Source organism: Triturus cristatus, chromosome 5_2, assembly GCF_964204655.1.
Source record: "Triturus cristatus chromosome 5_2, aTriCri1.1, whole genome shotgun sequence".
Classification (NCBI taxonomy): domain Eukaryota; kingdom Metazoa; phylum Chordata; class Amphibia; order Caudata; family Salamandridae; genus Triturus; species Triturus cristatus.
Window position 1 is genome coordinate 1,107,213,345 of NC_140588.1, and position 288,358 is coordinate 1,107,501,702.

A 288,358-nucleotide genomic window follows, 5' to 3' on the forward strand; every position below is an offset into this window, starting at 1 on the left:
TTGGACAGCATTAGAAAACGAAGAAAAGGCCCGAGCTGCAGGAGCAGGGCTTGGGGAAAAGACTACAGCACTAGCAGGATTACTAATACAGGTATTGCCACGTTTATTAACTACGAAAAAGGAAGACTGGGGTGCAATCTCAGCCTGTAAACAAAGCCAGACGAAGACACTAGTGATTTCTATTCCCGATTTGAAAAATGTTTTGGTATAAATAGTGGCATAAAAGCCAGTAGTGAGTCATACCCACATCTGTTTGTGACAAAATTAGTTGAAAATTCTCTGCTACAAGTTAAGAATAGAGTATTGAAATTCGAAAGTACCTGGCAAGGTAATACCCCATCACAGATGTTACAGATGTTACAATATCACCACAATAGAATTAGAGAAGAACAAGAACACGAACAAAGACGTATGAAAGATACAAAAATGAAAATGCTTGTTGCACAGTCAGTTCCAGCCGATGGTCATCAAAAGGGTGATTCCGCAGGCCCTGCGAAAGGGACATGCAACTATTGTAAACAACTAGGTCATTATATACACGATTGCCCAGTCCTGAAACATAATATTGCTACAGGTAGAACTCCGGAGAGACCACGTCCACCTAGACAGGATCAGAATCAACAACAAATCCCTCAGCATGCACAACCTAGGTTAGCTCTGCAACAACTAGCTCCGCAACAGGCAGCTCCACAACAGATCGTAGCACCACCACAAGCGCAGCCTATTGCTGCCACACAAGCAACAACACAACAGATGTATCAGTATGCACAAGCAGATTATCCCGACTATCAGCGATACTCATGAGATAGCCTAGAGAGGGAAGTTGGCTTACCCCTTATTGAGGTTCCTGTAGACCAAGAGGGACCTTATGTACATAGCGAATTATTAGGGGAAGACAGAAAGTTTTTACTTGATACAGGGGCAAGCAGAACAACTATAAGACGTAGTGAAGTTCCAGGGGCACCCCTCTCAGGCTCACAGAATATTTCCCTTGGATTCTCAGGAAAACCTATAATTAATGACGTAACACAACCTCTTCCACTTACAGTCGGTCCATTGACATGTACTACAGATTTATTGCTTACTAAATCCTGTCCAGAAAACTTGTTAGGCATAAAAACATTGAAAGCTCTAGGAGCTATAATATGTTGTTCTCCGGAAGGAGTACGACTATTTTTACGTGACTTTAAAGGTCACTACGTATCCAGAGACATGGATCACCGACTGCAGAATTTACCTACACATTTATGGGCACAAGGCCCCACTGATGTTGGTTGCATGAATATTACACCATATCGTGTCACACTAAAAACAGGAGTAATACTACCACGAAAACGACAATACAAGTTACCACCCGATGCTGTTGTGGCTTTACTGCAAATCATTGACGAGCTCATTGCACAAGGAGTGGTTGTCGAAACTGACTCCAATGTATGTAATTCTCCAATAATTCCGATTCTTAAAAGAACGGATCCAAAAGCTCCACCAGTATATCGATTAGTTATTGATCTGCGCGAATTAAATAAATGTATTGTGCCACAATACCCTGTGGTCCCAGATATCTCTTCATTACTCACAGCTATTGACTCAGAAGCAACGTTTTTCACTGTAATTGATCTCAAGAATGCTTTCTTTAGCGTCCCAATAGATCCGGAAAGTCAATACTTGTTCGGGTTCAGTTTAAATGGACGAAGTTTTAAATTCACACGCGCACCTCAAGGATTTACAGAAAGCCCCAGCATCTATAGCCAAGCACTGAAACGAGAACTTGACAGTATCCACATGCCAGTTAACACTGCCTTGCTTCAAAATGTCGATGATCTGCTGATCACCGCCCGAAGCGAACCTGAATGTGAAAAAGCGTCACTGACGGTTTTAAAATTTTTGGCTGACAAGGGGCACAAGGTGTCCCCTTCTAAGCTGCAATTCTGTGTCCAGCGAGTTGTTTACCTTGGGCACTCGCTGTCCAAGGAGGGAAGGCAGCTTACACCCGACCGCATCCAGTTAATCGCTAACATGCCACCACCCAAGACACAACAGGAGGTGCGGGCTTTTATAGGCCTCACTTCATACTGTAGGCAGTGGATCCCTCAATATGCATTTCTAGCAAAACCACTCATCCAGTTGACAACGCAGGAGGCAGCCACATCGACTGTCCTCCCTTGGACTCAAGAACATACACACGCCTTTGAAAGCTTAAAGAAAGCTTTATGCCAAGCACCAGTCCTAGCAACACCATGTTACAGTAAACGGTTTACACTCTTCGTTACAGAACGCGAAGGTACTGCTTTGTCAGTACTCACTCAGGAACAAGCAGGATCACATAAACCATGTGCTTATTTCTCTAGTACATTAGATCCAGTAGCTCAGGCTCTTCCTGCGTGCCTGAAATCGGTGGCAGCAACAGCTTTAGCAATCAGACAAAGCGATGCCATAGTGTTAGGACACCAATTGACAGTACAAGTACCACACGCAGTAGAGGTTCTTTTGAACCGCACACAGACACAACACTTGACTATAGCGAGACTCACCGGTTACGAATTGACATTGTTTCAGCCACACATAGAAATCAGACGTTGCAATACGTTAAATCCTGCCACACTGTTACCAGTGAGCGGAACAGATCCATTGGCACATGATTGTGTCGAAATTATTACTATCACGACGAAACCCAGACAAGACTTGACAGATATCCCTTTGTCAGATCCAGACTTGACATTGTATGTAGATGGGTCATGTATGAGAGCAAGTACAGGAGAGCTAGTGGCCGCTTACGCAGTCACAACAGACACTGAAGTCATTGAAACAAATCGTATTAACACTTTGTCAGCTCAAGCAGCAGAGCTCATCGCTCTGACACAAGCCTGTATCCAAGCCAAAAATAAGAAAGTCAACATATACACAGATTCACGTTATGCATTCGGAGTCGTCCATGACTTCGGCGTACTGTGGCGAGAGAGAGGTTATTTAACTTCTCACGGTGCCCACATCCAACACGGACCCCTCATTCAAGCCCTATTAGATGCGATTCATCTACCTACTGCAATATCGATTATGAAATGCAAAGCCCATACAAAAGTTACCGATATTATTTCTCAGGGTAATGACCTAGCTGACAGAACAGCTAAACAGACTGCTCAGAATCAGACTCACACAACTGACATGACAAAGACAATAGTTCCGACACCAACACATTGCATGACAGTTAAGGATCCCGCCCTTGATGTAATTGACATACAGACACATGCTACACCAGAAGAAATAAAGAAATGGACCGAATTAGGAGGGATCCAAACAGATCAGGGATGGATGACGAAGGAAAAATCTATATGGTTTCTTCCCGACTCAATGGTCCAAGTCATCATTAACACTATACATAGTCCAGCGCACCTAGGAGAAAAAGCTATGCTAGACAGCATTCAACACATTTGGTTCAACAAACATTTGCGAGCCGCAGCTAAACAAAAAGTTCGTACCTGTATGATATGTTGTCAGTTTAATCCAGGTAAAAGCATCCCCGTAGAGCAGGGTGGATTTCAAACTCCCGATCATGCTTTTGAAGTCCTCCAGATGGATTATATCCAGATGGAACGATGTCGAGGATTCAAATATGTTCTCGTAGTTGTCTGTGCTCTTTCCCGTTGGACAGAAGCATACCCGGTTTCAGATTACACTGCCCCGACTACTGCCAAACAGTTAGTTCGAGAATTCTTCCCACGGTACGGTTTACCACGTGTTGTCTACTCAGATAACGGCCAGCCGTTCTCATCCGAACTAATGAAACACGTTTCCCTTCTATTAGGCTATCAGTGGAAATTTCACTGTGTCCGACATCCCGAGGCAGCAGGTCTCGTAGAACGCCATAATCAAACTTTGAAAATTAGATTGTCCAAAATATGTAGAGAAAAAGGAGTCGATTGGATAGTAGCCTTACCAGTTGCGCTCTTTTACATGAGAATGGTAGCACATTCTCGAACAGGGCTATCCCCGTATGAGGTGATCTTCGGTAGACCACCAAATATATGGGGGACGCCTATACCTCGCAAAATCACTGACGTTGACTGTAATATGCTGACAGATTACCTGGCTTCCTTGATGTCTGCACTACAATCTTGTCGTTCACAGGTATCCGCAGCTTTTCCCGACAATACTGAGGTGAAGCCCCATGACGTGGTTCCTGGTGATCTGGTGCTGGTCAGGAACTTTGACCGGAAGACCCAACTGGATCCTAGGTGGAAGTCACCGAAGTTAGTTCTACTCACCACAAGGACAGCCGTGAAAATCGAAGGAAGGAAAGGGTGGTTGCACTCGAGTCATATCAAGAAATTTTATGGACTACCACCCAGTGTAGATACTCAACCCTGTATTCCCTCACAAACAGACTCAAAGCTCCCCTTGGTTGAGCAATCGAACTCAGAAATTTATAAACTAAAATTGAGGTCTAGTAAGTCGGACAATTTGATTGTTTAAGTCCTCTCCAAGGTGAATCGGTTGAATTTGTCTCTGACATGTATCCTCTAGACCGGAATAGAGAAAGAAATCAGCGAATACAGCTGAAAAAGCATGCGTATTGTAAATCACTTCGTAGTCACTGTACAGTAACATTATTAATTTTGTTTTTTCTAAGTCTTCTGATCATTATTTTCAGCATACTATTGCATATGTATTACCCTATTCTTAAACATGCTTACAATATAACTGCAGAACATTCTTTTAGTGAATTTCCTCCGCATGAGTTGTCCTATAGATTTGCGCTGCGCAACAACACATTCATTAGTATGCTACATCATTCCCATCAAACCAGCAATGCCACAAATTGTTGGATATGTGGCCGACTCCCTCCCTATCAGAACTATAAGGGAGTTTTGCCCCTCTTTCCATATCCGTTCACACACAATGGCTCCTGTGGAGCATGGTTTAGTTTGATTAATACCCTAGATTCAAATTCCGCAGTTTATCAAGACAACTGGGTATGGGGAAACCTGAACCTAGTTTTACTTAAAGTCTGCTACCCTAACAAGGAGGGACTTCCCAAAAGAACAGGAACTGATCTAGAAAATGAAGTATATGGATTAGGTAACTTTACACTTAACCTCATGATCCTGAACGTTGAATCTGAAGCTACACCAATCTTGCCCGCCATGTCAGTATTCCCAGTAAAAGGGGAATTATGTATCAGAAAGAATGGTTCCATACACATGGGCCATAGTAAATGCACCACTGTAATAAAATTCAGTGATCAAGGCAAGTCTACATTTAGAGCTTCCCATCATTCCTACTTCATATGTGGCCAGACCGCATATATATGTCTACCTTTAGATTGGGATGGTACCTGTTACATAGCATTCCTTTTGCCACCTGTTTTCCTAGCTCCTCCTGATTATCATAGAAATACCCATTTAGTACACAATAGACAGCAGAGAGATCTCCCAATTGTCGATTACACTGAAACAGCATGGGAAAAATACACAGATTTCAATAAAGGTTTCTTTCCCTATATAGGTACAGTCACTAATAGTAAGCTGATACGTAGATTAACCAGAACCCTTGAAGCAGTAGTGAACGAAACTATTTCCGCCTTAGGCAATTTAACAGAAGAGCAGTCTGCTATGCGGATTGTTGTGCTTCAAAACCGTCTTGTCCTTGACGTCATCCTGGCCGATAGGGGCGGAGCTTGTAGGGTCATCGGATCAAGTTGCTGCATTTTCATCCCAGAAAATTCGCCGTCAGTATATAAAGCCATAACTCGCCTTCATAAAATTGTAAGCCAGATACACCAGAGTCCAGGCACCTGGACTTGGTCCGGTTGGTTCTGGAGCGTGTTGTCAGCCTGGGGATGGAGAATCCTATCCTTCCTAGGTATTGGCTTTCTCATACTATTCAGTTGCTGCTTATGTCTACAATGTGGGCCAGCGATTTGTGGTCTGTGTGCCACCTCGTGTATCCCACATCCAAGTTTTCGTTCGAGATCCCGGAAGAAGAAAGAAGAACAAATGATGCTATATGAACAGATCGATGGATTGATGAAGATCGATATCTCCTGAGGGTCCGAAGGGGACAAGGAGGGAATGAGGAAATATGAATTTTGTGATCAGTTATGTCCCCTATCGTAGACCCCAACGGCTCCATGTGCATGCTATAAGTACATGTATGTTCCCTCCCGCTCCAGTTCTGAAGACGCAAACATATGTGCGTCCACCGTCAACATGTCCTCTTTCAGATCCGCCATGAATGGGTCAGATATTCCATTCCTAAGTATGAAAGGCCACCGACTTTATGTGGTTCACTTTCCACATTTCACAGATTCAGGCGAATAGGCCCGAATTCTGTCATCAAGCCTTTTCCTGCCTTCTGCCTCTGAAAGCTCCAGTCTGAGCCTGCATCTGTGACCATGAACTTTGCCTTACTCCTTGCGCGGCTAACGGTGCCTGATCCAGCCTGTCGCCTGCCAAAAACTGTATTTCACCTTCGAGATTATCTCCTTCGCTCCTCATCCGATGCATTCCTGTCTAGTAGTTTAGGTAAACATTCCTCCAGCTACCGTGCAAAGGGGCCAGGCCTCGCTGTCCTCATGCAAGTAGTTCATAGCCCCGTTACCATGGAATACTCCTACCCCCTCGCATCTAGTGTAGACACTTAGACGCTTGTACACGCACTAACAGTCAGTATAGTCAGTATAGAATAAGATTCTATCCTAAGAGACCTCTCCTTTTGGATAACACAGTTCTTTAAACATAGGATATTAGATATGATTTGGGATTAGGTTGACATAACCCCAGACTTCTGTCTCCACAAGTAGAGCTAAATGTCAAGTCCCCTTCACCCTCTAGTTGCACGTCAATCACACGTCATGCGGCTGCGTGCGCATCTTTGCCAAACATTTCTGCTGACATTGCAGGATTCTTTTATGGATCCACCCACTTGTGACATCATGTATAATGACGTTTTCTAGTTACGCCTATTCTAGTTACGCATGCATATTTTATTTTGTCTTATCAGTTGTTACGCCTACTGCATCTGTTTCACTGTAATGCCTTTTCTATAAAAATGATTACCTGTCAATAATATATGCTCCCTTCCTTCCTGAACTTTCGTGGTGATGGAATAGAAGGCCCACAATTCGAATTGTCTTCCTTTTTATAGGAATAAAGCATTTTAAAACCTCTAATACCACGGATTCTGCCTCTTATATTTACTGAGTTATTCTTGATAGACTTTACCGCATAAAAAAAGGTACCGGTAACGAAATATTTACCACAGAACCAATATGAAGGGGAAATAAGAAGTGCTACAGTCATGAGGTACTTGGGAATCTATATAACTAGGGACCTAGGGAAACTGACTACCGTAAACTTTGAGAAGATAAGCCAGGAAGCAGGGAAATTGTTAAAAAGATGACAGAATCTTCCATTGTCTATTTGCGGGCAAATAAATCTGGTTAAAATGTCCCTTCTACCTAAAATCACCTTCCTGTTTGATAACATACCCTTAAAGTATGAGAAAAAAGGCATATTGGGTCTACAAGGGAAAATAACATATTTTATTTGGGCCAATAAGGGTGTGCTTCTTCCTTGGAAGAAGCTAAGGTGGAAGGCTGATGTAGGGGGGCTAGGGCTTCCCGATTTGCAATTATATTGTTGGGCCTTTCAACTCAAAAATAATAGAATGTTATTATCCTGCCCAGATGAGACTTTAGTTGGTAGAATGCATAGAGCAATGCTTTACGAGCTGTCAGCGGAAGGTTTCCTGTACAAATTCGGAGCCCCAAAATATTTTAAGAAGGTCAGACTAAAATGCCTTAAAGCGGCAGCCAAGATCTGGTTTGAAGTTAAATGTGTCGTGGGTATCCCATATTATACCTCGTGGTCATATATTTGGGATTTCCCTGGCACTCCAGAATTTATGTTAAATTCCCTCGTAGAACCCTTGAGACGGAGTGGGATAAGCAGATGGGGGCACCTGCTAGACGAAGAACATAACTTGAGTTGGGAAAATTGGAATTACAAGACCGAAGGGAGAATCTCTAGATTTAAAATATGTCAAATAAAATCATGGATGAAAAATCAATATTGGATAAGTAAAAAGCCCATCCAAATGGAAACAGACCTTCAAAATTCACAGGCAAGAAAGAAGGAAGTGGCATCATGGTACTCACATGATAGTTAAATCTGCTGCATTAAGCAAGAACCACTTTTGTACTTTCCACAGAATATACTGGACTCCCCACAAATTGGCCAAATTTATGAGAAATGGAGACTCTAAATGCAAGCATTGTGGAAGAGTTGACGCAGACGACATACATATGTTCGCTGCCTGTCCAGAACTTGAAGTGTTCTGTTTGGCTGTTGGTAAGACCATTTTTGACGTGATTGGCACCAGAGTGGAGGTAAGCACGGATTCAATCATGTTTCAGATAAGGCCGCAAGATCTAAAGGGTTCATGTCTTAATGTAAAACAAAGGCATCTGATGTTCTACCTAATCCTAATAGCAAGAAGGGAAATTTGTAAATTATGGACTGAAAGCTCTGTCCCCTCGTGGCAGGAGCGGAGGAGCTCAGTGACCTTCTTTGAGAAGGTGAACAGGAGAGAATCTACGAGAACTGCTGGGGCATAGTATGGGACTCATTTTGCACTGGGTAAATCACTGGTCCGATGATTACATACTCTCATAGCATTGGGCTTAGGAAGCAAGTCACACAAAAGGGGGCCCAATAAACAACGCTTGTTGTTTTTTGTTGCTTGAGCAAACTAGTTCAATCCACTAGGCACCAGGGTCATCACAATGAGTAAGGTGCTTTTTTTGAGATTGGAGAAGGTATGAGGACTCAAAAAAAGGGCTAAATGTCGGTGGTAAATTAGGGATGAATCCTACCCTATTTAGCAAGTACCAGTGATTGCTGGTGCTCACTACCCATGTTCGGTTGCACTTTACTCTATTTCCTAGCACAAAATTCAAGCGTAGTCTTGCAGAATTCTTCGGTAATTATACGAGTTACACCCACCCCTAATCATAGTGTCATAAGGCTGAACCTGCAGGAGGGAATTGGGAGGAATTTATAAGTTCTATTTCGGATCATAGCGTTTATTTCAGAGTATGAAATCTTTATTTGTGGGTACCAATCGGTGAAAGTGTTGAGCCTACCTTTGGTATAGAGGGCATTTTGCGGACCATCATAGTTTCAAATCCCAGACTGGTAATCTACTGGATGGTTTCTTTCAGAAAAATAATTTCTTTGGGTAAAATGCATTCTTGGGAATAAGGCTTTTTTACTTTAGACTTGCCAATATTCAGCTCCCTGTATACTTTTCTTATCAATATTTTCTTTCTAATACTGATATTCCTGTATAGCCAAATTCTAATTGAACTCCTCTTAATAAAACAGCTTGTTAGCTATAATTGAGTTCTTCAGGCATTGTTGTGGACATTGTGAAAAATAGAAAGCTGAGGGATGAGACCTGTCCTCACTCTGGAAATAGGAGAATTTCTTTAATTTAATTTGTATATTTCTCTGGTATAGCTAGTTCAAAGTACGTAATATGTTCTGTGCATTTGTGAAAAGCATTATCTCAAGGAATCTTGGAGCATGGCTTTCGGGGCGGTGCCTGAGTGTATGGGGTGTTCTCTTCCTCCTTTCCAGAATACAGCAGCATTCTTCATGGAGCCAGACTATTTCCATCGGGACTTGCTGATGCCAAGCAGGGCAAGGTTGTATTTTTTCATCTCCACTGCCCCTCGTGCTGTCTTGCCTGTCTCGTACATGGTCCTCACATTCTATGTCCTGATGGTGATGGTCTTGGTCGAAAGCAGGTGTATTGGCATTGTGGCTTCCAGGGATCTCTGGCTTTCACCACAGGTGTCATAGCTCTCTGTGAAGGAGATTCCTTTCTCCTCAAGGCCGGGATGTCTTTTGGTTGATGTTTCTCTAGTTAGGATTTATTTACATAGTGGGGTAGCTAGCCCCTCGCATAACTTTCCTCTTTTCGCAGCTGTGCTTGAGTCCTGATTGGATGGAAAGCCCAAAGTCCCAGAATCCTCACATCGACCTCCCGCACAAAGAAAAAGAGGCTCAACCAGAAAGTTATCCAGTGCTGTGCACCTACAAATGATAGCAAAGCAGGGATAAACAGTTTTACAACAGACTCCAGTCCATCCTGGTGAAATGCCTTGGGAGAGATATTGCCATACTGATGGGAGACCTCAATGCCAAGATTGGAAGCGACAACACGGGTACGAAGAAGTCATGTGCAACCATGGCCTTAGCGACATGAACAAGAATGATGAAAGGCTTGCTGATCTTTGTGCCCTGAACAGTCTGGTGTTAGGCGATAGTGTATTCATACACAAAAGAAAACACAAGGCGACGTGGGTGTCACCAGACCATTCAAAAGAAAATTAGATCAATCATGTCTGCATTGCCAAGAAGTTCCAAAGGTCCTTTTGTACGTTTGAGTGATGAGAGGAGCGGAGGTGGCGTCAGACTATCAATTTGTCATGGCCTGGCTAAAGCAAAAGCTGAAGAAAGCATGGAAAGAACTGACAAACCAACGCAGTCCCCCTCAGTAGAAAGTTTTGAATCCTGCTAGAAATAGAGGACAACGGAGACCCAGTGGAAAGCCAGTGGGAGAAGATCAAAGAAACAGAGATATCAACCTGCCAGGAGGTAGTGGGTCCCCAGAAACTGGACCGTCTCCATCGAGACTCCTTGCAAACTCCAAGCAAGAAAGGTAAATAAAGCTGCAGTCAACACCAGATGAACAAAAGCAGACAAGCGAAAGCTTAAGGTGAATAAATCAAAACCAACAAGGAAGGAAATAAAAGCTGAGAAGCGAAGATTCATCAATGGTCGTGCCAGCCAGTAGACAAGGACTTGCCAATCGACTGCAGCAGACCAACAAAGGAAGAAGTAAGGCACGCCATAAAACATCTGAGAAATGGGAAGGCAGCAGGATCTGACAACATTCCTGCAGAGGAACTGAAGGCAGACATTGAAACATCACGAGACATGCTCTATCCCATGTTTGGAAGGATCTGTGGAGAGGAAAATGTGACTTCAGACTGTGAGGTTCTGGACTTTTAAGAGTCCAGAGGTTTCAGGGAAACAACACCCGAAGACCCCTGAGTTCCTCCTGTCCCGGTGCACAAATAAACAGAGACACGGGCTTCTCGATGGCGGCGTCAAAGACCAAGGTTTATTTACTGCAGGGACACAGAAATCATAGCAACCACACAGAGGCAGAATCTACGAGACTGTTCGAATTGTATTAAGTGGGTTACTCTTTAAATACACGAAAAATGTCTTTAGGCTACATTACACAAATATTTCTCATGCCTAACCCGGTATCCCAAACAAACAGTAAATTTGACATCAAACAATAATTAGTCGTAGGTTTTCGGTATTCGATCAGGTCCTCTCGACAGTTTTCCATTCTTTGCCCGATCCTCCCCATCATAAAAATCGTAACCTCCCCATTGTAAAAGCCCAGAAGGTAAGGGGCAGAGCCAGGTGCAAAGGATTGAAATGTAGGATAAGAGGTGTTTATGGATCATAAACGGGCATGGCTACCGTCTTCGGCCTTTCAGTCAGGACATCGGACACGAGAACCAGTATAGCAGGAGTGGCCTCAGGCAAGGGAGGAAGCTCGATTCTGCCTAGTCATGCAGCGTCAGCCTTTCTCGGGGCTCGAGCTTACGTGTCCTTAACAAGGTGACTCTGCCGAGGTCATCGCCCGTTCATTGACTATGTGAGGGCAAGAAACAAAATGGATGCCGTAACTAAAATGGATGCCATGACTTTTATGACAGAATGCCCTATTTTCCAGTGAATTCATGCTAGTTGCGCAGCGAAAACACTGTCATGTATATAATGGATCATTTGCGGTTCATTGGTACCAAAATCGTGTCGGTACTACGATACCGAATTCACGGGTTCGGATCGCTACAGAACCTCAGACCGTCCTTTTGCCCTTACATAGGCAATAACTCACTCTATGTCAGAGTCCATCTCTATGTTCATCAGGTCACTGATATGTTGTTGGAGCATTACTCTATCCCGTGGCGTATCTCTAAAAACAGGTGGTCTTCTTACGCATGTAGAAATGCAGAGATTACATAAGGCAGGACCACACTGAACAATGAGACAGCACAAAAATAAAAATACTAATGCAACACCAGTGACTATCAGAACCTTCCATCCCCACGCAGACAACAGGCTCCAGAACCATCCCATTAATGACCAGTCACCTTCCTCTACATGAATAGAGTCAGAAATCTTATGTAACTTAGAGATGGCCTTGTATACTGTTGGCGCATTATCTGGAATAAAAACGCAGCAACTTGATTGGATCATCTTACATACTCCACCTCGATCTGCAAGTAACACGTCAAGGACCATACGGTTCTGTAACGTCATGAGGCGATCCGCTTGAAGCTCAGCTGTCAGGTTACTAAGAGCACCCGCCGTTTCAGTGATAGTGGATTCAACTACCCGTGTTAGTTGACGTAAGTTTCTACTGTTGGCCATAGGCCCCCAGAATGGGAGGAAACCCTTGAAAAAGTCTCCTGCTTCTTGGCCAGCAGTATCTTCTTTACTGAAAAAACCTCTCACAACTCTAGTTTTGTGATAGTTCGGTGCAGCAGTATATGTCGGAGGTAACAGCTGAGCGATGTAACATGAGCCTGAGAAGTTAGCAGGCAGCCATGTGTATGCTCTGTCTTGACAAACAAAATAGGTACCCTTAGCAGCTAAGAATGCCGGGGAAGACTGTGACGGAAAAACATATGTTTCGATACAGTCACTCTTCCCTAGTCGAGCTTTCGGATTCCTCCCATTTCCTTGCAAACAGACTTGACCTTGGTGGGGTACGACCCAGATCGGAGTTGAGCTCTTACGTTTGTTCTCACCCAGAGTAATGCCATATTCCGTAACATTCCAACCCATGTAAACTCGCAATTCATCTTTGGGAATGAACGGAGTATTATTGACATCTCTCACCATGTCGGTGATTCCTTTTACCAAGGCTCTGTTAGCAGAGTTATACCGGGTGGAACGCGGAGGTCGTGGAGGATAGGTCTCTAGGGCATAAGCAAACATGGTCTGAAATGCCCAGAATGATCCATTATAACTAAAAGGCAGAACCAAATAGGGGATGCCCTTGTCCATGGTATGTGGTATCAAACCACACACCCAGCAGTTTGTTGTATTAACCACTAGTTGATGTTGGTGCAAGAGTTGAATGAAAGTGTTATTTATAAACTCAGAGCGTTGAGCTTGTTCGTGGGCAGGAAAAGGATGGAAAGAATGAAGAGAAACAACAGTCGGAGAAACAGGAGCATGGGGAGATACTGTAGATGCAACAGGTGTAAAGATCAACTGAATACCAAAAATAATTCCGCCTGCCAAAGTTATTAAAACAATTAGAAGTGTCAGAGTACATTGCATTAGAAAACATTTGCTATACAATATGTCATATAGCTTTGTCTTGTGCACATTTATGACATTAACCCGTCGTAATTCAGGAAGCTCCATCTTCTACAACCGTTCGCAACGGATGGTTTGTGATGAATACAGGCCCCAGCTAGGCCCGCAAGGCACAAGGGTTCGCTCTCCTGTAACGGAATCTATAAGGAAGTTGGCACGGAAACTGCAAAGTACAAAAACAAGGTTTATTAACCCTTAAGGGTGGTCCTACAATCCATACAATACCCTTCAGCATTGCATAGAGTAGCACAAAGAACTTGCGTACACAGTCCCCTTTTATACACACCAGAGGGGCTCATAAGTGGGTGGATACAACATGAGGCCGAAGAACATTACCATTTATGGTCATTCTCGATACTGAATCAATACATAGGCGGAGCCAACACACTCCTTGAGCCCGCGAAACACATGGTCAAGCAAAGCTAATTATAACAGATGTGGTCAAGTCTGGGCATGCGCCAGATGGACAAGAGAGAGCTATTTATAAACTGTTACTAGGCAGATTACAAGAGCAACTAACACAAAGGTCGGACTCTCCTCGTGGCGAACACGTGGCACATGATAATACAAAATGGATTCCGAACTTCGGTCAACATAACGGAGAAAACATGATCTAAAGGGAAAGCATTAGTGTCTTCAGTAAATGCTTAATCACATTGCTGTTTTAATTTACAACAGACGACCCTTTCAGCATTTACTGAAGACATCCGGTTTCCAAAAATCATCATATATGTCAATTATCATCATTCCTTTAACCTCTTTAGCTAGACGCTTCTGATGAGCAACATCGGCAATAGCTTTCTTATCCGGAATGCAGAATGAAATGCATACAGAACAGAACAATGGTCCACATTGAACACACATACAGAAAAAGAACAGAATTGCTATAATAATACAGAGACCAGTTAAGACCTTCCATCCCCAGGCAGTAACCAATGCCCAAAACCATCCAGAAAAGGACCAAGTGCCGTTTTCTGTGTGGATTTCAGCTGCTATTTTATGCAGCTTGTTAATGGCGTTATAAACGGATGGCGTATGATCAGGGATGAACACACAGCAACTACTTCCAATAATTTTACAGGCTCCACCTCGATCAGCTAGCATTACATCTAATACCATACGATTCTGCAATGCAACAATCCTAGTTATTTGTAACTCTTCCGTAAGATTCCCAAGAGCAGCGGCAGTCTGATTTGTCACAGCTTCTACCACTCTTGTTAATCTTCGGATCTTCCTACTATTCAAAGCGGCTCCAACAAAGAAAAACAGTCCTAAGTTAAAATCAATGTACTGCTGCAAGCTGGTATCAGTTTGATCCACATCATCAATCGATAAAGTACGTTTATACCTATTTACAGTCACATTATTCAACAATTTCAAGTCCTTATGGTAAGATGCTGGTGCTAGGAATACAGGAGGTAATAGGAAGGATACATAACATACCCCAGACCACCCAGCCGGCAAACGGTAATAACCTTTATTTCCGCACACAAAATAGGTATTATGGGACGCTAGGAAGGTACTGTTGTTCAACCCATCAATGTTCAAGACAGTTAGGCAATCACTGACACCAACAGGGATAAAACCCACACTCTGGACACACAGGTCCGCTTGAGCCTGTGCCACTTGGATCACGAATTTGCCCTTCCCCACAGTGTCTCTGGTATTCGTGAAGATGTAGGGAATGGATTCATTGTCTGGTCGGTACTCTTCCCACTCCCAAATTGTCCCATTCGCTTGTGGATACCCATTCTTGTCTTGATGGCATTCTTTATTAAGTCTAAAAAGCAATCGTCCCACTGTTGGTTTCCGAGTGGCAAACAGTAAGGTGTACCATGCTCTACAAGAGCCATTATGAGAGAAAGGAAGTGGTATGAATGGCGTATCTCCTTTCTTCTGATGGGCCGGCATCATCCCACATATCCAACAGTTCGTAGCGTTTGTAGCAACGTGGGTATGATGCAGCATCTGAATGAAAGTGTTATTCAAATAAGACTGTCGATGCTTCAACTCTTGATACGGCAATGTATAGAAGTAGTGCTCCACAGGCACCGGAGTCGTCAACACAAGTGTTTTCCGAGCAGGAGTTACCTCCTCTACAAACCATGTTGTTATTCCAACAATAGCTACTGTTAGCATGAACCCCAACGCACAAAGGATTTTCTTCTTCTCCATGTCAAAGGAAACAATACCCTGATATCTTCCTGAAACTAAAGAGTCTGTCAGAACTCTTCCCCTTGGGCAGCGGTTGATTTCTTCACCAGCGGGCCAAGACGGGTGTCACTACACTAATGCAGGGCTGATCCCCCCCCCTTGCCTCATTGGCTCTCCGTTTCACTAACCCAAGGGCCGTTCTGACAGTATGTCCCGGTACTGGAAACTCACTTTCTTGGTCGAAGATGATATCGCCTCCCTCCAGGAGTCGCGTGGTCCGGAAAGAGCTCCTCAGTGTCACTTGGCTCTGCAGCACGGCCTGTCTCTGCTGCCAGGATTTCTCGTTGATCGGTCAGCACGGCAGACTCCACCAATCCGGGCGGTACCTTTCGACAATGCAAGGAATGGATCCAATTCCTCCTGTTCGAAACTCGCACAGCCGTCCTCGTTGCAAGGAGGACCTGCTCAGGGCCCACCCATCTCGGTTCCAAGCTGTTCGTTCTGTCAAAGACTTTCACCATCACATGGTCACCAGGCCGGAGACCATGTCCTTCACCGGTAGACCGATCAGGGAGCGCTTCTCGGACCTGTTGATGAATAGAAACCAAGTTATCCGTTAACTGTGCCAGATAATCGCTCATCATTATACAAGGTACATCATACACAGCCTTAGGCCTTGGTGGACCCCAAATGTTCATTGGGCGTCCAAATACAATTTCGTATGGCGTAAGGCCAGTTCGAGAGTGTGGCACTGATCTAATTGACAATAACGCCAGTGGTAGGGCATCTGGCCAAGTCAACGACGTTGAAGCTTGAATTTTGGCGATCTTAAGCTTCAGTGTACCATTATACTTCTCGACTAGTCCTGCAGACTGAGGGTGGAACACGGCGTGGAACTTCTGAGTGATGCCTAGGCCCTTCAAGACATACTTTATAACATCCGCTACAAAGTGAGGCCCATTATCACTCCACAGAAGCCTACAGACGCCGTATCGAGGGAAAAACTCTTTCAGCAGTAGCTTCGCTGTAGTCATTGCAGTATTGTCTTTCGTAGGGTACGCCTCAACCCATTTGCTGAAAGCGCAAACCACTACTAGGACGTACTTCAAATTATTACAGCGCTCGAGCTGGATGTAATCCATCTGCAGAACCTCAAAGGGTGCAGTAGGTGTCGCAAATCCTCCTACTGGAGTTCGAGTACCCTTTCCTGGGTTATACTTCAGACAGATCATACAAGTCTGCACCACCCTCTTTGCCGTGCTAGCAATCTCTGGATGCTCCCAAACTTGAGTAAGCAATTTCACTATTGCGGAAGCTCCAACATGTGCTAGCCCATGTGCCATCTGAACCATAGGTTGTACAAAGGCCGTGGGTAATTTCCATCTATCCATTTGCTTATTTCTCCAGCAACCCTCGTCATCCAACTCTCCCTCGCTAGCCCATTGCTCCCGCTCTTTATCAGAAGCGGTCCTTTGCATTTCTCGCACCTCCTCCTTCGCATCACGCCATCTTTCCACCTGTGACTTTACTACATACATGGCAGTAGCACCGGGCTGCATCGCAGTCTCCCGTGCTACTCGGTCTGCTAACGCATTCCCTTCTCCAACTTTATCAACCACTTTCCTATGGGCGCTACACTTAACGATGGCAATTTTCTTTGGGTACGTCAATGCGGTTAAAAGATTGTGAACTAACTCTCCATGCATTATCTGCGCCCCATGTGACGTTAAAAACCCTCTCTCCTTCCAGAGTAGGCCGAAGTCATGCGCTACTCCGAAGGCATAGCGGCTATCTGTATAAACATTCACACATAGTCCTGTACTGAGCTCACATGCTCGTGTTAATGCTATCAGTTCCGCTGCTTGAGCTGACTTCTGTGGTATGCGTGCTGTCTCCACTATCGTTTGTAATGTGGTAATTGCATATGCTGCTGAAGTCGTACCATCTGGTAGCTTCAGGCAGGATCCATCCACCCACAGTTCTCCATCTACATCTGGAAAGGGCGTATCCTGGAGATCAATACGACCCTTTGTTTGTTCCTCAGTCACAAGAATACAATCATGCGCTTTCCGCGCCTCAGGCTGAGTTTCGGGGTATGGCAACAATGTTGCCGGGTTTAGTGTTACGCACCTTTTCAATGTAATATGAGGAGCCAAAAGTGTCAACTCATATCCCGTCAAACGGGCACTGGTCAAGTGCTGCGTCTTTGTTTGATTAAGCAGGGCATCAACAGCATGGGGGACTAATACCAACAGCTTGTGAGATAACACAATTCCCTCGCTTTGGCGTATTGACACAGCTGTCGCCGCAACCGAGCGAAAACAACCAGGCAATGCTCGGGCGACAGGATCAAGTACAGCCGAGAAATATGCACAAGGGCGCTGCTTGTCGCCGTGCATCTGTACTAAAACTGACAATGCACATCCATCTTTCTCATGCACATACAACGAAAAGGGTTTTGCATAATCAGGGGTCCCTAACACTGGTGCTGAACAAAGGGCCTGTCGCAGTTGCTGAAAAGCAGCATCACACTCATCTGACCAAGGGATTGGGATAGGTGTATCCTTTGTCAAAAGGGCTAACAATGGCTTAGCTATGTGTGAAAACCCCAATATCCACTGTCTACAAAAAGAAACGAGGCCCAAAAATGCACGGACATCCTTCTGTGTGGATGGTCTCGGTGTATCCAAAATTACTTGGATACGATCCGGTGTGAGTGCACGTCCCTCCTTAGACAAAAGGTGACCTAAATAAGTCACCTTTGGTCTACAGAATTGCAATTTCTTCCGAGATACCTTATGATTGTGGGAGGCTAAAAAGGAAAGTAAGGATAGCGTGCTTTTCTCACACAGCTCCAGGGTGTCAGCCGCCAACAAGATGTCATCGACATATTGAATGAGGGCGACCCCCTCGAGTAAAACAAAGGAATCCAACTGTCGTTTCAAAGCCTGGCTGTAAATGCTAGGGCTTTCTGTATAGCCCTGGGGAATCCTACAGAAACGATAAGATCTATTATTTAATGTAAACCCAAAAAGATATCGGCTATCAGGGTGAATGGGAATGGAAAAGAAGGCATTTTTCAAATCAATCACTGAAAACGTGGTCGCCATAGGCGGGACCAAGGTAAGCAATGTCGTGATATCGGAAACCACCGGGTACTGGGGTATCACGATCTTGTTTACCTCTCTCAAATCAATTATGAACCGATAGATCTTTGCATCCGTGTCCTTTTTCAGAATAGGGAGAATCGGACTGTTACAGATATTATAGGGAACTTCTTCCACTACACCTACTGCGATCAAGTCTTGCACAATCTGTATGAGAGCCTCCTCGCCCTCCTGCGAAATACGATACTGCGGGAGGCGTGGTAACACCGCCCCCTCCTGGACACTAATGTGGACCGGAGGAATCACCATTTGTCCCACATCTGTGTCCGAAGTCGCCCATAAAGCTCGAGGGAGGGTGGCCAACAACGCATCCTCTGATATCGTACACATCCGCCCTGACCGGGGGTAGTTGTCATTTAAGATCACCCTCACACCCTCAGGGGAGCAGCGGATCGTAGCCCTAAAGTGCTTTAACATATCAAGGCCCATAATGTTATCCGGTGTATACGGAGCAAGCAGAAACGGACAGGGTGCAGAAAAAGAATCAACCTTAAATGTAAGGGGCTGTGAAAGAGGGCTTCGGGAGAGTGTACCGTCAAACCCTACCGATGTAACCACTGAGCCGGATGGGGGAGCCCCCTGAACCAAGTACCTAGACAATGCACTACGTGTCGCTCCTGTATCTACTAGGAACTGATCAGTAGAACCTAAAACCTCAGCCGATACATAAGGACCCGTCTGATCGACCGGCACCTCAACTGATTCAGACCCCCATCCAACGCATTCCTATGCATGCTGCGAATCATGATATCCCGACCGATCGATCTCCGATACGTGATACTGGTGCTGGCGATCGAAAACATTTGAGCTATCCCGGTGCTGCCCAGCGGGATCGAAACGAACATGATCGTTAGAATTCCCTTTAAAGCTCGAGGAACCCCCTCTACCTCTCGGGCCACCCGGAGTATGCCCCTGACGCGAAGCACGCAACACTGGGCAATCCCTGGCCCAATGGCCCAATTGCTTACAATACGCACACTGGTTCCTATTCAAATCAGATCGGCCCGAAGGGGGACCATAAGATCCTCCCCTTCCTCTATTATTACCCCGTCGGGGCGGGCCATAAACTTGTGCCAACATTACCTTAGTCTTAAGATCTTTCGATTTCTTTTCCTCCTGGCCCTTCGCCTCGTGCTCCTGCCGCTCATAATACTGAGCGATAGTCAGAAGGGCCGTCGGCGTCGCGGAGGACCAGGAACTCTCGCTCGCTTTTAAACGGGCCGCAACTGCCGGTAACAGATTAGCCACATATTTGTCCGCGAAAAGGTGGCGGCCAGTGTCGTCAGTAAGCGACTGGCCACTAAAATCATGAAACGTTTCCTCAAAGCGCGTGAAGAAATCTGCAACTGACTCGTCAACTTTCTGTTTACATGCGGCTAACATATTCCAGTCAATCTTTTTAGGGGGGATAATCGTCTTCAGCTTAGTCACAATAGCAGCAGGGAGATCTAAAATACTCTGCGGCGGCTTCTGCGCGGGCTTCCTCTCCCTGTCTTCATCCTCAAGCTCAGACCATCGAGCCTTAAAGGCAACCACATCATCTACCTTTCGGACAGATCGCCACGTGTCCGGTGGCAGAATAAGGCCAAAGAACAGATCTATATCCGCTAAGGTCATAACGCAAGAATTCAATGCCCCCTCGACTTCCTCATAGAAGGCCGCTGGATTCTTGCGGGGGTCAGGCAATGCATTCTTTAACGCCATAACATCGGCCCTATGCCATGGAGTATAAACCCAATTATACACAAAATATCCCCTAGCATCGGCGGAGTTAATGTCCGAGCTAGTCCCCGCTCCTTTAGGAGGAACATACAAAGGCGCCGCCTCTCGCATTGGTTTAGCATGCACTACGTCATCCTTATCTGACTGGGAGGTGGATGAGTGGCCCCCTGCTGCAAACGAATCCGACTGCTTCTCCTCCTCCGTTTGTTGGCGTGCTTTCTCTCTAAGGGCCAGCACCTCGTCCCGCAAAGCAAACAACCGCCGAGCCGCCTCAGGAGCCTTAGGGGGAGAAAAAACACCATTACGTAATGCTCCGGCATCCGAAGACACTTCGTCAGGCTCAAGGACACTAGAATATTTTCGGAAAGCAGCAATCACTTCCTCAGCGAAATGAGACAGAAAATACACCCTCTCTCTATCTTGCCACGACCCCCAAGTATGGAACAACTCCTCCTTAGACATCTTGCCCTTAAGTGCACGGAGGGAAAGTTTCCGAAGCTCAGCCATATGCTCAGCCGATAACATGGACCGTGTGTCTACCTTACCCGAAGCCGGGCCAGAATCTTGCGGTCGCGGAGCAGATGCGCCAACATAAGGGGGCGGAGAGCGATCTAACAAATACAAATCATCATCAGGATTATTAAGGACAGGATAAAGTGGCTGGCGAACAACATATTGACCCGAAACTTGGAGCCTACGCTCTTTCTCTTGTCTGTCCGCCTGCTCTTTGTCCTCCCGACGCTTCGCTTCCTGTGCTCGCACATGATCATTCTTTCGTTGGTCTTTATCATACAGCGCTTTCTCACGCTTCTCTCGCTCACGCACTTCCTTCACCCATAATCGCACACACTCAAACATATCCTGACGAGCACGTCGCTTACACATACACTGTTCCACATACTCAATCTTACGTATATCAAACGATCCATACAAAGGCCATCGCAACTCAGGATCCTTCTTTGTGTATTTCCTCCATACTGTGCTGTACATTATGGAAGAAAGACCATGCTTCACATACATATCCCTATTAGGCGTCCCCTCTGGGGGAGCCGGAGCAGATTCCTCGAGGTTCAACCGGTTTCCGAAACAGCAGCACCACTTACGGAGTGCGCTGAAAGCAGGCATGCTCAGAAATAATGCAAAATATGCAATATTATAAAAAATGGCACTTAATCGTTGCGCCGTTCAAAGTTACACAACTCTGGAGAAATCTCTCCACATTACCTGCCTATATGTGTTGCAACGCATATATATTCACAAAGACAAATCCAAAATATGACTAGTCATCATCAATCAAACTCAAATAGCCAACCCAGGCTTCAAAAACTCGGAGCAAGTACCGTACAACGGTTCTTACCAATCAAGAGTCCAGATTCCAACTGCCAAGCTCCACAATCGCCCAAACGGCTCTCACGGCAGGACCGACAGAAGAGGTCTCAGTCGATGACCGGCGCCACCCAGACGGTCAGCTCGGAAGGGAAGGAAGAAAAACCTCGGGATGCCAGGGCTAAAACGCCGCTGGCAGTGATCACGTCCCCGGCCAAACTCCTCACCTTCGTCGTGACCAGTCCTTCGAGCATCCGAGTCGCCGATGAGCCCCACGTGACGGGCGCCAATTGATGAATACAGGCCCCAGCTAGGCCCGCAAGGCACAAGGGTTCGCTCTCCTGTAACGGAATCTATAAGGAAGTTGGCACGGAAACTGCAAAGTACAAAAACAAGGTTTATTAACCCTTAAGGGTGGTCCTACAATCCATACAATACCCTTCAGCATTGCATAGAGTAGCACAAAGAACTTGCGTACACAGTCCCCTTTTATACACACCAGAGGGGCTCATAAGTGGGTGGATACAACATGAGGCCGAAGAACATTACCATTTATGGTCATTCTCGATACTGAATCAATACATAGGCGGAGCCAACACACTCCTTGAGCCCGCGAAACACATGGTCAAGCAGAGCTAATTATAACAGATGTGGTCAAGTCTGGGCATGCGCCAGATGGACAAGAGAGAGCTATTTATAAACTGTTACTAGGCAGATTACAAGAGCAACTAACACAAAGGTCGGACTCTCCTCGTGGCGAACACGTGGCACATGATAATACAAAATGGATTCCGAACTTCGGTCAACATAACGGAGAAAACATGATCTAAAGGGAAAGCATTAGAGTCTTCAGTAAATGCTTAATCACATTGCTGTTTTAATTTACAACAGTTTGTACCTGTTAAAAACTTGCCTCTGTTTATCCTGGGAGTTCCCAAGACAAACAGAAGAAACCGACCTAGTGTCTGATTCCCTGCAAATTAAAACAAGGCACACGTTACGACCCTACGGTAACCCAGATGGCAAGGTGAGAGAAATAATAAAAAAAACAAAAAGATAAAAATTTTGAGCAAACTTCCTGACTGAATGGAATGCAGTAAGATCAAAACAGTTTTCAAACAGAATGGTAATTATGTAATGTCATTAGTTCATAACATGAGAACGTAGATTATATCTGCACTTTCCGGGTCTTGTCTGGTCTTGAAATAGCTGGTCTACAGGTGCGGAAATGTTCGACTCCACAGGTGACAAATGTTCACTTTGTACAGTACTCGGTTCAGGATTCAAAGGAGCGGTTCCTGCTGGGGTGTCAAAGTTCTGTGTTCCCGTTCGTGGGTGGTCCGTTATGTACTCTGCATCACTGAAAGGGATGTGCCTAGGAACAGGTTCTGTCTCAGATATACCAATTCCCTGTCTAACCCAGTTATCATAGGGGAGTGGAAGAGGGACACGTTTCGTATGGCTGGCGTGCACCCAGTTTTTCCTTCCAGCTAGGCGGACTGCAGTTCTTGTTGTGAGGAGGACTTGGAACGGACCCACGAATCTTGGCTGGAGGTTCCGAGTACGTTCAAAGTTCCGAACTACCACTTGGTCGCCTGGTTTCAACGTGTGGCCTGGACTCTCCGGTAGTTTAGGCAAGGATTCGAATACCTGTTGATGAATAACGCTCAATTTAGCAGTCAGATCATGAAGGTAATCAATCAACATTGGGTATTCAATCTGTTTGAATTCCTTTGGCCTAGGGACTCCCCAAACATTAGCAGGGCGGCCGAACACAATCTCATATGGGCTAAGCCCTACTCGAGAGTGTACGGTCGCTCTGGTGGACAGTAAAGCTAAAGGCAGTGCGTCTGGCCAAGAGAGACCAGTGGAAGCTTGAATTTTCGCAAGTTTCAGCTTCAGGGTGCCATTGTACCCTTCAACCAAACCCGCTGATTGTGGGTGATTCGCACTGTGGTATTTTTGGGAAATACCAAGACCCGCACACACACTCTTCATAACTTTCCCTACAAACTCACTTCCATTGTCCGACCAAACAATCCGCGGCATACCATACCTGGGGAAGTATTCTTTTAGGAGGATTTTGGCAGTGGACATAGCAGTGTTGTCCTTTAACGGATATGCCTCAATCCATCTTGAGAAGGCACAGACTACCACTAGGACGTATTTGAGATTGTTACATCTATCCATGTGGATATAGTCCAACCGAATCACTTCAAAGGGACAAGAAGGGGGAGCAAAATGGCCAGTTGGGGTTGGGGTTCCCTTGCCAGGATTATGCATCAGGCATACCATACAATTTTTCACCACTCTTTCTGCACACTTGGTAATTCCATCGTTCTTCCATACTGGAGCTAACATTTTACAGATCCCTTTCGAACTGATGTGCGCCGCTCCATGCGCCATCGTGACTACTGCAAGTACATACGCATCAGGTAACATCCAACGCTGCTGCTCAGACAAATCGACCCAACATCCACTTGAATCCATTTTACCCGTTTTCTCCTTCCATTCATTCTTCTCATTTTCAGTTGCTTCATTCTGGATTGTTTTCACACTTTCAATCGTATTCTCACACATTCCTGATTCTGCAATCCATCTTGCAGACGTTGCAACATACATTCGGCTCGTCATGTTCTTGGCCGTCTCTTTGGCGACCTCATCAGCAAACGCATTTCCACGGCCAACATCATCCGTAATCTTCCGATGTGCACTGCACTTCACAATTGCAACTTCATTCGGTAGAGTCAGGGATTCCAATAGATCGCTGACTAACTGCCCATGTTGGATCTTAGTCCCATGGGACGTGAGAAAACCTCTTTCTCTCCAGAGACGCCCAAAATTGTGGGCAACGCCGAAGGCGTATTGGCTATCAGTAAACACATTCACTCTCTTTCCCTCAGCTAAAACACACGCTCTTGTTAGTGCAATTAATTCTGCAGCTTGGGCAGAATTCTGACTTACTCTTGCAGTCTCAACAATCGTACTCAAAGTCGTAACTGCATACGCGGCCGTCACATCGCCATTCTGTAGTTTGAAACACGACCCATCGACATATAAAGTGCCGTCTGGGTCTAGTAACGGAGTGTCTTTTAAATCAATCCTACCTTTTGTCTCTTCCTCAGTTCTGAAACAACAGTCATGGGGCTCTGAATCACTCGACTCCTGAGTAGTCGGCAACAGTGTTGCTGGATTCAATATGTTGCATCGCTTGATCTGAATATGACTTGCCAAAAGCGTCAGCTCATAGCCTGATAGTCTAGCACTGGTGAGGTGCTGAGTTTTCGTTCGATTCATGAGTGTATCCACAGCATGTGGAACCATGACTACTAACATGTTGTTCATGACTAGTCCAGCAGACTGTCGAATAGACACTGCAGCTGCTGCTGTAGCTCACAAACAACTTGGCAACGCTCTGGCTACCGGATCTAATGTGGATGAGAAATATGCACAAGGCCGCTGTTTGTCACCAAATTGTTGCGTTAATACACTCAATGCACAACCTTCTCTTTCATGGACATATAGAGTAAACGGCTTACTGTAGTCAGGAGTACCCAACACAGGAGCTGAACACAGCGCATCACGTAGGCTCGAGAAGCTCTGTTGACATTCATCAGACCATGTCAAAGGGCTTGGAACACCTTTTCCAGTCAGGGCTACCAATGGTTTCGCCATGAGAGAAAAATTTGGGATCCATTGCCTGCAGTATGACGTAATACCCAAAAACGCACGCACTTCTCTTTGTGTGCTTGGTACAGTCATCTGTGAAATTGCTTTGATTCTCTCTGGGGTCAACCTTCTTCCCTCCTTTGACAAAAGATGACCTAAGTAGGTCACTTCTTGGCAACAATATTGCAGTTTAGAAGGTGACACCTTGTGATGTAAGTCTGACAAATGACGTAATAAAGAAATTGTAGCTGCTTTGCAAGTTTCCTTGTCATCAGCAGCCAGTAAAAGATCGTCTACGTATTGGATCAGAGCAACACCATGAGGTAGTACAAGGGCATCTAATTGACTCTTCAATGCTTGGCTGTAAATTGAAGGGCTCTCACAATAACCTTGTGGAGCGCGTTTGAACCTGAAGCTGCGACCTCCTAAGGAGAAACCAAAAATGTCTCTACTTTCCGCGGCTATGGGAATGCTGAAAAAGGCATTTTTCAAGTCGATCACTGTAAACCATGAAGCTGAGGCAGGAATCAACGTCAGTAATGCGGTGATATCTGGGACTACAGGAAACTGTGGAATCACTATTTTGTTAACTTCTCTGAGGTCAATCACAAATCTGTAAATTGGAGGTTTGGAAGGGTCGGGACGTTTCAAAATCGGCAGAACAGGACTATTGCAGACGTTCCCTCTAGTTTCCTCAATCACATCTTTCTGTATCAAGTCTTTCACAATCAATAAGAGTGCTTGTTCCCCTTCATTCGAAATCCGATACTGTGGGATTCGTGGGAATTTAACATTTGCTTTCAGACTCACCACATAAGGTGGAATTTCCAAGAGGCCTACATCGTTAGGACCAGTCGCCCAAAGAGTATCAGGAAGAGAACGCAGCTCCGGTGGGAGCTTATCCATCGACATATACATTGGAGAGATGACTCTTTTGCCTAATGTGAGCTGTACTCCTGAAGGAGAACAGTACAGTGTCGCGTGCAGGCGTTTCAACAGATCTAAACCAAGCAGATTCTCATTACAACCGGTTGTTAAGATAAGGGGTGCTTCTAGTTCGCATGGCCCAACAGATATTGACAAAGGACTAGAAACAGGATTGTGAACAGGGGCGCCTGAGAATCCTACCGAAGTGTTCGTTAAGCCAGACAAAGGTGCGCCAGGGAGTTTCGCATGCATAATTGAACTTTTTGCCGCACCAGTATCCAACAGAAACGGTTCGACCACGCCTGAGGTGACTACTGCGACATAAGGTCCACTCTGATCAACTGGAACTGACACTACTCCCTCTCTTTGCCTGCGGCTGTCCTAGTGCTCGCTTCTTTGAATCTCCTCATTATGATCATAGTAATCTTCAACATGGTACTGTGGAGATCTACCTGTTTGCGCAGATTGTGCATTTCGCTGATCGAAATAATTCGATTGGCGATCAGCCTGTGGTGTCATCGTACCACGTCCTCTACCTCTAGGAGCTTGCATAAACCCAACATTACCTCTCTGAGCTGGGACACCACTAGTTTGTGGGTGCAGTACTGGGCATTCATTCTTATAATGACCCTCCTTTTTACAATAAGCACACTGATTCCATGCTAACTGTTGTCGCGGAAAACTATAATTAAATCCTTGGGCCGTCCCTTGCTGGAATTGTGGTTGTGGCTGAAACTGGGGTCGCTGCCGTAAATCTGACTGATTCGAACGAGGCGGATACGCCTGTTGCAGAAGAACTTTAGTCTTTAAATCTTTTGTTTTCTTTTCTGACTTTTCCTTCTCTTCTTTCTCTCTGTTCTCGTAATACTGAGCAGTTGCAAGTATCTGTGCTGTTGTCGACACTGCCCATGCACTTTCAGAATCCTTTAACTTGTTACTAAGCTCAGGTAGTAAATTAAACACGAATTTGTCGACAAACAATCTCTGGCCTCCCTCAGTACTCATATCTTGCCCACTGTGGTCTACGAAGGTCTCTTCAAATCTAGTGAAGAAGTCAGAGACGCTTTCGTCCTTCTTTTGCTTGCATGCCGATAATTTATCCCAATTGACTCGTAACGCTGGCATCAGCGTTTTCATTAGAGTAATTATTCTGCCAGGTAAAGCAGCAATCAGAGGTTCAGGTTTGGCACCGCCAATTTGTTGCGCATCTGCCGCTATGATAGCTGCCCAATCACCTCCTAAGGCGACTGGGTGGTTCTCTTGCCGAATTTTGGCCCATATAGGCTGTGGTACTAAATTACCAAATAGCATTTCAATGTCTGCTAAATTCATGACACACGCTTGAACTGTTTGCGTTAACTCTTTGTAATAACCAGCAGGATTTTTGCGTGGGTCTGGTAATGCTTGTTTTACGGCTATCACTTCGGCCCGTTTCCAAGGGATGTGTATCCACACTCTCTGGAAATGTGCCGGAGCAGCTGCAATATTATTAACCCCATCAGCTGGAACTGCATCACGCCATATCGGTGGAACTTCCCTCATCGGATATTGCCCTTGTCGTTTCCTAGTAGTAATCGGTGAACCATCAGGGTCTCTTGTCGCTCGAAGAGGGGACTCATCCCTATAAGCTAAAATCAGTTCTATCGCTCCCCTTACTTCTGGACCTATCACCATTCCTGCGGCAAATTTCTGTTGAATATTTATCAGGTCAGGGGGGACGGAGTCTAAATCATCATCGTCCCATTCTTCACGCACAAGAGAACACATCACGTCAAAAACATAACGTTGGGTTGGTTCATTCCATTGCATAAAGGTATCTAACACTCTTCGTACATCATACTTCGCAGCTTTCGACATCCACCTAAGAGCTGTCGAATCTAACGTGTCTCGTTCCTGGGGACCAGGAAGCTGGCTACGTCTCTGTATAGAGTCAGAAACGGGGGTCTCAATTAAAGACCTGTAGAGAGGAGTTAAGATATTAGTTACAGAGTCGGTTATTTTCCGACGAACGGAAAGCGGAGTCAGAATGTTCACAGGGTTCGGGGACAGAACAGCTGAAGCAGATGAAATAGTAAGGGTAGGAGTAGCAGGTAAAGCAGTTTGCGAAACGACAGGCAAAGGCGGAACGGGCGCCCCAGGAAGAGGGGGTGCCGAAGGAACATTAACCACGGGAAGGATAGGGGCTGGAATCAAAGGAAGTGGAGCAACTACTCCAGGCTGACCAGCAGCTGGCTGTACAACAGGTAGCAACTGTGGTACTGTAATACCTTGTGCATACGGTGGGGGTGAATTCATTTTCATGATCCTCCATCGGCTTAATAGGACATGATGGCAATACAGGGTAACATTTATCAATTGCCAAATTATATTTTCAATTCACCATCTCCATTGCTTTCTCAGTCTCGTTGACATGCAGCTGCCTAGCAGACTCCATTAAAGTCAACCCTTTCTCTTTCTGTTCTTTCTTCGTTTTCCTAATTTCTCTCTGTTTGGCTTCTTTGCGCCATACGCGAAAAGAATCAAACATTGCCGGCCGGGCTTTTTTCTTGAACAACTTCATTTCTAGATTGTCTAGTATTTCCGTTTCGAAACTACCATGCGGCGGCCAACTAAGGACACCATCTCTTCTGGTATAACGGACCCATACTTCATTATACGCAATAGGACCAACACCATGTTTACAATAGAGCTCATATGTAGGAGTTCCAATCGGAGGGACCGAACACGAATCCTCCAACCGGGAATCCCCGTTGCAACGTAACCAGGACAAGAAACAGTTACTACTGGTAGTAATGGCAACAAAGACAAATTCCAACCAAAACACGCAGAGAACTTAGGCCTATCAAAATGAACCAATACCAAAACAAAGATCATCTAAACAAGAGCAACCAATGATAATCTACGAATTTAAACCAGAGCAACAAGGAACAACCAAACTGAGCGTGGCCCACTTAATACTTAACTGAAATGTGGAAGACGTCACCAAGGAGAACCCGTCTACGTCTCGCCGTACTAAGGTCTGCACCTCGGGTCCAAGACAGGGCGACAGTCAGGGCAGCGGTCCTCTGTAGCCGTCTGGGAACGTGAACCCTCGTGGAAGAGATCGTCGGGCCACTTTTACAACATGCAGGGATCGATGAAGCGGGGTACCTCCCTCCGGAATCTTCACACGAAACTTTTCGAACTTTTCAGGCTTTGGACCGGTACCGGATGACGTCGCCCCACGTTGGGCGCCAATTTGAGGTTCTGGACTTTTAAGAGTCCAGTGGTGTCAGGGAAACAACACCCGAAGACCCCTGAGTTCCTCCTGTCCCGGTGCACAAATAAACAGAGACACGGGCTTCTCGATGGCGGCGTCAAAGACCAAGGTTTATTTACTGCAGGGACACAGAAATCATAGGAACCACACAGAGGCAAAATCTACGAGACTGTTCGAATTGTATTAAGTGGGTTACTCTTTAAATACACGAAAAATGTCTTTAGGCTACATTACACGAATATTTCTCATGCCTAACCCGGTATCCCAAACAAACAGTAAATTTGACATCAAACAATAATTAGTCGTAGGATTTCGGTATTCGATCAGGTCCTCTCGACAGTTTTCCATTCTTTGCCCGATCCTCCCCATCATAAAAATCGTAACCTCCCCATTGTAAAAGCCCAGAAGGTAAGGGGCAGAGCCAGGTGCAAAGGATTGAAATGTAGGATAAGAGGTGTTTATGGATCATAAACGGGCATGGCTACCGTCTTCTGCCTTTCAGTCAGGACATCGGACACGAGAACCAGTATAGCAGGAGTGGCCTCAGGCAAGGGAGGTAGCTTGATTCTGCCTAGTCATGCAGCGTCAGCCTTTCTCGGGGCTCGAGCTTACGTGTCCTTAACAAGGTGACTCTGCCGAGGTCATCGTCCGTTCATTGACTATGTGAGGGCAAGAAACAAAATGGATGCCGTAACTAAAATGGATGCCATGACTTTTATGACAGAATGCCCTATTTTCCAGTGAATTCATGCTAGTTGCGCAGCGAAAACACTGTCATGTATATAATGGATCATTTGCGGTTCATTGGTACCAAAATCGTGTCGGTACTACGATACCGAATTCACGGGTTCGGATCGCTACAGAACCTCAACTGGGTGAAGGGATACCTGATCAAGATACCCAAGAAAGTTGACCTGAGCAACTGCGTAAACTACAGAAGGATAACTCTTCTGTCAACCCCAGTTAAAGTGTTCAACAGACTCATCCTGAACAGAATGAAGGAAAAAGTCGACACTCAGTTACAAGACAGGGAAGGCATTTAACATAAATGGAAGGGAGACCCTTTGAAAACTCCTCTGCTGCTACAGTGTGCCAGATAAACATGTAAGAATCATCAGGAAACTTTTGAAGTAAGGACCGGAGTCCACCAGGGTTGTTAGCTTTTGCTTGTTCTCTTCTTGCTGGCCATAGACCGGATCATAAAGACAATCACAGCAAGGAAAAGAAATGGAATGCAGCGGACACCTTGGAATCAGCTTGGTGACCTGGCACTACTCTCCCATGTCCACTTGCAGATGCAAGAGAAGACCGACAAAGTGGCAGCAACATCAGCACAACTTGGCCTAAATATCCACAGGGGAAAAGTCAAGATCCTGAAGGCTTACACAATCAGCACAACTGCAGTCCCTTTTGCAGATAATGCACTGGAAGAGTTCTTCTCATACCTTCATCAACGCCTGTCTGAGGAAAATCCCCCAAATCATCAACAGCATCCGATGGCAGCAGATTTACAATTCCCTGCTCATGAAGAAATCATGAAAAGAAGGGGACTGGATAGGTCACACCCTTCGAAAGCCTGCATCAAACACCACCACACAAGCCTTCACCTGGAACCCTCAAAGGGAAAGGGGAATAGGAAGGTCAAGAAACACCTGGCATCGAGGCCTCAAAGCTGACTGCAAGGAGATGGGTTATACCTGGAGATTGAATGAAAAGCCCATTACAGAGATGGCTGGAGACTCCTTATTGATGGCCTATACCCCTGCAGGGGTAGTAAGCATACATTATCTTGGAGCAGAACAGGTGCATGTGGTTAGCTCTGCCTATGGTAGATTAGGTAATTGGAAAGATAGGTCTTCAGCTTCTTGTAGAATTCAAGAAGAGAGGGGAAGGCTCTGATGTGGGATTGGAGGTTGTTCCATGCTTGAGGACCATTGTAAGAGAACATCTGTCCTCCTGATCTGGTTCTATGTGTATGTGGGATGTGTGGAAGTCCTGTCCAGTGGAGGTGTCTGGGTGGTTGGTAGAAGTATATGTGACTGTTCAGGTAGGTGGTACTTAAGTTGTGTAGTGCCTTGAATGTGTGTGTGTGTCAAGTTTAAAATGAGTGCATTTGTGTATCGGGAGTCAGTAGAGCTCCCTGAGGTGTGGTGTGAGGTGAGTTTTATGTGGTAGGATGAGGATAAGTCTGGCTGCTAAGTTCTGGATAGTTTGTAGTCTTCTAGTGAGTTGCTTGGTCATTTTGATGTGAGTGACAGCTTTTCTGACGTTGCTTGGGAGCCATTTGAAGATCTTCTTTGGCATCTTTAGGGTTTGGAAGCAGAATGCAGCGATGGCGTTAAATTGTGCAGTCATGTTCAATTTGCTGCCGATGATTATTCTGAGGTGCCTGGCCTGGGTGCTTGATCAGGGCATGGGCATGAGTTTGGCATGAGTTTGGCCGCCAACACCTAGAGTCCCAAGATCACTACTTCTGTTTTGTCGGTGTTGAGCTTGAGACAGTTGGTTTTCATCCTGTAAGCAACTTCGGTAATGCGGTAGTGGGCTTGTGTTTGGGGTATTGTCTAAAAGGGAGAGTATGAGTTGTGTGTCATCAACGTAGGAGAGGATGTCGATATCATGCGTGTAGTTGATGTTGGCCAGAGGGATCATGTTGGCGTTGGAGAGGGTGGAGCTAAGCGATGAACCTTGAGCCACTTCACAGATGAGTTTATAGGCTTCCTGGAAGTAAGGTATCAGGCTGACAGCTTGTATTCTGATAAGGAGTAGGTCCAGCAGAGTGTGGATCCTTGGATGCAAGTCTCATGAAGGCACCTGATAAGGATGCAGTGTGAATGTCGTCTGTGGCAGCAGTTAGTCCTGTTTCTGACTCTGATTGGGCCTGAATTCGGACTGCTTGACATCAAGGAGCTGGTGGTTGGTGAGGTGGTCGGTGAGGAATTGGCTAATTAGTTTCTCTAAGACCTTTGCCGGGTATAGTAGAAGGGAGATGGGTCAATAGTCATAATAATGTGAATAAAGATGGAAACAAATAATGTCTTTGTAATTCAATGCAGTCAAAGAAGGTTCTTTATTGTCCTCAGTTCTATATGACTGTAAATCAAGTATCATCCATTTTATTCTCAGTGCCCCAGTCATCTCAAATAGAACCATGGATAATCATATCACTAATTGGGACTTTCAACACAGGTGGCAATTGCAATGTCTCAGTGGGTCCCATAACCTGACAGCCAACTCTTTCCCAGATTATTCCCTTGGGCACAGGATACGTTGTAATGTTTGCAGTATAGATATCACGTCAAGCTCTGTGGGAAGAAAGAAGCAGCTGTAGCTCTCAACCCACACGTTGTAGAACAGCTCTTTCAGGGAATTAATGTCCATTCAGTAACAGCAGAATGACAGTCAGTCATGTCAGCCACATGATGGAAAGAAATACCCATTTAGCAATCCCTACATTGGATCTCAGTGGTATCAGGTACCTGTTGCGAAACCAATGATAAGCAAATAGAAGTTCGTGCCAAAGAGTGACTGGGTAGTTTGGGGAAAAGTCGAATGTGCACAACTCAGATTCATTCTCATAAAGTGTTTTTTCTCAAAAAGCCATCAGCTCAGATGATGTTGGCTCATGTGGGGATAAACCACAGTGTTGCTTAGAACATTTCCACCTGTACTAAATGTAGCATCAGATTCCTCCAACGATCCTGCTGTTTGATGAAAAGCTGGAGACACAGTAGTCTTAGAAATCCCTGGCTGCGTACTCAAGCTAGTGAAGTTACTGCACCCTTTTAGGGATATTTAATTCAGAGTAGGGAGAGGCTGAGATGTTCTAATCTACATAGTGCTTTTTGACATGGCCAATGGACATCTGTCGGTTTTCCTTTGAACCTGACAATGGTGGCAGCATAACAGTCTGTTTGCCTTTTACCCCAAAAAACGGAATGGATGGTTTGGAAGATGGCCCAAAGCTTATTTATCATGGATCTTTTCTCAAACTAGATCCGCTACTTTTTGGAAAAAAAAGACATGTTATTGATTTTACCACCCAGGTGAGAGGTAGTGAGCCGAGCGTGGTACAAGTATAAAGTACAATACCACATTGTATTACAATAAAAAGGTAGTGGAACTATCACATCACACAAGTCACCAGAACCATAAACAATGCTATAGCAAGGCATGGTCCGATCCTCCTGTTTGTGTATTAAGACTGTCCACACCACGGAGTCCCGCACTCCAACCATTTGCCCATGGCCTGTCTCTGCAGTGCTGCAACTATATAACTCTGTACTCTGCTCTGTCCTTCCAGATCGTAAAGTATTTCTGGGGGTAGCCCAGTGACCAGTATATCAGCCGTTCCAGACCCATGTAGTGGTTCATTCTCCATGCCCATGTTTCCACAGAGGGGGCTCTGTCTCTTTCCATGCCCTAGCAATGTCTCTTTTAGCGACAATTAAGCCCAACCAAAGACGCACTGTCTGATAGCGTGTTCCCCCAGATCATCTGTTATATGAAAAAGGATGAATTTGGGTTCCCGGGGAATGTCCCCACCAAGTGTCCTCTCGACCTTACGGGTCATTGCACATCAGGCAATTTCCATTGGGGATCAGGCCCATGCAACGAAGCCTAACCCTAGTGAAGTATACTCTGTGGAGCACTTTCAGCTGAATGAATTTTAATTGTGAGGCTATAACGGCCTCTCAGGCGGCCTCTACTGCACTCCATTCTCTCTGCACCCTTACCATTGGGTCTTAGGTAGTTTTAACTGTGTGTGTCTGCACTTTTTGGTCCCTTCTCAAGGGAATATTCTTTCCTTTTCATTTTTTGTTTCTTTTGTGGCTTTTGTTTGTTCCTCCACTTTTACTGTACCCTCACCACTACTATTCATACATACGAAAAAAATGCGCTCCGTCCAGTGTGTTGGTCTGCACCTGGACGTCAGATGCGGCCCTATGATGAAGCATGACACTGCTAAGTGTGTGAGCGCAGTATTAAGACAATTATTGTCTTTTCCTCTTTGTACTGTCCTCTTTTAATTGTTCTGTATTGTTGGTCTTCAGGAGGTGTGCAATAATTCACAATTATTGCATAATCTATGCAAATTCCTACGTGTTAAGTCAGAGAAATTCAAGTCAAGGGTACTGCTCAAAAGTGGGATTCTCCATTAAAAGGCACTATGTGAAAATGTATTCCATAGGTCAGTAATATGTAATGTCACTTTCTAATTACACTAAACTTCACCAGTACTTTATTTGATGAAGGTCTGCGTTTATTTATAGATACGCCGAGCCCCGACTTGGACAGATTGCCTTACCTCAAAGAGTGACGGTTGAGCTCCTTGATATGATTACCATTTTGGATTCCTAGTGAACCACATTGGAAGAGGTGAGCATACCTCATAAGTCTCACCTTACAAAGCGGCCTAAACACATTAGATCCTCAATTTATACATTTTTCTTTTGTCATGCAGGCTACACACTCTTTTTATTCTCTGTCCCGAAGAAGACCCTCATTTGATGCTTCATTATAGCACAAGATTGAGTAGGGTTGAAACGGTGACGCTTAAATTAATAGTTGTACATTCCGCAATGACCTCACAAACTATGTAAAAAATAAATCTCTGGTCTATATGAGAATATATATGTGTTCTTTCACTCTATTTTTGAATGTTTTTATCTCATTGGGTTTTTGTATTTAATCTAAATGTTTTGATGTATGTACGTTATACACATTATTGCACCTTCACCACAACTGTTATGCGTAGTACTTGCCTTTCCATGATCAATTATTTGATTTGATCAAATAAATTACTGTATGACACAATTAATTTGTGCTAGTATAATATCATCATGTGTTTAGATATTTTTTTTAATACATTTGTGACATCCCAAATGAGTAAAGGGATAGATAACTTTGAAGTTACATTTTATGTCAAGTATAATTGTGGTAGAACCACTGTTCGCTTGACGTGATTGTCCCCAGGTTCTGCATGATACTGGGTATCCCCATTGCTAATACAGATTTTTTATTTCATCATGGTCCCTCAAGCTATGACCACCCAGGTTGGACTGCGGAGTTACTGCAGATCCAGTCAGTCTTTTTTCTCTGCCCCTCTGTTTCTTTTTATCTTCAATTACAGGTTTTCCTAATGGAACTCTCAATGTCGCCTTTAGGTTTGATTTATGGTTTAATTGCTCATGTACCTAAAGAATCACAGCCCATAGAGGTATAAACTTCAGGCATTTTTCACTGTAGTGCCTAATCACAATATTGAACCGGAACTGCTTTAAGTCTCTGTTGTGTAGCCAGAGCTGAACTTCACGCTTAATGTTGCTTGGGTTGATCAAGGAAACTGTAGTAAGATTACCCGTGAATGTCATACTTAAATCTAGAGCCTGTGCAGCAAAGTGCTCGTTTTGCACTTGTTTTAATACTTCAGGTAGAACTGCTAGTGAGGGTGAAACATGTGTGTTAGTGTAAATGCAGTCAATTATACTTTCTCGGGTGTGCACTCCTCGCCTGGTGGCACCATTCCAAAGGCAAGACATATAGAGGCATATTTACAAGCTGGTGATAAAAGAATTATCGCCGCTTTTGCGGCTGTTTTTGGCCGAAAAGCGGCGATAATTTTATCGCCTAATTAGCAAGGCCACGCTAACGCGTGAAACCTTGCTTTAGCGTGGACATGCCTAACGCCCAGCTTTGCATCTCTAATGAGATGCAAAGTGGGCGTTCCTGACCTAACATGACAGGAGAAATGTCGCTAAGCGACATTTCTCCTATCATCAAGCCCCACGCTATGAAGCATAGAGTCAGGAAAAGTAGCGATAACCCCTGTTATCGCTACTTTCCTTTCGCCTGCTTCAGGACTGACTTAGCCATGATATCCTGTGGATGGTGGATATCATGGCTAAGTTTGTGAGTCCCTATCAGCAAGCTACCGCCACATTGCGTGAGATTATCGCTGGGTTTCCAGCGATAATCTCACGTTAGGCAGTTAGCGTGAGGATTTTTATCGCTGAGGAGATAAGTGTTGCTAATAGCACGATATCGCAGCGATAAAAATCCACGTTACCCGGCGATAATTATCCTAGCGCTAAGTGCGCTGAGCGATAATTATCGCCGGTTGTTGCTGATATGCCCCATAGACAGTAATCTATGCGTGTCTTGGGGTGATATGTGAGGGTAAACCATGTGCCACGGGTTTGACTTCTGAGCGATACGGAAGGCAATTTCATCGCGCTTCGTGAGCATCTTTCGTATTATTGTGTTTATTGTTTATGGAATGTTGCTTTTCCCACAATCTGCCCCTGTGCTACTAGTTCTGCTAGAGCTCTTCTAGGGTTCATGGTTCATAGCATATATATTGTATAAGTTTACTAAATGCTGAGACTGTAAAATTTAGGATTCTTACAATGTTTGTGAGTGGTAGAGACACAAGACATGGAAATAGTGTATATCCAGCTTGTACTGGCCATGTTGCCCCTTCATTACTTAGGGGACCCAATCTAACATTCCGGTGTGTGGTAACGCACCAGCAAATCAGTTTTGTTGCTCTTGCTAAGTTAAAGGGTTTGCAAGTACTGGTATGCCTTATAATGTGCAGGTAGTGCTACTGGTTTACAGACCTGAAACTGCCCTGAGACAGTATCTATAGCCTTAAACTCCCCCCATGAGTAATATGATTCAAAGGAATGCACTGGATGCTCAGCTATTTCAAATGTTACTGCCCCGCATTGAGAACATCTCTATTTTTGAGATGTTGTGTAACTATCTGTGTCACGATCCGTCCACGATCCAGTACTCCTCAGGATTCGAGCGATGCCATATGGTATCCACCTCTTGATATCCCCAACTCCTGCACTAAAGGCACGGAGGTATAGGGCAATCAAGTGAGGGAAGGGAAGGAAGGGAACAGCGGGGAGTAGAACCTGTAACGAAAAAATACACAAAGCAAACCTATATCTCTGTACGTAATGCTACTCTCATTACTTCTCGCTAACCTCAGACCCGTCTGTGGGCTATACCTCTGGAAAGAAACCGCCTTTCCGCCTATGCCAATATTAGATTACCAACATTCATTTTGATTAGTCATTGAAACATTGATATATATTCTGAGGATATATTTTTGACCTGAGCGTCAACAGTCAGTCCACAACATGAGGTACTAGCATAGGCAAGAGCTTAAACGTTTATACTAACACAACCTGCTCAACGTCTGGAAAGAGGGGCTCCCTCTATCCGTTCCTTTAGAGACCCAAAATTGACAAACTAATACAGATGAACTGATCCCAGTTCTGACCAGAGTAATTTGCTAAAGTACGAAAGTCTCGTTAGTGGGCAGTACCTTACTTAAGTACAAAGTCTCACCACCCCACCTTACTTTCGAAACATTCCTTTTTACTGCAGGAATGGGAAGCGGGGGTGTATTGTCTTGGCTGAAAAGTACGCTTGATATACACAGCTAACACGCGCCCCAGCGCTATGGAAAAAGGAAACTATACACCACTGGGAATCCTGCTACCTGCTCACTGGCACGGTAACCTTAAGCGACTGGGAATCCAGCTGCCTGCTCTCTGGCACGGTAACTGATCCTAAGGGTCCGACTCGGTTCTCTCCTGTCCGAGAGAATGGTACACTTATCTGTACTCTGGGTGCCTCCTCCGAAAGGCTTCTTCCGTCGAATGAGAACCCGCTGACCTGTCTCCGGCTCGCTCGCTTCTTCTCCGCGACTTCGAGCTGTTGCATGCTCCACGAATTCCTTTCCGACCTCACAGGTATAACGCCATAGCTCGGACGCATCTCCCACTGGCTCGACGACGGACGTGCTTCCTCGAATTACGCACAGCGTCAATGGGGCGTCTCTTTGTTTTTGTAGGCGTGACTCCTCCCCTCCCGAACTGTGGGCAGGCTGGGAGTTGTAGGCAATGCAGGCGCGCGATCCCAGCGCTTGTGCTCCCGGCTTCCTGACAGTAGGTCCCCCTGCCCAGCGCCTCCTAGAACCGGGCTTGTCAGGGTGCCATTGATAGAAGGACCGAATCATGGCCGGGGCATGGACTTCACGACACGGCACCCACGAATCCTCTTCTGCAGTGTATCCGGCCCATGAGACCAAGAACCAAAGACTACCACCTCGGTATTTGGCATCCACTATTCGCCGTACCTCGTACTCCTGTCCTTCTTCTGCAGAGATTGCCGGAGGAGCTTTCTTCCCACCCCCCTTGGCCGGCTTCAGGAGATTGCAGTGGAATACCGGGTGTATGCGAAGAGAGCCTGGAAGGCGCAATTTGTAAGCCACCGGGTTAATCCTTTTTATCACTTGATACGGACCGATATATCTGGGGTGGAAAACACTCCTCAATTTGAAACGTATATTTTTAGTAGACAACCATACCATGTCTCCTTCCTGATACTGAGGCCCTTCCACTCGATGTCGGTCTGCCCATTTTTTGTACGTCAGTTTCGCTTTACCCAAATGCTTCCTTACTAGCACGTGTCCTTCGCGCAATAACCTCATTCGTTCGTGAACCGATGGTTGATTACACGCCCCTCTGGGCAGGGTTATGGGTAGGACGTTGGCGTTGAAGCCGTAATTGGCTGAAAAGGGAGATGTGCCTATGGAACTGTGCGTTGTGTTGTTATAGGACAGTTCGGCCATCCACAGCAAAGAAACCCAAGAGTCCTGTGCCTCTGTAGCATAGCATCTCAGATATTTTTTTAATGTTTGATTAAGTCGTTCCGTTTGCCCGTCTGTCTGAGGGTGGAAGCTTGTGGAGACTGCTGATTCTATGTGCAGGGAATGACACCACCCCTTCCAGAAACTGGCGATGAACTGAGGGCCCATGTCGGACACTATGACTCGCGGGACGCCATGAATCCGCACCACGTGTTGCAACAATAACTGGGCTGTTTGGCTAGCAGTGGGTAAGTTTTTGCATGGGATGAAATGCCCCATCTTGGTCAGGCTATCTACCACCACAAGGATGGCTGAGCACCCTTGATCCACCGGGAGTCCTGTTATAAAATCCACGCTAATGTTCTGCCATGGTGACTGCGGTGTGGGCATGGGACAGAGCAGTCCCCTAGCTGAGGCGTTGTTCGATTTCCCTCGGGCGCAGTCCTCACATCGGGATACCCATTCCGTTACGTCTGAGACCATCGAATCCCACCAAAAAGATCTTTTCATCAAAAGGATGGTCTTCTGAATGCCCTGATGTCCTGCTAACAGCGATTTATGGCACCACTCAAAGGCCTTTTTCTGAAGAGACAGTGTGGGTACAAACAGACCATTCTGTTGAAAAGGCAGACCCTGCCGGATCAGTCGATCCGGTCTTTGTTCAGCCCATCGGGCCCAGGCCTCGGGGCTCTTGTATTTTCGTATGTCATCAAGATAATTCTCTGCCTTGATGGTGCAGAGGACCTTGGCAGGAGGTATGATAGCCTCTTCGGGTGCCTCCAATTCCCCTTCTGCGGTCCACACCCTAGATAGCGAATCCGCTTTCCTGTTATCCACCCCCGGTCTGAAGGTGATAACAAAGTTGTACTCCTCAAAAAAGAGCATCCACCTCATCTGTCTGGGAGACAGGTGTCTAGCTGCCTTTAAGTATTGTAAATTCTGATGATCGGAATATACGGTGACCGGAAATCTGGCACCCCACAAATAGGGACGCCACTCCTGAAACGCCTTCTTAATGGACAACAACTCTTTTTCGGCTATATTATAGTTCTTTTCCGCGGGGAGCAATTTCCTGGATAGGTAGGCTACCGGGTGCAGCTGCCCAGTGTCTTTGTCTCTCTGGGAGAGGATGGCCCCAATGGCCTCATTGGAGGCATCGGCTTCCACTATGAATGGGGTATCGAGCTGAGGGTGGCGCAACACAGGAGCCGTAGTAAATGCTCCCTTGAGATACCCGAAAGCCTGGTCTGCTTCGGGGGTCCAAACAAACGGTACGCCTTTTCTGAGAAGCCTGGTAATCGGGAGGGCAATGCTTGAAAACCCATGAATGAAGCGCCGATAGTAATTAGCGAAGCCCAGGAAACACTGAACTTCCCTCACATTACCTGGCACCGGCCACTCCTGCACCGCTTGGATTTTCCGTTCTGCCATACACATACCCTCAGGACGGAGTATCACTCCCAAGAACTCGACTTCCGACACCCCAAACTCGCATTTACTCAGCTTGCAAAACAGCCTATGTTTCCTCAAAACCTGCAACACTTGTTTCACGTGTTCCTGATGACAGCTCTTGGCCTCTGAGTAAACCAAGATATCGTCTATGTACACTATAACTGTTCTGTCTATGTACTCCCGCAAGACGTCATTTAAGAAGTACTGGAATGCCGCCGGGGCGTTACATAACCCGAACGGCATTACCAGATACTCAAAAAGCCCATACCGGGTTTTAAACGCCGTCTTCCACTCGTCCCCTTTGCGAATGCGCACCAAGTGATAAGCCCCCCTGAGATCCAGTCTGGTATATATCTTTGCCTCACGCACTTGATCCAACAAGACTGGGATGAGTGGCAACGGGTATCTGTTGCGAACGGTGTTCTTGTTCAACATGCGATAATCACAGCAGGCTCTCAATTCTCCATTCGCCTTATTTATGAAAAATAAAGGTGACGCCGCCGGGGACCGAGAAGGACGAATAAACCCTATATCGAGGAAGTGATCCAGGTATTCTCTGAGGTGTTTCGTCTCAGGTTCCGAGAGAGCATATACCCGACAGGTGGGCATGCTGGCTCCCTCCTCCAGATCTATCTGGCAATCATAAGATCTATGGGGTGGAAGCGATTCTGCCTGAGATTTGCTGAAAACATCAGCGTAAGTAGCGTATTCCCTGGGTAGACTCACTTCTTTTTCTGCTGCTGTAGCGGCGACAAAAGGGCAGGCTAAAGCAGCAGCACCGGAGTCCCTCCCCGGAACGCAATGCTCTTTACAGATTTCTGACCTGAAGAACACTGTCTTCTTTTTCCAGTCTATAGTTGGGTTATGAAGACAGAACCACGGCATACCAAGGATCACCTCATACTGAGGAGCCTCAATAATGTTTAAGGCTACGGTTTCTACGTGTCTCCCTTCTTCCGTTCTGGTTGTTAGGATTAGGTTCTCTGTTTGTTCAATGAGTAAACCTGAGGTAAGCGGCTTTCCGTCCACCGCCAATACTTCTTCGGGAATCTCCCTAGCTACTTTTTGAATACCCAACTGTTCCACCAACCCGGTATGTATGAAATTTCCCGTCGCTCCTGAGTCCAACATGGCTTTCACCTGATAAAGGCTACGACCGTTGTCCAACCACATAACCAACTCTATGTGTCTTTCGGTTTGTCCCTGTTGCGTGGTAGCCAAAGAAGGGATTCTCCAGAGTTTGCCCTCCGACGTCTCTGGAGCTTCCGATGAAGCGGGGCCCCCTTCAGGACTGGTGACTACTGCTATATTTTTTCTATAGCGATTGTTTCCCCCTGGTTTCTTGGGCCTAGCCGGGCATTCTCGAACATAATGTCCTTTCTTCCCGCAATACATACAGAGCCCCTGAGTTCTCCTGCTCTCTCTTTCCGTACGAGACAACGAGGCACGAATGGCACCTACCTCCATGGGTTCGGGTGCCAGGTCGGTACCTGCCGTCTCTTTCTTGCCTTTTTCTCCCCTAAACCTATCCCCACCTCTATCTGATATGCGCCCATCTAACCTTAGAGCCAAGCTGATCAGATCGGCACATGTACGTGGTTGAGGGTCTATGCGGGCTATGACATCTTTTAACTCATTACAAAGCCCCTGGTAGAAGAGTGACATCCTTTTTTCTTCAGGCCAAGCGGCTTCTGCCACCAGCCGATTAAATGATGTCAAGTAAGTCACCAATTCATTCCGTCCCTGTCTTAGTTCTAACAACTCCCTGTCTGCACTGAATGTCGTCGTGCGTCTGTCGAAAACTCCTTCCAGAGCGACCCTAAACTCGTCCCAATCGGACAATATCGGATCGTTGTTCCTGACCAACGGCACTGCCCAATTGGCTGCATCTCCCGCCAAATAAGAGATGGCAAATGCCACTCTTGAGTGGTTGTTTGGAAAAGAGGATGGTCTGCAGGAAAAATGCATCAAGATCTGTGTTAAAAATACCTGAATTTTCTGGGGGTCTCCTGTATAGCGTTCAGGGTTGGCTAATGGAATGGGTGGGGGCACAGTCACGTGTATGGGATTAGATCCTGTGCTTACATTAAAGGGGTTTCTAGACAACCTGTCTACTTGATCTCTTAATGCGGCGGTTTCTACTCTGGAGGCTGACAGTTCCTGCTGAACTGCTGCTAGTGCCTGCAAAACGTCCTCCATACTGTGGCCCTATAGCCACCCCCCGAACCGGGAGGAGTATTAATACGTGGGTGCGTAATTCTGTCACGATCCGTCCACGGTCCAGTACTCCTCAGGATTCGAGCGATGCCATATGGTATCCACCTCTTGATATCCCCAACTCCTGCACTAAAGGCACGGAGGTATAGGGCGATCAAGTGAGGGAAGGGAAGGAAGGGAACAGCGGGGAGTAGAACCTGTAACGAAAAAATACACAAAGCAAACCTATATCTCTGTACGTAATGCTACTCTCATTACTTCTCGCTAACCTCAGACCCGTCTGTGGGCTATACCTCTGGAAAGACACCGCCTTTCCGCCTATGCCAATATTAGATTACCAACATTCATTTTGATTAGTCATTGAAACATTGATATATATTCTGAGGATATATTTTTGACCTGAGCGTCAACAGTCAGTCCACAACATGAGGTACTAGCATAGGCAAGAGCTTAAACGTTTATACTAACACAACCTGCTCAACGTCTGGAAAGAGGGGCTCCCTCTATCCGTTCCTTTAGAGACCCAAAATTGACAAACTAATACAGATGAACTGATCCCAGTTCTGACCAGAGTAATTTGCTAAAGTACGAAAGTCTCGTTAGTGGGCAGTACCTTACTTAAGTACAAAGTCTCACCACCCCACCTTACTTTCGAAACATTCCTTTTTACTGCAGGAATGGGAAGCGGGGGTGTATTGTCTTGGCTGAAAAGTACGCTTGATATACACAGCTAACACGCGCCCCAGCGCTATGGAAAAAGGAAACTATACACCACTGGGAATCCTGCTACCTGCTCACTGGCACGGTAACCTTAAGCGACTGGGAATCCAGCTGCCTGCTCTCTGGCACGGTAACTGATCCTAAGGGTCCGACTCGGTTCTCTCCTGTCCGAGAGAATGGTACACTTATCTGTACTCTGGGTGCCTCCTCCGAAAGGCTTCTTCCGTCGAATGAGAACCCGCTGACCTGTCTCCGGCTCGCTCGCTTCTTCTCCGCGACTTCGAGCTGTTGCATGCTCCACGAATTCCTTTCCGACCTCACAGGTATAACGCCATAGCTCGGACGCATCTCCCACTGGCTCGACGACGGACGTGCTTCCTCGAATTACGCACAGCGTCAATGGGGCGTCTCTTCGTTTTTGTAGGCGTGACTCCTCCCCTCCCGAACTGTGGGCAGGCTGGGAGTTGTAGGCAATTCAGGCGCGCGATCCCAGCGCTTGTGCTCCCGGCTTCCTGACAATCTGTTGGTAATTTACTCCTATCGCAATTAGAGGAGCAGCCATTTTAATTGAACATATTCAATAAACATGAGATTAAAAAAACATAGAAAACCACAGATGGGAAATGACCTTTTAAGAGTCAAGATTGTCAAACCTACAGTAATAGGTGCATCCTATTACCTGTAGGAGGTAACCATAAATACTACAGCAGTCTCTGTCTACTTGTAATGATGGTTTCCTTGAGTGTCCATATTCAGACTACTCAAAGATGCAAAAAAATGAGAATGCCCCCCCTTGGACCCCATGTTGGATGAACTAAGGATCTGGCCTATCTCTAAACTGTTTGGCTTTCCCACCCATGGATGGCTGGACTAAGTTTAGTGCATTAGCTCTTGAGCGGAAAGTCTAGCTTATTGTAGCCCCACACAATCTCACTTGACATACATGTCTGTGTGGTGTATGTACTTTTAGGATTACTAACAAACCTGTAAAGGGGCCAAGGATGCAGTAGTGATTTGCACCCAATTTCGTTCTTTTGAATAGCACACACAAGTACAACACTAAGAAAAGAGACTATATACATTTAAAAAAGTCTTATCCAGTTGCTTATGACATGGATAATAACGATGCAGAATATAATTAAAACAGCACTGTTAGGAAATCGCTTTTTAACTATTGTTCAGTAGTTAATTGACACTGAGAATGCACTGAGGCCTGCTAACCAGATCTCTGACCCTCAAAAGTGCATGTTTAATTGGCTTATTATCAATTGACTTATAAGTCCTTGGAATAATATCCCAAGGGCACAACTGTACGTTAATGCATCCCTTCAAGGCTGCAGCACATATTGTGCCACCCTGAGTGCGACAAAGTGAAACATGTCTCTCAGCCTGACACTACAGACTGGCAGAGCGCTAACTTGGCTGTACCATTTAAACTGCTAATAAAGTCCAGTTCTCCCCTTTTAATATATGTGTAACCACTAAGGTAGGCCTATCGAGCCCTAAGGCAAGGTGCTGCACATTAAAAAGTAAGACATGCATTTTTTTTATGACATAACAGTAAAAATGGGGTTAGCAGCCCCATTGATAGGTACATGGGTACATGTTGATATCTCAGCTGTGCTAACTCTGGAATGGGCCTTATAAAGTTGGTACTTCAAGGTATCAACATAATCATGATATTAAAACTGACTTGATGCACAAGTTGAATTTAATGTAACTGTAAGTAAAAGCCCCCTGAAAACCTACCAGATGCTAGTTTTTGCCAGTCTGCCACCAGAGACAAGTTTCTGACCCTAAGGGTGAGGGCCTTTGCTCTCAGGAGATTAGAAACTAAGTGTAAATATCCACTCCACGCTTCAATATTGTAGAAGATAACAGCAGGTACCTCCAGCTATCTCTCTCCCAGCGTCACAGCTTTAACTCCTACCACTTCAAAGAGTAACATTCCATCCTAGCAACAAGTCTTACATTCTACCATGGAGAAAACTCCGCACAATGCCTGCTAGGGCAGAGGATGTTTACAATTCAGCCCACAGGATGACCATTCAAAGGCAGGGAAGCTTTAAAGAGTCCACTGCTTTTAGAATGCAAATCATGACTTTTCTAACAGGAGAGGATGCCGACCCCCTCATTCCAGCGCACATTTGGCACCTAGACAGGCAGGAAAATGAGTAGTCAGATAGGCGTGTTGACCTTCAGGCTAGTATCACCCCTAAGGTGGGCTACCTGAAATGAACACAACTTTTCATCTTTGTGATGGCAAACGTAGGAACTGTGGAACAGGGATATGCTCACTTCTCACAGGAAGTGGCCATATAGGGGGCATGGTGACCACATGGGTTAGTAGCCCGTTGGCTACTACCCTACACTCCCCTAACACTCCTAAATATAGTATTTAGGGAAGCCCCTGACACCAGAAAAGCAGATCCTGCTGACCTATGGAGAAGTAGGACACTGAAGAGCCACAAAGACTGAAGATGGAGCAACTGACTTGGCCCTAGCTCTGCCAGTCTGTCTTCTGTCCCAGTCAAATTGCACCAAAGTCATCTTGTCCTGCAAGCTGTTGTGCCTCCCCCAGCCTGGTAAGAGTGCCAGCCTACAACAAAGGCCCAGGGACTCGCATGGAGCTGCTCTCCTACATCCGGCAGGCACCCAAGAAGAACCGTGAGGACTTCAGACCTGCCAAAACCAGACACTGCCAAGAACCACTGCGCTAGAGCAGTGTGAGCATGGTCCCCAAGCCCTAAATATATATAAAGATATGGTTATTTTTATAAATTGGTGTGAATCTCCTTCTTGAGTCATGTTCATCGTTTATTGACTATTGTGTGTATTTACAGATTTCTAACACCCCTCTCTGATAAGTCTAAGGTTTCTTGACCACACTACCCCCTAGAAGAATACCGTGGGATTGGTAGAGCAAGCCACTGTCTCCTCATAAGGGAATACTGGGACTCTTTGCACAGTATATATCTTTTTGATACACTAGTCTAAGATTCAGCTTTCTCTATTGGTGGTGCAGGGGTAGGATGCGACATTTGACATCTGATGTACCACTTGGTTAATAAGTGATTCCTCTAAGGAATCCAAAAGTGTCATTATTTACAAGTATTTTTTCCGATTTCAAATTTTTCTAATTGTTTAAAACCAAGCTGTTAGAGCCTTGTGTAAAGGTCCATATTGAAACTTCTTCAGAATTTAAAAGGTATTTAAGTTACTTAGACCCTTTAGAAAGTACTTTTGTAGTTTTCTTAAAAGGTCCCAACTACTTTAATTCCATATCTGAGGCATGTCCTTCCCAGGAGCTCAACCTGGGGACCTACAGGAACCTTAAGTTTTCCCAAATTAGGTCCCTCCTCCAAGCATGGAAACTTGCCATGGGTTCTAGACCTACAAAGGCTAATCTACAAAAGTTACTTGCAGAGAATGCTTAGGCCCTGGCAGGAAAAGAATGAGGGGAAGAGGACCCGGAAGTGGATACATTCGATGCTGATTATAGCAGTGGTCCTACTGATAGCAACACTGCTGCGAGCACTACTGGTAGTGCCCAGAAAGAATTAGAGAGTGAAGATGCTGATCTTCAAAAACTAGCCAATAGGATACCTTCTAGGCCAAACTATTAGGTATTGAAAAGGAAAGATCTGAGATGGGCCTAGGACCCATCTCTGGTGGCAGCAAAATAATAAATAGGGAGAAAGAAGAAGCTTTTGACCCTAAAATCCCCAACGAGATCGTCCCCAAATATGTAGAGGGTGATGATATCACCAAATGGTTTACAACGTTTGAGAGAGCTTGTAAAATGAGGAAACTCAACTGAAAGTTTTGAAGCTCTCTTCTCTGGGAGCTGTTTTCAGGAAAGTGTAGGAATTGGCTCCTGACACTGAATGAGGCAGATGTCTCATGAAGGATACCCTGATTGAGGGCCTTGGACTCACCACTGAGGAATACAGGATCAGGATCAGGGAGACTCGAAAAACCCAGAGTCAGACCTGGGTAGATTTTGTAGACTTTTCAGTGAAAACACTAGGTGCAAGACTATGATGTGCTTTATACTATTAATATGAAAGAAGATCTGTTGCGTAATTGTATTACTGAGAAATTACATCAGTGCTTGGTAGACCTAGGTCCAATTTCTCCTCAAGAATTGTGGAAGAAGGCAGACCACTGAGTCAAGAAAAGGGTAACCAAGACAGCTCTTGGTGGGGGTGACCAAAAGAAAGGGGTTGCTAAGCCCCTCGATGGAAAGATGTTGACAAGTCTAAAAATAAACACAAAGAGTATTCTGAAGGCCCCCAAAAATATTTTCAGGAGGTAGGGCCCTAGCCAATACATAGTCTAAGGATGGGTACTAGGATAAGAACTGGGACCCCAAGAAGGCTTGGTGCTTTCATTGCAAAAACAATGGGCACTGAAATGAATTTGTCCCAACAAAACGAATTGCCTTAGTGCACCTGAAGTAAATGAAGTGGTAAGTCTCCAGATGGGATCCCAGGTAAGCCCTGACCATGTCGGAGAGCTCACTGAAGCACCTTTAGTCTCTGAGGGTGGGGTGGATGTAGGTGCCCTGACTCAGGGCCTTTAACATGGTGAAATACAGATACCAGCCCCATAGAAATGGGATCAGAGTTGAAGCACTGAGGGATGCAGGTGTCACTATGGTGACTGATATCCCCAGGACAGTATCTGGATGGTGAGACTTTCACAATCATCAATGCTGATAACCAAACTAAGGTCCTTAGAAACTAATGGTGTCCTTGGAATGGGGAGAGGTTACTGGCCAAATGATGGTGGTGGTATCCTTTGCAATTCCTGTAGTCTGTCTGCTGGGAAATGATCTGGAGTCCTCAGCATGGGGCCAGGTCGAAAGAAAGACCCATGCAGCTACACTGGGTATACCTGAATGGATGTGTTTGCACCCAAGAGCACAATGCAAAGCGCAGGGTGAAAAAGAATAGTTGGAGCCTGTAATAATGTCCCAACCCTCCAAGAGAAAAGGCAGGAAGACTAGGAACCTATCTTCAAATCAGCCACAGACTCAAGTCCCCGTTCCTCAGGGAGGCGACCTGTCAGCCCCAGAGGGTACTGAACCCCAGGAACTTGGGCCTTACCTGTCAGAGCTCCTGGGTTCAGGGAGACCCTCTATGCAAGAGCTGGGGCAGGGACGGAGGACTTGTCCCACTCTTGAAAGCCTGGGACACAAGATGCTGATCAGGAAAAGTGAGATGTCAGTGGCTCCCACAGAACATACACTGAGGCCCGAGACCCCAGACCTGGTGCCACTAGGAGAGTGGTAGTGTCTCAGATGTATAGAGAGTTCTTACTCTCGGGGAAGAGGTGTGGAGCCACGGCCAGGGCGATTGACACCGGAATCTGGGGATCACCGGCGGCAGATTAGCCCAGCACCATGTGACTCTGGGCAATAGCTTGCTTAATCTTCCCGACGGCCCCAGCACCTAGAGACCCTTACGGGTGATTGTTCGCGCTTTACAAAGGTGGATATTATTATTATTATTACTCACTTTAGCCCCTGACATACCCTTAGCTGGGTATCTTGGCCCGGCCAAAAACTGGAGTCAGATAGTTTACCCATTTCTTCTGGCCAGGTATGTCCCAAAAGGTGAAGGAGTTTTGCAACTCCTATGCCACCTGCCAAGCCAGTGGCAAAGCAGGTAGCCACCCAAGGGCTTTTTTAAAATTATATTTTAGTTCCAGAGGTTTGGTGTTCCCTTTGAAGTTGAGTCGAAGGAGTTGTCTTTCCAGACACCCTCTCTGCCCAACAGTAAGCTGACTGCAGGCAAGTTATGCAACAGTTTGCTGCGCTCTTCTATTTGACCCCTGGTCAGGTAAGCTGGTGTACATATGTTGTGGCCACTGGGGACAGATTTCCTGTAAAAAGTAATATCTACAGGCAACCTGACCATGTCAAAGAGAGCATCAAAGCTGAATTAAGCAAGATGCTGTAATCATGAGTCATTGAACCCTCTCAGAGGCCCTGTACCAGCCCAGTTGTCTTACTCCCCAAACCTTACACTGAGGGTGGTAAAACAGAGCTGAGGTTTTGGGTGAACTACAGGGGCCTCAATGCAGTAACCAAGACAGATACACACCCAATTCCTTGGGTTGACAAATGTATGGACAGGTTCGGAGTAGCCTAATTTCTCAGTGCTTTTGATTTGACATCAGGGTACTGGCAGATTGGTTGGACCACAGAAGCAAAATAGAAATCTGCATTCCCAAACCCAAATGGACAATATCAGCTCACTTTTATACCTTTTGGGCTAAAGAATGCCCTTGCTATCTTCCACAGACTCGTGAACAAAGTTCATGCTGGGTTAGAGACTTATAGTGCAGCATCTCTTGATGATATTTCTGTTTATAGGTCCACTTGAGAGGATCACCTGAACCACCTTGGTAAAGTACTTTAGGTTATGTGAAATGCAGGCCTCACTATCAAGGCAAGGAAGTGCCAGATAGGGCAGGAATCTGTTGTAGATTGGGCCACCTTGTAGGTGGAGGCCAAGTTCAACTGTTACAACCCAAGATCAAGACAATCGTGGTATGGGTAGCTCCAACCACCCAGCGTGTAGTCAGATCATTCCTGGGCTTGCCTGGGTACTACATAAAGTTTGTGAAGAGGGTATGGTTCCATTGAGGCCCCCTTCACAGAACTGACCTGTAGAAGCCCGGACAAGACAATAGATATTCGCCTCGTAAAGGCCGATAGCTCTCTTGAAAATTGACTTCAAGATCTTTACTGGAGTACTCGCGGCTAGACTGGGACCCATGATGCCGGGCTTAATAGAACCAGATCAGGCCAGCTTTGTGGCGAACAAGCAGTGTAGCGACAATACCAGACGGCTACTACACCTCTTAAACAAGATGCACTGGCAATCCGAGGAATTTGTTTTCCTATCAATAGATGGAGAGAAGGCGTTTCATAGGGTTCACTGGCCCTTCTTGGAGACTGTCTTGGAGAAGTTTGGGTTTGGCCGCCGCTTTCGCCAGTGAGTCTTCAGTGGCTACAGCCGTCCATCAGCTAAAGTCAGAGTAAATGGCTTCCCTTCTGCACCCTTTACCATCACCATGGGCACACCGCAGGGCTGCCAGCTCTACCTTTTACTGTTCGCTCTTTACATGGAGCCACTAGCTCAGAAGATAAGGGAGAACAAGCAGATTCAGGGAATCCGCTTTGGAGGAGCGCGCCATACCGTTAGACTTTACGGGGATGACTTGGTTTCAACGCTCGAGTCCCCCCACACCTCCGTCCCGGCATTCCTGGCCGAAATGCAGGAATTCATAGCGGCTTCTGGCTTTAAAGTCAATGTAGCTAAGTCTCAAGCGTTAAACTTCTCACTGAAGCAGACTACTATTGCAGCCCTGGCTCATGCATGCCCTATTCAATGGGGCCAAAAGGTTATGCACTACCTGGGCACACTGTTGTCTCTATCTATTGGTGAGACGACGTCCCACAATTACTCTCGGCTATTGCGACAAGACAGGAGCTTCAAAGGTGGCGACTATTTAACCTATCACGCCTGGTAGAATAGCAGCCCTCAAAATGAGCCTATGCCCCGAAACACTATATCTCTCCCAAAGCCTTCCGGTAGAAACCCCTCTCCTTCTCCCCCGGGTGCCTTAAAGAAACTACAATCTGAATTTGTCTAATTTTTTGGGCGGATAAGAGACCGTGAATGAACAGAGGCTTGATCTACGGGCCTTATGAGGAGAGGGGGTTGGGTATCCCTGATCGTTCCCGCTACTACAAAGCGACACAACTGCGGACTCTCTTGGAGTGGGCTCAGCCAGAGTCCGAGAAATGCTGGCTCTTCATTGAGCAAGTGCTTGCGAAGAAGGCTCTCTGGAAGATCCCTTTCCTCCGCAAGGCTAGTAGACCCCCGGGACTATATGGCTCACCTGTGGCCTGTGCCAGGATGAAATTGCAGCTTCTGAAAAATGCACTGTAGAGTTTTTAAACATAAAAGTATTTCTCTTGCAAAATGTACTTACCTGATCATATTGATTCTGGTACCTAACTATATATAAAGATAAGTGTTATTTTTATAAATTGTTGTGGATCTTCATTTTGAGTCGTGTGCATTATTTATTGCCTATTGTGTATATATATTTGCAGATGTCCAACACTCCTCTCTAATAAGCTGAAGGCTGCTCGACCAACCTACCCCCCTAGAAGGGCACCTCGGGATTGCCAGAGCAAGCCCCTGTACACTCACGAGGGAATGTCTGGACTCTGCACAGTATCTCTCTCTTTGATATACTATATGAAGAGTCAGCTTCCTACAATGCCAATTACATGTGCAGAGACATTCAGTTTTGCTGCTAAAGCTGCAGAACACAAAGGATGAACTCTGGGAATCAGATTTCAGCAAGTATTTGCATTTGCACATCACCAAATATCACTAAATGTTTGGATTCGTTTATTCTAATAAAATCTTTATTTCCACCACACTTCACAAATAAAATAAAATGTGCTTCATTTGTGCTTTCTTAGTTGCTAGTATATTCTGAAATATTTCTACAGTTCATTTACAAGTATTAACATTTTGTAGTGAGCTACAAAAAAATGAAATCCTGCAACCTTCATTTTTCACAATCCCTGTATTCAGCAAGATTGTGGCATAGTTCACTTTACAAAATCTTCTCATTTTGCAGTCAGAGAAATAAAGTAAACATGAGCCTCAATTGTAAGAGAATAAACATAGTCTGACATTTGAGATTTGTCTTTGAATGTACAACAAATAAAATCAAAATGTAAAGGGCTGTTTATGGCTCATTTGCCTTCTGATCTCCAGCATGGTCACAGGCATACTCATGAACTTGTAGTGCCAGAAATAGGTAGAATCAGTTATGTTTATTACAATCCACCAAGTTGCAGCAGGAGTATCTCGTGGAAAGATTTCAAAAAGAGTTCCCGGTAAGTGAGCACTGAGCAAAGAATATAAGGAGGAATCAGGGAGGTGGTAATGAGCCTGTGCTCCAGGGGAGGGACAAAGACATGTTGGACGGCCTAAAACAAAGTCAGTGAATAGAGTGCAAGCAAATGTGAGTTACAAATTGCAGCCAGTGATGAGCCATGGGAGAAATACATCCCTAGGTAGGCTTTCAGCACGTCTGCAATACGCTTTTGCAACAGACATCTCCACAGTCTGGTAATCTTCATCCTTGATGTAGGAATACTGTGTGTGGAATCACAGAACTATGCTTGGGATCATAGAACCTTCATAGGCAGGGACTGAGTCATCCTACCACCTGAGTACCCATGAGCCTAGGACCGACTAGCTATAGTGTCTCACTTGCCTTCCCACTCACAGAGGAACAAGTGATTAGACACCCCAGAACACAACCTTCCCGACCCTCTTAGGAATCGGGGGTGCAGGACTCACCCATTCGATCTCACACTCATACTAGCCCACAATAGGTTCTGACAGAGACACAAGGTAAGTTTAATAATGTTTATTTTAACTATCGTGCTCCAGTATGCAGTATACGTGCCACAATAAGTAAGAAAATGCCTAACACAAATACGGTCAGCATAGTAAGCAGTCCATCAATCATACAAGGAGCTGTCATTCTATAAGACAGGGTAGCCTGACCTACCTCCCCTTCTACAGGAGCAAAACGATTATATATAAGAAGATCTCCGGGTGTTAGCAGCAGACCCCGTACCTTAGCATTCACAGATGAAAGTTCTACTTCTCAGGTGCAGTCACGATCTTTTCCCTGAAAAGGTCCCTCTCCAAGTGTGTCTTGTTGCATATCTGAGCATACCTATATGACAAAAGTATGTGTTCCCAAACAACAGATGCATCCGTGTGTTTTGTCTAAGTGCTAGGGCCCGACCAGAACACAATAACAAGGGGCCTTTTTGTTTGACCTTGTCTACGGTGTTCAGACTAAATCCCAAGAAAGAACAGAACATGAAAACAAAAGCTGGTTCTGTGTGAAAGTACAATGTGGCACAAAGCAAAGTAAGTTTGTAAAGTAATGTGCGCAAAGCAGAGGGCAGTCTGCAACGTGCTCATGCTAACAAAGGGAAAACGATAATGGGCCTGCACGAGACATGTGACATCCTGAAGATAGGTAGTCTGACACAGCTGCATTTTAACCAAATGCGATTTTGTCAATAAATGCATTACATTGTTTAGCGGACAACAGCATCCTCGCTCCCTACAATCAAACGGATGCCCTAACTGCTCATGCATACCTAACACAGAGGTTTTTATGTGTCACGTGATTCAGTAATAAAACCAAAACATTACTTATTTGGGGTGCAAAAAGTTGTGTAAGCGATAAAGCAAAGGGAGGCTTCTATGCCCCTATGACAGGAGAACACTCAAAAGTCGGTCCAACCTGGGTCATCACAAATCACATCTTTCTAAACTATACAAATATGTATTGGCAAAGTCAATGGCGGCCCTGCCAAGTTCCCGCATCAGGCCGTAGACCAACACATTTCAGTGCGGTGTCCGCATCACTCACTATAGCGCCTCCTCAGCTGTCAAGCTTAGCCGGAGCACTGCTAATGTGCCACTAACTGACTGAGCAAAGCTAAAGTGACAGCGCGCGGTCTGCGTTGCTCAGGGCAGTCTTGGGAGCTCCCTCGCAGCTGCTCGCAGCTCTAGCTAAGCTATTATGTGAAACAACCATTACAACACAGTCATTACAACGCACTACATTTACGATGCAGTCATTACAACGCAACTGCTTTTGCATCGCATGCCATTACAACGCAGCCATTACAACGCATTACACTGCAACGCATGTCACTACAACACGTCATTACAACACATAACCCCTACACAATCCAACACTTACCCTACTGTTGACCTCACTGGAGTGGGAATAGTGATTTTTACCCCTACGCTATCCAACGCTTTCCCTACTGTTGCACTCACTGGAGTGGGAGTAGTAATTTTTACCACTACACTATCCAATACTTACCTTACTGTTGCTCTAAAAGTATGATGCGTTGTAATGGTCTATGTTGTAGTGGTATACGTTGCAATGGAATGTAGCTTCTAAAAACGTGTTGTGATGGCATGCGTTGTAAAATCATGCATTGTAATGGATGTTGCAATATAAAAACCGAGTTGTAAAGACATGCGTTGTAAGCGTTGTAAATGTTTGGGTTGTAAGTTGTCCTATTCAGCTACTACAAATGATTCTGCTACAACGTAACATAGTAACCCTGATTAACCCGACCGTGGCGCAGCATTACTGGATACATTCACTGACATCACGAGCAATCAGTGCCCAGACAGCTAGGACACACAGAAGAACGCGTGTGTCACATTCATAGGTGGGCCCGGCCACCCATGCGGGCAGCAGAGGGTTTAGTTATGAATAAAGTTTGGCAGTGGCACTGCTGCTGCCTGAGTGGGGGCTCAGCAGCCCAGGGCACTGCAGTCTCGCCACTGCTTGCACCGTATAGTGGGACCCCAGCTGCTGCCTGAGTGGGGGCTCAGCAGCCCAAGGCACTGCAGTCCTGCCACTGCTCGCACCGTATAGTGGGACCCCAGCTGCTGCCTGAGTGGGGGCTCAGCAGCCCAGGGCACTGCAGTCCCGCCACTGCTCGCACCATATAGTGGGACCCCAGCTGCTGCCTGAGTGGCGGCTCAGCAGCCCAGGGCACTGCAGTCCTGCCACGGCTCACACCGTATAGTGGGACCCCAGCTGCTGCCTGAGTGGGGGCTCAGCAGCCCAGGGCACTGCAGTCCCGCCACTGCTCGCACCGTATAGTGGGACCCCAGCTGCTGCCTGAGTGGGGGCTCAGCAGCCCAGGGCACTGCAGTCCTGCCACTGCTCGCACCGTATAGTGGGACCCCAGCTGCTGCCTGAGTGGGTCTCAGCAGCCCAGGGCACTGCAGTCCTGCCACTGCTCACACCGTATAGTGGGACCCCAGCTGCTGCCTGAGTGGAGGCTCAGCAGCCCAGGGCACTGCAGTCCCGCCACTGCTCGCACCGTATAGTGGGACCCCAGCTGCCGCCTCAGTGGCGGCTCAGCAGCCCAGGGCACTGCAGTCCTGCCACTGCTCGCACCGTATAGTGGGACCCCAGCTGCTGCCTGAGTGGGGGCACAGCAGGCCAGGGCACTGCAGTCCCACCACTGCTTGCACCGTATAGTGGGACCCCAGCTGCTGCCTGAGTGGGTCTCAGCAGCCCAGGGCACTGCAATCTCGCCACTGCTCGCACCGTATAGTGGGACCCCAGCTGCTGCCTGAGTGGCGGCTCAGCTGCCCAGGGCACTGCAGTCCTGCCACTGCTCGCACCGTATTGTGGGACCCCAGCTGCTGCCTGAGTAGCGGCTCAGCAGTCCAAGGACCTGCAGTCCCGCCACTGCTTGCACCGTATAGTGGGACCCCAGCTGCTGCCTGAGTGGGGGCTCAGCAGCCCAGGGCACTGCAGTCCTGCCACTGCTCGCAACGTATTGTGTGACCCCAGCTGCTGCCTGAGTGGCGGCTCAGCAGCCCAGGGCACTGCAGTCCTGCCAGCTGCTGCCTGAGTGGGGGCTCAGCAGCCCAGGGCACTGCAGTCCTGCCACTGCTCGCAACGTATTGTGGGACCCCAGCTGCTGCCTGAGTGGCGGCTCAGCAGCCCAGGGCACTGCAGTCCTGCCACTGCTCGCAAAGTATTGTAGGACCCCAGCTGCTGCCTGAGTGGCGGCTCAGCAGCCCAGGACACTGCAGTCCTGCCACTGCTCGCAACGTATTGTGGGACCCCAGCTGCTGCCTGAGTGGTGGCTCAGCAGCCCAGGGCACTGCAGTCCTGCCACTGCTCGCACCGTATTGTGGGACCCCAGCTGCCGCCTGAGTGGTGGCTCAGCAGCCCAGGGCACTGCAGTCCTGCCACTTCTCGCACCGTATTGTGGGACCCCAGCTGCTGCCTGAGTGGTGGCTCAGCAGCCCAGGACACTGCAGTCACACCACTGCTCGCACCGTATAGTGGGACCCCAGCTGCTGCCTGAGTGGGGGCTCAGCAGCCCAGGGCACTGCAGTCCCGCCACTGCTCGCAACGTATTGTAGGACCCCAGCTGCTGCCTGAGTGGCGGCTCAGCAGCCCAGGGCACTGCAGTCCTGCCACTGCTCGCAACGTATTGTGGGACCCCAGCTGCTGCCTGAGTGGGGGCTTAGCAGCCCAGGGCACTGCAGTCCCGCCACTGCTCGCACCGTATAGTGGGACCCCAGCTGCCGCCTCAGTGGCGGCTCAGCAGCCCAGGGCACTGCAGTCCTGCCACTGCTTGCACCGTATAGTGGGACCCCAGCTGCTGCCTGAGTGGGGGCACAGAAGCCCAGGGCACTGCAGTCCCACCACTGCTTGCACCGTATAGTGGGACCCCAGCTGCTGCCTGAGTGGGGGCTCAGCAGCCCAGGGCACTGCAGTCCCACCACTGCTCGCACCGTATAGTGGGACCCCAGCTGCTGCCTGAGTGGCGGCTCAGCAGCCCAGGGCACTGCAGTCCTGCCACGGCTCACACCGTATAGTGGGACCCCAGCTGCTGCCTGAGTGGGGGCTCAGCAGCCCAGGGCACTGCAGTCCTGCCACTGCTCGCAACGTATTGTGGGACCCCAGCTGCTGCCTGAGTGGCGGCTCAGCAGCCCAGGGCACTGCAGTCCTGCCACTGCTCGCACCGTATTGTGGGACCCCAGCTGCTGCCTGAGTGGCGGCTCAGCAGCCCAGGGCACTGCAGTCCCGCCACTGCTCGCACCGTATAGTGGGACCCCAGCTGCCGCCTCAGTGGCGGCTCAGCAGCCCAGGGCACTGCAGTCCTGCCACTGCTCGCACCGTATAGTGGGACCCCAGCTGCTGCCTGAGTGGGTCTCAGCAGCCCAGGGCACTGCAGTCTCGCCACTGCTCGCACCGTATAGTGGGACCCCAGCTGCTGCCTGAGTGGCGGCTCAGCTGCCCAGGGCACTGCAGTCCTGCCACTGCTCGCACCGTATTGTGGGACCCCAGCTGCTGCCTGAGTGGCGGCTCAGCAGCCCAGGGCACTGCAGTCCCGCCACTGCTCGCACCGTATAGTGGGACCCCAGCTGCTGCCTGAGTGGGGGCTCAGCAGCCCAGGGCACTGCAGTCCTGCCACTGCTCGCAATGTATTGTGGGACCCCAGCTGCTGCCTGAGTGGCGGCTCAGCAGTCCAGGGCACTGCAGTGCTGCCACTGCTCGCACCGTATTGTGGGACCCCAGCTGCTGCCTGAGTGGCGGCTCAGCAGCCCAGGGCACTGCAGTCCCGCCACTGCTCGCACCGTATAGTGGGACCCCAGCTGCTGCCTGAGTGGGGGCTCAGCAGCCCAGGGCACTGCAGTCCTGCCACTGCTCGCACCGTATAGTGGGACCCCAGCTGCTGCCTGAGTGGGGGCTCAGCAGCCCAGGGCACTGCAGTCTCACCACTGTTCGCACCGTATAGTGGGACCCCAGCTGCTGCCTGAGTGGGGGCTCAGCAGCCCAGGGCACTGCAGTCCCGCCACTGCTCGCAACGTATTGTAGGACCCCAGCTGCTGCCTGAGTGGCGGCTCAGCAGCCCAGGGCACTGCAGTCCCGCCACTGCTCGCACCGTATTGTGGGACCCCAGCTGCTGCCTGAGTGGCGGCTCAGCAGCCCAGGGCACTGCAGTCCACTGTGCAGCTAGCCTCAATGAATGCCCAGTGCCACGCGGCGAGGAGTTGAGTTCGTGGTCCGGACTGCTGCCAGGGATGGATTGGGGTCAAAAATCGGCCCGGGCACACAAAAAAAATGTGACCACATTTGCGTATTGCCTTTCCGCAAAACACTTCTTCAGCTGAGTTTTTTTAAAAGAATGGGGGTGGGGGCATGTTTTATTAACTTCACTTAGATAAAAGAAAATGCACAGATACATCCACACTGCTGAGACACACATGAATGCAGGTGAGAGCACTTCTGCTCAGGCCCCCTGCCCCCGCTCTATCAGTATACATTAATGGCATGGTCCTGCGAGAAAGGGAGTGAAACCTCTGCCCATCTGCCTCGGGCAAGGCCACTCAGGCACCCTCTGGGCCACATGTGGCATCCTAATAGCACAGACAGCCCCCAGGGTGCCCAAAAAAGCAGCCCACAGCAAGAACTCGGCTACCGGCCCTTCGGCCATGTCCATAGTGCCCGCGTTACCAATCCGAGCCAGGCTGCAGCCATGCCCGCTGCCTGCTGGGGGCGTGGTGGCGGCCAGTGCTTACCAGGCCCGTACCCAATTGGTGCTCAGTACACAGAAGTAAGTGGATCATCTAATTCCTAATACAATTTGCCTTTTTGTAGGGTGCATGATCAGAATGCTGGTGTAAGTTACAGCCGACCTCTGGAGTCACAGGCTCTCTGCTCACCGGAAGTTGAGTTCCGCGTTCTGGAGTGAGTCGCACTAACTCGTTTTGGGGTGAGCCTGGGCCGGTCCAATTGCCTTTACATTCAGCGCTGAGCGCCACTAAGTCAGCAGAGCCTGTGGCTGTGAGACTGGCTGCTGCTGAGTGCTCTGCCCGTGCGGCTGATTTCCTGCTGTCAGTGGGAAGCGGAGTGGGCCCCGTGCAGGGTATTGAATGATTGTGTTTGATGTGTCCGGCCCCACGAAGGCTCAGGGCCCTGGGCCACTGACCCAATGTTAGTAACGCCTCTGTGGAAAGATACGAATACTCTTTTGTGCACCGCGGGTAGGGCTGGGTCAGTGCAGTGTACTTACAGCAGGACTGTGACAACAGGTACGCACCATGTCACAGAGTGAATGAAGCTCACACGTCTGCTGCCTCTGGGTCCCTTTCCCGCCATGTCTGAGGGAACATTGTGCACTTTGTATCTGTGTATGAGGGCATCTTTCAGTTCTGCTGCTCCTCCCGCATCTGTTCTTATGCTGTTGCATTCTCCCTCCATCCTCTGTGCAGAAGGGACGCTTGCAGCATTGATGCACGTGTTCTCTTTTGTTGTGGAAGCTTGTGACTGATTTGTGACAAAGGGCCTCATTTAAGTTTAGGCGAGCGGCCCATGGGTCCACCATGGGATGCGGTAAATGACTCCAGTACCCATGGTAGGAAAGCCACCCACCGCCGAGGGGGCAGGGGAGCATTATAATGTTTTATATTCCGTACCTGGAGGTTAGGAAACAGTAAAAAAAAAAACTACATATGCTACATCTAAATTGGGCGGGGGACGTGTAGCCATTTGGCCACAGCGGAGACAGCGGAGTCTCCTCTGTGGCCAGGCTCGAGGTCCACCCGTGATTACATTCGGCCCTATATATTGGCAGAGGAAACTTTGCCACCCTCTGTGCCAGTATACAAACGTGGCCTTGAGTGAGCCTTGCACTACTCTTGATTCATACCCAATTCTTCTAGGTAGAAGTGACACTTGCAGTGCTGTGCATGTGCTGTGCATGTGCTGTGCATGTGCTGGTACATGTGCTGGTACATGTGATGTACATGTGCTGTGCATGTGCTGTACATGTGCTGTGTATGGTAGAAGCTTCGCTTGCTTTGGCTGTTGCCTCTTGGGTGCTGCTTACACTCTCATACTTTGATCTTTGGATAAAGCCTTCCTTGGAGGTCTGTGTGGGATGGTCTGTCACAGGCCTGCAGCGGGGTCCATTGGTCTGTGCCCTTGGAGGAGGCTTCCAATGTAAGGCTTTGATAGAAGGTTTTGGAATGTCTTTTCAATAGGTTTCTTTGATTACTTTGCCAGACGTCTTTAAGGAACGCTTTTAATGGAATACATTAGTGGGATTTTCGGAGGAACGTCATTTGTAAATGCCTCTGGGGGGTGAGTTTTCCAGACAGGATTCAAGAGATGAATTACTTCCTGGATTTATTTGTTAAAGATGGCTTTGGAACCCTTTAGCAAATGTCTTTGGGGGAACCCTTTCAAAATGGCTCCTGCGATGTCTTCAGAGTGAGCTGTGGATGGAATGCGTCAGTGGCTGCTTCTGGGAAACGCCTTCCATGCCTCTCTTTGTTGGGTGTCGTTTCAGGAAGTCTTCAACTGAAGGGTTAGGGTTTCAGAAAAGCCTTTGGTTGATATTTTAGGAGAAATGCCAGAAGCCATTGGCAGAAGCTATTTAGAAATCTTAAAATGAATGTCTTTAAAATGCCATGTCCAGCTGAGAGCCCTGCAGTCCCACGCTCCTAGCCCAGAGATTTCCCCACTCTGCCTTGTCTTCTGGTAGATGCTGGCAAGAGGGGCGCTATTAATACCTCATATTTACGAAACAGAAAAACGAAAAGGCTTCAATCACTTTTCAATAAAGAAATTATTCTTCTCATTATTTTGAGCTTGGGCAGACTTGATTGGTCACCTGCATGTCATTTGCTTTACTTTTGGTTTCACTTTTCTTTGCTTTTATCAGCAGTTTGCCAAACCCTGGTCTCTTATGAAAGCATGGAAAACTTGCAGACCCTTGTGCTGAAGGTAAGGGTTTTGAAAATTGTGCAGCTGGCCAATAGATGAGTTGTTCGGGCGATAGATAGTAGTATCCTGTTAGTGGTGCTTCGGAGATGGACTCTTCAGTCAGACTGTCTGAACACACCCTTTATCCAGGGTATGAAGTGGGATACCTTTGTGAAGACTCTGGGAGGCTTTCCTGTGCTTTGTCCATGAGAGACGATGCCCTGCAGGACATCCCGACAGATCAACGGGCCTCCGGAATCGCCCTACAAGGGGAAGAAAAGCACATTTAAGGGAACAGTATTTTGTTTAATTTAAAAATAAAAGCAATTGCATCGCGCATTGTACTGACACACCGTGGGTTTCTTTATAGAGTTTATTCCCAGACCTGCACTCTACCACTGCCCCCAGACACAGCGACAGCTTATAGCACATAACAGATGCTAGGGCCAAAATACTAATGTTTGCCTCTCACAAATCAGTCCAAAACTGTTCTGCTGCTGTAAGGTCACTATACTGAAATGTACTAAACTCTAAAAATGATGAAACTGCTAAAATTGCAGAAAGCACCAAATAACTAATCGTTAATTATGCAACATTTCCCCCATTGCGATTACTAAGGAGCGAGTACCGATAACTATGTACCAGTCGCATCCGACATGGCTCGTGGCTGGGAGGAGGAGCGGGCATGAGGGGTCTCGGGGGGGTTTACAGGGGGTGTCACTAGGGCGGGTCACGGGGAAATTAAAACAAATAATAATACAATTAAAGTTACCTTTCCGCTGGGTCCCGCATCTTCTCGGCTCCTGCTCTCCTGCTCGACAGGAACAGGAAGAAGCAGCCAAGCTCCCTCCCCTAAGCCAATCACAATGCTGCAAGCAGCGTTGTGATTGGTCAGGACGTCACCCAGCCAGGGGCCAATGGGGTTGTCATGTTCTCCATGCCGGCTGCAATGAAGCCTGCATGGAGAAGGGCAGAGTGCGCATGACTGGTTAGGGTGGCCCGAGTGGGCCGACCAAATAGTCTTTGCGCACTCAGGAGTGGACAAACGATTCCTCCCCTGCTCAAAGAGCAGAGCAGCCCCACCCACCCATCCGCCAGCAATGCGCAAAGCAAACATGAAATGGTAATAACTTTCAGGTATTACCATTTTATGTTTCGGCTTTCTCACACTGTGAGAAAGCAGTGGGGCGACGCTCCTCCGCCCTAGTGGAGGAGCCGCCCCTGCTATGTACTACCGAACCACAAATTGTGAATAGCTGCAAAAACTATATTTTGCACTAGCAAATTACCATCAAGTTCAAGCAGTCGTCAAGCTGGGGCAAACTATAAACAGGGCCCGAATGTATCGGTTTGTTACAAAACTGCATCTTAGTTTGCAACGGTGAGGAGAATGATCATTATTATTGGAGCACAGAAGAGGAGGCGGAAACAGGAAAGGACATTTAGAGGTAGAGTGACATTTTCTGGATACTGTGCGTGATGAGTATTACAAATGCCCACATAATCTTTCCTAGCACCCTTCAATTATTGCAGGACACCTAGGTGCATGTTTACGGAATTGCACATTTTCCACCAGTAGTAATGTCGTGAAGATGAGACAGACATTCAGATCTGCGCTTTCTACAACAGACTATCTGTAAACAAATAACCCGAATCTACACATCCTAAATATACAGGTGGTCTGCAGTGCTGGGTGCCAAATAACAGATATTATCGCCCATTCGCTAACCACGATTCATACATTCTCAGGCATTGTAGACTAAACAACAGTTTTGCAGAAGGAGAGTGTGGTGAAAGATGTCTATTCGGCAAATCACATGAATATTGTTAAAATAAACCATAAAGCTGGCATGATGTCGTGAACACACCTAACATGGGGTTTTGTAATGTTGTAGGTGACGGTCCATATACCATTTGCCCATGGTTTTTCACACCATACATTGAAGCCCAAACGCCAAGTGGAAGGAGATACAATGGTGCACACAGACCCACAACTATGTAGAACACACATTTGGTCTGCTTAAAGGAAGATTCAGATGTCTACACAAGAGTGGGGCAGTAGACTCCAGGGACATCATGTCAAATATATCAGAGCATGTTGCCCAATGTTGGATAACAGTGCAATATGAAAAGATATGCTCTAAGGACATTTTGATGAAGACTCTGGTAAGTATTGACTCCAAACAAGGCAGGAGGCAGTCACTGCTGCAGAGAATAGGACACAGTACACAGACATCACAACAAATCATGTCTGAGATAAGTGCTCTTCATTTATGATGGTAATATAAATGACATAAATGCAGGCTTGGGTTTAGCCAGTGGTTCCTGTTTGTTCATAGCTGTTACTTTATTCATACATTTCTTAACAATCTCGCATAATGAACAACGGCCAGTCCTGGCATGTACACCATTGTCAATAAAATCGAGAACACTTTCAACATAAAAACTCAAATAATAAAGAAAGGAAAATGTAATTTAATGATGCCTCCCTGCAAGTGTTGGTGCCTCGGCTTCTTGGTTAAAAATAATGATTCCCTTTGGATGTATTGCACATTTAAATCACTGACGTGTTAACCACAAGCGACATTCACACAGTATTAGGTTACAATTCCACTTGGGATGCTAAAGCACTTATTTGAAAAATATAGATTTTTATTCCAAAATCATACAATATGTTAAAAACATGTGCAAATGAACAATTAATATTAAATAATTTTTCAAAACATATTAAAATCCATCTCTATTACATAGGTAGGACAATCAAACAAACTCATTACACTACAACGGTTCCTGGAAAGGAATATGGTGAGACAATTGTATTTGTCTTGACACTGTTAATCCTGGAGTAATAAACAGCACAACCCAGAAGAATAAAGTGTTTGTATTGCTGCTGTCTTTCCACTGATCTAACACAGTTTTTTAAGCGTCGACGCGTTTCAGTGGCATAATATCATTAAAGCCACCTTCTTCAGGACAAGGGGTTTGGTTCATTCCTTTCCACAATTGAATGTTCCACACAATAAGGTTGAAACAAATAAACATATAGATGTTTGTGGGGAACAGTTACACTAATTTCTGGCATAATTAACATCTCCTACCTAAAGAAAGTTCCTACATTTGCATACATTTTTAAAAATATATATATATAAACCATGACAAGCTCCCAGTCTGGCCTGCCTGTACGTGGAAAAGGTTGAGAACAGGCACATCTTCAATGAGGCGGCGCCATTTTTTGAAAACATTATTTCTTGGCGAAGCTTCATTGACAATATTTTCTTCATTTGGGAAGGTGAGGAATCCGATCTAGTACAATTTATAGACTGGCTTAACCTGGGTGATAAAAATCTTAAATTCACAGCTGAATATAATAACACATCAGTGAATTTTTTAGATATCACCATTAAAAATATAGCGGGGACACTGGAGGCCGAGCTTTTCACCAAGCCCACAGATAGAAATACACTCCTACATTATAGGAGTTACCACCCACGATCCCAGGGGGATAACATCCCCTTTGGACAGTTCCTTCGTTTAAGAAGGAACTGTTCATCTCTTGATGATTTCTACAAACACTCAGAGAAGCTGAAGAGGAAAACTTAAAGACAGGGGCTATCCAAAAAAAGTATAAAGCATGCTTTCAAGTGAGCACGTTTCTACAATCGAGAGAGTATATCGGACCAAAATCCAACCAGGGTCAAAAAAAAAATTGACACAACAAAAGATAGGATCGTATTTGTAATTCAGTTTTCCAACGTGAGTAATAAAATAAAGAACGTAGTCAACTCAAACTGGAACATCCTAAATGAAAATAAAGAAACTAAATTAAGTAAGCCACTTTTTGCATTCAAACATATGATAATATTCGCAAAAAGTTAGTGCACACATATAGAGACACCCTACCATTAATACAAGGTACACTCCAGAGAGGAAGAGCCCTTGGTAACAACAAATGTGGAAATTGCACGATATGTGACAATTGCTTAGTTACAAAAACTCTAACAGACAATGGTTACACGCTGACATCAAAAAGCCTCAATAATTGCAGGAGCTGTAACATGATCTACCTGTTGCTCTGCCCATGTGGGTTAGCTTACGTGGGAGAAACAGGTAGAGAATTAAGATTGAGGTTGTTAGAACATAGATCAGCCCTAAAAACAAATACACAGAATGCACCCCTGGTGGACCACTATAAAGCACTTAAACACAACCATATGGAGTTTGAGTGGTTCATCATAGAAAAAATCACTGGTAACAAGAGAGGTGGTAATTTAGAACTGAAGAGGAACATTAGGGAACTCTGGTACATTTCCACATTAGACTCCATACAGAGGGGGCTCAATACCAGAGAGGATTGGATGAAACTAACTGTGTAGACTAAAGGGTTGAGGAAGCAGTATACCATGTTATGCAGGAATGTCCTTAGAGAGGTTATACATTTAATGTAACTCATTTAATGCAAGAAATTTCTGAGGTGTGGTAATGTGAAATTATAATTGTTTTTAATTATCTTAGGATAAAATCCTTGGTTGCCTTAGATAGTATGCCTCCTGTAAAAACACGAGGATTAAAGTTATAAAAATTGAGCCATTAAAACAATTTATAAAATAAAAGGTCTTCCATTGAATATAATTACTATGAAACACCATTCAAAGATGGCGCTTTCCTTAACATGGACGCCATTTACGTTTTCCTGACGTTTTCCTGTCAGGCAACTAAGAGGAAGTGATCCCGCGCAAATCACGCAATATAAACTGGTCACCAATGCTAGTTTGCGTATAATTGAACCACAAAGGAGACAAGACGCTGGAATAAGCTAACCCCATGAGCATTATAGGTAAGCAAATCGTGAGGAGAATGGCGCGGCTTGAGCGTGTACAAGAAGTTATTTTAAGATAAACCTATTACAGAATGTAACGCAATGAGGGTAAAATACCTCATGAGAAGTTAGGAATTTGATTACTAAATGTTGGTACAATCGGCGATGTTGGTAATGTGCACTCCTGTTAGTAGTAGGGGAAGGCATCTGCAAAACGATTTGCACATATGTTTAGTGCATCTTTATATGACACGGTGCGCAATTAGTTAAAAATACGAAATAATGCTACTCGGGAAGAGAAAGGCTTGTTTTTAAAAAAATTACCACTCGTTCTGATATGGCATAGTTGACTAGCATATGAGGGTCAGGAATGAATATTGAAATATACATAATTAATAGATGAGGAACATGTTCCTATTTAATGCAGGATTTAGATATGCACGATATGATGGAGTGCGAACAATGACCTAATGAAATTTGAGGACTCTGTGCCCCATATTGTGTATTTAACACACATGTTTATACCGTTATCACAGCTAATGGTATGCGCTCCAGTAACAGAACATGAGGAGAATTTGAGAACTCTGTGCCCCAGATTGTGTATCTAACACACATGTTTATACCTTATATCATAGCCAAGGGTATACGCTCCAGTAAACAGAACAAAATTATAAAAATCAAGTGGATTGTAACCAGCTTAGACATTTGAAACTTAAAACCTGGGGATGATGGGAATAGTAATAACTATACAAATATGGCCCCAAACGTAATAAACCCTCGTTTTATGTATAGGGTGGAACTATTCAATATCAAACCACGGATTGAATAGTGGCTGCACACAAATAGGACTAAAAAAGGAGTCCCACAGGTAAACAGAGGGATGACCAAATCCAACAATACATTTTGATTAAAGTTAACAAAAATGAAATGACAATCATGTTGCCCTTATGTCCCCATTTTAGAGAATAAAACGATAGACATTTGGTGCATCGTCATAAGGGAAGATACATAACCTTATGGATTGAAATCCAACTGAGTGCTTTTGCACCGGTAAGTCACTAAACGAATGAAGGAGTGAATGGTTGAATGGGTTATAACTGGAGGGGATTGAATTTTGTCAGATCTATGCTTGGATGTTTATAGCACTTATAGACCTTTTGGGTAATATGTAGTACACATAACATTTTAGCTCCATGTAAAACTTGTCATGAATTGGAAAATACTTTATTTGATTAAAAAATATAATCATAAAAGCAGAACATACACACCACACATATACAAAAAAAAAGATAGTTAAAATGGCCAAGAATTATATAAAAGTTCAAATTTTAAGAATATGTAGCGGCAGAATGTTAATGATGTGGCAAAGAAATGAGTGTTACTGTCAGAGTCTAAGATGGCGGACCAGAATTATAAGGAGACCCAGAGAATGTAAACATTTCATTAAAACAGTCGTCAAATAGCAGTGTCGATAAAAATCATCGGAATCAGATACCCTGATATTGCAGGCGTTGAGAGCACAGGAGAGACCAAAATGAAATCTCATAGGTCTACAGTTTTGTGTTAGACACCTGTGACTCTCTTTAGAATTGTCACTGGGCCTGCAATTTGCTGATTAAATTTACAATATACATGATAAATAAAAATAGTAAAATGTATGTTTAAAACTGTATTCTCTGGGTTCAAGGCCACAATAATTGCCTGCCTGCAGGTCCGAGCTCCCACTCTGTTCCATTCTGGCCTCAATTTTAGTCTGCGCTGAGTCAGGAGAGCGGGACAGTGGCATGCTACATGCTCCATAGATTCCACCGGGGCCCCACAACCCCTGCACTGTTGAATATTTGATGAACAACGCCAGATAGGTAAGTGATTCAGCAAGTGCCATTCCCCCAGTCTAAGTGCCATAAATCGCAATTGTCATGGTTTATATATATATTTTTAAAAATGTATGCAAATGTACGAATTTATTTTTAGGTAGAAGATATTAATTATGCTAGAAATTAGGTGTAACTGTTCCCCACAAACATCTATATTTTTATTTGTTTCAACCTAGGTGTGTGGAACATTCAATTGTGGAAAGGAATGAACTAAACCCCTTGTCCTGAAGAAGGTGGCTTTATTGATGTTATTCCACTGAAACGCGTCGACGCTTAAAAAACTGTGTTAGATCTGTGGAAAGACAGCAGCAATACAAACACTTTATTCTTCTGGGTTGTGCTGTTTATTACTCCAGGTTAACAGTGTCAAGACAAATACAATTGTCTCACCATATTCCTTTCCAGGAACCGTTGTAGTGTAATGAGTTTGTTTGATTGTCCTACCTATGTAATAGAGACGGATTTTAATCTGTTTTGAAAAATTATTTTAAAATAATTGTTCATTTGCACATGTTTTTAACATATTGTGTGATTTTGGTAAAAAATATATATTCATCGAATAAGTGCTTTAGCATACCGAGTGAAATTTTAACCTAATACTGTGTGAATGTCGCTTGTGGTTAACACGTCAGTGATTTAGATGTGCAATACCTCCAAAGGGAATCATTATTTTTAACCTTCCGGTCTTTGGAACGTTTGAGCCCCTCTCCTTGTTTTCAAGGCTCCTTGACCAACACAGCTCTGAGTGTTGCATACACTCCGCACCTCCTAAACAGAAAGACTACTGAGGTGTGAACTCACTTTCTGGAGTTGGAATTTGTTCCGCTCATCAAGATGTGTTGTCTGCAACTCCCCTGGGGCTGTGGTAATTTGAACTAACCCACACACAACATCTCCACTACAATTTCACACTTCAACATGGAGATTAATGGTCTGTCTTTAACCCCTTCACAGCTAGGCCTTTTTCCCCTCTGTGCTAAGCCTTTTTTTGGCTATTTGGGGTAGTGCGCGCTTAGGCCCCTGTAACTTTTTGACCACATAAGGTATCCACGCCAAATTTGCGTCCTTTTCTTCTAACATCATGGGGATTGTAATGGTACCCAGGGTTTGTGGATTCCCCTGGAGGGGTCCCAGAAATTAGCCAAAATACAGCAACATTTAGTTTTTTTTGGGGAAAAATGGGAAATACGGGCTGCAAATGAAAGTGTCTGGGTTTTTCTCTGCAAATGGTAACTAAAAAGGTTTTGTGAGGCTGAAATCACCACTTTCCCAGATTTTAGGGAATGACAGACTTTTGTCAGAAAAACAACATTTTTTACACAGTTTTGGCATTTTTCTGGGACATAGCCTATTTTTGCTATTTTTTGTGCTTTCAACCTCCTTCCAGTTAATGGTAGAAATGGGTGTGAAAGCAATAATGGATCCTGGAGAGCTATACATTTTAGAAAAGTAGATAGAATTCTAAATTCAGCAAGGGGTCATTTGTGTAGATCCATCAAGGTTTCTTTATAGAAACTAACAGTTAAATATAGGAAAAATTGAACATTAGTTGAAAAAAACGTTTTCACCTGTAACTTCTTCTAATTATGACAGCTGTTTGAAATCAATATACCTTTACATCTGCTGGACCTTTCTGGTCTCATACAAATATCCCACCACCCAGCGTTCCCCCAGGTCTCCCAATAAAAATGGTGCATCACTTGTGTGGGAGGCCCAAGTACCCGCGACAGGCAAGGGCCCAAAACGTAGTGAGGCGAAATCAAAATTGCCTATCTCAAAACCACCTGTTTTTGCAAGGGGGTCACCTGGGTTTTCGACCTCGTGCTTGGCAGCCATCTAGGGAAACCTACCAAACCCACACATTTCATTGGGGGATCCACGCAAGCTATACCTCACTGGAAGCCGCCGGGTGTCTAGTTTTCAAAAATGTATGGGTTTGGTAGGTTTCCCTAGATAGCTGCCGAGACCCGGGCCAAAAACTCTTGGGAACCCCATGCAAAACCAGGTTCGTTTGTGATAGGTAATTTTGATGTCGTCTCAACAGGTTTTTGGCCCTTGCCGGTTGCGAGTCCTTGACCCACCCATGCAAGTGAGGCACCATTTTTGTCGGGAGACCTGGGGGAATGCTGCATGGGAGGACATTTGTGGATCTACCCAGATTCCAGATTTTTCCCACACAGAAATTTGCGAAAAAAGTGAATTTTTAGCCAAAATTTGAGGTTTCCAGGGGATTCTGTGTAGGAGAATGATTGGGTTTGGTAGTTTTCCAAGATGGCCGCCGAGCCCGGGGACAAAAACCCAGGTGACCCCCCTTGCAAAACCAGGTTGATTTGTGATAGGTCATTTTGATATCGCCTCAATAGGTTTTGGGCCCTTGCCTGTCTTGGGTACTTGCCCTACCCACGCGAGTGAGGTATCATTTTTATCGGAAGACCTGGGGAAACGCTGGGTGCGAGGAAATTTGTGGATCCACGTAGATTCCAGAACTTTCCCACACCGAACTTTGAGAAAAAAGTCAATTTTTCAGCTAAATTTGAGGTTTGCAGGGGATTGTGGGTAGGAAAACGTCAGGGGACCCACGCAAGCCATACCTCGCTGGACTCCCCCGGGTGTCAGAAATGTGTGGGTTTGGTAGGTTTCCCTATATGCCGGCTGCGCTAGGGCCCAAAATCCACAGGTAGGCATATTGCTAAAACAACTCTGTGCCTAGTTGGCTTTCTGCCACCCAGGGGGTTATCAGGGGGGAGGGGGTTGCACCGATATGCCCCCTAGGGGGGCAGAAACACTGTGGCTATTTTTTGGGGGGTGGGGGCATTGGTATGCCCATTCTGGGTAGCCCCCACCCCACGCATAAAAAAGCCAGCATAATCGTTGGCGTCTAGTGGGCTTTTTGCCCCCCCAGGGGGGCAAATTGAGGGCTACTGCCCCTATCTGCCCCCCAGGAGGGGCAGAAAGTCCACTACACTGCAGGGAGTTTTTTGGGCAAATTTTAATTAGGGTGGGGGCTCCCCAAAACGGACATGCCAATTCCCCACCCTATTTAAAATTTGCCCAAAAAAATCCCTGGCGTGTAGTGGGCTATTTGCCCCCGGGTGGCAGATTGGGGGCTACTGCCCCATCTGTTCCCCGGGGGGCAGGAAGGCTGTAATTTTTGTGGGGAGGGGGTGGGGGCATGGGCATGCCCGTTTTGGGCAACCCCCACTCTAATTCAAATTTGCCCCAAAATAATCCCTGTGGTCTAGTGGGCTTTCCCCCCCCCCCCCCCAGCAGGGCAGATTAGGGGCTGATGCCCCCATCTGTGGAGGTAGAAAGTCCAGTAGACGCCAGGGAGTTTTTGGGTCAGATTTGAATTAGGGTGGGGGCTGCCCAAAACGGGCATGCCAATGCCCCCACCCTAATTAAAATTTGCCCCAAAACATCCCTGGCATCTAGTGGGCTTTTTGCCCCCTGGGGGGAAGATTGGGGGCTACTCCCCCATCTGTCCCCCACAGGGGGCAGGAAGGCTGTAATTTTTGCAGGGAGGGGGTGGGGGCATTGGCATGTCTGCTTTGGGCAACCCCCACCCTAATTCAAATTTGCCCCGAAATAATCCCTGGCGTCTAGTGGGCTGATGCCCCCATCTGCCCCCCAGGGGAGGCTGAAAGTCCACTAGATGGCAGGGATTTTTGGGGCAAATTTTAATTAGGGTGGGGGCTACCCAAAACGGGCATGCCAATGCCCCCACCCTAATTAAAATTTGCCCAAAAAAATCCCTGGCATCTAGTGGGCTTTTTGCCCCCCATGGGGGCAGATTGGGGGCTACTGCCCCATCTGCCCCGGGGCAAAAGGCTGTCATTTTTGTGGGGGGTGGGTGGGGGCATGGGCATGGCCATATTGGGCAGCCCCCACCACAACTTATAAGAAAAAAAAAATCCCTGATGTATAGTGGGCTTTCTGCCCCCCGTGGGGGCAGATTAGGGGCTACTGCCCCCAACTGCCCCCTAGGGGGGCAGAAAGGCTGTAAATTGTGCAGGGTGGGGCAGCCCCACCCTAATAAATTATGCGCCCAAAAGTCAATATCCCTGGTGTCTAGTGGGCTTTTTGCCCCCCCCGGGGGGGCAGATTGGGGGATACTGCCCCATCTGCCCCCCATGGGGGGCAAAAAGACTAAATCACACCCATTACATTCGGGGGGAGCAAAAGCCCTTGACCAAGGGGCCGCTCCCCCCTCCCTGGTGTCTAGTGGGTGGATCCCTGCTTGGGGATCGCCCTCCTGGGGTGATCCCCAAGCGGGGATCCACTGGAGAGGGGAGATTCTCCCCTTTCCAATGATACCTCTCCCGTCTTTCTACGTGCCCGGGGGGCTGAGATAGCCCCCTGAGCACATAGAAAGTATAACTGAAATGAGCCTAAAGGCTCATTTCAGTTTCGGTTTCTGTGCAATGAAGACAGCGCGACATGCGCGCTGATCGTCATTGCACAGAAACCATGGTGGGGGCCTCGGGAGCTGGTGAAGCTCTTCCCCAGCTCCCAAGGTCACAGGGGAATAATAGAAATCCCTCTGCTGTCTGCAGCAGAGGGATTTCGTGCCCCTGGTCTCATGACGGAATGGTTCTGTCATGAGCATCGAAGGGGTTAAAGCGGAGTAAAATATACAATACAATCTGCCTGAAAATATATGCTGTTGGACTAAAGGCCCTATTAACAAAGTGTGCAATCACGTGGGCGCACAGCTGTGCACCTGTGTGATTTTTGTGATTGTACAGTATGATGCCCATACATTTAACTTACAATGTCTCTTAGTTAGCTTGTGGATGGACTGCAAGCAACACAGCTCAGAAACAGAGAGAGGCAATCACGTATCCTTCTTTCAAAGCAGGGCTGGTGCAGCTCATGCAATAATACAGAGAAATTGAGTGAAATGTCTGCACTTGTCTTTACTCAAAGACAGTCACTTAAAACTGGAGCCTCATTACGAAGGTGTTCATTGACGGAGGACCCCGCTGTGAGCCTAGTTTTATGTGAGTGCGCTCTTTAAAGCAGATACATTTAACTGGTAATTTCTCTGAGTTAGTACATGATCTGCAGAGAGCACAGATCCGAAACAATGAGAACGAAGCAATTGGCGCTCAGTGGTCATAAGCTGTGAATTCACTTGAGCATTAACACAGGCAAGTTCTGAGTTAACTGTATTTGCTTTGGACAGTGCAATAGCATAAAAAGAGGCTCACAGGTTTGCCCTGCGCACTTGCTCTCATTCAAGTCTATGACCGACGCAGGACACTGAGCAGTGTACCATGTTTTCTGCTCCACCCTCGCCCAGAGCCCACCGCAGACCCGACCGACCCCGACACCGCCACCCACAACCTCAAACAGTGGATCGACGACTGCACCAACACCCTCAAACTGCTCAAGAAACCCTCCAACAGCCACACCAGCAAGAAAGCCAGCTGGTTCACTGAAGACCTCCAGGCCTCAAAGCAAACCTGACGAAAGCTAGAGAAGAACTGGCTCCGCGAACGAACACCCGAAAGCCACGCAGCCCACAAGAACACCACCTGCAGACACTACCACCTCATCAGATCCGCCAAAAGGGCCTCTTTCAAAGACCACCTAGACAACAACGCACACAACAGCAAAGAGCTCTTCAACATCATGAAGGAACTCTCAACCCCAGCTCCAACACCAACGACATCCCACCTTCGTAAGACCTGTGCGACTCGCTGGCCACCTTCTTCCACCGCAAGATCGCAGACATCCACGACAGCTTCAACAACCCAACCGCCCCAGCAACCGCTGAGACCTCCGCCCCCACGACCACCATCCGCACCAACTGCCTGCTCTCCTGGACCAACATCAACGACGACGACACCACCAAGATCATGAACACCGTCAACTCCGGATCCCCATCAGACCCATGCCCACATCACATCTTCAACAAAGCCATCACACCCCATCTCCGGAAAGCCATCAACATCTCCTTCCCGGAGAGCTGGAAGCATGCCGAGATCAATGCCTTACTCAAGAAACCCAAGGCAGAGCCCAAGGACCTCAAGAACTTCTGAACCATTTCCCTGCTTCCGTTCCCGGCGAAGGTCATCGAGAAGGCCGTCTACAAACAACTGACCAGCTACCTTGAGGAGAACAGCATCCTGGACCCGTCCCAGTCCGGGTTCCACAGCAACCACAGCACCAAAACTGCCCTCATAGCCGTCACCGATGACATCAGGACCCTGCTAGACAACGGAGAAACCACGGCCCTCATCCTCCTCGACCTGTCAGCCGCCTTCGCCACGGTCTGCCACCGCACACTACGAACACGCCTCCACAACGCCGGGATCCAAGAAAAGGCCCTGTACTGTACCACCTCCTTCCTCTCCCTCACCAAGGACCCCCACACCGCCAAAACCAACCTTCACGAAGGAATGAAGGCTGTCGCCGACTGGATGAGGAACAGCCGACTGAAGCTAAACTCGGACAAGATGGAGGTCCTCATCCTCGGATCCACCCCCTTGGCCTGGGACAACTCCTGGTGGCCTACCACACTGGGACCAGCTCCAACACCCCCCGATGATGCACGCAACCTAGGGGTCATCCGCGAATCCACCCTCTCCATGACGAAGCAGGTCAACGCCGTCTCTTCCTCCTGCTTGAACACCCTCCGCATGCTCCGCAGGATCTACAAGTGGATCCCCACCGAAACAAGAAGAACGGTCACCCAGGCCCTCATCAGCAGCAGACTAGACTACGGAAACGCCCTCTACGCAAGAGCTTTGGCCAAACTCCTGAAATGGCTCCAATGCATCCAGAACGCCTCCGCACGCCTGATCCTTGACATCCCTCACCGCAGCCACATCACACCCCACCTGAGAGACCTGCACTGGCTCCCCGTCAACAAGAGGTTACCTTCAAGCTCCTCACCCACGCACACAAGGCACTCCACAACACTGGACCAGCGTACCTCAACAGCCGACTCAGCTTTTACGCTCCGCCGACCTCGCCCTCGCCACTGTCCCCCGCATCCGAACAGTGACCGCCAGTAGCAGATCATTCCCCCACCTCACTGCCAAGACATGGAACACCCTCCTCATCTGCCTACGGCAGACCCAAGACCTACTGACCTTCAGAAAACTCTTCAAGACCTGGCTTTTCGAACTGTAGCAGCTTCCCGACCCCCTTAGCGCCTTGAGACCCTTACGGGTAAGTAGTGCGCTTTAAAAATGCTATGATTGATTGATTGATTGATTGATTCTTTAGTAATTCTGGTGGTGCTTCCCGAATCTGCATGATGTTAATACACTTAAAGTTATCACAAATCGATACTAACAAATCGAATTTGAAATGGCCCGGCTGGGGTTAAGTTAAACTGGGCTGGCCTGGCCTATCCGCCTGGCCCCTGCCCTGAAGACCGTATTCTCCTCCATTCACTTATTCCTCCCTGGACCTTGCTTCAGAGTGGCTAATAATGCTCAAGCTGTGCAGGCTAGGAAAAAATTGCCTCACCTGTGTCTCGCCGCTATCGCTGCTCTCACGCAGTCCTGGACTGGAATGCCCGCTATCGGGGATGGCGCAGACTGTGCAGACAGGAAATTATAGAACCTCAAACTAGCCTCTAACTGTGGGTGACAGGCCTGACAGCCCATGGCTCCATTGCCAGCCATTTGAGCAGTAAGCAGTTGCAAGTTTTATTGATATAAATTCAAGATCTGTGTAAAAACCATGATGAGCCACAAGCATATATAAATAAATCCCAAGAAAAGCAGGATGTTAAATAAATTCAGTATAAACATGGTTTACTTATTTCCTGTACCAGGCAGTAAGTAAGTGGTTGTACACACAGCACACCTAATAGTGAATGAGCCCAGCATAGTCTTAAAGGCTCTTCGAGCATGCAGCGTGCCATGGTTTGTGCTTGCAAATTTGTAATTTGTAATCGTGCCATGCCTTAATATGTATTAAAGAGATGATGATGTGCAAAAACAACTGACAGGAGTAGGTCAGCGTCAGCCTCGCAGTGTCCTCCATTAAATTAATTTGAACATCAAAGCAATCTCTAACGCGCGCCACCTGCGCATTTGATTAAACAGGCGGCCCAGTGGACTCTTCGTGCCACTGGCTTTCTTCAGTGACTTGTGTGGATTTATTTTTCCAAAGAATTGTTTGCTTTCATTTACGGCAGAGGCCGGTAGAGCTGCAGTATCATATGTATGTAGTAAGGAAATACCTTAGAATTGAAGTTTATTGATGCCTCTACTTTCTTTTCTTCATTATTACTCCCAGCCACAGAAGCATGGGAGCAAGAGGCTGTGGTGAGGTGAAGAGTAACTTAGAAGAGGATAGGGAAGAGAGGAAAGGGTAGGAAGTAGAGAGAGAGAGACAGAGGTAAAGAGGGGTGAGCTGTTAGGTCACATACCTAGAGAGAGATGACGGAGCAAGAGATGGGTGAGGAGAGAAGGAAAGATATATAGAAAGACAGAGTGTTGAGGGACGAATAGGTAGAGAGAAAGTAAAGACAATCAAAGTTAGAGGCAGACGGGGGTGTGGGGGTTAGAGAGAAAAATAGAAGCGAGTAAGAGAGAGAGGGAATACTGGGGACTCTGCATTATGCATCTGCATTATGTGATGGTTCAACAACTTTGAGAGATGTTTCTAATTTTTAGGACAACAAGGTTATGGTGAAAATGTACTCTATTTTGCAGTTGGGTGCCTTTGCTTGAAATGTTCATGCTTTCTGGCCTGGGTACCTTTGTGTGAGATTTCCATGCTTTCTGGCCTGGGTGCTTATGCCAGGTCAAGGTCATCATTTATAATGTCCTGCGCTTTGAAAGTTAATAAAGCTAAATATGTAATGGAAAATGTGTTGTTCACCATTAGTTTTCTTTTTACAAAATTTTCTTGAGGGGAGAATTCCCCCCCATGCAAACACCTCTAGCAGTCGGTGAGCTTGCTGCGCTCGCTTGCTACGCACTGTCTGGGGGCTGGTCTAACAAATCTTGCCAGGGCTGCTTTGGGTTTCCCAGTCCGGCCAAGAGTGTTGATTAATTAATAATTTTTGTGAATGACAGTGTGTAACTAACTCTGCACACTGCCACCTCACCCTGCTTTTGTTGTAATACTGGAAGCCAAAGCTTAAAGTGAGGCAAACTTTAAAGACTTTGTGTGTCTTTCGTGTGAGCGCTGCAGGGCAGGTGGGGGTATGAATTGGAAAAGACCTGAATTTGGGTGGGCAAAGTAGGATCCATTTGGATTGTACTTGTAGTCAGTCATGGATGGTAATATATGTGCAGGTGCAGAAATTTCTTTGGTGCAACCTGCAAATAAATTTTAATTGTGCATGTTACTTAGATGAATTGACATCACACTTCGCACATTTCTAGCGTGTTTTCTTTCACTTTGCTTCCCTAGAATGTCACACACTGGACAGAAGAAGATGTCAAGCTACTTCATTAAATCTACACACAAGGATGATGAGGAGCCTACTAACAAACTTGCTAAAAAAGACCATGTACTTCCAGTGGATGAAGGGAACAAGGAAGATGGTAAAGTGCGAGAGAAGGCACTAGATGAGAGTGACACCACTACGAGCAGCAGCGTTATCATCACCCCTACAGAACAAAAGACACAAGATAGTCCTCTTAGAGATGAGCAGCATCATGCTGTGGAGATTGCTGCAGAGACGGAGGAAACACCAAGCACTAGCAAACAGCTTGGCATATTATCACTGAAACCACATTCAGACATAGTTTTCAGGAGAGGCATTCTTCCTAAAGGTGGAAACATGACTGAAAAATATACTTCCCCAGTCAAGCATCCGTGGTTAATTGTTAAAGGCCCTAACCTTGGCTGTTCTGTGTGTCACCAAGTCCATGATCTTGGTGCTGAGAAATCCAGGGGAATAAAATGTCCAAAGAATGGACTCAGTCAACTGGCGGCAATATAGAACAGCAGAGTCATTGAGGAAAAAGATTGGAGAAGATGCACAAAGCAAGGCTCATGTTGCAACTTTAAAAATCTTAGAAACGCTAAAAGAGATCCTTTATTGCAAGTAACTGCAAAAGTGCAATCTCTACAAAAATGTCAGCAACAGCCAGAATATTCCCTCTAGCCTATAAGGAAGCAAAGCGAAAGAGGCCAGCGTATGGTTTTGAAACAGAGAGAGACTGCCACCAGTTAAATGGGCTGGCTATGGGGTGAATTTTGCACTCCATTGTAGCTTGCTCAAACATACAGCGCCACATATCCTCAGAAATGAAGAGGAAGATATTTGCCAAAATGATTGAACTTTCCCCAAAAGGAAGTCTTTTCCTAGAGGAAGCCACTGCATTAACCTCTTCGGTGCCCATGACGAGCTGGACTCGTCATGGGCCGCGGTTGCGCTGTGCCCATGACGAGTCCAGCTCGTCATAAACCCCGCCCGCTAATGTAACGGCCGGCACAGGGCGGGGAAAGGGGCGGGCACTGAAGGGGTTAAATAGGAAAAGTTCTTTAATTGTGTACATGCGAATGCAGCTCCCTGGCATGGACTCCCCAGCTAATATTTTTGTTGACCTCATTGAGCTGAGTGATTTGTCAGCTGACGGCATAGTAAACAGTTTACTGTCTGCACTAAAAAAAATCCAGTTAATATAAGTGAGGACTTTCTCTCCAAATGCCTGGTTTCAGTTGCCTGTGATGGAGCTTCTGTGATGTTTGGCCGCCACAGTGGTGTTGTAAAGAGGTTGCAAGAAAAAATCTCTCCCAATATTGTAGCCTGGCACTGCTCAGCACATCACCTGGAACTTGCTGTTCATGATGTCATGAAAGATATTGGCGCTACAAATCATTTAAACAATGTACTAAATAAGCTGTATTCTCTATTTGCCACATCTGTTAAAACCCGTTTGGAGCTCAAGGAATGTGCTCTTGACATTCAGCTTTGCAGAATAGGTCGAGTGTTAGATACTCGTTGGGATGCATTAAGCTTCAGAACAGTAGAGGCTGTTTGGAACGCTTATCCTGCTCTCTACAAGCACTTTACTAGTGCAGCTGATGATGGTTCTCGTGAGAGGTCAACAGAAAATATGTACACAGGCCTAGGAAGGCGGTTTTCATCTATCCAGTTTGTTGCTAATCTTGGCCTCATGTGTGATGCTCTTCAGGAGTTATCACTCGAGTTACAGAAACGTGATTCTACAATCATTGGTGCTCATCGGGCTATTTGTCGGCAAATAGCAGTGTTTGAGGCAATGGTAGACAGGCAAGGGAAGCACTTCTCACAGTGTAAAAAGGGCATAGAGGAAAATATATTCCAAGGTGTGATGCTGCACAAAGGAAAGACCACTGACAAAATCATTGAACAAGGACAGTTTTTTCGTAGCCCTGCAGAAAATCTAAGACATTGTTTGTGTCTACAGGAGGTACTAATTCCGCTGTCAAAAAGGCTGAGTATGATACACTGATTAACGAAGTGAAAGTGTTATACAAACTATACTGGCCTCATGAGCTGCCTGTTCTTTATGGTGAAAGTGATTTGAGTCTCTGTGCAAAAGATTCAACATTGCCAGTCGAGAAACCATACGTGCTTACTGAGAGTATGAGGAATCTGGAGGAAAATAAAATAAAAGGCAGTTCAAGGAGCTTTTGATGGCCTTACACACTATTGTTATCAGTACTGCAGAATGTGAGCGGGCTTTTCTCAAATGAATGTTATATGCCCATCTACAAGAGCATCACTGCTGACTGAAACAACATCGTATTTAATGTTTTTAAATCTTGTTGGTCCACAATTTAGGAGATTCAACCCCATCCTCTATGTTCAGTCCTGGCTTGCAAAAGGACGAGAAGCCGCTGATGACACCAGGAGCAAAGCAAGGAAAGAGGAAGACTTGGAATGCACAAGCAATTTAGACTATTTCTGGGCTTTTCTAGAAAAATAGCTGCTAGCCCAGTCCAACTGACAAAGCACGTGTCATTGCAATGTTTTGAAAAAGTGAGGCTTGGATATTTAATTATTGTTCTAGTTTATATAGGTTATTTATTTGCATTTATAACACTTTGTTGCCAGTGTCAATTTATTATATTTTGTTATATTTATGTCTCCTCCTTGTTTGGATGTTATATTTATTGTTCTATTTTATTTATTTTGTTTTTATAAGACTTGCTTTTTTGTTTTTTATTTTAGAACATGTATTTATTTGTATTTATATATTTTATTTTTAGTTATTTTGACTTCATATACTTATATTTTGTATGGCACTATGGTCATTTTGCACTAATACTAATAGGTATGACTTACTTGAGATACGGTCAAATTCAGACTGGCCGCCACTACCTATTCCTTTGGCCTAGGTACCTCTAGGACTTTTTGGTGGAGATTACATTTTTCTGTGCTTTATGTTAAAATACAAATCTTTAATTAAATAGTCATATTTTGAATATATCCCTCTTTTCTAATCTCTCTCTTGTCTGTGTGATACAGAACTGCATAGTTCCATTTTTTTTTTTTACTATTCTGAATGTCTAATAAATGCACATATAGCTCCAGGGGAGTAAGTTATAGTAAGAAACCCAACGGTAATCATCTTTCTTCCATTGTTTCTCTAAAAGTAATTGCTTTAACGGAATATTCTATTATACTGATTAACCCCAGCCATACCCCTTCGGCCACTGAAAGTTACAGTGGCTGATTCATTCAAGTGCATTGCATGGTTTTATTCAGTTTGTCTGTTTAGAGTGTTTTCACAACATTTTGGTTTATTTTGTCACATAAGCTATATCAACGTTGTATCTTTGAACCCATAGACTCTGTTGAAAATAGCATACCCTACCCCAGTATTGTCCTTTCCCCAAATCAGCACATAGAGCACTGAAATTGATCCTTTTCAATGCTTTAGTGATTTTAGCTAATTTATTCCAAAATTGTGCTTCAAATGCTCTTTTGATTTAATCTTTTTATTACATGTTCACAGGGCAGGGGAACCTCCTATCAAAACCTTACTATGAGGAAGGCTCCCTTTCCGAAATTCAGATCAGGTATTACATCTGACTTTTAGCAGTGCCAGTTGAAGATGTGGGTGGAGCTAATTGAGTAAGTGGGTGGAGGCAGTGGAGGAAGTGGGTGGAGCCATAGAAAAGTAGGTGTGGCCTCCGACAAACATTTGAGCACCTGCACTTCATATTTTACAAATTAAGCACTGGGAAGACCCCGTTGATTGCACCATGTTCACAGCATCCGACTCTTCAGCATCCTTCATCCCTTGCATCACGACCACTCCATACGAATCCATTGCAAAGTGGATAAAGTGCCCGGAGCTGCTGGAGGGCAGCTTCCTCTGTGCAGGTAACTGTTCTTGAGGACCTAGCTGCTCCCCCTGACTAGCTTCCTTCTGGAGTTGGGCACCCTAAGTAATTCTAATCAGCTACATAGACACTTACCCAAGTCTTCTTTGTAAAAGTTGCTAAGGCTTGTTCACGGTTAAGTGAAAATTTTTGAATTTATTATTGCTTGCAAAATATCTATCTCTGGGGCCCTTCAGTTGATATTTTTTGTTATAGTGTCTAAATTCTTAGAAAAATACAGCCTATTTAAATAAATTGGTGTCAGATTTCTTGAGTTTTGTGCCGATTTCTTCTTCAATTGTTTTGGTGCTGTTAATGCTTTACACTTTTTCTTCTGTGTAAGCCTTACTGCTCAGTGCCACAGCTGCACAGGGTTGAGCTGAGCATTTTACAGACGGATCCTACTGGACCTTAAAGGGTTGGTAAGTTTATTACATGATGAAGTTGCACAACCTCACCATGTAACACACCCCATTTCTTCGCAGTGTGGATAGAACGGGTTTAGCAGAACCATCATTTTACAACACATTAACCACAATAACCCTGCACATGTTCCACATTTTTGGATTGCCTTTTCCCTGGGTTAACACTAGAGGTGGGCGAGCGACTGAAGGCTCGCATCCGGTTCTGGCTCAGTTCGTGGTGCTCCTGAACTCTCTCCTTCAGCAATTCTCCGCTTCTCCTCCCTGCCACTCCTGCAGCAGACGTGCTGACCCGCATGCCCATTGCACAGATGAGAGGGGGGCAGCGAAGCACAGTAGAGCCCTTCTGCAGATAGGCCCGCCCACATGGGGTAAATAAAAATGCAAAAAGCTTTCACAGTGGGAGCTCTGCTACTGCACTTCACTTGTATTGATGTGAAGAGGTGTCATGGTGTGAGATAACCCGAATCCTTTGTTTTGTTAAAGGTGTAACTTCCGTTCCTGAAGTGTTGAGCTGCTAGTAATGTCAGGAGTAACTTGTGACATCAGGAGTAACCAACCTTCCCTTAACTTTATAATTTTATCCAGAAAGGCTACTTTTGCCAACTTGATTTAACACATAATACAATACATTTTTTAAGAGTGCACTCATTTAGCTCCTCAAACGAAGCACTAACCTTTGAAATAAGACTGGAAATGATTACCCATCTAGTGGCTGAATTGCACAATTTGGAACCAAGAAAACTGTAATAATTCCCGGCTTCCTTGCTTGATCAAATTGTGTGATTCTAGCTATTCACTTGAAATACATCAGCTCGGGGGGTGTGCTGTACAAAACAGTTTCTTGTATATGGTTTCATAGATTAAAATGTTGCCCAAATACAGGGGGCATTTAGAGGGCACATGACACCTAACCTGCCTCTCATGGTTCGCTAATGGCATTATCATCAAGGCAGCAGGGGGATGTTTCTAAGTTTATCTTTCCAAACTCACTTCTAATAACTGCCACTCAATGCACTGATGTCATCTAATGTGCTAAAGTGGCACGCCCCCACGAGTCTTATCCTAAGTTTACATGATGTTTGTTGCATGATTTACATGCCAAGGTTTCTCATGGCTTCGCTCGTGCACAGGCTCTTAGAGCCAAGCCAGACCATTGGCTCAGCTCTCCCTCTAAATTTGCTAGCTCGCCCACCTCTAGTTCACACCAGTACGGAAAAGGTCAATAAACAAAGAAAAGATGGGAAGCAGAAACATCACCTTCATCTCCAACTTTCACCATGAAATTCTAATTTTTCTGGACTTCCAACGAGTGTAATAGTAGAGTATTGACCAGTACCAGATGTTGCTGTTAACTACCTCAAGGAAACTTAACAGGTAATGAGGGGCGCATTACTGGAGACAAATGCTACAAGTATCAAAATGACTGTATTGTATTGTAATTGCATTTATATAGCGCTTACTACCCCTGATGAGGTGTTGCAGCACTTTTTCGGCAAGTAGCACGCTACTCCGAAACCCATAAAGGATTAGTGTTCAATTAGTATAGTGAAATATGAAAGTCATTTGAGTGATGGATAGGTTGCTCAGTTATTTGGATTCAGAAGGATAGCGACGGGATAGAAGAGCGGAAAAGGTTTGCATTTATATAGCACTTGTTAACCCTGATGGTGTTGAAGCGCTTTTTTTCGGCGAGTAGCACGCTACTCCTAAACCCATAAAGGATTATTGCTGAACTAGTATAGTGAAATATGAAAGTAATTTGAGTGGTGGATATTGTATTGAGTTAATTGGATAGAAAAGGGTAGCGGAAGTATAGAAGAGGGAAAAAGGTTTGCATTTATATAGTGCTTGCTACCCCTGATGAGGTGTTGAAGCGCATTTTTCGGCGAGTAGCACACTGCTCTGGAACCCATGAAGGAATACTGGTGAATTAGTATAGTGAAATATGACATTTTAGAAGTGGACATGTTGGTCTGGTATTTGGATTGAAAAGGATAGTGTAGGGATATAAGAGTGAAGGATTTAGACTTTTTTTGGAGGTCATAGAAGTAGTGGGAGGCTTGGTATGAGTAAAAGGGATGTGGAGGGGTAAAGTCAGAGGGAGGAGTTTAGAAAGGCTTGTTTTGGGGGATCGGTATAGTAAAAGAGGTGTCAGATGGTGCAAGGAGGGGTAGAGTAGGGAAGAGCCTAGAAAGGGCTATTTTGGGGTTCATAATAGTGGTATGGGGTTTGGGTTGAATGAGTGAGTGGATGTATAGGATATATGGATAGAGGCACAGGGTGAGAAATCGGGTAATGCATTGGAAAGAGTAGTAGAAAGAGGTTTGAGAGGAGTCAGAAATTTGAGGCAGAAGATTTATTGAGAGAGGAATAGGGTGAGAAATAGGGCAGTGCATTGAATATGCTGAATTAGAAGCAAGTAATAAATATATAGATCCATAAGTACATGGAAAGTATATAGATGCATAAAGGAAGTAAGTATATGTAGATTAAAGCTATTGATAGAGGGATAGGTTGAGAAATAGTTTATGCATTCGATAAACTCTGTTTTCTTTTTAAACATAACTATTCTACAAGTTCATACAAAGCAATACACATACATAGGTACATATCTATAGTACAAATAAATGCTTATATACAGAGGGATATGCTGTATATTTCTGTTTGGGTATGGTGCTTATGTGGGAAAGAGCCAATTCTTGAGTAGTTTTCTGAAGATAAGGTGGTTGTCGGTGGATCTTTTGTTGGGGGGTAAAGAGTTCCATATTTTGGCTGCTTGAACTGAGAAGGAGGTGCCACCCATGTTTTTTTTCTTGTATCTTAGGATTTTAAGGCGAGGCGCCACTCTAGGGAAGAGGTTCCTATGTTGAATATTTTTGGTGATTTTATTCCTGATGAAGAGCGGTCCCATTCCATGTATTTCTTTGTGGGTGATACAAAGCAGCTTGAACGTGGATGTTCTGTCAACAGGTAACCAATGCAGGGCTTTCAAGGCAGGGAATATGTGGTCTCACAGTTTGATATGCAAGAGTAGCCTGGCAGCCGAGTTCTGAATCTGTTGTAGACATTTAATAGTCGTTAAAGGTGATACGTGGTAGAGGCTATGGGCGTAATCCTGTTTGGACAGAACAAGGGAGATGGTAGCTTGGACCTTGTGTTGAAACCCGAAATGGGGGAATATTCATCCCAGAGTTATTATAGTAACGCAGCTTGATCTTGCTAGTTTGTCCACTTGGGCATTCGTCGATAGCTTGGAGTCCATGGTCATTCTGAGGTTTCTTACTTCCTTTGAAACTTTAGGCGGTGATCCCAGTTCATCAGGCCAGGTGGCAAGAGGGTCATAATGTTTCCAATCACCACACATGAGTATTACCGTTTTGGAAGCATTCAAATTGAGATGGCTCCAAGTCATCCATTGATCCACGGCTCTGAGACAACCGAAAATTGGCGAGTTTCCAATGTCTTTGGGACATTCCAGTTGAAGGACTAGTTGCGTGTCATCTGCATAGTCATAGCATGTGAGGTGAAACTGATTGATCAGTATCAATAATGACTTCATGTAGATGTTAAAAAGCATGGGCGATGTTAGAATCGAATGTGCCATTGCCCCGTCTCCCATGCCGTATACCTTGCTATGTTAGCATTCATGTAGCTATTTTATATTGATCGCTATTGCAAATGTGTGTGACCAGCCCCTTTTAACATTGTGCAGGCTAAAGTTAGCATCTGAGATGCCATTTTCCTTCTCTGTAGCCCCATGTTACGCTGTAAGCAAAGCCTGGCCTCTGTGCCCCCGATCTCTGATTGCCTCAGCAGAAGCTGCTGTTCAGAAATTCCCTCTTATCTTATTCAAGATTGAAACTCAGATGCACGGAGAGAAAAGTTTATTCAGCTTTGCATGCCTATCCCTGGACGTTGTTATGCTCCCACACTAGAGAGAGCTGAGACCGAGCAAGATGACCTTGGGAGCCTGATAATGTGCACTCATTCGGCAGGTGGTAGCTCATCCCTCTGTGCCTTCTTTTTCAGCTTTTGCTCATGTTGTATTTTTTCCATCGGGCAGGACTTGAGAGGATTTGGAAGGCTTATTTTGTGTTACCAAGTGTTCTGAAATCAGTCCTTCAACAGCTATCCCAAGAGGCTGGTCAGACCAGGCTCCACTGCAGTGTACTTACCAATAAAGGTGTTAGATTGTATTCTCCACTGTCGTCCCGACTCTTCATGTCTGGGAAGGCCGAGAGATGGTCGCAAGTGATCCGGGTGGCCTATTTCGGGTCCCTTCCTTCAGCGAGATGATAGAGCCTTGAGGGACCCCAGCTTTTTTGGAGTACGGATTGTACAAGAAAGGTGTGGTATGGATGACATTAGTTCTGTTTCGAAGGTAGGATATGATCCAGTCTAAAGTAGTCCCCTCTATGCCAGCTTCGCAGAGTCTTTGTACCAGAGTGTCATGGTCAACTGTGTGAAAGGCAGGCGAGAGGTCCAAGAAGAGTAGCGCAGCAACCCCGTTGTGGTCAACTGTGTTCTTCAGGTCATCCCAGACGGCAAGGAGGGCAGATTCTGTGCCTCTTTCCGGCCGAAATCCTGTTTGGAAGTCTGAAAGTATGGCACTGTCTTCAATGAATTGTGACACCCGGGCGAACGCTGCTCTTTCTATTAGTTTACCCAGGAGAGGTCCATTTGTAATGGGTCTGTAGTTGTCAGGGTTCAGCAGGTCCAAGTTTGTTTTTTACTGGAGTGGCAGCAGAGGTTGGTGAAATAATTGTCTTGATTGTTTGCGGTGGACACGGGTCAGAAGGGCTGCCGGCAGGCCTGCTTGCTTTGAGCAGATCCATAAATTCATTGTGTGAGATGTGTTGGAAGGAACGGAGGGGCCAAGTTACAGTATTCTCGGATTGTTGTTTTGTACAAGGGTTAGTGCTGGTGCTTTGTCTCTGTTTTAAGTACGAGTCCCAAGGGTCTGCTTTATCCGTGTAATGATTTGCCAGTTTACCTATGCCAAATGGTATATACATGTATTTCCTCTGCAGTTAAATTATGGAATCTAGTAGGGAATTGAATATTTTTATATTGTATGTTTTTTAATTACATTGTGTTTTTTAGGTCTCACGATGCACTTTGACTCTAATTTTATGGTTTTTAGTGTGATTTATTTACTTAATGTGAAGTTTATTTTCCACTGGCAGTTTTAGGTGGTCTTAATGAAATTCATATATTGTACATTGTTTAAAATTCCATGGATGTTATCGAGGCTTCATAAGCTAACCTGAATTTCAGATGAAAGAGAATTGTCATTTGAGGTTCTTCTAATGAAACTCATTAAGGCCTGAGCACTCTCACTTTTTTCTCTTTTTAATCTGACTGTGATTTGTTTTAGGTATATACAGTCTTTTACTTATTTTTGGCTGCCCGTTTACTCAGTCTTAATGTATTCGATATGTACTTATTTAATATTTGAGATTCATGACTTGAGGCTGTTTCGCTGAATATTTAGTTTTTGACTTGATTCAAATATTCATAATGAATTTTGATATCCCCTGTTTACATGTTCACTAGAATCTGTCATGGTTGTGAAAAACCAAATAAAGGATATTTACTGACTGACTACATTGTTCCTGTTTTTAAAAGGGACAAAAGAAGCAGCAGATTGCATTATTGGCCAAATATACTTTTCAAAAATCAAACAAACGTGTCTGGTACAGTTCTTAATGAGAGTGCCTTGGAGTTGCTAGAGAGCCGGATCCTTCCTGGACCACAGACCAGCCACTGAGCTGCTGTCTGAAGCAATCCATGCTGCTTGTGATGAACAGCCTCTGTTGCCCTGCAGACTGCCTCTGGAGCAGCCACAGAGGACACCAAAAAGAAAATGGGGCACACAAAGGGCTGGTGGACCGCTGGATGCTGTTAAAACTCCCATTTCACAGGGTTGGGAAGGGAAAGAATTTAAAGTTTTGGGATAAAGAAGGCGTTTATTCAAATCTTCCAGCTCACCCCACATTATCAATTCCCTGCATCCAAGTAACTGGACAGGACGGACAGGAACCTGATGCCCGAGCAGCAGTGCCCATCAGGGTGCAAACCTGGCTATTTTGGGATTATGCAGTGCTGGCTAACAGAGGAACATGCAATACAAAGATCCTGTGAAATCAATTCTATGCATTTAGTTTCAGAGTCAAATATTCATATCAATATAAGTTAAATGAGGGAAATGGAAGCAGGCTGAGGGGGACACTGACCAGCACCCACTGAGCAGTGAATCATTTAGAAGGTCGCGTTCAGCCATTGCTTCAGCCACAGAGTTTCAGATTTATTCTATTAGTAAAAACCAGTGTCAACATCGGACATCAAACATAAAACACGATGGCACAATTATTAAATGTGTCCAAAAAATGGGAAATCATGTGCGGAAGCTGAGAGTATTTTTAACTTTGACACAACAGATTCCTGCGAACAAAATGAATTAAATGTGGAGAAGTCACTGAAAACAAATTCATTAAAAAAATGAATGCCACTTATCTCATTATAAGGCGCTCTCATAAAGATGTACATTTCCTAAGTGATGTTGAATAATTATTATATTGTGTGGAAATCTGGATTATGCTCAGCCAAATTGAATCAAGTTAATAATCTACTGATATAATTAAGCCTGGGTGGTGATGCTAATGTGATCAGGGTACATGTAGAGAAGTACATCAAAATATATGAAGAGAAGTAAAAGCACTTAGAAAAGAATGCTGGAAACAAATACCAAGTCTACAATCCTCACATGTGTGCCTCTGGTCACCATACATGTAGAAAGCCAGACTTATCCAGCAACGCAGCTGCAGAAGATATTCTGATTATGAGGCCATTTATTAGCACTGTTACCTCATCAGAAAATGTGCCAAAGAAAAGGATTTAAATCCATCGCCCATATGTAAGTAAGGGCTGTCCATAAAAAGAATCTTGTTCATTTTCTCCATGGTTTAGCAAATCAGACTAGGGAGGGGTCTTTGAAATCTGTATTCGACATATGTTGATGTTTACTTCTTGCAGGGCACCACTGTAGAGACCTTTTTTGAGAATGGGATTTCTTTAAAGCGAGGCCTAAGACTGATTTCACCAGGGTCTTTGATTTTGAATGTTTTTCAGAAGAGGAGTGATTGTGTGTTCATCAAAAACAATCTAAATTGATGATGTTAATAATACAACAGGTAAATACACAGATCACGTACCGCTCAGTACATCAACCCTGACGCCCATGTCTGTACTGAGTTTGTTTACGTTGCAAGGTTTGCTACAGTCATCATTGGCACATACTGATCACTGTGCATTTGCGATATCATGTACCTATCACTGGCAATACCTACTTTGAATGACGCCGCCCTCTGATTGGGCGCTCCAGCACAGATCATGGACTCTTCAGCAAAGGCCCTGGAGGAGTTCTGGCAGGCTCTCCCAGGAACAACTTTCAAGGTGACTTCTCGCAGCTTGGGTGCAGAGGGCTGGCCAGGGGCGGTCCTCCCCCAGCCTGCCACGCTGCATTCATCGCCCACTTTCACCCTCCTGCTGACCGGGGGCAGGGGGAGGGTATCCACGAATGTGTTCAATTCAACTTTGGTCTTCAGCTGTGGTGCAGAAAGAGAGAATAGACGGTTTAAAATTTAACGAAAATCCGTTACTTGCAAAATTCATATATTATTTTGGGGGCCGTGAAGGCAGTGGGCACAACCTGCGCACTGGCACCAACAGACACAGTTATTACATGGAGGGCCTGATTCACAAAGTAACTTACACAAGTGAATCCATGTCTTAGCAGTTAATGTCACACAAGTAGGATGCGCGTGAGAGTAATGTGCCGCCATTCTTCATTCAGGGAGGTGAGTAGGCACTGCAGGGTGGGGCTACTCTAGAAAGTGTTTGCACATCCACTACACTGTGTGTTGTGGTTACTCAGTGACTTTTCTAAGTGCATTCAACCTGTAGAAACAGCTGGAGATTTACCCCAGGGAAAGAGGCAGTAAATCCTTTTCTAGGACAGGGACATAAGAAAACTGACAAAAATGTGAGATGGTGAAGGAGGAGAGATATTTTGAAGTGGGAAAAAGTTAGCAAGAGTACTTTTGGTAAACATTTAAACCTGCGTAATTGTACCCTATGTGCAATTATGAATTAGTAACAACTTACACTTCCGTGTAATCGAGGAAAGGTGCCGCTCTTCCACCTTCACAGGAGTACTGCTAGAATGTGTTAACCTACGCCTACATGTAGGTGAGTATTAACCAACTGGTGTAGATTTCCATTTTTTTGTGAATTGGGCCTCCAAGTTTTTTTAAAACATGCTTATTAGCATTTTAATAAAGACAGTAAAAACAGATTAGTGTCAAATATTACATATCTGACCTCAGTCAGCCTAGTACTTGATACATTAATACTCCGCGATGCATTAAACATAGCTCATTTCCTCCCTCCCCATTCATACCCCAGCTTTCCTTTCCAGGGCCACACCACAGTCGAGTGTGGAAGGGGCCCACCGGTCAATAAAGCTGTCTATGGTGTCGGCCATGTTTGTCATCCCCAGGGCTTCTTCAAGTTGAGGCCACTTTGGAACTGTATAGTCAGAGCACTTAAGCAGTCTTACGCCGAGTACCAAGTTGTATCCTTGCATAGCTGACCATGGGTAGTCACAGCCAGGTCTAATGAAGCCAGCGAGCGCCCATCGTTGGACGTGGGCTGCCTCCTTTCTATCTTTCAGTGTGCTTTATCTATGTTGGCTTTGCTTGATTTAAACCTGTTGAGCACTTTGTCCCAGGGAATCCGATATCCGCTTTGTACGAAAGCCCCTACGCTTTTCTCTCTGGAGCACCCTACCCTCTAGATCTGCCCAATGCAACACATCGTTCCTCCAAGCATCTACTGTGGGAGATGTTTGTGCCTTCCACCTCCTGATAATGGCTGCTTCTGCTTCTGAAGAAAGTCCTGCACCTTTACGGCCTCGCACGGACTGAAACATGTTGGCACCAGGGTCTTAGGACCATAATACTCCCAAAAAGACCCATATTTTAAGTATTTTAGTAACCCAGACAGATCCAAAAATAAAGGGAAACTGGGGATCTGCCTGAGGTTTTTTAATCTTTCAGCCCCCCCTGGTCTCTAATTTCTACAAAGAGCTCCCAACACTGTGGTCGAGCCCACCCCGACTTATAGGCGTCGGGGTGACCCGATGATGAAGCATGACACCACTAGGGTGTGTGAGGGTAACTAAACCAAAAGGAAGTGCTTCCTTGCTCACCTATTGGTGAAGGCAAACATCCCCTTACTATATCCTTCACATCTTCCCATCATAGTGCACCTACACCGACCACTGGATGGTCAGTTAGAGTAATTTGTGTGTGATTAACAAATGCTTCTGCCAGTAGCAACACCAGCTCCATGAATCTTGAAGCCACTTTATTCTCTTTGGACCTACTAGACTGACCTTGATCGTCCCGTATTCTCTTTTCCCTACTATGCAACTATGTAAACGACAACTGCCTGCCAGTAGCCGATCAGCAATGGGCAATCCTATAGCATACGCAGTATGTTGGCATCTGGGCTGGGTTGCTGGGGCACTGGGGTAGATCTGACTCAACTTGTGAGGTGTTAGATGCCCAAAACTTCCTTTTTAATACATACAAGTCACCCCTAGGGTAGGTCCTGAACAGCCTAGATGGCAGGATGCAGTGTATTTGAAAAGTAGAAAATGTACATTTAGGTTTAACATGTCCTGGTAAAGGAAAACGCATGAATTCATGTTTCACTGCTGCAAGGCCTACCTCTCCCATAGGATAACATTGGAGTTACCTTTTTACATTTAATAAGCTGTGACTTCGAATTAGGAAAAGGTAGAGGGGTTGAGTTTTTAATCACAATCCTGAAAAGGGCGAAATATGGCATTTTCTTCTCCTAACCGTTTGGTGACTGCAGCCTGATTCTCGGTTAAATGACTAGGTAGAATTGGCAGTTGGAATTTGTGTGTGACAGTGAGACAAAGGAAGATAGGTGTTGGTAGGATGGTCCACTCTGATTTAACGAGGGGGAAGAGCTATCGCCTACCACACTTGAACACCCCAAAGGCTCTGCCTGAGCACTCTTACAAAGGTGTTGTGACTAGTCATTTGAGACCCCAGACAAGCTGGGGCCATGACAGGGAGGAAGGGGATGCCTGACACGTCGGGGGAGGGGGAGTAGAAACATCTACAAGCTTCTTCCACTTCAACATGGGAACCAGGTGTAAATATTGAACCCTTAGACACTTAGCCCCAACTCTTCAGTGCAGTTCTGTACCTTAGGACTGCACCAAGAAGGTGGACTGATGTGCTGTTAAAAGGTCTGCTACTCTGCTGAACCGCTGTCCTAAAGGACTGCTGCCCTACTGTGCTGACCAGCTGCCATGATGCCCTATTGTCTGGGTGAGAAGTACCGGGACTGTATCTCTGAAACCAGGACCCAAGAGGGCTAGTTGTTTGGCCTTCTTATGAGAAGCCTCAGGAACATAACAGGCTTGAAGCCAGCACCTGGACTCTGCTAATCTATGAGTCCTGCTCCCCCTAGTGGTGGCACCCCAGTCCTGTACCCTTTGAAGTGGCCCATCTATGGATCCAGCAGAACCGACACATCACTTATACAGCACTGGGCATCTCCCACAGAACTGGTGCATGGCCTCTGCCGCTAGACGCATCGCCTTCGGAACCTATGCATCGCCTCTGATGTGTGGACTTCTGCAACACAAGGATTTGCATTGCCATAGTAGCCCATCAGAACCAATGCATCCCCGCAAGGACTTCAACTCGCCCAACGCAGCCCATCGGAATTGCCGCTGAGTGATGCATCTCCAAGCATGGATATCGCCAAGAATCTTCACAGCATATCCTCTAAAGTCTGGGGCTGCCATGCTGCCTTTGTTGGTAGGCAGTCTGAGTTTAGCCATGGTGCCCTCCGTCTGCCATTTCTACAAACCAGTGACTCAAACAGTGCAACCAGGTCCCTGAGTAGTGTACTTGGCAGGGAAAATGGGATATTAGTAAAAAGAATACCACAAATGCGGTGGCATGAAGATCTTGGCCATGTCAATATGGCTGCCTCTGTAGTGGGCTAGACCAAAATGACACTTGGGCCCGCAGTGTTCACACAGACTACCACAATTTCCATCAATTAGATCATCTTTTTCATGGTATAGGTGTATGCTCAGGTAGCGAAGGGTGAGTGGTTGCCTGCGTATTGTCTGTCCCGCTAAACTAACAGTTTATTGTCACTGCAACAGAGCTAATGGATACACACAAGCCTTATTGTAGTTAACCCTTAGACTTTACAACCTTCCCATAGTCTTTCACAATGCATGCCAGGGGGGTAGGTCGACTATGATGTCCTTTATGTATAGCAGCATCTCGTCTGCATAAAGTGAAATTACCTGTGCGATGCCCCTCAGAGAGATTCCCCATATCACAAACTCCTGCCTTATGTTCCAGGCTAAGGGCTATATCGCTAATGCGAAAAATATGGGCGATAATGGGCACACTGCGTGATCCCCTTTGCTATCAGATAGATATGTGCCAACAAGTTTTCAGCCTGGCTGTGGGGGCCTGTAAGAGAATTGTATCCAGGAAATACACTGTGAACCAGGCCGAAACGCTGGAGTACTTTATAGATATAATCCAAATGTATAGTATCAAATGCCTTTCTGAGGTAAAGCACCAGACATGATGAGTGAGGGCAAGGGACTGCAGCCTCTTCTTGAACTTCATAAAATAATCTCAGATTGAGGGACGTGTTCCTATGAGGAACAAATCTATTCTGCTCTATATGGATAACTTTCTGCTAGTACTTTTCTTACATTATTATATCTGTGCTCAGGAATCACAATGGCCTGTTTGAAACCATGTCCAGTGGATTTCTGCCTGGTTTCTAAATAGATGTCACTATTGCTACTTTGGTCTAAGGAGGCAAGCTGTGCTGCCGTTTAGATGCATGATACTTCACAAGTAATTTGGACACCAGAAGAGATTAGTACATGTCATAGAATTTGATAGTCAGCCCTCCTGTCTGCTGCATTTTGCCCCTCGACTGCGCACTAACCGCTTGTTTAAGATCTTGCTCTGCAATGGGGACACCAGAGCCTGGCATCACTTCCCGGTCAGCTGGAGAGACGACTGACATCTAAAAAACGCATGAACTCATCTTCCATGGACGACCCCCTTTCTGAGAAGAAACCAACATATTAGTCCCTGAGTGAAGTGTTTATCTCCCACTGGGAACAGACAAATTCCTGGCTCATATTGTGGAGGGAAAGGATCAGAATGGGTTATGGCTGTGGCTTAATCAGCCATACTAACAGGCGGCCTACTGTATCACCCTTTGCATGAGCAAACTCAGCAAGACTCCGTTGGGCTAAGTGCTGAAGGTGCTGTAATCAATGGGTTCTTGGGCTTGGCCCACTCCAAGCATCTTAGTGCCGGTTCCTGGCACAGACTAAGGGCCCTATTTATGAAGGCCTTGTGCCGCAGGTGCGTCACTTTTAAAATAGGGAAAGTGATGTAACGGTGGCGCAATGCCTTCATAAATAAGGCCATAAGAGCCTTATTGACAATAAATTGACGCAGCCCAGCACCGCAAGCCATTTTGCTGCGCAATGCTGCATCACTTTCATAGCACAGGAATGTATCATATTTACAACAAGATGACGCATCCCTGAGGTCTCCCCTGCCCTTGTGTACAATTAGCTGCCATGTGCCAACGCAGTCACCCTTGTGCTATGGTGGAAGGGTGCATGCATTTTAGAGGAGAGTGTTTTTGTGCAGGAAGGGACAGCTTCTTGCACAAAAGCAATCCTGAGAGAGGTTTTCCTCTTTCTATGCGTGCTGCAGAATGTAGCACACATAGAAAGAGTTAAAAACGAGAAGAAATAAAAGTTTTTCTCCTCGTTGCGCCTCCCTACGGAAGCGTAGGATTCTGACACATTCCCAGGTTTGCAACATGTTGTAAATCTGGGAATGTGGCAGATTTCATGGGTGTTGTGTAGGAACACCAACAACAACACCCATGGCACGCCCCTTTCACGCAAAGTGCTGCTTCAAAAGGGGCTGTATTTACAAGGCCACGTAATGCCATGCAGGGTGGCTCTACATGGCCTTGTAAATATGGGGCAACACAAAAAAGTGAGGCACCGGCAGTGCAGCAAGGCACTTGTAAATATGTCCCTCAGTTTCCAAACAGAGGCGTACCACACCTCTGATTCGGAGGCATTACATGTTTCCCACTTTATAAGTGGAGATAAATCAAAACCTTTGTTAGCATGGCAATAGTTTTGGATAGCCAAATGGGGGGTCATCTTTTATCACTGAGTACTCCTACCTTGTTGACTCTAGTTTCCAGGTGGGTTAAGGCGTAGGCACTTTTCCCCAAGATAGTTTACTTCTTTTGGGTTATTGTTAGACCTGGCATCTTTTGGCATGTTTCCCCTGTCTTTTGCTTTCTGACCTCCTGGTTTTGACTCTTTTCTTGCTGGTTTAATGTCTCTGCGCACTTTCTCACTGCTATTCAGTGTTAAAGTGCAAGTGTTCCTATTGTGAATTGTATTATGGATTGGTGTTTCCATGATTGGCATATTCCATTTACTGGTAAGCTCCTACTAAAGTGCACTGAGAGTGCCAGGGCCTGTAAATCAAATGCTGCTAGTGGGCTTGCAGCACTGATTGTGCAACCCACACAAGCAGACCAGTAAAGAGTTCTCAGACCTGCCACTCCAGTGTCCGCGCGTTTGTAACTGCCATGTCGACCTGACAAGTTCACCCCCTTGCCAGGCCCTAATCTTCCCTTTTCTTACATGTGAGTCACCCCGAAGGTAGGACCAAGGTACCCCTGTGGCGAAGGTATTGTGTATGTTAAAGGTAGGACATGTACTAGTGTGAGACATTTCCTGGTAGTGAATTACATAGGTTAGAATGGGAGGTTACTTATAAAATCTCATAAGCCTAGCTTCCCATTGGGACAAGATAGGGAATGGAGTTTAGTATGTCTGGACTCAGAATGTAAAATGCATCTTTTAGTAGAGATGATTTTTATGTTCTGTGTTGGAAAGTACCACTTTTTGAAAGTAGGTATTTTGTTACTTAGCCATACTGTGTGCCTCTACTGGGTTTGTAGATTGACTGTCTGACTTTGGAGTAACACGGGCTGGGGATTTGCATTCTCTTCAGACAACCACTAGGGGGTGGAGGGGTTCGAGGTGTGTCCTGCCTTCCCTGGGTGAGCCAGGGCTGGGCAGAATAGACTTGAGCTGCATTTAGAGTAGTGGGATGAGATTTCCTTGCACCTGAATGGGCCTGGTCTGCTTTAGACAATGCTGTCTCCACCTCCTCCCGGGAAGCTGGGCCAGAGAGGACCAAACTGGTTTGGACTAGGTACAGATACTCTTTGCCTAAGAGAACAAAGAGAAACTGAGTATAAATATTGGGGCCGAAACCTTAGAACTTTAGAACTCGCTGGAATCAAGGAAACCTGCCAGGAAGAAGAGCTGGAAGAGCTGCCAGGAGTGCCTCTGTTCTCTGTTGTTGCTTTGTTGGGTTGGTCTGCAGCTGCTGCTTCTGCCTTGGGCAGTGAAAGGACTGGGCTGTACTTTCTCAACTTGTTGCTGAGTATCTCCAAGAGCTTGAAGTAGAGCTTGCCTCCTGTTCTGAAGTCTCAGGGACCGCAAAGACTTCAACGACCTCTGGGATCCGAACCTGAAACTGTGGTTTCAGTTGCCACAGAGGGGAAAACCAACGACTCCGTCCCTGGCTCCGTGTCCTGAAGGCACTGCAGAGGCACCGCTGCACCTCGCACTGCAAACCTAGTCTCATGAAACTGCCCCCGCCACCAAGCTGCTGCTTGCACCGTGACCTGTGGGCAGCGCACTCCGCACCACCTCACTTCACTTCGCCGCCATGGTCTTACCCGCACCGTAGCTCCCTGCTGACTTAGACACCCGTGACCACATCGTGGTTTGGGGGCACCGCTAATAAGTCTCATAATGCACCGCCTTGCCGCACACCACAGTCTGGGTCAACTGATGGCAGGTCCCACCAACCAGCTCTGTTGCTTGCACCGGGACCTGCCAGCACCGCAACGAGCATCGTCTCACTCTGCACCGCAGCCCTGGTCTCACCGATGCCGCTGGACGACTGTCACCGAGCGGCTGCCTGCACCGCACCTTGAGGGCACCGCACGCTGCACCGCGTCACTTCACATTGCAACCGCAATGTTGTTTTCAGCACCACAGTAGCACCGGAAAGAGCTACTGACTTCAAGGAACTGCATTTTTAAGGTTATTCTTGCAAAGTGCATATTTTCAGATGCAGTATGTTGGTTTTTGTCTTGTTTTGAAATATAAAGTATTGTATATTTTCCTAAACTGGTGTGGTGTCCTTTTAGAGTGTTTTCACTGTATTACTGTTGGTGATGTGCAAATGCTTTACACACTGCCTCTGAGATAAGCCTGACTGCTCGTGCCAAGGTACCAAGGGGTTGAGCAAGGATTATTTTAGTAGTGTATCCCCTTATTCTGGCTAGAAGTAAAGGTCCCTACTTGGACAACTGTGCAAACCATTGCCATCTAGAGACCCCCATTTCTAACATTAGTTGTCAGCGATGAGGATAGGACTTGTGTTTGACCTACAGTGATTGGTGAACACTACTACCATATTGCAGATCATTAGGTACCACGTACTGTTTCTTTTGGCCTATTTTTGATTCAATCATTTTTAGGTTGAGCCTAAAGTCAGCGCGCAAGCGCTGCTCTAAGGATGATCTGTGGTTGATCACTACGTGAGGGAAGCCCCGCCCACTGCCCCGCCCATTTTTTCATTGGCTTGTGTCTTTGTCCTTCATAAATGCTGTCTTCTGATTATGAGGCTTGTTAGTCCCCCCTTAGTAGGGCCATCTCCTCATTTGTACCCTCCCATGGCTACTGGCCCATTTACTTCGAGTGTTACATGGTACAGTACATGTTATTTGGACTGTAAGCACTATTTTTTCTGTGCCTTCTCACCCCAGCACGCACTCTTTTTGTCCGTGCCTTCTCCCCATCCCCCCACTCGCAATGCAATAGGACTCACGTAAATGCGAGTCCTATTACATTTCAAATGCTTGTTTGTAAAGCAATCCTGCAAAGCCTTTTGTTTGCATTATAAATGCAATTGGCTGTAATGCACGCACCTTGGAGAGCATACTGCCCTTTGCAGCCTTATTGTCCATGTACTCTGAGGAGCTGTGTATTCACGGCTAATATTTCCATTTCTCAAAAGCTCAGTGCGGTGGCCAGCTTTCGGTCTGATTTCAGTCTGAAGCTATGCATGGACACACACTGAAGGGGATATATTAATGTGCATCCCTCTTGAGACGAGGTGTTCAAAAACACTTCAGAGCGACTGTTTCTCTGGCATTAGTGTTAGCATCTCTTTAGCACTGCATCTTTCACGTTCGACTATATACACAAATGGAAGCACCATGATCTAGTCAAAGAAACTCATGCTTTCGTTTATCATGCCGTGTTTCCTGGTTTTGTCGCATGGCTGAAGCAGTGCAGAGTTTTTTCAGAGCTGTCTTTACCCAGATGCAGTCCATTATGTAAAAATGCATTTGTTGTCACACCTGCTTTTATTGCTATAAAACATCATGGTGCCGATTCCGATCCTGGAAAAATATTCCCCGTACGAATTGTATCTGGATTTTTTTACGTACGAATCGTACAAGTCCCGTACAAACTGGCAAGTACGATTCGTATGTGAAAAAGTCCATACGAATTGCATTGGGTAAATTCCCCGACACGTCCTCGGGTCGGGAAAAGTGTCCGACACGTCCCCGGACAGTTTTACGTACGAATCGGAAAACTGAAGTCCGAGCGCGCAAGTACGATCCGTACCGTCCGTCCTATTGTACAACCTTATGGAAAAAGACCGTCCGGAGCGAACTCCTATAGCAACCATGGAGACGTCCAAACAGGTGCCCGGTACGCGCCGAACACCCCCCCTGTCCCCCGTATGTACGCGCCGTACCCCCAGCCCCCCCGTGTGTTCACGCCGTACCCCCAGCCCTCCCGTGTGTACGCGCCGTACCCCCACCCCCCGTGTGTACGTGCCGTACCCCCAGCCCCCTGCGGATGTACGGAGCGTATACCCACCCCACCCCCGAATGTACGGAGTGTACCCCCACCCCACCCCTGTATGTACTGAGCGTACCCCCACCCCCGTATGTACGGAGCATACCCCCAGCGCTGGGGGTCCACACCGTACAGACGGGGTGGGGGTACGCTCCGTACATACGGGGGTGGGGTGGGGGTATGCTCCATACATCCGCGGGGGGCTGGGGGTACGGCGCGTACACACGGGGGGGGCTGGGGGTACGGCGCATACATTCGGGGGCTGGGGGGGTGTTTGGCACGTACAGGGCCCCCTTTTCCTCACGCTTCGCGGTGTACTTCGCTTTTCCGGCACTTTTTGGGTGCCGTAGAAATATTGCCGTCCGGAGTGCTGTCGGTACGAATCGTAAAAAGCTGCCTGACTCCGTACGAATGTCGCGTATGCGCTGTCCCCGATCACATTCGTATGTATTTTTTCGTCGGTCGGTGTCTTTTCCGATTCGTACGAATTTCAGGAAGGCTAAGGAATTTGACCCATCACTTACATGGGACCGGGTTGATTCTATCTAATGGTATGATCAGTTTGGCCCAGGGCAGTCGGGCAATGCAGGGAAAAATTGGAACAAGGGTCACACTTCTCAACCACCTCAGCCCTTTCGGCCACCACAAACCGGGGGCACGGCCCCGTGTACAGGGAATGTGGGGGGCGGTCGAAAAGGAGTATGCTGGGATCTTAATAGAAAGACATGCACCAGAGCCCAAGGCACTTGTAAATTCAGGCACGCATGCTCCATATGTAATCACCCCTCTCACCCAGAGTCGAAATGCCTCAAAAAAGGGAATGTATTTTCAGGAAAGAGAGGGAGGAAGAAACAAGAATAAGGAAAAAGAAGAAATGGTAACACATTCACCCATTGACTTATTTGCCATGACTCCTTGGTTAAATAAGTACCCATATCATGCCACAGCTAGGATGTTACAAGAGGGGTTTTTGTATGGTTTTAGGATTCCAGCTGGAGACTACACAGGGACGCCAGAGTGTAAAAATCAGCTGTCGGTATGGTCAAACCCAGGGGTGGCAGCACAAAAAATTAATAAGGAATAGTGCCTGGGTAGAATAGCGGGTCCATTTGACTTCGTCCCTGTGCCAAACTTTGTCTGCTCCCCCCTGGGGGTGGTCCCAAAGAAAGAGGAGGGGGAGTTCAGGTTGATTCATAATCTATCAGCCCCTAGAGGCAATTCATTAAATGACTCCATCAACGAAGAACTCTGCAGCGTAAAATATGCTTCTTTTGACCAGGCGGTGGATATGCTAAGGGTTTTGGGACCAGGGGCCTTGCTAGCCAAATCAGATGTTGAATCCGCATTCCGGCTGCTTCCGGTTCAACCTTTAGATCATCACCTGTTAGGTTTTTCATTTCAAGGAAAATTCTACATGGATAGGTGCATGCCCATGGGTTGTTCTGTTTCCTGTGCTTACTTTGAAATATTTAGTTCATTTTTGGAATGGGTTTTCAGGCAGGCGACTCAACACCAATTTGTCATGCATTATCTTGATGACTTTCTCTTTCTGGGGTCGGCGGGTTCCTGGGAATGCGCAGGGGCATTGGAGGAATTTTGCATGCTCATGCGTACATTTGGGGTCCCTCTGGCACCAGGGAAGACAGTGGGTCCAGCAACCACAATTGAATTTTTAGGCATTGAATTGGACTCGGTACAAGGATGTTTTAGGTTACCTAAAGAAAAAATAATGAAATTTAGAGCAGCACTCCAAAAATGTTTGTCAAAAGATAACGTAACCTTACACCAGCTGCAACAGGCAGTGGGACAGTTGAACTTTGCGCTACGGGTAATACCTATGGCACGACCAACATCATCACACAAGACTGTCGTCTGAGGTTCGCCAGGACATGCGGATTTGGATCGCATTTCTGGAGGATTTCAACGGCAGGGTAGTGTGGCCTGGTCCCCCCACTACTTCCGCGGAGTTAGGTTTATGGACTTGCGGACAGTGTGGGATTTGGTGCCATACTCGGGAACAAGTGGGTGGCGCAACAGTGGCCGGCTTGGTGGGTCGAGAGTGGTCTAACGGCCAACATAGGTTTCTTGGAACTGTTTCCCATTTGGGTGGCATTGACGGTTTGGCCCTATCATCTGCGAAATCAATCGGTGATTTTTTGGTCAGACAACATGACAGTGGTCGAATGCATCAACCAACAGGCGGCACGGTGCAAAATGATTCTCCGCCTGCTGAAAGAGATAGTGCTGTTATGTATGAAACTGAACATACAGTTTAAGGCTAAACATGTCCCGGGGGTGCTGAATAATGCTGCTGACGCACTCTCTCGCTTCAAGATGCAGGTTTTCAGGGAACATCTACCATCTGCAGAGGCAGCACCAACACACTTCCCGGAAGTACTCTGGAAGATTGGTGCCCCCAGCTACAGAACCTCGTGGCTGCTAGCCTAGCACCCAGGAGCTTACGAAGGAGCGTTTTGGTCTTACTGCACTTTTTGGGGGCAGGACTGGGCGGATAGCTGGCATAAGTCCAGGGCATGCCTCTTGTATTTAGACAATTTAAATAGGGAGGGGCGCTCTGCTGTGACAGCCAGGCGACATGTAGCAGCGGTTTCTTTCTTTGCACAGATCAGGGACACAAAAGACCCCACGAATAGCTTAATTGTAAGAAAGGCATTGAAGGGGTGGCATCGCATCCAGGGGGCTGCTCCTGACACCAGGCAGCCGATTGGTTTGGAGCGGCTGACTGCTCTGCTAACGGCCTTGGGCGCCATCTGCAGTTCAATAGGGGAGGCATTACTATTCAGAGCTGCCTTTGCATTGGCTTTCTATGGGGCATTCAGGGTGGGGGAACTGGTGGCACGCAACAAGTTGGATGTCCAAGGTGGGCTCCTCCTGGAGCATGTGAAGATACAGGGTGACCCTTTGCTAATAACCATTAAAAAATCTAAAACCGATCAGGAAGCTCGGGGTGAAGGGGTGGTACTTCACAGGGCAAAAAGCAATCCATGTTGCCCAGTGATGCATCTAGAAGCTTATCTCAGACAGAAGACTAGTGCTGTAGGTGGGACATTGTTACTACATGCGGACAGTACCCCACTTACCATGTTCCAGTTTAAAAGGGTATTGGCCATGGCGATGGGCAGGGCAGGTCTGAATCCAAAGGACTTTGGGACTCATTCATTCAGAATAGGGGCTGCCACAGAGGCAACGGCTAGGGCGTTGCATAGCAGCAGTGTAAAAAAGATTGGACGATGGGCTTCTAATAGTTATAAGCGCTATGTGCGGCTGCACATGTTGTGGGGGTACCAGACAATGGTGGACTGATGCCTGTCTTGTTTTGTTTGTTTGCTTTCAGTTTCTCTAACCTGTCACGCAGGGGGGAAACTGCCGTCGCCACAACAGCATGATTCTTCACAACGGCGGTCACAACCACGGGACAAAGGAGCACAGGATGTGTGGGTCATTGGTCATTCTTATATACGGCGTATGAAATCGGTTTTCCTTTCAGGTAATTACAGACAAAGAGCTGAGCAGAATGGTTGCCAAGTCTCTTTTCATGGTAAAGGGGGTCTCTGCCTCAGTCAGATTAGGGGTTTTGTGATGGGTCTTTTGAAGAGACACAGTCCTTCGCCCACAATAGTTATTTTGCATTTAGTTTGGAATTTTCTGGTAACACTGGGCAGAAGGGTCTTGATGGAGGACATAATCTCCAAAGTAGGCTGGTTAGCTAAGGAGTGCCAGGGCTGCACCATAGTTTGGTCGCAGATGATACCCAGATTCAAATGGAGGGGGGGGAATTCTGTGAAAGCGTTGCATCACTCGGTAAGGAGGGTCAACAATAAAATTGGGAAACTGTTCAGGTCCCCTCAGCTACAGAACATTGCACATGGGTGTGTCAGGGGAGAACCGTGCTTCTTAAAAGACGGGGTCCACTTGACTAGGTTAGGTAATGAAATAATGTTAGAAAATTTCATAGCTTGGCTAGGGAGTTTAAGGGCGGGGCATGAACTTTCGGGGCAACAGGAGGGGGGGCCAGATAGTCGGGCAACTACGCTGGCCTGTGGTGGTAAGGTCATGACTGGTGAGCAGTAAATTTAAGGTCTTTAGGGGCGCCACCATTCTCGGATGGGGTCGCCCAGGGGGAGGGACAAGGGGTCTCTCTTATAACTCCAGGGGCGGTACATCCGGTTGGCTGAATGGGTTCGGGGAAAGGGGGGAGTCCCGCTTTCTTCAGGCTGGTTGGCTGCCTCACACTGGCATGATGACGTCTCTAAATGGCGCAGAGTGTAAGAGCCCCCAATTTTAATGGAGTTCAGGGAATGTATGGGGGTAACTGGGGGGAAGTACCCTCTCGGTAAGCGGGCCCTCTGCGCATGTGCACTCCTACAAGAGGGCGTGGCTAATTGATAAGGATCTGACATCGGTTAGCGACCTTGCCGTCGGCCCAAATATGATACGCAGAAAGTAATTCATGTATGATTATGATCCAGATGTTAGATTCGGATAGGAAAAACTATGTATTAGAAATATGTTAAGGTTAGCCATCTGATATCTGTGCATATGAATTGTAATCAAATGTCATGCTATGTTTCTGCATAAATTGTGTAAATATTGTTTAATTCAATTTTATTTTGTTTTCATATTTTAATAAATACGGCCGGGGATTGTACGACCCCCGCCTCCAAAGAAACTCCCCTCTCATGTCCATCATTAGTAAATGTGGTTTATGCACAGGGCGGGGGGAGGGGGAAGTTTGGTAGTCCCAGGCCATACAGCGATCGGCAACGGTGAGGTAACTGGTACGGGATCATCGAAATGCCCTTTAAATGCAGCGTGTGCTCTTGAAAAAGCATTTCCTCACCTTGCTGTATATATTTGGGATTCCACTGTACTTCTAGAATGCTCCAAGTAATGTGCTAATTCAACAGAGACGAATCTAGGGCCGAACGAGAGTAAATCCCACCCGCGCCAGGCAAACACTCAACCACAAGAGTAACACATCCTCCGCCAGCAATTATTACTTTGATAACAACAGAGGAATAAAGAAAAACTTTAGGCGCACTAGTTTCTGTCCCAGCAAAAACCGACACTCTTCTCCACAGGTACAGCCTGCCATTTAGACAGTTTTTGTTTTGAAGCTCCCATATTTAAAGACACCTGCCTGTCCCACCTATACACGCGTGGCTCCTTGGAAGCGATGATCCCGTGTGCACACTGCCTACTGCGAGTAGGGGACATAGTTTATTTGTAAATAACAGCAACATTCCCGGGTGGTTCTTCTGCCATCCCCTCAGAGTTTCTCTTATGGCCCCAGAAGCTAAATCTTGAATACATGAGCACCCCACCCCACGCCCCTTCCTTCTCTCTCATCTCTAGCTTCCCGCAGGCTCCTTGGGGTTTTTTCCCAACAGCCTCAGTCTCTCTTCTTCTCACCATGCCTCCCACCCAATGCACTACTTATATGGCATGCCCCAGAGCACAGCTGCTCTTACACCGGACAGACAGCAGTGCATACTTTCCTTGTGTGGCACAGACAAGAGAGCACGTTTCATTTGCGCTGGAATGATGGCAATCAAGGCTCATGAGGATAGAGAACAGTGCTGTTTTCACTTAAGTAGTACAGGTACCCGCCCAAGCTTCCGTTACACAGGAGACACAGCAGTGGCAAATGTCCTCTTCTAGGACAGACAACAATGGAAGGTTCCCTTCTGACAGCAGTGGAAGCTTCCCTTACACAGGACAGTAGTGCAGCCTTCTGTTACACAGGGCAGACAGCAGGGCTTTAAGTGGGATGAAAAAACTGGGGGATCTCCCAAAGGGGCGTGGCGATGTAATGAAGGGCTTGGCTTAAAAACACATGTGCAAAAACTCTGTGCTTAGCATAGTGTTGCCCACGACTGGTACTTTACTTCTTCTGTCCTTCCAAATATAAAATACAAGTAACATTACACCCACAACAATACAGGACTGTTGGCTTTGCCAATGGTTGTTACTAGCATAAGATAAATAAGCAACAATTTTGGCTTTGTTGTATATAACATTGAAAATGCTTCAGTTCTGAAATTATGAAACTGTGAAAGAACTGTAACGAGTCTCTTTGACGTTACATCAAAGGCATTGAAGGGTGGGACTTAGTGGGGGAAAAAAAGTAGGGGAACTGTGGGCGGAGCATCAGGGGGTGGGAATATTCCGAGGATTGGGTCAGTGGGCGGAGTCAGAGGTGTGGCTAGAAAGAGCAAAACATCCCAATTTTTAGTATGTATGGCATTTCACTGACGAGTTACAGCTTATAATGTTATTTAATGCAACCAATAGGTACACGTTTATTTGAGGTTTAATAGATGAGTTACTGACATTAAAATACAATTACAATGTGGCATACGTATTCAATCACAGAATGTCCCAAATACGCATATGGGTGGAATCATAAGCCATTTGTGTCCGAGCCATGCAGTTTCTTTCATTAGCACTTCTCCTCCCTATTTCTAACCATTTCTGAACATAACACTTGGCTTTAGATTCGATGAGAGGAAGCCCCACGTGTTGGGGAGCACTGTTGATGACATCATTCTGTGCCCCACGGTCAATGCAAAATTGTATTCATGTGTTTTTACATGCTTCACGCAACATGTCATGAAGCCAGCATTAGATGCCTCTTAGTTTCCTGTTATTGTATCTAGACCTAGCACTCTAAAACAACCCAGACCTGTTGGTTTTGCAGATGCGTTTAGCAGTATCAGATGAACGAGATACAACTATTTTATGAGTAGTAGTTTGTGTAATTACCACTAAAGTTAGATAGCAACCAGAATTGCAAATGCATCAATTCTGAAATGATGAGACTCAAACATTGGTAGAGTCAAAAATAGGTAGCGGTCCTCAGATTATTTCAATCAGTTATTTTCTCCCCTACAGGCTACTATCCTCTGCAATCACTATTAGGCACCTTCCTCCTTTGTCTCTCCATGAGCACTGTAGGTGTCTAGGAATACCACCCACCAGAGACTGCATGAGAGAAGTTCAAACATGAATGGCAAAATATCCTAGTTTGCAAATGTTTTCCACATAATTATAACTCTGCTGTGTTTGCCACAGAAAGCACCACCTGCTTCATAAGCTGATGGTTTTACCTAAAAATTTGTTTGTATCTCAAATGGATCAAAACAACGTGACTTGTGTTGCTGTGAAGTCGAGGGCCCTTTACAAAGGTTGACTGGTAACGTTCTCAGGGCTACTATTAATGAGGCGAAAGCTTTGCATTGTGCAAAAATTTCAAAATAACAAAGTATCAGAAAATGTACCACATTAAGCTGCAGTCTTTCTTGGCTGTATAATTTAGTCAACACTGCAACATAATTTTGCCCTCCATTACTGCGTAATTGCAGCGGCCCAAAAGCAGGCAGCACATGTTAAAAGTGCTTGCTGCTTGAAGCAAAGAGACACCGTGAAGTTTGAGAACTTAGGGACATATTTACTGGAATGGTGGTGCAACGCATCAAGTTACTTTGCTGCGCTGCCCTGCGTCACAGGGAAAGGGCAGAAATGCACCGTCTTTATCCAATACGGTGCATTCCTGCCCTTTCCAAGTGTGCTGGTGCCGTTTCGTCAGCCTAGCGCCAACGCAGGCACCCTTGCACCATGGTGCAAGGGTACCTCCGTTGCATGCAGCATTGTTTTTGTGCACAAAAGCAAACCCGAGAGGCTTTTTCCTCTTTGTATGAGTGCTGCACATATAGAAAGAGGAAAACAGGGAGAAATAAAGATTTTTCTCCTTGTAAATCTGGGAATGCATAAAAAACGTGAGAGTTGAGTGGGAACACCCACTGCAACGCCTCCCTTGTGCAGAGTAAGTCAAAGCAGCAATTTGCGCTGTGTTGCATTAATCCATATTTATGAAACCATTCAAAGCCATGCAAAGTGGCTTTGCGTGGCTTCATAAATATGACTTGCAGATTTGTGACGTGCATTTACCACGTTCCGTGGTGCAAGCATGACGCAAGCCCCGTGTAAACATGCCCCTTAGTCTGGTGTGCATGCAAATCCTGCATTGCCGATCCCTGGATAGTTGCATAAGTACTGCTGGAACAAGGCCAATGGAGGCACCTATGAGTGAGGCGGACTGGCCTCAAAGGTCCTGTGACCTCAGTGACAAAGTCACTGCTGTTCTAGGGTGTGCTGCTTCGTAGGCCTACTCGCAAGACTGTAGATGAACTTCAGTATGGATTGTGATGGACAGGCCTTCAAGGTTAACCCATACTGGCCGCCGGGAGGATCAACTTGCTGGTGCTTAGAAAACAGGGCTTCTATGGTCTAGTATGGCCTTCTAAGGTCTAGTAGGGGAATGTGCTCCCTCAGGAGAGTGGTCTGGTGGACTGGTCATGAAACCCTATTCCCCAGTTCCAGATTTGGTAGCTCTGGCCATAGTGCCACATCCTATCCTCCCTGAGCACCCTTCTGTCCCACTGAGAGACACTTGCACTGCCTTCAGCTACAACCCAATTCTTCCCCATTATAAACACCTGGCTGTGACTCAATTCAAATTACGCACTGCCTGAAAAAAGTAACAACATCCTGGAAAAAGCAAACACTCATAGGCACAGGAAGATTATCTAAAGCGTAGCGAAATATAAGCAGGAACGACATGGATACTTTAGTTTTAACACTCCTTGTTTAGAAATCAAGGAGTGTTTTTTGCCTTAAACGTTGAGGACATGAAAACTGTGCTCTTAGTGTACACAGGTGTGCCTTTGATGTACACATGGACAGCAAGGAAGGGCATAAGCAGGGCTCAGAAGATTAAGGGATTCTTGAGGAAAATCTGATCTGACTCACAGAAACCCACAGGGCTCCTCCACATTCATGTAAGCCAGCTAGCTGCTCAAACATCGACATTATGTATTCAAGCGTCCTGCTAACTATAACTTTTGAACTGTCTGGCTTGCTAACTCTCCTACCCACAAAAGACTTGAAAGAGCTCTTGAGGGTAAAAGGCAAAATTATATTTTCATTCGGGAAGTGAAGGATACATCCAACTTTATTTTTTGTGGTGACACAATCGTACCTTAGTTAGGCTGTAACGCATTGCTAAAACAAAATCCCAAAGGCAAGTCCTATTGGCTTTGCCAGTGCTTGTTTATATATCTCATTTGCTAAATGGGGTACTTCTAATTTGGTGCCAGACAGGGCCAAACTGGGAACCCAAAGCAGCCCTGGCAAATTTGTGTCCATCCCCTGCACAGTGTGATGCATGCGAACGCAGCAAGCAAGCCTGATGACTGCAAAAGGGACACGGGGAGAGGGTCTTCTCTCCCCTAGAAAATTTTGGAAAAAATGACATAAATGGTGCATTCTACAACACACTGTATTATGTATTCCATTGTATTAGCTTTTAGAGAACAGTAAATGATGACCTTACGGTGCACCAGGGTACGACAATCTTGTTGGGGCCCTTCAAGGATTCCCTCACTATCACCCTCCAACAGCGCCCCTCATCTCTCCACTGCCCCTCTCTCACATGTATTTAAATTGTTTTATAGTGCCTCTCATACCAGTGAGGGACTTGGTGCACTTTACATCATGCACACATACAGAGACAATTAATCATACGTGTGTAATTCAATGTTTAGAAAATGTTTACAAGACAAAAGGGGCTACAAGGTGTTAGGATTCACGTGCCATCAATTCTGGTTGGCATTTTTTTAAGATCTGGAACACAACCCGAGGGTTCAAAATGTAACACAGTAGTTGGATTTTCTAATAAGAATGTATTTCTTCCCAAACAAACCAATTTTAGCAGTATTAGGATAATGAATGACTGGGGAAAAAACATAACTTCCAAACCCTCACCATGCAGTTTGCACGCAGCTCTCTGTGACAAAAGCAGTAACCCACTGAGCTTTGCCCATTAAATACAGTTCTGTGATTTGTATGGTCCAGGTTCTTTGCAGCAGGCATTTTAACCCTCTGCGCTACAATGGATAGGTCAAAACTGGCAATAGACAATACTCCAATCTCTCTCCAACAGGAAGATCAACCACCAGAGATATAAATCTTGACTCTTTTATTGTTGCCTGAAACCTGCTGGGCTTACAAGGAATCCTGCAGTGATTTTTGCGTTTTTGAGGGTGAGAAGTCAGTCATTGTGCTGGACAGCCCTGCGGGTTTTGTTACTGGGGGTCGGTTTTGCAGCCTCCAGTAATAAAACCAGCCTCCCTTCCGATGCCCAGTACACCAGCCCGGCCTTGGAGCCAGGGCTTATTTGTTTTCACAGTCAGACCATGGATGGGGTTCACAAGGGTCTCTGATGCTCGGGTGTCACAGAAATGGACACCTCGGGCTGCTTTTATGTTATATCCTTAGAAAAGGGTAAGCAGTATTTTCAAAAAGACCACATCCCTGAACATAGACAGAGAAGCAGTACACATTTTATAAAATATAATACGGAAAACAGCAGATAAGACATTAAACATTTTCTACATTTATTTTTAAAAAGCGCCAAGGTTTGAGCACAGTCTGCCACGAATTCCACATGAAGTCCTCTTCCTTTTCGTGTGGTATTGTCAGTCTAGGTGAGCTGGAAAATAAAGGGCAGATAAGGTCAAGGGCGGGGCCTCCAATGCGTCCTAATGTGTCCATTGTATTGGTCACATTGGGCGCAGGTGGGTGGCCTCCTCACTAAATGAGGTGTAAATCACTGCACAGGGCCCATTAGAGGTAGCCGGGTTTTTGTGCCGATTAATTGCTCCTCCAGTGCACCACGGCTCCTACAGTGCACCACGGCTCCTACAGTGCACCACGGCTCCTACAGTGTTGCTGGGCAGGTCTCTGCCCACAAAAACAGAGGGGAAGGAGGAGCGGGTCCTGGCAACTGCAGAGGCCTTCCTCGCTACGCAGCACACCGGCCTGGATGATCCTGTAGTTTTTTTTTTTAACTCAGAGCATTCCTGTCGTCCTGGGACGCATTTTTGAAATGAAGAAGTAGGGGAACGGACTTTGTTAAATTAAATAAGTAGGGGCACACCGTGCCCTTCCGTTCCCGCCCTGCTGCAGAGTTAAGATCTGTTTTTCACCCTGATCGTGAACGCAAAAATAGACCCGTCTCAGCACCTGCTTTTATGAACTGCCGGTGCTCAACATCTGCAGGACCCGACCCACTTAAAGCCCTGACAGACAACATGGCAAGCTAACCGAACACAGGACAGACAGCAGAGCAAGATTCCATTCGACAGTACAGACAGCAGAGCAAGATTCCATTAAACAGGACAGACAGCGGAGCAAGATTCCATTAGACAGGACAGACAGCAGAGCAAGATTCCATTAGACAGGACAGACAGCAGAGCAAGATTCCATTAGACAGGACAGACAGCAGAGCAAGATTCCATTAAACAGGACAGACAGCGGAGCAAGATTCCATTAGACAGGACAGACAGCAGAGCAAGATTCCATTAGACAGGACAGACAGCAGAGCAAGATTCCATTAGACAGGACAGACAGCAGAGCAAGATTCCATTAGGACAGACAGCAGTGCAAGATTCCATTAGACAGGACAGACAGCAGGGCAAGATTCCATTAGACAGGACAGACAGCAGAGCAAGATTCCATTAGGACAGACAGCAGAGCAAGATTCCATTAAACAGGACAGACAGCAGAGCAAGATTCCATTAAACAGGACAGACAGCAGAGCAAGATTCCATTAAACAGGACAGACAGCAGTGCAAGATTCCATTAGACAGGACAGACAGCAGTGCAAGATTCCATTCGACAGGATAGACAGCAGTGCAAGATTCCATTCGACAGGATAGACAGCAGAGCAAGATTTCATTAGACAGGACAGACAGCAGAGCACGATTCCATTAGACAGGACAGACAGCAGAGCAAGATTCCATTCGACAGGACAGACAGCAGTGCAAGATTCCATTAGACAGGACAGACAGCAGAGCAAGATTCCATTAAACAGGACAGACAGCAGGGCAAGATTCCATTAGACAGGACAGATAGCAGAGCAAGATTCCATTAGACAGGACAGACAGCAGAGCAAGATTCCATTAGACAGGACAGACAGCAGTGCAAGATTCCATTAGACAGGACAGACAGCAGAGCAAGATTCCATTAAACAGGACAGACAGCAGGGCAAGATTCCATTAGACAGGACAGATAGCAGAGCAAGATTCCATTAGACAGGACAGACAGCAGAGCAAGATTCCATTAAACAGGACAGACAGCAGGGCAAGATTCCATTAGACAGGACAGATAGCAGAGCAAGATTCCATTAGACAGGACAGACAGCAGAGCAAGATTCCATTAAACAGGACAGACAGCAGTGCAAGATTCCATTCGACAGGACAGACAGCAGAGCAAGATTCCATTAGACAGGACAGATAGCAGAGCAAGATTCCATTAGACAGGACAGACAGCAGTGCAAGATTCCATTAGACAGGATAGACAGCAGAGCAAGATTCCATTAGACAGTACAGACAGCAGAGCAAGATTCCATTAGACAGGACAGACAGCAGAGCAAGATTCCTTTAGACAGGACAGACAGCAGAGCAAGATTCCATTCGACAGGACAGATAGCAGAGCAAGATTCCATTAGACAGGACAGACAGCAGAGCAAGATTCCTTTAGACAGGACAGACAGCAGAGCAAGATTCCATTCGACAGGACAGATAGCAGAGCAAGATTCCATTCGACAGGACAGACAGCAGAGCACGATTCCATTAGACAGGACAGACAGCAGTGCAAGATTCCATTAGACAGGAAAGACAGCAGAGCAAGATTCCATTAGACAGGACAGACAGCAGAGCAAGATTCCATTAGACAGGACAGACAGCAGAGCAAGATTCCATTAGACAGGACAGACAGCAGAGCAAGATTCCATTAGACAGGACAGACAGCAGAGCAAGATTCCATTAAACAGGACAGACAGCAGTGCAAGATTCCATTAGACAGGACAGACAGCAGAGCAAGATTCCATTAGACGGACAGGACAGACAGCAGAGCAAGATTCCATTAAACAGGACAGACAGCAGTGCAAGATTCCATTAGACAGGACAGACAGCAGAGCAAGATTCCATTAGACAGGACAGATAGCAGAGCAAGATTCCATTAGACAGGACAGACAGCAGAGCAAGATTCCATTAGACAGGACAGATCGCAGAGCAAGATTCCATTAGACAGGACAGACAGCAGTGCAAGATTCCATTAGACAGGACAGACAGCAGTGTAAGATTCCATTAGAAACGACAGACAGCAGAGCAAGATTCCATTAGACAGGACAGATAGCAGAGCAAGATTCCATTAGACAGGACAGACAGCAGAGCAAGATTCCTTTAGACAGGACAGACAGCAGAGCAAGATTCCATTCGACAGGACAGATAGCAGAGCAAGATTCCATTCGACAGGACAGACAGCAGAGCAAGATTCCATTAGACAGGACAGACAGCAGAGCAAGATTCCATTAGACAGGACAGACAGCAGAGCAAGATTCCATTAGACAGGACAGACAGCAGAGCAAGATTCCATTAAACAGGACAGACAGCAGTGCAAGATTCCATTAGACAGGACAGATAGCAGAGCAAGATTCCATTAGACAGGACAGACAGCAGAGCAAGATTCCATTAAACAGGACAGACAGCAGTGCAAGATTCCATTAGACAGGACAGACAGCAGTGTAAGATTCCATTAGAAAGGACAGACAGCAGAGCAAGATTCCTTTAGACAGGACAGACAGCAGAGAAAGATTCCATTCGACAGGACAGATAGCAGAGCAAGATTGCATTCGACAGGACAGACAGCAGAGCAAGATTCCTTTAGACAGGACAGACAGCAGAGCAAGATTCCATTAGACAGGACAGACAGCAGAGCAAGATTCCATTAAACAGGACAGACAGCAGTGCAAGATTCCATTAGACAGGACAGACAGCAGAGCAAGATTCCATTAGACAGGACAGATAGCAGAGCAAGATTCCATTAAACAGGACAGACAGCAGAGCAAGATTCCATTAGACAGGACAGATCGCAGAGCAAGATTCCATTAGACAGGACAGACAGCAGTGCAAGATTCCATTAGACAGGACAGAAAGCAGAGCAAGATTCCATTAGACAGGACAGATAGCAGAGCAAGATTCCATTAGACAGGACAGACAGCAGAGCAAGATTCCATTAGACAGGACAGATAGCAGAGCAAGATTCCATTCGACAGGACAAACAGCAGAGCAAGATTCCATTCAACAGGACAGATAGCAGAGCAAGATTCCATTAGACAGGATAGACAGCAGAGCAAGATTCCATTAGACAGGACAGACAGCAGAGCAAGATTCCATTCGACAGGATAGACAGCAGAGCAAGATTCCATTAGACAGGACAGACAGCAGAGCAAGATTCCATTCGACAGGACAGATAGCAGAGCAAGATTCCATTAGACAGGACAGACAGCAGAGCAAGATTCCATTAGACAGGACAGACAGCAGAGCAAGATTCCATTAGACAGGACAGAAAGCAGAGCAAGATTCCATTAGACAGGACAGATAGCAGAGCAAGATTCTATTAGACAGGACAGACAGCAGAGCAAGATTCCATTAGACAGGACAGACAGCAGGGCAAGATTCCATTCAACAGGACAGATAGCAGAGCAAGATTCCATTAGACAGGATAGACAGCAGAGCAAGATTCCATTAGACAGGACAGACAGCAGAGCAAGATTCCATTCGACAGGATAGACAGCAGAGCAAGATTCCATTAGACAGGACAGACAGCAGAGCAAGATTCCATTCGACAGGACAGATAGCAGAGCAAGATTCCATTAGACAGGACAGACAGCAGAGCAAGATTCCATTAGACAGGACAGACAGCAGAGCAAGATTCCATTAGACAGGACAGAAAGCAGAGCAAGATTCCATTAGACAGGACAGATAGCAGAGCAAGATTCTATTAGACAGGACAGACAGCAGAGCAAGATTCCATTAGACAGGACAGACAGCAGGGCAAGATTCCATTAGACAGGACAGATAGCAGAGCAAGATTCCATTAGACAGGACAGACAGCAGAGCAAGATTCCATTAGGACAGACAGCAGAGCAAGATTCCATTAGACAGGATAGACAGCAGAGCAAGATTCCATTAGACAGGACAGACAGCAGTGCAAGATTCCATTAGACAGGACAGAAAGCAGAGCAAGATTCCATTAGACAGGACAGATAGCAGAGCAAGATTCCATTAGACAGGACAGACAGCAGTGCAAGATTCCATTAAACAGGACAGACAGCAGTGCAAGATTCCATTAGACAGGACAGATAGCAGAGCAAGATTTCATTCGACAGGACAGATAGCAGTGCAAGATTCCATTAGACAGTACAGACAGCAGAGCAAGATTCCATTAGACAGGACAGACAGCAGAGCAAGATTCCATTAAACAGGACAGACAGCAGTGCAAGATTCCATTAGACAGGACAGACAGCAGAGCAAGATTCCATTAGACAGGACAGACAGCAGAGCAAGATTCCATTAAACAGGACAGACAGCAGTGCAAGATTCCATTAGACAGGACAGACAGCAGTGTAAGATTCCATTAGAAAGGACAGACAGCAGAGCAAGATTCCTTTAGACAGGACAGACAGCAGAGCAAGATTCCATTCGACAGGACAGATAGCAGAGCAAGATTGCATTCGACAGGACAGACAGCAGAGCAAGATTCCTTTAGACAGGACAGACAGCAGAGCAAGATTCCATTAGACAGGACAGACAGCAGAGCAAGATTCCATTAAACAGGACAGACAGCAGTGCAAGATTCCATTAGACAGGACAGACAGCAGAGCAAGATTCCATTAGACAGGACAGATAGCAGAGCAAGATTCCATTAAACAGGACAGACAGCAGAGCAAGATTCCATTAGACAGGACAGATCGCAGAGCAAGATTCCATTAGACAGGACAGACAGCAGTGCAAGATTCCATTAGACAGGACAGAAAGCAGAGCAAGATTCCATTAGACAGGACAGATAGCAGAGCAAGATTCCATTAGACAGGACAGACAGCAGAGCAAGATTCCATTAGACAGGACAGATAGCAGAGCAAGATTCCATTCGACAGGACAAACAGCAGAGCAAGATTCCATTCAACAGGACAGATAGCAGAGCAAGATTCCATTAGACAGGATAGACAGCAGAGCAAGATTCCATTAGACAGGACAGACAGCAGAGCAAGATTCCATTCGACAGGATAGACAGCAGAGCAAGATTCCATTAGACAGGACAGACAGCAGAGCAAGATTCCATTCGACAGGACAGATAGCAGAGCAAGATTCCATTAGACAGGACAGACAGCAGAGCAAGATTCCATTAGACAGGACAGACAGCAGAGCAAGATTCCATTAGACAGGACAGACAGCAGAGCAAGATTCCATTAGACAGGACAGAAAGCAGAGCAAGATTCCATTAGACAGGACAGATAGCAGAGCAAGATTCTATTAGACAGGACAGACAGCAGAGCAAGATTCCATTAGACAGGACAGACAGCAGGGCAAGATTCCATTAGACAGGACAGATAGCAGAGCAAGATTCCATTAGACAGGACAGACAGCAGAGCAAGATTCCATTAGGACAGATAGCAGAGCAAGATTCCATTAGACAGGATAGACAGCAGAGCAAGATTCCATTAGACAGGACAGACAGCAGTGCAAGATTCCATTAGACAGGACAGAAAGCAGAGCAAGATTCCATTAGACAGGACAGATAGCAGAGCAAGATTCCATTAGACAGGACAGACAGCAGTGCAAGATTCCATTAAACAGGACAGACAGCAGTGCAAGATTCCATTAGACAGGACAGATAGCAGAGCAAGATTTCATTCGACAGGACAGATAGCAGTGCAAGATTCCATTAGACAGTACAGACAGCAGAGCAAGATTCCATTCGACAGGATAGATAGCAGAGCAAGATTCCATTAGACAGGACAGACAGCAGAGCAAGATTCCATTCGACAGGACAGACAGCAGAGCAAGATTCCATTCGACAGGACAGACAGCAGAGCAAGATTCCATTTGACAGGACAGACAGCAGAGCAAGATTCCTTTAGACAGGACAGACAGCAGAGCAAGATTCCATTAGACAGGACAGACAGCAGAGCAAGATTCCCTTCTACAGGACAGATAGCAGAGCAAGATTCTATTAGACAGGACAGACAGCAGAGCAAGATTCCATTAGACAGGACAGACAGCAGGGCAAGATTCCATTAGACAGGACAGATAGCAGAGCAAGATTCCATTAGACAGGACAGACAGCAGAGCAAGATTCCATTAGCCAGGACAGACAGCAGAGCAAGATTCCATTAGGACAGACAGCAGAGCAAGAATTCATTATACAGGACAGACAGCAGAGCAAGATTCCATTAGACAGGACAGACAGCAGTGCAAGATTCCATTAGACAGGACAGAAAGCAGAGCAAGATTCCAATAGACAGGACAGATAGCAGAGCAAGATTTCATTAGACAGGACAGACAGCAGTGTAAGATTCCATTAGAAAGGACAGACAGCAGAGCAAGATTCCATTCGACAGGACAGACAGCAGAGCAAGATTCCATTAAACAGGACAGACAGCAGAGCAAGATTCCATTCGACAGGACAGACAGCAGAGCAAGATTCCATTAGACAGGACAGACAGCAGAGCAAGATTCCATTAGACAGGACAGACAGCAGAGCAAGATTCCATTAGACAGGACAGAAAGCAGAGCAAGATTCCATTAGACAGGACAGACAGCAGAACAAGATTCCATTCAACAGGACAGATAGCAGAGCAAGATTCCATTCGACAGGACAGAAAGCAGAGCAAGATTCCATTAGACAGGACAGACAGCAGAGCAAGATTCCATTCGACAGGACACACAGCAGAGCAAGATTCCATTCGACAGGACAGATAGCAGAGCAAGATTCCATTAGACAGGACAGACAGCAGAGCAAGATTCCATTAGACAGGACAGACAGCAGAGCAAGATTCCATTAGACAGGACAGACAGCAGAGCAAGATTCCATTAGACAGGACAGAAAGCAGAGCAAGATTCCATTAGACAGGACAGATAGCAGAGCAAGATTCTATTAGACAGGACAGACAGCAGAGCAAGATTCCATTAGACAGGACAGACAGCAGGGCAAGATTCCATTAGACAGGACAGATAGCAGAGCAAGATTCCATTAGACAGGACAGACAGCAGAGCAAGATTCCATTAGGACAGACAGCAGAGCAAGATTCCATTAGACAGGACAGACAGCAGAGCAGGATTCCATTAGACAGGACAGACAGCAGTGCAAGATTCCATTAGACAGGACAGAAAGCAGAGCAAGATTCCATTAGACAGGACAGATAGCAGAGCAAGATTCCATTAGACAGGACAGACAGCAGAGCAAGATTCCATTAAACAGGACAGACAGCAGTGCAAGATTCCATTAGACAGGACAGACAGCAGAGCAAGATTCCATTCGACAGGATAGATAGAAGAGCAAGATTCCATTAGACAGGACAGACAGCAGAGCAAGATTCCATTCGACAGGACAGATAGCAGTGCAAGATTCCATTAGACAGTACAGACAGCAGAGCAAGATTCCATTCGACAGGATAGATAGCAGAGCAAGATTCCATTAGACAGGATAGACAGCAGAGCAAGATTCCATTAGACAGGACAGACAGCAGAGCAAGATTCCATTAGACAGGACAGATCGCAGAGCAAGATTCCATTAGACAGGACAGACAGCAGAGCAAGATTCCATTCGACAGGACAGATAGCAGAGCAAGATTCCATTAGACAGGACAGACAGCAGAGCAAGATTCCATTAGACAGGACAGACAGCAGTGCAAGATTCCATTAGACAGGACAGACAGCAGAGCAAGATTCCATTAGACAGGACAGACAGCAGAGCAAGATTCCATTAGACAGGACAGACAGCAGTGCAAGATTCCATTAGACAGGACAGATAGCAGAGCAAGATTTCATTCGACAGGACAGATAGCAGTGCAAGATTCCATTAGACAGTACAGACAGCAGAGCAAGATTCCATTAGACAGGACAGACAGCAGAGCAAGATTCCATTCGACAGGACAGATAGCAGAGCAAGATTCCATTAGACAGGACAGAAAGCAGAGCAAGATTCCATTTGACAGGACAGACAGCAGTGCAAGATTCCATTAGACAGGACAGACACCAGAGCAAGATTCCATTAATTAGACAGGACAGATAGCAGAGCAAGATTCCATTAGACAGGACAGAAAGCAGAGCAAGATTCCATTAGACAGGACAGACAGCAGAGCAAGATTCCATTCAACAGGACAGATAGCAGAGCAAGATTCCATTCGACAGGACAGAAAGCAGAGCAAGATTCCATTAGACAGGACAGACAGCAGAGCAAGATTCCATTAGACAGGACAGACAGCAGAGCAAGATTCCATTAGACAGGACAGACAGCAGTGCAAGATTCCATTAGACAGGACAGATAGCAGAGCAAGATTCCATTAGACAGGACAGACAGCAGAGCAAGATTCCATTAGACAGGACAGATAGCAGAGCAAGATTCCATTAGACAGGACAGACAGCAGAGCAAGATTCCCTTCGACAGGACAGATAGCAGAGCTAGATTCTATTAGACAGGACAGACAGCAGAGCAAGATTCCATTAGACAGGACAGACAGCAGGGCAAGATTCCATTCGACAGGACAGACAGCAGAGCAAGATTCCATTAGACAGGACAGACAGCAGAGCAAGATTCCATTAGACAGGACAGAAAGCAGAGCAAGATTCCATTCGACAGGACAGATAGCAGTGCAAGATTCCATTCGACAGGACAGACAGCAGAGCAAGATTCCATTAGACAGGACAGATAGCAGAGCAAGATTCCATTAGACAGGACAGACAGCAGAGCAAGATTCCCTTCGACAGGACAGATAGCAGAGCAAGATTCTATTAGACAGGACAGACAGCAGAGCAAGATTCCATTAGACAGGACAGACAGCAGGGCAAGATTCCATTCGACAGGACAGACAGCAGAGCAAGATTCCATTAGACAGGACAGACAGCAGAGCAAGATTCCATTAGACAGGACAGAAAGCAGAGCAAGATTCCATTCGACAGGACAGATAGCAGTGCAAGATTCCATTCGACAGGACAGACAGCAGAGCAAGATTCCATTAGACAGGACAGACAGCAGAGCAACCTTCGGGGACGCGTGTCTGGGAGCTTTAGACGCTTTCCTTGCAGAGGCCGTTAGCACTACAACCTCCCCTTTTACACGTCTGACTGCTGTATGCACTTTACTTCCATAGGAGAGGAAGCAGTGGATGGTTCCATTCTGCAGGGCAGATGTCGCTGTAATCTTCCCTTTAACTGGACAAACAGCAATACATGGTTGCACAAAGTTTTTAAAGTTTTACGCCGTCTTGTTTTATGTAGGTTCATCAATGTATAATTCATTATGAGGTGTTCATTTAGTGATCCATCTGTGTATAATTCATTATGAGATGTTCATTTAGTGAGCCATATTTTCTAAGCGGGCATGTTTTCTATCTATTTTATACTGTGCTGGGTGTGATATTTTTATAAACCCTTTTTTATAGGTGGTGTGGTATTTTAGGGACAGGCTGGATTGTGCAGATGTGTGTTTGTTATGTAGGTGAATGTTTCATATGTAAATACATCCTTTGTTGCTGTGAACATAAAAATCCACAACACAAAATACCATTCCACATAATTACACTCCATAACCCACAATACCACTGCACATAATTCCAGCACACTCACTACTACACAATTCACTTCACACCACACAACTCCACAACTAACTAATCCAAACCACACAATACCACTACACACAACATACATACACTTCATAACCCGTAGGTAAAAGACATTAACAATTAAAATGCCATTATCTTTAACTCAAACAAATGCGAGACCGATTGCATTTCCACTGTCCTAACTCTGCTGTCTCTGCTGTACTGCTAACTCTGCTGTCATCACTGATATCCTGCTACCTCTGCTGTCACTGCTCTTCTGCTACCTCTGCTGTCACTGCTATCCTGCCACCTCTGCTGTCACTGCTTTCCTGCTAACTCTGCTGTCATCACTGATATCCTGCTACCTCTGCTGTCACTGCTATCCTGCTACCTCTGCTGTCACTGCTGTACTACTACCTCTGCTGTCACTGACATCCTGCTACCTCTGCTGTCACTGCTATCCTGCCACCTCTGCTGTCACTGCTGTACTGCTACCTCTGCTGTCACTCATATCCTGCTACCTCTGCTGTTACTGCTGTACTGCTACCTCTGCTGTCACTGATATCCTGCCACCTCTGCTGTCACTGCTATCCTGCTAACTCTGCTGTCATCACTGATATCCTGCTACCTCTGCTGTCACTGCTATCCTGCCACCTCTGCTGTCACTGCTATCCTGCTACGTCTGCTGTCACTGCTGTACTGCTACCTCTGCTGTCACCGCTGTACTGCTACCTCTGCTGTCACTGCTATCCTGCTACCTCCGCTGTCACTGCTGTACTGCTACCTCTGCTGTCACTGATATCCTGCTACCTCTGCTGTCACTGCTCTTCTGCTATTAATGCTGCTACTGTTGTACTGCTAACTCTGCATAGCCAATAGGTCTCGCCTTTGAGACCTTATAAGTATTTAGTTATGCAGCACAATATCCTTGGTGCAACCTCATCAACTGTTGCATGGTTAAACACTTATAAGGTGTCAAAGGCAAGACCTATTGGCTATGCCAATGCTTGTTTAACAGAGGACTGATTCAGTGAGGCCACAATGACAGCACCTGTACATTGGTCGGTTATTTAAATTTGTATTATATCTGTAGAATTTAAAACATAGCTGGTTCACCCCTTGACGCCCGATTTTCATAATCTGATTACGTGATCTGTTTTTTCCTTGCATTTTTAGCGAATCAGTTTGAAATGGCTCATTTTATATTCAAACTCTCCTACATTCAGTGAGACACCCTCTTTTCTTAAAGCTAAAATAATGTTTCTTGTTCTGCGTCCCAGTCTGATGTTGAAGAAGTATCTCTGGGCCCCAAGATGGAGTCTCAGTGCCGACCACCTGCGGCCAACGACACTAATTAAGCACCGCCCACCCAGGCTCAGTATGCGCCGAAGCCTTCATACAACAACGCCCATCGGTACCTGGAGTAGCATGATGTCATTAGCAAGCGTCCTCGGGTTGTACTCTGGGTGAAGAAATGTGTTCAGGATCTTGACTCTTTGCTGCGACTCCTCCTTCTTTTCAATGTTGTGCGCTCCCAGGATGACCTCCAGGTTTCTGGAAAGGAAAGAAACACCCAATGGGCGGGTTGACTTCAGAACCGTTCAGAGATCTACGTAAATATACTTCTGACAAGGCCCTCAGAACCACACTCTGAGCATGCCCTGTCCTGGGATTTTGCTTTGAAATTCGCTTTAAGAGCCAAAATATAATATTTCTTTCAAGAATCGGGTATCAGAGGACAGTACATTTATATATCGCTACCTAGACCCCGGGGGTATCAGAGCTTTGTACAGAATCAAGAGCAAGGCTATAATCCAATCACTAAGTATATGACGCTCAACAATCTTAGGTTCAAGTACAAACAACAATAAATACACATAAACATATTAGGCAATGCGGGTGGAATACAATGTGTACACAGAAGAGAAGTTCGACCCTGAGGGCGGTGACTGATTGTGGGCACGTCGCAAATTAGCTTTGGCTCTCGTGCTACGGACGCACATCTTAAGACCATCATCTAACTGCACCAATGAAGACATCCTTTGGCTCCCAAATATTAAAAGCCACCGATGTTTGTGTGTTGTCCGGAATGCTCTGCCGGGCACCCCTGATCACCATGCCCTGAGATCCTGTGTGTGCCACGGCCTCTCTCTGAGCTGAGTCCACCAGATTACATCAGGTACTTCTTCTGGTGGTCATATGCACTGTGCTACATCACCAAAAGGCACATTCTGCAATGCGTGACTATTGCCATAGACTCTGACCTGCACCCGGCAGGCTCTTGCATTGAACAACACGACTGTGTTCACTGCATCTCAGGTTGCGTGTGCACATGCTGTGTCTGAAGTAGAGTTTTTTGCATTTGGCTCTACTATAAACCTTCTGTGTGCGGATGGGAATGTCCTTATATATGATCCTGAACTGCTCTGCTAAGAAAGTCACGATATGTCACAAAGAGCTCCCCGTGTGATGGTTGGAGAACCCAATGTGTTGGTATGGGGTCATGAGAAGCACATACGGTGTTTTTTGTGCTCTGAACATGCTGTGGATGGCTGTCAGTGGTGGCAAAAATTATTATAGTGGGAGAGATATGTCATTTTTGCCTCTCGCACTCCCAGAAGAGAACTCCAGCAAATGGTCTCTCTAGCCCACTCAACCGAGTTCTTGACTGGGTCCATCAGGAATTTATCAGGAACACTGTTTTAATGTCACTGGATTCTGGGCCAATACCTATCTTCCCCTAACTCTGAGATAACCCTGAGAGCCTGTCAGCCCAGAGAGTGGAGACGGGAATATGGGAGACAAAAGGAAACACTGGTGCAAAGTTGGGCACTACTACAGCACGAGGACTCAGTAATCTTGGGGTATCATTCTTCAAGGACACATACAGCACTTCTATTAAATATAGCAGGGTCTCTGCAAATAACTGAAGGACTAACTCCCCTGCTTCCGCGTACTTGGATGCCCTGACTGCCTAAGAAAAAAAACAAGCTGTAGCCAGCTGCGGCCCGTTCAGGTAAGAGCGGTGGGGCCGGGTTGGGGGATTCTACAACGACTATGAGGGAAAATTAAATAAATAAATTATCACTCGTCGTCTGTCAAAATCTCCCCCCACTGGGCCCCACCGCTCTAACCTGCAGGGGCCTCAGCTGGCTGCAGCATCCTCCCCTGCCAGGTAGGATGTAAATGAATTAAGCCACACATGGACTTCGGTAATACATATCTTTACCGGTAACTGAAACGTACTGCATCATGAATTTTTATTAACCACACCCAATCACTTACATCACTAGACTAGGGAAGCGGTTAGGGATCATGGGAGTTCCAGGCTCTATAATACACAAGACACTACACTAACCTTGATCCTGGCAACAAAGCACAGTCTGGCCAGGAAAAAGAATAAGCAGCTATTGCCTTGTAAAGGAATCCAAGCGATCCCTAAAGGGAGAAAATAACACAGTGAGTGTAGCTCAAGGGCTGGGTCTGACAAGTGAAAAGCTGATGCAAACATTAGATATTTGCCAGGAACAGACCAACGTGGATTGGTTCACTGCCACTGCTGTTTATGGAGAAGAAGTGACCCACACAAACTGAAAACATAAGCCTAGATGTTAGCCACATTCAACAAGAACCATGTTTATTTGCAAATTGCTCTTGCCTCATGTTCTGCCAGATGTTAACCTGTGGTGAGTGTCTGGAAACCCTTGACAGTGGGAAACAAATACGATTCGCCCAGGGAGTAAAACTTTGCCTGGTTTCTTTACGCATAGAGGGTTTCTTGATGTTAAGCTTAACAGTATCTCCTGAAGAACTCATTCCCCTGCTTGATGGAGTTGGCTGAGGGTTTATAGAGTAATTATTGGTGAAAACTAGCTACTAATCTGGAGGCTTGAACAAACAAAGCCGGGTTGTCATGATCTGTGAACTCGGGTGCAACTTTTGAGCATTTGGACTTAATCTTTCAGGATGCATGTTGGCGGTCTGTGGCAATTAAATGAGCAACTGAGTAGCCCAGGTGGGTTACTTCAGCCTTTTTAGTCATGTAGCTGAGAACAAGAAGTCAGTCTACTGACTCTTGGAGTCACTTCTTTGGTTTGGGGCTCAAAATGACTTTTCTTCAATCCAGGAATCACAGGCACAGTCCTCTATTTACTAGTCCAAGTATCAGCTGGTTCAGACCACTTAGTGGTGCACCTTCTGTTTGCCAAGTCCAGGGAACTGCAGGGCAGTCCATCTTCTGTCCTCTCCCCAACCCAGATGTGATCTAAGGTCTGGGTACCAGGGGTGCCATATTTATGCCCAGAAGGTGCCCTCGGGTTAACCGGCTGTCACTAGTCAATGGGCTACTTTTGTCCCTCCCACTTAAAGAGAACTCCTGTAATGTGTGGCAAATAGCAATCCCAAGTTGCAAATTCTGCCCACTCCCAAGATGGTTGTTGTGAATCCCAGTGGGGGGGCACTTCTCCCCAAAGTAAGCGCTTGGACACTCTGTAACTCTTATAGGTTCTATTTATTTTACAAATGTGGAACACAAGGAAAGTTTGGTTTGCGGGAGATGCTCCTGTCTTTCACTGGTTCAGGGAAGGTCTGGGGGAGTCCCACTCGGAGTTCCGTGGTCGTCCAGGTAGTTGGGGGAAACAAAACACAAAAATAAGCCACGGGTCAGTGGACAATATTCATGAGACCAAATTACAGGGAGGGGAGTGTAAGGGACCACCGAGCGCTGCCACCGTGTGGAAACCAGAAGAGAAGCCTCGAGCGGTGTCCACACCACAGAGCTACCCATTCCCTCCCTGTGACTTTGTGAGCCCCTCTAGATGACGTACCTGCTCCAGCCACGCTCCTCCTGGCGTGTGACGGGGCGAAGCCTGGTGTCGTTGGCCTCCGGGCGTATCTCCGCTTTCAGGGACCTTCGGTGGGACTCCAGGATCACCAGGAGCCGGACGAACTCCAGAGGGCTTCTTAGGTGTCTTCTTCTCTTCCTTTTTTGTTCCCGTTACCTCCTTGGCGTGTGCGCCTGTAATCCCGACTACTTCCTTCTTGTTCTCAGCGTCTTCCTCTGATAGGAAGGTTGAGGCTGACGTCACGCCTCCAGACTCCTCCTCTCGTCCTCTGCAAGGGCCCGTCCACATCCCACACCTGGCGCAGCAGGACATCGGTTTCAGTGGAAGTCAGAGAGTCCTGTTCCCCAGGGTCCTACCGACAATGGTGAAACCCATCTTTTGGTGTGTGGAACTTGGTAGCCCACCCTAACGATGTGTGGATACTTGGGGTATACACACCCATGTAAAAAACTGTTTGGTAACTGTTTTTCCCTCTCTGTCCCTGCAGCCAACTTACCTACTAAAACAAAAGGGTAGCCCCTTCAATATGTGTACACTCTCTTGTCTTCAAATGTGGCTCGGTCTTTGAAGCTCACATGTTGGACTCCTGCCTACTTTGGTTTTCATTCCAGGAAGAGATTCACAATGCTTCCCAGAGCAGGCCCTTCTTGTTCCTTTCTAAGATTCATTCACACAGCTCACCTGGAGGGCTGAAAGCTGTCTTGTGGCCAGCAACTGTAAATGGCCACTGAACACTTGGGCAACAGAGTGGCAACTTTCTAAAGTTGGCTTTTATGGAAAAGGTACATTACATTCGACTTAACCATTAAGTCAGATTTAATGTCATGATTCTTTAAATACCTTGAGGTATCCTTTTTAGAAGTCCCATTTAGAGGTTAGCACTGCTGAGTTGTAACCCTGCACCCACCGATGGCCTTGCTACCAGTAAACATGATAATTGAGAAGTTCTACAGTCAGAAGATGGAAAACACATGCTTTGCTTCTCAATACATTGCACCCTGTCTTAGGATTCAAAAGACCTGCTTGAGGGGTAACTTATATATATATTAGAAGAGGTGGTTTGGGCTTTGCCATTAATTTAAATGGCAAAGTTAAGTTAGCTATTCGTAAACTGCTCTGTTAGCCTTTAGTGGTAGGCTGGGAGTCGTGTTCTAACATTCATGCTGGCACAATAAGTGGTGCAGTCCAAGAAGGACACCTTAACTTACTAACACTAACGAGGTACTCCTGATACCATATACTAGGAACTTATAAGTAAGTTATGGTATGTCAATTGAGCACAAGCCAATAAACCATATGTGTTTTAAGGGTCAGAGCACTGGCATTTAGGCCTGATTGGCAGTACGCTGTATTCACTCAACAAACCAGCAGCATCAGTCCAAAACTTTGGGGGTAATCAAGCAAAAAGTGGTATTTCTTTACCTGGCCCGTATGATTGTTCTTTGGGTTGTTGGTTAAGGGGGGGTGAAACCCTACTCAAGCAACAACCATAATCCTTGTTAGAGTGAATCACAAAAAGTCACTAAATTAACCCATACTTAACTCTCTGGCAGCTTGGCATAAAAGCAGACAGGCTTAACCAAGAGGCAACGTGTACATTATTTATGCAGGGCTTAAACAGTAATAAAGTGAAAACACAACCCAAGAAAACTCCCACACTAAATTAGAAAAATTGAGTACATTTTAATAAATTATTTGACACCAAAACAACAACAATCCAATTAGTAGATCTGGAGTTATGAATTTTTAAAGTTTAAAATAGCACCTACAAGATCAAAGCGCTAACTGCGGACTTAAAGTCATGCAAGACCAGGGAAAGTCGAAAGTTATGGCCGACTGCGATGGAACATGGATCAGATAGATGAAGTGGATTGGGCCCGGTCTCCGGTTACCTATGCACTTAGACGTAGAATTAGGAAAAAAAATTCTGAGAGGGTAAAGTTCAGTGGGACAAGGCAGCTCACGGTGTCCGGGGAGGAGGAGGCATTGTTTTCAGGGAACCGCTGGATGAAGTCATGGGGAAGATTTCTATGTCCAGATTTAGTATCTTTTATGGAAGTCAAGAATCTGCAGAATGACGAAGCTGCACAGTGTGGCCAGCGAGGGATCTACGAGGCAGGATACCGCTTCTGCAAGGAGCTGATGAACAGTGTTTACTGCTACTCATAAGAATGTGGCGGGAGGCGTACCAGTGTTACACCTTGGGCAGATCAGAGATCAGGTAAGTGCTGGTCTGCTATCTGTTTTTAGGACATTTTTTAACTGAAAATGTTCTATATCCCATGTTTTGGACTTGTGCTATCTGGGCACCTTTAACACCCATTTCAAAGGGCGAAGACCCTCTGCCCCTCTCATCCTGTCAGGATGGCCCATTCCACCAACATCCAATCTCTCTATTGTGTGACTGTCTGGGAGGAATAAACAAAGGCCAACTGCCAACTAGGTCTACTCATGTGATCCAGAAAATAGGCTGCAGACACCATATGGATTGGACAAGTAAATGCACATTTTCTAAAAGTGTCATTTTCAGAATTGTGACTTAACATCTAACTTTACCATAAAAGAAGATTGTAAATTACAATTCTTTAGGCACCAAACATGACATTTCCACCTGCACCCAAATAAAAGTTATAACTCATTAAATGTGATAAGATAACCCTAATGATATCCTATTGGAGAGGTAGGCCTCCCAGTAGTGAAAAACAAACTTGTAAGTTTTTTACTATCAGGAGATGTAAAACATAAAAAGACATGTCCAATCTTTTAAATACACTCTACCCTTTTTTCTTGGCTGTTTAGGGCCTACCTTATGGTTGACTTATATGTAATAAAAAGGGAGTTTTAGGCCTGGCAACAGGATTCTTTCGCAAGGTCGAAGTGGCAGTTCAAAACTACACACACTCAGTAATGGTAGGCCTGAGACACGTTTAAGGGTCTACTTAAGAGGGTGGTACAATAAGTACCTCGGGCCTACCAGTAGCATTTAATTCACCAACCCTGGGTATATAGTATGCCACTTCACTAGTGACTAACAAGTAAATTAAATATGCCAATAAGATGTAAGCCAATGTTACTATTTCTTAGGTTGTGAGCACAAGCACTTTAGCACTGGTTAGCAGCGGTACAGTCCTAAGGCCAACAAAATAAAATTCAGCAAAGTAGGAGGGGAGAAGGAAAATGTTTGGGAGCAGACCATCCTAAAGCTGACACATATAACAACTCCTTCCAGGTGAAAGATGACGAACAACTAACCTACACTCTGGTAGTTCTCATCATCTATGTGGAAGAACCACTAAAGGCAATCTGAACTGGCATGATCAGTCTCATTTTGGGGCTCCCATCTGCATCAGTCACCTGAGAGACCCTTGGTCAGTTTGAACTCTGAAGGGAGTCCCAAACAGGTAGGGGCGTTTTTTCAGCAGGGATGAAAGCACAGTAAAGAATTACCTCTTATGGCACTCTCTGGGGAGGAGTTGACTGCTGAAAAAAGACAACTGGTTGACTGTGGCCTTCTTCATATACCTGTCCCAACATAAACCCTATCCCATGTTCAGAGGTATCTATCTTGACAATATACTCTTTACTGAAATCAGGTGCCTTTAGGACAGGTGCTGAGGGCAAAGCTTCATTTTTTCATTTATGTATTTGTTTATTCAGTTTTGAACACATGTTAAATGTGCACATTAAGTGAATGCAAGAATATAAAAGGAGAAATAAACATCAAACTGTGAAACACCCCCGATATGCATTTTCTTTTCCATGTAGAGGAAGCATATAAAATCATTACATTTGACACAGTACACAATCCGTTGAGGTGATACAAACTAGTTCCCTGTGAATACAGTACACAGTTTAGATACTGACCTCTGCTAAGGATGTCAGTTATCCAGTGGGTGCGACAAGAGATATGTCGTTAAAGGTAAAACTCACGTCCTGTGCACACGCTATTTGTTTGGTAAGTTTGGCCCTAGTTTAGCCAGTTTCATGAAACAATAAACAATTATATTCAACACGTATTCTTATTATTCAAGGATTTTGTGAAATGATCTTGGTTTCTTTTATTCAATTCGATCGCCCAGCCAACACGTGTTTCGTCGTGGGTGATTGCCCAAACGACTTCTTCAGGGCTACAAGATAAAATGTATATACATGGCATCAGCCGATCCACCATATAGTCATTGGTAAACAGAAGTGAATAGTGTTCACACGGTGACTTATCAAATTATCTCGCATGTGAACATATTGGTGACTTTCAAATAAAGTTCATGTGACCTCCGGTTTGCACCGTCTCATAACCTTAAACCCCAGTTGTGTGAACATTTATATTTGTGATCATTAAAAAAAGGAAACCGATTTTTTTATACATAGATTTTAATCTTTCATTATGCATTTTCTTAGGTTATTCTAACATCGTATGGTATCATTGCGGGAGGGGAGCCCAATTCTAAAGAGAAAATTCTATTATACGAAATAAAAGGACAAAACGTCCTATTATCAAATTCTATTCAAACTAAGTGGTGACATTCATGGATATACTGCTTTAAATTTTCTTATGCAACTTCAAGGCATGAAACCCCTACCTGCTGGGAAGGTGAAAATGTGCTTTTGTTCTGTAATGATAAGAAAAGGGAGAGATGTTCGTGTAAATCTAAAGTTCTCATGATTTGAGATGAGTATTCTTAGGCGAAAGACTAGACAGGGGATGGTGAAATTGCACTCACCTCCCCGCTGGTTTTACTTCTGTCCTGGCTATAATAAGGGTTTGGCCCCTGGGTCTACGATTTCTAAATTGTCAGCAGATGCTTTATTCCTTGAGCAAGTGAAATTAAAGGTTTGAGAGGCATGCCAAAAATATGCGAAAATATGCCCCCGTCCCCATCTCGGAAATGGTCTCTTACCCAATTTCTGAAAATTCTTCAATGTAATGCCGGTGTTTAATCCTCCAAACTATTATTTTCGCCAGTATTATTAGGCATAGGATGATCTAAAATTAAATCGAAATTGAGTCAAAATATTTTGATAGAGTGCTAGTTCCCTCAAATGTTTGGTCTCCCAGTTGAGCTAAATCTTACCTCATAGCGAGTACGCTAACAATGTAATCGTCTCCGTGCGTGTGCAGGTGAACCGTAAGTAGAGAGTCTTCTCACCCGGATCATTTAAAAAAAATGCCTGTGGACATTGCGCAATTAACGCTAGACCGTGCACCTCACAGTGTATAGGAATTAAAATGTTTCTCCGTAAGTCTGTACATCTGACCTTCTGTAGTGCCTTTTAGTTGTTACTTCTAAAGTTATCATTAGAAGAACCTGTTACGGTTTGTTAGTATTGCCAATCCTTGTCAGGATCTGCCAAGCAGGCCTCGATACAAAAAGGGTTAAAAAGAAAATAAAAACTCGTCTAAGAATTGTGAAGAGATGTTATCACAGGAAGAACAAATTGTTGGTTACAAAACTCTTTTTAAAACAATGTATTGAGGTTTTACAGAATTCCAACATGGCCGAAACGAACTCCACCAGAGATTTGACAAAAGTGAGTCATCGGTCTAGACCTCCGAGGCTCGAGACGGGCCAAGTGTTTAATGCGCGAGTTTTCGAAAAGAACTGCACACTTCAACTGTCAGCGTGAGGAAGCAAGGTGTTTTCTCCTTCACGCATCCAGTTTATTTCATAGAAAGAATAGCGTAGTACAAGACGCGTCTTGCATCTTAGTTTAGAGTTTAGACAAGCATTCAGAAATTTAACACGCATGCGCAATGAGGGATGTCGAGCACTAATCTCCTCAGATGCAGCGCAAAAGGACACTACAAGTATCTTCTCACCAGTACTAGAATTCACATGGGAATCAGTCACCAGTTGCTGGAAATTTAGTCCCGGTAGTAGCGGTGGTAAGCGGTGTCTGTTGGCACCAGGTTTACTATCCTCTCATATGATAATTCATGATTAAAGGTCGGAGATAATTTTCATCGGCAAAGAAGTTAAAAAGTCGATAGTCAAACCATTTCTACAGGATATAAGAGAACTGTTATTTTCGACATTGTTTAAAGCTGAGAAGTTGCATTAGGGGTAAATATAGTGAAGGGAAAAACAAATAACAATCACAAATTAAATGGTTACAACACCTAGATCACTGTTTATCTCCTCTTACAGATGCTGAACAAACACATTCCACAACTACTCAGTAGGAAGAGAGAAGCAATAGCCTAGGGTTATTTTGGGTAATAACGAATATTCATAGACAGCATCAAATGTTCAATTGTATAGCGTTGCATGCTTATTGCTTTTATCGTCCACTGCAGGCTCAGCGTGCAAGATAGTTCCAACTCGGCTGACCCAATAGCGTGATCGACATCAACCCACAATGTCTGGCTGTCTCTCTCTTTTTTCTTCCACTTCCCCTTTCCCCCCCGCTTGTACACTGCCCAGAAGATTACAATTTTCGGGTGGTGGATAGGTGGTAGGGTGTAGGGATCATCTTCGGCTTCTGTGGTTCAGGTCTTGGCTCATGACAATCCTGCTTGTCACTAATGTATGTAACATAATGCAAAATTGAATGTTTTTACATTATGAGGCATAGCGTTAATATTACGCGATCTGGTATTGCGATCCTTTATTCCATATATCGTAACCCACATTCCAGTGGTATGTGAACCTAATTATTTTGTATCTATTTATAAATCCTTAATTTAAGACCATTCACTATTGTTGTTAGTGAGAATGTCAGATGCGCGATGTTTGATAAATACGAAGTTCCGGTGGTCATGTTGCATATCGTAACTCCTATATCCACGAATGTCATCACAACATTGGAAAAGTGCCTGCCATTATGCCAGGCAGCACTGAAAATGGAATGTACAATATGGGTACTGTAATACAAGCGTCTGTGAGACACAAAAGATTATGACTTATTTTCCTCATTTTCATCGAATACTTATATCCTCACAGTTCCAACATATAACTGTAATTTGGATTTTTGGTCCATAATTATTTAAGTGTAAGATATAATATGAACAGTACAAAAACTATATTTAAGCAAAACAAAATACGAAACATTCTAAACCATATATATATGACCTAATATATCAGTTTGTTTCAGACACAGTATTAAGTTCATTTCACTTTAGCACATTCTATCTCAAGTATTGTTAGCGTCTAAGTTTCATCAATTACCTAAGAAGTATTGCATTTCGTTATCAGTATTTAGGCATTTTAATCGACAATGCCGATCGAAAAGTGGCGAAGCTTCAAACTGAGATTGACACCTTAGAGAGGGAAATCACGGACTTGGGTCTTGAGGAGGCAACAAACAAAAATTACGTTATTTTAAAGGATGTTCTCGACAAACATCATGAGGACATTAAACAGAGAAAAACAAGAAAATTACGCAGAGATGAGATAGACTATAGAGGTGGTAAAATCTTTACATTTGCTAGGAAATATGATCAGGTCAAAAACAGTGATGGTCAGGGCTAATTCCCAAACCATCTCGATCTCTTCGAGCTCCACATCTCTAAATGCCCCACTTACAAGTGATAGTGAAGCAGATAATGCAACAGGGGAACGCAGACAGGGGGACTCAACTTTTTCCCAGGAGTTGAGGGTGATAAAAAAGGGGATCAGAATACAGCCACGACAGGGGGACACTACAAAAAACATAGGAGAGGCAAAAGGTCAGGCAAGAGAGGGTACAACCTAAGGTTAATGGACGAGAAAGTCTAGGGACTTTAAAAGATAATTAGGTGGCGGTGATGAATCTGTCATCCAAAATATTGACTACGGAAATGAACTCTGTTTTGAAAAAAGGACTTAGTTTTAGTCCGGTGGAGGAGGGTGATATTTGCAAAACAAAAATTGATTTGTTTAAATTTATAAGGGGTTTGAAACTGAGAAATTTTTTGTGTCTTTAATTTCGGATATACAAAGCATACATGACATAAGAGACACACAGCTTTTGCTGTCAATTACTGATGAGGACCAAACATCTTTGGATTTGGAAAATCTGCTAAGTGAACTTAATGTTGATACTGATTACAGTGCGCCTAGCATACTGAAGACAAAATCTAGGTGGACACCCACATTGACCAGTGGAAACGCTATAGACACATTCCACACAGTGATATTAAAAGACCTTGACACCATGGACACCAAAAGACGTAAAAAGAGACATAAAAAGTGTGACAACTTACATAGTGGCGAACATGAGGCTATGAAACAACTCTCAATGGATGATCAGATACTAATTAAGGAAATACATAAAGGTGGGAATATATTGATTATGAACAAAATTGATTACGAGCAAGAAATTCTCTCTGAATTGGAGGGCATTACATGTTATGAAAAACTAGATATGAACCCAATCGGACCGTTAACTCTTAAAATCAACAGATTGTTGGAAACCTGGCATACAGGGAGTTTACTAAATGAGGAAGAATATCTCTATCTTAGGGTATACCGGCCAACTTACCCCTGTCTATACACCTTGCCCAAAGTGCATAAGGACAGCCCTTTCCCCCCAGGGAGACCTATAGTATCAGGTATTGGGGGGCCGACTGAGAGACTATCAGAGTATATAGATGTATTCCTGCAACCAATTGTACAAAACCTCCCCTCACACATCAGGGATACTAAGCATATCCTGAGCATCTTATCAGATGTGACCTGGGAAGAACACATGTTTCTGGTAACTGTGGTGGCACTCTATACCAGCATCCAACCGGAGCTGGCACATTGTGCCATCAGAAAACTGTTAGAAAGAAGACCTGCATCTCTATGGAAACATACTGAAATGATATTGACAATGATGAACGTAATTGTAAACAACAATGTATTCATTTTTAATAATACATGGTATAGGCAGAAACAAGGGGTGGCCATGAGCTAGAAATTTTCTCCGTCCTTTGCAAATCTCTTCATGGGACATTTAGAAGAAACATGGATATGGGGAGAAAAATGCAGCAATTGGAATGGTGACATCGTCTATTGGGGAAGATACATTGATGATTGTATTTTATTATGGTCCGGCACAGAATCAGAGCTTTTAGAATTCTGTCAGCATTTGAGCTCCAATCATATGGGAATCAAGTTCACACACAAATATAGCAAGAAACAAATAGAATTTTTAGACATTGAGTTGTATGTTAACAACAACACCCTTCAGAGCAGACTATACCACAAGCCCACTGCCTGCAATTCACTCCTACATGCAGGGAGTGCACACCCACCACATCAGCTCTGACCAATTCCATTTGGGGAATTTACAAGAGTAGGAAGAAATTGTAATGCGGAAGAGGAGTTCATATCAGCTTTGAAGGAAATGAAAAATAGATTTATCAAAAGAGGGTACATCGAACAGACACATAAAAAAGGCAGAACACAGAATCATGAACACACCAAGGAGTGACACACTGAAAGACAAAAAGAAATCCAAAAACACAACACAACCAGTTAGATTAATAACGAATTTCAATGATGTGTCTAAAGCACTATCAAATATCATGAACAAACACTGGGGAATCCTTAAGGCAGACAGGACATTAGATGAGTTTGTCCCCGTGTGACCTTTGATTACTTACAGAAAAAACAAGATGTAAAAAAACATTCTAAGTCCTAGCTTCCCAGAGAGCAGAAATAAGTCAAATTGGCTGACTAACTACTCATTAGGCTTCCACGTGTGGGTCCTGTGGGGTCTGCAAATGGACGGAGGACAAGAAAAAGAACTTTAGAGGACACGATGGTCGCACCTACACGATAAGGCACAGTATCAATTGCACAACAAAATTTGTAGTGTACATAATTGTCTGTAAATGTGAACGCATGTATGTAGGCAGCACGGCCAGGCATAATGACAGGCACTTTTCCAATTTTGTGGTGACATTCGTGGATATAGGAGTTACGATAGGCAACATGACCACCGGAACTTCGTATTTATCAAACATCGCGCATCTGACATTCTCACTAACAACAATAGTGAATGTTCTTAACTTATGGATTTATAAATAGATAAAAAATAATAAGGTTCACATACAACTGGAATGTGGGTTACGATATATGGAATAAAGGATCACAATACCAGATTGCGTAATATTAACGCTATGCCTCATGATGTAAAAACATTCAGTTTTGCATTACGTTACATATATTAGTGACAAGCAAGATCGGCGATACTAACAAACCGTAACAGGTTCTTCGAATGATAACTTTAGATGTAACAATTAAAATGCACTGCAAGAGGTCAGAGATACAGACTTCCGGGGATACATTTTAATTCATATACACTGTGAGGTGCGTGGTCTAGCGTTAATTGCGCAACGTCCACAGGCAGTTTTAAAAAAAAAGATCCGGGTGAGCAGAGTCTCTACTGCCGGTTCACCCACACTCGCACGGAGACGATTACATCGTTAGCGTACTCGCTATGAGGTAAGATTTAGCTTAACTTGGAGACCAAACGTTTGAGGGAACTAGCACTCTATCGAAATATTTTGACTCAATTTTGATTTAATTTGAGATCATCCTATGCCTCATAATACTGGCGAAAATAATAGTTTGGTGGATTAAACACCGGCATTACATTGAAGAAGTTTCAATAATTGGGTAAGAGACTGTTCCAGAGATGGGGACGGGGACATATTTTGGCTTTTTTTGGCATGCCTCTCAAACCTTTAATTTCACTTGCTCTAGGAATAAAGCATCTGTCGACAATTAAGAAATCATAGAACCAGGGGCCAAACCCTTATTACAGCCGGGACGGAAGTAAAACCGGCGGGGAGGTGAGTGCAATTTCACCATCCCCTGTCTAGTCTTTCGCCTAAGAATACTCATCTCAAATCATGAGAACTTTAGATTTACACGAACATCTCTCCCTTTTCTTATCATTACAGAACAAAAGCACATTTTCACCTTCCCAGCAGGTAGGGGTTTCATGCATTGAAGTTGCATAAGAAACCTTAAAGCAATATATCCATGAATGTCACCACTTAGTTTGAATAGAATTTGATAATAGGACGTGTTGTCCTTTTATTTTGTATAATAGAATTTTCCCTTTAGAATTGGACTGCCCTCCCGCAATGATACCATATGATGTTAGAATAACCTAAGAAAATGCATAATGAAAGTTTAAAATCTATGTATAAAAAAATCGTTTTCCCTTTTTTAATGATCACAAATATAAATGTTCACACAACTGGGGTTTAAGGTTATGAGACGGTGCAAACCGGAGGTCACATGACCTTTATTTGAAAGTCACCGATATGTTCACATGCGAGATAATTGGATAAGTCACCGGGTGAACACTATTCACTTCTGTTCAGCAATGACTATATGGTGGATCGGCTGATCCCATGTGTATACATTTTATCTTGTAGCCCCGAAGAAGTCATTTGGGCAAACACCCACGACGAAACACGTGTTGGCTGGGCGATCGAATTGAATAAAAGAAACAAAAAACATTTTGCAAAGTCCTTGAATAATAAGAATACGTGTTGAACATAATTGTTTCATGAAACTGGCTAAACTAGGGCAGATCTTACCAAACAAATAGCGTGTGCACAGGACGTGAGATTTGTTTGCAGTGGACCTCACCTTGGTTCCATATCTGAGGGTTTAGGGGGTTAGCTTCCCTCGCCTATGCAACGCACTAAACCTTGGAACAGAAAAACAACGTACACTAGGTAGGCGCCATTTCCTCACTCAAAAAACACCCCAGAGGTTTTTGTAAACTAACATATGTCGTTAAAGGTCCCCATATATCCTTGGGTCTAGATTTTCTTGGTCATTCTTATACATAGAGTTCTAGCTGAGATTGACAATAGACCATATCCTGAATCCAATTTGTTTTGGTAGGTTTGAGACTACTATCCCAGTGCAGGGCTACTCATCTGTTTAAAGCACACTAGATGATGGACGGAATGTTGCACATTGGCAAAACATTCACCCCCAGTCACAGATCTGGGTTAAATCCATCGTTATTTTGCTCACCACGCCATCCCAGTTCAGACATGGCCATGTGCAAATCAGTCTTGACCCTGTGCCTCATGGGAACAGTCCAGCCCGAACTGCCAAGCCATGTCTTCCCTGGACCAGAATCAAGCATCCTAGGACTGGTTTCGGGGTTTCACCCCTCTTCAGCCAGGATAGCTTGACTCCAGTGGCGTAGTGAGCACTCATCTGTTTGCCAACATTGTGGCCACTACTGCAAACTTCCTTGAAGCAGGTGGCACATCTTTAACTAGTCGTAGCAAGCAAATCACAGGGTCCCATGGTACAGGTTTGGAAATTGTTTCAGTTAATGTTTCAGTTACATTAATCCAATATTACACGTCCATGCCAAATTAACAAAGTCATCTTTCCCCGCTCACACACATGGTACAATTATCATTGGCACGTAATTCGATTTATGCAATTATACACACTTGATATATTTTATGAAGAAATTTGAAATGGATAAGCAGTAAGTTTCAACTGGAAGTGAGGCTATATGATTGTGCACAACAGAAGGTCCAATCATCCTCTTCCAAAGGGTTTGCCAATACAGCATTCCAGCACTCCCTCGCCTTGTCAGTGGGCTGTGGTCTATCTGCCTGTACTGCAACATATAGGTTAGTAATGAGGTGGCTATGCATGTTTGTGGTGAGGAGGACTTGTGAGCACTGATGGCTCATCTGGAAAACTAGCATAAAGCTCCCGTATTGCCGCGCTAAGCCTGTGATATATGAATGCTGTGAGTGGAGATGACCTGTTCACATTTGTAAATGTGTCAAGCGTTATAAATGTGCCCCAGGATAAACATCTCTCAGTTTCCGTATACCAGCATCTGCTAGTATTTTCAGCGCAGTGTCCTCTTCAGTCACCGAGATCATGGGGTGATGTCTTAAAGGCATCGCCGGTGCATACAACGGAAGTCTTCCCACATCACCACCCAGCTGTTGCCATGCTGATAATGTAGATTTTAAAGTGTCATTTGTGTGATATGAGTCGACAGTGGAGTAGGGTGAGCATCATCATGTTCCACTGCAACATGTGGTGTGTATTCATGTGCAGTGTGTCAATAATGAATAAAGTGGGTCTGCTCTCAGAGGTAGTATAGATACAGCTCAGGTGCATTAACTACACCTCTCTCATACAGCAATGTGAGTACATCCCAGCTGATTCTCCATTGTTTGCCTAACCAGAATGGACCTGAGCTTCCTAAAGAGGTACATAGGAAGGGCAATAGGTGTGCTAACAAAAAGGTACAGGAACTTCGGCAAAATTACAATATTTATCACTGCTACTCTGTCCACCAGCAATAAGGACAATCAAGACCAGTGAGAAGCTTGATCGTCTAGCTTAGACATAGTTCATCCATAATTGTCCCTTATCGCCTAATCAGAGTCCCTATGTATCAGTGGCGGCTCGTACAGGTAACGCTGCGGGGTGGTGAGGCGGGGTGGGTGCGGGGCTGGGTGGGTGGGTGGGTTGTGGAGTTCGACATACGACGGGAAAGTGGAGAGTGAAGAAATAAATAAATAAAAGCACTTACCTTGCCCTCGCAGCATCGCCGAGTCAGTAATGCTGCGAGCGCAAAGTAAGTGTTTTTATTTATTTATCTACCCAGTGGATCCGGCTGTGATATACCACGCCGGTGGTCGGTGATGCTGCAAGCGTAAAGTAAGTGCTTTTATTAATTTATTTGCTGACACGGTGAAGTTGAAAACTTAAGGCTGCTGCAGCATGGCATTGCCTTATTATACATGGCAACATGAACCTTGAATAATTAAGGCAACAGGAGGCAACCCTGTCTTGTACCCCTACCTATTTGGAAACCATCAGAGACGTGTCCATTGACACGTACTATCGCCATCGGCATGGTATATAACAGCCGGATCCACTGGATAAATTCTTGCGAGATGTCCATACGTGTCAAAATAGCGAACATATACTCCATGCAATAGAATCGAATGCTTTGGCAGCATCTAATTGCACAGCTGCCGCATGTAGAGTAGAGCCCAATTGATGTAATAAGGTGAACACAGTATGCAAATGATGCATAGTGGATTGAGATTGGATGAAGCCAGACTGGTCCTGCAGGACCAAGGCAGGCAGGAGTGGCTGGAAGCGAATTGCCAGTACCTTGGCAAGAATTTTCATATCAATATTTATTAAAGACAAAGGGCGATATGATTTGCATGCTTCAGGTGACTTATCCGGCTTAAGTAAAATCACGATCAGGACCTCGCGAAGAGAGGGTGTAAGAATCTACTTCCAATAAACCTCGTCATAGACAGCCTGTAGATGTGGCACCAGCAGCTCATTAAATTCTTCATAAAATTCCCCAGTCAGCCCATCGAGGCCAGGGGCCTTTTCGTTTGGCAGCTACTAATGGCCTGTTTATCGTCCTCCACTCTGGTAGGCTTCATGAGGTACTCCCGCTGCCCAGGTGACAGCCATGCCAGTGCCACAACCCCAAGATATTTGTTGATATCAGCTAGTGCAGCAGTGGATCTGGGTTTTTTACAAATCCGCATAAAATCTCTTGAAGGTAGCTAAGATATTGGGCATATTAAAATGTCCCTGCCCGTCTTTCTCAATAATTTTCACTATATGTTCGGCATCCCGCAGTGCCCTCAGATAATATGCTAGCATTCATCCGGACCTCCATCCCTCATCATATGCACTTGCTATGCGGCGCTTGGACAGAAGGACAAAGCTTTTGACACTGCACAGTCCATATAACTTTCCTGAGCTGCTTCTTAGAACAAAGTTCTGTTAACGGTGCCACAATGGTACCCTAACCTTTAACAAGCCTTCTATATTATCGAGTCGGGCATAAAAAGGCTCTGACCTGGGTCTGTGTCGTAGGAGCCTCCCATAATTTTCTGAATTGTGGGTTGGAGAGGTTGTACATAACCCAAGTACTCTGCTGAGCCTTTCCCCATCTCACATTTGCTTGCTGTGATAGTCAGTCCTGCTTGTTGCATAACCTGAAGCACTTCCCTTAGGTGGACCAGGTGTTCCTCCCCAGTGGAGTTTAATAGAGCAACATCATCTAAGTATCTTGTACTGAAACCATCCAAACCTGAAAGAACTTTTTTCACTAACCTTTGCAAGGGGACAGGTGCAATTCCAACCGAAAGGGTATCACTTTAAACTGAAACTGGCATTCAGCCTTCTCCTTGGTTTCTAGTGTGGGGGCTATCTGCCAATAGCCAGGTCAAATATGCTTAGGCATGTTGCACCCCCAACTGGTCTATGACATCATCAGCTCTGGGAAGAGGGTGAGCATCAGTCTGAGTGACAGCATTTAGGCCTCTGTAGTTCACACAGAACCTCATCTCAGGTTCCCTTCTTTGGGATTTTGTTTGGGCATCAACACCCCTGGGATGTCCCAAGGACTTCTAGAGGGCTCTATCACCCCCAACTCTAGCATCTTAGCAACCTCCGCTTTGATGCTAGCCTTGACCTGATCTGACAACCTGTAAATCGTGTTCTTGATAGGCAAGCTGTCACCTGTGTCCACATCATGGACACACCAAGCTGTCTGTCAGGGTTCGTGTCAATGAAAACGGTCCAGCAAACTGATGTAACAAGTTCCAACAATCTTGTTGCTATTAAACTGTTAGTGTGGAGGACAGGCTCTTCCCCTCTTTTCCCTCCATGAGTCACAATGAGCATAATGGAGATTTAGCCTGTTGACATAAATATCCCTGTGGGGGTTTCTTGGAATATCTAAGTCCACCAGGTAGGTGATTTCCCCTTTCTTCTCCAAAAGAGGAGAGAGCCCAGACCTTCTGTTTTGGAGGGCTTTAACAACAGGCTCCAAAACACACACCCACTGTCCTGGTTAGTAATCTGCCAGTGAGGACCTCTATTCATACCAGTGCTTGACAAGCTCCAAGCTGGTCTCCACATTTGTTTTTCCCTTCTTCATTTCCTCAGCCATCCTGGAATAAAAGCCAAGCGGGTAAAGCACTAAGTCATGTTTAGCCATTTATTTCCCTCAACATTCTCTCACTAAACTCAGTCAACCTCTCGCAGGGTGTCCAACGAGGAGTTCAAAGGAGCTGAAGCCTGCTCGCTCCCGAGGGACCTCTCTCTGGCACACAACAGGCGTGGCAGGAGAGCATCCTATCACTTTCTAAGTTTCTCAGGTAAACCCATCATCATTTCTTTCATGGTATTGTTGAACCTTTCAACCAGATCATTTCCTTGGGGTTTGCACGGGGTGGTGAACTTGTAGGTCACACCACACGCATCCTACATTGTTTTTAAATAGGTTGACATAAAGGTAGTACCGCTATCTAAAATAACCTTCATAAGGAACCCAGCCCTGGTGAAGATTCCAAGGGGGGCCATTGCTACTCCAGGGGCAGTAACTGTCCTAAGGGAAGTAACAGCGGGATACCTAGTGGCATGCACCACTATCACCAGGATTAACCATGTTGGTGTGGGTCTAGGGGACCAACAATGTAAATCCCCACCCTCTCAAAGGGGGTCCCCACCACCACAGGTAGTGGTATCAGAGGAGCCTTTGGCCTGCCCCCTGACTTGCCGCTGGCTTGACAAGTGACACAAGAGTGGCAGAACTCCTTCTCTTCCGCAGACATCTGAGGCTGGTAACATTGGTTGACCAATCTTTCCCAGGTTTTGGTCTGCCTCAGATGTCCTGCTAGGTGGATGCCATGAGCCAGCATCAGAAGGAATTCACTGTATTGTTGAGTGACAACAATATTTCTGGTCTGTCCCTGGTTTGTGGTCCCCTGCATCACTATTCAGGATTTCATCTTCCCCGTACACCCTGTGAATTTCACTCTCATCCCCCTGGGTTTGCCTATAAGCTAGTTGTCTCAGGTTCTCATGAGTGGGACAGCCTTTCTGCCCCTGCCCCAGGCCCTTTCTGGAGGGACCTCCTGCCCCCCCTGCGGTTCTGCCCACTCTGGTAAGTAGGTTAGAGGAGCATCCTCCTCTTTAGGCACCAGGCCCTTCCCTTCAAAGCTCTGGCTGGCCGCAGTCCTGCACTTCCTTTCGCTCTTAGGGCCCTGGGACATTTTATCAGGCTCCAGGGTCCGTTGACTTGTGCTCTGGTTGATACTCAGACCCACTCAATGGGTTCCAGCATTGCTACAGGAGTCCGTGTCTTCAGTCCGCCCAGGCAGAGGATTCAAGGCCATTTATCTGCAGACACTCCTCTGAGATGGCAGGGGCACAGATACATTATTAAGACCAGTAACCTCCTCCCACAATCAAAGTCTATATAGCCATGGAATGCGTCTTCGTTTCATTGTCAAAGTTGACTATTTGAGGCACCTTGTTTGGGATTATTTGGTCTGGGGAAACCTGTTCTGTCACATTCATGATGATGCTGGAACCTATTTCCCTCAGTGCCCTTACTTCAGCCCCATTGATTCTTGGCCACTGCCTATTTTTTTTCTATACTTGGAGACCAGGAGGCCAAGGGTTTGATTTTCTGCATACACACTGAAACCAGCATGATCTCTGTGTACCCTATGGAATTCCTGTAGGAGGGCCTGTCCCTCTTTCTTAGGATCATCTCCACGGGACGTCTTTGGCACGCTTGTACATACTCATTTATTAGCCATTTTACCCACCTCTCTAGGAGTGGATCTGCGTAATCCATCAGATGCTGGTGCAACTTCCCCGAGGAACAGTTAGTGAGTGTGTGGTCTTTTACCATTACATTGTAGACCCCTTAATGGGTGTTCACTCTGTTTCCTCCAGTGACTTTACTGAAGTATCCACAAAGTTCACCATGTCTGTGTTTTCCCCTTGTGTGTCTTCCTGAATTTCTGTATTCTTCAGGGGTGAGCCCAAATAGCTCAAAAGTTGCCTACCTCATCTGTGGATAGAACTCTGCTACCTCATCCTCTAGTGTCAAGAGCCTGTCTCCCCCCACCACTGGAACTAGTTCCCACAATGACCCCTTTTTTTTACAATGTTCCCAGCTGTGGATTCTGGGCCCTAGCTTATCCGGCACCTAGGGAAACCTAGCAAGCCTATACATATTTGAAAACTGGATACCCACAGAAATCCAGGATGGGATGACATGTGTAGCTCTCACTGGGTTCTGTTACCCAGAATCCCTTGCACACCTCAAACTTTGTAAAAAGAAACATTTTCCTCACATTTCTGTGATGGAAAGTTCTGGAATATGCAGGGAGCCACAGAACCTCCACCTACCCAACATTCCCCAAAGTCTCCTGATAAAATTGATACCTCACTTTTGTGGGTAGGCCTAGTGCCTGCAACAGGAAATGGCTCAAAACGCAACAAGGTCACATCACATTTTACCACTGAAAACTGACCCTTTTCTTTACCATGTGCCTAGCTGTGGGTTTTGGGCTGTATGTCAGTCGGCACCTGGGGAAACCTAGCAAACCTATATATTTTTTACAACTAAATACCCAAGGGAATCCAGCATGGGGTAACTTGTGTGAATCTCACCAGATTCTCCTACCCCTAATCCCTTGCAAACCTCACATTTTGTAAAAAAAACACATTTTCCTCACATTTCTGTGATGGAAATTTCTTGAATCTGCAGGGGGCCACAGACTTCCACCCACCCAGCATTCCACCAAAGCGTGTCCATAAGTACAGATTTTTTAAATTCATTTGTAGGCTGACTGCTTTGGGCACCAACACAAGTGAGGTATCATTTTTATCAGGAGATCAAAGGGAATGATGGGTGGTAGGAAATGTGTGCTAGGGCAGTGATCGTTCAACTTTTCCACACAGACATTTGAGGGAAATGTTTTGAGGTTTGCTGAGGATTCTGGGTAAGAAAACTCTGGGGGACCCACGCAAGCCACAATTCCAGCCAAGTGGCAGTCCACACACACGCTAGCCAAGTGCCAGTCCACACACACCGCCAGTCAAGAGCCATCCATGCACACTGCCAGCCAATCACGATCCAACCCACACTGTCAGCCAAGCACCATCCAACGCACACTGCCAGCAAAGCACCTTCCAAAGCAAACCGCCTGCCTTGGGGGCAGATGAGCCTACAAATATCACTGACTGCTCCCAAGGGGGTCAGAGAAAGCTTAAATGTATGCCTTTGACAATGGGGCCACTCCCTGACATGCCCATAAAGATACCCCTGGTGCCTAATGGCTTTCTACCCCCACCAGGTAGGGGGGCTGATTGAATATAATAACCACCATCTGCCCCCCTAGGGAGGACTTAAAGCCTGTGCCCTTTTTTTGGGGGGGGCATGGGGGCATTGGTAGGCCTCTTCAGGGCAGCTTTTAGCCCCCCTGGGGGAGGCAGATCAGGGGCTGTTGCTCGATATGCCCCAGCGGGGCAGAACGACTGTGCCCATATTTTGGGGAGGAGCGGGCATGGGCATGCCCATTCTGGCCAGCCCCCACCGCTACACTGAGAAAAAAAATCCCTGGCTCCTAGTAGGCTTTCCGCCACCTGGGGGACATTTTAGAGCTATTGCCTCACTTGCCCCCTAGGGGAGGCAGAAAGACTTCCGTCCCCATTTATGTGGGATGGGGGCATGGTATACCCACCCCTCTTTTATTTAAAAAATAATCCTTGGGTCTAGTGTGGTTTCTGCCCCCCGGGAGAGAAAATCAGTGGTAATGACCCCATCTGACCCTCAGGGGGGCAGAAAGACTGTCCCGTTTGTGTTTGGGAGAGTGGGGGCATAGGCATGCCCATTTTGGGCAGCCTCCACCCATACATATTCAAAACAAAGAATCCCTGGTACCCATTGGGTTTTCTGCCCCTTGGGGGCTGGCAAAAAGACTCTGGTTGCAATTTATTATGGGTGGGAGTATGGTCTTACCCATTGTGGGCAGCCCCAACCCTCTTTTGAAAAAAAACAAATGCCGTTTGTCTAGTGGGCTTCATGCAGATCATAGGTAATAATCCTCCCATCTGACTCCCGGGGGGGCAGAAAGGTTGTCCCTTTGTGTTGGCATACCAATTATGGGCAGTCGTCACCCCTAGGTATTAAAAAAAAGAATTCCTGTGGGTACTGCCCCTTCTGTCCCTAAGGGGGAACAAAAAGACTGAACATGTCCATAAAATGCTTGGGGGGAGCAAAGACTGTTGCTCCCCCTTCCCTGGTATCTAGCAGTGGATCCTTCCTTGAGGATCACACTCCTGCGGCAATCCCCAAGCAGGGATCCTCTAGGGAAGGATACCATTGAAAGGGGATATTCTACCCTTTCTCCTCTCCTGTGTGTTTCGGTGTATGAGGTCTGAGACAGCCCTGCAAGAACCGAAGCAGTAAAACTGAAATGAGCGGATCGGCTAATTTTACTTTCACTTTCAATGTAATGTCATCAGCATGCCATGCGCGCCGATCGTCATTACACTGAATTAAAAAAATTGCCTCGGGCGGCTCGAGATGCTGTTCCTCAGCTCCAGAGGCTGAAAATTAAACAAGCATTTGCAATGCAATCGATCTCGCATTACTGAAAGCTTGAGCTATTGGCGGTGCATTATTATTATTATTTGCAATGCAAATGGCTCAAACTTTCAGGAATGTGAGACCTATTGCATTGCACCCAGAGGCTGCACTTCTGAAAAAGAAGACATTTGAAGTCAAAGTGTTTTTTGATCCATTTAACAGGGGAGCAAATAAAGGAGAGGAGAGGAAAGAGCGGAAGAGCCATTTGTTGAAGTAATAGTTTTCAGCAAGTGAGGAGGCGCGAGACAGAGCGAGAGTGAATAAGAAGAAAAAGCAGCAGAGCAGGAGAAGTGAACATTGTTGTTTAAAGAAAGAAAAGACAAGCATTTATAATGCAATAGGTTTCATATTTGGTAGAGTTAGAGCTATTGGCGTTGTAAATTATGTTTTTTACATATGTGCTTTGTTTTGTAGTGCAGTGGATGTATGTGGAGTGTAGTGGAATTATGTGTGTTGTATTGGAATTGTTTGTTGTTCATTTGTGTATTGTGGAACTGTGTGTTGTGTATTTGTGTAGTGGAATTACGTGGCATGGTGAATTGATAGTAGGGAGAGCTGTAGAGGAGAGATAGAAAGGAAGGATGCCAGGGGTAGGTTGTTTGTGAAGGTCGTGGTTATTGACATTGAGATAGATGAGGAGAAAGAGCGTGTGAGAAAGAGAAAGAAGGGGAGAGCAGGCAACAGATGCCTAAGGAGGTTTTGTTGTGTATGTAGAAGACACCCTAAGAAGAGGAGGAGAGCATGTGTTTGAGGGAGTGAAAGTTTGATAAGGCACATTTTATGTTTTTAGCCTGTAAATTTGTCCTGAAGAGCAAAGTCCATTATTTCCTGTTTATGTGCACTTTTCGCTTAAGGAAGCTGATGTGCGAACAGGAACAGAGCTCTTCCGAGAGAGCCAGAGAGCGCACACAGCCATGGTTTCAGTGTTTCCATTCTGTTAATGTAATGCTACTTTTCTTCCACTAACTATAGAACTACAAGTCCCATAATGCAAAGGTACAATGAGTGTATGAGCTCCCAAGGCGTGGCTTGAGACGACAAGTGATATGCTGCCAACCTGTTAGAGAGACGAGGGCTCTGCTTTCCTACAGGCTGGTGCAGCTCTCTGATGTATGTATTAAAATGTAAGGAGATACGCGAGGCGCCTTTTACAATGAAATTCACCCAGTCAGCACCAGCGGACCCTGCTGATGGCTGCCCGCCTCGGATTAGAGTGCTGTGAGGAGCTGACACAAGCGTCATGTTCGTTTTCCCCTAAATCTGTCCTAAAAAGCAACGTTGAATGTTTTCTGATGATGATTCGCATTCCCTTAAAGAAGCTGATGTCCAAGCTGGAGCAGAGCTCTGCCGAGAATGCCGCTGGCCGCGTCCCACGCAGGGGGACATTAGCAGGTCAGCCCTCTAGTGGCCACCCGCCGGAGCCTCCCCCCCTTTTGTTCCTCCTCTCTCGTGAGGCCGCGCCTTGGGAGGGGAGGCCCCAATCTATGGCCCTGCTGGGGGAGGCGGGCCACTGGGCTGGGGGGGGCCAGGCCTATTTATGCCTCCCGCCACTGTAGATCGCCCTCTGCTTCCTGTTCTCTCCTGGCCACGCGAGATCCCACCCTTTCCGCTTACCCTGCGCGGCGTATGCAGCGCGCAACTGGGATGTTATAATGTTTTTTCTTGTGTTGCAGGCGGAGTTACAGGGCGATCTGGAGGCAGAAGGGTACAGTAAGGGTACCTCTGCGACAGTCGGTACAGTAAGGGTATCCCTGTCCGGCACAGTAAGGGTGCCCGAGCCAAGGTCCGTGAGCCAAAGGAGGTTCTGGGAAGACTGCGACGGCGCCCCGTTAGTCCTTCGGGCGGTTGGGGGGCCTGACCAACCGGGGGTATGCCATAACACGCTCCACCCCCCGTAAAAAGGGGGCGGGAGTATTAGACAGATCACGTGATCCAAAGGAGGATCTGAAAAGAATGTGCCGCGCTGTCGGGCATCGACCCACCGTGCATGCTGGCTCGTAAGGCAGGCGGAGCAGCGAGTGGCTGCTTGCCCTGGACCGCCCGTAAGATAACCCACTCTATCGTCATACTTATGTTGTATGAAATAAACCTGCAGCAGTTCTTCACCCATAACGAATGTGTCAGTGTATTCCTTGGGTGACGTCTGTGCATGCGTGTTGAGTGGAGCGGATGACGGTGTGGTCACTATGGGGGTGGCTGAGAGCTAGTGCGTGTCCGAAACAGAAAAGGAAAGAAGATTTGTGAAAAAAGGAAGACCGAGTGTTAAAGTGATTGCAGGAAAAACAAGAACGGAGATAAAGCAAAAACGAGGAGTGTAAAGCAGCCCTGAGGTATTGCCAAGGTTTGGTTCAATCATCCACCGGTGATGGATGTGTTTTCCGATCTGCTTAAGGACCGAGGGCTCCGAACCAAGGGTGATTGTGATTTGACACTTGTTGAAGCTACCAAGGCATACATGCATCCATTCTCTGGCAGGATGTGGTGCCACAATGGGCAGCGGCTTCAACGCCTGGGCTTCCAGATAGCGCATGGTGTGACGCAGGTGCTCAAGGGCCCTAGCACCGCTTCTGATTGGTCTCCATCTCTCCCAGGGGTGCGCGCTTACAAGTAGGGCACCTGGAGGACAGATGCAGAGACAAAGGGTCCATTTCTGAAGACATCAAAGTGTAACCACGACCAAGATCATGGCAAGTACCCGAATCAGAGTCTGAAGGACCGGCTGAGCCAGTGGGCTGTTTCTCAGGCCTCATAGGACAGGAAGTTACTCCTGCTTGACGGAAGCAGTTTCTGACCCCACTGCGAGGTGAAATAGATAAGAATGAGAAGGAGTCATGAAGTGTGATAACAAACGTGTGTCAGTGTGTTTAGCTGCAGCAGGCTTAGGAAGCTCTCTTCCATGGTAGTCATAAAAGGTATAACATGCATTTTAAGACCACACTTGTGCTCACTGCTGAGGCTGTATCCATGATGACTCTCCGCACATGCGCAGAAGAGAACAGGAGGTCCGGAAAACATGTCCGTTGCACCTTTCTTGAAAATCTTTGGCTGATCTGATAAAATACATCACACCAGGCAGAAGTGACAACTGGTGCAAGCAACTTTAATATCTAACTGGAACACTTCATTTTAGGACTAGGCTCAGGCTGGGCTGAAACCATATCGCAGTGGCGTTTATTTACCCACAGAGGTAGACACTCGTAGGACCAAAACAAACGAGCATCCGGCATTTTCAAACCTATTCTTCGAATGGCAATAAACACCCAATGCACGGGTGGACAACACCAGAACCCAAGTAATTGACCTAGAGATAGGTGCTAAGATCACTGCAGGTACGGCCACTTTTTCACGTAGCTATCTAGTAAAATACTGTGCAGCATTAATCCTAGAAGGGAAAATATATTTGGCTCGTTAACTGGAAAAAACAGGACAAACTCTTTCGAATGCTGAGACACAAATCTACACCAATGAATACATCTAAACTGCATTCATGTAGTCCCTGGGTGCACTTGTAACAATATATCAACACTATGCGACTCCTAGGAGCTTGATCAAGCGGTTTTGGGGCGAGCTAATGAAATCCATGGAGTATTTCTTCTTTTTTTTGCAGAGCGAGAAAGGTTTTGTGTTAATGCTTGCACAAAGAGGCTGACACACTTCAAAGGATGGTGCGTTGTGCGGTCTGAAAATGCAACACCTTTCCTATCTTTTTAGTGAACGACATTGGAGTCTGGGACTTGTAGTCTCACTTCAATCACTGTAAAGTATAGACTCAAAAAACAAATTACACATATCATGAAGCCCAGCGGCAGCAACGGAACGACGGGAGGTGGGGCTCAATCCTGTGCAAAGGGGCACTATTGCAAATAGAAACATGCTCAATTCCCTTCGACCAGGCGCACACAACACCGCTTGAAAACACTTTGCATTAATAAGAAGCGGCAATGTATAGGATACTTCCCCAGTAGCAGCAGCTCTAGACCTAGAAGAAGGACTAGCGTAGAATGTGCTTCCAGGACAAATGAAAATGCGCCGTCCATCATAGAAAAGGATTAGTCAACGTTAGCCCTGAGGACATAATCAGTTCCAGGGGCAGCCACATCATGAAATACACAATGATTACTAGAGAAATTGATTACTTTATGTCAACGATTTAAATCCAAGCAGACAGAAGTTCAGTGGTGCTTTCTTTTATGTTGCTTTTGGCTATATCCTTTTTCACTCCGGTTAGGCACAGTGAGAGGATGTAATCTGACGGCTAGATTGCCGACTTTGGTGCTGGAGACCAAGGTTCGAGCCTCGGGGTCGTGTCCATATTCAGTGATTTTGGACAAATCACTGAATCTCTCCGTGCCTGAATATGTATTTGTGTAACGTAATCGATGCTCATGTAAAGTGCTCCAATGGTCGAGTTTGCGCTATATAAATCTGCATTAAAAAAAGCACTAAAAAAAAACTATGCGGTTCACTCCAACTAACGCGTTTCCCTCAAAGTAAAAAACATAATCAAGGCACAAGCGGTAATATTTCAACTGTAAAAATTTCACACGGTTGACTCCAACTAACGCGGTAACAATAACAGAAAACAGAAACATTTCAAATATAACAATATCACGGATTACGTTAAAGTACAAAAAAACTCAATGGCGCTTGCCTCACCCAGTCAGCATCACCCGGTTGCCTAAAAGTAAATACAAAATATACATACTGACGTACCGGGAAACACATTGAGAAGAGACTGTAATATTTCAACTGTAACATTATCACACGGTTGACTCGAACTAACGTGCTTCCTTGAAAGTAAGAAAAAAAAGCAAGGCACATTTAAAAAAAGAGATCCCGGTGAAACAACAGACCCAAAAAAAAGCAATAATACCCGTAAAGGGGCCAATAGCCATAGGCGTGCCCAACAAGGAAAAAGGAGGGACATAACACACGCTTAACCAATACCAAGTAGGACATCTTGAAAGACACACTGAAAAACAAATAGGAAAACGGAGGCGGGGACTCCCCCACTAAAAGATATACTGCATGTCTCAACGAGACAGCGCAAGCGCTGCCTAGGCGAGACCTAAAAAACGAAACCCTCCTGCTGTAAACAGCAGAGAGATTTCCTGGTCATGTGCAGAGGGCAGAATGGTTCTGTCCTCAGCACACGACCACCATGACTGAAGACGTAACCATTCTGTCCTCAACACAGAACCAGTTAAATCATGTGCAAGTACCAAACAGGTAAATATTGAACACACACAGCAAAATACTAATCCTAGTTTAGTTTATAAAATAGAGAATCATTTAAGGAACAAAATGATACCAAATGACAAAAATCCAACAATTGGAAATGGAGATGTTAATCTTTAAAGTTTTAAATAAAAATAGCACCAAGAATCATTATGCTCCAAATGTTGTCACCTGGTTTGCACTTGACAGGTTTCTACACATGATTTAAGGCCAACCACAATGGAGTGTGTGTCAAATAAATAAACTGGGTATGTCCCAGTCAGAAATGTTACCTTCTGACTTGGGGCCTTCTTACGAGTACTGTGGTCCACAGGTGGTCGGACTGCCATAGGGCCACTATGTCTGCTGGGATTCCAGGATCCCTATATGATGGAGCAATGGTCAGGAGCAATAATATGCAAGCAATGCTGTTGTGGCACTGCCATGCATATTAGGAGTTGCCTGTCCACCACCAATTTCATGGTGGTGAGCCTGCTGTGGCGGACAGGCAAATGGTCCTGGGCCTGGGAGCGCAAGGTAAGCGGGGCTCTTTCACGAAAGAGCTTCTAGCAGCTTGTTGTGCCCCTGAACCTTAACAGGAGGTCAACTGACTTACCCCTAGAGTCCACGTCCTTGTCCTGGGTACAAGTAAGAGCATGTTCAGCCTTTCAGGTCTCCTCACAGGTCTTAACAGCTGGTGCAGTCCTTCTTCTACCTTCCACAGGTCCAGTAAGTTTATGAAGATGGTGCCCAGGGGAGCCACATTGATGCTTGGTATTAGCCTGCGGGTGGGGGTGACTCATGGCCCTTTTTGCTAGCAAGCAGGAAAACAGTTCCCAGTTGTAACCCTACCCTGCAGCACCCTTGCACTTTTGCAACAGTTCCTGTATGCCATACTGCAGACAATTCTACAGTGTCCCAATCTACCTAAATCCAACATGGCAGAACCTGTCTTACTCTGTGCAGAGGTGTGTCCAGGGAAATGAGCAACCCCTGCTCTGAGGTCACTCAAAACTGGTTCTGGGGCAGCATCTCTACCACTGAGATTGGTGCCTTGTTGACTGAAGGAACAAAGGAGAGGGCAGGGCCAGGTGTTAGCTGCCGCTACCTGTGACAAAGTAGGCACCTTTGAAGTTAATTTATTGCCTGGTCACAGCACAGATGGTTACTTTGCCCAAGGAACAGGTCACCTTCCCTCACCCAAGGCATTTGTTGCAGTTCTGGGAGCAAGGTCACACCTCATCAAGGGCCAGATGTATCAACATTGCCTTTTGCGAGTCCATAATAATGAATTTTACCGATTCGCTATTATGGACTCGCAAAACCAATGTATGTAGGTTTCGCAAAATAAATTGAGATTCCTACCCATTCCCTATTTGCGACTCGCAAATTGCGAGTCACAAATAGGCAATGGCTTCCTATTCATTCCTATGGGCCTAGAGGAGATGAATGGGAATTGCATGCGCAATTTGCAAGTACCCAATAGGTACTTGCAAATTGTGCATGCAATTTCAAGGGTGCAAGGGTACCAAATGGACACCCTGTTGCACCCCTAAAATATGCATGTGTGCACATGTGGCGCACATACATGCCCTTGGGGCATGTATGTATGCCACATGGCACCTAGAAAAATGCAAAAAAGTGAATTTTTCTTTGAATTCGAAAATTACCACCAACTTGAAGTTGGTGGCAATTTGCAATTCTGTAAATACATTTGCAAAATAGGGAATGGCAAGAATTGCGATTCCCTATTTTGCAAATGCTTTTTGAAATGATACATCTCAAAAGGCTTTTTCCCGTTCTGAGAATCGGCCCGTTTGCAAATGGGAAAAAACTTGATACATCTGGCCCCAAGTGCTTTATTCAGCTCCTGACAGTTGGAAACTCATGCAATTGGGCTTCTAGAGGCTTTAGGGAGGGACGAGTAAAAAAGTACCTTTTTGCAAAATATGTATTAAAAATCCAACTTTACCAGTGAATTAGGCTTGTGCTAAATATTTGAAAATGACAAAGAAAGAACTTTGTAGTTGTTTCTGAGGTGGAGATAACATTGTTAATTTCAATGCTGTATCTCAATGCTTTGCTATGGAGCAGCTTACTCTGCTAGAGTGAAAATAGGTGTTGGGGTCTTGCCACTGTAAGGACATGTTTAACATTATTTTTTACACAACCTACTTTGAAATACCATGCACCCTGCCTTATGTTCACTTTGTCCTACTTAGGGGGGACTTGTTAATATTTAGAAGCAGGGTTTAAGCCTCTTAAGAGTTTATTTTGACAGGTCGATTTTGCAATTTTAAACCTGCACAGACAAGCTACTATGGTAGACCTGAAGTCATGTTTAGATTGTCACTGTAGTTGGTTGCACATTAGGTGTTGCTGCCCACTAGTGCAGGACATGTGTACACTTTGTACCATATACTAGGGACTTATAAGTAAGTTAAATATACCAACTAAGCGTATAGCCAATCACAACGTGGTGTAGGGGTCAGAGCACATGCACTGGTGTTTGGTAAGCAGAGGCCCAGACAACAGAGGTGAGAAACAGCAACATCAGCCAAAAGAAAAATGAGAGCGATCATGCAAAAAAGGCTTGACTACCACCCAATCCCGAAACTCAAACTATAATAAATAAACCAAAGCGCTACACTTACTTCTATCCACTGACTCACTGGCACTTGGTGACGACTAGAGTCATACTTATTATGATACATACTCAAAACTAAATATTTCAGGCCAATTCATATAGAAAGGAATTCATGCTTGGAAATTGTGATAAGGTGTAGGTCAGGCTTATGAGTGGCCATAAATTTTGAGTGTTTGAGGTGATTTAAAAACCTTTTTAATCTGCACTTTTGTAAATAATGATTGTCATAGTTTGCTATGTGACATTCCAGTACATGGATGAATGCGCCTATTGTGCCTGGCAAACACATCTGTATTCCAAGAATCACTTACAGTATAGGTATGTGGACATAGGGAAAGGATGGAGTTTCGTTTTTCAGAATGATTTTGTTTCAATTAAAATGTTTTTGGTTAATTTCTCCCCTTTTGTGACAACAAATCAAATGCATGCACATTCTCACACTTACTGTTTCGCTTACGTTTCCACATTAAGGTGTCAGTTAGATGTAAACCCAGAAGACGCATTGCACAGTGTTTGAGGACATTTTGCTCTCAAATGACTGTGTAGGTGTACACCCGGTTGCATTTCTTAACCTACATCTCTGACAACATCTAAAGACCCCACGCTAGACATATATTGTCTTAGAAGCTATGGGGCCCTAATTTTGTACAGTATATACGTACATTCAGATCTCATCAGTGTGTATGAATTTGACACGTTGTTCATCACACATTTGTACATCACACATATATTGTTTCGTCCGGTCATAAATAGATTTACACTTGGATAAAGTTGTGTAGAATTTTCCAGCAGTGTCCAATGTCTGAGAATCCAGACTGTCAGCTTAGGAACATGCCCTTCGTGAGTTGTTTTGTATTGTTAGCTCTGATTAGAACAACACAAAAGCTCGAGCTTCACAATCTGCATTTTTCGCCAGGAAGGAGGGAACTGCTAAGAGACCTAAGGGCCTGATTAGGAAGTGTCAGCAAGAATGCCACTGACTGGCCGTTGGTGGCAATCCCACCATCATCCAGCAAAGTGGTCCCACTGCCATAGAAAGGCTGTCAGAAAAGGACCTTGGGGGACCCTAGCAGGGCCCCCGTGTCCCCTGGGATTCCGCTATGTGGCCCTAGGGTACCCTTGTTGCCCCGAAAACATCCATGGACCCTGTGCCAGGCACCACATGGTACCTGGCACACAGTGCGAGGATGTTTCTAAACATGCCTTTTTACATTGAGGCTTGTGCTGCGAATGCAAAAAGGCATGTTTCCGACCACTTACACGACACTTGGACTATAATTCGGAAATTCAGACCGTCTCCTGCTTGTTGGGGGGTCCCAATCCTGAAATAATGGTGGTCGGACGCTCGTGCAACCTTCATCATAGTCAGGCCCTAAGCGACAAGGTGTAAAGTGAAGAGGAAAGGTTTCCAGTGGAACACAGTCGAAAGAGGCCGCAGAGAGGGTTCTGGACATGTGATGACTTTGGCACACTACTGCACTGAGTTGGCCTCTTTGGACCACATGAGTACACCCCATCGCCTGATGGTAGTTCAAACGAGTACGGTTGGGGTTTATCATTCAGAATGTATTTTTAGACATTAGGAAGATGCAACACATCAATGAACACATGATCAAGGGTATAGCATCCAGCACAGTTCTTACTTGTTTTTGCAGTGTGCTGCGGTCATGACAAAATCCTTCCGCACCAGGATTCCCCCACAGTGGACTTTGTTTTTGACGGTTAGACCGGCCATATAGGGTCTGGAATGACTGCGGGCCTCATGCCCTCCAATTATGGCATCTTGCAGAACACCTTTGAAAATCATAATAAGTTGCAGGATGAGAACATTGAACGTTCACCGCTTTGCCAGGCTTATTACATATACAGAGAATGAAATGCTGATGTACCTCTACCCCAGCCCGCATTCCAACAAGCTTCTCACCTCTTATATTTGTGTAATGAAGTATAGTAATGGATTTGATAACACATACAGTGTGCACGCATACCACCCTGCTTTACTGATTTGAAATCAAGCATTTGATCTATGAGTTCCTAAATGTTCCTCCCTGAGCTCCTTCAAAGTAACAACATATCCCCTGCAAACACACTCTGAAGGTTAGGGACAGTCTAGAGAGCTCTGCAGGCACCTTCCGCAGTCCCTGCAGGCCTCACCTTAAGCTGCGCACTTGCTTGAACTCGTGCTTGCCCTGCAAGCACCATGTGGAGCCCATTCAGAACCCCTTCAGAAGAAAACAGCAATCTGTCTTGCATTTGTGAAAGTTTAAGTTTTTGGCAGTGTAATTCTTTCTTTTCTTTTTATTTAGTTTTTTGTAATTTGTTTACTGTAAATGAGTAGCAGCGGTGGCCATCAGAGACCTGTGATGTGAGAACTGGGCATCCAGAGGGAATGGAACTGTGATGTACCATATTGTTTACGCTACAATAATGGGCGCCAGACAGAACTGTCATGTAGTTCCCATACAGGACAACATAAACTGTGGGTTTGGTGGCAGAGACACCCTGAGCACCCCCACAGAGAAATGTCAGCCTGTTTGCATTAGCTAGCTCACAGTGCCACTAGTGTCTCCTTTTATCAGGGAGAGAATAGTTTCTGGCAACCTTAGAACATGACAACCCTGATCCCTCAGGATTGTGGAAACAATGTACTACTTTTCACTACGTCACTCGTGCTCACTTATTCTGTCTCCGAGAGTTACACAGAAGAAATGGTCAGGAGTGTTACAATAAGTATTTATTGCACAGTTGTTCTTCTAGTGTAAAATAGATGTGCTGCAATAACCGTTAGACAGTAGCAGAGATATATTATCAGCAGTACAATGAATATAAATGGATAGTCCAGTTCTACCATTTGAATAATCATGAATAAATACATGGATATAAAATGCATGATAAATGAAAGAGCGTGTACTCCTAAGATGCCTATCTAGATGTGCCTAAATGTATCTAGCATGTGAGTAGGGGTGAAGCCAAGAATCCCTCTAGGTTTTAGTCGAAACCCATTACCAGAAGTGTGAAAATGTGGGAGCCCTTTTTGGTCTCGAGTTAAATAACCCATGAGGGATGTTCAGACCACTGTCAGCTGGTGCATCTGCATGCAGGAGCCTCAGCGTCTCTGGTCAGTGTGTCGGCTTGGAAGTTTCGGTTCCCTCTGCCTAACACTAGCAAGATGTGCCGTATTTATGCAGAAAGTATCTACGGCTCCTCTGTCCCTTGTCTCATGTATTAGCCATTGTTGGATTTGAAGATGACGTATGGGATGAACCTTCTACGTAGATATGGAGGGGTAGGTGCTGTAGCCTCTGCCTGGTTTCCAAGAACCCTTATGAATATTCATTCATACTGTGTGAGTCTATTGAGGAAGTTATAGGACTCTATTGTTTAGGAGAAACCCTCCCTCTGCACCCAGGACTGGAACTAGGTAAAGGTTCAATCCTAAAGGCTTGTTACTGTATAGTATAAGGGAGATAATGTAGGTGACGGTGTATGATATTACCCTGGCCTATATTAGGGTGCCTATATGAAACATAAAACCAACTCCTCTTCCGAACAGTCAACAATCATGAAAATGCGAGCAAAAGCAATCAGTAAAGGCATTTTCCTCTTTCAATGTGTGCTGTGGAATGCAGCATGCATTGAAAGAGGAAAAAATGAGGAGAAATGAAAACAATTCTCCTCGTTGCTCCTTGCTACACCAACTCTAGGATGGCGCAGCATTCACACACATCTCCAGATTTACGATTTCTCATAAATCTGGAGATGTGTCTTGTTCTATGAGTGTTGTGTGGGAACACCCACAGCAACACCTATGGGACTCCCCTTCAACGCAAAGTTCTTTGTATGAAGGGGTCGTATTAACAAGGAGAGGAAAAACCACGCAGGGTGGCTTTTCCTCTCCTTGTAAATATGAAGGAGTGCCTGACACCATCACTACTTTACAAAATGTGACGTACTGGTGGAGCAGGGTGCTTGTAAATCTGCCCCATAAGTGCTTAGGTATTGGCAGACTGATACAATAAGAACATAGTGCTGGATGGGTGATTGAAGAATTGCATGAGACTGACAGGAAGTATCCTACACTGCATGAGCACTACTTCAGTATTTAATGGAGTGGACCAATAGTGTGTATCTGCTTAGAGATTTGTTGGGATTATGCACAGAATATTTTTTGTGTACTTGTGTTGGTGCCTAGGTCATTTTATAAGAATACCACTTGTAACTGGAATGATGACAGTCCTGCAAACAGAGTGAACACTTAATTAATAAGTGCTTTCATATTGGTGGAGTGATAGGATAAGTAGAAAGTGGTAGATAAGTGATTAAAGAAGTGCATGGGACAGACTGGACGATTCCTACACTGCATGAGTACTAACTGGGTATTTAGAAGAGTGTATCAATAGTATGTAGCTAGTTAGAGGTCTGCTTGCATAGTGCACAGAATATAATAGATGTACTTGTGTTAGTAGCTACGCCATTCCATAAATTCATGACTAGTAACTAGAATAATTACAGTATTACAAACAGAGTGTATAGTGAATTTATAAGTGCTTAGGTATTGGTGAAGTAATAGGATAAGTAGATAGTGCTGGATTGGTGTTTGGAGAAATGCATGGGACAGTCAGGAGAATTCCTCCACTGCATAGGTACTAACTGGGTATTTAGAAGAGTGTATCAATAGTCTGTAGCTGGTTAGAGGTGTGCATGCATAGTGTACAAAATATTGTACCTGCACTTGTGTTTTTGACTGGTCCATTCCTTAAGTATACAACTAATAACTGGAGTCATTTCAGTGTTGCAAAGAAAGTGTGTGCTGAATTTATAAGTGCTTAGGTATTGGTGGAGTGATAGGATACGTAGATAGTGCTGACTGGGTGAATGGAGTAGTGCATGGTACAGACAGATGTAAATGTAAATGTATGTGTCTTGTAAAGCGCACTGCTGCCCTGAGGCGTCGTGGCGCTGTAGACCGCTGGGGAACCCGTCCTGGCTATCCCTGTGAGATGGTCTCTCCGGGGTATCTCCAAGGTGAAACCAGGCATCCTCGGCGAATGTGGGGGGCCGTTGTGGAGATGAGGCAAGCTAATGCCCAGAGTTGCCAAGTGTGATCCCTGGTTAGAGTAGGCACCGAAGCGAGAATTATCGAGTCTGCTGGCCCACGACCCTGCCGCGTTGGGAATTGAACCCTGGTCCCGGGCCGTCCTCTGCTTCCAGGTCTGCTGCCTCTAACCAGTGAGCCACACCACTCCACTTCCTAGACTGCATAGGTACTAACTGGGTATTTAGAAGAGCGTATCAATAGTATGTAGCTGGTTAGAGGTCTGCATCCATAGTGTACAAAATATTGTACCTGCACTTGTGTTAGTGGCTTGGCCATTCCTTAAGTATATGACTAATAACTGGAGTAATTTCAGTGCTGCAAAGAGAGTGCATGCAAAATTTATTAGTGCTTAGGTATTGGCAGAGTGATAGGATACGTAGATAGTGCTGGATGGTTGAATGGAGAAGTGCATGGGACAGACAGAAGGATTCCTAGACTGCATAGGTACTAACTGAGTATTTAAAAGACTGTATCAAAGCTATGTAGCTGATCAGAGGTCTGCATGCATAGTGCACAGAATATTGTAGCTGTACTAGTATTGGTGTGTCTATGGTTTCGAGAATGGTAGTCTGTGTTTTAGGCTGTGAGGAGCTGCATCAGATGACCATGTAGATGATGCCATCAGTGATGTCATTTGAGATGTCATCAGTGATGTCATCAGTGATGTCACTGACCATGTCATGAGTGATGTAATATGTGACGTCATTAGCAGTGCATTACTTTAATCCAAAAAGCTGGCGGCCATATTGGCCTGGTCAGGATGTGAAAATTCAGGAATTGATACAATAAAGAAAAGTAAACATGTGTTAATATGCACACAATGTCATTTCAGCATATCTTACCCCGTGACCGCCATACCTGTATGTTTGTCAACGTGACTTATTCATAATAAACATACTTAGAATTGCAAACATCAACATAAACAATGAACTACACATTACTTTAAAGTGAAAGGCTATCGGCCATATTAATCTGAGCACGTTGCGTATTATAATCGCTCTTACATGAAAGAAAAGGTAAAAGAGGGGTGTTAATATACACACACTATCCCTAAATAAAGTTCTAGCGACTATAGTTCCATTCCATTCACAGCTCATTTGAGATGTCATGAGTGATGTCATGAGTGATGTAACTGACCATGTCATGAATGATGTAAGTTATAGTTAGCCCAGGTAACTATAACTGCTGAATTTCACTGGTTGTGTATGAGTGAAATCTGAGTCATATCACAATGGATGGTGGGGGGGTTGGAAGCAGGGCCTGGCATTGTGCTGCACCCAACCAAGCTTGCTGCTCCTGCCTTCCCTCCTCCTAGCCATCCATTGTCCAAGTCCATGTCCCTGCTCCCTTATCACAGCCCTATGTGGCTATTGTTCTGCCATTGGCCTTCCCGCCTTCTCTGAACAGTTAGCTTGGTGCCCCATCCACCTCCTCCCTATCCTCTGTTGTCTGAATCCATGGACTAGCCTCCTCCCTCCTGCCATGCATGGTCTGATGTGCTGCCACTGCCCTCCATTTGGCATGAAGTACCAGTCCACTCCTCCTGCCCTCCATTGCCCAATTATATGCCCCATCATTGACTTTCTGCTTAGCCTCTGTGCTTAGCTTGCTGCCCCTATTCTCCTTCCCCGGCCCTCCAATGTCTTTGTGCATGACCCTGCTCCATCCTTTTTGCCCACCATGTTCCATGGACCTGCCACTCCTATCTACTGTGAGTGTTCTGTTGAGCTGCCACACTCCCCTCCCACCTGCCTAGATGACTGTAACCTGTCCCTGCCACCTCCACCCTACCTGTCCACATTCCATGCCCCTATCCCCTTCCTCCTGTCCTCCATGGTCCATTTTAATGCCACACCCTTCTGCCCTCCCTGGTCTGTTGTGCTGCAACTGCTCCTTCTGCCTGCCCTGCGTGGTCTGTTGTGAGGCCCCTTCCCCTGAACTCTCTTGTCTGTGCCCAGGTCCTGACCCTCCCTTCTATCCTCCATGGTCCTTTGTGCATGCCCCTGCAGTGTGGCATGACATATTCACAGGGTGGTGTTACAGTGCACATGGGTTAGAGAGTGTACGCACTAGCTGGTGGAATACAACACAGAGGTGTGTGGCATTCGGCGGGCACTGGTGGGTGTAACACAGCATTGGGCTCAGCCAGGAGCACGCTGTGACTCTCAAGTGAGGTTTGTCTCCTTTCCAGTGAGTAAAATAAAAAGTATTACACATCCGGCGGTGGATGTGTGTTTTATTAACTGTGAGGGGGGTTTCTTGCATAGTTTTGGTCAAATTTTTTTTGAATCCCCTTTGAATGGCTTGGTGTGCATGTGTATTAAATGTGCCCGTCAATAGCTATCCATGTTTGTATAAATAAATGACAAGGGTGTCTTCTTGGAGAGTACCCACCGGCGGGGGCACCGGGATTAGTCACGGTAAGGCGTCAGACACGTCAGAGCTTCACTAGCGGTGTAAATACATTCCACTTGGATTCATTGTATGCATAGCAGCCTTTTAATGAATATCATGCAAATCGTCATGGTGATCGGTATGTACAGTTTGTCCAACATGCCCTAGGTGTTTCTATAAATATATAAAAAAATAAAAATCAAAAGCCGGCGCCGGGGGATGGGGTCCCCGGGACCATAAGTGGCCTGAGGAGGGGGGCAACGCAGCCTCCCTCCTAAAGAATAAAAAATAAATAAAGCCATGCCCCGGGGGTTGGGGTCCCCAGGGCCGATTAAGGCCTTGGGAGGGGGGGGCCATGCAGCCCCATTTCAAATTGTTTTTTTTTAAAATAAAAAAGATAGGGGGCAGGCCCTGGGGGATGGGGTCCCCAGGGCCAATAAATTTGAAAAAGAGGGGGGCCACACAGCCCCACTTCTTAATTTTTTTTTTTTTTTAAAAGACCGCCATCAATGATGTCATTGGAGATGTCATCAATGATGTCATGAGTGATGTCACTGACCATGTCATGAGTGAGATTATAGCACCTGTAAATTCAAGATGTATACTTCATTCTTTCGATTTACATCAGGACTGGTTGGTACACCTATTAAAAATTCATTCAAATGTAGAATACAAAATGGTATTGTCATTAAAGAAACCCTAAAAAAACTTTAATAAATAATTATTGTGTCATAAATATCTAAAATTACGTGTGTACTAGATCACATGTACAGTCACTTAAGAGAATAATTTATATTGTTCAGTTTCCAATAAATCCAATTGCGCCGGTTGTAATAAATAAATAAATAAATAAATAATACAAAGCCAAAGTTGATACTATATCTGATCTGCCTCAATCAGCCACGATGTGTTAATATTAAATAGAAGGAGGAAAGAAGTGAAAAAAAGAAACAAGTGTTAAAAAAAGTGTGTTGTGTCTACAGTAAACCTACAGACTTTTCACAGTACGGAGGTCAGACATCAGTGTTGATCATAGATACAAAAGTTGCTGCAGCTGGAATATCAGAAGAATGGGAGATTTAAAGGCAGGTAAAAAAAATCCTCGCCCAAGTTGAGCCCGTTGGGGATCTTAGTTTCCAACTCGAGGACATACCTTGTTTCTAGCTTTCTTAACAAGGCCTCGCAGTCAACACCACATCGAAGTGTTGGGACCATATCTACCACAAAATAACTTAGCTAGTCCAGGCAACTACCATGGATCTCTCTAAAATGCCAGCTACTGGGTATGCTGCATCGTTATTGCTGTTAGCCCTCATGTGCTGGAATATATGTTTGTGAACCTGCAACTTGGTACTACCAACATATTGCAGGTCGCACGAACACTCCAGCACATAAAACATCAAAATCAGTTTTGCATGTTAGTTTCTTGGAAATGGTTGCGGGAGCATCGTGGAAGGGAGTTTTGTATGATGGTTTGTTTCTTCCTAATTTGCAGGCTTTACAGACTGAACATTTCATAAAGACTTTAGTAGATTGCAGCCAGGAACTAGTGGTCATTATCTCAGGGCTACTCTTCACAAGCATATCACTCATTGAGCGTGCTCTATGAAAGGTTATCTCAGGGGCTTTGGATAGAGTGTCATTACGAATCACCACCCAGTTTTTATTGAAAATCATGCGCAACTTGTTATGATGATGACTGTTAGTAGTGATCAATCTGGGTGGTTCACTAATAGCAATGGATACAATTGGCAACTCAACTATATCGGGGCTGCAACCTAACGCTGTAGATCAATTCATACTGTTGGCTTTTTTGATTCCTCTGTCCATCATAGCGGCAGTGTAACCCCTGGTCAGAAATCTTTTCTTGCTCTCAACCTGTACATTTAGGCAATCAACATGAACACTACAATATATATTGTCACTGAAAAAACCATAGGTTTCAGGCACGTTATAGTTAGAAATTAGCATTTAAAAAACCTAAGAAATTCACTGAAAAAAACAGAGGTTTTAGGGAAAGTTTTAGTTAGTTGGACATTTCACTCATACAAAACCAGAGAAATTCCCCTGTTATAGTTAGTTCAGCTAACTATAACTTGCGCCCCCGCAATGCATGCTGATGACGTCACATATTACATCATTCATGACACGGTCAGTGACATCACTGATGACATCACTGATTACATCTCAAATGACATCACTGATGACATCATCCAGTGAATGTGTGTTTCTATAAAATGTAAATATGTTTTATATTTATATGCCATGGGGTATTGAAGAATGAATGGGTGTATAAGAGTCAGGATGGATGATTAAGTAGGTTTGTGACTGACTGTATAAGTCAGTGATTAATTGTGTCTTGCTTAATTCATTTGTTAGCGACTGATACAGACATTCACACAGTTTAGGTTGTCATTTGATGTGTAAGCAGTTCCATGGTTTGGTTAGCAACTATGGTTTGGTTAGCTCCCGGCAACTATTAACAACTCTGGAACTCGCCAATACAGACCTTGGCACAAATTAACGGCCAACCATCTTTCTTCTTTGTTTGAGGGGTGGGACTGGAGCAGTATGCAGGGGGATGTGGACCAGCAGCTGGAATTATTCGATTCTACAGTTATTAACTTTCTCAACAGAGTAATTCCTCTTAAGCCTCTTAGATTTTCACCTAAAAGGTCTGCCACGGGCTGGTTCACGCCTAGTTTACGGGCGGAGAAAAGTGCCTGCAAAAAATTGGAACGAATTTGGCGACGCTCACATAATGAGCAAGCTAAAATTTCTTATAAAGCAGCCATGGCAATTTATCATAAAAATGTTAAATTGGCCCGTAAAATCCACATTGCTGAAACTCTACAACAGGCTGGTAATAATGCTAGGATGCTTTTTCAAATAGTACAGGATTTTACCAACCCTAAATCCTGTCAGACTACGGTTAGATTTTCTCAGACACTATGTGATGACATCTCCTCCTTTTTTGTACAAAAAATTGAGAAAATCTATCAAAATATCATCCTCTCTAATACTCCTACCTCTATTCCCGCGGAGACTACTCTTTACCCCAATAGGGATGGACCTTATTTGACTTCATTTCCTGCTGTTACCATCTCAGAAGTGCAAACTCTATTGGAATCCACCAAATCCGGATCCCCTCTGGATGCCATTCCCGCTAAAATCTCCTCCAGATTTGCTGCTCAGTTGGCGCCCCCATTTTGCTCCATATTTAACACTTCTTTAAGATGTGCCTGTCTCCCCCAAACATGGAAACACGCACAAATTTTGCCTATTCGCAAAAATGCTAACATCTCTCCCGGGGAAGTGTCAAACTATCGCCCGATCTCATTGCTTCCTCTACAGAGCAAGATTGCGGAGAAGCACATCAACAAACACTTATCTGCTTTCCTTGAGTCTTCTGGTGCTTTGGACATTTCGCAGTCCGGCTTTCGAGCAAAACATAGCACAGAGACTGCCTTGGTGGAGGTGACGGATAATATCAGAATGGCCCTGGATCAAGGTCAAGCGGCACTCCTGGTGCTGCTTGACCTTTCAGCGGCATTCGATACCATCTCTCACCAGGTTCTCTTGCATAGACTATTAGAGTGTGGCATTTGCGGATCCGCACTAAGCTGGCTGTCAGACTTCTTGTCCAACCGCACTCAGGCAGTGTCAATGGGTCCTTTCACATCTGCTCGCTCACAGGTTACCAGGGGCGTCCCGCAGGGCTCTTGTTTGAGCCCTACGCTTTTTAATATCTATGTGACGCCCCTGGCAATACTGATGAGGGACTTGGAATTTAATCCCATCTCTTACGCAGATGACACTCAGCTCCTCCTCACCTTCGACAAAGGGAGGTCAGACACACAAACCATCTTTTCTCAGGGTATGATGGCTATTGCCTCCTGGATGAAAGCCAACTATCTCCAGTTAAACTCTGAGAAATCTGAGATTCTGTTGTTCGGAGGGGCTAACATCTGCTGGTCACCTAGCTGGTGGCCGGAGGAGCTGGGTAAAGCCCCTGCACCTAAAGAGGTGGCTAAAAATCTGGGCATTAAGCTTGATAATAAACTCACATTGCAGACCCATGTTAACACTGTGGCTGGGTCTTGCTACCACACTCTAAGTCTCCTTAGAAGAGTTTTTCCGTTGCTTCCATTATCCACCAGGAAGACTCTAATTCAGGCCTTGCTCATGATCAAAATTGATTATTGCAATGCTCTTCTTCTCTCTGCTCATGCCGCCTCTCTGGATAAATTGCAGATCATTCAAAACACAGCTGCGCGACTGGTTAAGGATTCTCCAGCCAGAACCCCCTCTTTGCCCTTATTGCATGAATTACACTGGTTGCCTATTAGGAAAAGAGTGCAATTTAAAACAGGTTGCTTGATTTTTAAGGCTCTAAATGAGCTGAGTCCCCGTTATCTAACCACGAAACTAAAAGCCTACAATCCTATATCTTCACTTAGATCAGGATCAAAAGCTCTGCTTGCTGTTCCTAGAATATATAAGGCCCGTTCTGGTGGCAGAGCTTTTTCGTACCTTGCCCCTTTGTTTTGGAACAGACTTCCCCAATATTTTCGTACGGACATGTCCCTTCTTTGTTTTAGAAAGCTGATGAAAACATACCTCTTCTAACCCAAGATAGTCAGCTGTCGCAAGCACAGAGATACCCTTCTGGGTGATTCAGCGCTATATAAAACTATAAAATAAATAAATAAATAAATGAGGATCTATATGAGCTATTGATTGCTTGTCTGAGTGCCTGTATGGGTGCCTGAGTGTCTGTGTAAGTGGGTGGAGGATGTGACTCTGTGCATAGATGTGTGAGTGGATAATTCACTGGGTATATGTGTTTAAGTCTGTATCTGTGAAGGGCTGTATGGCTTGGTGAGTGTGTGTATGAGTGTCTTGGTGAGTAAATGGATGCCTCAGTGGTACATGTGTAAGTAACTCCATATGTAAAAGGCAGTATATATGAGTGTTGAACTATATAAATGACTATATGTGAGAGTGAGTGATTGTGAGAGTGCCTGTATGGATCAGTGTGTGCTTGTATTAGTTATTGTATTAGATAGTAAGTATGTGTTAGTGTATGTTTAAATAAGTGACGTGGTATGTGTATAACTGTACAGGTGAGTAAATGAAAGTGTGATTGATTATTTCCATTGTTGATTAGGTGTGTGAATAACTATGAATGAGAGGCGGTGTGTGCGTGTCTCAATAGATAAGTGACTGGCTACGATAATCCTGTATTGATGGCTGACTGTATGTAAGAGTGACTGTATGGGTGAATGGATGGATGTGTGTGTAGACCTAGGAATTAGTGAGTGGATATGTACTAACTGGTATTGGTGTGTTCATGGTTTCGAATATTATAGTCTGTATTTTAGAGTGGGTATATCAAGTGTTATATTAGGGTCTGATAAGGTGCATCAGATTTTGACTTGGATGATGTCATCAGTGATGTCATTTGAGATGTCATCAGTGATGTCACTGACCATGTCATGAATGATGGAATATGTGATGTCATCAGCAGTGCATTGCGGGGGCGCGAGTTATATTTAGCTCAACTAACTCTAACAGGGGAATTTCTATAGTTTTCTATGAGTGAATTGTCCAACTATAACATCCCTGAAACCTATGGTTTTTTCAGTGAATTTCAAAGGATTTTTACATGCTAATTTCTAACTATAACGTGCCTGAAACCTATTGTTTTTTCAGTGAATTTCTAAGGTTTCTTAAATGTTAATTTCTAACTATAACGTGCCTGAAACCTATGGTTTGTTCTGTGAATTTTAAAGGTTTTTTAAATGCTAATTTATAATTATAATGTTCATTAAACCTATCTTTTTGTCTGTGTTTTTCCATTACCAACCCATTCTCAACTTGGTGAAAACGGCAAATCTCGCTGTTTAAGGAAAATGATGTTAAATAATGATCATAAAAAAAAATTCAGTTCTGAAATTGTGAGACTATGAATTAAATATTATTGAGGCGAGTGGAGGAGGTAGAGGTTTACAGAGTGTCTCAATCACTCCTGTTATGTTCACTCTTTGTTAGACACGTGCACCCTTTTTCTACCCGTATCTCCTCCATTTGAAGATCACTGGGTGCAGCCTTCATCTTCAGCACCATCTTTTCACTGTCTCCAGAATGCACTTCCTTCCTTCTCCTTCTCTTCCCCACCCCCACCCCATACACATAACACACCTACTCACCTGTAAGCACTGCCTTTTCTTTTACTTTAGCCTTGTTAATATTGTATACCCCCACACATACATCTGAGCAGAATCACACAATTGCACCTGAATTATTAGGCAATTGCTCTGCAGACTGGCCAAGGGTTGGTTGACCATCTATTCCAAACACCTTTCTGACCCACTGTGAGAAGCTCATGGTGCCTCTGCCTCAAGTCCAGCGCGCTCGTTCGTGGCTTGTGATGAACTCATGGCAGCAACTCATTTCAAAGTATGCACTATACAAGTGTAATATGCAAAACAAATAGAGAAACACAACATCCTGGAAAGAGCTGACACTTCTAGAGAGTGAAATATTAGGTAAACATGTGACATCGAAGCAGAAACCAGTTTGCAGACATGGATTTTGTAAACGTGTTTTACATCCATTGGTCAAATACAGATCAGTGTTTTTTTCATTGCAGTAAAGGACATGATTTTAGAGCCTGACAGAGACCAGTTTCAATGTCTGTTTTTAATTACTTGCGGGTCTGAGACCCGGAGGGACCCAGCCCATTTAAAGCACCTCCTAAGATATGTTTAATAGGCGGACGATATGCATCACGTTTGTGACAGAGTAACCAGTCCCCCAAACTCTAAATGAGGCCCTGAGTTCCAAAGAGAGAGAAAGTCAGAAACCACATGCTGATTTCCGAGGTTCTGTCCATGTTTTGTTCGGAAGAGCAGCCCTGCAGTGTACAGGTTACACATGGAAGGCATAGCAGGTTAGGTTAATGTGCCTGCTGCAGAAAGAAGTCTGTAACCATAGGTGGATACAGGTCCGAATCTGGCTGAGGCAAACTCCTTTTGAGGACTCTACAAACCGTAGAGTTCAGCTGGGCAGCAGTAGCGTCTATTATCACACTTTCTTAGAGAACAAAGTGTTAGATCCTAAAAAATACAGGATTGTGTCTTTGAAGCGATGTGTCGAGCCAGAGAGTTAATGTGGCCAGCCGAGGCAAGGGTTCAAGCTGGCCGTAAGAGCTGAGCCGGACAATGGTCATGTGGTTAGCTTCTTGCTTTCTCTCAAGCACCTCAAGTCAATTCAAAATACTTTATTTCCAAGAAATAAGGGGCATATCAGCAACACCCGGCGATAATTATCGCTAAGCGTACTTAGCGCTAGGATAATTATCGCCGGGTAAGATGGATTTTTATCGCTGAGATAGCGTGCTATTAGCAACGCTTATCTCAAATGCGATAAATATCCTAGCGCTAACTGCCTAACGTGAGATTATCGCTGGAAACCCAGCGATAATCTCACGCAATGTGGCGTTAGCTTGATGATAGGGCCCCACAAACTTAGCTATGATATCCACCTTCCATAGGATATCATGGCTAAGTCAGTCCTGAAGCAGACGTAAGGAAAGTAGCGATAACAGGGGTTATCGCTACTTTTCTTGCCGCTATGCTTCATAGCGTGGGGCTTGATAATAGGAGAAATGTCACTTAGCGACATTTCTCCTGTCATGTCAGGTCAGGAATACCCACTTTGCATCTCTTAGCTGGGCGTTAGGAATCCCGACGCTAAAGCAAGGTTTCACGCGTTAGCATGGCCTTGCTAATTAGGCGATAAAATTATTGCCGCCTTTTGGACGAAAACGGCCGTAAAAGCGGCGATAATTTCCTATCGCCGCCTTGTAAATATGCCCCTAAATGATTATGGAAATATTCCACACATTACCCAATTTATAAATATAGACCATTTTAAATAGCCTAAAACAAGACCTACTCAAGCTCCTCTATCTTGCTACTGCTTCATGTTTCTCCCTTTCATCTCTTGTAATCTCTCGCTCTGCACCTCCTTCTCACTCTCTTTATCTTTCTCTCTTATTCTCTCCTCTTTGTTCTTTCTGCCATATATCTCGGTCTTCATCACCTGCTTTCTTCCTTCTCTCTCTTTATCGCTGCTCCTGCACATCCCTCTCTTTCTTTCTCTCTCTACTTATGCACCTCTACCTCTTCTGAACACCACCTCCCTCCCTTCTTCTCTTTGTTTGTCCATCTGTCTTTCTTGCTCTCACTTTATCTCTCGGTCCTACCTCCCGGGATATGAGCCCTCCTGCACAGAGTCCCTTTCCTCCTTGGATGACGCAGCAGAGGTCATGGCCTGCGCCACTGGCCCCCATGGGGGCTGGGGGAATGGTGCACGTGAAAGGGATGCAGAAGGGATGCAGGGGAGGCAGAATACAGTCTCTCCGCTCCCTCGCTTTCGGCTCGTAGTGGTCCATGGGCCACCCAGAGCCAGGTATCCTGGCTCGAGCCGGACTCGCCCATCTTTAATTTACTTTACTGCTCTCAACTCACCTCCATGTGCCTGGGAGAGGAGACAGGTGCACGCGAGAGCCAGCGCCAGCAGCATCCTGGCCTCCTCAGCAGCAAAGCCCGGCATCTTTCTCAAGGAAGGCAGGGGGGTTACTTTTCAATATGAGGCCCTGGGGGCTCGAGACCAGCAAATGCACAGCGCCTAGAATCTCGGCCCTATCAGATATAGGACGGGTCCGACCCGTGGGCTCGGAAACGGAAGTGATGCAGCAGCTATTACTGTCTCGTGCACGTGCGGCTTGTGGCTTCCTAGCTTCAGATCTCTGGCGCCTGCAGAAAGGTCGTGGGCACAGAGGCGGAGCTCGAGTCGTGTGAAGTGGAGACCAGTCTCCCCACAGTGGTCGGCTGCAGATGGGGGGCGCGGAGGTCGGGCTGAGCTCGAGTCGTGTGAAGTGGAGACCAGTCTCCCCACAGTGGTCGGCTGCAGATGGGGGGGTTCCGGGGGTTGGGCTGAGCTCGAGTCGTGTGAAGTGGAGACCAGTCTCCCCACAGTGGTCACTGGTTTCAGCTCACTTTTGAGTAACATTCAATGACACATTTTCGCAAGTAAAACTAAGCAATGAATTCCTTGGAAATTGATACTGATCAGAATTGACTCCCTTTTCAGCTACAAGAAGCCCTAAAAACTGCCGCATAGCACTTGAAATGGAAGGTCACGGACCTCCTACCCTTTGTAAGCTGATTATACTGTTGCATCTGGTGATGTCTGAAGGAGTCACTTGAACCTCCATGGCAGTGACAAACATGTCTTCTTTTTGAGAGGTAATGTAAGGGTGTGTTACCAGCCGAGGCTGGGGGCCTCCTTTTAACAGACACTTGATACAGGGCTGCATTAGTTGTCCTCTGACAGCGCATTAACAAAAGTATATCTTTTCTAAGCGCTTTGTTTATATCAAACACTATCACTGCACAATCGCTGCGCCTTTTGTGGCAGCCAATCATATAGGGCGAGTAATACATGCATATGCACAGCGCTTTCTGTTACAGACTGCTACCCTTTACAAATCGTTATAAATAGCGTTTTTCTATCATTGATTTTTAATGTGTGAGCAGATCTTCATGCAGGTCAAGGTGCCACCCCCCTCAGAAGCGCTTGGGGCGCTAGTACCTGCCACTCACTGAGTAACAGAGGAGACGCAGTGCTGGACTCCGCTTCATCCTTTTGGGAAGTTGGTTATAAGAATATGTATTTGTCAGACAGTGCACAGCAGATGTTTGCAGCTGTTGGACTTGGCCCTTTTGGCAGGGTCATCCCTAAACCTTTTGCCTTTCTCCTGGTGTTTGTGGTTTTAGGACTCTGGGCACTTTAGGACTGCTGTCCCGTGTAAAGTGCATTTGCTCTCTGTGTTAAATATGGTAAGATTGGCATGCACCTGTTTGGCCTGTTTAATTTATGTCAGTCCCTTGTAAAGTGGTATCTCAGATACCCCGGGCTGGTAAATTAAATGCTACTGGTGGGCTTGCAGCGGTGATTGCGCCACCCACCAAAGAAGCCATTCAAACTTGTCTCAGGTCTCTAACATTGCAGGGATTGTGCGCGAAGTGTTACTGTCGCTGTGACGTGGCACCTAAAGTGTGTGCTATGTCCATGACCCCCCTTTAACTACATGTCAGTCACCCCTAAAGTAGGCCCTAGGTAGCCCTAAGGGCAGGGTGCATTGTAGGTAAAAGATAGGACACGTACCTTAAGTGTGTAACATATCCTGGTAGTGACAGACAGCCCTTTTGGTTTCTCATTACTGTGGGTCTGCCCTACCATAGGAATGCATTGGGGATTCCCTGATAAGTGTTTCAGTGATAATTTCTGATATGAGAGGCACAGCGTGGTCAAGTTTAGTATGGTTGGAATAGTGATAATAAATGCTACGCAATGGTGTGCGCAGATTTATTATAACTATTTTAGAAATGCCACCTTTAGAAGTTGGCATTTCTGTATGCTATATTTCTGCCTGCCTGATGTGAATTACATGTCTGGCTTGTGAGTGACAGGGGCTGGGAGGTGTGTGTGGCTCCAGAAGGGGCAGGGTGAGTCAGCGCAAGGATGAATGGGACATCTACATATGGAGTGATGGGAGAAGTCCCTGAATAGGATGGTGCCTGCCCTAGTGAATGCTGGCTCCACCCCCTGTGGTGTGTCTGATGACGAGCCCCCACCAGACAAAGGAGGGTGTGAGCACTGTACACAAAGTGCTTCAACACCCCCCAGAACCAGTTGGAGCGGGTTCCCCCAAGCCCTGTGCTGTACAGAACAAAGAGAATAGTTGTATAAATGTAGGGACTGTGACCCCATGAAGAGGAGCTGTTCCTGGACCTTTGGGGGCTTGCTGCTTCTGCTGGGGCCCAGGAGGAATTGCCATGGGGGCTTGCCTCCCTATTGGAGGACCCTGTGTGCTGGCCTCCCTGGGCCCAGCTTTGCCCACTTAACCTAAGAACTTTCTGTTGCCCCTGCGCCCTGTGAGTGCTATATTCTCATCCTGCCAGAGAAAAGGAGCACAGGGTCTCTGCAGCGCTGAGCTGCGATCCGTCCTGAGGGAATCCCGACGTGGGGATTCCCCCTGATTGAGGAGCGAGAAGCGTGAGCCCGCCTCGCATTTGTGGTTGTTGAAAAGCGGGAGCCTACCCTACTTTTATACATATTTTAACGAGGTGGGTGCTCATGCTGGAGTGGGTTTTATTAAAAAAAAAATTGTATACCCTCTCCATTTTGCATGTTTCTATTAATAAGAATAAATATTTAATAATAATTGTATTAATTGGATTGCTGTGGAATTTAACCAACCTTATCAATAAAAATACACGTGGGAATTGCATTTGCATGTCCTAACTAATACGTAAACTAATTTCTGTACGCATATTAATGATAGACAATTAGAATTTGCATGAATAAATGTTGCTTTCGTGATGTATTCGCGATTTGTGCTTTATTAATGTGAATATAACATGCTTTAAGTGTTGCTTCTGCTAGATAAATACACACACATATGGGTATTAGTAAGGGGATAACATTTGATTAGTCATTTCCATGTATTAATTACGGTTTTGTGTTTCTTTGCTTAAGTTGACCATGTGATGGCCACAAAATGGCCGACATCCCTATTTGACGAACACAACTCTATTGTGAAGGTCTCTGGGTGAAGTGCGCATGCGTCACCATCAGCAGCAGTGGCCTCTGGACGACCCTAAATTCGACTGTGCCCCTCAAGGACGCTCTGGGCTACCAGCCAGCTGCCCCGAAAAGAAACAATAAAAGTTACTTCAACATGAAATTATGAACTATATCTAAAGAAACATTTTCCGTGTGAGAAAGTGGTGGAACTGATCTCATCAACCAATCACGAATATTCAAAATATTACTTGTAACTTTTTGGAATGTAAATTTTACTATAAAAGATGGTAGAATAGAGAGGTTGAGTGCGAGACCCTTCAGAAGATTTTCGATTCCCTGACGTTATGCTGACGGAGAGGACAGTGACACTGCAGGACAGCTGTTTCCTAAGACTCTGATAATATGAACTGATGACCAAGATTTTGACTTAGAGGACGACTTTTAGCCAGAATAGGTAAATATGATGGTCTACTGCTTGATTAAATCAAAGATTCGATTTTCAATTATTTAGATAAAGATTTAAGATTTATTACAAGAATTGTGTTGGGTCATTATTATGAAAAGTGTATTTATGTAAATAAAGTTATAGATTTAGTTATCACTTCAACCAGCAGCTAGCTGATTCATGGCCTATTCATGGGAGGAGTACTAAAAGGTGAAGTTTAGGCCTTAATAAATAGAGAAAGGTAGGGAAATCTATTGTTCATTAGGGATAAATGAGTACTTCCTTCCATTACAGCGAATGGAACAATCGCCTCCTTGGAAACAGGTTAATAGAGGATGAATGTTGGTGTTATGGGCCCCACCAGCGAATGCAGTGATTGAGTGTGATCTATGATCTGTGACGAAGGGAGGGATTTTGCATTCCGCACTGGATCACCCACCCCTCAGTGTGGTGCCCTTCGTGGGTGTCCACCCCACACCGTGCGTAGCTTTAAGGCGGATGCCCACCCGCAGCCAGCATCAAGAAAGGAATCACTGTCGCGGCCCGATCGAGAAAAATCAGCCGACCCGGAAGCCTGGTAGAGTCTGCCTGGCTATGGGCGGGGCTTCTGATGCTAAGGAAGTGGAGCTGGAAGTGAGGGTGTGCTCTGTGCGGTGGTCCCGTGAGGAGAGGGAGAGCCCTGCGCCTTTGCTGGTGTCCGAGGCGGGAGCCTACCCCGCTTGAGCAGGAGACCGTCCGGAAAGAGAAAATCCAGGTGGGAGCCTATCCTTCCTGCATGTCTTGACGATGCAAGGAGACCGGGAGAGAGAGGAAGGCAGCGCCTGCCTGAGCAGGGCTCCTGTGTGTGGTGGGAGCCCTGCGTGTTCCCAAAAGGAGAGAGAGGCCACAGAAGAGAGAGAGTCCCAGAGGAGTGGGGACTCGCCTGATGCATGCCGTGTTGGAAGACCGGCAGATTCCTCCAGAGAGCCTGGTGAGAAGGGCTCAGTTCCAACTTGGTGGGGGTGGTGTTGGGGCACATTGTCAGTGACCGCCCCTTGTGGTTGTACTGAGGGCCCCGTAGTGCCCGTGCTGGTTCTCAGCTGCCCTGCGAGAGTGCTGGACAGCTGCAACATGGGGCCATAAGTGTTTTAGAGGCCCAGTGAGCCCAAGAGCCACCGTGAGTGCCTGACTTTCTTTGTGCATTTTATTCACATTAGCCCTGCAAGAGAGCTGGGCAGCTGCAACGTGGGGGCCAGTGCTTTTAAGCAAAGGAGGGGTGAGTACACCCCATGCCCCAGCACATTTGCGCACTTGGTGGTCACTGCTGAGGCAGCCAGGAGGCCCTGTAAAAGGTCTCCCCGAGAACCCTGACATTTTTGGGACAAGAGTCATTGGAGCCCTGAGTAAGGCCAGTAGGCCTGGGGTCAAGGTTGGATACCTGGTGAGTGTACTATGGTGCACGCCTGGTTTACGCATAATTGTGTTTTATGCTTAATGCAAATGTCATGTTATGATGTTGAGGCCCAAGGAGGGTGCGTAATGTGTTTATGCTGATGAGGTTTGGGCCTAATATATTGTTATTGCTTATTGTGTCTATGCTGGTGAGGCCTAATGCAGGATGTGTTTCTGCCAATGAGGTTTGTAGGGCGCGAGGCCCTAATGTGATCTATGTGGTGCTAGGAAATGTGATTTATGCACCCTGATTTATGCTGCTAATGGTGTTTATGCTCATGAGGTTATTGCGTAATGTGTTGATAATGGTGAGGCCTAATCCGTAAAGAGTTTATGCTTAGGAGGGTGTCTAACGCTAATGTGGTTATGCGTAATGTCATGCTATGATATTTTAGGATGGTGTCTAAGGCTAATGTGATAAATAATGCTTAGGTCATTATGGTAACAGTAGTTACTGGTTTTGTTTTGCATTTACTTACCTGTTCTGATGATTCTGACCGTGGCCCGATTGGCCTGGTCCTGTATATAATCCCCTGTGAATATTGCCTGTGCCAGTTGGCACAGTGTAAATGTGTGATTAGGTTTCTAATGTGTTTATTATAATACAAAGGCTATTTTCTATATAACCTGGTTTGGAATCTCTTTTGTGGTGTGCCTAGTGTGTTGCTGCTGTGTGTGTGTATTGCGCAAACGCTTTACACATAGCCTCTGGGATAAGCCTGACTGCTCGTGCCAAGCTACCAAGGGGGTGAGCTGGGGTTATCTTCAGCGTGTAACTCCCTTGCCCTGACTAGAGTGGTAGTTTCTGCCTGGCTTTGGCGCAAGCCTTAGCCAACCAGAAAATCCCATTTCTAACATTGGTTGTCAGCGGTGAGGATAGAACTTGCGTTTGCGCAGTACCACACCGATAACTGGTTGCACTACAAACTCCGCATTTAGATAATCACATGTTTGGGGATTATTTTTACTGATTTTGTTTTCTCTTCAAGAGTGTCATTTTTAAATGGTGTTTTCTGCGCTTTTATTTTGGTGGCAGAAGAGAGAAAATGACAGGGCAGGGACACCAGTAGGTGGGGAGGATCCCATAGATAGGGTGTCCCTTGCTGGGCCCAGTGCCTTTCCCTTTCCCTGTCCCCAGAGGAGTGGGTGGATAGGAGGGAAGAAATGGAGTGTGGAAGAGAAAAAGCTAGCTCTGGAGGGTAGGTTATTCCCTGAGTGTAGTTTGAGTTGTCTGGATTCACCAGTAAGGGTGGGATCAAGTTGTGGCAGTAAAATGGAGCCCAGTGCAGGAAGTCCCACTCACAGATCCCAGAGTGTGGTACCTAGTTCCCAGTTAGATGGGTACAGGTTGAGATTCAGGGGCAGTAAGGAACTGTCTCACCAGTCTTGGGAGGAGTGTGTGGATGAATATTGTGTTGCACTGGACGATTGGGTGATGGGTAGCTTGGGAAATGATTTTGAAGGGCTGTTCAATCTTGTTGTCAGACAGCATGTTTTCAGTAATTGTTTTCCGGAGTTGCGCCAATGCCTGTTGGAGTGTGAGTTCTCTGATCCCAGGGAGCTAGTACAGGAGGCAGACATCTGGCTGTGTGCCAATGGGTCTGAAGAGGCATTGGGAAGTCATTCCAAAAGTAGTGGCTCGGGTATCTTCCAGTCCGGTGTGGTGGAAGAGGTTCAGTGTACCCCAGCTAGGTTCCAGTGTAGTGGGAGGGGTGTAGGGGCTCACGTCCTGTCTCAGTGGAGAAGGAGTGAGTGTGGGACTGTGTGTCCCAAGGTACCCAAAACCCAGTCTCAGGGCTTGGAGGGTTCCCTAAGGGAGCGCCAGGTCAGGGGCCTAGGCTGTACTTGTTGGCCATTTGAGGAGGATCTCATAGTGTCAGGAGAATGTGGAGTGTCTGTAATCAGAGCTCCAGCAGTTCTGGTGTCTGGCAGTACCGCTCCAGTTGGCAGGCTGTAGAAGTCCAGAATGAGGGATGAGAGGGGGATTTGTTCCCCAGTGGGAGAACCAGTGGGTCAGGGACCCGCCAGAAGGGCTGAGTCTCATAGAAGTGACCATGGTGACACCACTTCTGTCCTGGGGGATCTTTGCACACTGTCAGATGGACAGGGGTCGGGAGATCTGCACCAGGCAGACTGTCATACAACAAATTAGTCATGTGTTACCCTCGGGGGGATACTGTGTGAGTCCCCAGAAGTTCTGGCGTGCAAGGCAAGTGCTCAGCCGCGGGGATCAGCCCCAAGTTTGGGATGCCAGGTTCAGGATCTGCCTGATCTGGAGGGAAGGACATCTGTAATTAGTGTCCTGACCGGTCTTGGCATCCAGGGGAACCGCTCTAAGGTGGGAGGGTGCAGAACTCTGGAAGGGGTGCAGAGGGAGGGAGTCCTCACCTCTGACCCCAGTGCAACCTGAGGGTTTAGACCCTAGGTTGGGAGACTACTTCATGATCAAGATAAACCTGTTGCCAAAGAGGAAAGCTGAATAGACTGAGAGGACTGCCCTTGCTGTGTGATCTGGGGCTGACCTGCAGTTTGGTGTTCTGCTAAGGAGATAACAAGTGTCTTTGCTGTGTGCTGTGTCCCCCTGCTTGAGAAAAGGGACTTTGCTGTTTGCTGTGTACTGAAGGACATCTCCGAAGGTCTGAGTGAGCTGGCCTCCTGTTAGGGAGCTTCAGCTGGTGAGTGAGTTGTGTTCTGAGGGTGCCTCTCCAAGGAGGAGGGTACAGAACCCAGAAGAATAGGTAGGGGGAGGAGAGCCTTACCCGTGACTTCTGGTCAGCCTGAGGGTTCGGACCCTAGGTTGGAGTATCAGTGGCAGTTTGGAACTGCAATGATGAGAGGAAGAGTGGAGGATGGTTAATATTTGCCAGGGGTGACTGCCTCCCACTCTGTGAACTGGCAAGGACCAGTGATATCTGGGTGGCCTAGGGCCTGGTTCTGGCCATGGACAGCTAGGAAGTACCAGGGGGGTAGCCTAGTTGGTCTGGAGAGCTTTGACAGACGGAACCATGAGGGTTCAGAGTGGGGTAGAAGTGGAGGGTGTCCCTGCAGTTGCGGGCCCGCGCCCGTGTTCTATCGCTCAAGGCAGGGAAGCCCATCAAGGTGGTGATTGGTCTACCTGTGGTTTGGCTGGAATGGGGTTGTGTTGGACTTGGCCCTTTTTGCAGGGTCATCCCTAAACTTTTTGCCTTTCTCCTAGCCTTTTTTCTGATATGGTGTTAGTGGTTTTAGGACTCTGGGCACTTTAGCACTGCTGTCCAGTGTAAAGTGCGTGTGCTCTCTGTGTTAAATATGGTAAGATTGGCCTAAAACCTGTTAGGCCTATTTAATTTACCTGTCAGTCCCCTGTAAAGTGGTATCTCATATACCCAGGGCTGGTGAATTAAATGCTACTGGTGGGCTTGCAGCGCTGATTGCGCCACCCACCAAAGTAGCCTTTCCAACCTGTCTCAGGTCTCTGCCATTGCAGGGCCTGTGCGTGCAGTATTACTGCCGCTGTGAAGTGGCACCTAAAGTATGTGCAATGTCCGTAACCCCCCTTTTACTACATGTCAGTCACCCCTAAGCGCTATGGGCAGGGTGAATTGTAGGTAAAAGATAGGACTTGTACCTTAAGGGTGTGACATGTCCTGATAGTGACAGACAGTCCTTTTAGTTTCTCACTACTGTGGGGCTGCCCTCCCATAGGAATGCATTGGGTATTCCCTGATAAGTGTTTCAGTGGTAATTCCTGATATGAGAGGCACAGCGTGGTCAAGTTTGGTATGGTTGGAATAGTGATAATAAATGCTACGCAATGGTGTGCGCAGATTTATTATTACTATTTTATAAATGCCACCTTTAGAAGTTAGCATTTCTGTGTGCTATATTTCAGCCCGCCTGATGTGAATTGCATGTCTGGCTTGTGAGTGACAGGCGCTGGGAGGTGTGTGTGGCTCCAGGAGGGGCAGGGTGAGTCAGCGCTAGGCTGAATGGGACATCTACATATGGAGTGGTGGTAGAAGTCCCTGGTCCCTGAATAGGATGGTGCCTGCACTAGTGAATGCTCGCTCCACCCCCTGTGGTGTGTCTGATGATGAGCCCCCACCTGACAAAAGAGGCTGTGAGCACTTTACACAAAGTGTTTCAACACCCCCCAGAACCAGTTGGAACTGGTTCCCCCAAACACTGTGCTGTGCAGAACAAAGAATAGTGGTATAAATGGACGGTCTGTTTCCCCATGAAGAGGAGCTGTTCCTGGAGCTTTGGGGGATTGCTGCTGCTGCTGGAGTCAGACAACAAATCAATAACCCATATAGACACTCATGTAGCTACTCACCAACCCATGCCGCCGCTTATACACCAACTGAGACACTAATACAGACTTTCACACAGTTTAGTCACTAACCCATACATTCAGTAACACATGTTCAATCACTCAGTTATACAGTCAGGCATGCACCTACTAAATAATCCATTCAGGGACTTGTAAATTCACTCTTTCTCAATACACCTTGGCATAGATATATATGAAAAATATTTAAACTTTACAGAAAAACACATTCACTGGATGATGTCATCAGTGATGTCATCAGTAATGTCACTGACCATGTCATGAGTGATGTAATATGTGACGTCATCACCAGTGCATAGCGGGCGCGTGAGGTATAGTTAGCTCAACTAACTATAACGGGCACATTTCTCTGGTTTTATATGAGTCAAATGTCCAACTAACTATAACGTCCCTGAAACCTATGGTTTTTCAGTGAATGAATATATATATATATATATATATATATATATATATATATATATATATATACAGCCACAAAGTCACGAAATCTCAAGCCTCTTCCAGTGAGGAGTAGTCAGTGAGGTAGTGAACCTCTTAACATCCAAAAACAACTGCTACAAGTCCCGGTATACGTCTCCCAGGAAACAAATGCACCAGAGCTGCCACTCGATTAGTAAAGCGTGTGTATTTATTTCATACACAGGCTACAAAATAACAAAACCCAACGCGTTTCGGAGTTCCAATCACTCCTTGCTCACGGGTTAGGCATGTGCATTTGTTCAATCAATTTAAAGAAACATAGTGTGCAAGCCAGTTCATAAACATAGAAAAAATACTGGTGAATGTCATTGCATTTTTGTCAATAAAGTTAAGCAGTTTCAATGTGACAAGGATAATTCCATAATGCTGTGAGAAGGCAACAGTTCAAAATCATATACACATGTGTGAATTTGGGGAGCCTTAGTACACAAAAATACGATAAACATTTGTGCAATTAGCGCGCAATGAAAACCTCACAAGCCTGTCTTTCAACAGAAATGCCTTGGTAAAGGGATAAGTTTTAATGACCTAAAACATGCATTTTTCAGCATAATGCAAGCACAGACCTGGAGAGTATTTCATGTCTGAAAGGATAAACATGCATACTCAATTATGCCCTAGTGGGCTTATGTACATGATGGTATTTTAGACAAACGCCTAGAAATGAGAAATCCTTACAGTATTAGCAAGGCTAGACATAACGAAATTGCATTATATGCACAAAATTTGTTTTTGAAATCAAAATCTTTAGAAATTGACCTTCGATGGCTATCTTCAATAATATGTACATATATATATATATTCACAGAAAAAAACATAGGTCTCAGGCACGTTATAGTTAGGAATTAGCATTTAAAAAACCTCAGAAATTCACTGAAAAAACCATAGGTTTCAGGGGTGTTATAGTTAGCTGGACTTTTCACTTGTACAAAACCATTGAAATTCCCCCGTTATAGTTAGTTCAGCTAACTATAACTCGCGCGCCCGCAATGCACTGCTGATGACGTCACATATTAGATCACTCATGACATGGTCAGTGACATCACTCATGACATCACTGAGGACATCACTCATGACATCACTGATGACATCATCCAGTGAATGTGTGTTTTACTGAAAATTAAATATGTTTTATATATGTATATCTCAAGGTCGATGGAAGAATAAATGGGTATATAAGTGTCTAAATGGATGATTTGTTTTTGAAAAATTGATTGTGTAACTGACTGATTAAGTGTATCATAGTGAATACATGGCTTAGTGAGTAATGTTTAAATATGTAAATATCTGTATCAGTCTCTCACTTTGTGTATAAGTGGCTGCATGGGTTGGTGAGTAGCTACATGGGTGTCTATATAGGTTATTAGTTGGTTTTTTGAGTATCAGTCTGAGTGTCTGCATGGTTCGGTGGGGGTATTACGTAGTGCATAGGTGCATGAATGAGTGACTCACTGTTTGTATGTGTTGAAGACAGCATGTGTGCAGGACTGTATGGGTGGATGAGTGTGTGTAAGGGTGTTTTAGTGAATGAATCACTGTCTCAATAGTGTCTTTATGAGTAACTACATATGTTTTAAACTAGTATATGTGACTATTGGTGTATATAAGTGAGTATATGTGAGAGTGAGAGATTGAAAGAGTTCCTGTATGAATAAGTATGTGTTTCTATAAGTGATTGTTTAAAAGACTAAGTATGTGTAAGTTTCCGTAGAAGTAAGTGTGGTGGTGTGTGTATAACTGTATATGCAAGTAAATGTATGTTTGATTCTTTATTAGCAGGAGTGACTATGTGTGTGAGAAACTCTATGGATGAGTGGCATTGTGTAACAGGATGTATAGGTGTATGAGTACATATGATGAGTGAGTACATGTATGAGTGACTGTATAGGACTGTTGGTGAATGAGTGGATGTGTATGTGGATCTTAGAATTACTGACGAGGTTGTTGTAACTGGTGTTGGTATGTCCATTGTTTTGAAAATTTTAGTCTTTATTTTTGAATGTGTGTATCAAAGGTTATAGTAGGGTGAGAGGAGGTCTGCCACTCTATCACAAGGCTGGTGTCATCATTGATGTCATCAGTGATGTCATTTGAGATGTCATCAGTGATGTCATGAGTGATGTCACTGACCATGTCATGAGTGATGTAATATGTGACGTCATCAGCAGTGCATTGCGGGCGCGCGAGTTATAGTTAGCTGAACTAACTATAACGGGGGTATTTCAATGGTTTTGTACAAGTTAAAAGTCCAGCTAACTATAACACCCCTGAAACCTATGGTTTTTTCAGTGAATTTCTGAGGTTTTTTAAATGCTAATTCCTAACTATAACGTGCCTGAAACCTATGTTTTTTTCTGTGAATTTCAAAGGTTTTTTTAAATGCTAATTTCTAACTATGCCTACAGAGATAGGACATGTGAAGAAAGAAGAAAAAATACACAGAAAGAAACAAAAGAAGTGCAGCAAGAAGCAACAGAAGTCCTCAAAGACGAAGAAAAGTGCAGGAAGAAGGATAACGTGCAGAAAGAACAAACAGAAGAGCAGAAAGAATCCTGCACCCTCAACTTTTTCAGACGGATACTGGTGGTAACTGAGTCTGACTAACCAGTCCTAGAGCCAGTGCTATGTTAAAAGACACTTAGAATACAGTGAAAACACCTACATACACTAGGGAACATTATGCGTTGGGGTCCCCCTGTGATTAGCATGACCTCCTCTGTAAGCCCCTAGTATATAATAGGGCAGGGGGATTAAAACTACCTCTTAAAACAGGCCACAGGGCGTTTTTGCACACGTTAACTCAGGCCCCGTCCCCTCCCTTCACCACTGTGTAAACACGCCCTGTGTCCGTTTTTAGCTGGGAGATTAAGTTCATTTGAATCCTGAGGGTCCCTAGGGTCCAACTAGCCCACTAGGTACCTCCAGTAAGTGCCAAAGAGTTGCGTTGCAGAGAGGTGTAAAAAGTGGCACGACCTGGACCACCTCTCTGCAATGCAGCTCAGTGGCGCTTACTGGAAGCCCTTGGTGGGCTAGTTAGCCCCCAGGGGCCCTCAGTATTGAAGGGAAATTATATCCCCAATTTAAATCGTGCCATAGTGCGTGTTTGCACACGTCACCTCAGGCCCCGTCCCCTCCCTTCACCACTGTGTAAACGCGCCCTGTGGCTGTTCTAAGTTGAGAGATTAAGTCCCCTTGAATCCTAAGGGTCCCTAGGGTCAAACTAGACCACTAGGTACCTCCAGTAAGCGCCACAGAGCTGTGTTGCAGAGAGGTGTAAAAAGGGGCTTGGCCTCAGAACACCTGTCTGCAGCGCAGCTCCCTGGTGCATACTGGAGATGCCTGTTGGGCTAGTTGGCCCTCAGGGACCCTCAGTATTGAAGAGGAATTAATTCCCCAACTTACAACTCGCCAGGGGGCGCATTTGCAGAGTGCTGCAAGGAGGGGGCGTGGCCTCCGGCGAGATGCCAGTCTTTTATTTATTTTAATTTTTTAAGAAGGGGGGCTGTGTGGTTCCCCTTCTTATTCTAATTTATTGGCCCTGATGACCCCATCCCCCAAGGCCTGTCTCCTAATTATATTTTTTTGACCCCCAATCCCCAGGGCCGGCCACTGTTTTTTATTATTTTAAAAAAATATATATTTATAGACACACCTACGACATGCTGGACAAACCGTACTTACCTATCACCATGACGATTTGCGTGATATTCATTAAAAGGCGACTATGCATACAATGAATCCACGTGGAATGTATTTACACCACTAGTGAAGCTCTGACATGTCTGATGCCCTACCGTGCCTAATCCCGGTAGACACCCTTGTCGTTTATTTATACAAACATGGGTAGCTATTGACGAGCACATTTAATACACATGCACACCAAGCCATTCAAAGGGAATTTGACAAAAATTCGACTAAAACTATGCAAGAAACCCCCCTCACGGTTAATAAAACACACATCCACTGCCGGATGTGTAATACTTTTTATTTTACTCTCTGAAAAGGGGACGAACATCACTTGAGAGTCACAGCGCGCTCCTGGCAGAGCCCAATGCTGTGTTACACCCACCATTGCCTGCTGAGTGCCACACACCTCTGTGTTGTATTCCACTAGCTAGTGCATATGCTATGACACTCTCTAGCCCATGTGCACTGTAACACCACCCCGTGAATATGTCATGCCACACTTGTCTTCGCACGGGTTATATTGCCCCATCTAGCGTGCCTTCCTCGATGCCTATGTTATAACGCACAGTGCTATGCCATACATATTACATCCATATCTTTGTCACAGTGCATATGCAACGTTACACTCCCCAGCACATATTTTATATTACAACTTTAGAGACTAGTTAGGTTACACATCACTGCCCTGTGCATATTACACTCCAAGGCGCATATCGCATAGCACGCGTTAGTGCCTGTGCTATCTCGCGCTCTCCAATGAATCTGTCATTGCGCACAATGTATTGCATATTATATTTCACACCCGGTTCATCTTATATCACACTTTTTGGTGCATAGTTTATACCATACACTATATCTAGTTTTCATTTTCAATCGTGCTCTCAGGACTATGTTCTATATAACACTGTGTTCACCTACCATTTTCACGGGCATTACATTTTGCGATGGGGGTGGAGGGTCAGGGGGTGTATCTGCCAAGTGAGCCCGGAGTCACAGTCACAAACGTCCTCTTCTTCTTGAATAAAAGTGAGATTATGCTGCATACTTGTTCATATTTTAAGTAGTTCGCACAGACACACGTTTTAAAAACAATAAAGTTCCTAATACCCGCCTTCTCTGAACAGTTAGCTTGCTGCCCCATCCCCCTCCTCCCTATCCTCTGTTGTGTGAATCCATGGACTAGCCTCCTCCCTCCTGCCATGCATGGTCTGATGTGCTGCCACTGCCCTCAATTTAGTATGATGTACCAGTCCACTCCTCCTGCCCTCCATTGCCCAATTCTATGCCCCATCATTGACCTCCTGCTTAAACTCTGTGCTTAGCTTGCTGCCCCTATTCTCCTTCCCCCTGCCCTCCGATGTCTTTGTGCATGTCCCTGCTCCATCCATTTTGCCCACCATGTTCCATGGACCTGCCACTCCTATCTACTCTGAGTGTTCTGTTGAGCTGCCACTCCCCTCCCACCTGCCTAGCATTGTCAGATGACTGTAACCTGTCCCTGCCACCTCCACCCTGCCTGTCCACATGCCATGCCCCTATCCTCTTCCTCCTGTCCTACATGGTCCATTGTACTGCCACACCCTTCTGCCCTCCCTGGTCTGTTGTGCTGCAACTGCTCCTCCTGCCTGCCCCGTGTGGTCTGTTGTGAGGCCCCCTCCCCTGAACTTTCTTGTCTGTGCACAGGTCCTGACCCTCCCTTCTATCCTCCATCGTCCTTTGTGCATGCCCCTGCACCCTCCTTCTTACCCATCATAGCCATTGTGCTGCCACTAACCCTCCCACTTGCCATGCATGGTCTTCTGTGCTGCCATGGCCCCTCCCACCTTTCCTGTGTTGTCAGTTAGCTGCCCCTGACCCCCTCCCACCTTCCCTCCATGGTCTGTGTATATGCCATCACAGTCTCACTGTTGCTCTTCATTGTGTGTCTTGCTTCTAGTGCCCATCCTGCCTGACCTCCATGGCTATCTTGCTGCTCCTGCCCTGCCCCCTTGCCCCCAGCCCTCTGTTTACATGTGCAGACCCCTACTCCCTCCCTCCTGGCTTGTCTGTTCCATTGTAATGCCCCTGATCCGTCCCTCCTGCCCTTTATGGTCTGTTATGCTGCAGCTTTCTCTCCTGTCTGTCCATTATGGTCAGCTAGCTACCATTGCCTCTTGCCCCTCTGTTCTCTGTTGTCCATGTGCATGGTCCTGTCCCCTCCCTCTTGCTTTCTATGGATTGTTGTGCTGCACTCCCGTCCCGCATGCCCGGTGTGGTGTATTGTGCTGGTGCAAACCCTGATGCCTGCCCTGCAGGGTCAGTTTGGTGCACCTCTCCATGTCCCTCCTGTCCTCTGTTATCCAAGTCCATGTCCCTACCCCATTTCCTTCCATGATCCAATGTACCATACTTGTGAACATTTTGAACTTGGTAAGAGGGAGATTTTGAAAAAAAAACTGGGGTATTGATTTTCCCCTTTTAGTTACATTGAAAAAGAGGAGATTGTAGACAGGAGACAGATCAAATAAAGCCCATTTGAGCTTAAAAACATTGGACGTTTCCTGGCTGAATCGGGTCTGTTGGCATGTATGGTTGTACTACCATTGCCTCTTCCTTCTGCCCACAATGGTCTATTACATTGCCACAGCCTCTCTTGCAAGTCCTGTATTGTTGGTTTGTTGCCCCTGCCCCCCTTTCCACTGCCCTCCATAGTCTGTTGTGCTGCCACGGCCCTTCCTGCCTGCTCAGTGTGGTTAAAATGTTGCCTTTGCACCCTCCTACCTGCCTTCAATTTTCAGAGTCCGTGCCCCTGGCCTCTGCCTCTCAACAGTATCCTAATGAACAACTAGATTGCTAACATTCTATATTTATTACAGAAGTGTGGAACGCCTGACGTCATCTTGATGTAATCAAAACTGTAATACCTAGAGCATTTCCTTTAGAAATTACATATATGAGAGGGTGTTATTGGCATCAAAATTATGGTTAGTGCTCTAAAAGACTGAAATAAGGACATATTTTCTGAGTTTTCAAACAGCGACAAAGCACTTTTAAATTATTTGTTATCTTTATGTTTTTTTATCCAGTTGACCACTTGATTAAATGTTGCACTTAGGGGAGAGGATGTGGTGTTACTTCCAGAACTGCAGACTTTGCAACTGGGGAACCAGGTTGGAGTTTCTGCTTCAGCTCGACATTCTGTGATTCTGGTAAAATCACTTAGTCTCCCCATGTCTACAACCAAAATGAATTTGTTCTTGTGTGATGTAACCAATGCTCATGTAAAGCACTCCAATACCTGACAAGTCTGCACTATATAACACTGCAAAAACACAAAATAATAAGTGTTTTGCACACTTCTGTCATTGGGCTATATTTGGGCTACATCTGGGTGATTTTGGGCTACATTTGGGCTCTTTTGACTCCGGTGGCCATTTTGGGAGATTTATTTGTTATGAAGTTTCCTAATTTCCTCATGTACTGCAGTGTCCTCAATAGGAAATACTTTCAGTTTTTGACTTTGATTCCATCAAGAAGGCATTCAGATGTGTCACACATGTGCCATAAATTCAGAATGTTAGCACTCTTTTTGCTCATTAGATCACTGTAGTAAAGCTACTGCTCACCAGGGAAAACTGCTGCTGGTATTGAAAGTGCATGTTTCAGTCTGCATGTCAGAATGTTTTAATGAAATAGAAGAGGATTTGAGATGTCACTCGAAATGTGCCCTAATTTTTCTTTCTGCAGCACTAATCATACTTTTTATGGAAAAATGAACCCCCTCATTTTGTTCCTTTTTAAATTAAATGCTTTAAGAGTTACCACTTTAATCCAAGCAAGATGGCTTCAGGTGTGCCATACGTTTATCATAAGTAGGACTGTGAGCGCTCTAGTTGTTCTTTGGAACACTCTGGGAAGCTGCAGTAGAACACAAAGGAATCAACTACCAGTCTCTGTCCTTGTGGGATGTACATGTTTTACTGAGAATGTCAGACTTCATTCTCACATGACTGAGAAAGATAATGTGAATTTACAGAAAATAAGCTCTCAGTTTAGCTTACAGATCACCTTCCAAACCTGTGGGAAAAGCATGAGAAAATATTTTTCTCTCAATCATGATATCCCAGCAGAAGGCTTTTTCACATGGTGAAATCACCTTAGAACATACCACAATTCCTAAAATGTGAATGGTACCATCAACAAATGATTTATAATGTAACTAAAGTCTTAAAACCTTCTATTAACTGCAATGCTTTTTAATGAGGTGCTATCATGTATATTGGTCCCAAGATGGCTGCCAACACTTCTTGGATGAAGTGCTGACAGCCAATCAGATCTCAGGATGAGATGTGTGGTTAGGCTCCGCCCACATATATATATGATTTTACTTTTGATTTTCTCAGGAACTACTGAACAGATTGACTCCATATATGCAAAAGGCACATCCCTGAGCTGAGGACTACCTCTCTGCCAAATTTCAAGTAATTCTGTTCAGCCGTTCGGGCTGTACCTTCGACTAAAGGTCCCTATGGAAAATTGCATGGGGAAAACGCATTTTGGGACCCCCCTTTTTTCTCAGCCCCCGCTTGACGAATCCCCCTGAGACTTTCAGGGAAGGAGCGGAGCGTAGCGCCCCACCTATTTTGAAAATTTCGCGAGGATTCGGCAACCGGCGCCAAAGGTATTCCAAATAGAATGTTGCAGATTTCCTATGGAAACACGGTCCTAACTATAACTATCTACTGGCGACCGCCAGTAGATAATATACACACATATATATATATATATATATATATGTGTGTGTCTGAGTGTGTTAAGACTGCCACACAAAGGTAGTCTGCCAGTCTGCCTTTAAATAGCACATGGTCACCTGGGACCATATTAGATTAAGTGCCACAGGGAAGCAACAGGTGTTTGCGCCCGCTTTGGTATTACAAAAGGGGCCGTAGACCCTTGTGCGGCCCCTTCTGTAATACCAATAGCGCTGGCATACATAAAGCTCCAGCCCTATCTTCAAGGGGGCATTTCCTCATTTGCATGGGGCACGCCCTTTGCCTCTGTGCCCGCGCCCTATTACCAATGTGGGCGAAGCAGCAAAGAAGTTCTCAGGAGGCACACTGAAAATGCGCTACCTAAAAGGTGGCACACTGTCAGTGCACTCCCTCATGGCAGACCTCTAGTGGGGGAAAAGTGGGTCTCATGGACATCCCAGAATTCCCTTGCAGTGGGGTGCAGTCACTGACTGCACCTGCCTGCAAGAGGATCTCTAATTCCCCTCAAAGTCCAGGTGGGTTCATGCCTGCACTGTGTAAACACGGAGTGGCTGTAAAGCAGCCGCTCTGTTTTTCACCTGAATACACTGCCCAGGGCAGCTGAGTTCCAGGCTGCCCTGGTTGCAGCAAATGCATCATAATAGGGTGCATTTCCATGGTGGTGCACCCGGCACGAACAAAGAAAATGCGCTTTATGTGTAATTTGGCCTCTTGTACTAAAGGGGTTGCTCACCTGTGAACAAGGCATAATGGAGATGCCGAAACACATCTGGTGGAGAGCAAACTGCTGCTTTACATTGTTTATTAAAGCACCTGCATTCATTATATACAAGTGTCTGCATTTTCCATTAATTGTAGGATGCTTCGTTTCCATGTGGTGAAGGCACCCTGGCTGGGTCTGGGGCTCCCAGAATACAGAGATATGTTGTGTACTGAATATGGGCAGTCTGACCCGCTGACTCCATCGAAGAAAGAGTAGGATTTATCCCAAAGTAAATGGAGGCAAGCAAGGTATGCAAGAGGGGTATTTGACTGCCTCTTGTGGATTTCTGGTGCGGGCACTTCAATAGACATTAATCTAATGTGGCAGTGTTGCGATATTGAGAGCAAAGCACGATGGAAACACATGATCTATGGGCCTAATTGCTAATTTGGTGGTGCTGTGTCTGCTTTGCACCAGCACAGCACTGCCAAACTCATGAATGGTCCGCCTGCCAGATAACGTGTTCAAATTGTGACTGGGGTGCTTTTTTTTGTCTTTCCCATGTTTTCTCCCAGAAAACAGGCCCCACATTGGGAATGCAAAAGCAGTTCTAGCATGGCATGGATTGTGAAATCCAAGCTGTGATGGAACTTGGGGTGCATGCACACAGGGGGGCACATTTTGTTCCCCCTTTAATGCACTCCCTTGGTGACAGGGGCATGGTGGCTCTGTAGGGCATCCTTTGTTTCCCAAGAACAAGCCTTTTCTTGGCGGGCTCGCAGCCATGAAAAGGCAGGTGGTGGGGAAAACTCATAATATGCATGGTGGACCATGGCGGTCCCGCCTTGCATATTGGATAAGCCTGTCCGCTACGCTATCACTCAGGAACAGTGGCTCCCTGACGCAGCTGGAGCACCGGTGGTGGTCCGAATGGTTGCATCGGAATGGGGCGGCCGCAGAATCGCCATCGCTGTTCCACCTCGAGTCTGGCGGTCATTAACCCCTATATTTAGACTACAGCCTGATTGTATCAATATTATAACTATGTTAAAGTACTGCAGTTCGTGTGAACATTTTATACATTTTTATGGTGTTCTCTGGGAAAAGGACGACTTGAAGACTACTACACAACAAGGCAGTCTGCCTTTAAATAGCACATGGTCACCTGGTACTAAAGGAGTTGCTCACTTGTGTACAAGGAATGATTGAGATGCCGAAACACGTCTAGTAAATAAACTGGAAAACAAAATAAAAAACATACCAATTTAAATACACACAAAAGAATATATTTTACTAAAAATATGTATTACAAACATTACTAATTAAAAAATATAATTTGAAATACACAAACAGTAAATAAGAAAAAAACGTTAAACAATATACCAAAACTATAAAAGTCTAGGAATAATGCATATACTATTCCCACTCCAGTCTGTGCAACACGAGGGAAAGCGTTGGACTCAGGAGGAGAAATATTTACTATTTCCACTCCAGTCGGAGCAACAGTAGGAAAAGTACTTCACTTCAAACACATGCCTTATTTTAATACAAGTATCAATTTAATAAACTATAAAACTATTAACTTAAAATGAAATATATATATATTAAAAATCTATTAAAAAAGTTAGAATAATTATACATGTTTTAAATTATTCATATAAGAATCTTTTTATTTAATAATTATTTCATTAATTTCCTACGCTAAAGTCCCACATACCTAGCAACCAACATTTAACATATATCTAAATTAAATATTATAATAATTACACAATTCATATAATTAATTAACAATTAAATCATTAGTAATAAATCATATATAATTATTAAATTATTATTTCATTAACTTCCTACCCGATGCCCCTGCAAACCCAACAACTGACGCCGATAATGTACATTAAAATTTTATATTAAAATTACACAATTTTCATAATTAGTTAACAGATAATTAATAATGTATCAATATTTCATTATCAACTTTATTTCGGTTCAAAGAACCATACAAGCAGATAAGAACAGATGCAATAATTATAGAAATGCACAATGTATTTGCAAAGCTCCATTTACTGCAATACAGCTAAGTAGACTGGTATTAGTTCCAAATCAGATTACGTCCTTTAGCACAAATGGTTGAAGAATCTAACAGAGTACCCCCAATAACATAACTGCATAATAAAACAGAGTGCCAGAAAGTAAAAACCTTTAAAAAAGCCCAGGTAGCTCCAGATAGGACTGTTACGCATTCCGGGAAACGAAGGTAAAACCAATAGGAAACGACTCAGATATGTTTGTTGTCACCAGAAAATTAAACTGCATAGTGCAGATTATCAAGCAACACAGTGAATAAAGGAGATTTAAAAGTTAATTAAATATTTTATGCTTAAGGCTGTATTTAAGATAACTAAAAACAATATAACACAACAGTGTAAAACTATAAAACACAATAAACACAATTTATAAAAGAGCATAATAATCTTTTTTTCAATCCCCTGAGCTGAGGTTGGTCTGGCCTTACACATCTGGAGATCTCCAGCCCCCTTAATGCTTCTCCTCGGGTATACTAACATCAGTGGCACGAATGCACTTGGACCGCCATATTCAGGCTGCCTGGAGGTATCTTCCAACCGCAAACACCACCAGCCTAGAGGTATCAGATCTTAAGAGCCTGGTGGCATCAGAGTAACGCCTTACACCCAAGGATGTACACAGGAGTAACAATCATTCTCTCCTCTGGGCATCATACGCTGGATAGAAGAATAGACAGTGAGATAAATCTTCTCTTAGCCCCTTACATGCCGGCCATTCTGTGTTCAGCTAAATCACATTTGCCTACTTAGCACAAAGGGCCATAATGGGTAGAGACTGGTTTCTAAATTGTAAGAACAATTTCCTGGCCAGAGCGGGAGTGAACTCATCGATTGTGTCCTCATAATTGGGTGACAACTTAAACTCCAGAAAATCCAGACTCCAAGTGCCTCTTCTGCTACCTATAGCCTCTTGATGTACCATTTGCCAATAGGCCGATTTAATTAACATTTTGGAGCCAGGAGTGAGGGCCCCTGGTGCTTCTCAGAAACTTCTCAGACCCAACTTCCGAAAGAAGGATCTAATGTGCAAGAGCCATGGTGTCTGCTGGATGCCAGGAAGGCCTATTATATTTTTGTGGGTGTGTCTGTAGGCATCCAAGGTAGGTGAGATCCAAATCATATGCCAACACAATAATAGGCAAAGATCAAACTTCCAAAAAATGTTCTTGAATGCTAAATCTAAGTGTAGTGGGACCAATAGAATGCACTTTTGGCGCAAATAGGTGCCTAATAAATCTATTCTCAGAGTGAGGCTGCAGTTAGCATAGCCTCAGATCTCTGCTCTGTATAGAGCTGCTCTCAGAGTGAGGCTGCAGTTAGCATAGCCACAGATCTCTGCTCTGTATAGAGCTGCTCTCAGAGTGAGGCTGCAGTTAGCATAGCCTCAGATCTCTGCTCCGCATAGAGCTGCTCTCAGAGTGAGGCTGCAGTTAGCATAGCCTCAGATCTCTGCTCCGCATAGAGCTGCTCTCAGAGTGAGGCTGCAGTTAGCATAGCCTCAGATCTCTGCTCCGTGTAGAGCTGCTCTCAGAGTGAGGCTGCAGTTAGCATAGCCTCAGATCTCTGCTCTGTATAGAGCCGATCTCAGAGTGAGGCTGCAGTTAGCATAGCCTCAGATCTCTGCTCTGTGTAGAGCCGCTCTCAGAGTGAGGCTGCAGTTAGCATAGCCTCAGATCTCTGCTCTGTGTAGAGCTGCTCTCAGAGTGAGGCTGCAGTTAGTAGAGCCTCAGATCTCTGCTCCGTGTAGAGCTGCTCCCAGAGTGAGGTTGCAGTTAGCATAGCCTCAGATCTCTGCTCCGCATAGAGCTGCTCTCAGAGTGAGGCTGCAGTTAGCAGAGCCTCAGATCTCTGCTCCGCATAGAGCTGCTCTCAGAGTGAGGCTGCAGTTAGCATAGCCTCAGATCTCTGCTCCACATAGAGCTGCTCCCAGAGTGAGGCTGCAGTTAGTAGAGCCACAGATCTCTGCTCCGTGTAGAGCTGCTCTCAGAGTGAGGCTGCAGTTAACATAGCCTCAGATCTCTGCTCCGCGTAGAGCTGCTCTCAGAGTGAGGCTGCAGTTAGCATAGCCTCAGATCTCTGCTCCGCATAGAGCTGCTCTCAGAGTGAGGCTGCAGTTAGCAGAGCCTCAGATCTCTGCTCCGCATAGAGCTGCTCCCAGAGTGAGGCTGCAGTTAGCATCGCCTCTGATCTCTGCTCCGCATAGAGCTGCTCTCAGAGTGAGGCTGCAGTTAGCATAGCCTCAGATCTCTGCTCCACATAGAGCCGCTCTCAGAGTGAGGCTGCAGTTAGCATAGCCTCAGATCTCTGCTCCGTGTAGAGCTGCTCTCAGAGTGAGGCTGCAGTTAGCAGAGCCTCAGATCTCTGCTCCGCATAGAGCTGCTCCCAGAGTGAGGCTGCAGTTAGCATAGCCTCAGATCTCTGCTCCGCATAGAGCTGCTCTCAGAGTGAGGCTGCAGTTAGCATAGCCTCAGATCTCTGCTCCGTGTAGAGCTGCTCTCAGAGTGAGGCTGCAGTTAGCATAGCCTCAGATCTCTGCTCTGTATAGAGCCGATCTCAGAGTGAGGCTGCAGTTAGTAGAGCCTCAGATCTCTGCTCTGCATAGAGCTGCTCTCAGAGTGAGGCTGCAGTTAGCATAGCCTCATATCTCTGCTCCGCATAGAGCTGCTCCCAGAGTGAGGCTGCAGTTAGAATAGCCTCAGATCTCTGCTCCGCATAGAGCTGCTCCCAGAGCCTTGATAATATAAATCTAAATTGCTGAAGCAGCTTTCTTTGAACGAGTTTTATTGTATGTCTTTAGCAATTGAGATGCATAGTGCAATAATGAACTTTGTGAACCTGCTCGGACCAATCTAAGCTTGATGTTAGCCGTAGCTCTAAATAATCAAAGTTTGATACCTGCTCGATTGTGGTTGTCTCAACAGAGAGTCTGAAGCTGTAAGTTTTAGTTCTAGTGGGGTTAAAAACCATAGACTTTGTTTTCACAGTGTTAAGTTCTAATCCCTACAGTAGACTGAAAATGTTAAAGTCATCGAGCAATTGTTGCAGACCTCGTCGTGATTTGGAAACCAGGAGACTCATCTGCAAACAGCAGGGCAGGCCCTCTCATAGCCTGCAACTCGGGAGCATCGCATCCATCCCTGTCCAACCTACTCACATCATTTATAGAGAGGGAGGACAAGGGGGGCAGTACGCATCCCTGACTGATTCCCTTCTGGATACTTGTGGGTGGGGTGAGCTGCCTCCTGCCCCCCCCCCCTCACAACAACATAGTTCTCCTTGTGCAACCTTACCAAAGAAAGCAGTATATGTGGCGGTCGAATGCTGTGCAGAGCTCAATGAAGGTGACAAAACTCGCCCCCTGTTCATCGTCACAGTCTTCCAGAAGAGACAGGTGGAGCGGAAAATCTGGTCTACTGTGCTACTTCCGCTCGTAAATCCAGCCTGTAACTCGGATTGCACATTTTTCGCCTCTATCCACTGTAGAATATGGTTCAGAATGTGTTTACAAAAATGTTCTGGAAAGTATCAATGAGACTAATCGGTCTATAGTTGCTAGGGACACTATGCTGCCCCTTCTAATAGATTGGGATCATTTCTGCCTGCTGCCAAGAAGCAAGGACGGGCATGCCTTTTGAAGTTGGGAGCTCAGAGGGGGTTCATGTAAGGGCCCCAGATGTACTTTGTAGAGCTCATTAGGGATCTGGTCTGAACCAGGTGCCTTCCCTGATGATGTAGAGCTAATAGCCTCTTCTGTCTCCCCAAGGGTCTCCTCTAAGTTTACTTTGTCCTTGAGTTGTTGCACCAGCTGGAGATCCACATTGACCCAGCCCTGGTCATCCAAACAGGACTATAAATTGCTAAAATTGGAAACCCAATCCTGGGATTGTACAAAGTATTCCACAGTTCTCTTACCACCATAGTAACACAAAGTGCTCATGTGTGATGTGACTTAGAACGGCAGACAGAGATTGTGAAAAACTAGGAGAAAATGAGAGAATGACTGAAAACAGACCACCAAGAATGGAAGTGCTTGGACAGGGTCAAAAGAAACAGACAATGCAAAACAGGAAGGGACTGAAGTGGGGGTAGAATCAGAGATAGAGGCAGTGAAAGAAAGACAGAAATCAAGAGGAAGGAATGCAAATAAGAAGCGCAAAGTTATGAGGGAAAAGACAAAAAAGAGAGGGTTACAGAGATTTAAAAAGAGAGTAAGATGGCGAAAGAGAGAGATAGAGTGATTCAAAGACTGGAATGAAAAAAGATAAACATCAAGGAAGACACTAAAATAGAGAAATGTTGAAGCCCTAAGATTGAGCACAGAGAGGGAGAGAGAGAGAGAGAGAGAGAGAGAGAGAGAGAGAGAGAGAAAGAGAGAGAGAAAGAGAGATACAATGAAATAATGGAGAAAGAGTGAAATGAAATACGAGAGACAGGAAGACAGTGATCCAAAATAGAGACAGGCACATGAAAGGGAGTTAGATAGATAATAAAAGGAGCAGAGATGGCGCAGACAGAGGACCCGATTAAGAGTGACTTTGTCACAAACATGGTGGCTATCCCATCCATCCTATTACAAGTGCAATATATCCAGGGCTACTGGAACTATGCAATTGTGTGGCCGTGGCCATTTTCACATATTTGTAGATTTGCCACATTTACCACATAATCCATGATCTGCAACATATTCTGCAGATTTCAATAAAAAATAACTTTTTTTTTTAGTTCATATTGTTGAAAAATTACTAAAAATGCAGCAACACGTGTTGACATTCAGGGGAAGGCCCGTTGCAAAGCTGGACTGGTCACCTTTCTATTGCTTAGTGCTATATTCGGGTGTTAAACTGGTTCTAATGAGATGCAACTAATGCCCAATAGTGTTACCAAGTTTAAAAATGATGAAATAATGAAGTAATACTATTAGAAAATGTGCCACAGTATGCCGCATGAGTTGTCGTTCCTTGCCGCATAACTTGGGCCTCTCCTGCTGCATGATTCCAGTGGCCCTGACTATAACCCAAGTCCAGGGCTTTAAGTGGGATGAAAAAAGTGTGGGATCTCTAAAGGGGTATAGCCCAAGTAATTAAGGGCATGACTTAAACAGGTAAACTAGCTTTCTGTGATTCGCAGGGTGATCCACTCAAAAAGTGTTTTGGTTTCTTGCTGTGCTTTCTGTTATTGCATCTAGAAATATAACACAACAGCTGACATACATGATAGACCCGCAACAACAAATGATGGACGGAATGCTGTATAAATCAAACGTTCACCCCAGTCGAGAGATCAGGGTTAACTCAATTGTGCTTTTGCTCGCTACTCCAGTCCAGATTAGACCCAGCCATATGATAATCAGCCTTGACCCTGCTCCCAAAGGAACAGTCCAGCTCAATCTGCCAATACGGGTCCTCCATGGACCAGAAACAAGTATCCTGGGACCAGTTTCAGGGTATCACCCCTCATCAGCCAGGCTAGCTTGAATCCAGTGGCAGAGCAAGCAAGGGACCCGTGTCAGCCTGGCTGATGAGGGGTGATACCCCGAAACTGGTCCCAGGATGCTTGTTTCCGGGACAGGGAGGACATGGCCTGGCAGTTCAGGCAGGACTGCTCCCACAGAGAGTGGGGTCAAGAGTGATTTGCATATGGCTGGGTCTAAACTGAAATGGTATGGTGTGGATTTAGGCCCAGATCTCTGTACTGGGGATGAATGTTTACATTGTTCAGCATTCCGTTCATCAATTGTTCCTTTTGCATACACTTAAAACCAGCAAGGGCAAAATAATGATCGTTAAAAAAAATTCGGTTCTGAAATTGTGAGACTATGAATTAAATATTATTGAGGCGAGTGGAGGAGGTAGAGGTTTACAGAGTGTCTCAATCACTCCTGTTATGTTCACTCTTTGTTAGACACGTGCACCCTTTTTCTACCCGTATCTCCTCCATTTGAAGATCACTGGGTGCAGCCTTCCTCTTCAGCACCATCTTTTCACTGTCTCCAGAATGCACTTCCTTCCTTCTCCTTCTCTTCCCCACCCCCACCCCATACACATAACACACCTACTCACCTGTAAGCACTGCCTTTTCTTTTACTTTAGCCTTGTTAATATTTTATACCCCCACACATACATCTGAGCAGAATCACAATTGCACCTGAATTATTAGGCAATTGCTCTGCAGACTGGCCAAGGGTTGGTTGACCATCTATTCCAAACACCTTTCTGACCCACTGTGAGAAGCTCATGGGGCCTCTGCCTCAAGTCCAGCGCGCTCGTTCGTGGCTTGTGATGAACTCATGGCAGCAACTCATTTCAAAGTATGCACTATACAAGTGTAATATGCAAAACAAATAGAGAAACACAACATCCTGGAAAGAGCTGACACTTCTAGAGAATGAAATATTAGGTAAACATGTGACATCGAAGCAGAAACCAATTTGCAGACATGGATTTTGTAAACGTGTTTTACATCCATTGGTCAAATACAGATCAGTGTTTTTCATTGCAGTAAAGGACATGATTTTAGACCCTGACAGAGACCAGTTTCAATGTCTGTTTTTAATTCCTTGCGGGTCTGAGACTCGGAGGGACCCAGCCCATTTAAAGCACCTCCTAAGATATGTTTAATAGGCGGACGATATGCATCACGTTTGTGACAGAGTAACCAGTCCCCCAAACTCTAAATGAGGCCCTGAGTTCCAAAGAGAGAGAAAGTCAGAAACCACATGCTGATTTCCGAGGTTCTGTCCATGTTTTATTCGGAAGAGCAGCCCTGCAGTGTACAGGTTACACATGGAAGGCATAGCAGGTTAGGTTAATGTGCCTGCTGCAGAAAGAAGTCTGTAAGCAGAGGTGGATACAGGTTCGAATCTGGCTGAGGCAAACTCCTTTTGAGGACTGTACAAATCGTAGAGCTCAGCTGGGCAGCAGCAGCATCTATTATCACACTTCCTTGGTGAACAAAGTGTTAGATCTTAAAAAATACAGGATTGTGTTGTTGAAGCGATGTGTCGAGCCAGAGAGTTAATGTGGCAAGCCGAGGCAAGGGTCCAACCTGGCCGTAAGAGCTGAGCCGGACAACGGTCATGTGGTTAGCTTCTTGCTTTCTCTCAAGCACCTCAAGTCAATTCAAAATACTTTATTTCCAAGAAATAGGGGGCGTATCAGCAATGCCCGGCGATAATTATCGCTAAGCGCACTTAGCGCTGGGATAATTATCGCCGGGTAAGATGGATTTTTATCGCTGAGATAGCGTGCTATTAGCAACGCTTATCTCAAATACGATAATTATCCTAGCGCTAACTGCCAAACATGAGATTATGACTGGAAACCCAGCGATAATCTCACGCAATGTGGCGTTAGCTTGATGATAGGGGCCCACAAACTTAGCCATGATATCCACCCTCCATAGGATATCATGGCCAAGTCAGTCGTGAAGCAGGCGTAAGGAAAGTAGCGATAACAGGGGTTATCGCTACTTTTCTTGCCGCTATGCTTCATAGCGTGGGGCTTGATGATGGGAGAAATGTCGCTTAGCGACATTTCTCCTGTCATGTCAGGTCAGGAACGCCCACTTTGCATCTCTTTAGAGATGCAAAGCTGGGCGTTTGGAAGCAAGGTTTCACGCGTTAGCGTGACCTTGCTAATTAGGCGATAAAATTATTGCCGCCTTTTGGACGAAAACGGCCGCAAAAGCGGCGATAATTTTGTATCGCCGCCTTGTAAATATGCCCCTAAATAATTATGGAAATATTCCACACATTACCCAATTCATAAAAATAGAGCATTTCAAATAGCCTAAAACAAAACCTACTCAAGCTCCTCCATCTTGCTGCTGCTTCATGTTTCTCCCTTTCATCTCTTGTAATCTCTCGCTCTGCACCTCCTTCTCACTCTGTTTATCTTTCTTTCTTAATTTCTCCTCTTTGTGCCATATATCTCGGTCTTCATCACCTGCTTTCTTGCTTCTCTCTCTTTATCGCTGCTCCTGCACATCCCTCTCTTTCTTTCTCTCTCTACTTATGCACCTCTACCTCTTCTGAACACCACCTCCCTCCCTTCTTCTCTTTGTTTCTCCATCTGTCTTTCTTGCTCTCACCTTATCTCTCGGTCCTACCTGCCGGGATATGAGCCCTCCTGCACAGAGTCCCTTTCCTCCTTGGATGACGCAGCAGAGGTCATGGCCTGCGCCACTGGCCCCCATGGGGGCTGGGGGAATGATGCACGTGAAAAGGATGCAGAAGGGATGCACGGGAGGCAGAATACAGTCTCTCCGCTCCCTCGCTTTCGGCTCGTAGTGGTCTGTAGTGTCGCGATACTTGCTCCTGACGTGACACGCCATGGTGTTCACGTCAGGGCACGCTCGTTGTACGCAATGTAATAAATATGACGTCACGCGGAACCGTCGGCAGAAGCGCCACGGCTGCGGAGACGGCAAGCAAGCACCACCAGTGTCCCGAGTCATTATTAGCGGCACCACGTGTTAGGCCTACTGCGCGAGCACATGTGCTAAGGCCCCCATCGACACAACAAGTTGGCGACGAGGGTGGGATCGTGCCCACGCTCCGAATCAACGCGTCCGGCCGGTGTGGCGGCCGTCAGCGCTCCTCGCTTGCGGCGCTCGTGCCCCGCTGGAGCGCGCTACAGCCCCACGCTGAGAGCGTGCCTGGGACGTGCGCGGAAGCGCCGGAGCGCTCCGCTGTGTGTGGCTGATCGCGCTGGGGCCGTCTCTGCCATCGGCGCCCCAGCGCGTCTCAAGGTCGTCACGGGCCCTGCCCTCCTGCCCTGGGGAGCGTGCAGCATCTGCTGTACCCAGCATCCCCACACCAGAAGCCTGACAGTGGAACACGCAGCACGGTCTGCTCACCGGAGGCCCAGGAAGGTAGGGTCAACCCCTAAGCCTGCGTTAACCCTTAGCATCACAGGACAAGGGAGGGGCTGACACTCACGCCCCTGGGGAATCTGAGCTGCCCAAAGGAGAAGGGGTCTCACCTAGCGCCAGCAACACACAGGCCTGAAGGTCTCGCCCAGGGGAATCTGAACTGCCCAAGGGAGAAGAGGTCTCGCATCGTGCCAGCCGCACACGTGCCAGAGGGTCTCGCCCGGCGTGAGAGCGCACGAGAGAGAGAGGCCCAACCTTGCGCAGGCCACGCACGCGCAACATGGCGACAATCCCGCCAATAGAGCCGTTCTCCGTCGAGGGGTCCCCATCGACAGTAGCAGCCCGGTGGAGAGACTGGGAGGACAGAGTGCGCATTTTCTTCGAGGCCACGAAGGTCAACAGAGATCAGAAGCGTGCAATGATAATCCACCTAGGTGGGAAAGAAATTCACAACATAGTGAAGACGCTCGCGGAAGCCACCCCCAAGACGCACACGACGCTCATAGCAGCTCTCAACGAATACTTTGAGCCAATGGCAAACCGCGACTATGAACGCTTCATATTTCGCCAAGCGCGCCAATCGCCGGAGGAGTCGCTCGACAAATTCCACGCCCGTCTAAAGAACTTAGCGGCCACCTGTGGGTTTCGAGACGAGACGGAGGAGATAAGAGGCCAGATAATACAAGGGTGTGCGTCCGCCAAGCTCAGAGAGAGAATCTTGGAGGAATCCGGTAAGCCCCTGGCGGACATCCTGACGATGGGCCGAACGAAAGAGCTGTCCAAGGCGCGCGCTGCGCACATGGAGGCGGCACTGCAAGCGCCAGTGAAGGTCGAGCCGGTCAATGCCGTGGCAGTCAAGCCGAAACAGAGGTGGCCCCGACGAAAGCCAGCCCCGGCTGCTCAAGAACAGCAAAAGTCCTGTGGGTATTGTGGTGGCTCACCCCACGGCCCGTCGGAGTGCCCAGCAAGGGGGACCAAATGTAGAGGGTGTGGACGTTTCAACCACTTTGAGAAAGTGTGCCGATCAAAGGGTTTCCGAAAGCCCCGCCAGGCCGTGCACACGGTCGAGGAAGGAGGTCCGGGAGCCAGTGATATGGACGACGATGAAGAGGAGGAAAAAGTCATACACCGGGTGCACATGATAGGCACAGCGGCCCGCCGGACTAGGAGACTGCCGCAATGCAGCATCCGAGTAGGGTCAGAGGAAGTTACAACGGTGGTAGACACAGGAGCCAGCATCAACATCATGGCTGCCGCCATGCACAAGTCCATGCGTCCACAGCCCCCACTACAGCCCTCGACTATCACAGTGTTCGCCTACGGACAGGAAGAGCCGCTAAAGGTGCGAGGAAAGTTTAGGACGGTGTTGTCCCATGGGACAAGGTCCATCACGTCGAATGTTTACGTCACCGAAGATGGGCAAGGCATGCTGTTGGGCTGTCGAGCGGCGGAAGATCTGGGAGTGGTAACCTTCGCGTTTGGGGTACACCAAGAGTCAGTACACCACACTCTGGAAGAGTTCGAGGAAATCTTTCAAGGAATAGGCAAGTTCCGGGGGAAAGAAGTTCACCTCCATATCGATCCCACAGTCCAGCCGATAGCACTCCGGCATCGCCGTATAGCATTCCACCTCAGGCCACTAGTGGAAGCGGAATTGAAGAAGCTTGAGGCAGCGGGGATCATTGAGAAAGTGTCCGGACCAACCCCGTGGGTGTCGCCAATTGTCGTGGCGAAGAAACCCAAGCAGCCAGGCGCTGTCCGCATATGTGTGGACATGAGGCTCCCGAACGTTGCCATCAAAAGGGAGCGACATATCACCCCGACCATCGATGACATCGTTGGGGAAATGGCCGGAGCCAGGTGGTTCTCAAAGCTGGACCTACGCTCGGGATATCACCAGTTGGTTCTCGATGAAGCATCCCGGAACATAACCACATTCTCCACCCATGTAGGTCTGAGGCGTTACACGAGGCTGAGCTTCGGGGTATCGAGCGCTGCGGAGGTATTCCAGAACGTAATACAAGAACTGATCGCTGGGATCCCCGGGGCGCTCAACGTCAGCGATGACATCATGATACATGCCACGACGGTAGCGGAACACAACGAGAGGCTGGTGCAGGTGCTGCGACGGATACGAGACGCAGGCCTCACGCTACATCGGGAGAAGTGCGAATTCCTGTGCCGGAAGATACAGTTCTTTGGCTACATCTTCTCAGCTGATGGCGTCAACCCAGATCCGGACAAGGTCAAGGATATCAAGGAGGCAGCCGCTCCTGCAAACGTCACGGAGGTGAGGAGTTTTCTAGGAATGGTGAATTACTGTGGCAGGTTCATCAAGGATCTAGCAAACCTCACAGCGCCACTGAGAGAGCTCACAAAAGAATCAACCTCCTGGACATGGAACAATGACCAGAGTAGAGCGTTTGAAGAAGTCAAACACGCACTCTCAGAGGCCACGACGCTGGCCTTCTTCGACCCGGCCAAGCTGACACAGATTGCCGTCGATGCCGGTCCGGTCGGGCTGGGTGCAGTCCTGCTGCAGCGGAAGACGGAGGCCGAAGAATGGGCCCCGGTGGCCTTTGCAAGCCGGTCACTCACGGAGACGGAGCAGAGATACTCCCAAATAGAAAAGGAGGCGATCGCCATTCATTGGGGGTGTCGGCACTTCCACTTGTACGTCTATGGCAAACCCTTTGTTGTGACCACCGACCATAAGCCATTGGTCTCCCTGTTCGCCGGCACCTCAACGAAGCCGCCGCCAAGGATAGAGAAGTGGATGCTGCAACTGCAGGACTACAACTGCAAGATTGAGTATCAGCCGGGGGCGCGGAATCCAGCAGACTACCTCTCCCGCCACCCCCGCACAGCAACTCCAAGAGAAATAAAAGAGGCGGCAGAAACAGAGGAGTACGTCCGGTGCGTCACGGCGCGGTCATGCCCCCGACCAGTGTCCATGGCCAGCCTGTCCCAGGCGACCAGTGAAGACGAGTGTTTGCAAAGGGCGAGAATGGCGGTCCGAGGTAACAGCTGGACTCGCGCCCGAGAGGAGTGGAAGAGCCTGACGCCTCAGGCGAGACAGATAATGGAGAGCTTGTACCACGTGAGGACAGAACTGACGGAAGACGAGACTGGATGCCTGCTGAGAGGCCACCGGCTGGTCATACCGATGTCCCTCACCCAGAGAGTGGTGGATCTAGCCCATATTGGTCATCAGGGCATGGTCAAGACTAAGTCACGGCTCCGAACCAAAGTATGGTTCCCTCTCATGGACGAAATTGTGGAGGCTACTGTTCGAGAGTGCCAGGCGTGTCAGCTAACAGGTGACATGCCCCGGCCGGCCCCCGTGGTGATGGAGCCTCGCCCGAGGAGGCCCTGGTCAAAGATCAGCGTCGATTTCGGCAGCCTGCCAGACGGACGGCACACTCTGGTGGCTATAGATGACCACTCCAAGTATCCGGAGGTGGAGATACTGACTGTTCTGAGTGCTCAGGAGGTCATCCCGAAGATCGAGAAAATCATGGCAACCCATGGCATTGTCAAAGAGATCAGAACCGATAATGGGTCACCGTTTCAGAGCCAAGACTTCGCGGCATATCTACAGGCTCTTGGGATTCACCACCGGCGAATCACCCCCCGATGGCCTCAAGCGAATGGTGAGGCAGAACGCTTCATGAGGACCCTCAACAAAGTGATACGGATTGCCCATGAAAAGAACCAATCTGTAGAACTTGCCATTTTCACATTCCTCCGTAGCTACCGCCAAACGCCCCATTCCGTTACGGGAGTGGCTCCAGCGCACTTGCTAATGGGGCGAGTAGTCACTGATTCAATTCCGCATCACCCAGAATGGCATCCCGAAACTCCCAATGACAGTGCCATTGATGTGCAGCGACGGGGAGCGTTCGCCCAAACAGACGCCCGCCGGAGGGCGGTGTCCTCCCCAATAGCCCCAGGTGACCATGTACTAATTCGCAATCGGGTGCCAGGGGGCAAATTTTGTCTGAACTTCGAACCTCAGCCCTGGATGGTGGAGAAAGTTCGAGGCACGTGTGTGACAGCTCGGAAGGGGACTGAAAGAATTACGAGGAACGTCTCATTCTTCAAGAGAATTCCCGTGCCCTCGGCAGGGGATGAACGATGCCAGGACAGGGTCATGAGGGACAGGCCAAGAGAGGAAGGACTCGCAGAGCCCGAGGGCCAAGCGGGTGTGAGAGTAGAGCCCGCAGGTCAAGGACATGACACTGCACAGCACCGGCCGGAGTCTCTGGGGCCTGGAGTAGCGGGCGTGCCCGAGGCTGAAGAGAACGACGCAGCAGATGACTCCGGGAGCGGAGGTCAAGAGGCTGCTGTGGAACGTGGTGGAGTGCGATACGACCTGAGGCCGCATCCCGCGCCTTCTTGCCGGCTACGAGACTACGTAAAGTAAGACTGTCTAAGTTTTTGTTGTTTGAGACTATAAGCTGCAGAGTAACAGACACTCTGATGCCGTTTGTCCATGCCTGGGGGTTGTAGCAGGTATGTTTTTCTTGTTTTGTGTGTTGGGGAGGAATGTAGTGTCGCGATACTTGCTCCTGACGTGACACGCCATGGTGTTCACGTCAGGGCACGCTCGTTGTACGCAATGTAATAAATATGACGTCACGCGGAACCGTCGGCAGAAGCGCCACGGCTGCGGAGACGGCAAGCAAGCACCACCAGTGTCCCGAGTCATTATTAGCGGCACCACGTGTTAGGCCTACTGCGCGAGCACATGTGCTAAGGCCCCCATCGACACAACAGTGGTCCATGGGCCACCCAGAGCCAGGTATCCTGGCTCGAGCCGGACTCGCCCATCTTTAATGTACTTTACTGCTCTCAACTCACCTCCATGTGCCTGGGAGAGGAGACAGATGCACGCGAGAGCCAGCGCCAGCAGCATCCTGGCCTCCTCAGCAGCAAAGCCCGGCATCTTTCTCAAGGAAGGCAGGGGGGGTTACTTTTAAATATGAGGCCCTGGGGGGTCGAGACCAGCAAATGCACAGCGCCTAGAATCTCGGCCCTATCAGATATAGGACGGGTCCGACCCGTGGGCTCGGAAACGGAAGTGATGCAGCAGCTATTACTGTCTCGTGCACGTGCGGCTTGTGGCTTCCTAGCTTCAGATCTCTGGCGCCTGCACAAAGGTCGTGGGCACAGAGGCGGAGCTCGAGTCGTGTGAAGTGGAGACCAGTCTCCCCACAGTGGTCGGCTGCATATGGGGGGCCCGGAGGTCGGGCTGAGCTCGAGTCGTGTGAAGTGGAGACCAGTCTCCCCACAGTGGTCACTGGTTTCAGCTCACTTTTGAGCAACATTCAATGACACATTTTCGCAAGTAAAACTAAGCAATGAATTCCTTGGAAATTGATACTGATCAGAATTGACTCCCTTTTCAGCTACAAGAAGCCCTAAAAACTGCCGCATAGCACTTGAAATGGAAGGTCGCGGACCTCCTACCCTTTGTAAGCTGATTATACTGTTGCATCTGGTGATGTCTGAAGGAGTCACTTGAACCTCCATGGCAGTGACAAACATGTATTCTTTTTGAGAGGTAATGTAAGGGTGTGTTACCAGCCGAGGCTGGGGGCCTCCTTTTAACAGGCACTTGATACAGGGCTGCATTAGTTGCCCTCTGACAGCGCATTAACAAAAATATATCTTTTCTAAGCGCTTTGTTTATATCAAACACTATCACTGCACAATCCCTGCACCTTTTGTGGCAGCCAATCATATAGGGCGAGTAATACTTGCATATGCACAGCGCTTTCTGTTACAGACTGCTACCCTGTAGCGCTATAAAAAAAAACACAAAGCACTATTCCCTCTGAGCCTGCCTTTCCTCTCTGATTAAGGACACCGACATCCTACATGACTGCATTGACCAGGGCATTTTCTCACCGGCCCATCGTGCTCAGGGTCAGCTGAGGCTTAATAAATGAAAGTACTGTATGGGGGAAACAAACTGCAGTCCCCTTCAGAAAAGAATGTGCCTGGACACGTTCACAAGTCATGGTTTCTTTAACCAGGTGTAGGTGGCATGCTGGGATTTGTGTGATAGCAAAGAGAAAGCCACAAGGCTTAGTATACAGAGTCAGAACTCAGAGACATTTTAAGGCATGGTCTTAGTGGGCTCTGGCCAGGGCCCCATCCTTTCAGGCGCCCCCTGATAGAGCCAGCTCTGTTCTGCACAGAGTCTTGCCCTAATGACCTTTAAAAACCTTTAAATAGATCATTGTAAATAGCGTTTTTCTATCATTGATTAGGTCTCGCCTAGCGTTGCAGCGCGAATGCGCTGCAATCGCTTTGCGAGGCATGCAGTATATACTGTAGTGTGGAAGTTTCGTGGAAGCTCCACCCACTCTCTGCCCATTGGCTTTTGTCTTAAATGCTGCCTTCTGATTGGTTTGAGGCTTGTTAGTCCCTCCTAATTCATCATTTGTATCCTTCCACGGCTATTGGCTCCTACTCCTAGCACTATTTTCTTTTAGGCCTCGTCTAGCATTGCAGCACGCATGCTCTGCCATTGCTTTGCAAAGCATGCAGTATTTACTGCGGTGTGTAAGCTTCATGGAAGCTCCTCCCACTCTCTGCCCATTGGCTTTTGTCTTAAATGCTGCCTTCCGATTGGTTTGAGGCTTGTTAGTCCCTCCTCATTCTTCATTTGTATTCTTCCATGGCTACTGTCCCCTTTACTCCTCACACTATTTTCTTCCCTGCTCCCCACCCCATCGCCCCCTCCCTCAGTCTGTGACTTTTCAACCTCCCCTGCCCCTCCCCCCACTCTCGTTCATGGTTTCTTGCCTGCCGACACTTCCGTTTTCATCTTTATTATTGCCAGCTTGAAATATGTGCGTTCAAGATGTGTGCTGTACAAAAACTTCTCTAGTTTAATGAACTAGGGCCCGATTCACAGAACTAACTTAAGACAAAATCCTAAACTTACTACCATTTTGGTATTCACAGAAGGCACTTACTCATTTTGGTATTCACAGAAGTTAGGAGTCCTAACTTTAGGACTCCTAAATGCCTTCTGTGAATACCGAAAGTCTTATAGTTAGGATTTTTCTCAGTTTAGGAGTCCTACATTTAGGAGTTTTAACTGTACTTCTCCTAAACTGAGAAAAATCCTAACTTTAAGACTTTCAGCATTCACAGAAGGCATTTAGGAGTCCTAAAGTTAGGAGTCCTATCTTTACTACTCCTAAACTGAGAAAAATCCTAACTTTAAGACTTTCGGTATTCACAGAAGGCATTTAGGAGTCCTAAAGTTAGGGCTCCTAACTTCTGTGAATACCGAAATGAGTAAGTGCCTTCTGTGAATACCAATATGAGTAAGTGACTTTTGTGAATACCAAAATGGTAGTAAGTTTAGGATTTTGTCTTAAGTTAGTACTGTGAATTGGGCCCCTAGATTTTAATGTTACTCTAAATACAATAAGACTCTAGTCAACATTCGGGGTATGCATGGCAACTGACGCCTCTTAGTTCACAAATGGCATTGTTGTTGGGCAGGAGGAGTGGTAGTGTTTTAACTCATGCTTAAAACAAGCACTTTTAGTAACTTCCTCTCAATTCAGTGCTTTAATCTTGTGTACTGAGGTGACTCGCTAAAGAAATGCACATTTTTGGATTCTGAAGAGACCTTATCGCACATGTACATCATGTTTACAGAGTGATTAACATGACGATCATTTTCACGTCTCGCCCACTGGCTCGTATAAGTTTGGCTCTTCTCCGGCTGGCTCTACCTGCTAATTAATATATTGGCTTGTGCACCTCTAACAAAGAGAGATGAATGGATACATGACAGTGAGCCCGGTAGATGGTAGAAAAATAGACTGGTGTAGACAAACAGACATCGTCAGTCTCCATTGCCTCAAGTCAGAATCATCACTTTCAATAACCAGGAAATCTGCGGGCAACTCCCGCATACCCGAACCTCATCCCCCTCACCTATTCTTAGCAGAAGCAGCAGATTCTGAACTGTGCCCTGCTGGTGCAGAGCAGCACGGCAGAGTCTGTAGAAGCGCTAGGATCCCTAGCCTCTCCGGGCGGGCACCTAAGCCTTCTGGGTGCCTTCACACTAAGGATAAATTAATACATTTTGTTCTGTGCTTTAGTCGCCCCTCTGTGAGCACTGTCTGGTAGATGAACCTCTGTGTTAATAAACACATTCAGAGAGGTGGTTGTGTACAAAAAAACAACAGCCACAATACCGTAAGTTTTGAACGTGTATTTAAATACCTGCTCATCGAGTACCTCATTGGCTGATCATTCCATGGCACTACCACAACTACATTTGGACACATTTGCTCAACTGTAAAAGACTCCCTTCTATGGGTCATTTAACAACTCGGGCCTTTAGGGTTAGGTACTTTGGATGATGTGTAAAAGAGTAAATACAAAAATTAATGCAATGAAACTTAGCAACCAGTACTGTCTAAAACACTGTGAAAACTGACACGCATTCTGGCATTTTGTTTAGTTAATGTTGACTTCCTCATAGATGCAAGTAAAGTACTCTTAATATCTTAATTAAATCTGCACTCTTTTAACTAATAGCACCGGGCGACCTTTGACAACTAGGCAATGAATACATTTTCATTTACCCCCGAAACCCCCCTGCACCTGCCCCGTTGGCAAAGTTCATTGCTTCCAAGTGTTTTGGCGATAACCAAGACGCAGGATAGTGAGTCAAATAGTCCCGAAAATGAAAGAGAAGCCGGGATTCAGATTCACATGCTCCGATCCCGATCGCGTTGTTTAGTCTGTAAGCACTAATATTATTAATGAGTTTCACATTATTAAAGCACCACGGTGTGCATGTGTGATGACACTTCACCCATGAGGTACGTGCCAAGCAATTGTTGACACACTCCACACTGCATCTTTTTCAATATATTTATTACAAAGTGCAGTACCTTTCCAAGGGATTTTGCACACTACATATATTCACTCGAAAAATAAAACGTGTAGGTAAAAAAGAAATTGCCATTTACAGCATCAATAGCTCTAACTCACAAATGCGAGACTTATTTGCATTGCAAATGCTTGTTTTTAATGTGTGAGCAGATCTTCATGCAGATCAAGATGCCGCCCCACTCAGAACCTCTTGGGGCGATAGTACCTGCCACTCACTGAGTAACAGAGGAGACACAGAGCTGGACTCCGCTTCATCCTTTTGGGGAATTGGTTATAAGAATATGTTTTTGTCAGACAGTGCACAGCAGCTGTTTGCAGCTGTTGGACTTGGCCCTTTTGGCAGGGTCATCCCTAAAGTTTTTGCCTTTCTCCAAGCCTTTTTTCTGACAAGGTGTTGGTGGTTGTAGGACTCTGGGAACTTTAGGACTGCTGTCCCGTGTAAAGTGTGTGTGCTCTCTGTGTTAAATATGGTAAGATTGGCATGCACCTGTTTGGCCTATTTAATTTATGTCAGTCCCTTGTAAAGTGGTATCCCATATACCCAGGGCTGGTAAATTAAATGCTACTGGTGGGCTTGCAGCGGTGATTGCGCCACCCACCAAAGTAGCCATTCAAACTTGTCTCAGGTCTCTAACATTGCAGGGACTGTGCGCGAAGTGTTATTGCTGCTGTGACGTGCCACCTAAAGTGTAAGCTATGTCCGTGACCCCCCTTTTACTACATGTCAGTCACCTCTAAGGTAGGCCTGAGGTAGCCCTAAGGGCAGGGTGCATTGTAGGTAAAAGATAGGACACGTACCTTAAGTGTGTGACATGTCCTGGTAGTGACAGACAGCCCTTTTGGTTTCTCACTACTGTGGGGCTGCGCTCCCATAAGAATGCCTTGGGGATTCCCTGATAAATGTTTCAGTGGTAATTCCTGATATGAGAGGCACAGCGTGGTCAAGTTTGGTATGGTTGGAATAGTGATAATAAATGCTATGCAATGGTGTGCGCAGATTTATTATAACTATTTTAGAAATGCCAACTTTAGAAGGTGGCATTTATGTGTGCTATATTTCTGCCTGCCTGATGTGATTTAGATGTCTGGCTTATGAGTGACAGAGGCTGGGAGGTGTGTGTGGTTTCAGAAGGGGCATGGTGAGTCAGTGCTAGGCTGAATGGGACATCTACATATGGAGTGGTGGGAGAAGTCCTTGGTCCCTGAATAGGATGGTGCCTGCACTAGTGAATGCTGGCTCCGCCCCCTTTGGTGTGTCTGATGACGAGCCCCCACCAGACAAAGGAGGGTGTGAGCACTGTACACAAAGTGCTTCAACACCCCCCAGAACCAGTTGGAACTGGCTCCCCCAAGCCCTGTGCTGTTCAGAACCAAGAGAATAGTGGTATAAATGGAGGGGCTGTGACCCCATGAAGAGGAGATGTTCCTGGACCTTTGGGGGCTTGCTGCTGGGGCCCAGGAGGAATTGCCATGGGGGCTTGCCTCCCTATTGGAGGACCCTGTGTGCTGGCCTCCCTGGGCCCAGCTTTACCCACTTAACCTAAGAACTTTCTGTTGCCCCTGCACCCTGTGAGTGCTATATTCTCATCCTGCCAGAGAAAAGGAGCACAGGGTCTCTGCAGCGCTGAGCTGCGATCCGTCCTGAGGGAATCCCGATGTGGGGATTCCCCCTGATTAAGGAGTGAGAAGCGGGAGCCCACCCCACATTTGTGGTTGTTGAAAAGCTGGAGCCTTCCCCACTTTTTATGCATATTTTAACAAGGCAGGTGTCCACCCCTCAGTGTGCAGCGCTTCGTGGGTGTCCACCCCGCACCATGCGTAGCTTTAAGGTGGGTGCCCACCCGGCATGCAGCACCGAGAAAGGAATCACCGCCGCAGCCCGATCGATAAAAATCCGCCAACCCGTAAACCAGGTAAAGTCTGCCTGACTATGGGCGGGGCTTCTGATGCCAAGGAAGTGGAGCTGGAAGTGAGGGTGAACTCTGCACTGGGCTACCGTGACAAGAGGGAGAGCCCTGCGCCTTTGCTGGTGTCCGAGGCGGGAGTCTACCCCGCTTGAGCAGGAGACCGGCCCGGAAGAGGAAACCGAGGCGGGAGCCTATCCTTCCTGCATGTCTTGACGACACAAGGAGACCGGGAGAGAGTGGAAGGCGGCACCTGCCTGAGCAGGGCTCCTGTGTGTGGTGGGAGCCCTGCGTGTTCGCAAAAGGAGAGCGAGGCCACAGAAGAGAGAGAGTGCCCGAGGAGTGGGGACTCTCCTGGTGCATGCCGTGTTTGAAAACCGGCAGAGTCCTCCAGAGAGCCCGGTAAGTGGAACTCAGTTCTAACTTGGTGGGGGTGGTGTCTGGGCACATTGTCGGTGCCCGCCCCTTGTGGTTGTACTGAGGGTCCCGTAGTGCCCTTGCTGGTTCTCAGCTGCCTTGCGAGAGCGCTGGGCAGCTGCAACATGGGGCCATAAGTGTTTTGAAGTCCCAGTGGGGCCCAAGAGGCACCATAAGTGCCTGACTTTATTTATGCATTTTATTCACAGTTGCCCCGCAAGAGCACTGGGCAGATGCAACGTGGGGGCCAGTGCTTTTAAGTAAAGGAGGGGTGAGTACACCCCATGCCCCAGAGCATTCGCACCCTTGGTGGTCATTGCTAAGACATCCAGGGGGCCCTGTGAAACGTCCCCCCGAGAACCCTGACATTTTTGTGACAAGAGGCATTGGAGGCCCGTGTAAGGCCAGTAGGCCTGGGGTCAGGGTTGGATACCTGGTGAGTGTACTATGGTGCACGCCTGGTTTACGCATAATTGTGTTTTATTCTTATTACATAATGTGTCTATGCTAAAAAGGCCTAATGCATAATGTATTTATGGTAATGAGGTTTGAGTGGCACCATGCCCTATTGTGATAAATGGTGCTATTAAATGTGATTTATGCACCCTGATTTATGCCTCTAATCGTGTTTATGCTCATGAGGTTATTGCGTGATGTGTTTATGCTGGTGAGGCCTAATGCGTAATGTGTTTATGCTTAGGAGGGTGTCTAACGGTAATGTGGTTACGTCTAATGTCATGCTATAGTATTTTAGGATGGTGTCTAAGGCTGATGTGATAATGCTTAGGTCATTATGGTACCAGTAGTTACTGGGTGTGTTTTGCATTTACTTACCACTTCTGATGGTTCTGACCATGGCCCGATTGAGCTGGTCCCGTATATAATCCCCTGTGAATATTTCCTGTGTCTGTTGGCACAATGTAAATATTTGATTAGGTTTATAATGCGTTTATGATAATACAAAGTCTATTTTTTATATAACCTTGTGTGGAGTCTCTTTTGTGGTGTGCCTAGTGTGTTGCTGCTGTGTGTTTGTAATGCTTTACACATTACCTCTGGGATAAACCTGACTGCTCATGCCAAGCTACCAAGGGGGTGAGCAGGGGTTATCTTCAGCGTGCAACTCCCTTGCCCTGACTAGATTGGTGGTTTCTGCCTGGATTTAGCGCAAGCCTTAGCCCAACAGAAAATCCCATTTCTAACAGCAGCCCATTCACTCTGCAGCAAACTCGCTCATTGAACATGCCTCGGAGTGGGCAGGTGGCACTATAAATGCGCAACTAATGCATTTTAGTGCAGTGATGCAGACCCTTCCACTAGTATAACACCAGATGCGTGATACTTGGCAGGGCTGCACAGCCTTTTGTCCACTGCGTGGGAGAGCAACACATCTAACCACATTAGAGCCATCATTGTGTTAGGTGACATTTGGATACTGGCATTGAAGCCTTTTGGTTTTGGCAGGAAAATGCCAACTTTCTAAAAGTATCATTTCAAAAATAGTAATCCAACTTGACCATTAAGTGGGATTTTAAATTACTATTAAAAAGAGTTATTGAACCATTTTTCTAGTTATTCCCAAAGTGGATTTAGTGCTTTTTCAAGGTAATAGTGTTAACATATGGGCGAACAAGCTGTGCCTCATGACTTTGGAGGTTTTTCGCTGTCAGGACAAATAAATCAATGAACATACACGCTCTACTTTGCATATGCCATTCACCCTGTCTTTTAAACTCTAGCTTAATTTAAGGGTAATCTAAGTATTGAAAACGACATTTTAGGCCAGGCAACATTTTTTCTTTGCCAGGTTAAAATGACATTTTCGAAATGCATACTTGTAGTTTGTAACTTGCGGGCCCTGGGTGCAGGTGATAACATATACTAGGGACTTATTATCAAATGAATTGTGCCAGTTAAGGGTATGCCATCCAATTCTAATATGTTTAGAGAAAAGAGTACAAGCCCTTTACCACTGGCAGCGGGAGGAAAGTATGCAGAACCCAAAGCCAGCAAAAATGGGTTCAGAAAAAGAAGGCAAAGATTTTGAGAAATACCATTCAAAACATGGTCATGTCCACCATGTGCCCCCAGCAAAAAGCAAGGAGAACTACCCACGCTCATGGTAATTCTGACTGCTAGGCCTGAAAATCTGTTGAGCCATCAGCACTGGCGTGGTCAGTCTCAGGGAAATCTTCCACTGTAAAGTCCATGCACTGTGGGGAGTTCGAGTACCTCAACAGTTTTGGATTTTCAGCCCACTATTGCATCAGCCGTTTGAGGAGTCTGTGGTCTGTCTGAACCCGGAAGTGAGTCCCAAACAAGTATGGTCTAAACTCATCAGTGCCATTCCTGTGTGTGTTGCTGCGGGTGTCAGTAGACTTGTTTGTACAGTAGAATGGTGCCGACTGGCATTGCTGCAGTGCATAAAGGCTATGCCATCTATATTGCTAGGCTGCTGGCAGCGGATATTACTGTGTACATCCTGTATAAATCCCCGGATCTGATGGATTGCTAAATGATAACCAGAACAGCCTCACTTGTTCAGAAATGCCTGGGTAAGACAAGACCAAGTCTGTTATGGTGGAGCGGTGGGATACCGAGCACTATAATCAGACGCCCATTCAGTCAAGGTTTAATTAGAGGTACAGAATTAATGATGTGACCACCCCCCTCAGAAGCCATTGCATTGTGTCATCTAGTTGAACAAGCGAAAGGGGTGGAAAAAGAAGACCCCTCTGTAGAGACTTCGAGTGACTCGGAGTCAGAGAGGCGTAAACTACCTGGCTCAATTTAACAGTAAAGAAAATATTCATATAAGTCATGAATCAATCACATACATTTTAGTTCATCACCACGCAACGAGTGGCAGTAGGGTACTTCCATCGTAACAGGGATTCTGGACTTTGTAGTCTTTGTGGATTTAGGACATTGTGGACTTTGTGATTTAATGAGTGCTTGTTTGTGAGGGTAAGGAATAAGGTCACCTTGTATAACCCTAGTGAATACGACATTGCTCAATAACTTACCTAATCATTTACAGGGTAAAGTAGGCAGTTTAGACAGTAAGAACATGCCTTTAAATAGGAAAAGGCAAGTGAGACATCTTAACTTGAGAAGAGAACCCTCACTTGGAAAAGAAGGGGTGAATCAGGAGTTGCAGGTGTTTCCAAGGAAGTTAGGAGGAGTAATATGCATGAATTCTTTAGAAACGAAAAAGGGTAGAGAGAAAAAAGGAAAAAGTACCTCTCTGTCCCAGACTCAGGAACAAATTAAAGAGGCGCGGTCAAGCCCCTCAGTAAAAGCTTTAGCATCACCAAATGGACAATTTATAGGAAGGCATTTTAAGAAAAGAGAGGATGGGTAGGCATCTGATATGGATGAACATATGGAAGGGAATTCAAACCATCCTGAATGAAGAAGCAGAACTGCCTCAGCAGGGAACCTTCCTCCAGGGCCATGCGGGATTCTCAACAGAGCAAATTAGGGAAGTATGGCAAGCGGAAAGGTGCACAATAGCAGCAATAAGCAAATCCTATATGTAAGGAGATCTGAACAATCCTATAAAGATTTAAATGAAGTAGGGGTAACATGTGTGATATAGATTAGGAGAAGGTTGCCTCTCCTCATGACCTGGGAGTGTCAATTTGGAAAGATCATGGCTTTAAAAGGTTAAGGGATACAGGATATCTAGAAATTATCTTAGAAAGAAACAAAGTGATTTGCATACAAGAAACCTGGTTGTGTAGGGAAGAAATAAAATTGAGAACTTCCTTCAAATGACTGCTGAGGCTAAAGAAAATGAGCTGGGGCACCCCTCAGGTGGGTTGCTGACTCTAGTTTCTGAAAAGATAGCGAACAATCTGAAATCACTGGCAGCGAAGTGTGAGTGGGTTTAAGTATGCAAAGTAGATCTTTATAAAAATCCTACAGGCATCACTTACTTCACTTTTGTGAATGTCTATGTGCAAATGGCAGATTTGACATGCAATAAGAACCAGCAGAGAAACGTTATATAGGAAATTGATCAGTGCAGGGCCAGACAGGACTAAAGTAGCCCTGGCAAATGTTGTCAAACCAGTGAGTGCAGCGAGTGAGCCTGACCACTGGAAGAGGGCTTGTGTGTGCAAAAATGGCCCATTCTACAACCCATATTGTATTAAATATTCAATTGTATTAGTTTTTAAAGCATAGTAAATGATTACCTTCCAGTACACCTGGATACAACCATCTTTGTTGGAGCCCTACATTTATTCCCTCACTATCACCCTCCAACAGTGCCTTTGGACGATATGCATCACGTTTGTGACAGAGTAACCAGTCCCCAGAACTCTAAATGAGGCCTTGAGTTCCAAAGAGAAAGTCAGAAACCACATGCTAATTTCCAAGGTTCTGTCCATGTTTTGTTCGGAAGAGCAGCCCTGCAGAGTATAGGTTACACATGGAAGGCATAGCAGGTTAGGTTAATGTGCCTGCTGCATAAAGAAGTCTGTAACCAGAGGTAGATACAGGTTCGAATCTGGCTGAGGCAAACTCCTTTTGAGGACTCTACAAACCGTAGAGTTCAGCTGGGCAGCAGCAGCATCTATTATCACACTTCCTTAGTGAACAAAGTGTTAGATCTTAAAAAATACAGGATTGTGTTGTTGAAGCGATGTGTCGAGCCAGAGATTTAATGTGGCAAGCCGAGGCAAGGGTCCAACCTGGCCGTAAGAGCTGAGCCGGACAATGGTCATGTGGTTAGCTTCTTGCTTTCTCTCAAGCCCCTCAAGTCAATTCAAAATACTTTATTTCCAAGAAATAAGGGGCATATCAGCAACAACCGGTGATAATTATCGCTAAGCGCACTTAGCGCTAGGATAATTATCGCCGGGTAACATGGATTTTTATCGCTGAGATAGCGTGCTATTAGCAACGCTTATCTCAAATGCGATAAATATCCTAGCGCTAACTGCCAAACATGAGATTATCGCCGGAAACCTAGCGATAATCTCACGCAATGTGGCGTTAGCTTGAGGATAGGGCCTCACATACTTAGCCATGATATCCACCCTCCATAGGATATCAGGGCCAAGTCAGTCCTGAAGCAGACGTAAGGAAAGTAGCGATAACAGGGGTTATCGCTACTTTTCTTGCCGCTATGCTTCATAGCGTGGGGCTTGATGATGGGAGAAATGTCGCTTAGCGACATTTCTCCTATCATGTCAGGTCAGGAACGCCCACTTTGCATCTCATTAGAGATGCAAAGCTGGGCGTTAGGAATCCCGACGCTAAAGCAAGGTTTCACGCGTTAGCGTGACCTTGCTAATTAGGCGATAACATTATCGCTGCTTTTTGGCCGAAAACGGCCGCAAAAGCGGCGATAATTTTGTATCGCCGCCTTGTAAATATGCCCCTAAATGATTATGGAAATATTCCACACATTACCCAATTCATAAAAATAGAGCATTTCAAATAGCCTAAAACAAGACCTACTCAAGCTCCTCCATCTTGCTACTGCTTCATGTTTCTCCCTTTCATCTCTTGTAATCTCTCGCTCTGTACCTCCTTCTCACTCTGTTTATCTTTCTTTCTTGTTCTCTCCTCTTTGTTCTTTCTGCCATATATTTCGGTCTTCATCACCTGCTTTCTTGCTTCTCTCTCTTTGCCGCTGCTCTTGCACATCCCTCTCTTTCTTTCTCTCTCTACTTATGCACCTCTACCTCTTCTGAACACCACCTCCCTCCCTTCTTCTCTTTGTTTCTCCATCTGTGTTTCTTGCTCTCACTTTATCTCTCGGTCCTACCTCCCGGGATATGAGCCCTCCTGCACAGAGTCCCTTTCCTCCTTGGATGAGGCAGCAGAGGTGATGGCCTGCGCCACTGGCCCCCATGGGGGCTGGGGGAATGATGCACATGAAAGGGATGCAGAAGGGATGCAGGGGAGGCAGAATACAGGGGCATATCAACAAGGGCTTTATCTCTGCTTTTTTGGCTTTAAAAGCCGAAAAAGCTGAGATAAAACTAGCGCCCTATCAACAACAGGGTGCTAACACGCAAATTTGCATATTAGCACCCTTTTACTCTACGCTTCCCCTTGCATCTCTAATGAGATGCAAAGGGGGCGTTCCAGAGTAAAATAATAGGAGAAATGTCGCTAAGCGACATTTTTCCTATTATCAAGAATGTCGCTAACCCGGTTAGAGACAAAAAAAACAGCGCTAACCGCGGTTAACGCTGCTTCTTTACGTCTGGTATTTTTCTGACTTCGCCATGATATCCTATGTAAGGTGGATATCATGGCTAAGTTTGCCTGTCCCTATCAACAAGGTAACGTGAGATTAGGCAGAATACAGTCTCTCCGCTCCCTCGCTTTCGGCTCGTAGTGGTCCATGGGCCACCCAGAGCCAGGTATCCTGGCTCGAGCCGGACTCGCCCATCTTTAATTTACTTTACTGATCTCAACTCACCTCCATGTGCCTGGGAGAGGAGACAGATGCACGCGAGAGCCAGCTCCAGCAGCATCCTGGCCTCCTCAGCAGCAAAGCCCGGCATCTTTCTCAAGGAAGGCAGGGGGGGTTACTTTTAAATATGAGGCCCTGGGAGCTCGAGACCAGCAAATGCACAGCGCTTAGAATCTCGGCCCTATCAGATATAGGACGGGTCCGACCCGTGGGCTCGGAAACGGAAGTGATGCAGCAGCTATTTGTTAGAAACTTTCGAGAAATGTCTCATACACGTGCGGCTTGTGGCTTCCTAGCTTCAGATCTCTGGCGCCTGCAGAAAGGTCGTGGGCACAGAGGCGGAGCTCGAGTCGTGTGAAGTGGAGACCAGTCTCCCCACAGTGGTCACTGGTTTCAGCTCACTTTTGAGTAACATTCAATGACACTTTTTCGCAAGTAAAACTAAGCAATGAATTCCTTGGAAATTGATACTTATCAGAATTGACTCCCTTTTCAGCCCTAAAAACTGCCGCATAGCACTTGAAATGGAAGGTCACGGACCTCCTACCCTTTGTAAGCTGATTATACTGTTGCATCTGGTGGTGTCTGAAGGAGTCGCTTGAACCTTCATGGCAGTGACAAACATGTCTTCTTTTTGAGAGGTAATGTAAGGGTGTGTTACCAGCCGAGTCTGGGGGGCCTCCTTTTAACAGGCACTTGATACAGGGCTGCATTAGTTGCCCTCTGACAGCGCATTAACACAAATATATCTTTTCTAAGCGCTTTATTTATATTGAACACTATCACTGCACAATCGCTGCGCCTTTTGTGGCAGCCAATCATATAGGGCGAGTAATACTTGCATATGCACAGCGCTTTCTGTTACAGACTGGTACCCTGTAGCGCTATAAAAAAATACAAAGCACTATTCCCTTTGAGCCTGCCTTTCCTCTCTGATTAAGGACACAAACATCTTACATAATTGCATTAACCAGGGCATTTTCTCACTGGCCCATCGTGCTCAGGGTCAGCTGAGGCTTAATAGATGAAAGTACTGTATTGAGGAAACAAACTGCAGTCCCCTTCAGAAAAGAATGTGCCTTGACACGTTCACAAGTCATGTTTTCTGAGAAAAATCTTAATTTTAAGACTTTCGGTATTCACAGAAGGCATTTAGGAGTCCTAAAGTTAAGACTCCTAACTTCTGTGAATACCGAAGTGAGTAAGTGTCTTCTGTGAATACGAAAATGGTAATAAGTTTAGGATTTTGTCTTAAGTGAGTTCTGTGAATTGGGCCCCTAGATTTTAAGTCGACTTTCTAAATACAATAAGGCTCTAGGGAACATGCGGGGTATGCCTGGCAACTGACGCCTCTTAGTTCACAAATGGCATTGTTGTTGGGCAGGAGGAGTGGTAGTGTTTTAACTCATGCTTAAAACAAGCACTTTTAGTAACTTCCTCTCAATTCAGTGCTTTAATCTTGTGTACTGGGGTGGCTCGCTAAATAAATGCACATTTTTGAATTCTGAAGAGACATTATCGCACATGTGCATCATGTTTACAGTATGATTAACATGCCGATCATTTTCACGTCTCGCCCACTGGCTCGTATACGCTTGGCTCTTCTCCGGCTGGCTCTACCTGTTAAATAATATATTGGCTCGCGCACCTCTAACAAAGAGAAATGAATGGATACATGACAATGATCCCGGTAGATGGTAGAAAAATAGACTGGTGTAGACAAACAGACAAAGTCAGTCTCCATTGCCTCACGTCAGAATCATCACTTTCAATAACCTGGAAATCTGCCGGCAACTCCCGCATGCCACAACCTCACCCCCCTCACCTATTCTTAGCAGAAGCAGCAGATTCTGAGCTGTGCCCTGCTGGTGCAGAGGAGCACGGCAGAGTCTGTAGAAGCGCTAGGATCCCTAGCCTCTCCGGGCGGGTACCTAAGCCTTCCGGGTGCCTTCACACTCAGGAGAAATGAATACATTTTTTTCTGTGCTTTAGTCGCCCCTCTGTGAGCGCTGTCTGGTAGATGAAGCTCTGTGTTAATAAACAAATTCAGAGAGGTGGCTGTGTACAAAAAAACAACAGCCACAATACCGTAAGTTTTGAACGTGTAGTTAAATACCTGCTAATGAGCACTGTACACAAAGTGCTTCAACACCCCCCAGAACCAGTTGGAACTGGTTCCCCCAAGCCCTATGCTGTTCAGAACATAGTGGTATAAATGGAGGGGCTGTGACCCCATGAAGAGGAGCTGTTCCTGGACCTTTGGGGGCTTGCTGCTGGGGCCCAGGAGGAACCGCCATGGGGGCTTGCCTCCCTATTGGAGGGCCCTGTGTGCTGGCCTCCCTGGGCCCAGCTTTGCCCAGTAACCTAAGAACTTTCTGTTGTCCCTGCGCCCTGTGAGCGCTATATTCTCATCCTGCCAGAGAAAAGGAGCACAAGGGCTCTGCAGCGCTGAGCTGCGATCCGTCCTGAGGGAATCCCGGTGTGGGGATTCCCCCTGATTAAGGAGTGAGAAGCGGGAGCCCACCCCACATTTGTGGTTGTTGAAAAGCGGGAGCCTACCCCACTTTTAAGCATATTTTAACGAGGCAGGTGTCCACGCCTCAGTGTGCAGCCCTTCGCGGGTGTCCACCGTGCACCAGGCGTAGCTTTAAGGTGGGTGCCCACCCGGCCAGCAGCACTGAGAAAGGAATAACCGCCGCAGCCCGATCGATAAAAATCCGCCAACCCGGAAACCAGGTAAAGTCTGCCTGACTATGGGCGGAGCTTCTGATGCCCAGGAAGTGGAGCTGGAAGTGAGGGTGTGCTCTGCGCTCGGCTACCGTGACAAGAGGGAGAGCCCTGCGCCTTTGCTGGTGTCCAAGGCGGGAGCCTACCCCGCTTGAGCAGGAGACCGGCCCGGAAGAGGAAACCGAGGCGGGAGCCTATCCTTCCTGCATGTCTTGATGACACAAGGAGACCGGGAGAGAGTGGAAGGTGGCACCTGCCTGAGCAGGGCTCCTGTGTGTGGTGGGAGCCCTGCGTGTTCGCAAAAGGAGAGCGAGGCCACAGAAGAGAGAGAGTGCCCGAGGAGTGGGGACTCTCCTGATGCATGCCGTGTTTGAATACCAGCAGAGTCCTCCAGAGAGCCCGGTGAGTGGGACTCAGTTCTAACTTGGTGGGGGTGGTGTCTGGGCAAATTGTCGGTGCCCGCCCCTTGTGGTTGTACTGAGGGCCCCGTAGTGCCCGTGCTGTGTGGGACCTGGCCTCGTGGCGTGGGCCTCCCTGACCATTAGCATCCCAGCCATCATGTCCCGATGTCCCGGATGGCTGCCCCGGGGCCCCAGAGGAACTTAGACCCTGAACACGCCATACCCAGCTGAGGGAGGAAGAACCCTCCAAGCAAGACAGGGAGGAGTAGTCTCTGTCACACCACTGACCTCCTCTCAGAAGAGGGTTTCGATCACCCTCCGGGCCCCCGGGGAGCTGGCTCCCCGCATGCTGGGTGTCTGGAGTCCCTCCAGATCCAACTTGAAAGGATCAAAGAGCCTAGCGGCAGAAAATCCCAACACGCCGCCCCCAGGTGCCAAGACCCCTCTCTGCGAGGACTCCGGACTTCAAAGAGAAGAGGGCGTATAACATGGGGTGCTCAGGGGACTGATGGGCAGAGAAGATCTGGAATTAAGAGAGCCCTGCGGACCTGGTCGCGGCTCAACCAATCTAAGAGGGAGAACGCTACCCAGCCCTTGGAAACCTGATGAGCCCTGCTGACTTCGACGCGGCTCCCGCTTGGCAGAGACCCTTTCTGCCGGAACCATCTGAGCCCTGCTGAGAGACTCGCGGCTCCCCTAACCCTAAGACCGGCTGAGCCCTGCCGAGTGAATCGCAGCTCCCCGAAGATCACCCGACCTACGGTTCATTCCTGCCGGAGCCCTGCTGACGTGGTCGCGGCTCGAAAGTACACTGGTCCGGCTGGACTCAAGACCGTACCGTAGCCCCCGGCTCGAGGATTGAGAGCTGTGTGAAGGATACTCGGCTTCGACCCTGAACCTAGAGACTGTCCCACTACCCCAACCCCTCATCAAGACATTATGAAGGCTTGTTGTATTGACCAAAGGCTACATCACGGATCATAAAGATCCAGAGAATCTTGAGATAAAGAGATCCGTTCTACTAAAAACCTACTGTGTGGTGTCCCTTTGTCAAGTGGTGCAAGCTCAGCGCGTGCGATCCTAGGTACTAGACCCTTCCCTCAAAGGGCCTCCCCGCCAGTGCTCGGCCTGGTTCTGGGAGAGGTGGGTCACGGGGTGGCAGGGACGTGTTCTGCACCCCCCTGAGATCGCCCCTTCCAACATGCTGGTTCTCAGCTGCCCTGCGAGAGCGCTGGGCAGCTGCAACGTGGGGCCATAAGTGTTTTGGAGTCCCAGTGGGGCCCAAGAGGCACCATAAGTGCCTGACTATATTTACGCATTTTTTTCACAGTTGCCCCGGGAGAACGCTGGGCAGATGCAACGTGGGGGCCAGTGCTTTTAAGTAAAGGAGGGGTGAGTACACCACATGCCCCAGAGCATTCGCACACTTGGTGGTCACTGCTAAGGCATCCAGGGGGCCCTGTGAAAGGTCCCCCCGAGAACCCTGACATTTTTGTGACAAGAAGCATTGGAGGCCCGTGTAAGGCCAGTAGGCCTGGGGTCAGGATACCTGGTGAGTGTACTATGGTGCACGCCTGGTTTACGCATAATTGTGTTTTATGCCTAATGCAAATGTCATGTTATGATGTTGAGTCCAAAGGAGAGTGCGTAATGTGTTTATGCTGATGAGGTTTGGGCCTAATATATTCTTATTACATAATGTGTCTATGCTGGTAAGGCCTAATGCATAATGTATTTATGGTAATGAGGTTTGAGGGGCACCATGCCCTAATGTGATTTATGGTGCTATTAAATGTGATTTATGCACCCTGATTTATGCCTCTAATCATGTTTATGCTCATGAGGTTATTGCGTGATGTGTTTATGCTGGTGAGGCCTAATGCGTAATGTGTTTATGCTTAGGAGGGTGTCTAACGCTAATGTGGTTATGTCTAAGGCCATGCTATGGTATTTTAGGATGGTGTCTAAGGCTAATGTGATAGTGCTTAGGTCATTATGGTACCAGTATTTTTGCATTTACTTACCACTTCTGATGGTTCTGTCCATGGCCCGATTGAGCTGGTCCCGTATATAATCCCCTGTGAATATTTCCTGTATCTGTTTGATTAGGTTTATAATGTGTTTATGATAATACAAAGTCTATTTTTTATATAACCTTGTGTGGAGTCTCTTTTGTGGTGTGCCTAGTGTGTTGCTGCTGTGTGTTTGTATTGCGCAAATGCTTTACACATTACCTCCGGGATAAACCTGACTGCTCATGCCAAGCTACCAAAGGGGTGAGCAGGGGTTAACTTCAGCGTGTAACTCCCTTGCCCTGACTAGATTGGTGGTTTCTGCCTGGATTTAGCGCAAGCCTTAGCCCAACAGAAAATCCCATTTCTAACAGCAGCCTATTCACTCTGCAGCAAACTCGCTCATTGAACATGCCTCGGAGTGGGCAGGTGGCACTATAAATGCGCAACTAATGCATTTTAGTGCAGTGATGCAGACCCTTCCACTAGTATAACACCAGATGCGTGATACTTGGCAGGGCTGCACAGCCTTTTGTCCACTGTGTGGGAGAGCAACAAATCTAACCACATTAGAGCCATCATTGGGTTAGGTGACATTTGGATACTGGCATTGAAGCCTTTTGGTTTTACGCAGGAAAATGCCAACTTTCTAAAAGTATCATTTCAAAAATAGTAATCCAACTTGACCATTAAGTGGAATTTTAAATTACTATTATAAAGAGTTATTGAACCATTTTTCTAGTTATTCCCAAAGTGGATTTAGTGCTTTTTCAAGGTAATAGTGTTAACATATGGGCGAACAAGCTGTGCCTCATGACTTTGGAGGTTTTTCGCTGTCAGGACAAATAAATCAATGAACATACACGCTCTACTTTGCATATGCCATTCACCCTGTTTTATGGGCTTTTAAACTCTAGCTTAATTGTAATCTAAGCATTGAAAAAGACATTTTAGGCCAGGCAACATTTTTTCTTTGCCAGGTTAAAATGACATTTTCGAAATGCATACTAGTAGTTTGCAACTTGCAGGCCCTGGGTGCAGGTGATAACATATACTAGGGACTTATTATCAAATGAATTGTGCCAGTTAAGGGTATGCCAGCCAATTCTAATATGTTTAGAGAAAAGAGTACAAGCAGTGTACCACTGGCAGCAGGAGGAACGCATGCAGAACCCAAAGCCAGCAAAAATGGGTTCAGAAAAAGAAGGCAAAGATTTTGAGAAATACCATTCAAAACATGGTCATGTCCACCATGTGCCCCCAGCAAAAAGCAAGGAGAACTACCCACGCTCATGGTAATTCTGACTGCTAGGCCTGAAAATCTGTTGAGCCATCAGCACTGGCGTGGTCAGTCTCAGGGAAATCTTCCACTGTAAAGTCCATGCACTGTGGGGAGTTCGAGTACCTCAACAGTTTTGGATTTTCAGCCACTATTGCATCAGCCGTTTGAGGAGCCTGTGGTCTGTCTGAACCCGGAAGTGAGTCCCAAACAAGTATGGTCTACATTCTTCAGTGCCATTCCTGTGTGTGTTGCTGCGGGTGTCAGTAGACTTGTTTGTACAGTAGAATGGTGCCGACTGGCATTGCTGCAGTGCATAAAGGCTATGCCATCTATATTGCTAGGCTGCTGGCAGCGGATATTACTGTGTACATCCTGTATAAATCCCCGGATCTGATGGATTGCTAAATGATAACCAGAACAGCCTCACTTGTTCAGAAATGCCTGGGTAAGACAAGACCAAGTCTGTTATGGTGGAGCGGTGGGATACCGAGCACTATAATCAGACGCCCATTCAGTCAAGGTTTAATTAGAGGTGCAGAATTAATGATGTGAACACCCCCCTCAGAAGCCATTGCATTGCGTCATCTAGTTGAACAAGCGAAAGGGGTGGAAAAAGAAGACCCCTCTGTAGAGACTTCGAGTGACTCGGAGTCAGAGAGGCGTAAACTACCTGGCTCAATTTAACAGTAAAGAAAATATTCATATAAGTCATGAATCAATCACATACATTTTAGTTCATCACCACGCAACGAGTGGCAGTAGGGTACTTCCATCGTAACAGGGATTCTGGACTTTGTAGTCTTTGTGGATTTAGGACATTGTGGACTTTGTGATTTAATGAGTGCTTGTGTGTGAGGGTAAGGAATAAGGTCACCTTGTATAACCCTAGTGAATAGGACATTGCTCAATAACTTACCTAATCATTTACAGGGTAAACTAGGCCGTTTAGACAGTAAGAACATGCCTTTAAATAGGAAAAGGCAAGTGAGACATCTTAACTTGAGAAGAGAACCCTCACTTGGAAAAGAAGGGGTGAATCAGGAGTTGCAGGTGTTTCCAAGGAAGTTAGGAGGAGTGATATGCATGAATTCTTTAGAAACGAAAAAGGGTAGAGAGAAAAAAGGAAAAAGTACCTCTCTGTCCCAGACTCAGGAACAAATTAAAGAGGCGCGGTCAAGCCCCTCAGTAAAAGCTTTAGCATCACCAAATGGACAATTTATAGGAAGGCATTTTAAGAAAAGAGAGGATGGGTAGGCCTCTGATATGGATGAACATATGGAAGGGAATTCAAACCATCCTGAATGAAGAAGCAGAACTGCCTCAGCAGGGAACCTTCCTCCAGGGCCATGCGGGATTCTCAACAGAGCAAATTAGGGAAGTATGGCAGGCGGAAAGGTGCACAATAGCAGCAATAAGCAAATCCTATATGTAAGGAGATCTGAACAATCCTATAATGATTTAAATGAAGTAGGGGGTGAGGGGGGTAACATGTTTGATATAGATTAGGACCTGGGAGTAGCAATTTGGAAAGTCCATGGGTTTAAAAGGTTAAGGGATACAGGAAATCTAGAAATGATCTTAGAAAGAAAGTGATTTGCATACAAGAAACCTGGTTGTGTAGGGAAGAAATAAAATTGAGAATTTCCTTCAAATGACTGCTGAGGCTAATGAGCTGGGGCACCCCTCAGGTGGGCTGCTGACTCTAGTTTCTGAAAAGATGGCGAACAATCTGAAATCACTGGCAGCGAAGTGTGAGTGGGTTTAAGTATGCAAAGTCGATCTTTATGAAATCCTACAGGCATCAATTACTTCACTTTTGTGAATGTCTATGTGCAAATGGCAGATTTGACATGCAATAAGAACCAGCAGAGAAACGTTATATAGGAAATTGATCAGTGCAGGGCCAGACAGGACTAAAGTAGCCCTGGCAAATGTTGTCAAACCAGTGAGTGCAGCGAGTGAGCCTGACCACTGGAAGAGGGCTTGTGTGTGCAAAAATGGCCCATTCTACAACCCATATTTTATTAAATATTCAATTGTATTAGTTTTTAAAGCATAGTAAATGATTACCTTCCAGTACACCTGGATACGACCATCTTTGTTAGGGCCCTACATTTATTCCCTCACTATCACCCTCCAACAGTGCCTTTCATCTCCTCATAGTCCCTCTCTCACAAGTATTTCATTTGTTTTATAGCACCTCTCATACCAGTTTAGGGTATCGGAGCACTTTCCAGCACACACAAATACCAAGATAATAAATCATACATGTATAAATCAGTGTATACAAAATGTTACATAAGAGAAAGGGGACCACATGGTGTAGGATTCATTTCATCCATACTGGTAGGCATTTTTTAAGAGTGCTTGGTCTGGAGAAGCACAAACTGAGGATTCAGAATGTAACACAATGGTTGGTGTTGACTTTACTAATAAGAACTTATTTCTACCCAAACACACCCTTTTTAGAAACATTAGGATAACGAAAGTGCTTTGCAGTCGGCATATTAGAACTCTACGCTACCTTAGATGAGTCATAACTGCCACTAGACAAAACTCTGATCGCTCTCCAGCAGGTACATGATCGCCACAGTAATTTTGACACTTTTATTGTTGCCTGAAAACTACTGGATATACAAGGAACTCTGCAGCAGGTGCTTTCAAAACTTCTGCACTGCTGCAAAACCAGCCCCCAGTAACAGGACTGGCCCCCACCATTCCAGCCTCTCGGGCAAACACCCGATGCCCAATATGGCCAGTCCAGCCATCAGGTACATCCACTCAAAGGAATTGTTATGAATAATGGGTGATTTCAATGAAAGAATTAAGCAGAACAATACGAAGCAAGGTGGGAATGAGTTGCCCAAGGCATACAATATACCAGAAGTAATATTTAAATAAGGAAAAAGTGACAGTATGTATAAGAAGTAGTCTGGGGTGATGCACATTGTAGGGTTAACTTGTTTGAATGGCCAGTTTCAGAGTGATGTAGCAGCACATCAAATATTTCGTATTTGGTCACCGAGATGCCCAATCGACTATGTAGGTGTTCCAGCTTGGAATTGTTTTTTTTTTGTTTTTTTTTTAAAACCGTTTATTACAAGACTCAAAAATATACAAATATGGGCCTACAACCTTCCGGCCGGCCGCTAGCAATGAAAGGAGCATACGATATACATTTATAAAACACATGGTGCTGCGGCCGAGCATGCACAGGAGGTAACATCGTTGCGAGCCACACTATCCAGACCCCACTATACGGTTCCATTTTAAACTTAAAGAACAACAAATACAAACAAACCCACAAGGCAATCCTCAATCGGAAATAGCAACACGTGCTCCCCTAGAGGGGGGATCCTAGCCATCCATAGGAATCTCAAGAGGGGGGAGAGATCAGAACTAGGGCTGGGTACACCTAATGCCCAGGTACCGGGGGGATGAGTTGGCTAAGGGGACGGGGCCGGCGACGGATCAGGCAATAACGGTGGAACACAGATTCCCCCGCGGTAGGCGTTCCAGGGGCACCATACTTTCACCCACGTCGCAGGCTTACCTCTCGCCACATACACCACCTTTTCCCGAAACATGCACCAATCCATATGTTCCTTCCAGGCCGAGACAGTCGGGGGCCTCTGGGATCCCCACAGCTGGGCAATGTCACGCTTGGCAACCATATACCCCAGAGTCACCCACCACGTCTGCGGCACCGAGTAATCGGTAGGCTCCACACATTCAACAGGCATCTCCTCGCTTCGGGCAACAGCGCCACATGCGTGACCACTCGCAGCACCCCATGCACACCACGCCAGAACCCCTCCACCTCCGGGCACTCCCACAAGATATGCAGAAAAGTCCCCAGCGCACCACACCCACGCTTACACAAACCGTCCTCAGCATAGCCCATACGCAGGAGCTTTGGCCCCGTCATGTAGACCCTGTGGAGTATCTTGAGCTGGACGAAACGAAGGCGAGCCGGTATGGCCACCTCTTTCGGGGAGGCCACCGCGGAGATCCAGTCCTCGTCGTCCAGCTCCAGCCCATCGGCTACCCAAGCCTCACGAAGGGCAGTCAACAAGTCTGAGCGGTCGTTGATCAGTTTTTTGTAGATCAGTGAGATCGTGCTGTCAGGGACGTGTCCATCCAGCACTCTATCCTCCAGGGGGGAACACTCCGGGATGGAGGCAACGTCCGGAAAGACGGAGCCCAGCTCATGCCGGACCTGCAAATACCGAAAGTACTCGCTGCCCTGCAACTGAAATTCCGTCTGCAGCATCTCGAACGTTTTAAATCCTCCCCTCGTCCAGAGATCCCCCACTTTGCTAATGCCTATTAAGTCCCACTTCTCAAAGCCCTTCGAGGTCCACAAGGAGCCCAACCGCTCAGACGCGTATAGTGGTGACGCCCGGGTCAAACGGTCCTTCCACCCCATAGCTGCATTGGCCGCGTGCCACACTCGCACCATGACACGCGTGGGGCCCGTTAGGCGAGCATCGGGCGCGCTAGAGTAGAGCGCTCGATTATGGTCACCACCTGGAAGTAGCATCCTATCCATTTCAAACGCCGGGTTTAAGGCGGGCCCATATAGGCCCTGATTAATCGCAGCTAGCTGGGAGGCCCAATAGTACCGTTTAATATCCGGGAGGGCAATCCCCCCGTCATACCATGGGAGCGTCAGCTTAGCCAGGGCAATACGTGGCCTCCCGTCCCAGAACAGGCGGCGCTGCAAACTCTCCACTTCGCGGAAGTAGCGCGCTGGGACGAGGTCCATAGTGTTCTGCAACGCGTACAGGAAACGCGGCAGCGACATCATTTTAAACAATGCTGCCCGGCCGAGCGGCGAAAGCGGCAAACGCCACCAGCGCGCGACATCCTCTTTCAGACGCTGGAGGGGGGGAAGCAAGTTCCTATCATACCGAGCCTCCGTGTCCAGAGTAATGAAGACACCCAGGTACCTAAATCCCTGCGGGGCGACCTGGATGGGACAGCCCCGCGGGAGGATAGGAGCCTCCTCGGAGAGAACATACACACACGATTTAGCCCAGTTGATGACCAGACCGGAGTTACGACCGAATGAATGCAAAACATCAACCAGTACTATGAGTGATTTACGTGGGGAAGCTAGGTACAAGAGGATGTCATCAGCGTATAGGGATACGCGGTCCTCATACTCAGGGGTCCAGCAGAGACCACGGATGGAAGGCTCCCACCGCAGCCACTCCGCCAGGGGCTCCAAGGCAAGTGCAAAGAGGAGCGGCGATAAGGGGCAGCCCTGCCGTGTGCCCCGGCCCAGCTCGAACGGAGCCGACACTCTTCCGTTCACCACCACCTGCGCCAATGGGCCCGAATACAGCAATTTGACCCAACTGATGAACCCTGGGCCAAATCCAAACTTCGCAAGCATCGCCCAGATATATGGCCATTCAAGCGTGTCAAACGCCATGGTGGCGTCTAAGGACGCCAAAATGGCCGGCTCCCGTATGAACGGGGCACGTGCGAGCACACCGTGCAAACGCCGCAGATTAAGGGCTGTGTTGCGATGGGGAATAAAGCCAGACTGGTCCTGATGAACAAAATCGCCCACCACGCCGACCAGCCGATTGGCCAGTACCTTGGCGAGAATCTTGGGCTCCGCATTCAGTAGCGAAATGGGCCGATAGGATGTAACCCGGTCCCGAGGTCTCCCCTCCTTGTGGATGACCACGATTGTAGCCAGATGCTGGTCCAGCGGGAGGGAGCCCACCGAGTGTGCCGCCAGGAACACAGCCCGGAGGTGGGGTGCCAGCGTATCCGGTCGCAACTTGTACAACCCGATAGGGAGACCATTCGGACCCATGGCCTTGCCGGAAGCGACCGAGCGTATAGCGAGGGCGATCTCGTCGGAGGTGGGAGCGGCGTCCAACGACACCCTGTCATCCCCGGAAAGGGACGGCAGCGCGATATCACTGAGCAGGGCACGGGAATCCTCTTCCGAGCAGGGAGACAACCAAAGAATACACCCCACGGAAATAATCCGCAAAGCAGGAGACGATTTCTTCTGGCTCAGTTACACACACACCATCCGTTTTCTCAATCAGCGGGACCACACGATTCGCTCTCTCTTTTTTGTCCAACCACGCTATAAGTTTACCAGCCTTATCACCCACATCATACAGTCGCCCCTGTTGCTCTCTACTGAGGCCCCTGGCCGCCTCCGTGACGAGGGCCCTATAGGCCGCTTGCTTGAGTTGGAGGACATGTAATGCGGCATCCGTCACCCCACCTTCTAAATTACCCTCCAACTCGGCTATTTCAGCCTCCATCCGGGTCACCTCCTCCCGCTCGCGCCTCCGGGCGTGGGAAATAAGGGATAGGGCCTCCCCTCGGAGTACTGTCTTGAAGGCCTCCCATAGCGGTACAGCCGAAGGCACGGACCCCACATTCAACAAAAAATGAAAGGACACTGTTCCAACAATAGGGTGCAAACAGATACCCTAGTGCTTAAAGATAAAAAGAGGGAAAGATTCTAAGTTAAATGGACCCACCAAATGAGGGGAAGAACGTGTCTTGTCTCTTGTTGCCCTCACACACCCCAAGAGGTGTCATGCTTCATCATCGGGCAGTTGCTCCTCGTTGGGCCGGCGCTGCAATCCCCAACGGGTCCCCCGAAGGGTCACTTTGGCGGAGATCTTTTGAGACATGCCGGATGGTGCATGTGGGTATGTGGGGTGTGGGTCCAAAAATGAGGGTAGCAAAGTGCGTGCATCGTGATTTAAAACTGACCAAGGGTGGCCAGAAAAAGTTGTAGTGTATAGCAACACCCTTGTCAGAATAAAAAACTCATAAATCGAGTATAATCCCAAGGGGCACATTTGTGCCTCGGTATCATAGACATGGTCAACATGTTTCACGCCTCTGTTGCCATAAACGGTCGTTGGCGCTTCTTCAGGACCAGGATTGAAGAGTGTGGTGAAGTGCACGTGAAGAAATATTAAAAGATAAATACCCATAATACATGTCAGGGCGGGTCATTGTACTGCTCCTGATAACAACCTAGAATAGAAAGGAAAAGAAAGAAAGTACATCGAATGTGCATTAGCATTGCTTAATGCAACATAGTGTGCCACTGCTGTGTGCAACGTATCAATGCCACGAAAAGAAAACAGCACGAGACCAGAGAGGGGTTAAGTATCCCCTAATTAGACACAGGACATGTACGGAAGGCTTAGGGCCGTAATATGGTGGGCCAAAATTATCAAGGGGCCCAAACTTGGGGGAGGATAACTACTAGCACATCCCCAAATGAAGATAGGGTACCCTTAGCCCCACCAAATCCCCGGAAGAGTCATAAACCTTCATAAAAGAAACCTACACATTGCTGGGGAATGTCCTTACCTCCCAAATAAACTGCACTCGCTCCAAAGACTGTGGGCGGAAAACGCCCGCACCATGACGGGCTAACAAAAACAGACATTACAAAAGAATATATAACAAAGATAAACATACATCCAAAGGTACGAGCAATGTGCTCAAAAATGTAAAACTCAGTCGCACATCCTCATCGTCCAATGTTTAACTCACAAATGTCATAAGTGCCCAACGCCCATGCACCTATCGTGTCCCGCCACCAAGCCAACTATGCAGCAGTGGCCGCGCGACGGAAGATTTTTAAAGAAGGCGTCTAGGTGCCGTTGGCGTGCTCTAGTTCCGGGGTGTTCCTCTGTCCCAAGTGGGGACAGCGCATGCGTACAAACTGGCCCCAAAGCGCATGCGTGGCCGGGGAATGCTAATCCCCAGCGCATCGACATCCCGGGTGGAGACTAATTAACAAAGCAGTCTAAGAGAATTCGTTAAGCCACAACCCAGTGTACAAATAATAGCATACACCGGGGAAGTGTGTGCTTATATGTAAGCTGGAAATTACAATGAACGATAAGGGAGCCCTCCAGGGACAGTCTCGTTACAGCGACTTATGTCAGACATTGAAGTACCCTATATTACTGGTGACTTATTAAACAGGGTATTATACCCAAACCTAACATGTGTAAGGATACCAAATCCATGTAATCCTGTCGTTATAAAAGGGGGTAGGTAAATGAAAAAGAGGAGGGGGGGGAGAGAAGAGCGGCCACCAAAATTCATACACCCTGAGTAAGTATATATAGTGTATCCCTGAGAGCCTCCCATCCTGGTGATACCAAAGGGCTCGTGTGGAAAAAGAAATAAGAAGTAGAAGGGATAGTAAAGATAATTGGTCCCTCGGCAGAACCGCCGTGCATTAATACTATCAAAAAGAGGGGGGACCTGAGAGCCAGTTAATGGTCCAGTGTCCGTGCTCCCAAAATTACATACAACAAAAAATGAAAGGACACTGTTCCAACAATAGGGTGCAAACAGATACCCTAGTGCTTAAAGATAAAAAGAGGGAAAGATTCTAAGTTAAATGGACCCACCAAATGAGGGGAAGAACGTGTCTTGTCTCTTGTTGCCCTCACACACCCCAAGAGGTGTCATGCTTCATCATCGGGCAGTTGCTCCTCGTTGGGCCGGCGCTGCAATCCCCAACGGGTCCCCCGAAGGGTCACTTTGGCGGAGATCTTTTGAGACATGCCGGATGGTGCATGTGGGTATGTGGGGTGTGGGTCCAAAAATGAGGGTAGCAAAGTGCGTGCATCGTGATTTAAAACTGACCAAGGGTGGCCAGAAAAAGTTGTAGTGTATAGCAACACCCTTGTCAGAATAAAAAACTCATAAATCGAGTATAATCCCAAGGGGCACATTTGTGCCTCGGTATCATAGACATGGTCAACATGTTTCACGCCTCTGTTGCCATAAACGGTCGTTGGCGCTTCTTCAGGACCAGGATTGAAGAGTGTGGTGAAGTGCACGTGAAGAAATATTAAAAGATAAATACCCATAATACATGTCAGGGCGGGTCATTGTACTGCTCCTGATAACAACCTAGAATAGAAAGGAAAAGAAAGAAAGTACATCGAATGTGCATTAGCATTGCTTAATGCAACATAGTGTGCCACTGCTGTGTGCAACGTATCAATGCCACGAAAAGAAAACAGCACGAGACCAGAGAGGGGTTAAGTATCCCCTAATTAGACACAGGACATGTACGGAAGGCTTAGGGCCGTAATATGGTGGGCCAAAATTATCAAGGGGCCCAAACTTGGGGGAGGATAACTACTAGCACATCCCCAAATGAAGATAGGGTACCCTTAGCCCCACCAAATCCCCGGAAGAGTCATAAACCTTCATAAAAGAAACCTACACATTGCTGGGGAATGTCCTTACCTCCCAAATAAACTGCACTCGCTCCAAAGACTGTGGGCGGAAAACGCCCGCACCATGACGGGCTAACAAAAACAGACATTACAAAAGAATATATAACAAAGATAAACATACATCCAAAGGTACGAGCAATGTGCTCAAAAATGTAAAACTCAGTCGCACATCCTCATCGTCCAATGTTTAACTCACAAATGTCATAAGTGCCCAACGCCCATGCACCTATCGTGTCCCGCCACCAAGCCAACTATGCAGCAGTGGCCGCGCGACGGAAGATTTTTAAAGAAGGCGTCTAGGTGCCGTTGGCGTGCTCTAGTTCCGGGGTGTTCCTCTGTCCCAAGTGGGGACAGCGCATGCGTACAAACTGGCCCCAAAGCGCATGCGTGGCCGGGGAATGCTAATCCCCAGCGCATCGACATCCCGGGTGGAGACTAATTAACAAAGCAGTCTAAGAGAATTCGTTAAGCCACAACCCAGTGTACAAATAATAGCATACACCGGGGAAGTGTGTGCTTATATGTAAGCTGGAAATTACAATGAACGATAAGGGAGCCCTCCAGGGACAGTCTCGTTACAGCGACTTATGTCAGACATTGAAGTACCCTATATTACTGGTGACTTATTAAACAGGGTATTATACCCAAACCTAACATGTGTAAGGATACCAAATCCATGTAATCCTGTCGTTATAAAAGGGGGTAGGTAAATGAAAAAGAGGAGGGGGGGGAGAGAAGAGCGGCCACCAAAATTCATACACCCTGAGTAAGTATATATAGTGTATCCCTGAGAGCCTCCCATCCTGGTGATACCAAAGGGCTCGTGTGGAAAAAGAAATAAGAAGTAGAAGGGATAGTAAAGATAATTGGTCCCTCGGCAGAACCGCCGTGCATTAATACTATCAAAAAGAGGGGGGACCTGAGAGCCAGTTAATGGTCCAGTGTCCGTGCTCCCAAAATTACATACAACAAAAAATGAAAGGACACTGTTCCAACAATAGGGTGCAAACAGATACCCTAGTGCTTAAAGATAAAAAGAGGGAAAGATTCTAAGTTAAATGGACCCACCAAATGAGGGGAAGAACGTGTCTTGTCTCTTGTTGCCCTCACACACCCCAAGAGGTGTCATGCTTCATCATCGGGCAGTTGCTCCTCGTTGGGCCGGCGCTGCAATCCCCAACGGGTCCCCCGAAGGGTCACTTTGGCGGAGATCTTTTGAGACATGCCGGATGGTGCATGTGGGTATGTGGGGTGTGGGTCCAAAAATGAGGGTAGCAAAGTGCGTGCATCGTGATTTAAAACTGACCAAGGGTGGCCAGAAAAAGTTGTAGTGTATAGCAACACCCTTGTCAGAATAAAAAACTCATAAATCGAGTATAATCCCAAGGGGCACATTTGTGCCTCGGTATCATAGACATGGTCAACATGTTTCACGCCTCTGTTGCCATAAACGGTCGTTGGCGCTTCTTCAGGACCAGGATTGAAGAGTGTGGTGAAGTGCACGTGAAGAAATATTAAAAGATAAATACCCATAATACATGTCAGGGCGGGTCATTGTACTGCTCCTGATAACAACCTAGAATAGAAAGGAAAAGAAAGAAAGTACATCGAATGTGCATTAGCATTGCTTAATGCAACATAGTGTGCCACTGCTGTGTGCAACGTATCAATGCCACGAAAAGAAAACAGCACGAGACCAGAGAGGGGTTAAGTATCCCCTAATTAGACACAGGACATGTACGGAAGGCTTAGGGCCGTAATATGGTGGGCCAAAATTATCAAGGGGCCCAAACTTGGGGGAGGATAACTACTAGCACATCCCCAAATGAAGATAGGGTACCCTTAGCCCCACCAAATCCCCGGAAGAGTCATAAACCTTCATAAAAGAAACCTACACATTGCTGGGGAATGTCCTTACCTCCCAAATAAACTGCACTCGCTCCAAAGACTGTGGGCGGAAAACGCCCGCACCATGACGGGCTAACAAAAACAGACATTACAAAAGAATATATAACAAAGATAAACATACATCCAAAGGTACGAGCAATGTGCTCAAAAATGTAAAACTCAGTCGCACATCCTCATCGTCCAATGTTTAACTCACAAATGTCATAAGTGCCCAACGCCCATGCACCTATCGTGTCCCGCCACCAAGCCAACTATGCAGCAGTGGCCGCGCGACGGAAGATTTTTAAAGAAGGCGTCTAGGTGCCGTTGGCGTGCTCTAGTTCCGGGGTGTTCCTCTGTCCCAAGTGGGGACAGCGCATGCGTACAAACTGGCCCCAAAGCGCATGCGTGGCCGGGGAATGCTAATCCCCAGCGCATCGACATCCCGGGTGGAGACTAATTAACAAAGCAGTCTAAGAGAATTCGTTAAGCCACAACCCAGTGTACAAATAATAGCATACACCGGGGAAGTGTGTGCTTATATGTAAGCTGGAAATTACAATGAACGATAAGGGAGCCCTCCAGGGACAGTCTCGTTACAGCGACTTATGTCAGACATTGAAGTACCCTATATTACTGGTGACTTATTAAACAGGGTATTATACCCAAACCTAACATGTGTAAGGATACCAAATCCATGTAATCCTGTCGTTATAAAAGGGGGTAGGTAAATGAAAAAGAGGAGGGGGGGGAGAGAAGAGCGGCCACCAAAATTCATACACCCTGAGTAAGTATATATAGTGTATCCCTGAGAGCCTCCCATCCTGGTGATACCAAAGGGCTCGTGTGGAAAAAGAAATAAGAAGTAGAAGGGATAGTAAAGATAATTGGTCCCTCGGCAGAACCGCCGTGCATTAATACTATCAAAAAGAGGGGGGACCTGAGAGCCAGTTAATGGTCCAGTGTCCGTGCTCCCAAAATTACATACAACAAAAAATGAAAGGACACTGTTCCAACAATAGGGTGCAAACAGATACCCTAGTGCTTAAAGATAAAAAGAGGGAAAGATTCTAAGTTAAATGGACCCACCAAATGAGGGGAAGAACGTGTCTTGTCTCTTGTTGCCCTCACACACCCCAAGAGGTGTCATGCTTCATCATCGGGCAGTTGCTCCTCGTTGGGCCGGCGCTGCAATCCCCAACGGGTCCCCCGAAGGGTCACTTTGGCGGAGATCTTTTGAGACATGCCGGATGGTGCATGTGGGTATGTGGGGTGTGGGTCCAAAAATGAGGGTAGCAAAGTGCGTGCATCGTGATTTAAAACTGACCAAGGGTGGCCAGAAAAAGTTGTAGTGTATAGCAACACCCTTGTCAGAATAAAAAACTCATAAATCGAGTATAATCCCAAGGGGCACATTTGTGCCTCGGTATCATAGACATGGTCAACATGTTTCACGCCTCTGTTGCCATAAACGGTCGTTGGCGCTTCTTCAGGACCAGGATTGAAGAGTGTGGTGAAGTGCACGTGAAGAAATATTAAAAGATAAATACCCATAATACATGTCAGGGCGGGTCATTGTACTGCTCCTGATAACAACCTAGAATAGAAAGGAAAAGAAAGAAAGTACATCGAATGTGCATTAGCATTGCTTAATGCAACATAGTGTGCCACTGCTGTGTGCAACGTATCAATGCCACGAAAAGAAAACAGCACGAGACCAGAGAGGGGTTAAGTATCCCCTAATTAGACACAGGACATGTACGGAAGGCTTAGGGCCGTAATATGGTGGGCCAAAATTATCAAGGGGCCCACATTCTCATCAAAATATCGCTGAAGGGATTTAATCAATTCAGCGCGAATGGTGGGGTCGCGCAGGTACCAAGGATTGATTGGGACCACCATACCCTCACCCCTCGGAAAGACATCAAAGTGCAGTAGGAGCGGGGAGTGGTCCGAAATACCCCGTGGCAAATGGCGCACCTCTCCCACCCTCCCAACATAGGCCGCCGGGACAAGGACATAGTCTAGTCGTGAGAGACTACCATGGGCTCCCGAGTGGAAAGTGTACTGCAGCTGCGTGGGGTGTTTTAAACGCCAGCAGTCCACTAATCCAAATGTATCCAAGAGGCCGGGTAGCCACGCCTGTGCCCGGGGGAGGTCCCTAGGGGGGTGACGATCCACAGTCCCAGATACCACCGCATTAAAATCCCCCCCCACAACTAAAAGCCCCCCCGGAAGGCCAAGGAGAAGGCGCCCAAGGTCCGCAAAGGTGGTCGACTGCAGCCCCGGTGGGATGTATACTGACACAAAGACAACCACTTTGCCCTCCAGTCTACCCACCAAGACCGTGTAACGTCCCCTGTCATCGTGGAGCACCTCATCAATCTCCAACGGGAGCGAGTTCTTCACCATGATGCCCACACCCCTTGAGCCAGACGTGAAGCCCGAGTGAGCCACTAGGCGATAGCCACGCCGATTCATGGCGCAGAAGGAGTTGCCAATGAGGTGTGTCTCCTGCAGAAAGACTACATCGGGCGAGATTCGCTTCAAAAACTGCAGGACCACACCCCGTTTGATCCTGTCCCCCAGTCCATTCACATTCCAAGACAACAAAATTAGTTCCCTACCCCCCATCATATACAGAAGCCATCATTCGTCCCCCGGAGAGCACTTTAGAACTAACACAAAAATACGTTTGCCTTGTGATAAAAACGAACAACACCCCATCCCTACCCACCCACCCCAACAGAACTCCCCCCTCCCTGCACCCCTGCATGAGCCCGAACAGCCCCCCCAACGTGCAGTGTGCCTGTCGCCCCATATATAGTTAGACTAACTAAACCCCCTAGAGGAGGAGGGAGAACCCCCAATAGACCCAACACAACCTCCATAGGAGGGGAACTTACAAAAACTGACGCAGAATCGAAAGTGGCATCATTTTCGTCCAGAGTGAGGCCCAATATTAGACCCTCAGTCCCGATCCAGCGTGCCGTCTCCCCCCGCCGCCCCCCCCCCACCCCCCCGATCACGATCCCCGGGCAGAGTATCCAGCCAGTCCCCGGCCGCTTCGGGACGATCAAAGAAGTGCGTGCGACCATCCACCTCCACACGCAGCTTGGCCGGGAAAAGCATGGCGTATTTGAGGTTTAGGTCCCGAAGACGGCGTTTGACGCCTAGGAAGCTCAGTCTCTGCTTCTGGACCGCTGGGGTGAAATCAGGATAAAAATTAACCTCCATATTGTCAAGCTTGACCGGTCCATGCAGTCTGGAGGTTTGCAGGATAGCGTCTCTGTCCCGAAAATTGAAAATCCGGGCGATGAGAGGTCTCGGAGGGGCTCCGACCTTCGGCCTTCCCCCGGGAACCCTGTGGGCCCTCTCCACAGCGAAGAATTTGCTCAGCCCCCGTGGCTGGAGATGGGTAGCAATCAGGTCCTCCACAAAGAGATCCGCCGCCGCCTCCTCGCGTCCCTCGGGCACCCCGATAATGCGGATGTTGTTCCTCCGTGCCCGACTCTCGGAGTCCTCCAGGCGTCGATCCATAAGCGCACTCGCCTGACTAAGCCGGCGCACTTCTGTTTGCAAGGCCGCCACATCTGTCGTTAGGCCCGATGCGTTGTGGGCCAAAGAATCTACTCGGTCGTTGGTTTTGGAAAGATCGGCCCTCACCAGGCCAACATCCACGAGGACGAGTCAATCTTCTGCGCCTGTGTATCAAACCGCTGGCCCACCGAGGCCTTCATCTCGGCAATGGCGCCCATGACATCTCGCAGAGTCAGATCTGCGGGCAGGTCTGGGGCATCAGGAGGGCTCTCAGGGGACTTGCGCGGTCCATCGGGAGATCCCTTCTGGAGGGTATAGCGGTCCATACTGTTGGCCTGATGGACGGCGCCACGCCGGGTCGATTTGGTCTTAGCCCGGTCTCCATCTTGTTTCGTGGCCATGGCCACCAGTCTCCCAGTCGCACCAGCCACGTCGTGTAGGGCAGGAAAGCAGGGCCACGAGCTCCGGGGGGGCCCCCTCAGAGCCGCGGGGTGGATCACAGCCTGCAGGCAGGCAGGGTCTCCCAGCAAGGCCACACCAACACCAAGGGCTCCACGACCCAACCTCGCAGAGACGACAAGGTGGTGTGAAAGCGAAAGCGAAAGTGCGGGGTACGCGAGTCGCCAGGCCCTGCCTGCCGCTGTTGTTCACTTTGTCACTGGATCACCCCACAGCGCAAATCCGGGGTCCGGCGAGGGGAAGGCCGCAAACCTCAATCGGTGCTCACTCCGGTGTCCGAGGTCCGATTCGGAAGCGGGAAACGGGTGCCACCTCAGCTCAGGTTCACCAACATAGTCCCCTCATCCAGGGCAGGATAATTTCAGGATAATCGTAGGAGGTTGCGGAGGTCCCCGGGAGCCTCGCACCTACGCGGCCATCTTGGTTGCGCGCTAGGCTCCTCCCCCCAGCTTGGAATTTTAATGTATTTACTACATTTAGGATGCTGTGTGTAGATGGTAGTGACCATCTTCCTCTGAAAGCCCATTGTCAATTGAAGTCTGCAAGAAGAAAGGAAAGGATTGTGATCACAGATCTCACAATACCAAAAAGGTTAACAACTAGGGCACAGGAAAGGGAGATGGCTATGCTTAGGAAAAATTAACTAGATCCCTCCCATACAAACTCCACAAAAGCTACAGTTCTATGAGGTTTTTAACTCGTACTCTGCGATAGTTATTAATTGCATAAAAGTGGCACAAGGTAAAATAAGGCAGATGGGAACCATCAGCGAGAAGAAACCGACGAATCAGAACAAGTGGTTTGATGCAGATTTCCAGAAATTCAAGAATCAGTTAAGCCAATTGCACAGGGGCGGCTTCTCCACTAGGGCGGAGGAGCATCGCCCCACTGCTTTATCACAGTGAAAGAAGCAGAAACATAAAATGATAATAATTACCATTTTATGATTCTGCTTCTCGCATTGTAAGAAAGCAGATGGGTTTGTTTGTGGGCAAGGCTGCTATGCGAGCACGGCTGGCCAGGGGAGGAGTGGTGTGCCCACTCCTGAGTGCACATGACTGGTTTGGTTGGGCCTCTGGGGTCGACCAAACCAGTCATGCGCACTGTTCCCTTCTCTATGTAGACTGCAAGGCAGCCTTCATGGAGACCATAGCCGGGCCATTAGCCCCTGGCTGGGCAGCATCCCGACCAATCACAACACTGCTTGCAGAGTTGTGATTGGCTTAGGGTCGGTCTGGGAGCCTGGCTGTCTCTTTTCTGTTGCTACCGGAGGCAGGAGAGCAGGAGAGGAGCAGAGACGACGCGGGACCGGGCCGATGGGAATGTAAGTTTAATTTTTATTATTATTAAATTAAACCTGCCACACCCATCCCGGGCGACCCAACTGCCCGCACGACCCCCTGGCCCCCACCCTGAGTCATGCCGTCCGTGACTGAATTGCAACAGTGTATGAAGAGAAGACAGGATAGTGAGACATCAGGGAACATGCGTAAAGCACAGATGAAATATGAGGGAATAAATAGAGACAAAAAATGAGCATTTTGTTGGTTCAAGTAGGAAGAGATGCTGGATGTTATCTTCTCAAAGGATATAAGGAATATTCTGGAGACTGGTGCCTGAGTATGGGAAATAAACTCATGACCATTGATTGTATAATCCCAGAAGGGGATTAGAGGACATATTTGAGGGATACATATGGAAGGAATTACCCAGAGCTACAAACATAGGGAATAGGTGGTCATAATGTTTTACAGAATAGGATAACAGTTAAAAATATAACAAACATCATTAAAATCCCATCTCTAATGAGTTCTTGGTGATATTATTTAGAACAATAATTATGACAGTCTCAGTATCTGAAAGATGGAAGGGAGAAATGTTTAAACCTATACACAAAAAGGGACCTGTTCTTGAACCAAAGAATTATAGATTGATAAGTCTCATGGATGTGGGGAAGAAAGTTTTTTGCTAATTCATTTTAAGAAGGAGTGAGAGAAAGGTTTCAAAGCCAGTCATTCAACCATAGACCATTGTTTTGGTCTATGGACTGTTGTGGGGAAAGCAATTGATATGAGGGTAAATCTTTACTGCTGTTTTGTAGATTTTCAGGCGACCATTGATTTGGTGAGCCGTGAAATTCTCTGGAGTAATCTAGGCTTATGGAGGAACTCTACCAGGAGAATTGGGCACAAGTGGAAATAGACAAGGATGGAACCAAAGTGTACAAGATTGAGATAGGGGGACCTATGGCAAGTACTGGAAAAGGTGGGTATTGGACCCAAGTATATCTTGTGGATTAGGCTGCTCTATGCTGAGCCACGAGCTAGGGTCTGAAAGGTGGTCTGGTGTATGCGAACTTTCAACTACATTGTGGTACAAGGTAGGGCTGTTGTCGCCCCTGTTGTTCACATTGGTGGTAGAGCCTTTGGTGGTGCTGCTGTGCCGTAGGCTCGATCCCTGGAGCATCCGGGTGTAGGGCACCCTTGTGTACCTTCGTAATCCAGAGGATTCTGTACTGATCCTCTTGGATGCTCTGAAGGTCTTGGGGAGGTGACGGGCTGCATGTGAACCCGCATAGAGTCCTACTTGTTGCCGTTAGGTGGCCTGTCTATGGTCAACCCTGGTATGCTCTCAATGGTTGGACTGCCATGCAGTCCCGATGGAATACGATATCTAGGTATCAGGATTACCTATAGGAAACAGCACTTCCCGGACCTTAATATAGGCAGACAATTGGAGGGCTGATGTACATCAGTGTGATTCTGGAAGGTTTTACTCTCTCACTGACGGGAAAGGCTTCACTGGTTATGACGGTGTAACTGCCGCTGTGTTTAAATTCTGCAGGGCACACTGTTTGAAGTCCCAAGGAGATAGTTCAAGCAGTTGGACAGTTTGACCTCAGACCTCCTGTGAGCCTCTAAACAGAATCCGATAGGTCTGGCCATGCTGAAGCAGACATGGGAGGGGGGAGGCATTGAGCTTCCAATTTGGAACTTTATTTCTTTGCGGCCCACCTTCAATATGTGATCCATTGACTTGATGAGGAGGACAACTGGGAGAAGAGGCTTCTGAAAGGCACACAGGGAGACTGCGTGCTTCTGGAGCTACTTATATGCTTTGCACAAGTTCCAGCGATGAAACAGTTTCTAATCTGACAGGTGAGCCACATCTGGGAACAGGTGGTCACGAGAGTGCTCCGTTGCGTGCCTTACACATGTAATATGCCATTCTGGGCATTGAAGCCATGTGCATTCATAACTGAGGTGATGTCTGTGCGAAAGTGGCGGGACAGGGTTGTGACGTTTTGGGAGATCTATATCGCCGTCGACAGTTTAGTATGTGTGAAGATGCGATTGACTCATTTGCATTTGGTATAGGGCAATACCTGCAATATGCCAAAATATCGGCTACGGCCCATGGGATTTGGCCCTGTTTTCCGGACGAAACACTATCCTCGTAGATGCTGATCAGACTATTGGACATGTCCGGATGTTGCAGATTAATATCACATTTGTATCAGGCACTTTCTGAGGATTTGCAGAGGATTGTCTCTGGGGTACATGGCAAGTGGGAGTGGGTTATAGGTAAGGTGATCCCTGTGCAAAACTGGTAAAAAGTACATATGGGGGCACGTACTGTAAGTTCAAATGCACACTTTAAGCTCATAAAATATAACTACACATGCCAGGCGTATCTTTCACCCAAAGATATTGCATGCCATCTACCCCAATCAAGCTAGCGGATGCCCGCGATGCAGCACCCCAGAAGCGGATTTTACACATTTGGGTGACGATTCCGATCCATTAAAAAAAATTGCGTACGACTCGTATCTGTATATTTTTACGTACGATTCGTACAAGTGACCTACAACTGGTGAAGTAGGATTCGTACGATAAAAATACATACGAATAGTGTCGGGAAAAGTGTACGAGAGGGAGCCGGACATTTTTACATGCAAATCATAAAACAGAAGTCAGAGCGCGCAATTACGATCCGTACCGCCCATCCGAATACACAACCGCATGTGAAAGGCCCCGTACGGAGCGAACGCAGTAGCACACCATGTACACGGGTAAACTTGTGCCCGGATACGAGTCGTACAGCCTCCCCTCCCCCCGCATATGTTAGCACCGTACCCCCGTTTGTCAGCACTGTACCCCCCCTCTGCACTGTACCCCAGGACCGTACCCCAGCCCTGCAACTGTACGCACCATACCCCAGGACCATACCCCAGCCCCGCACCTGTATGCACCGCACCCCAGGACCGTACCCCATCCCCCCACCTGTACGCGCCACACCCCATGCGCGTACCCCAGCCCCGTACCTGTACGCACCGTACCCCAGGACTGTACCCCCGCCCCGCACCTGTACGTGTCGCACCCCAGGCACGTACCCCAGCCCCGCACCTGTACGCACTGTACCCCAGGCCCGTACCCCAGCCCCCCCACCTGTACACGCCACACCCCAGGCGCGTACCCCAGCCCCGTACCTGTAGGCACCGTACCCCAGGACCGTACCCCAGCCCCGCACCTGTATGCGCTGCACCCCAGGCCCGTACCCCAGCCCCGCACCTGTATGCACCGTACCCCATGCCCATACCCCAGCCCCCCACCTGTACGCGCCGCACCCCCGGCCCGTATCCCAACCCCGTACCTGTACGCACCGTACCCCAGGACCGTAGTGCCTGTATGCGCCGCACCCCAGGCCCGTACCCCAGCCCCGTACCTGTACGCACCGTACCCCAACACCGTACCCCAGCACCCTCACCCAGCATCGCGTATGTACGGACCTTACCTACGCGAAAAAGACGCATACAGAACCAGGACACTGTAAAACAGCACAAGGAGGGTCAATTCGGATCGCACAACAACACAAAACATGTCTACATGACAAAATACATCTCAATGACTGACCTGGCACATCCAAACAGGCAAACAGAGGCCCAAATTCACAACCACCTCTTATAACACACCCACCAAAAATTCAAACCCAGCCACACCCACAAATGGACCAATAAAAAGGGCCCGCACACACAACCCATGAGCCTTTGCAACAGACCCACTGCTGCCAGACCCCACAGACAAACAACTGCACCTTACTTACACCTTAACTACACCTTAACTTACACACCTTCACACAACCTCCTTCACAAACACCCCCTCTTCACATTCACACACACACCGTTACATTCACACCCACACACCCACAACCATCCACACGCACACCCCACACCATGCCCACAGACATGAATCCAAAGTTCACAAGGGTGGAGCTGGACCTCCTTGTCAACGAAGTCATCAGAGTCGAGCCACAGCTGTTTGGAACATTGGTCAGACAGACCAGCATAGCCCAAAAAACAAGCCTGTGGCAGAGGATCATCGATAAGGTGAATGCTGTTGCGCCCATCCGAAGGACCAGGCATGAGTGCCAAGCCAGGTGGTACGATCTGCGCAGGGCAGTCAAGCGGAAAATCAACGAGGAATACGCCCAGAGCAACATCACTGGATGTGGGCTGCCCCGCAGAACTGTACATTACCATCCCTGGGAGGAGAAGGTGATGGCCCTGCTTCCGCCGGTGGGAGTACACGGAGTCGAAGGAGTCGCAGAGCCTGGTGAGTACACAAACTACTTACGTAACATGGGGGCAATGGCATACACACCCCAAATACACCAAATGCACGCAACTACCCCCAAGCCCTCACCGGACACAACCACACTCAAAAAGCACGCTCATGCCACTAACATGTCCATGCCCCATTCACAAAGCAAGGCCATGCCATGTTACCCAAACCCAAGACTGGATGTCCGGGATGCTGGGAGGGTGGGCCTCACAAAACACAGTGTGACACTCCGAAGCAGATACCAATACCCTCAGCCCATATGGCCTAGGTACATACCCATGCACCATGCCCAAGGCACAGGGACTGGCAAAGTACTGACAAGGTAGCTGACACTTGGCCCTGCTGTATGCAGCACAAGGCCCTCCTGTGACCACTATACACCCAAACACCAACTCCACTAGCTCAGATATCTAGCACAGGAACTAACACTCACTGTCATGCCAGCATGCACCATGAGGGGACAGACACATCACCTGGGAGACCCAATGACCAATCACACTACACACAACAGCAGGCCTTGTCACAACCCCCCCCCCCCTTACACAAGCACACACCCCTGGGGCAGGCAACGGATTCATCCACTCTCAAAATGGACATGTGACACAACAAGATCAATCCAAAGCCAAATAAGCATCCTAGCCACAATTCTACAGGTCAAACACTCAGGAGAACATATCAATCTGTCTCCCGCAACATACCCATCCACAAGTGGACATTGAGAGGAATGCCAGGCACATACAACTACCTGGAGGAACTGTGCCAACTTGAATATGTCCGAAACATGGATGTCGCATGAAACAGCATTGACATTGACCCTCTCTCACACACAGGGCAACGTCATGGATCTCCCCCCAACAATGGGGGGGAACAATCACAGTCCCCGGCCCGGCGTGAAGGTGATCCCACCGGCAGCGACTACTCTCACCACTCCGTGGATGACCCCGACCCACCTGGACCCTCTGGTGCCCAAGCCCCTGCAGCACCTGCTTCAGGTACGTCTGTGCCAACCACCACCCCCATTCCTGCCACATCCCAGGAGACACACAGGAGCCCTGCTCGCACTGAACAACAGAGCCAGTCTGACCAGGAGGAACAAGGTTCTCCGGGCACCCAGGAGGAGGTAGGCAACCCCGCAAATGCCATCCCTCAGGGGTCCCGTAGACCCGATGTGCCCACAACGGCAGGCCAGGCTCGTGTGGGCAGGGGTGGTGGGAGTGGAGGCAGGCGGAGGCGCGAACCTGACCAGCCAGCTGAGGGAACCGGTATGTCACACATACACCACATCCTGGACACATACCGGTGTGACACCAAGGGCATCAGGCAGGAAGTGGGGAGCCTCACAGAGATGAAGGGGACCCTCGACGAGATGAAGAACCTGCAGGCCGAGCAACATGCCAGTCAACAACAACACCAAGGACGGATGGAGGCAAGACTGGGTGAGCTCCTGGCGGTGCAAAGGGACATAAGCCATTCACTCCGTCGGATCGCCGAGAACATGGGCAACCCTCCCTGTGACACCAGGCGCAGACCAGCACCAGCCACAGGGAGGGAGGAGGAGGAGGATTCGTCCGACGGAGCGTCCCAAACATTGTCAAGACCTGCATCTGAGGGTCCCCGGAGGAAGGTGGGTTGTCCACGGAAAAGGCCGTGAGAGGCAGCGGACCATCCACATCTCCCAGGTCACCTGGCCTGGCACCTGGCCCTCTGGCGCAACAGCAGCACCACATCCAATGACATTCTCTGCCACATGGACTTGCTGGTCACAGTCTGACCAATGATGACCAACACTGTGGTCTGGACTCTGATGACTTCAAATGCCAAGGATACCATCTCCCCCTGTGAACTTTGGATTCCATGCACCCGGTAGAGCACCTTATTTTATCTACCAAAACACGTACCCCACCGCAAATAAAAAGATTTATTTTGTATCATGAGATGTTGCAGTCATTTTGCATTAGTCCATAACATATGTGTGTGTAAATGTCAAACTATGCCTGAGTGTTGAACTAATTCCACCGATCCATACCCTTGGATCTGAGTTTGGTACAGGACACGCATGGGTCACAATGTATCATTCTATGGAGCACAATACTCACCTGTGATGTCCTCAAGCTGCTGAGGGGGGGGCTTGCAATACTGTGCGGACCGACCTATTTGGAAGAGTATCATTAAGGCGTAGAGGTCATGGCTCATGTGGAGGTTACCGGGGAGGGAGTCCCAGGTGGGAGAACTATGTCCTGCATGCTGGAGTACGGTGGATGTGAAGAATGGTTGCCAGGGCAAGGTTGGATGCACGGAGATGGCCCAATGGGGTCTCGGATGACAGTGGTACAAGGTTGGTTTAGTCGGGGTTGTGGCCTGCCTCCTGATTGTGGGTGGGGAGTCTGAAGGTCATCCTGCAGCACACAGTGATCCATTGCAGCTATCTCTGCTGGACGGTGATGTGGCTGGGGCGTGGGACGTTGAAGCTGAGGTGTGCAGATGCACCCTGGATGTGTACTAGTTTCCCGGGAGTTTGGATGTACTTGCTCCGTAGAGGGCAGGGCAGTATTTGACACGGATGCTGTCGTGGAGCTGGGGGATGGTCTGTCTTTCCTTGGAGTGGATCTATCCATTCTTAGGACACCCCCGCGCCGCACGGCCACCAGCTGTCGCGTGTGCCCCTCCCGCCGCTACCCTCAGCCTTCGTGAGCCCCCCCGCCCCACTCGCAGCTCCCGCATCCCTGCCTTCTGCTGCCTCGCTCAGGCTTTTGTGCTGTTTTAATTGTATAACTGTATAATTGTATTATTTGTTTCCTGTTGCCCCCCCTGTGCTGCTGTCCTCTGCGCTGTCCTCTGCGCCCACCCACCCCGCTCCCCGCTTCCCGCCGCCGGGAGTGTGGACACGCCCCCTTCCTCCCCGCTCCCGCCTCCCAGCTGCTCCTCCCTCCCTGCACTTGGCCATAAATGGCGACCATGCAGCGCAGGTGAGTGTGACCTATTCTTAGGACACCCCCGCGCCGCACGGCCACCAGCTGTCGCGTGTGCCCCTCCCGCCGCTACCCTCAGCCTTCGTGAGCCCTCCCGCCCTAGGGCCACGCCCCCCGCCGCCACTCGCAGCTCCCGCATCCCTGCCTTCTGCTGCCTCGTTCAAGCTTTTGTGCTGTTTTAATGGTATAACTGTATAATTGTATTATTTGTTTCCTGTTGCCCCCCCCTGTGCTGCTGTCCTCTGCGCTGTCCTCTGCGCCCACCCACCCCGCTCCCCACTTCCCGCCGCCGGGAGAGTGGACACGCCCCCTTCCTCCCCGCTCCCGCCTCCCAGCTGCTCCTCCCTCCCTGCACTTGGCCATAAATGGCGACCGTACAGCGCAGGTGAGTGTGACCTATTCTTAGGACACCCCCGCGCCGCATGGCCACCAGCTGTCGCGTGTGCCCCTCCCGCCGCTACCCTCAGCCTTCGTGAGCCCTCCCGCCCTCGGGCCACGCCCCCCGCCACCACTCGCAGCTCCCGCATCCCTGCCTTCTGCTGCCTCGTTCAGGCTTTTGTGCTGTTTTAATGGTATAACTGTATAATTGTATTATTTGTTTCCTGTTGCCCCCCCTGTGCTGCTGTCCTCAGCGCTGTCCTCTGCACCCACCCACCCCGCTCCCCGCTTCCCGCTTCCTGCCGCCGGGAGTGTGGACACGCCTCCTTCCTCCCCGTTCCCGCCTCCCAGCTGCTCCCCCCTCCCTGCACTTCGCCATAAATGGCGACCGTGCGCACGCGCAGCGTTGACGCGCAGCGGGCGCGCCGATTGAGCGCCGAAGGTGCGCCAAAGTTAAGCCCGTCTGCGCCCGTCCGCGGCCAGACCGCGGCTAGCGCCAGGACCCCTGGCCCCCGCAGACCCCAGCCCACCCGCCGGGCGTACAACACCGCCGCCCTCAACGCACTCAACGCCGGCCGAATCCCGGGATGCTACCAAGCCACCCCGAGACGCACCCACAGACCCTTCTGCTGCCACTCCTGCAAATTCACCTGCTTCCAGACCAGCACTACACCAGCACCGTCCAAGAAGAGCAACAGCAGCAGCCACCTGAATTGCATCCTGCTCAACACCCGCTCCATCCACAGACACGCCATCGAGCTCTGGAACCTGATCGACACAACCTCACCAGACGTCGCCTTCCTCACGGAAACCTGGATGAACGCCTCTTCAGCGCCCGACATCGCCATCGCCATCCCAGACGGCTACAAGATCATCCGAATGGACCGCATCAACCAGACTGGAGGAGGCATCGCCATCGTCCACAGGAACACCATCCGCATCACGACCAACACCGACGACACCCTCGCACCCGCCGAGCACCTGCACTTCCAGGTCCACGTCAACCCCAAGACCACCCTCAGAGGCACCCTCATCTACAGACCCCCGGGACCACGCACACAATTCAGCGAAGACATCGCCGACTTCATCAGCCTGCACGCCCTCCCCTCCGCTGACTACATCCTCCTCGGGGACCTCAACTTCCACCTGGAGAACATCAACAACCGCAACACCACCACCCTGCTGGACAACCTCGCCAACCTGGGACTCAAGCAGCTGGTCAACACCCCCACCCACTACGCCGGACACACACTCGACCCAGTCTTCTCATCCAGCAAGGACATCGCCTTCAGCCACGCCACCGGACTCCACTGGACGGACCACAGCTGCGTCCACTTCAGCTTCAGAAGGACCACCGTCCACCACCACCAGCAACAGGTTGCACGCAGAAGCTGGAACAAGATCACAGCCGACCAACTCGCGTCCTCCCTGAGCATGAACCCTCCCACCAGCGCAACGAACCCAAGCCAGGCGGCCATCAACCTCGCGAAGTGGATCAGCAACTGCGCAGACGACCTCGCCCCTCTGAAGACCCCGCCTAGCAGGCCCGCTAGCAAGAAAGCCCCATGGTTCACCGACGAACTCAAGAGCTCCAAGAAGAACTGCCGAGCCCTCGAGAGAACATGGTGCAGAGACCCGACACCAGACAACATGACCACCCTCAAGCTCGCCACCCGAAAACACCACCAACTCATCCACACCACCAAGAAAACCGCATTCAAGGAACGACTAGACAACAACGCACACAACAGCAAGGAACTCTTCACCATCGTCAAAGAGCTCTCAAACCCCAACGCCGGAAACTACAACATCACCCCTTCGCAAGACCTCTGCAACTTCCTCGCCTCCTACTTCCACAACAACATCGCTGACATACACAACAGCTTCAGCACTCAACCGATGCACGCCACGACCGAACCACCGCCCCCCACCACCACCCTCCGTGCCTGGACCCCGATCAGCACCGAAGACACCGCCCGCACGATGAACTCCATCCACTCCGGATCTCCTACCGACCCCTGCCCTCACCACATCTTCAACAAGGCCGACGCTGTCATCGCACCCCACCTGCGGGACATCATCAACTCCTCCTTCGACACCGCCACCTACCCGGAGAGCTGGAAGCACGCCGAACTCACAGCTCTACTAAAGAAGCCATCAGCCGACCCCACCGACCTCAAGAACTACCGCCCCATCTCACTGCTCCCGTTTCCGGCTAAAGTCATCGAGAACACCGTCAACAAACAGCTGGCCGCCTTCCTCGAGACGAACGATTCCCTTGACCTCTCGTAGTCTGGCTTCCGGGCCAACCACAGCACCGAGACCGTCCTGATTGCAGCCACCGATGACATCTGAGCCCTGCTTGACAATGGAGAAACAGCGGCCCTCATCCTCCTAGACCTCTCCGCGGCCTTTGACACCGTCTGCCACCGTACACTAGTGCAGCGTCTCAGCAACGTTGGAATCCAGGAAAAGGCATTGGAGTGGATCACCTCCTTCCTCGCAGGAAGGACACAGAGAGTCCGCCTCCCCCCGTTCAGATCTGAAGCCACCGAAGTCATCTGCGGCGTTCCTCAAGGCTCCTCGCTCAGCCCAACCCTCTTCAACGTCTACATGAGCCCTCTCGCAGACATCGCACGCCAGCACAACCTCAACATCATCTCCTACGCCGACGACACCCAGCTGATTCTCTCCCTCACCAACGACCCCGCCACCGCCAGAGCCAACCTTCACGAAGGGATGAAGGAGGTAGCCGAATGGATGAGGAACAGCCGCCTGAAGCTGAACTCGGACAAGACGGAAGTCCTCATCCTGGGATCCTCACCCTCCACCTGGGACGACTCGTGGTGGCCCCCCGCCCTAGGCAGCGCACCCAAACCAACAGACCACGCACGCAACCTGGGCTTCATCCTGGACTCCTCCCTCTCCATGACCAGACAAGTCAACACCGTCTCCTCGTCGTGCTTCAACATCCTGCGCATGCTACGTAAAATCTTCCGGTGGATCCCCACCGAGACCAGGAAGACGGTCACCCAGGCCCTCGTCACCAGCCGCCTGGACTACGGCAACTCCCTCTACGCCGGAACCACCGCCAAACTCCAGAAGAGACTCCAGCGGATCCAGAACGCCTCAGCACGACTCATACTGGACATCCCCCGGCCCTGCCACAGCTCCGGACACCTGAGAGACCTGCACAGGCTCCCGGTCAACAAGAGGATCACCTTCCGACTCCTCACCCACACACACAAAGCCCTACACAACCAAGGCCCAGGATACCTCAACAGCCGCCTCAACTTCTATGCACCCAAACGCCAGCTTCGATCGACCGGCCACGCCCTCGCCGCCGTCCCCCGCATCCGAAGAGCCACCACAGGGGGACGGTCCTTCTCCTACCTCGCCGCCAAGACATGGAACTCCCTCCCGAACCACCTCCGCCTGACCCAGGACCACCTCGCCTTCAGGAAGCAGCTCAAGACCTGGCTGTTCGAGAAGTAGCGGACCCCCCTCCCCCAGGGGAGTAGTGCGCTATATAAATTCTTGATTGATTGATTGATTGATCATGTGCATAATGCAGAGGGTGTTGCAGCCTGAGGTACAGATGCTGGTGATTACCATGGCAAATGTGAGCGAGCAATACATGATGCACACCATCTTGTGTGCGTGGCCACTGGGTGCTTGTGCAGGGCTCTTGTGGGTGGGACGCAAGCAGTTGACCCAGCTGTAAGGGGACAATCCACCGATGATTACCTCAGTCCTGTACATGTCCAGCCTCAGGTGGCTGATGTTCAGCCATTCATCAATGGATCTCATGCATTCTTGATTATTGGAACTGGCAATGTCGGCGTCTTTGGTGAGGGTGAGGAGCACCTGGCTGTCAATGGCATACGAGCTGATGATGAGGTGCTGTGTGCATGTGATGGTGGTGAGGCGGGTCCTGGACACATTGTAGATTGACACGCTGAGAGATGATACCTGTGCCATGTGCCAGACGACAACACCATACTACATGCAGAAGCCTGGAGTCCCACTCCAATGGCCTTGCTGGGGTACAGAGCCGGTGAAGAGTAGGAGGGACATGACCTGGTTGGTGTGACAGGGCCTGGATGCATGGCAGCACTGTGTAGGTAGTCGGAGTTGCACACTCATCATGCAAAGGTGTTGTGTGTGCGCTTAGTGTATGCCTGAGAGCAGGCGGTAGATATGCGGATGGACATTGCATGGAGGGTGGCTGCAACATTAGACTGTAGTGTGATGTGGGTCATGCAAGGCCATGAGGGTCATGCAATGTGCACGTTGCATGTGCAGACGCTCCAGCCTTTGGCACCGCAACAGTGGCACAGACAAGCTGATGACAGCCAAATGAATGGGTGGAGGGAGGAAGGGAGGAGCATCTTTGAGGCGTGTGTGTTGCTGAATCCGGAAACTCTGTGTGCCCTTGCTGCAGGGGCAGCAGCAGCAGGCGGCATTTCCTGGAAAATATGCCACAAGTTGCACACAAAGACAAGGATGTCAGAAAGGCCAACTGCAACAGACATATGTAAAGGAAGGACTGTCCGGTTTTCCATGGCACACCCAGAGACAATGGATGCACAATCACCAAAGATGACGGACACCGGATCAGGAAACTGAAGGCCGAGCTGCGCACAGGAAACACACCCTCAGCAGGTGTTGAGGGCCCGTTGTGGGGACCAACATGACCAACTACATACACAACCATGGACTTCATGCACAATAGAGATTCTAATCCATGAAGAACAGCATGCATGTTGCTAATCTACACATAGACTTCTATGCACAATATTTGACAACTATGCCAGAGATGCCGCATGCACAGTGGCAAGAGACCGGCATTGACCGAGATGAGGCACCTTGGAGGGTGAGGAAAACCTTTATTACTCAGGCCCACACTAAGGGAAATGCATCAATATGAACAGACTCACAGGTCATTTGGCTGAACATGTGGGACCTACACTGGACACCCCCTTCACACCACAGATGCTGTAAATCCATTGAACTGGCACACAAGTGAAGGGGGTGAGCCAAACAACCCCTGCTGCACACGGAGAGGCTGCAATTCCCCATTGAGCCTCTTATGGAGATGTCCCACACTATGTCCACCCGTAGCCTCCCGTATGTTTCAGAGGGAAGTTTCACACACATTGATGCCTTCCTCACAATCCACAATCCCATTACAGATGACTGTCACGTAGGGTGACTATCAATTCATGGGAGTCATGCTACATGTCAGGTGCCCCATGGTGAGTCGACATGTATGCATAGTAACAAAACATGCACAGGAGCAGTGCCCACACATTCCAAACAACTACCACACCCAAAATGCCGTGCTGCAATCCTACCCAAAGGAGACTTTTCACCATGTCCATGCATGTAACGCTGATTCAGCACACGTTGCAATACTCATGAGGAATAGCAGGAGCCCAACGATGCCACGAGCAGACAGCATGCGCAACTACCTGGGGATGACAGACACACAAGAAGTCACCGAAAAGATAGTCAACCACATGCATGGTCATTGACTCTATAGGATTAAGGTTGTCACCATGCTACTTTTAAATTTACTGTCTCAGCTACAATGTGTGGAATGACATCATCACTCGAGTGACACATCAGAACACACCTCTAAGTCACTTAGCATACAGTCAGCTGGACACACACATCGCAACACATGCCACACAAGGCTCAAAGCGTGCACACTCAGACCCAGGGACTCACCATTATGAGAAGAAGTTGCGTATGAGCTGACTCCGGATGTCCTCCTCCTCCTCCTCCTCACTTGCCTCGTGACCAAGCCCTTCATCCTCCACGGGTGGATGTTCCTGGTCATCCGGTCCAGGATGAGTGGCACAGCTTTCTCCACTGCCATGTTGTGCAGCATGCAGCACACGATGAAGATTTTGCAGACCATCACAGGTGCATATGGGAGGGATCCACCTGTCTTATGAAGGCACCGGAATCAGCTCTTCAGGAGGTGAAACGTCCTCTCAATCACTCGCCTGGTCTGCCCATGGGTGTTGTTGTAACGGTGATCTGCAGCTGTTCTGGGGTTGTGGAGAGGCGTCATCAGCCATGGCATGTTGGGATAGCCAGAGTCCCCTACATGGAAACATCATGTAAAGAAGTGGGTCAGGAGATGGAGTAAGATACAAAGATACCGCTAAATACAGGACACACAGAGTATACCCACCAACAAGACATGCTCGTTCGTTGTGCAGCCGCAGCATCATTTCTGGCACCCTGCTACGCCTCATGATGTAGGCATCATGTGCTGACCCTGGAAAACGTGCACAGACATGAGAAATCAGCATTTTAGGTAGACACACCACAAGGGCATTAATGGAGTGATAATGTTTTCGGTTTCGATAGGCTACCTTCTGTGCCTGTGGTGGTACCAAAGCCACATGTGTCCCATCAATGGACCCAATTACATGGGGCATCCCTCCCAGGGCATAGAAATCCCCCTTGACACCTGTCAACTGCTCATGAGTCGGAAAATGGATGAATTCATCCAGGTGCTCCAACATGGCTTCTAAAACATCATGCAGGACACGGCTGAACATGGTCTGGGACATGCCACCCACATCAGCTATGGTGAATTGAAACGTACCGGTGGCAAAAAAATGTAGGGCTGCCATCACCTTCATCTTGGGGGTCAGTGCAGTAGGATACCTGTGTAGCGGTTGGAGGTGTGGTTCCAGCCGGGCGGTCAAGTGCTCAATTAACTCTTGCGAGAAGCGGTAGCGTCTTATGCAGTCATGTTCCCTCATGGCACCCAAGTCTGGCATTGGTCGGGGGAGAGGCAGTGCCCTGCAGAAATTTGGAAGGAATAACGAAGAGTGAGTACATCACAAAACCAATGTCAAGAGACTGAGCACATATTCAACAGCTAATACATATCTGCGAAATACAGAGTCTGGTCTGTGCAATACATCCAGGACACGTATGCCAGCCAGATGAGACTCCTACGAAGAGCCAGCTACAACCGTTGATTGTCCCAGAAACAAGCTGTGGGCCAGTGTAAGTGAACAAAGCAGTACAAAAGGGGGTGGTGATGGACGGAGCATCAGAACCAATCAAACACTCACACCCAGTCAACAGATCTGGGTTTGATCCATCACCGTTCTTTAGCCCACTCTGTCACCCCAGTTCAGACATGGCCATATGCAAATCAGTCTGACCCTGTGCCTTATGGGAACAGTCCAGCCCGAACTGGCAAGCCATGCCTTCCCTGGACCGGAAACAAGCTTCCTAGGACCGGTTTCTGGCATTTCAGCCGTCTTCAGCCAGGCTTGCTTGAATCCAGTAGGCAAAGTGAGCAAGGGACTCACGTCTGAGCAAACCCTGCCAATTTATGGCGAACAAAGCAGTACAAAAGGGGGTGGTGATGGACGGAGCATCAGAACCAATCAAACACTCACACCCAGTCAACAGATCTGGGTTTGATCCATCACCGTTCTTTAGCCCACTCTGTCACCCCAGTTCAGACATGGCCATATGCAAATCAGTCTGACCCTGTGCCTTATGGGAACAGTCCAGCCCGTACTGCCAAGCCATGCCTTCCCTGGACCGGAAACAAGCTTCCTAGGACCGGTTTCTGGCATTTCAGCCGTCTTCAGCCAGGCTTGCTTGAATCCAGTGGCAAAGTGAGCAAGGGACTCACGTCTAAGCATACCCTGCCAATTTATGGCGAACAAAGCAGTACAAAAGGGGGTGGTGATGGACGGAGCATCAGAACCAATCAAACACTCACACCCAGTCAACAGATCTGGGTTTGATCCATCACCGTTCTTTAGCCCACTCTGTCACCCCAGTTCAGACATGGCCATATGCAAATCAGTCTGACCCTGTGCCTTATGGGAACAGTCCAGCCCGAACTGCCAAGCCATGCCTTCCCTGGACCGGAAACAAGCTTCCTAGGACATCACAGGAGTGACATACATCCACATATCTGCATTTGAAGGATGTCATCTCATACAGACAGCTGGCGGCAAGCTAGACGCACAGGGCACATGTCATTATAAATTAGCAGCTCACACACATTGCGATGAAGGGGTACACGTGAAAAAAGAAAACACTGACATAGAGACGATGCAGATAGGTCCTCATGTCAAAATAACATGATTGAAGCATCCAGACACACGTAAGGTGTGAATCCACATGTGGCATGGTGTGCATATATGTGTGCCATGGCCATCTACGCACAGACACATGTTGGATGCAGCAACAGCAGATGCAGTTGACGGAACACCAACAGCAAGCTCATGGGAACACATGACACACACGACATAGTCACATCGGGCCACGCTGGTAGTGAGATGTCAGGTATCAGTGTCCCTGTCCCTGGCATCAGGGGACAGTTGCGGGTGTTGGTGACTGTGCCATACCAGTGATGCAGTGCTTGACACGTTTGTACTACATGCACACATGTGCTAAATGTGAAGGGGAAGTGTGCCACATAGTGCCCCATCACACATGCCATCTGTACACAGGTCATCACACATCTATAGTGCAAAAACATGAGGAGACATGTGCCATATCACTGCCTGACACACATAGGCCCTGCACAAGAAGGACTGCACTGACAATGACTTGATGTACAGCCTTGGTCGAGTCTGAGACCTCCATTCCTGTCCTGTACACATCCTATCACCAGTGGAAGATGTGAAACGCACCGTACACACGCTCTGAGGGCATGTGTACGGTACGTATCAATATATTGGTATTGGTGTAGGAGTACGCGTGTGTGTAAGGACCGTACACACGTACGTGTACGACCAGTGTGTACACGTACGTGTACGACCAGTTTGTACACCTACGTGTACGACCAGTGTGTACACGTACGTGTACAACCAGTGTGTACATGTACTGTACGACCAGTGTGTACACGGACTGTATGACCAGTGTGTACACGACCGTGTACGACCAGTGTGTACACGGACGTATACGACCAGTGTGTACACGTACGTGTACGACCAGTGTGTACATGTACGTGTACGACCAGTGTGTACACGGACATGTACGACCAGTGTGTACACGTACGTGTACGACCAGTGTTTACACAGACATGTACGACCAGTGTGTACACGTACGTGTACGACCAGTGTGTACACGGACGTGTACTACCATAGTACACGTCCGTGTACACACTGGTTGTACACGTATGTGTACACACTGGTCGTACACGTACGTGTACACACTGGTCGTACAAGTACGTGTGTACGGTCCTTACACACACGCGTACTCCTACGCCAACACCAATATATTGATATGTACCATACACACGCCCTCAAAGCGTGTGTACGGTGCGTTTCACATCTTCACTGGTGATAGGATGTCCACCACCTCCCCCAGTGGCGCTGCAACCCATCCCTCCGACCCCCCCCTCCATGGGGCCTGTGGTTTCTTTGGGTGCAGGGGAGACGCTGGACGAGCTTGCGGAAGTGTGCAGCGCCCTGCTAACCACCACCTTTGGCGCTGCCCCGCCCCCTGTGGTGGAGTCATCCGTCCCTGTACCCACAACACCTACCCTTCCCCCTCCTGTCCCTGCGGTGCTTGGTCCTTCCCCACATGATGCCCCCCCCCCCAGTGGATGAACATGAAGTGTCTAATGTGCAGGCAAGCTAGGGGAGACGCGTGGCCATGTGTCCCCCCCAGGACTTCGCATCTGGACTAGCCCATGGCCTTTGTAAATAGTGTCCTTTTCTACGTTTTAATTTAATGCTGAATAAAGCATTTTCTTTTTCCTTTGAACACTATTGCTTTTCTGGTATTGATGTTGGTGCTGATGCTCCATGATTTGGGGTGGTGATAATGTGTTAGGTGTCTGGGAAATGTTGTAGTCTGCTGCTTATGGGGTGGACCCTGGTATCTGTGTGCCAACACAGGGTCTCTGCAAAGATTCTTTGGTTGTGTATGCTCTTTGTGTTTGGAAACATTGTCCCAAGGAGTGTTCCTTCCTCTGTGGCACCTGACATCTTCCCTGCAGGGAGTTGCACAATTGTTGTGCTGACCTGTGTCTACATTTTCTTGGTGGGTGAAGGATCCCTTCAACTATGGCCATGCCTGCTGAGCAATGTCTCCGCCTGCATCGTCTGTGCCATCCTTGGTAGTCACTGTACTTGAGTATAGAGTATGTTGCCATGCCTTCATGTAGAAATGGTCCCTTTTACGCACTATGCATGTGTGTACTCCCAGCCTAGCACACATATGTTACTTGTTCTGCAGGGTATTTGGGCACCTGACTGACAATTGTGGGCATTGAATCTGTGGGAACTCCACCCTATTCCTTCCATGGGAGACAACAACTTGGTGGCTGTCCCAGCACCTGTACATTCCTATCAGTCCTGGAATGTGCGTGACAGTGTGTGTTCCCTTTGGCTCTCTTAGTTTAGTAGGCTTTAACATGACTATCCAGTCTTGTGGCATGATCTCAGTGTGTGTATTGTGCTGCATATACCAGGGGTGGGTATGCCTGTGTCATTTGTCATTACACACACATGTGGTGTGTCATGCAGGGGGGGGAAGGACATCCATCCTCATGGGAGTGGGACACTGCTGTCAGTGATGTGTTGTTATGGCACTCTCAACATAGTCGCACATTGGGGATGCGTTCATACACCCATAGAGTTGTGGTCATCTGAGGATGATGTACACACCCCCATGTCTCTGTCCACTGCTGGGAGTGATAGGCACCCACCCCTCATATGTCTGTCCACTGCTGGGAGTGATATGCACCCACCCCTCATATGTCTGGGCACTGCTGGGAGTGATATGCACCCACCCCCATGTCTCTGTCCACTGCTGGGAGTGATAGGCACCCACTCCTCACATGTCTCTGTCAACTGCTGGTATTCCTCTGCACCCCCCCCCATGTCTCTGTCCACTGCTGGGAGTGATATGCACCCACCCCTCATATGTCTGGGCACTGCTGGGAGTGATATGCACCCATCCCCATGTCTCTGTCCACTGCTGGGAGTGATAGGCACCCACCCCTCATATGTCTGGGCACTGCCTGGAGTGATAGGCACCTACCCCTCACATGTCTCTGTCCACTGATGTGAATCCTAGGCAGACACCCACCCCCCGCCTGCACCCTTGGTGCAGTACACTGCTCTCCTGGGAATACACCCCCCCCAATATACTGGTTAGATGCTGCTCCAGGCCCTATGACAAAATTCGTGGCGTGTGTACTCCTTGTATCACTAATGTACTGGTGCCCTAGGGGAACGCGTGATGCGGTCCGGTCCGTACCCACTCTCTCAGATCGTGGGTATGGTCCGTACCCCAACATCACCACAACTATGGTGTTACGGGTCGTACACACGCTCTGAGGGCGTGGGTACGGGCCGTACCACCATTGTTGGGGGGACATAGTGGTACGGCCCGTACCCACGCCCTCAGAGCATGGGTACGGGCCGTACCCCTATGTCACCCCAACAATGGTGGTACGGGCCATACACATGCCCTGAGAGCGTGGGTACAGGCCGTACACCTAAGTCACCCCAACAATGGTGGTGCGGGCCGTACACACGCCCTCAGAGCATGGGTACAGGCCGTACCCCTATGTCCCCCCAACAATGGTGGTACGGCCCGTACCCACGCCCTCAGAGCGTGGGTACGGGCCGTACCCCTACGTCACCCCAAGAATGGTGGTACAGGCCGTACCCACACCCCCAGAGCATGTGTACGGGCCGTACCACCATTGTTAGGGTGACATAGGGGTACGCGTGGTACGACCCGTACCCACGCTCTGAGGGTGTGGGTATGGGCCGTACCACCATTGTTGGGGGGACGTAGGGGTACGGCCTGTACCCACGCTCTGAGGGCATGTGTGCGGCCCGTACCACCATTGTTGGGGGGACGTAGGGGTACGGCCCATACCCACGCCCTCAGAGCGTCGGTTTCTGTGCACCAGGTCGTAGGCTATGAGGGCCTGGATTACACGTAGGATGGGGTCCATGGCTGTCCGTTGCGTACAGGTGCTCCTTCTTCGCGTCGTCCTCAATTTCCCGGGAGTTTTTGGCTGCCGTAAAAAAATTGCCGTGCGGAGTGACGTAGGCACGAATCATACTTGCTGGTCCGTAAAACGCTGCCTGACTCCGTCCGGACGTCACGGACGCGATGTACCGGATCGGAATTGTGGGTATTTTTTTGCCGCACGTAGTTTTGTACGAATCGTACGGAAATGGTATTTCTGTACGAATCGTACGTGCTGGTTTGTAATGAGGATTTTTGGGTATGAGACGTACGGAGAAAACGCTCTGAGGGCATGTGTACGGCCCGTACCACCATTGTTGGGGAGACGTAGGCGTACGGCCCATACCCACGTCCCCAGAGCGTGTGTACCACCATTGTTGGGGTGATGTAGAGGTACGCGTGGTACGACCCGTACCCACCCTCTGAGGGCGTGGGTACGGGCCGTACCACCATTGTTGTGGTGACGGGACGCGTCCACGACCACTTCCGTTGTGGCGGGACGCAGGGCTTGGTGGACACGCCCCCCGAAGTAACCAGACCCTGGAGGTACTGTATGTACATGATATATGTGGTATAATTTGGGTAGGGGTTAAGTTTCATGCCCCTCGCCCCTCCCTTTGACCCTGGGTGTTGTTGTGACCTGCGGCGTCTGCGTCGGTTTCTGTGCACCAGGTCGTATGCTATGAGGGCCGGGATTACACGTAAGATGGGGTCCATGGCTGTCCGTCGCGTACAGGTGCTCCTTCTTCGCGTCGTCCTCAATTTCCCGGGAGTTTTTGGCTGCCGTAAAAAAAAGAGCCGTGCGGAGTGACATTGGCACGAATCGTACTTGCTGGTCCGTAAAACGCTGCCTGACTCCGTCCGGACGTCACGTACGCGATGTCCCGGATCGGAATTGTGGGTATTTTTTTGCCACACGTAGTTTTGTACAAATCGTACGGAAATGGTATTTCTGTACGAATCGTACTTGCTGGTTTGTAAGGAGGATTTTCCGGGTACAAGTCGTACGGAGAAAACGCTCCGTACGACCATTCGTACCCGGGTTTTACAGGATCGGAATCGGCACCTTGATGTGCAATTGCTCCCTTATAGTGTATTACTGGGGAGACATCTTTTTTGTAATTTACTTTAAAAAAAATTTTTTTAGTCTGACTGACTGATTATTTATTAAGCGCACTATTGCCACAGCAAAAGCCTCTCTCTCAATGGCACTCCACCTCTGCTCTCCGGGAAAAAGCCTCCTGCTAATAAAGGCAACTAGCTGATCAAGGCCCCCTTCATTTAGCTGTGACAAAACTGCCCCAATCCCTTGCTCTGAAGCATCAGTCTGAACTACAAATTCTTTTGTGTAGTCAGGGGCCAGTAACACTGGTGCTGAACACATAGCAGCTTTCAGAGTGTCAAAAGCCTACTGACACTCTGGGGTCCAAATCACCTTTTTGGGCCTCTTTTTAGATGTCAGTTCTGTTAGGGGCCCCACAATGGTCCCATAATTTTGAACAAACCTTCTATAGTACCCTGTCAGTATATGGAATTACCCTGACCTGAGTCTGGGTAACAGGAGGTGTCCAATCCAAAATATTTTAGATTTTAGCTTGGATAGGCTGTACATGGCCCCCACCTACCAGGTGGCCCAGGTACACCACAGAACTCTGCCCTATTTGGCTGTTGCTTGCCTTAATAGTCAGGCCTGCCAGCTGCATGGCCTGAAGCACTTCCCTTAGGTGGTTTAAGTGATCCCCCAGGAAGAACTGTATACAGCTATATCATCCAGGTAAGCTGCACTGAACTGTTCCAACCCAGACAAGACCCTGTTCACCAACCTTTGAAAGGTGGCAGGTGCATTATTGAATCCAAAGGGCATTACCTTGAACTGATAATGTCCCTCTGGTGTGGAGAATGCTGACCTCTCCTTTGCTCCATCAGTGAGGGCAATCTGCCAGTAACCTGAAGTCAAATCAAACGTACTCAGGTACTTAGCAGCCCCATACCTATCAATGAGCCCATCAGCTCTAGGTATAGGGTGAGCGTCAGTCTTTGTGACTGCATTCAAACCTCTGTAGTCTACACTGAACCTTAACTCCTTGGGCCCCCCCTGAGGATTAGGTTTAGGTACCAGCACCACTGGACTGGCCCATGGACTCTCAGATGGTTTAATTACCCCCAGTTCCAGCATCTTAGCAACCTCAGCTTTAATGCTGGCTGTGACAAGGTCAGATGACCTGTACAGTTTATTTTTGACAGGCAGGCTGTCACCAGTGTCAATGTGGTGCACACACCACTCAGTGATGCCTGGGGTCAAAGAGAACAGGCCCACAAACTGCTCCAGCACCTGCTTACAGTCTCTGTGCTGCTGGTCTGTCAATTTGGGAGAGAGCACAACTCCCTCCACTGACCCATCTTGCACATTAGTGGATAGGAGGTTGGGCACAGGCACAGTTTCCTCCTCCACACCCTCATCAGTGACCAGTAACATAGTCATGTCTGCCCTGTCATGGTGGGGTTTCAATCTATTCACATGCAGGACCCTGTGAGGGTTCCTGGGGGTGCCAAGGTCAACCAAATAGGTAACCTCACCCTTCTTTTCTAAGATTGGATAGGGCCCACTCCACTTGTCATGGAGGGCCCTGGGAGCCACAGGCTCCAACACCCACACCAATTGTCCTGGAGTATACTCAGGCATAGTAGCCTTTTGATCATACCAGTGCTTCATGAGCTCCTGACTGGCCTCCAGTTTCCTGTTTGCCTTGTACATGTACTCTGCCATTCTAGGTCTCAGGCCTAGCACATAATCAAGCACATTGTCCTTTGCTTCTTTAAGAGGCTTCTCTGAAGACTCTCTCAGCAGGCTCAACGGCCCCCTCACAGGGTGTTCAAACACCAACTCAAAGCGACTGAAACCAACCCCTCTCTGTGGCACCTCCCTGTAGGCAAACAGTAAGCATGGGAGGAGAACATCCCATCCCCTCCTGTGTTTCTCTGACATCCCATTGATCATGCCCTTCAGTGTTTTGTTGAATCGCTCAACAAGACCATTTCCTTGTGGGTGATAGGGGGTGGTGAACTTGTAGTTGACACCACACTCATCCCACATAGCAGTCAGATAGCTGGACAGGAAATTTGTGCCCCTATCTGACACCACCTCTTTTGGAAAACCCACTCTGGTGAACACACCAAGCAGTGCTCTAGCCACAGCAGGAGCATCAATGGTTCTAAGAGGTATGGCTTCAGGGTATCTAGTGGTGTGGTCATCTACCACTTAGATATACCTATACCCTGATTCAGTAGGTGGGTCCAGGGGACCAACAATGTCCATCCCAACCCTTTCAAAAGGAAGCCCAACCTCTGGCAGTGGTATTAGGGGAGCCTTTGTCTTGCCCCCTGCCTTGGCACTGGCCTGACAGGTGACACAGGAGCTGCAAAAGTCCTTCACCTTTTCAGACATAAGAGGCCAGTAGAAATGGTTCACTAACCAGTGCCATGTCTTTGTCTGTCCCAAATGTCCAGCCAAGGTGATATCATGACTCAAAGTCTCTGTACTTTTGGTGCATCACCAACCTCCTGGTGTCCCCCTCCTTGAGGTTTCTGGCCTCAGTATAAAGCAGTCCATCTTCCCAGTAGAGTTTGTGAAACCGACTGTCATCCCCCTCCTCTTGCTTAGAAGCAATCCACCTCAAGCTCTCAAGGGTGGGACAGTCACGTTGTCCCTGACTGAACTCCTCTCTGGAGGGTCCACCTGTTCCTGTCAGTTCTGCCAAAGCTGACAGCTCTGGCAGAGATGGAGTCCCTCCCTCAGAGGACAGATCCTCCCCATCAGGCCCAGTGCCATTGTCCTTGGATGCTTGGCCCTTTGTTCCAGGGTCCAAGTGTCCAGTCCCTCCCTTCTGGCTAGTCTGTGACCTACATGAACGAGAATGGAGCGAAGTTTCACTCCTGAGCCCGGCGCACAGCTGATTTCGTGATATCCACGCTTTTTTTAATTTTTATTCTTGAAATGACTTTCCTGATGATAATGAATCCATGTACTCCAAATTTTTGATTACTTTTATTTATTTCTTTGAGTTTTTCTCCACTCGTGAGATACTTAAATCTTAAACTGCTTCTCATGCCACGAGTATGCCCATCCAAGCCTTTTCCCGGGCACGTCTTAAGACATAAAACATCATCAGTTGTAAATCTTGTGTGACCCAATGCATTTCGGGCTGCTTAAAAGCCCTTCTTCAGGGGTTTTCTACAATTAAAAGAACATTGCTATTAAAATACAGTTTCAAGCCTTTGTCATGAACTATATACAATCCTACACAAGTCAATCAATGCCATGTAATAGTGCAACGCTTTCCCTCTAAATGCAGAACTGTATTACTCTCGCCGTTATACCTACTCCACTCGTGAACCCATTAATTAAACCTCCCGTTTGTAGCCTGCTTATTAATGCCAAGAAACACTCTGTTGTTAACCTCTTCTCCTTTACCCGCTACTATCTCCCATCTATCGGTACGTTGCTTCTACTCCTAAACCTTGCCGCTTACTCACGTACCTTAGCAACTTGATGTTGTAACGTGACCTATCATACTTTGCCGGTAGTCTCTGTTTTGAAGTTCGAGACTCCATACCCCAGAATTCACCTCTCGTTAAATCCCCTGAATCCAGCTTCCTAATTAAATATTCTTGCCCCTTTTCTCTCACTTCTCCTGGGCCCATGATAATCCCGGCGTTTAAAACTGTACCCCACCCTCCCTAGTGATTTTCTCAATAGCGCTGTACAGGTGACACAATGCTTCTCAAATACATGAAAATGTTATCAAACTTGCATAATTTATATGAATGCGATATTGCGCAAAATGTTCATGACCGTAAACTTGATTAATCCACATTTTAGCTCACAACATTCCCTCAATGTCTGAGATGTGTATCTCACGAGCGTTTTCATGTCCGTTTCAATCTGTTATTCATTCTTCCTCATAGGGTGCAACTTGCAATTAGGGCAGTCTAATGACAATATTGAACTTGAAGTAGCCGTGCACACCTTGTTCCAAAATATACTCCCATGTTTCCAAACGTATTGACAATGACTCCTAAATGCGTGCGTCCTGGGTTGCGTGAACTGCCCTAGTTTCACGCGCTGTATAACATGAACGAGAATGGAGTGAAGTTTCACTCCTGAGCCCGGCGCACAGCTGATTTTGTGATATCCACGCTTTTTTTAATTTTTATTCTTGAAATGACTTTCCTGATGATAATGAATCCATGTACTCCAAATTTTTGATTACTTTTATTTATTTCTTTGAGTTTTTCTCCACTCGTGAGATACTTAAATCTTAAACTGCTTCTCATGCCACGAGTATGCCCATCCAAGCCTTTTCCCGGGCACGTCTTAAGACATAAAACATCATCAGTTGTAAATCTTGTGTGACCCAATGCATTTCGGGCTGCTTAAAAGCCCTTCTTCAGGGGTTTTCTACAATTAAAAGAACATTGCTATTAAAATACAGTTTCAAGCCTTTGTCATGAACTATATACAATCCTACACAAGTCAATCAATGCCATGTAATAGTGCAACGCTTTCCCTCTAAATAGAGAACTGTATTACTCTCGCCGTTACACCTACTCCACTATTTTAATAGCAATGTTCTGTAATTTGAGGTTCTGGACTTTTAAGAGTCCAGAGGTGTCAGGGAAACAACACCCGAAGACCCCTGAGTTCCTCCTGTCCCGGTGCACAAATAAACAGAGACACGGGCTTCTCGATGGCGGCGTCAAAGACCAAGGTTTATTTACTGCAGGGACACAGAAATCATAGGAACCACACAGAGGCAGAATCTACGAGACTGTTCAAATTGCATTAAGTGGGTTACTCTTTAAATACACGCAAAATATCTTTGGGCTATATTACACGAATATTTCTCATGCCTAACCCGGTATCCCAAACAAACAGTAAATTTGACATCAAACAATAATTAGTCGTAGGTTTTCGGTATTCGATCAAGTCCTCTCGACAGTTTTCCATTCTTTGCCCGATCCTCCCCATCATAAAAATCGTAACCTCCCCATTGTAAAAGCCCAGAAGGTAAGGAGCAGAGCCAGGTGCAAAGGATTGAAATGTAGGATAAGAGGTGTTTATGGATCATAAACGGGCATGGCTACCGTCTTCGGCCTTTCAGTCAGGACAACGGACACGAGAACCAGTATAGCAGGAGTGGCACCAGGCAAGGGAGGTAGCTTGATTCTGCCTAGTCATGCAGCGTCAACCTTTCTCGGGGCTCGAGCTTACGTGTCCTTAACAAGGTGACTCTGCCGAGGTCATCGTCCGTTCATTGACTATGTGAGTGCAAGAAACAAAATGGATGCCGTAACTAAAATGGATGCCATGACTTTAGTGACAGAATGCCCTATTTTCCAGTGAATTCATGCTAGTTGCGCAGCGAAAACACTGTGATGTATATAATGGATCATTTGCGGTTCATTGGTACCAAAATCGTGTCAGTACTACGATACCGAATTCACGGGTTCGGATCGCTACAGAACCTCAGACCGTCCTTTTGCCCTTACATAGGCAATAACTCACTCTATGTCAGAGTCCATCTCTATGTTCATCAGGTCACTGATATGTTGTTGGAGCATTACTCTATCCCGTGGCGTATCTCTAAAAACAGGTGGTCTTCTTACGCATGTAGAAATGCAGAGATTACATAAGGCAGGACAACACTGAACAATGAGACAGCACGAAAATAAAAATACTAACGCAACACCAGTGACTATCAGAACCTTCCATCCCCACGCAGACAACAGGCTCCAGAACCATCCCATTAATGACCAGTCACCTTCCTCTACATGAATAGAGTCAGAAATCTTATGTAACTTAGAGATGGCCTTGTACACCGTTGGCGCATTACCTGGAATAAAAACGCAGCAACTTGATTGGATCATCTTACATACTCCACCTCGATCTGCAAGTAACACGTCAAGGACCATACGGTTCTGTAACGTCATGAGGCGATCCGCTTGAAGCTCAGCTGTCAGGTTACTAAGAGCACCCGCCGTTTCAGTGATAGTGGATTCAACTACCCGTGTTAGTTGACGTAAGTTTCTACTGTTGGCCATAGGCCCCCAGAATGGGAGGAAACCCTTGAAAAAGTCTCCTGCTTCTTGGCCAGCAGTATCTTCTTTACTGAAAACACCTCTCACAACTCTAGTTTTGTGATAGTCCGGTGCAGCAGTGTATGTCGGAGATAACAGTTGAGCGATGTAACATGAGCCTGAGAAGTCAGCAGACTGCCATGTGTATGCTCTGTCTTGACAAACAAAATAGGTACCCTTAGCAGCTAAGAATGCCGGGGAAGACTGTGACGGAAAAACATATGTTTCGATACAGTCACTCTTCCCTAGTCGAGCTTTCGGATTCCTCCCATTACCTTGCAAACAGACTTGACCTTGGTGGGGTACGACCCAGATCGGGGTTGAGCTCTTACGTTTGTTCTCACCCAGAGTAATGCCATATTCCGTAACATTCCAACCCATGTAAACTCGCAATTCATCCTTGGGAATGAACGGAGTATTATTGACATCTCTTACCATGTCGGTGATTCCTTTTACCAAGGCTCTGTTAGCAGAGTTATACCGGGTGGAACGCGGAGGTCGTGGAGGATAGGTCTCTAGGGCATAAGCGAACATGGTCTGAAATGCCCAGAATGATCCATTATAACTAAAAGGCAGAACCAAATAGGGGATGCCCTTGTCCATGGTATGTGGTATCAAACCACACACCCAGCAGTTTGTTGTATTAACCACTAGTTGATGTTGGTGCAAGAGTTGAATGAAAGTGTTATTTATAAACTCAGAACGTCGGGCTTGTTCGTGGGCAGGAAAAGGATGGAAAGAATGAAGAGAAACAACAGTCGGAGAAACAGGAGCATGGGGAGATACTGTAGATGCAACAGGTGTAAAGATCAACTGAATACCAAAAATAATTCCGCCTGCCAAAGTTATTAAAACAATTAGAAGTGTCAGAGTACATTGCATTAGAAAACATTTGCTATACAATATGTCATATAGCTTTGTCTTGTGCACATTTATGACATTAACCCGTCGTAATTCAGGAAGCTCCATCTTCTACAACCGTTCGCAACGGATGGTTTGTACCTGTTAAAAACTTGCCTCTGTTTATCCTGGGAGTTCCCAAGACAAACAGAAGAAACCGACCTAGTGTCTGATTCCCTGCAAATTAAAACAAGGCACATGTTACGACCCTACGGTAACCCAGATGGCAAGATGAGAGAAATAATAAAAAAAACAAAAAGATAAAAATTTTGAGCAAACTTCCTGACTGAATGGAATGCAGTAAGATCAAAACAGTTTTTAAACAGAATAGTAATTATGTAATGTCATTAGTTCATAACATGAGAACGTAGATTATATCTGCACTTTCCGGGTCTTGTCTGGTCTTGAAATAGCTGGTCTACAGGTGCGGAAATGTTCGACTACACAGGCGACAAATGTTCACTTTGTACAGTACTCGGTTCGGGATTCAAAGGAGCGGTTCCTGCTGGAGTGTCAAAGTTCTGTGTTCCCGTTCGTGGGTGGTCCGTTATGTACTCTGCATCACTGAAAGGGATGTGCCTAGGAACAGGTTCTGTCTCAGATATACCAATTCCCTGTCTAACCCAGTTATCATAGGGGAGTGGAAGAGGGACACGCTTCGTATGGCTGGCGTGCACCCAGTTTTTTCTTCCAGCTAGGCGTACTGCAGTTCTTGTTGTGAGGAGGACCTGGAACGGACCAACGAATCTTGGCTGGAGGTTCCGGGTACGTTCAAAGTTCCGAACTACCACTTGGTCGCCTGGTTTCAACGTGTGGCCTGGACTCTCCGGCAGTTTAGGCAAGGATTCGAATACCTGTTGATGAATAAGGCTCAATTTAGCAGTCAGATCATGAAGGTAATCAATCAACATTGGGTATTCAATCTGTTTGAATTCCTTTGGCCTAGGGACTCCCCAAACATTAGCAGGGCGGCCGAACACAATCTCATATGGGCTAAGCCCTACTCGAGAGTGTACAGTCGCTCTGGTGGACAGTAAAGCTAAAGGCAGTGCGTCTGGCCAAGAGAGACCAGTGGAAGCTTGAATTTTCGCAAGTTTCAGCTTCAGGGTGCCATTGTACCCTTCAACCAAACCCGCTGATTATGGGTGATTCGCACTGTGGTATTTTTGGGAAATACCCAGACCCGCACACACACTCTTCATAACTTTCCCTACAAACTCACTTCCATTGTCCGACCAAACAATCCGTGGCATACCATACCTGGGGAAGTATTCTTTGAGGAGGATTTTGGCAGTGGACATAGCAGTGTTATCCTTTAATGGATATGCCTCAATCCATCTTGAAAAGGCACAGACTACCACTAGGACGTATTTGAGATTGTTACATCTATCCATGTGGATATAATCCAACTGAATCACTTCAAAGGGACAAGAAGGGGGAGCAAAATGGCCAGTTGGGGTTGGGGTTCCCTTGCCAGGATTATGCATCAGGCATACCATACAATTTTTCACCACTCTTTCTGCACACTTAGTAATTCCATCGTTCTTCCATACTGGAGCTAACATTTTACAGATCCCTTTCGAACTGATGTGCGCCGCTCCATGCGCCATCGTGACTACTGCAAGTACATACGCATTAGGTAACATCCAACGCTGCTGCTCAGACAAATCGACCCAACATCCACTTGAATCCATTTTACCCGTTTTCTCCTTCCATTCATTCTTCTCATTTTCAGTTGCTTCATTCTGGATTGCCTTCACACTTTCAATCGTATTCTCACACATTCCTGATTCCGCAATCCATCTTGCAGACGTTGCAACATACATTCGGCTCGTCATGTTCTTGGCCGTCTCTTAGGCGACCTCATCAGCAAACGCATTTCCACGGCCAACATCATCCGTAATCTTCCGATGTGCACTGCACTTCACAATTGCAACTTCATTCGGTAGAGTCAGGGATTCCAATAGATCGCTGACTAACTGCCCATGTTGGATCTTAGTCCCATGGGACGTGAGAAAACCTCTTTCTCTCCAGAGACGCCCAAAATTGTGGGCAACGCCGAAGGCGTATTGGCTACCAGTAAACACATTCACTCTCTTTCCCTCAGCTAAAACACACGCTCTTGTTAGTGCAATTAATTCTGCAGCTTGGGCAGAATTCTGACGTATTCTTGCAGTCTCAACAATCGTACTCAAAGTTGTAACTGCATACGCGGCCGTCACATCACCATTCTGTAATTTGAAACAAGACCCATCGACATATAAAGTGCCATCTGGATCTAGTAACGGAGTGTCTTTTAAATCAATCCTACCTTTTGTTTCTTCCTCAGTTCTGAAACAACAGTCATGGGGCTCTGAATCACTCGACTTCTGAGTAGTCGGCAACAGTGTTGCTGGATTCAATATGTTGCATCGCTTGATCTGAATATGACTTGCCAAAAGCGTCAGCTCATAGCCTGATAGTCTAGCACTGGTGAGGTGCTGAGTTTTCGTTCGATTCATGAGTGTATCCACAGCATGTGGAACCATGACTACTAACATGTTGTTCATGACTAGTCCAGCAGACTGTCAAATAGACACTGCAGCTGCGGCTGTAGCTCTCAAACAACTTGGCAATGCTCTGGCTACCGGATCTAATGTGGATGAGAAATATGCACAAGGCCGCTGTTTGTCACCAAATTGTTGCGTTAATACACTCAATGCACAACCTTCTCTTTCATGGACATATAGAGTAAACGGCTTACTGTAGTCAGGAGTACCCAACACAGGAGCTGAACACAGCGCATCACGTAAGTCAGAGAAGCTCTGTTGACATTCATCAGACCATGGCAAAGGGCTCGGAACACCTTTTCCAGTCAGGGCTACCAATGGTTTCGCCATGAGAGAAAAATTTGGGATCCATTGCCTACAGTATGACGTAATACCCAAAAACGCACGCACTTCTCTTTGTGTGCTTGGTACAGTCATCTGTGAAATTGCTTTGATTCTCTCTGGGGTCAACCTTCTTCCCTCCTTTGACAAAAGATGACCTAAGTAGGTCACTTCTTGGCAACAATATTGCAGTTTAGAAGGTGACACCTTGTGATGTAAGTCTGACAAATGACGTAATAAAGAAATTGTAGCTGCTTTACAAGTTTCCTTGTCATCAGCAGCCAGTAAAAGATCGTCTACGTATTGGATCAGAGCAACACCATGAGGAAGTACAAAGGCATCTAATTGACTCTTCAATGCTTGGCTGTAAATTGAAGGGCTCTCACAATAACCTTGTGGAGCGCGTTTGAACCTGAAGCTGCGACCTCCTAAGGAGAAACCAAAAATGTCTCTACGTTCCTTGGCTATGGGAATGCTGAAAAAGGCATTTTTCAAGTCGATCACTGTAAACCATGAAGCTGAGACAGGAATCAACGTCAGTAATGCGGTGATATCTGGGACTACAGGAAACTGTGGAATCACTATTTTGTTAACTTCTCTAAGGTCAATCACAAATCTGTAAATTGGAGGTTTGGAAGGGTCGGTACGTTTTAAAATCGGCAGAACAGGACTATTGCAGACGTTCCCTCTAGTTTCCTCAATCACATCTTTCTGTATCAAGTCTTTCACAATCAATAAGAGTGCTTGTTCCCCTTCATTCGAAATCCGATACTGTGGGATTCGTGGGAATTTAACATTAGCTTTCAGACTTACCACATAAGGGGGAATTTCCAAGAGGCCTACATCGTTAGGACCAGTCGCCCAAAGAGTATCAGGAAGAGAACGCAGCTCCGGTGGGAGCTTATCCATCGACATAAACATTGGAGAGATGACTCTTTTGCCTAGTGTGAGCTGTACTCCTGAAGTACAGTGTCGCGTGCAGGCGTTTCAACAGATCTAAACCAAGCAGATTCTCATTACAACCGGTTGTTAGAATAAGGGGTGCTTCTAGTTCGCATGGCCCAACAGATATTGACAAAGGACTAGAAACAGGATTGTGAACAGGGGCGCCTGAGAATCCTACCAAAGTGTTCGTTAAGCCAGACAAAGGTGCGCCAGGGAGTTTCGCATGCATAATTGAACTTTTTGCCGCACCAGTATCCAACAGAAACGGTTCGACCACGCCTGAGGTAACTACTGCGACATAAGGTCAACTGGAACTGATACTACTCCCTCTCTTTGCCTGCAGCTGTCCTAGTGCTCGCTTCTTTGAATCTCCTCATTATGATCAGAGTAATCTTCGACATGATACTGTGGAGATCTACCTGGTTGCGTAGGTTGTATATTTTGCTGATCGAAATAATTCGATTGGCGATCAGCCTGTGGTGTCATCGTACCACGTCCTCTACCTCTAGGAGCTTGCATGGACCCAACATTACCTCTCTGAGCTGGGACACCACTAGTTTGTGGGTGTAGTACTGGACATTCATTCTTATAATCACCCTCCTTTTTACAATAAGCACACTGATTCCATGCTAACTGTTGTCGCGGAAAACTATAATTAAATCCTTGTGCCGTCCCTTGCTGGAATTGTGGTTGTGGCTGAAACTGGGGTCACTGCCGTAAATCTGACTGATTCGAACGAGGCGGATACGCCTGTCGCAGAAGAACTTTAGTCTTTAAATCTTTTGTTTTCTTTTCTGACTTTTCCTTCTCTTCTTTCTCTCTGTTCTCGTAATACTGAGCAGTTGCAAGTATCTGTGCTGTTGTCGACACTGCCCATGCACTTTCAGAAGCCTTTAACTTGTTACTAAGCTCAGGTAGTAAATTAAACACGAATTTGTCGACAAACAATCTCTGGCCTCCCTCAGTACTCATATCTTGCCCACTGTGGTCTACGAAGGTCTCTTCAAATCTAGTGAAGAAGTCAGAGACGCTTTCGTCCTTCTTTTGCTTGCATGCCGATAATTTATCCCAATTGACTCGTAACGCTGGCATCAGCGTTTTCATCAGAGTAATTATTCTGCCAGGTAAAGCAGCAATCAGAGGTTCAGGTTTGGCACCTCCAATTTGTTGCGCATCTGCCGCTATAATAGCTGCCCAATCACCTCCTAAGGCGACTGGGTGGTTCTCTTGCCGAATTTTGGCCCATATAGGCTGTGGTACCACATTACCAAATAGCATTTCAATATCTGCTAAATTCATGACACACGCTTGAACTGTCTGCGTTAACTCTTTGTAATAACCAGCAGGATTTTTACGTGGGTCTGGTAATGCTTGTTTTACGGCTAATACTTCGGCCCGTTTCCAAGGGATGTGTATCCACACTCTCTGGAAATGTGCCGGAGCAGCTGCAATATTATGAGCCGCATCAGCTTGAACTGCATCACGCCATATCGGTGGAACTTCCCTCATCGGATATTGTCCTCGTAGTTTCCTAGTAGTAATCGGTGAACCATCACCGGTGAACCATTGTCGCTCGAAGAGGGGACTCATCCCTATAAGCTAAAATCAGTTCTATCGCTCCCCTTACTTCTGGACCTATCACCATTCCTGCGGCAAATTTCTGTTGAATATTTATCAGGTCAGAGGGGACGGAGTCTAAATCATCATCTTCCCATTCTTCACGCACAAGAGAACACATCACGTCAAAAACATAACGTTGGGTTGGTTCATTCCATTGCATAAAGGTATCTAACACTCTTCGTGCATCATACTTCGCAGCTTTCGACATCCACCTAAGAGCTGTCGAATCTAACGTGTCTCGTTCCTGGGGACCAGGAAACTGACTACGTCTCTGTATAGAGTCAGAAACGGGGGTCCCAATTAAAGACCTGTAGAGAGGAGTTAAGATATTAGTTACAGAGTCGGTTATTTTCCGACGAACGGAAAGCGGAGTCAGAATCTTCACAGGGTTTGGGAACAGAACAGCTGAAGCAGATGAAATAGTAAGGGTAGGAGTAGCAGGTAAAGCAGTTTGCGAAACGACAGGCAAAGGCGGAACGGGCGCCCCAGGAAGAGGGGGTGCCGAAGGAACATTAACCACGGGAACTATAGGAGCTGGAATCAAAGGAAGTGGAGCAACTATTCCAGGCTGACCAGCAGCTGGCTGTACAACAGGTAGCAACTGTGGTACTGTAATACCCTGTGCATACGGTGGGGGTGAATTCAACAGGTAAGACAACAGAGGATCCTTTTCATGATCCTCCATCGGCTTAGTAGGACAAGATGGCAATACAGGGTAACATTTATCAATTGCCAAATTATATTTTCTATTCTCCATCTCCATTGCTTTCTCAGTCTCGTTGACATGCAGCTGCCTAGCAGACTCCATTAAAGTCAACCCTTTCTCTTTCTGTTCTTTCTTTGTTTTCCTAATTTCTCTCTGTTTGGCTTCTTTGCGCCATACGCGAAAAGAATCAAACATTGCCGGCCGGGCTTTTTTCTTGAACAACTTCATTTCTAGATTGTCTAGTATTTCCGTTTCGAAACTACCATGCGGTGGCCAACTAAGGACACCATCTCTTCTGGTATAACGGACCCATACTTCATTATACGCAATAGGACCAACACCATGTTTACAATAGAGCTCATATGTAGGAGTTCCAATCGAAGGAACCAAACACGAATCCTCCAACCGGGAATCCCCGTTGCAACGTAACCAGGACAAGAAACAGTTACTACTGGTAGTCATGGCAACAAAGACAAATTCTAACCAAAACACGCAGAGAACTTAGGCCTACCAAAATGAACCAATACCAAAACAAAGATTATCTAAACAAGAGCAACCAATGATAATCTACGAATTTAAACCAGAGCAACAAGGAACAACCAAACTGAGCGTAGCCCACTTAATACTTAACTGAAATGTGGAAGACGTCACCAAGGAGAACCCGTCTACGTCTCGCCGTACTAAGGTCTGCACCTCGGGTCCAAGACAGGGCGACAGTCAAGGAAGCGGTCCTCTGTAGCCGTCTGGGAACGGGAACCCTCGTGGAAGAGATCGTCGGGCCACTTTTACGACATGCAGGGATTGATGAAGCGGGGTACCTCCCTCCGGAATCTTCACACGAAACTTCTCGAACTTTTCAGGCTTTGGACCGGTACCGGAGGACGTCGCCCCTAGTTGGGCGCCAATTTGAGGTTCTGGACTTTTAAGAGTCCAGAGGTGTCAGGGAAACAACACCCGAAGACCCCTGAGTTCCTCCTGTCCCGGTGCACAAATAAACAGAGACACGGGCTTCTCGATGGCGGCGTCAAAGACCAAGGTTTATTTACTGCAGGGACACAGAAATCATAGGAACCACACAGAGGCAGAATCTACGAGACTGTTCAAATTGCATTAAGTGGGTTACTCTTTAAATACACGCAAAATGTCTTTGGGCTACATTACACGAATATTTCTCATGCCTAACCCGGTATCCCAAACAAACAGTAAATTTGACATCAAACAATAATTAGTCGTAGGTTTTCGGTATTCGATCAAGTCCTCTCGACAGTTTTCCATTCTTTGCCCGATCCTCCCCATCATAAAAATCGTAACCTCCCCATTGTAAAAGCCCAGAAGGTAAGGAGCAGAGCCAGGTGCAAAGGATTGAAATGTAGGATAAGAGGTGTTTATGGATCATAAACGGGCATGGCTACCGTCTTCGGCCTTTCAGTCAGGACAACGGACACGAGAACCAGTATAGCAGGAGTGGCCCCAGGCAAGGGAGGTAGGTTGATTCTGCCTAGTCATGCAGCGTCAACCTTTCTCGGGGCTCGAGCTTACGTGTCCTTAACAAGGTGACTCTGCCGAGGTCATCGTCCGTTCATTGACTATGTGAGGGCAAGAAACAAAATGGATGCCCTAACTAAAATGGATGCCATGACTTTAGTGACAGAATGCCCTATTTTCCAGTGAATTCATGCTAGTTGCGCAGCGAAAACACTGTCATGTATATAATGGATCATTTGCGGTTCATTGGTACCAAAATCGTGTCAGTACTACGATACCGAATTCACGGGTTCGGATCGCTACAGAACCTCAGAGGGACCATTTTTAGTAAGCACTCTTCGAGGCTCCTCTATTGGCCAAGCAACGTCCGCTTTGCACTCAGCCCACATATCCATGGGAAGAATAACCCCGATGTAATCAAGTCCACTCAAAGCACTTTATGAATAGTCACTTGTCTTTCTAAGTCCTTTCAAGAGTGGTTCCACTCTCAGTTTTGCAAAATGTGTAGTAAATGCATAGAGATTAGAGGTTCATGAGGGTACTGAAGAGTTAGTTGGAGGGTCCAGTACTTATACCTGGTACCAGCTTTATAGTGGGAGAAACATCTGGAGCTCCCCCCCCCCACAGATGGTTCTGGAATTCCCTTTCTCCCTGCTCTGGACCCAGAATGTCTGAGATGACAAAATGCCAATGTGAAGTCCTTGGTGTGGGTGCTGCATTAAATGTGCCATTTAGGGTTAGTCATCTTTTACCATGTTGGAAGGAGAGAGCACAGGCACTTTAGCCTGGTTCGCAGGAGCACAGAGTCCTAATCCCAACAAAACAAATTCAGCAAAAATCGACATATGAAGGCTAAACATTTGGGGGAATACCATGCCAAGGACGTCAAATCTAACAAGTTTCCCCCTCAGCTGAAAGCGCTACCCAACCTCATGGGATTTCTCATCGCTAAGGCTGAAAGCCATAGAAAGACCATCAACATTAAATTGATCCATCCCAGAATTTTAGAATCACTCCACCAGCTGTCAACTTCCACACCAATTTAGAAGACAAGCCGAAAATTTTGTAAATGATTTGATACCAATACCACAAAAATCTAACAAGTAGACCTAGAGATATGCAATTTCAAAGTATTAAGTCAAAATAGTGCCCTGTGGGATTTTCTTTTCCTTGTCTACATTTGCACTTTGCCCGTCTCTCCCCACATAGGAGGTAGTACTCATCATGCTGCAGAATGCCCCTGCTCCTCTCCTGTGGGGGAGTCGCAGCCCACACTGGGTGCCTTGCGGTCCCAGTGTGAGGAGGGCACCCTATGATGAAGCATGTCACCTTAGGGTGAGGGAGGGTCCTCGTCCTAACAGAGCAGTGCGCTTCCAGTTCCTTCCTTCCCCACCCATGTACACAGTGTGTATTGGTTCATTTATACCAGGTGTCCACTTTGAAGTAGAAGGAGGTTCTGGAGGCGTCCACCTCAAGAGGTGCTTGGAATTTCCTGCCTCCCTGCCCTGGCCCCACGCTTGTCTGGGGTAACAAAAGTCTAGAGTCAAACAGTCTGTGAGTCGGCTCAGGCAGGCCTTTGTGGTAGTTTAGTAGGGGAACTTCTCCCCCTTATCAAGCCAGAGATGGCCCATCCTGTCAATACCTGTTCTTCCTTTTTGACACTGTCTGAGAGCAATGCATGAAGATCAACTTCCAGCTACAACTAGTTATGTGACCAAGAGTACAGGCTGGAGGAACCACATGATTAGAACACGAAAATGCAAACTTTCTAAAAGTTTTAAACATACCAAGTATCTCGATAGCTCATTTCATCAATTGCTAAACAAAACGAGCCCGAGTCCTCAATTCAGAGGCCCGTGAGATTTATTTCACTTTTCTTGGTTGTGTCAACTGCAAAAAAAAATAAAAAAAATAAAAACGTATGTTTTTTTATACTGAAAAAGAACCCTGTTTCGTTAAACACACTTATGCAACTGCATAAGGTACCTTATATCGTTTTATCTTGTGAGACTACAGGAGGGCTGTAGGAATACTCGAACAAAATCCTGAATAACTCTTCAAGCTGAGGAACGGAAATGTAATTCGTATCCGTCTTTTGTCTGGGAAAAGTTAATGACAAATTCTGCAATTGTATTGACCCTTGGTTGTGAGTTCACTTTTGTAGAAAGCGTAAAAGTCAAAGATTTGCCTGTATTAAACAGATCTTGCGTGTTCGGGCATCCTGCCTGGTTGCAAATATTCCGCCTGCATGGAATAACACATATTAAGGGCCAGATTTATGTTGCACTTGCGCCACTTTTGCGCCGCCGTTGCGTCACTTTTGTGACGCAGCAGCGGCGCAAATCCTGCGCCATGGTGCGGGGTATTTACAACGTGACGCATCTGGGAGATGCGTCACGTAGTAAAGCCCTGCGCCACATGTAGGCGTTCCAGGGCAGGTGGGGGCGTTCTGGCGCAGGAACGCCTCCTAAAAGTGGCTGAGTTAAATCTACAAGATTTCACTCAGTCACTTTTGAGCCCATGCTGCGTCAAAACCCTGCGCCTGCTTGAAGCAGGCGTAAGGATTGACGCAGCATTGTGCAGATAGGGCCCCCTAGAGCCTTGCTGGAGCTGCGTCGCGCTTGCGACGCAACTCCAGCAATGCGCCACTTTTACGGCACAGATGCGTGACGCATCTGTGCCGTTTTTGCCCCATGGTGCGCCGCATTATAAATGCGGCGCATTCATGATGGCGGAGCTGGGGCTCAAAATAACTGGCGCATCCCTGCTGATATGCAGGGATGCGCCAGTTATTATAAATCTGCCCCTTAGATTTTAGACCGGCAAGGGGGAACCGCTGTGTGTTTGTGCACGCCGCCTTCTGTCTATGTTTGCGGCATGCCTCAGAGGTTAAGTCTCAACGCAGCGTGTGTGCTTTCATCGCACGCGTTGGGTGAATGTGATTTAAAAACACATTTGGTCATGCGCTTTCAGCAGGCGTAGGCGCTGTCATCAAACGGCTGATGCTGTTTCCTACCCGAGTGCTCCGACGGGGTCACTTTCCTGTACTTGGTGATTGATTCTCGCACAGAGAATGTTTCAGGCTTCTGTTCCGATTGATTCTCAGCAGTCACTTCCATCTCAGTTAATACAGGCTTTTTACGAAGCCGTATGCAAGCACTGTGATAGAATATTCTATTATTGTTGGTAAGCCAATTGCATTGCATTCTGGGTGCCGTAGTTCTAAATGTAAAAATTCACTTTCGAGCAGGCGAATGAAGCCTAAATGTGTTTCATAGTTTGGCGACCTCAGGCATTTCCTTCAGCCCACTCATGGCTGTCTCAAGTTTGCTTCCTTTCTTGTGAGTAGAGCTTCGGAGTCAACACCTGTAGGGTTGGGTGTGATGGAGCAGAGGACAGTCCATTTAAAGTCCTTTTCGGTGTGATTACCATGGGAGCAGTTAGGACTTTGTTTTTTATTCTTGAACGATGTTGCACGATCCTTTGCTTCACTTCCTGATTATTTTGGCCTATATACTTTTTTGGGCATGGGCACACAATGGCATTTACTACGTTTTTAGTCTTCTAGGGGCATATCTATATTGGAGATGTGCCACTTTTACGCCACCGTTGCGTCACTTTTGTGACGCAGCGGCGGTGTAAACCCTGCGCCACGTTGCGCCATATTTACATCGTGACGCATCTATGGAGATGCGTCACGATGTAAAGCCCTGCGCCACGTAAAACCTGCGTCAGGTTTCACGTGGGCGTGTCGACAGAGGGGGGGGCGTTCCGTCGCAGGAACGCCCCTGAAAAGTGACTCAGTCAAATCTATAAGATTTGACTGAGTCACTTTCCCAACGCTGATGCGCCAAAACCCTGCGCCTGCTTGAAGCAGGCGTAAGGCTTGACGCACCATGTTAGGGATAGGGTAGGTTGGAACAGTGCTGGAGTTGCGTCGCGCTTGCGACGCAACTTCAGCACTGCGCCAACCTTACGCTGGCAGATGCGTCACGCATCTGTTTATTCCTGCGCCATGATGCGCCGCATTGTAAATGCGGCGCATCATGTGTGGCGCAAGGGTAAACTTGCGTGACGCATCATTCCTGGCGCATCCTTGCTGATTTGCAGGGATGCGCCAGGAAACATAAATCTGCCCCATAATTTGTAAATTCGTTGTGCCACCGCGGTCTCGGGCCGTCCATGCAGGCGGTGCTTTCCATGGTCGAATCGCAGATGGCGCAATTACTGCACTTGTGATGTCCTTTGATTGGTTTGAGATTCAACATGGTACCAAGGTATCTGTTTCTTTTTTAATTGGCGCAATGGTGGGTATGACTTGTTGGCCAATGTTGCAATTCTTTTTAAGAGCAAAGAGTCGGGGACCCACACTGTGTATGGAACCCTCAATCAAATGCCAGCTGGTATTTCCATTCAGTGTCACCTGACTGCTGAGGTCCCTCCTTGGGTGAAATGTGTATTTCTCGCAGATACTGGGCAAAGGCCTTTGTTGTGGGGAGATTTTTTTTCTCTCTGATAAAATGGCCACCTGGTCGGTGCTCATGAACTTAACTTCAAAGGGGGCCTACACTGTCACTCCCAGATGTAATTCACATCTAGGACCTCCCCCTGCATTGTCTACACTGTCACTCCCAGAGGTAATTCACATCTAGGCCCTCCCCCTGCATTGTCCTGCCAGCAAGACACCAATCTCAGTGGGAGAAGGGCTGCTCACAGAACAGGTTTTGAGTGACTGCAAGGAAGGGTTTGTTCACCATCAGATTCAGATCCACACCTCTGGGTGGGCACAGGGAGCTCTTCGCAGAAGAAGAAAGGCTCTGCCATGTAGGTTTTAGATCGAGAGGGTCACTGTTGTATAGTTTATAGTCAGATTCACCGAAGTGCTGTAAAAGCATGTAGGATCACCCCTTGGAACCTTTACCTCACTGGTTAGGAAGTGGACAGGAGTTTCCCACACCCACAGGGCAATGGTGCACACCCAGTACCCTATTTGGAATGCATCTGGACTTTTAGAAGATAGAAGAAGGACTGCACCTGCTGTTGTACATGTGAAGAGGGACCCCAAGGGCTGGATGTGCGCCCTCTTATACCAGGGACAAAGGCGTGGACTCCAAGGGTCGGTTGGCTGATCTCTTATTAACTTACAGGGATAGAAAAGCTGCAAGAAGCCCAATTTCCTGACAAGCCCAGCTGGCCAGAACATACTGAACCGGCCCTGGACCGTGCTGTTGATGAGCCATGACCCTAAGTGGAGTCCCTGAGAGCCTGTGCCCTTGGATATGTGTACGAGTGGACTCATCCTATTTAACCGAAAACCTGGAGCTTTGAAGCCTTTCAAAGATTTCTGCCTGGAGAACTGACAGAAGACCGTACCTGCCTGCAAGGCCATCCACCGAGGGTGCATCACCGGGGGGCCTGACTTCACCTTATTTATGTTCTTCTCCGCCGCAGCAAATTCAAAGCTGAGCGGCATCTGATGATATTGAGCCCTCTCTGGCTACATCCTGCAGCCTTGCTTCCCTAAAGGAATCCGACGTCCAGAAAAAAGAATAAGCCAAAGGGTAGAAATCTTCACTGGAACCTAGGAGTATCCGATCAACATTGAGAGCTTCCTGGGCATGAAATCTGGACTCTTCCCGCTTGGAGCTTTTGCAGCTTTCATCGTCGGCTTCGCCGGGACTTCATCTGCCCAGTTGTCTGCGAATCCTCATCATCTGCTGCTTTGCTCTGCTGAGGACTCTGCCTTCTGTATTCCATATTCGACCCATTCTCCATCCTACGCCTGTCCCTGTCTCGCGCCATCAGCCGTCCACAGCTGCACTTTGTTTATTTCAGGTTTTTAGTTGTTGAGACCTAACTGGTACGGAATTGTGACATTATTAGTTGGTTAGAACACACCTCATCTCCAACTAATAATTCACTTTCTCACAATCATAAATAATGGCTTCCCCCAGTTTACACTGGATGCAACTCATTTGCAATGACAGTGCCTGAGGGAGGAGGAGGATTGCAAGTTCATACTTGGTGCAATCTTAGAGGTAGGCCAGAGAGACCCATGTGTAGATGGTGAGGACAATCTTTCCTGATTAATAATGATCTACCCGCTACCTGGTTCGTTCCATGGAGGTTGCAAACCTACCCCTCTCGAGAAAAGAAGTCAGATTTCATCAAATGTTCTTGTAAAAATGGTTCTAAAGAAAATGATCACCACTGTATATTTTGTGACTTGAGTCCTGTTAACGTATTAGGTAAGGTTTTGCTTTTTAGAGCGAATTGCATGAATTACTAAACACAGGATGGTGTCGCAATACAAACTCAACAGAGAATTCCAAATTTAAATAAAATCTAAAGAGTCCAGAGTTCAGTTGTTCCAAGTTCATCCAAAAAATCACCTGCTTCTTGATAAGCGACACACTGTAAATGGAGGGACATGGGCTTTACAGCTAAAGACATTGGCTAAATAATATATGCAGAGCCAGTGAAAACAACATGCAGTTAGTCCTCAAACTTTTCAGTGTAAGGTTTTACAAGAAGCAGAAGAGTAAATGAAGCTCGTCATTGAGTAGATGAGAGAACAGAGAAGTCTCAGAACGGTGCTTGGTATCCCTTTCAAGTCTCCCATGATCGGTATTTAAAAAACCAAGGAGCAGATTATCAAAATGTGACACAACGCCATGCAGCGATGCACCTTGCTTAGCTGCGTTGTGTGACAGGGTGAGAGCAGTAATACAAGATGTGTAACATATGGTGCATTCCTGTCCTCCCCTTTTACAGGCACATTATGTGTTATCTGGCACCAACACATGCACCCTTGCACCATGTCGCAAGGGTGCCTGCGTTGCAGGCAAGATTTCTTTGTCAGAAAGGGACACCTTCCTGCTCAAAAACAATCCACTGAGGCTGTTTCCTGTTTCCATGTGAGCTGCAGATTGCAGCACAAGTAGAAAGAGGAAAAAACAAAGCGAAATAAACACATTTCTCCTCGTTACGCCTCCCTTGGGAAGGCTTACCATTTTGACGCATTCCCAGCTTTACCACTCACGGTAAATCCGGGAATGCACCAAAATCCATGTGTGGATGCGTGGGACCTCCCATGCTCCTCCCATGGAATGCTTTCCTGGTGCAGAGTAACGCAAGTCAGCTGCCTTGCGTTACACCAGATTTACCAAGCCATGCAGGGCCACACAATGTGGCCTCGCATTGCTTGGTAAATCTCATTCTAGGTTTTGAATTACCCTAAGTCCCCTGGCGTGGCACAAGAGCAACACAGAACTTTTGATAAATCTGGCTCCAAGTGGCAAGTGGAGGATGGTGCAGGATCTTAGAAAGATAAATAGAATTGTGGTTCCAAGTTGTCCAGTGGTACCAAATCCTGCTGTGATTTTATTTAAGAGGCCTGTGGATTCAGAATGATACACAGTGGTTTCAAAGACAAGAGAAGAATTTAAGTTGGACACTATTGCGATCCTGAACTAGCCTGCTGACAATAGACTTAAAGTCCCACCTATAAAAATGTATTACTCTATGAAAGACCTGATCTACTTGGGTCATCACATAGAGAAAGGGGCAAGAAAAGTCTTTAAAGGCAGCGTTTCTGCACCCCTGAGAATGAATCCTCCGACTACCCAGAGGAAAGTGAGGATTTTTGGGGGAAATGGTTGGCTACTGTCGTCATTGATTCTAAACTTGTCATTAATTTCAAAGTGTTTAGTAGGGCTTAACAGTGACAGAGTGGATTCGGTCCTATTTGGTTACAAATGCTTGAAGGCCTTCCTAGAACGCAGCAACAAACACTGCAGTGCACCAAATCTAGGAATGACACATTACAAGAATGACTTTTTCAGTACTGTAACAAATGAGAACTGTGTGTACTCTCAGTTCTAGTCCAAAAGCATGGTCAGGTCTGTTGGAAATCTTTAACAGTGGATTGCCTTGTGATTAAACAGAATGAAGGAATGGTAATGTGTTACACGCTTATTGTGTTAGTGCCACTTTCAGTTGAGATTTTACTAACTCGTGCACAAACTCAGCACAGCACATGACAAACAGTTGCTTGACAACATTTGAGCAAACAATACTGTCAGCTGATAACATTTCATTCAGAACGGGCAATGCTTTAACCCTTTCACCGCGGGTGTAATTCCCCCATGGTGCAGGGTGGGTCGGTGCGTGGCGCCGCGGTGCTCTTGTTGAGCCCAGCTCGTCATGAGGCACAGTGGAGCTGTGTTCATGACGAGTTGAGCTCGTCACGACTCCGCCCACACATTGATTTTCCCGCACAGGCGGGGAATCAATCGCGCGTGGGTGGAGCGCAGCTGTTATGACGAGCCTAGCTCGTCATGAGCACAGCTCCACTGTGCCTCATGACGAGCTGGGCTCGTCATGAGCATGCAAGAGGTTAAACCTGCAACGCTGCTGCTGATTCCAAACAATAATGAGGATGATGAAAAATCTGACCATGACAGCTTTGATGTAACAAATATTTGCGTACTAAACCAAGACCAAACATAAAAGACAATCCATTTGAAGTGGCAGATCCAACTCTGTTAGTGGATGGTTCTTATCTGAGAGACTGTCACTTCTGTTCTATTTCTGGAATTGCATCATACTTGAATAATGTAACTTTAGCACAATTAGTAGAACTGATTTCCCTGACAAGAGCGTACTATCTGGCTAGTGAACTCAGTGTTAATATACACAGACAGCCAATATGGATTTAGAGTGGTACTTGATTTTCGGCAATTATGGTCACAAAGGGGTTTTATAACACTGTCCGATAAAGAATGGGACATACATTGTGAGACTCATGGAAGCTTTACAGCAACCTAAAGACAAATTCGGTTGTAAAGTGTATTGGTCATATGTGTGATGATGACATGGCCATTTTGGGCAATTGGTATGTTGATGAGGTGGCCAGGTATTGTACTCTTGAAACTGTAGCAATCGAACAGGGATCTTCAAGAAGTGGTAATTGTGAGAAAGAGGATTATTAGTTGGAGTGGTTGTGAGACCTTACCATGTTACTATTCTGTATCAGGTCCAGTTAGGTTTCTTTAAATCAAACCTAAGCTCATTCCTGGGAAGTTGTGGCACAGGGCAATCAGGCTTAAGTCAAGGGAAAACAATTCTAAAGCATTTATCAGTATTTATCGGATGCAGGGGCTGGGTTGGTCCCGTCAAACCTTTACTTTCGCACTAAGAAGCATTTCTGATTATTTTTCTTGTTGAAGGGCTAGTCGGTGGAGTCCGCTGCACCTTAAGTCTGGTGTTGTGCCCAATGCCCAGTGGTAGTCTAGCTTTGCGGTAGGTGCCTTGGTCCTCGACAAGAGTTTGAGACTTACTACAAACTGGCAAAATATCAGTAGTGTATAAGCCTCTGGTTCATTATCAAAAACTGGTATCTTTGAGATTTGCACTCACAAGTTGCAGTTCTTTGTAGGGAAAGCAATCAATCAATGAATAAATCAATCACAGCATTTATATAGCGCACTACTCACCCGGAGGGTCTCAAGGCGCTGGGGGAGGGGGGTCCGCTACTGCTCGAACAGCCAGGTCTTGAGTTGCTTCCTGAAGGCGAGGTGGTCCTGGGTCAGGCGGAGGTGGGTCGGGAGGGAGTTCCACGTCTTGGCGGCCAGGTAGGAGAAGGACCTTCCTCCTTCAGATCCGGGGGACGGCGGCGAGGGCGTGGTCGGTCGATCGAGGTTGGCGTGAGGGAGCGTAGAAGTTGAGGCGGCTGTTGAGGTATCCTGGGCCTTGGTTGTGTAGGGCCTTGTGTGCGTGGGTGAGGAGGCGGAAGTTGATTCTCTTGTTGACCGGGAGACAGTGCAGATCTCTCAGGTGTCTGGAGATGTGGCTGCGACTGGGGATGTCCAGGATGAGTTGTGCTGAGGCGTTCTGGATCCGCTGGAGTCTCTTCTGGAGTTTGGCGGTGGTTCCGGCGTAGAGAGAGTTGCCGTAGTCCAGACGGCTGGTGACGAGGGCCTGGGTGACCGTCTTCCTAGTCTCGTTGGGGATCCACCGGAAGATCTTGCGTAGAATGCGCAGGATGTTGAAGCATGATGAGGAGACGCCGTTGACTTGTCTGGTCATGGAGAGGGAGGAGTCTAGGATGAAGCCCAGGTTGCGTGCGTGGTCTGTTGGTTTGGGTGCGCTGCCCAGGGCGGGGGGCCACCAGGAGTCGTCCCAGGCGGAGGGTGAAGATCCCAGGATGAGGACTTCCGTCTTGTCCGAGTTCAGTTTCAGGCGGCTGCTCATCATCCACTTGGCTACGTCTGTCATCCCTTCGTGTAGGTTGGCTCTGGCGGTGGCGGGGTCGTTGGTGAGGGAGAGGATCAGCTGGGTGTCGTCGGCGTAGGAGATGATGTTGAGGTTGTGTTGGCGTGCGATGGCTGCGAGGGGGCTCATGTAGACGTTGAAGAGGGTTGGGCTGAGCGAGGAGCCTTGAGGAACGCCACAGATGACTTCGGTGGCTTCTGATCTGAACGGGGGGAGGCGGACTCTCTGTGTCCTTCCGGCGAGGAACGAGGTGATCCATTCCAGTGCCTTCTCCTGGATTCCGACGTTGCTGAGGCGCTGCACTAGGGTTCGGTGGCAGACTGTGTCGAAGGCCGCGGAGAGGTCTAGGAGGATGAAGGCCGCTGTTTCTCCATTGTCGAGCAGGGCTCGGATGTCATCGGTAGCTGCGATCAGGGCGGTCTCGGTGCTGTGGTTGGCCCGGAAGCCAGACTGCGAGAGGTCGAGGGATCCGCTCGTCTCGAGGAAGGCGGCCAGCTGCTTGTTGACAGTCTTCTCGAAGACTTTTGCAGGAGACGGGAGCAGCGAGATGGGGCGGTAGTTCTTGAGGTCGGTGGGGTCGGCTGATGGCTTCTTTAGTAGGGCACTGAGTTTGGCGTGCTTCCAGCTCTCCGGGAAGGTGGCGGTGTCGAAGGAGGTGTTGATGATGTCCCGCAGGTGGGGTGCGATGACAGTGTCGGCCTTGTTGAAGACGTGGTGAGGGCAGGGGTCGGTCGGGGATCCGTAGTGGATGGAGTTCATCGTGTGGACGGTGTCTTCGGTGCTGATCGGGGTCCAGGTGCGGAGGATGGTGGTGGAGGGTGGTGGTTCAGTCGTGGCGTGCGTCGGTTGAGGGCTGAAGCTGTTGTGTATGTCCGCGATCTTGTTGTGGAAGTAGGAGGCGAGGGAGTTGCAGAGGTCTTGCGAAGGGGTGATGTCGTTGTTTCCAGCGTTGGGGTTGGAGAGCTCTTTAACGATGATGAAGAGTTCCTTGCTGTTGTGGGCGTTGTTGTCCTGTCGTTCCTTGAAGGCAGTTTTCTTGGTGGCGTGGATCAGTTGGTGGTGTTTTCGGGTGGCGAGCTTGAGGGCAGTCATGTTGATCGGTGTTGGGTCTCTGCGCCAGGCTTTCTCGAGGGCTCGGCAGTTTTTCTTGGAGCTCTTCAGTTCGTCGGTGAACCATGGGGCTTTCTTGCTGCCGGGTCTGCTAGGCGGGGTCTTCAGGGGGGCGAGGTCTTCTGCGCAGTTGCTGATCCACTTTGCGAGGTTGGTGGCCTCCTGGCTTGGGTTTGTTGCGCTGGTGGGAGGGTTCATGTTCAGGGAAGTCGTGAGCTGGTCGGCTGTGATCTTGTTCCAGCTTCTGCGTGCAGCCTGTTGCTGGTGGTGGTGGATCGTGGTCCTTCTGAAGCTGAAGTGGACGCAGCTGTGGTCCGTCCAGTGGAGTCCGGTGGCGTGGCTGAAGGCGAGGTCCTTGCTAGATGAGAAGATGGGGTCGAGTGTGTGTCCAGCGTAGTGGGTGGGGGTGGTCACCAGCTGCTTGAGACCAAGGTTGGCGAGGTTGTCCAGTAGGGTGGTGGTGTTGCGGTCTTTGTTGTTCTCCAGGTGGAAGTTGAGGTCCCCGAGGAGGATGTAGTCAGCGGAGGGGAGGGCGTGCGGGCTGATGAAGTTGACGATGTCTTCGCTGAATTGGGTGCGTGGTCCCGGGGGTCTGTAGATGAGGGTGCCTCTGAGGGTGGTCTTGGGGTTGATAAGGATCTGGAAGTGCAGGTGTTCGGCGGGTGCGATGGTGTCGTCGGTGTTGGTCGTGACGCGGATGGAGTTCCTGTAGTTGATGGCGAGGCCTCCTCCTGTCTGGTTGACGCGTCCCTCCGGATGATCTAGTAGCCGTCCGGGATGGCGATGGCGATGTCGGGTGCTGAGGAGGCGTTCATCCAGGTTTCCGTGAGGAAGGCGACGTCTGGGGCTGTGGTGTCGAGCAGGTTCCAGAGCTCAGCGGCGTGTCTGTGGACGGAGCGGGTGTTGAGCAGGATGCACTTGAGGTGGTTGCTGCTGGAGTTTGGCTTGGTCGGTGCTGGAGTGGTGCAGGTCCGAATGCAGGCGAACTTGCAGGAGAGGCAGCAGAAGGGTCCGTGGGTGCGTCTCGGGGTGGCTCTGCTGGAGCAGAGTTTTCATTTAGAAAATTCAGGGGCTTTTGAAGCTCTAGTATGTCTATGCGTTTTATTAATTATTAATAAATAACAAATTAATTATTTGTCTTGTGCAAGTGTGTTTTTATTAATCAATCCGTTTGTCTTAACATAAGAGAAAGTTACACGAGGGTTAGCATGCGTGTGCTGTTTCTGTTTTCTAAAAAATAACGTGCAAGTTTTCATGTTTAAACGTTGCTGTGTGCTGTTTATTTTGAGCACAAAACGCTGTCTGAATTAATGTTTTTTTTTGTCGCAAAAGCTAGATAAATGCATACACATAAGGGTATTAGTGGGGTTAACACTGTTTAATCATTATGCTGTAGTAACGTTTATTTTGTCTCTTTAATTAAAGATGGTCTATTGTGGCCTATGGAGGCCTGTATTAAGATGGCTGAATTTTGAAGCCTGGCCTCGAGTGAATATGTGAAAGACGTGACGAGGGAGACCCCTGCTGGAAATGGTCTTGAAGTTGACTGACCATGGTCCTTGAATGAAACTTTCCATGAGGACAGCAGCAGTTTTTGGGAGTTCTCCAAGAGAAGTGAAAGTGTCCTTGGCAATCTTGAAAAACAAAGGAGCCTTAGAGGGAAACTCTGAACTGTGGCTCGATGGCCGAGGAGAAGCCGGATTAATGTGATACATGTTTTATTTTCTTGGTTCCTGTTCCGTAGTCTTCGCTATGTGTATTTTTCCTGAGCGGAGGTTCACAAATGTTGCAATGTTGCATCCTTTCCTTCTCGCTCTGCTCAGTGATTCAGTGTATTTTGCAAACTTGATGAGTGTTTCCATTGTAATTTTTACTATAAAAATTGTTAGCCTAGGGAGGGCTTTGCCACTTGCCATTTTACTTTTGCCGCGTGAGATTGCGTTGCTGAGGATCGATGCTGAGGACTTCGTCTTGAAAGACTTTACCGAGAGACTTGTCCTGACCCGTTCTGACACTTAGTTAGAATAGGTAACTATGAGAAACGATTTATTCTGATTGATTTTACTTTGACTAATTTTAGATAAAGCAATATAATTTTAAACATGGTGTTGAATTTTCTTTCTTGTCAATTATTGGGTTTATATTTCTGATTATTATTGTATATGTTGTGTAGATTATGTTATTGATTAGGACAGTCACAAAACCAGATCTGATCGACCTGATATTGATGCAGGGTGTTTAGGCGTTTTCTTTCCACAGGTTTATTGCTGGTAGAGTATTTGAGTGTATGTTAGTGAAATGGGCCCTAGCGTATGATGAATGTATGTGCGTGTAACTGTGTGATTACTCTATCCGTGGTAGTGGGCATATTTTAGATACCCTGATCTCTATCAATTTCCTGGTAGCAGAGGATGGTTTTAGATGGTTGTCTTGATCTGATAAGATTGCTTGTACATTAGCTTATTGATTATTGATTTTATTTTGTCAATATTGGTATATGTACTAATATTATATGTTGAAGTCGTCATGTTGAGTTATATGTAGTG

At 46.8% G+C, this 288,358-nt stretch overlaps 1 protein-coding gene across 3 annotated transcripts; it reads right to left on the reverse strand.

Moving 5' to 3' along the window:
- Positions 1-53,220: 53,220 nt before the first annotated feature.
- LOC146829787 (granzyme B(G,H)-like) lies at positions 53,221-216,392 on the reverse strand. Of its 3 annotated transcripts, XM_085608503.1 has the most exons (8): positions 168,623-168,776; positions 154,237-154,387; positions 120,892-121,027; positions 88,922-89,179; positions 60,127-61,421; positions 56,281-60,043; positions 55,184-56,230; positions 53,221-55,144 (listed from the first exon to the last, which is right to left on the reverse strand). In XM_085608503.1, exons 1-5 carry the CDS (start codon positions 168,705-168,707, stop codon positions 61,275-61,277), a joined length of 777 nt encoding a protein of 258 aa, XP_085464629.1. In that variant the 5' UTR covers positions 168,708-168,776; the 3' UTR covers positions 53,221-55,144; positions 55,184-56,230; positions 56,281-60,043; positions 60,127-61,274. The 3 variants fall into 3 exon arrangements, with proteins under 3 accessions (XP_085464629.1, XP_085464627.1, XP_085464628.1); XM_085608501.1 differs by lacking the exon at positions 168,623-168,776 and adding an exon at positions 216,232-216,392 and having other exon boundaries at positions 55,492-60,043; XM_085608502.1 differs by having other exon boundaries at positions 55,492-60,043.
- Positions 216,393-288,358: the final 71,966 nt, after the last annotated feature.

Coding starts and splice junctions, on each gene's coding strand:
- LOC146829787 (XM_085608501.1), bottom strand. CDS start 216,316: ATGCCGGGCTTTGCTGCTGAGGAGGCCAGGATGCTGCTGGAGCTGGCT. Junction 154,388..216,231: donor CCTCTCCCAGGCACATGGAG/GTGAGTTGAGAT, acceptor TGATTTTCAAAG/GTGTTCTGCAAGATGCCATA. Junction 121,028..154,236: donor GCAGCACACTGCAAAAACAA/GTAAGAACTGTG, acceptor TTTCCTTTCCAG/AAACCTGGAGGTCATCCTGG.